General features: G+C 40.0%; 1 long non-coding RNA gene across 1 annotated transcript; it reads right to left on the bottom strand.

The window, feature by feature from the left end:
- Positions 1-76,725: 76,725 nt before the first annotated feature.
- LOC141577656 (uncharacterized) lies at positions 76,726-226,226 on the bottom strand. The gene is made up of 4 exons (XR_012506891.1): positions 225,969-226,226; positions 222,226-222,271; positions 177,426-177,523; positions 76,726-79,532 (listed from the first exon to the last, which is right to left on the bottom strand). It is a non-coding gene; the product is annotated as an uncharacterized LOC141577656 (long non-coding RNA).
- Positions 226,227-288,358: the final 62,132 nt, after the last annotated feature.

Below are 288,358 nucleotides of genomic sequence, written 5' to 3'. Positions count from 1 at the left end.
GTGAGTAGCTGAAATAGATTTTTCTATTCATGAGGTTCCCAAAATCTATATTCTTATGCCACATTGCTCTTTTTTTTTTCACTGAAATTTCTATTACATTTTCTGACTACCTTTCAGGACCAGGGCACCCATTATCCTGGGTTCTCCTTCTCAGTCAGAGAGACTCCTTGGGGGTCTAGGACACATCCTGCTCTTGAGTTCTCTGCTACGTGGACTAAACTTATTGATGGGCAAAATAAACTTCTGTGGATTTAGAAGATTTCCTGCCCTCAAAACCCATCACCAGATGGCAGAGGTTTATAATTAGTCATTTGGATTAAGAAATCATCTTTCAGGGAAAAAAAAAATGCAGAATTAGATCCACACTAAGGTGTCAGGGTTTTGCCCAAGAGCACATCACCAGAAAGGAAGTTAAAAGAAAGCTTAGGAGGCCCGAATGTTAATGCATATAATGATAAACACCTTATGTTTCTACCATGTTTTCTAAATTTCAAAGCATGTTCATGTATTTCCTATTTTATCTCCTTTCCTCAAATCTTTTGTCACTTGGTCATGAGATTTTAATGTTCTTTTTACAAAAATGTCTCCAACCTCATATATAAAACTTAAGAGCAGAAATTTCATAGCTTAGTATTTTTCTTATAATTTAATCTGTGCTCATATATATGAATATTCTGTAACACAAAGATTGTTATGTACTAAACTGTGTCCCCCCAAAATGCATATGCAGAAGTCCTAATCCCTAATCCCCATGTGACTGCATTTGGAGACAGGTCCTTTAAGGAGGTAATTAAGGCTAAGTGAGGTCATAAGAGGGGACACTTAATCCAGTATGACTGGTGTCCTTATAAGAAAAGAGATGCCAGGGATGTGTGTACACTGAGGAAAGGCCATGTGAGGACACGGCAAGAAGTCTGCAAGGCGAGGAAAGAGGCTGTGGGAGAAACCAAACCTGCTGACACCTTGGTCATGGACTTCCAGCCTCCAAAACTGTGAGAAGCAAATTTTTGTTGTCTAAGCCACTCTGTAGTATTTCAGTACAGCAGCCCTAGAAGACTAAGATGAAGATATTAAGGATAACCTAGATTTCCTTGTTCTATGGAGTTCAATCTCTTTGTAGGGTTTGAGTTCGACCCCACGTTGACTGAGCAATCATCATTCAATAGAATTGACTACACAGTGACCCAAAGTAACTATTAGGATGGCCTAAAACACTAGAGCAATTATTTCTCAATTCAGTGATCTATGAATTGTGAGCATCTGAACCTTATCTCCTTATTCTGAAATATGGTCAAATTGTTTTAGACTCCATTAGCAATTAAATCAAACAGATCCTATGCTCACCCAATTAATTGTTAGGAAATCAACTAAATCTATCTCAAAATAATGATTGGGTCTGTGCAGACTAAAATTAATCATATTCTGTGCAACTTGACAATAAATCCTATTATAGCTTCATTAAATTAGAAATTGTAAAATACACTTTATTAAGCTACTTTTCCCTGCAAGTTTTTATCATCATAGTTCTTCTGAGAAAGCACTAAAATCATAATGAGTTCTCCATCTCATCCCTAATGCGCTCATCACAATCGAGTGAACAATTGAGGTCTCAAAAACCTGAATGCACAAGACAAGGTGAGTTCATAGAGACATTCATTGTGTGAGAGTAATTTGTGGAAGATTTACAGAGATATGGAAGATGTGAAATAAGACACAGAACAAAAAATTCACAGATGTCACTTGAAGTCAGCATAATGTTGAAAGACAATCCTGAAGCTATACCAGAGTGAATAATAGGGAAAAGATAAGAAATTTCTCCATTTTGTTTCTCTCAGAAAACAAGCATAGAATTATCTTTCCTAAAAGAAGCATCTATTGGTATATTTCTGATTCTGGCTTTGACAAAAGAGAGAGTATCATATTTGCCATTCCACTATAAATACTTACAAAATCGGGCAAAAATATATGAAGCAGTTGTTTTTATGCACCAAAAAACAGAGGATGCATGAGCTTTCTGCCAGGGATCACAGCCATGTCTTCATACAAGGAAGTGAAGCCAAATAGGGGGCAGTAGTCTCCTCATTCCAAGAAAGCTGAGACTACACTTTCAAGGCTTTCGAGGCAGTTGGAATTTATGCAGCAGAATGTCAGAGAGAAAAAACCTATACAGAGAGGAAGCTCCAAGCATCCAGGTATAGGTTTCCTCTCCTGCCTTTGGCAGAAGGGATATTTTAGAGCCCACATGGTACAGGGAAATATTAAGAGTTCCACCCAGCCACAGCCAAGTAGCCTCAGGAAGACTGTTGGTTGCTCAGTTGAAACAGCAGAAAGAACGTGCCTTAGGAGTAAAGTCCATGCCCTATGGTAAGGATTCCATTAGACTCAAGCTAACAAAGCCTAAAACCAAGCTTTGATAGAATCAAGCTGATTGGACAGTAAATTAACTGACTGACAAAATAAAACTTAACACTCTCTAAAGAAAACAAAGTTCAGAATTTCCCTGAGATATCAACAATATCTAGCATTTAATAAAAAAAAAAATTTACCAAATATGTAAAGAAGCATGAAATTGGAATCCATAACTGGAAAAACATTACCTGGATGGTAATGTTAATGTATGTTCTGTTTATATATGTATATGTGTATATATGTATGTATGTATTATGTGTGTGCACTTTAAAATATAACTTTTATTATTAGTGAATTCTGACAAGGCCAACAGATCAGGAGACAACTGCCATTGTAACATTTACAGATCCTAAGAGAAGGGCACATGCTATGCCATGGGGAGTCACATGGGAAAAGTACCAGGGTTGATCAGTAAGCCAAGGAATCAAGGGGAAAATGTGAGCAAGAAACTCTATTGTGGTTTCCATGGGGAGGAAAAGACAAGGCAAGTTTAGGATTATGTATAAGTATAAATAGGCTGAGAATTTGCTAGTGTGAATAATTTTAACGGGCTCTGGGGCATAGGGGCTTATACCTGGCCCTGAAGTGATGAGGGCTGGTGGAGAGTGGCCCAGACTATTAGAACCCAAAAGAAGAGGTGGCTGGAGGTGTAGGCTCTAGATTGATTGGTTTGTATATGAAAGGCACACTCACAAGCAAGTTGATTACGATGTGTAGGAACTGACTAGCCCCAGGATGGCCATTCCTTTCAGGGTCAGTGAGGCTCCAAAACCAGAAATTAAAAAAATAAACAGTGTGCACATGCATGTGTGTGATCAAAGATTTAAGGAAAATAATAATCGAAATGAACAAACAAATAATCTTAGCCAAGAAATAGCAGCAATTTAAATAGCACATGATTATTCTAGACCTGTAGGTAAATAAATTAAACTCAATAAATGGGCTGAATAGCAGATTAAAAACTAAAAAATTTTCTGTAGACTTGAAAATGGGGCAATAGATAGTATCCACACTTATGCAAGAAAGAAAAACACAGAAAAAAAAATAAGAAATGGGGTGTTAAAGATAGAAAAATATCAACTGATCTAATATTTTTATGATTGGAATACTAGAATTAAATAAAAGAGAAAGAGAGAGAGAAAAGCCCAGAAAAATATTGATAAAATAATACTAGGCCAAATTTTTTTTCAAATTGTAAAAAATGTACTAAATCACAAATTTGAGAAACTTAAAAAAATGTGAGCAAAAGAAACACAAAGAAAATCACAGCTAGTTGTCAAAATAAAATCTCTGAAATCCAAAACTAAGAAAAAATTATTAAAATCAGTAAGAATAAAAATATTATATACACAGGAAATGATGAACAACACTATTCAAGTGCTGAAAAATACCAAAAACTATCAAACTAAAATTCTATGTTCTTCAAACACATCTCTGAAAAATGAAGGCAAACCATAGAATTGTTCAGGTAACCAAATGCTGAGAGAATTCCTCACCAGTTTTTCTATAAGAAAAAAAGTATATGGAGCAATTTCCTTTCAAGATGGAGAACAAGGCAGTGCTCTCACCACTCACACATTATGCTAAAGACAGGAGCAAAATACAACAAAAGCCTTAGAAGAGAAGAAGTAAATTTATCTTTATTCACAGACAAAACATGATTGTTGATGTTGAAAATCCTAAAGAATCTTCAAAAAAAATTACTAAAACAAGAAGTGAATTTAGATAGATAAAATAATATAAGATCAATTAATGGTCAATTGTAGATGGGGGAAGCTGGAGTCTGGCTCATATTGGGTCAAAAGAACTCCCTGTGCAATTTTCAGGAATTTTTCAAAATGACTGGTGACATGTTAGTTTGAAATTTTCTACTTTCAGAGTTGTTTATATCATAGAAACTGACAAATGCAACCAGTCAGAATTTTTGGTTTGGTTTTGTTTTTCGTGGTTTTTTTGAAATTCAGTTTAAACATTTATTGACACGTCACTGAATACAACTCAAAAATACAAAGTAACAAATTGCTAGCACCCTAACAACGTGGTTAAATATCAAAAGCATTATGTTGAACAAATAAAGCTGGACATAGCAGTGTACAACTTTTATTCACATGGTATTCATAAAAGCAGCTCCAGAACAGGAAAAACTAATCCACGGTCGTAAAAAATTAGAACACTGGCTGTCTCCAGTGTTGGTTCAGGAACTTTCTGGGATGGTGAAAATATGCTATTCTTGATGTAGCTGTAAGTTACACAGATACATGCACTTGTCAGAAAGCTTCAATTTCCTTCCTCTCACTCTTGTTGTGAACCTAAAACTGCTCTAAAATAATAAAATCTTAAAAAAAAATGCATTAAACAGTACACTTAATATCTGTGCATTTTGTTGTATGTGAGTTATATCTCAATAAAAATATAATGCAAAAAAAGCATATGTTGGAACTCAATAATTAACAGATCAATATATAGCCAACGTGATAGAGCAAAATATACAGCTGATTTACTCATGAAGTCACTCTTTACTGCTATTCCTACTGCTGTTGTTTCTATTATTACGTCTACTGCTATTACTAAACTATACTGGACATGGCAAATCCCCTCTAAATCACTTTGGCTCAGATTTCTGCAAATAAATTAACAAACTTATGAACCAATAAGCCAGCTGATCTATAAGACTCTTATCGATGTATTAACATATTTGTGGATAGAGGTACTGTTTTCTTCTTTTTCACTGTATCATCTTTTAGCCTAAACTTGACACACTATATACATACTGTAGCTCAACTCCAAAGCTGTGAAATCAGAATGTGAAACAATGGGGAAAATTTAATCTTTTTTTCTTCTTTTTTCCCTTTTGTTTATCTAACTGTTTGGAATACTTCTCACTGAAATTCATATCCAAAAAAGTTTTCCTTTCTCCTGTCTCACAGCACATTATTTATACCTCAATCCAGCATTCCTTTTATTTTGCTGTGTTTTATGGACACTTTATACCTTATTTTATATCTCCATGAAATCAGTTGCACCTTCAGGGCAATATGACCCATTCATATTTGTGTCTCCAAGCACACATAACGTACAGGTTTATAACAGGATTCAGTGGCCACTCAATGTCTGCTAAGTTGACTCGATTTCTTGCCAGAAGCATTTTCTATTACATCAGTAACATTCCTGCATAGCAGAGGCTTTAGCCATCACTTTATATGGTATCAACTCACGCAGGCTTATCAAAAGATCCTGAGCTTGTATTTCTCCCCAAGTGTATCCTGCTAAACCTCCACCACTCTTGGGTGTCAAAGACAAAAGCAACAACAGCAAATGAACAGTCTATATTCTCAAAGGAATCAGAGAAAGGAAAGAAGAAGAGAGAAGAAGCTATTGACTAACCTTAGCTGAGAAATTGCTATGTGCTTCATCGTTATCTTATTTGATTTTCACAGCCAGCCTCCTGTTCGTAGTCTAATTTGGATGTAAAGAAGACCGAGTGTCTGATAGTCCCCTGCTCCAGGTTACAAAGCTGTTAGGTCACAAAAACCTGTTCCAACTTTAAACTCATATCATTTTCATTACAAGAAAGAGCTTCACAGAAAGCTACAGATAAAAGCTAGTTCCACTGATCACATTTACACTACCCACGGTATTGGGTTTAGGAGAGTGACAAAAATTTGTTAAGTTTCTAAACAGAGTTATGCAAAGCCAAATTCGAACTTGAGTGTTAAAGGAGAAAATTTTAAATGAGTTTTTTTTTTTACCATCTAATTAATAATGCAAACCAAAAATATTGTACACATAGAAAAACGTGAATGGAAAGGAGCAAGTGAAGCAGAGAGAAAAAATAATGAACATTTCCTGAATGAGGTAAAATGTCAGAAGCAAACTGAATAAATGTCTAGATAAAATAGTCCTCTATATGATAGCTATGATTTTAGTTACATGCAATTGATAAATTCAAATTTCATGTTTTATCACATTTTTTGCTTCTTTTCCTAGAAAATAATTAACTTTGCATTTATATTATATATGTATATACCACCTTTATTTTTGGAGAGCTATTCGGCCATCTGGAAACTATTAAATGTTGAGTAAAAATTATTATTACATTACACTTGATATTACTGATGACTTCATTTATTTTTACAGTTTATCTAAGAACAGAAGAGTCTGATGTATTTATACATTTCTTGGCTTGACAGTTTGTATTCTGCATATGCTCCAAACCACTAGGAAATAATGCCTGTAGCCTTAACTAAGCACATACACCGTTAAAAACCCCCCTTATACGTATCCAATGTCAGTCACTATGTTTCAGAAAGACTATCTTCCTTATATTTAAGGTTAAAACACTGTATCCTATTTCTTTTAGCAATTTATCATTTACATTGGAAAGAAAAAGAAAAAAAAATATTGTGTTTGTTTTGCCATTTAGCTCTTTTCAATTTCCCTCACCATATGTTACGCTGCGTTTTGAAGCAAACACTGTGTCGGCCTGCTAGAGCTGCACTGCAAATGGAGGAAGGTGGGAGAAATCCTCAGCTCTGTTATCTTCAAAGTCAAGTCCTTGTTCTTGAGCAGTGTACCTGGTTTTACTTGCTGTGTAATGAATTGCCTTCTAATATGACAATTAAAACGATCTTTTCCCTAGTCACTCTCTCTCTCTCTCTCTCTACGTGATGATCTCCTTGAGAGATGGGAATTGTGTAGACAAAAAAAAAAAAAAAAATGGTGTTTGTAAACTACAAATTGTTAACCTATGATTTCATCAGGATGTGGTGCAGCAGATTTCCAGGTGGGCTTCCAACTGGCACGCTTGTGATAGAGCAGGGAAAGGTGCTGTGTGCAGCTCTGATGTGTCCTCTGTATTTCAGCTCTCCCTCCAAGGGAGTTCAGTCCACCCCTCCCTTCAACAAGAAGCAGGGGCTTTGTCTGCCACTGCAGCCCGTGCAGAGAGGGTGCTGCTTGATTACTGTATCAAGACCTCCTTTTCATTGTTGGAAAAGCAGTGCTGTCTTCTTATAGCATCTTCAGATAAAAACAAAAAAGTATAACATTGACTTAGTTATTTACATCTTCAGCTTTATATTTTTTTTCTTAAGGTACAAATAAGGGTATTTAACAGCCACAAATATTCCTTTTGTATCACTTTTTTCAACACTGAAGAGACTGTAGTTTGGAGAGGCCAAGTTTCCAGCAAAAGTTCCTTGACTACTTAAGAGATAAAATTGAGAGAGAAAAAAATAAGCTAAAACTCCACGGTGCAATACTTCAAAACCTTTTTTCCCATTCAGTTCCTTTTATTAATAAGGTGAATATACATACAGAAAATGTAATCATGGGATAAATTTGTATTGATGCTAGTTTCTTCTAGGGAGGGAGGTACATTACTTTGAAAGTTATGTGTAATTAAGGGTTCTCAGACTTGGTAAATAAAAATACAGGATGACCAGTTAACTTTGAATTTCAAATAATTAAGAAATCATTTTTTAGTATATGACTCAAATATTGCGTGGGCATACATATACTCGCCGTCACTGGAATTAAAATAGAGCTCCAATTTTAGGAGCAGAGACTTAAGAAGCAGGATCTTGGAGCAAACATTAGAAGGAATTCCTTGACCAGAAGGAAATTCTTGTAAGTCATTGCTACCTATAAGACTGGCAAGGAAATGGCAGCTAAGTCAACCAATGCAGTTTGGAGAGGGTCACATCCTTGTGTCAAAGTAATCCTTACTCTGTGTCTCCTTCTCTGAGAACACACTGAGTGCCTCCCTGTATTCTGAGGTTGTTTCTGAGCAACTGTTGATTTGAAAAAACTTACGCTGTGATGTAGGAGAAGACAAGTGACATTTCTTTAATTTTCTGACTCCACCCCAGTGTCACAGAGAGGAAATCCATTCAGGCACAAACAATAGTTAGCTACATTATCCAAAATTCCCTAACTGCTGAATGTGTCTTCAGGGCCAGCTGGTTAATAGGGCAATTTAGAAGCGTGAGGAACAAAATGGGTGACATCCAGCACAGATGAGTTGGAAATATGGGGCCATGACAGTAACGTGGACCTTGAGAGACATAAAGGAGCGTGCATGTCATTGCCATACACTCTTTGATCACTAACGCAGTACGTGATGCTTGGTTTCTGCTGATGCTCTCATCTGTTCCCAGATGATAATTGATTAATAAAACCTTCATTTATAAAAGATTGGTTTTTGAGTAAAGTCATCCTTTCCTAAAAGAGGAAGAAATTATCATTGTACCTGCAGTGAGACTTACTCAACCACGTTCATCAAGTTCTCCTTAGATAAAGCTAGAAATAGGACCACAAAAGCCACGTCAAGATGCTCAATGGAAGGGAGCTGGCAATCCTGGAATAAGGATGGTGATGAAAGCAAGGAGTGTGAAAGAAAGTGATATTTCTGTGTCACTGCTCTTCCAGATGCTCTCTTAATACTTGTAACCCTGTTCTGCTTCATTCCAAAGCCCATATCCTTTCTTTGGCACCATGCTATGCATTATTCTTTCATCCATTCATTTTTCTCATTTAACAATAGTGTATAAAATGGTCCAGTTTTCACGTAGCATTAAGCACACACACACAGACACATCCACCTGCACATCTTTTGACTATTATCCTTCTGCTTTGTGATAATAACTATTTGTTGAAATGGCACGCATAAGAGTCACAGTAAGTAACTGCCTTTGGGGTTACTGCAATGATGAATCGCCCTCTGGCATGAGCAGGGACCCTTCCTTGGTGGTAGAGTTTGGACAGAGGCTGGGAAATATTGGCCAAGAGAGGACTTCCACTGCTCCCAGACGCACATTTGCAAAGAACACAATAAGTCTCTGCATAGTAGTAGGGCTCCAGTTTGTTCCATGAGTCGCTAACCTTGCTTAGCCCAAAGGACCTTTGACATAAACGGCACCCAGGGTTTCCGTTGATAATTTATTTCACCACATGGGGTCGTACATTATATTGACGCTCATGAGAAAACTGAGTTTGGATATGGATAATCTAATTTAGCAGCATCCTGGCAGGGGAGAGAGGAGTCAATTTCTTTCTTTCTTTCTTATTTGTGTACCTTCCTGGGACAGCAATGGGAAATAGCTTTTGTCTTACCTGCTGCATTAGTTTGTCCGGGCTGCCATGAAAAAGTATCACAAACTGGGTGTCTTATACAGCAGCAACTGATTGTCTTGGAGATTTGGAGGCTAGAAATTTGCAATCAAGCCGTCAGCAGGCTTGGTTCCTTCTGCGGGCTCTGGGAGAAGATAATGTTCCAGCCTTCTCTCTTAGCTTCCGGTGGTTTGCTGGAACCCTTCTATATTCCTTGACTTGCAGATTTCTGCTTTCATCATCACATGGCATCCTCTCTATAAAAAGGGAAAATCTAAGTGTCTCTAAATTTTTCCCTTTTGATAAGGAAACCAGTCTTATTGGATTAAAGCCCACCGTAATGACCTAATATTACCCGCTTAATTTTATCTCCAAATAAGGTTACATTCTGAGGTCCTGGGCTTAGGACTTCAACATATGCATTGGGGGGGGGAGGGGACACAATTCAACCCGTAACACTTTCCAAGGCTGGCAGATGTGGTAGGCGTGGTCGCCTGGAGCACTGTGTGTAGATGGACTCCCTGACTATGCCTGGAACAAGCCGACTGGAGGGTGGTGCTGGGTTAGTCTGCCATGAGACACATGGAGTTCTTTTGATGGAAGTGGCATCAGTGCCTATCTCAGCCGTAGTCAGAAGGAGGAGTGAAAGTATTAACATGGTCAGTTATCAAACCCAGAAATTTACTCTTGTCTCTATTTGGAGGTGACTGTTATTCTTAATATGCAACAAATGTGAGCCTGTATCCTTGATTCCAGGACTGTATGATGGAGACCTAGAACCAGGCTTATGAAGAAAAATAGAAGACTGTCTCTTGGTGCTGAGATATAAGATGAGCTTTTGGAAACAGACACCCCTGTGAATCATGACTCTACTATTTCATAGTTCTATGACTTCTGGAAAATTATTTTGCCTCTTAGAGCCTCATTTATGAAAGGAAAGTAACATGAGACAGCTGAATCAATGACACACCTCCCTTGAAGCTCATAGCACGCTAGCTGCTTACATGATAACCAGTGCTCAGGGATGGTTAAACTGCTCATCTCACCCCACAAAAATGCCCTTGGTCCTAACACTGCAGGTGTTACAGACTTCCCTGATTCTAGACATCACAACGAATTGAAGCTGTTTGCTTCCTCGTGTGTCTCTCCATCCCCTTCTTTAGAAAACACATACAGGTAACGCTATACATCACCCATCACAGGATCTCAAAAAATTACAGGTACTAAATCAATAAGCTTGGGGAATATTTGCAATAGTGATGTCGATAACCCTTCAAGTAAGCAAACAAATGATAAGGACAACAGAGAACGGAGCTCTTGAAAGAGACACAGCTCACAGAATAAGTTGAAGTATAGCTTTTTTTTTTTAACAGTCTATTGCAATGGCTCTAGAAGTTGTGTAGAAGCCCAAGAGGGCAGCAGGGAGTAAAAGAAAAGTCAGCAGGATAAATGATGCACAAAGGAAGAAACCGGCACTGAATAAATGAGCATTGGCTTGATGGAGAGCAGATCTGACAAAGAACGATGACTCTGTCCGAAGGAATGATCCAAGAGGCTGTTCCAAGTGAGACAAAGGCGACTGCGAGGGAGGAGGGCAGGTCCGGCAAAGGCAAGCACTCTCCACAGCTGAGCACACTGATTAGTATTTTCCCCACACATTTCCTTACAGTTGGGTAGACACAACCCAGGTCCCTTCTTACAAAAAGTACACACACACAAAATTTTTTTTCAGGTATGTTCAGTCTGGGAATATTTCTTTCCTTGTCCAAAATCAGAAGAATAAGTGCTTTGACAGCAAAGGTGAGCGAGCAGGAAAGCTTCAACACAGCCCCATGAACCAAGAGAATTTTGGATTGGCAGAGTTCCTACTCGCCAATCCCTCAAGTCCTTGGCTAATGCCACTGATTTATGATATATCCCCTCTACTGAACATGGAGAAAAATGTGGTGCTTGGACATCCGATGGGGAAGTTCACACCAAAGCCTCTCTTCACCCTTCCCTGATTTCTCTTGCGATTTTCCACAGGTCAGAGTGAGTGACATTCTGTATGTTTAGGGCAGAGGCTTCTGCTGAAGGTCAGGTTTTTAATTTCACACTGTTCAGCCTGACCGCTTCGCGGTGTAAACTTTGACTAACTACAGTGGACATTGTTACTGTTGAAAATATATTGCTCATGGAAATATAACACAGAAAATGCCCGTGTAAATTTCTCTATAGCTTGAAGTGTTGAAACCGTAGCCCAGTTTATCAAAAACACAGCTGCCTTCCTTGGGGTTTCGGGAGACTCATAACAATTTTTTTCCTTATGAACTTGTGAGAACACCCTGAGGAAAACAGCTGCGTTATTGCAGAGATGCAGAAATCTCAGATGAGTGTGAAGTATTGTAATTTAAATAAGAGCGCTATTTTCAGTCCTTTTCATTTTAAGATCATTTCATTATTTTATTTTTCCCTAAATAAGTTATCCAGGAAAATAAGAGAGCAATTACCCCAGGGACCGCCGGCACCAGAGCAGGCAAATTAAGGGTTTTAATTGAGAATATCAAATGTTGTACTACAAGATTAATAGAAATGTGATACCAGTATTTACATATGTGAAATATTTACCATATTCACTTTGTTCTATTTAAATATGAAGCCAAAAGCAAATGGAAAATAACAGATTTTGTTGATTTTCTGTACAGCAGTCCCCCCTTATCTGCAGGGGATACGTTCCAAGAACCTCGGTGGATGCCTGAAACCAAGGACAGTACCAAATCCCATTTATTCTGTGCTTTTTTTTTTCCTGTACTAATGGGAGGGGAGCATGTACAGCTTGGATACAGTGTATAAAGGGATGATGGACAGTCCTGGGACTGGATGGCACATGATTTCATCACACAACCCAGAGCAGCACACAATTGAAAACAGGAATTGCTTATTTCTGGAATTTTCCATTTGATATTTTTGGACCATTGTTGACCACAGGTAACTGACAGCACAGAAAGTGAAATCATGAATGGGGAGAGGAGGCAGTTGCATTTTTTTCAAATATGGTCTCTATTCCAAGCCACTCAATGCATCCCCCAATCGTAAATATTAGTATTTCACTTGTACTACTGCTCATAAACCCTACACATTTCATACACAAATATGAACATACCACTGGGCACCAAACAGACCACACAATAAGAAAGGAGCCTTCTTTTAAGTAAGAAATTTTATCTCCAATTGAGTTGTCTACTAAACATGACTTACTCAGACCAGCCCGAAAAATTTAGTTGCTCTAACTACCCATGTCTAATCAGAGTGCTCTGAAAAAGACATGTATATCTTACGTTGCATGTCTTTTTTTAATTAAAAATTTAAGTGCTAGCACTTATACCTTGAATCTTAATAAGCTGATTCATTCCCTCCAAATTTTTGTTCAATAAATATTGGGGTATAAAGGAGAGAAACTCAACTCAAATACTCAATTTTCAAAAACTTTTTTAAAAATTTTTTCAATGTATTTTTCATGCAATTAAATATTTATGCACTGATATGGCTGGAGACATTTTGAATCCAGTATCAAAAACTGTTATTGAATCACTCCCTAATTCATCTGCCTCAGTCTTTCTCTCTTTCTCTTGCTTTCAGTTTTTTCTATTTTGGTCTTGGACTTCTTTTTCCCTTGCAGACAAATTCTTCCAAATGGCCATGTGGAAAAAAGCCACAAGTAAACTCTATATACTTTTTATTGTAAGTGAAGAACACCTACCTCTTGCATGGCTTCAATATATCAAGTCTCCAGCATCTGACAAGTCCACAAATAGCTTTGCTTGGTGCAGATGCCAGCTCTACACAGATCCCCATGTCCAGGGAACTGGGTTATCTTACTCGGCCAGGTGTCCACGTGAGTCTTGGGCCTGGGGGAGGAGTGGGAAGAAAGGATCATGGCCCCCTGAATTATGTAAAATGGTGGAAATAAGGATCCAGAAATAAAAGAAGGAATACTGGAGAGAAAAAGTGTTTACTATTGTTGATCATTATGATGATAAAGATGCAGAGGTGAAAGAAGAGAATTTAAAAAAGAAGAGGAAGAATAAGAGAAAGAAGGATGAGAGGAAAGAAGAGGGAGAGGAAGAAGGGAAGGAGGGAGGAGGAAGTAGGGAAGGAGGAAAAAGAGGAGGAGGAGGAGGTGAGAGAGGAAGAGGGAGAGGAAGGGGAGGGGACATAATAAGGAGGAAGAGGAAACATTGATATATTACCAATTTGTCTAATTGACATTCAGAAGCACATTTCAAAAACTGGCCCTTATCAATAGGATTAAAAAAAAAGGATATTGTGAAATCTGTTGTGAGTGACGAAGACTCAGTTTACCAGCTGAGGGCATTTTTAGTTCTCCAGGCAGTCGTGGAATAAGTACTTCACTTCAGAGGGACCAAAAGTTTTTACTCTGATTTATTTGCATTCACTTAAATCCAACTCTTTTAAAACAAATTGGACACGCTAGAGTTTTTGCTGGAAAAGATTCCATTGTTTAAAATGTAGACACCTCAATTCACCATCATTTTCCTCCCCTCCTCCTCCTCCTCCATCATCATCAGCATCATCACTGCTTCTAGCGTTTACTGGACACTCAACAGGTGCCAGGCACCATGGTTAGCACCATACCTGCATTATCCCATTTAAAGTCCTGACAATAATCCTATGTGATAAATAGTATTATTCCCCATTTACAGATAAGGAAACTGAGGCTTAGAGAGATTAGGCAAACAATTTCCTAGCTTAATGTGTCCCAGGTACATGCAACAAAGTCACCCCCCCAAAAAAAATAACAAAAATTTAACAAGCAAACCAAAAGACCAAACAAACAAGAAACTTCCCAGGGACATTCTTAAAATCTTTAGCTCCAAAACATGAGAAAGAAATCGCTTCTATCCTTAATCACATCTCTTTCTGATATTGTAGTGACTTCATTCAGCTTTCTGAGCTCCCTTACCCAGATTGCCTTCATTATTCTGCACTTTCCGTGTACAAAAAGCTCTGCCCTGAAAATACAGAGGAAGAAAAACTCTTATACGCCACCACCCTAAATGCTAGTCAAATGTTTGGGGAATCTTATGACTTCTGGGAAAACATGGTCCAAAAACAAATGTATATAAAAATTTAATAAAAACAGGTAGAATCTGAATGCAAAAGAATCTTATTATTGCAGACCAGGAATCTGAGACTCAGAGAGATAGAGCAACTTGGCCAAGAATCATACATGTTCTTAGTTGAACTGCCTGACCTACAGGTTTGGCTTCCTGGCTCCCCATTTTAGGCTCTTTATTTTCATCCGGAAGTACTCACACTTACTGAGCTGTGTATTGAACATCACTATGTATTTAAAAGAATCATAGTAAAATGAGCATCCATGTACTTAGCATCTCACTTAACAAATAGCCCCTCTTAGAGCACCTTGTCCACTCCCCAGGGGTAATCATTACTTTGAATTTTAGGTGATTTGCTTTACCATCTGTATGATTCCCCAAACAATATATTGTTAAGCTCCGACTGCTTTTGGAGAACGTGTTTGTGTATCTACATGTGAGACATAGACTGGACATTTCATTTTCTCCCTAGTCAGTGAGAACTCTTAGGAAGTGGCGTTCCATATATTTGCCCAATTTTAGCAACAGCTGTCTGGGAAGACACATACACACCAATGTCTTTGGTAAGATCTGACCCCAGCTTTCCTTGCTTCCTTTTCAGTTCTTATCTGCCATTTCTCAGTCCCAGCTGCTTATGCCCTAGCAAGGTGAGACCGCCATGCTTTAAGTTGCTCAGCTTAGAACATCGTCTCCCTCACTGCCATCTCTGCGGGCCATTTGAAGCCCAGCAATAATGCCCCTGGGCTTTATGACTGGATAAGGAGTGGCAAATGAGCAAGTCAGGGAAGAGGTGGCATTTGTACGGGAGATATCCCTTCACCTTGGCTATAATCTCTCTTGTGACGTGTATAACTTTTGACTCATCACCAACCCAGCTCTTATCTTCTCTACTAGACTAGATAGCATAAATGGGTCCAAAGTATGGATGCTGTCTGAAAAACCTGTTGCTAAAGCATATATTTCTGGGAACAGATCGGGTAGTGAGCTCTGCGGGGATGGATTGAGGCTTCGAGGGCTGGCTCAGCATGTGAACCTCTCCCAGGTTACCCAGTCAAAGTCTCCAGGCCCTATGAACGTGAGATCTGCCTGAGTTCTCAAGAGATCTTTCCATCACTTCTGTGACCATTAGCGTTCCAGTTGAGAACGTGGCTGCCCAGAACAAGGACTACATAGAGCAGCTTCCCTAGCAGAATGTGTGCCATGCGGCCATGTTTGGACCAATGACATGTGAGCACAAGTGAAGTGTAGGGCTTCTGGGCCACGACCTTAAAATCAAGGCATGTGCCCTCCTTTTGCCCTTCACTCCTGATAATTTCTGGAATCTTGGTGTGTGCCAACCAAGGATGATGAAAATCACAAAGGAAATTGGATTCCGGAGGACTGCATACTATAACAGAATTTTCACATCAGCTCGAAATTTTTTTCTTTCCTTTTCCTTTTTTTTTTTTTTTTTCAGGGTTAGGAGGGAAGTAATTAGGTTTATTTATTTATTTATTTTTTTAAGTGGAGGTCCTGGGGATCGAGCCCCTGACTTCATGCATGCTAAGTTCACACACTCTGTCACTTGAGCTATACCCTCCCTGCCCCCCAGCATCAGCCTGGATTTCAAGAAGAGCAATAAATTAATTTTTATCCTACTTAAGTCACTGTTAATTTGGTCTTTCTTACAGTACCCAGTCTTACATCCTAGCTAATACAGATCCTCAGAGGCTGAGCTACACATTACTTTTCCTGAAACAAAACCCTGTGATTATATGCATGTGGATTCAGGGCTCCTCTTGGGGCCTCCATTCACCACAGTGTCTGTAATGTGACATTGTTACTCTGAAGTTTTGAGGAAAGTGGTCTCTTTATCCCCAACCAGTTCCCGAAAGAGTAAATTTTCTCTTCGTTGATATTTGGTACTACATTACAAAAAGCCATTTAAAAAATAAACAGTGACCTTTGTGCTATAATTCCTTTGGTTGGAAGCTATTAAGAATTCATTTGTGATTAGAACATATCACCACCAGGGCGGGGGGTGGGGGACAGCCGCTAATGAACAGGAAGCTGAATTCACAAACTGTGAAGATTGTATTCGGGTGGATAACCCCAGCTGTGATGTTGAGGGTTTAGTTGGTAATTCCATCTAACTTCTTCAAGATTAAAGTCATTTCAAACTCTCACTCCTTTCCCTCTCTCTCAAATTGTTTTTCTCAACTTGCACACCTAGTTTAGCAGCCAGTACTGCCACGACTTCAATCCATTCAGTCTTCCGGTCACAACTGGGAGGGAGCTTGGGGTGGCCATCCTGAGATACATATAGAGAAAGAGGAAAACCCAGATGTTTCTGTGTTAGGTTTCATGAACTCAAGTTGAAAAGAATATACTTTCTCTCCTCCCCGTGGCAAAGCTAAAGGAGAGGATGTGTCACTGCTTTTCAAGGAAGCCAAGCAGCCTTTGGACATAAGCCAGGAAAGCATCAGATTATGTCCCATGTCCATACCAACAGCTGGCCACACACAATGTGGATGTGATGGGCTACGTCTTCAGCACGTTGGGTGGTATCAAAGAGGAAGGAGGGGTTAACCCAGATCCCTGTAAACCAGCTTTGCCTCTCATGTCTATTAAATATTGAACTTTCAATAAATTAGTCTGGCTGTTACTCTCATCCTTGACCCAAATATTATCCCAAAATTAACAAAGCCTTGAGCAAGTGACCCTATGCTAACAGGGTAGTGATAATAAAAGCTCGTATTTGTTCCAATGTACCAAGTAGCTCACATATATCATCTCCACTAATCCTCAGAATGACCCTCTGAGAAGGATGTTATATTCCCAGTTAACAAGGAGGGGCCTGGATAAGAGAGAAGTTAAGTAACTTTAAATAACTTTCCTAGATGCACGCATTTAAGGGTGGCAGAGCTAGAATTGACCTAGACAATCTGCACTGTCTAGTTCATTCATTTTTACTTAGCCAGTGTTTACAGAGGACTTCTATGCATTGAGCTCTCCACTATGCACTTTTCTATCTTCATTCATTGAGTTATATTAGTAACCCTGACTATGGTTTGCCCCCTTTACTGATGAGAAAACTGAGACAGGGACAAGTTGTATCATTTTCCCTACTCAGGAGGCTGAGTGGGCAAGTTTTGAGCCCCGGGTAAGACCTGGAAGAGAAAGAAGGACATACATGAAGTATGAGGCATCTGTAGGCGTGGCCCCCAGTGCAGCGAGGAGCTGCTATTAGCCACTGTTTGCAAGAAATGGAAATACACATGCACCAGAGTGATGTGAATTCCCCAAAGGAAGAGGACAGGGGGATGATGGATGGATGAGAATACAGTTTCTGGTATTTGGGGACCCAATCACTTTTGATAGGCCATGGTTGCTTTTAGGAGAATGAAATATTACTTGAGCACTTACTGTTTACCAGGCAGTTTGCTTGATGCTTTTCTCACCCGTGAGGTAGAAATTAGGATTATCCTCATTTTATAGAGGCTTAAAGAGGACCAAGAACCTCACCCAAGTTCTTTCAACTCCTCATGGCAATGTTGGAGCTGAGAGCCACACCTGTTGGAGTTGGAAAGCCGGCTGACATCCTTGTGCTGTACTGTCTTATTACAATGAGAGGAGATCTCTTTCCAGGGAATGGCTGGTAACTAGAGCAATGTTACCTCCAGTTATGATGACCGTATTCAAGTTAGCTTTCTGTTGAGTAACTAACATCCCCCCAAGGTACCCAGCCAATTGTCACAGACCCTGAGCATCTCAAACTCTAGATGAGTTCTCCTGCCTAGATCTCAGCTCACCGTCCTGTGTGTGGTGGGGCTGCCATCGTGATTCTGACCCTGCCTAGATGGACAATGCATTTAACCTTCTGATTTTAGCTCACGTATTTCCTGAGACAGACTTTTATCTTTCAGAGACAGCATAAAATGGAGTTTTCAAGTTTATTACTACCAACGTGGGATTCCAGATAGAAACAGTTTAGCAGAATGAAAAAAAGCATAGACTGAAACTTGTCAGGCTGTTCCAAAAACTGGGAAGTTAAAAAAAAAAGGCCAAGTCTAGCCAAGCCAGTTTCAAAGAATAAAGACGGCAAGTAAGCACACTGTAAGAATTTACCAGATTGCAAACAATGGGATAAACAGAGACCAAAGGCAGAGAAGAGACCAGGCTCAGGCTCAGGCTCAGGCCCACACATACATGGGGACTTGATAAATGACAGACCTAGTTCTCTACATAGTCAAGTTGGTTACTTATAACAACAACAACAACAAAAAATCGGATACCTATATTTCATGATACACAAAAATAAAATCCAAATTAATGAAAGTCCTAAATGTAAAAGTAAAGCTTTACAACTTTTTAGAGGAAAACATTAGAGATTATCTTTATGACGTTGAAATATGAAAAAAAGAATCTTAAGACACCAAGAGCATTAAAAGGAAATTAAAAACCTGGCTACATTTAAGTTAAAAACTTCTATTAAGAAAACAAAAAGACAAAGAAAAGACAACCTGGAGAGGTATTTGCAGCCACATAAATAACGATTGGTGAAGAGCCAGAGCATGCGAAGAACTCTCACAAATCAAAATGAAAAATAAATCAATCGCCAAATGGAAATTTGGGCAGTGTTTATGGTTTGGCAAGTCACAGAAGAGGAAGTAAGAATGACCACTAGATATAATAAAATAGGCTTCACTTTACTATGACCAAGGAAATGAAAATTAAAACCACGGTGAAATACCATTGCATACTCATTAGAATGGCAAAATTAAAAAGTCTGAAAATTCTAAGTACCACAGAAATAATGTGAAAATGGGAAATTTCAAGCACCATCAACAAGACTGTAAATTGAAATTGCCATTTGGAGAACAATTTACCTATATCTACTAACATATGGATGCATAGAACCAAGCACCCTGCACGTAAGCGTTCCCTGCTGAGATATATATCCTAGAGAAATGTTTGCAGTGTACTTAAGGACAGCTCTTCCCTACAGCGCTGTGTGTAATAACAGAGAACCGTGAGGAACAACAGAAATGACTATGAATAGGAGAACAGATAAATACATTCTCCTATATTCACACAGTGGCCACGTACAGAACCGTGGAGAGAAGTGGCTCAAAGTCACTGCATCTGCTGGAATTAAGCTTGAAATAAAATATTGAATGAAATGTAAATTGCGGGACACTACACTCCTGTTTTTTAAAATCAAAGATACTCAAAGCAATGTATATACTATTTTTAGGTACGTGTATACATACAAAAATACCAAACCCTGGATGGTAATACACAAGCTAACGTCAGGACAGTAGTTATGGAATGGAATTTGGGAAGAGTTAAATATGGCTTTAAATCTGTACGTCTCTATTTTATAAAAAGTAGCAAATATAGAAAATGGTAACATTTCTTAGATCTAAGTGGCTGATGTTGACAAATTATAAATATATATATATATATATACACACACACACACACACACACACGCCCATATGTATGCACACACACATTTATATACTTCATATATATGTACATATATGGAATGGAATATATGTGAAATATTCTCTGGATAGGCTTTTGTGTCAGCAGGTCCTGGGTAGGTATGTTGGCTCTACCACCTTCTAGCTGTATATCCAAAGCAAGTTATTTCACCAGAATAGCCTCAATTCCTTCTTCTTTAATAATATACATTTCAAAAGGTTGTTCTAAAGAAGATTAAATTAACATGTATATGCATAGCATAAAATATATACAGCATATGAGCATTAACATAATACTTGGCACAGAGTAGATATCAATAAATCACTACTATTTTTATTTCTTCAACAGACATCTACACCTTGTGTATTGCCAAGCTGGTGAAAATAAATTATCTGGAGTCAAATGATAACATTTTTTTCCATAGCTTTATCAAATATGATAACATGCAATAAATAGAATTGAATGGTGCTCTTTTGACAATTTATAAGTATGATTTCAAAGTGGCCTGAAGTGGTTCTCATCTGGAAATCCCTTTTTAAAAAAAAAGTATTCTAGAGAAGGCAGTGATAGCCAATAGAACTTTCTGTAATGACGGAAGTGTTCTCTGTGTTGCCCAGTGTAGTAGTCACTAGCCACACTTGGGATATGAAACACTTGAACTGTGACTGATGAGTTTGAGAAACTGAATTTTTAATCTTATTTTATTTTAATTAATTTAAATTTAACAGCCACTGGTGGCTGATGACTACACAGGTCTGAAGGAATAAAACACATTTTTCAGCCAGGACTTACTAGGCACCTACTATTCGTAGACCACTTTGTTGGACCACGTAGGAGAAACACAGGCTGTCGGTGCCCTCAAACGTATATCTGTGAAAGGGACATAGATGTACATGAGGCATTCAAATGACAAGAGGCAGCTGCGACTGAACTAAAATGAGTGGAAACTAAGGGTATGTGGCAAATACTGTTCGATCACCTTGGACAGCTATAATGAAGGGGGGCTGCCTGGTGATGGCAGGCTGGAATCAGGACTTGAGAGATTAATACACTTTGTATGAGTGGACAGCAGGGGAGGACACTGCTGACATCCAGGATAGCTTAAGTAGAGCCGAAGCTGGAGTCGCTGAACTCCTGGAGACGACCCTGGCACAGAAGATGTGCCTGTGAATGCAGTTGGACCTAATATGAGTTCCCATGATCTGTCTACGTCTCCAGCCCATTTCTTTCTACTGTATGCCCCGCACCTTACTCCCAGCAGCTTTGAGGCAATTTTAGTTCACCTGCATGTACTAACTGATGCTGCCCCTTCTCAGATTGCCCCCCCCCCCCGTGGCATAGCTTCTACGAATCTTTAAGACTCAGCTCAGATCTCTCCTGACCTGCCACTCCCACCTGGAGCATGGTAAGTGCCTCGTCTCTTTCCAAAAGACCCCACGCACTTTCTGGCATTGATCTCACTGCATGCTCTTATAATTAAGTCTATCCTCCCTAATTGATCAAGAGCTTCTGGAAACAGGGACCACATTATATTCATTTTTTATCCCCAGCACTTATGATATTCTGCATGAATAAATGAATGGCTCCGTCATACACATAATGAAGATTCTCCAAAGATTTCTGAACAGGGATGTGGTATCATCTTTGTGATACTTTAAGAAGTATAATTTGTCGATAATATTCAGTCTGGATATTTCTGCCTAAAATGAAGCATTGTTTTTTGGGATTGGTGATGACAAACGTAGCAGGGATATTTTGAAATATATTAACACGCCTTTCTACTTCTAATTTTTATATGACCTTCTCTAGCATGACCTTCTCCCTGTTAATCCATATGGCTTGCTTTCTAGCTTATGTCAGGCCGTGTTCAGATGTCACTTTTAAAGTGAAACCCAGCACTCCACGTCTAGCACTTGCCAGCATCCTCTCTGGCTTTATTTTCTTTCATACCTCATATCATCACCTTATATATTTATTTTACTTATTAATTTGGTTTATTATCTATCACTTCTTCTCCAGAATGACAGCTCCTTGGAAGCAGAAATTCCATCCATTTCCTTTATAACAGCATCTGTGGTACCCAGAAGGGTGTCTGATACACAGCCTGGGAGGGGGGGTATATTTGAATTGTTATAATAGAAAGAAAAAGAAATAGCTAATTTTCTGTTTCTGTCATTTCAAATAAGAGTTTGCCATAAGGTAACAGGCTCTGAAGCCAGGATTTGTTGATGAATATTTCTCTAAAAGTTAAAGCATTTTTGCAAATCAAGAACCAAACCTGAAGAACTCAGACTTTGAACCGTCCTCCACAGTGTATCTAAGAGGCCCCCTTCACCCACGACAACCAGGCAAAGAACTCCAGAAGAGATTCTATTACAGAATATCACTGCACCAAGCTGATGAGAAGTAGGTGAGGAGAGGTGGTGACATCAAAGGTCATTAATAACCCCAACATCAGAGGAATGGCCAGTGTGTAACTTTCTTGAGCCTCCTTTGCTGCTGGTGAGATGTAGGCAAGACCTAGAATCTCCTGCCAGTTCACAAGGGGTGACTGCAAAGAATTTGAGATGAGAAACAACAGTCCTCTCTGATAATGAAGGGAGACGGGGCCCCACGTCAGGACAGGGCCAGGAGTGGAAAAGGAACATAGCTGAGACCAAAGAGGACCACAAAGAACAAAGAGAGGCCAAGTTGCAGAGGAGGGCTGCTGAGCCCAACAGGGCAAGAGCAAACACATCCCAAGTTATGGTGACCAGAAATGCTGGGAGGCACCAGACAGAGCAGGACATCACACTCAGAGAGCAGAGGAGCCACAGGATTCTGCCTGGGCTTAGAACCCCATCATTCTACTATCTCAAGATCACATAAGCCATTTCTGGGGGGTTGTTGGAGAGCAAATTATGGAAATTAGGAGACTTAACCATTTTTACCTATAGGCTGGGAAACCTAAAGGAATGGTTTCAATTATTGTATCAGATTTGATTTGTCCCCACAACTTAGCAGGGGGAGTGATCATAAGGAAAAGCAGATCAGTTGTAAATGTGATAAAAGAAATTGCATCTTCTTTGCACATCTAAGCAGACTGTGAGTACCCATCCAACAAAGTAGTCGGCACACATAGCCAGAGCTCCTTGAAGGGTAAATGGATGCTAGTGGACAAAAGCCAGAGAATTTTCTCAAAGTTGGGTTCTTCCTGGTGCCGGGCATACCCTCTAGGTATACCTCTGACTTGTGTAGCGACTCTACACAAGTTGCTCTGCTGCGTACTAACAATGTGTGAAAAGATCCTGAGACAGTTTCCTTGGAGATTTTAGAATCACACACTAGACCTGGTATGTTCATTCCATTATCTAGTTCACCAGTGGCTTCTCCAACATATGACTTTATTTCATCCTTACAGAACAGCCTGTGGTTGTCAGTAACCCCATTCAGCAGATAAGGAAGCCAGCTGAGCCTCGGGGTCTAAAGTTGCAGGGCTGTGTGTCTGGATTCCAGACCTCATGGAATTCCCAGACTCTCCCGCACAGTGTCAGTTACCAGCTGTTCTCATTTCAGAAAGTGGGGAGTTTCTCCTAATTCCTCACAATGAATTTCTCTCCAATCACTGATCTCGGAATCTCTCAGTCCATCCCACTGAGCCCAGTCGAACAGGCAGGTACCCACGTGTTTCTCCCCCAGCAGGTACACTCAAATGAATGGCAGCGTTCACTGCCGCTTAATGAGTAGCCCCCTGCTGCCACAGTTACACATTCTGGTTTGAATTTTTAATTCCATCTCATAAAATAATGCCATAAATCATCCTGCGCTCCATTTAGAGTTGCATTTTCCAAAACCATCTCTGAAGTAATTAAGGAGAAACTACACAGGCCTCTAAATCAGTTCTCCAAGATGTGTAGGAGCAATGAAATTTCTGCAGCTCACTTTTTCTCCCGTCTATCTCTCACATCAATTCATCCTGGCTATGACAAACTATCATCCCCAAACCTTCATTCACAAAATATTTATGAGCCATTTGTGAAACTTTAGCCACTGAGAAACATAATGTTGCATGACAAAAGTGAGTTATATGAAAGTGTACAAAGTCTTACTTTAATATAATCCATCCGGCCCCAGGTCTACAGATTAATAACCCGAGCCTGACTCCAATACGAGATCCAGACCAAATGAGACGTTCTGAAATCTCGTGGCTGCACCCAGAGACCTTGCAACCTAACCTAATTCGCCTGTTGCCTACATTTTCAAAATCAAATAAATACATAAATAACAAGTAAATCCAAAGGAGAGTTCCTCAGCTCCAGGGAGCACTTTTACAGCATATACAAAGCAAACCAATTTGAATGTTTCCCCAACATGCAGGTGCTAAATACGCGTGCTTGGCAGGAATTATTATTTGCCGTATTCCCTGGATCTTCTCTCTTGCTGAATTGAATTTGTCTTCAATTCTTAGAGGGAGTAAAACATAAAATGTACACCAAAACAGTAGAAAACCTGTGACAGTAAATGAGAGATTTGCCACCGGGGTTGTTATGAATATTGTTCAGGCAGCATCAGATTGAAAAATAGCAAGAGGATGTCTTTCCTGAATCTCCCCTTCCCACTCTGCAGCTGATAGAAAGATGTGAAGTCGAAACAATGGAGTCTGGAATGAGGCTGGGAGCAGAGTGGCTGCCAATTGCTCTTGAGCCAAAGTCAATGACATTCTTGAAAAGAGAAGAGATTTGTAACTTCTTCATAGTCTCTGGTCACCAGTAGAGGCTCTGGAATGATGACAAAGCTGGAAGAAGGCTTCACACAGCCCTGGGGACCCCCAGGGGTCATGGGCATCCCTGGTGGAGATGGAACCGTTTCCTTGAGACAGCAGTTCTCAAACGAGCTGCACATTAGAATCGCCTATGCAATTTTAAGGCCTGCTAACATCAGCCATCGCCCCAGGACTGATTGGATCAGAATCTCTACAGGCGGGAGTGCAGACCCTGCTGGTTGTGAAATGTGTTCCAAATGAGCCTAATGCTTTGGCGGGGCTGGGAACCACTGGACTGTGGTTGACTCTTTCAGTCAATTGCAACTGACGGCTGACTGACTGCTCCTGGACCCCTGGTAGAGATGAGAAGTTGCACACTTGAAGCCTGGGGCTTTATTTAGCACATGGCCATGCTTAGTTTGGCACGTATTGTGTTTAAAATCACGAAAAATATTTTTAAAATAGGATCCTTCATATAAAAAAATATAAATTTCTAATTCCTTCCGAAAAAGCCGTTCCAGACATCCTACATGTCACATTCAGCTTGACCTAAGTCAAGTCCTCTTGCACAAAACAGGTCTCTACACCTCGCCACAGTCCCTGTCACTCCCCGCTGCCTGTGTATCATACCAGACCACGTCCCTCACTGATACCACCTGCGTGGCTTTTTTAGCTCTTTTTCTTTATGACCACCAGCATAGACCTATAGAATTTTTAGGAATCATAATCCTAAGATTCAAATTTTTATAAATAAGTAAACGAAGGTCTAGAAAAATGTCATACTTTCTCAAATTCCCATTTACCTAAGCCAAACTTGCAGTGAAATTTGTTTTTGCAGATTGGCCTATTAATATTTAATGATGTTTCTCTTTGAATTTTAAAGTAGTAATTAAATTGAACTGTTCAGAAAGAGCGTATTAATCCCAATTTTTTTCCAACATGAAAGAGAATAAATCTTGCTCAAAACAAAGGCACAGTAAAAAGGGAACATTAATTCTGTAGGGTGAGCCAAGGTATCTTTTATTAAATATTTATTTCAATAATGAGAAATGCATTGAGACAATCTACCGCAGAAACATAAAATATATACTAATAAGAAATGTTTCCATCTAACTTTCTTAGCACCTTGATCAGCACTTCTCAATTTCTGACTTAATTTATATGTGTCTATACTCGTCTAATATATTATTAATTCATCCAGGACAAAATCCTTATTTTTTTCATCTCCTGAGTCTCCAACAGCAGGTAGCTCAGGATTTTACACATAATTACTATACAATAAACATTGGTAAGTATCCATTAAAACATACAAAGTGGACCCCAGGAGGTAAAAGGAAGCAACATTCAGAGTAAAGAAACTACAGAGAATATGGGCAACCCAGGTGGGACAGATCATGTTCTGTGCATATAGTTCACTGGGAACTTAACAAAAGCAAGCTTAGAAGCCCAAGGACATCAGTACTGCTGGAACACAAGGCTGCAACAGCATTTAAAGAGGCCAACGATCCTCTCTGCCCACTGCCATTCCCCCACGGCTTCCCTGATGAAAGAAAACTTCAGACCTATTGAATCTCTACTCCATTCCAGGCACTGCCACTCATTTGATTGTTAAAACAACCTCATATGTTGCAGTCCCTACTTTACAAATGAGATGTTTTGGTCTAGAAGTGAATTAACGTCTCCCAATCCATGCAACGGCTTAGTTGAATAGCTCAGAGTTTCTCAGGCTTCTCAGGTCCCCAGGGCGATCACAGTAAAATGCAGATTTTGATTCAGTAAGTCTGAGGTGGATCCTGAGAGCCTGTATTGCTAACAGAGCACCTGTGATGTTGAAGCTGCTGGAATGGAAGAGTGAAGCCAGCTTTAAAATATGGGGGCCCTGAAAGCCCCATCAGAAGCTGGGTTCTTAGAAGCTTTCCTAATGCCATGAACTGTGTCATGGCTGCTCACAACTGCCACGTAACTGCAACCCTCCCTCCCATCTTGCCTTAGAGTTTACAGGATCCTCTCACATGAAGCAGCCTCACTACCCCTTTCCTTTTCCTTTACTCAGCATCCCTTGCTCATGTTCTCAGTGGAAAGGATTCCAAGCCGTCAGTGGACAATTGTTCATTGACCCAGTCAGAAAAAAAATATTCTAGAGCCTGTCCTCTGCTCCAGGCATCGTGCCAAGCTCTAGAATGCAGTCATAAACAGAAGAGGCCACTCCCTAAACCAACTGCAAGTGCAGAGGTGCAAAACATTACAGGAAGAAAGACTCCATGAGTACATGGAGTGAGTACACTGGAACAACTGGAATTCATGACCAGAGGTGCTCAGAGCCCGTTTCCCGAAAAGTACATCTCAGCTGAGACGTAAGAGTCAGAGTTAAATAGGTGAAGAAGGAGCTAAAATTGAGTATGATAGTTAATTTTTGTGTGTCAACCTGACTGGGCCACGGGGTGCTCAGAAAGTTGATCAAACATTGTTGTGGGTGTGTCTTCAAGGGTGCCTTCGGATGAGATTGACATCTGAATCAGGGGACTGAGTACAGGAGATCCCCCTCCCTAGTGGATGGCTTCATTCAATCCACTGAAGACCTGAATAGAACAAAAAGGCTGCCCCTACAGAGTGAATTCCCCCTCCCTGACTGTTTGAGCTGGGACAACACTCTTATTATGCTTTTGGACTCTTCCTGGGTCTCAAGACTTTGGCTATCAGACTGAAACACACACTACTGGCCCCCAGGGGTCTCCAGCTTGCTAACTGTCTGTCTTGGGATTTCTCAATGCCCATGATCATAGGGGCCAATTCTTAATAACAGATCTCTTTTTACAAACACATACACACACATTCTGTTTCTCTAGAGAACCCTGAGTAAATAAGCTGAGTAAAGGGCCAGGGCCGGGAGAGCTCAGTGCTCTAGATGGAGGCAATTTAGGTAGAATCCAGTCTGGCTGGGGTCCAGAATGATGACTGGGGGAAAACAAGCTGTGAGGCTGGAGAGGTAAGGAGGACATACAAGGTAGAGTGAGACAGAGTTTGCCTCCAGGCTCTAGGTCTTAACCTCCTCCATGTGCTCCTACTTGCCCTGGAAAGAAAAGAAGAAAAAAAAAACTGATAAAAAAAATGATAGACTAAATGTCAGAAATAGAAGACAATGAGGAAATGTTTAAATTTTCATTAATTATATTTATTATTTATCCTGGGGTAACAGAAGCATAGATTTTTGCCTTCAGTTGTTCATTTCACAAATATTTATCAAGTCCCTGTCATGGGCCAAGCATCATTCCAGGCGGAGAGGAGACACCAGTGAACAAAGCCCCTACCTTCAAGGATGGTGGGGAGAGAAATGAAGGCAATAAGCAAGTAGGCAAGACTATATGTTCTATGTGCTTATTCTTATGAAGAAAAATAGAGCAAGAAATGAGGCCAGGGTGTGCTGGAGCAGAATTAGAGTACTATTTCCTGGAGGGTGTCAGGGAAGCCCTTAGTGACAAGATGAATGGTGAGCAGGGACCTCTAGAGGGGCACATAGTAGGTGTGTTCAAGGAGCAGAAAGGAGTCCAGCATGGCCAGGGCAGATCGAGGAGGGGAGAATGAAAGGAGGTGAGACCTGGAGGTGTCTCGGATCCCACCACGAGAGCCTTGTCGGCTGGTGTGAGGATTCTGACTTTTACACTGAAAGAGATGGGAAGCTCCTGGAAGGTAGGAGAGCAAGCATGCAAGCAGAGGGAGCCGTGAGGAGGTTACTGTAACAATCCCTTTGAGACGCGATGGTAGCTGGGACAGAGATGGTATTAGTAAGGTGATGAGAAGCATTCAAATCCCGGGTATGTGTATTTGTATTTATTTTCATTGTGGTAAAATATACATACCACACTATTTATCACTTTAACCATTCATCAGTATGCAATTGAGTGGCATTGCATACATTCACAATGTTGTGTAACCACCATCGCTATCTCTACCCAAAACATTTTCATTATCCCCAACAATAACTCTGGACCCAGTAAACAATTATCTGTCTCTTTTCCCCCCCGTCTCAGCCCCTGAAAACCTTCTTTCTGCTTTCTGCCTCCATGAATTTTCCTTTCCTAGGAAACTTCATATAAGCCAGATCAGACTTGTCCTCTGTGTCTGGTTTATTTCACCAAGTGTAATATTTTCCATGTTCATTCATGTTTTAGCATGTATCAAAATTGCATTCTTTTTTATGGCTGAATAATATTCCATTGCATGTATATACCACATTTTGTTTATCTGTTTTCTGTTGTTGATGAACACTTGGGTTGTTTCTGCCTTCTGGCTATTGTGACTAATTATGCTATGAACATTGGTGTACAAATATCTGTTCAAGTCCCTGATTTCAATTCTTTTTGATATATACAAGTGAAATTTCTCTAGCATATGGTAGTTCTATGTTTTTCACAGCACCATTTTACATATGCACCAGCACTACACAAGGGTTCCAGTTTTGCCATACTGGATTTTTTTTTAGACTCAAGAGGAGTAGACTCAGGAGGATTTCCTAATCTATTGAATGTGTGATTTTAAAGACATAACGTTGGAGAAAACCTATGTTACTCTAAGGTTTTTGTCCTGAGCCACTAGAATAATGGGGGGTACCATTTACTGAAATGGGAAACATTGTAAGAGGAGCAAGTTTGTGGGACAATATCAATAATTTGATTTTGAATATGTAAGGATTTATGATGCCAATTAAACAACTAAGGAGAAATAACAAGTGGGCAATGAAGAAAAGTCTGGAATTCAATGGAGAGGTCTAGAATAGAGGCAGTATTTGCAGCCCTGTACAGGGAGGAGATGATCAAGGGAGTGAGTATATATGTAGAAAAGAGATCTGTATGAGTCAGTGCCTTAACACCAAAGAGATAACATGCTCAAATTTAGGGTAAGTTGATGGTTTATTTGCAAAGGAATAGATTTCAAAGGTAGGAAGGTGTAGGGTAAGCAAAAGGCACTCAGGGCTAGCAAAAGTATAGTCACTCCATCCTAGAAAAGGCTGGTGTGGGGACCCTATAACACAGTCCTTTGCCTGAAGGCAAGGAGGGAAGAAAGAGATGGCCAGAACGCACAGGAGAGTCATGCAGAGCAGGTCACTGGGAGATGAGCACCAGAATCCACAACTGACCCAAAGCCAACTCACAGAGGAGAGGCCAAGGGACAGCATGGCCTGACCCACCCTCCAGCCTCCCTCTAGTCTCCTGCCAGATGCCCGCTGGCCGAATCCAACCAGACACAAGAGACTCTGCGTTAGTTTGCCGGGATTGTTGTTACAAAGTACCATATCCTGAGTGGCTTAAATAACAGAGATGTATTGTCTCATAGTTCTAGAAGCTAGAAGTCCGAGATCAAGGCAGGACTGGCTCCTTCTAAGAACTGAGAGAGAATCCACTCCATGCCCCTTTCCTAGCTTCTGGGCGCATGATGACAATTTTTTGTGCTTTGGCTTGTAGTTGCATCATCCTGACTTCCGTCTTGATAGCCACATGGCATTGTCCCTGTGTATGGGAGGCATTGTACCTGTGTATGGCTGTGTCTAAATGTCCCCTTTTTATTAGGGCATCAGTCACCCTGGATTAAGAGACCCCTCGAGCCTAGGATGACTTCGTTTTAACTATTTACATCTGCAGGGAATCTTATTTCCAAGTAAGGTCACATTCTGAGATACTGCAGGGTTAGGACTCCGACATGTGAACTTTAAGGGAATACAATTCAACTCATAACAAGCGCTGAAATCCTGACGTAATCCACAAAGGTCAGCCTCCCAGGACGCAGAGCTGGTTGAAGAGGAAACTGGAGCGAGAACCCCAAGGAATGGAAGACCTCCCCCAGCCCAGAGCTGAGGGGCACCCCAGCGTGTGGCAGTCCGGCATATGAGAAGGAACAGAAAAGAAGGAGCCTGTGAGGTTGAAGAAGAAACAAGAAGGGGAAGCCCCAGCCAGTGAAGCAAGTGTCTCAAGAAGGAGGGAGTCATCATTGTATCAAATGCTGCTGATACGAGTGAAGTGAAATTATTTTTACATTGTCACTTTCGTGAGGGATCCTGAGATTGTGGACTGCTCAGAGATACCTGGGAACTGTCAGGTCACCCAGACCACACTGTAACTACCACTGATCTTGTCAGAAAAGCCTTTGCACTGGAATCATTTTCTAGCATTTTAAAGCACGCTGGGTCACATCAGCTAGACGGGAAGCACCTATCGGTGAGGGAGAGCAGCATACTCTGCTCCGGCACAGTGTTAAGCACGGCAAAAATACAGGTAGATTGACCATTCATCTTTTCACTGCAGTTGGCTCACTGCCATAATACCTACCAAACGAAAAATAAATGGTTTGGTATTAAGGATTGTCAATTCATATATAATCCCAACTCTGCACTCAGCCCCACGTGATTTTTTTTTTTTAAGAATATAATCAAACCATAAAGAACAAAGAGGCATGTTCATGGAGAACTCTTGCTGACCCCAAAGGAAAGAATGCCCCAACCGTTCTGCAGTCCCACAAGGATGGGAAAGGGAGAACGGCTCATTTGAGGGGGAACAACCCTCTTCAGTGTCCTTGATGGAATCAGAGTGGCAGATACTGTGGGTGATTAGACTGAATGAATCGTGTGCTTGGGCCCCACCCAAATCAAGGCAGGTGGAGTTTCCACTAGACGTTCTTTTTCTCTTTTCTTCTTTCTTTTTTTTTTTTTTTTTTAATTCAATGTAGTTTAGTGCACCCATTATGGAAAACAGTATGGGGATTCCTTAAAAAACTAACAATAGACTTACCATATGATCCAGCAACCCCACTCCTAGTGAGACCACAGGGAGAGGAGGGATAGGCTGGGCCAGTAAATGGACTCTATTCTGCCAGTGTGTCACGGGACATCGGTGGACAGGCCCCGAGCATCTTAGGGTCACTCTTCTGGGCAAACAGCCAAAACTGGAGAGTGTTCAACTGATGCAAAGGGCTGCAGAGAGTCATCAGGTGGCCCGGGGGCAAATACAGACGTCATGGTGTCGGGTCAGAGAGAGTGTAGAGACGAGAAGGCCACAGGGCACACACGCTACGCGGTCTGGCCCTCGGGAGGTCAACAAGGGGGTGGACGGGCAGACTGGCGGGCGGGCAGCGGCAGCAGCGGGAAGCCAGCGCCACAGACCAGGTGTGGAGGTCAAGCACAAGGCCCTCAGGAAATTTGGGAGCATGGTAAGGGACTGGGATTCTAGAGGAACGCGCCTGTTGTAAATGGAAACACATGCTCTCGTCAAGGAGGGGACCGCTGGAGCATCCTCCGACCTCGCTTTCTGGTCTTCTCCATGCCATGAGTGGTGTCAAATGCCAGTTCCAGATGGTGTCCTCTGAGGCCTGCAGGTGGGAGCCGGCAACTGGCAGCCCACTGAGGTAGGGGTGCAGCCGGGGAGGAGCGGGGATGCTGCGGGGCCCCCAGACCAAGCCCTGTTCCCTGCCTCTCCCTCCGTGTTCATCCCATTATTGTTAACGTCATTATCATCACTGTCAGTCTATCGGAGGCTCACTACACAATACAATTCAGTTTGCTCTTTGCATTCATTGTTTCCTTTAACATTCTAAAACCGAGGGAGATAGTCTTAGGATCATTTTACAGATGAAGAACCTTGAGTCAAAGAGTGTGAAACACTTGCCCAAAGTTATACATTGGGAAAAGGCAGAGTCAGGATTAGAACTCTCTTTGTGTTACTCCAGACCCTTTGGGCATGTGATGGGGACAGTGATAGAAGACATGCCTGGTTTAATATTCTACCGTCACTGTCTCAAAATTTTTAGTAATTTTTCAACAAGAAGCTCGCATTTTCATTTTGCCTAGGGTCTTGCTATTCATGTGGCTGGTGCTGATCAGACCCCGTACCGTTTACTGCACCTCCCTCCCCGCTGCTACCACCTACTCCCATCCATTCTACAAAACGGTGGGGAGCTGATTTTCCAAGACAATTTAACATCATTTAACCCGTCCTTAATTTTTTTTTCTGAAGAAAAATGGGAGAAAATACTGGCTGGAGCCAGAGGGTGACTGCAGTTTGGTGTAAGCAGTTTGGAAAGGTGACAGCACTGCACAGGTGTAAGGAATCAGGAAGGAAATCTTAACCAAAGGTTACTGCACTTCGGGATGTATTTACCTGACATCTACAAACGTTTGAAAATTTAAGACAGTCATCCAGTCTCTTGGATGGTTTCAACAAGGAGGTGACTGCATCCAATAACCCTATCAAAATTGCCATGGTTTCTTCTCTTTTTTCTCCTTGTTGGACCACCTCTGCTGGCCTCCAGTGTAAAGCCATCAAGGTCAGAGCCAGTCCTTCTGGCCAGCTCTGGCCCCAAGGAGGAACATTAATTTGCTGACCTGGGTCACCCTGTCATGCAGACATCCTCTGCCTTTCTCCCACACCACCGTTTATCAAAAGGACTTAGATGACTCTCTCACTGAGCAAGGACAGGACCACGTATCTAAAATTAAGCATGAGTCTAGGAACAGGATCATCTGAGAGCTGCAAGCTGACTTTTTAACTTTTTTATCAAGTTGGTTTAAGAGGGCTAACTCCAGTATTTCCTGCTTGAACCAGAACATTTATCATCCAGGAAATAATTCACTGGCTGTAGGCACAGCGGCAGAGCAAAATAGAGCTTCTTAGATGGGATGCTGTGGTTTCTGAGCACTGGCATCGTATTCATTCTTACTGATGTAAGTCCAGGGAAGCACCTCTACCTGCCCAGACTCACTGAAAGCAGGCCGGCACTCAGACTTCTCGCATCCCCCTTGCTGTTTGCCAAAATGTCAAAGGCCATTGTAATTCTTGCAACACTTCTGACCAAGAGTATTTGTGAAATGCTGAGTCAGTTCTTACGAGAATTGGGAAGTCATCTTCACGACCAGAACACCAGTCTGGACAAAGCAAGGGCTAGAGTCAGTGCGTGCTAAGTCATGAAGCTACTGATTACAAAAAAAAAAAAAAATCTGTCTGGTGTTGAAACCTATTATTATTATTGTTGAAAAGATTCCATGTGAAGTCTCTTCATTCCACTCGTAGTCACATACACGTAATAAAGCAGAAGATAGGGGCAATTATTTAATTAATTTGTGTCATAAATTTATTCACCTGAAGTATCCAGCTACGGCAGGGAAAAGGGCACCTGTGTTAAGAAAGAGGTAATGTCTCTTCTATATTATTCAGATAATCCTGATTTTATTCTTCATTTGCTTTTTAATTTTTTTATTTAGACATTTTTTAACAGACTTTATTTTTATAGCAGTTTTAGATTTGCAGAAAAATTAAGAAGACAGAGAGCTCTGCCCCTATTGTGAACATCTTACATCAGTTGAGTGCACTTGTTACAGTTAATGAACTGGTGATGCTGGATTATTATTAACTAAAGTCCATGCTTTACTCAGATCACCTTAGCTTTTGCTAATGTCCTTTTCCTATTCCAAGATCTCACCCAGGACACCACATGACATTTAATCTTCATGTCTTCTGAGACTCCTCTCGGCTAGGATGGTTTCTCAGACTTGTCCTTGGGTTTGAGCACCTTGACAGCTTGGGGAAGTACCGGTCAGGTACGTTGAAGGATGCCCCTCTGCTGAAATTTGCCTGATGTTTTCCCCGTGATTAGACTGGGGTTATGAGATGGAGAGGAAGATGGCAGAGAAGTGCCATTTTCATCCTGTCATATCAGGGGTGCACACTGTCAACGTGGCTTATCCCTGTTCATGTTGAACTTGATCACCTGGCAGAAGCAGGGCTTGTCAGGTTTCTCCACTCTACGGTTACTCTTCTTTTTCCCTCCCTTTCCATTCTCCACTCTTTGCAAGGAAGTCTCTATACACAGCCTACACTTAACGAATAATGAGTTAATCCACCTTACTCCTTTGGGGTGGAGTACCTGCATAAATTCTTGTGCTCAGGACATTTGTCCCTTTTCCCCTACTTATTAATTTGTTCAATTATTTATCTGTATCAGTATAGACTCATGGATATTTACTTATTCTTTGAGTTACAATATTACCTTAATGAATTCTTCAGTCACATTATCCCATTGTGTGTGTGTGTGTTTGTGTGCGTGTGTATGTGTGTTAGCACTTCCTTATTTTCAGGCTCTGCAAGAAGATTTAAGTTTATCTTACACGTTTCTTACCCCAATCCTAGACTCAGTCGTTTTTCCAAGGACCCGTTTCCTTTCACTAGAGAAAGATATTAGAGACCAATATCTGGTGATAGGTGTGCACGTTGATACCATGCTGTCCTTTTTCTATGCCTCCTTAGTTGACAGAGCAAAGAAATGCATGTGTGTATATTAATCTGTGTATATACACATATCTATAAATATTTCTATATAGAACTACCTGTAACTACATGGGCCACTTGCTTTTTCTATATTCATAAACATGAACAAAGTGATTTTTATAGCTCCTCCCATCCCAACACCAAGCTTAAAATGCCCTGAAAATCATGTTTGGGGTGAGCACCTCCTTGTGTCAGGCACTGGTATGACACTCTCTGCCCTTGGGGAGCTTCTGGTCTAGTGGGGAAGACGCACATAAATTTCAATTAAATGCAGCAATTTGATAATCTCATGGGAACCATGCAGATTGCTGAAAAAGTGTACAGGAAATCAAGTCAAGGATGGGGGTGCCATATATGTGTACATGAGGCTAAGGAGATTGGAATTCATTCTGTAGGTGAATGGGGATGATGGCAACATTTAATGCAAGACTAAGTCTGTATAAACCCAAGCCCAGGAGACCATGTCCAGTTTGCTGGGTACAGAAGCATCAGGAGCCGACAAAAGAGAGACAGCAAAGCTAAAAATTATGTTTCCTTCCTTGTATTGTGTTGATTAATGTTCATGCTGGGGGAATGCAGAGGATGATGCTGATGTGTGAAGCAGTTATTTACTTAGCACTTACTATGTGACAAGTATTATCTCATTTAACTCTAGGAGATGGGCATCACGATGAACGCCCTGTAGCAGATGAAGGACTGAATCTCAGAAGTTAGATAATGTGCATTATTTAAGTATTAACTTTATATGTTAATAGATATTATTATATTGTTTATATATTATGTATTTAGCAATTTTAATAGTTATTAACATTATATAGAAGTTAGTAAAGTCACACACCTGGAAAGTGACTGATTCAACTTCAGAACACACCTGCCTGATTTCTCACCATTACACACTTTAACCATCACCTGAAACCGGCAAAGGCTGAGTTTCTGATATCCAAGGTACTTCTAAGAAAAGGAGGGTTTAGCAAGTTCTATGTTTTACTTTTTATTTCTAGGGGGGAAAAAGTCCATTGATGGAGTTCTGGTGGTGGCCTGTCTAGACTGATGAACAATGGCTTTTGGAGAATAACGAGCAGGATGGAGAAAGGCATCTCTCCCCTTGTCGAAACAGGTTCACCCTGACCAAATATTTCTGTAAAACATTTGAGTTAAACCATTTCCTTCTTTCATAATGAGGAGAAATGGGCAGATAAATCAGCTGGGAGTCTGTAGCCCAGTCCGCAGAGGTGATGTGTCAGCCCGGCCTCCCTTCTCCATCTGGGAGGATTTATGACAGGCAAGCAGGTCTCATCATCCATCATGGGTGTCTTCAGTGGAATTCTGGGTAAAAGCAAGTTAAGCCTCTGGGAGTTCAGAATTACAATCCTATTTGCTTTGTCTACACAGTTTTAAGACAAACCAAGGGAACCCTCCACAGAGGAGTGAAAACTCCAATGGACTTGGTCAATGCTTAGTCGTGTAAGAGGATCAAATCTTCAAAAAATATTTGCTATCTTGTTTTTCGCTTTTACCTGGAAGTGTACTGCATCCTACAGACACATTTAGAGAGATGACTGTCCCTTTTCTCTTCAACTAATTGGGTTAATTTGGTGAATTCACCAGGACTGGGTTGGCACTCGATCACTCTGGACAGCCATAAGTAAAAGGAAGAACATAAAACATGTTTAGAATGTAGACTATAAACTAGGCTTGTGTATATTCACTAATAACGCTGGTTTTGTCAGGCTAAGCATGTGCCTCCTTCATGAAGAGCAAAAGCAGAAAAGCAATCCCTTTGTCTGCATAGCGTAGAGCTCTGCATGTACAAGGGAGGCTTATGGCTTTCAGACATGCCTGAAGTTTATTTGTATATGTTTTAAGCCCTATCACCCACCTCCCTCCCCAGAAAAGAATTTAGGGTGAATATAACTCCTGTAATTTCTATCTGAGGCCACCATGATCAAGCGAGCCTGCTCACTTTGGCAACTAATTCTTGCCACACACAGGGCAGCTGTGAGTAATGCCTGTGTTGGGCTTTGTGCACTAATCACACACAAATGTGAAGGAATTTAAATTACCACTTATTTTAAACTAGTGTGTTCTTAACCTCAGTGTATTATAAGGAGGAAGACGCTAAGGATTGTGGGAAGGGGCTGTTTCTCTTGGTAAGTGAGCAGTGACTGGAGAATGTGGACAAAGTAGATGCTTCACCATTTGGACACAAACCAAACCCGGGAAACCTGGTAAAGCTCCCAAACCCTTTCTGGGGCCAACTGTTTTAAAGGTTTTTGTTTGTTTGTTTCTTTTTTAAAAATTTTATATAGCCATAATTAATGCAACGAACCATAGAGTAAGTTCAGGGACAGGAATCTGGGTAAGCAAGTTCAGGGTCGGATGTACGTTATGCCACATCTTCTAACCTGACTGGTCCTGATTTAATAAGACCTCACAGTCACATCCTCCCATGCACTCACTGGGCAGTTGCCTGCTTTAAGAGACAAGGCAATTAGTGACAGAGAAGGGTGAGAGAATTACTGCCTTCCAAACACATCTGGGGAAGAGGAAGGGTCTTCCACCCCAGGATGTAGCCAGACAGAAGGCTGCCCGCCAGAGGGAAGAATGAAAAATAGTCTTGATTTATAGACTTTCAGGAACCTAATTTGGAGAGTTAAAACGTGTCATCCGAAAAAGCTTTGCATTGCCTCATCTCTCAGGGCAAGATGGGAATTTTAGGACAGAGGTTCCTGGCAGTTTCTACTGAACTAAATCATAGGTGTTTCATAATTTCGTGTCAGCTGATTGTGCAAGAGAGCAGCTTTTACTTTCCTGAAACACACGAGGCACCTAACTCTGCCCTCTGACACTTTTATCTGCCTTTGCAGCCAGCATCAGAAACTAAGTGTCCAGCTGGGCCTGAGAACCCTACCATTACTGGTATTTGGACCATTCAGAGAACTTGGGCCAAACGTCTACTTCAGATTGCATGGTTTCTGTATTCTGCTCTGGGATGCTTTTGTCTGAATTCTCCCTTTCATGTAAACATATTCTGAAATATCGATGCTCTGAAAGAAAGCCAATTGTATCACTCGAATAGCCTAGGACTCTGCTTGGCTCTCTTACAGTTCCACGTGTGCTAACACTGTTCAGGGCCTTTCAGGTGGACTAACAGTGGGTGATGTTGATTCATTTCCCAGGTATGAGAGGAAGAAGGACCGAGTGTTCATGTCTATTATTTCCCAAACCAGAACCTATACTTAGCTGTTCCTCCCCCTTTACATATCGCTGTGAAGATGGCCCTGCACTGGAGTCCGTCCTCAAACGTCAGAACTGGCTCAGGGTCTTCACCCTCCCTTCCCACCCCAGGATGAAGCCAGAGGCATTTGAGAATAGACCCCTCCTTCCTACACAGGGGACTCTTCCCTAGTACCTGCCTTCTAGTTAGCTAAACCTGATGGCCATTCGAGACCCCTCACTTCAGGTCAGGTAACTGGCTTTTGGTCTGCCTCTTTCAAGCTTAAACAGGGCCACCCATTATCATTTATTCCATATCCCAAGGCTCCAAGCCAGTCCTTCCTCACTCTTATGTCTACCTCCAGCTTCCTGACCCCCAGCATGAATCAGAAGTTCGGTTACAAACAATAAGGGTACGCCTCCCTCATGTTCAAGCAGAAAGGGAACTATATTGACTAGTAGAAGCCAAAGTGAGAACCAAACCAGTGGAAAGACAAAGATGTAGGAGGACCCTTGATCAACCATGACCTTGTTTCTGATTGCTCTGGATGTCAAGTTCATTCTGCCTCACAATAATTCTCTGCTATCTAGGGAATGTGGCAGCGCATGGCATTTGAGATTTACATCATATGGCTTCTGCCACTAAATGGGATTTGTTTCAACTCCATGGACCCCCAAGTTTAGAAACCCTTGTGAAATGATTCTTGTATGTAACCAGGTTCCACATTAGCTACAAGGTTGTGTAGAAGAGTACTCAGGATAAAAGGAAGTGGTTGGAAGACAGTCATATTATAAACATTTTTTTGATCCACAGCAAAGAAGAGCTAGTGCTTTATTCTCAAAAAAAGTCGGGGGGAGGGGAGAGCTGATGCAATCCGCCAAGCTTAGATGGACTTAGCCATTTGAGGAATGCTTCTGTTCTCCGAATTCACCTTCTAATGCATGGTTTATAAAAAAATAATTATCAACTTATAGCTAGTATACATAGAGTCTTAGAAGCCTGCTACAAGTTGAAATTATTACTATAAGTAAAATTTTAATTTGGATTTTTAAAATGGCATATAGAAACTTTTTTTTTAATCTCAGGATAAGCATATAGAAGTAAAAAAGCTGTGATGAATTATGTTTGTTTCAACCCTTTAGGTAGAAAAAGACAGCAACACAACTGAAAAAAAGTTTAAACCAAAAAAAGAAGGACTTTATTTTTAAATAATGGAGTGTATCATGAAACTCGAAGCCAAGAATGCATGTGTGTGTGATCCTGAAATGTGGTGGCTCCTGCTGCAGCCACGTGGATGGGTAAGGGGGAGATACTGCATAGGCAATTTCATGGGCAACCACTCTACCAGTTCAATTTAGCCAATATTTATTAAGCAGTTTTTTTTTTTTTATGTGCAGGGCATTTCATCACTCAGCTTTTCATGCTTGTCAATCTACATGTTCTATCATCACACTTGAATTAACTCTTTTAAAATTAAATTTGGTGTACCACTAAAAATATAATACTGACACATATTAAGTTTGATTTGCAGCTCCCTCTGCCATCATGAAACAAAACGGCAGGTAATAAAAATGTTGAATGAGCACATGTCTTCCCACAATTTTTAGAAACTGTCAATTACATTCAGTAAAGGAATAGGTCTAGAGTTCACAAAAATATGTAGTATTCAATAATGGGCTTATCCCCACACAATATCAAGAAAATGATTCTATCGCTTTAAGTCTGCTTAGACTGTGTTGAGAAGACAAACCTTTCCCGGGGGGATATGTTTGTGAATGTCCCCATCATAAGACTTAGACAAGTTTATGGATAACATGTCCAGTGAGACCAGTCTGGACATTGTTTCTGGAACATGGCCCTGCCCTCACCTGCCTCTAGGTCTTGGCTCAGATAATTAGCTCAGTTTGAAGGGTCTCTTTTGGGAGCATCTTATTTTTTTAATTGCATTTCAAGTATAGTTTTGGGTCACAGAGATACATAGCAATTTAAACAACATAATTTAAAAGGCATGAAATAAGACCATGTTTCTGTTTCTTTATTATATAATACTTAAATAATAGTTTTCAACTTTAGATAAGTACAAAGTATCAAGCAGCTTATTTATATATGAAAGTAAAAATGATATAAATGCTTAATCATATCTTTGTGACCCATGACAGAATGGATCTGTACTATTCAAGTAGGTCTTATGCAGAAATAAAATATTAAAGTTAGCATTATTTGGGAAAAACTTTGGATCATATCAATTTTTCTAGGTCAAGATAACAAATTCCTAAGGTTCGTAATTAATTGTCACTACTTTCACAAACTTCAACATAGTCAATTGACTAATACGTGTAGATGCAGGAAGTATAAGTCTTGATTTAAAATGTCAGTGTCCAAGACTCTCAATATTAGAAGGGACTGAGGTGTCTCCTCAATGTTCAGTGGTCTTCTTGGCTATTTGCCTAGAAAAATTCTTCCTTCTAGGGAAAGATGGGCTGATAAAATGTTACTGATGTTCTCTGAGCCAGATACAGCAAATCCTGGCTCATTCCAATCCCAGAAGATGATACTTGCAAGGTGGAAGAGTGAACGAACCCATGCAATGGTCTGCAAACACTTTACATCTCGCCCTACATTATGAGACATAATGCATGCTTGTGATCCTGTACTCTTACCCATTAGAAGATGAGGAAGCCCAACTCTCAGCACCACAATTAAGAATGGAAAAGTTCAGACTTGATTTCATCCTTGTCAATCATTTCCTTGCCTAAGGAGGAAGGCAGGTCGTCTTGACCCTGGAGAAGCTGTAACCAGCTCAGGTCCCCAGTGCTGAAGCATTCATCAACCTCTCTAACTCACCTCTCCTAAGGGAGACAATTCTTCCCAGGGTACAAAGTGTCTGATTCCAAACTCCTTGTGTCTTGTATCTTGCCTTCCAAGTTCAACTAAAATTCTATTTCCTCTGAGAAGGCCCACTGCCTTCAGATTCCCCAGTCAGAATAAAGTATTCCTTTCTTTACACTTGCTTAACAAAACGTTTGTACTTTTTTTGTTTGTTTATTTGTTTGTTTGTTTTTGCTTTTTTGGAGTCAGTTTGCATACTAAGTTGTGTGTGCGTGCATGTGTGTGTGTGTGCTAGATAGACAGACAGATAACCTCCACTGGTTGTCCACTGGTTGTTGAGCCCCTGGAGGGCACATGCCATGACTTTTTCCCATCTATGTCTTCAATCATTAAATAAGTATTTTTGAGTGTTCATGCTCCCCGTGTTAGGCATCATGGAGATTTTACAATAAATCAGACTATATTTTAATCTCTAAGTGTAGGGAATAAAAGACAGGCAGAAAATAAATATGATACAAGATAAACATAGGTGATGTAAGGGAGGTAAAGACGAAATGTTATGAGAGTTCCAAGAAGATGGAGATCGTTTCAATGGCAAGAAAGGGAGTGGGCAGAGAGGTGGAAAGGGAAAAACCAGAGGAGACTTCATGGAACAATACAGGTTTTGAAATTGTCCACTGAGGATGGGAAGGATTTGGATGTGTGGATGTATATATTCCCCCAAGTAAGAGAAACAGCATGAACAGGAAGAACAGAAGGGTAGGTTCCAGGGGACCATGTGATGCATAAAGAGAAAAAGTTAAAAATAAAAAACTGGGAATAGCAGCTTGGAAACCAATGGCATTCTGAGGAATCTGGACAGTATCCTGTCATTAATCTGAACACACAAAAGAGGTGGACAGAAGAGGAAGGGGCTCATGTGCATTGGGGGGTCCATCAAGCTGCATCAAGAGTGTATGCAAAGGATAACGAAGACCAAGCCTGAGAGAGTGGCAGTAGGGGAGGAGCCCTGACACAGAGACCTGACCGGGCTTGGCTGCTGGCCGCTGATGGAGGGCAAGGGAGAGGAAGGGAGAGGCCCTCCAGACCAGGGGAGTGGTGGTGCCATTGACTAAAGCAAGAGCAAATGAGGATTAAACATTGAATGGGAGCAAAACATGATTCCCAGTAGAGATGTCAAATAAATATTTCATCTCTTTATATCTGCCTCCCAATTCAGTGCCCGAGAGTCATACACAAAATAAGCTAATAAATGGTTACTGAATTGATATGGATCTATAACAAACATTAAAGGTATATGGTGGCAGTGGTGGAAAGAGAAAGTTCTGGAGCCAACTCTAAAATTTGAAGTTGTTATCAAGGAAGACAACCGTGCCATTTTATAGACTACCTCCCAGAGCCATGTCCAGCTATCACCATGGAAAATTCACATCAGTTGGAAAACAACTATCATTCATCGGGTGGCTACTCTGTACAAAGCATCGAGGTATTTTATAAACTCTATCTCACTACATCGTTCCCAATTCTGTTTCACTGAAAAGATAATGGGGCTTGGTTATCTAAGAGCTTTCAAATAGCCACAGGCAACGTTTCAAGCCCTTAACAAACATTAAATCTTTTATTTCTCATACCATCAGGGGCAGGTGTGATTATCATCTCCATTTGAGGAATGAGGAGTCCCTAGCATAGGAAGTTCAGTCATTAGAGTAAGGTCACACAGCAAGCAAGAGTCAGGGCTGGGGCTTGAACCCAAGCAGGCTGGTCCATGGGCTTACCCATCACTTTACATGGTCTCTGCAGACTTCAGTGTCTTCATGTGGTGGAAACTCAAGCCCAGCTGCTGCCACAACTTGTGTTTTCCTTCCGTTTTTGCCTAGAAGAAGCTTTGTGGGACCTCTCTGGGAGGTAAAGAAAAATGATTATTGAATGATTGGCCCAAGATGGAGTGGAAATTAACCACGATGTCTGTAACTCATGATTTCTAACACCCAGTTTAGGTTCATCTTGCCCTCCTATCAAAGGGTTAACAGTGAACAGACTAGAATCATTAGGTAGTCTTTATTTTAGAAATGTATTTCAAAAAATGTAAGTGTGTACTTTAGTTACTTATGATAAAGGAAAACATTACACTTAAAAACCTTTGGAGAGGAGGTGAATACTTGATAAATATAATTAGTGATTTTCTATGACTTTTACAAATCAAACTTCCACGATAAATTTCTGGGAAAAAAGGTTAATGTTACTTAGCCACATTCAGATTTCTAGATACAGAATATTATGAATTCCCCAATCATCCTTTAGAAACACTACAATATAGGGTTTTACTGTAGCTGTCGTTTGAGGTTGCAAATTGTTAACATCTGTCTCTTAGTATTTTTTTTTTTACAATACTCTAAATACTCTAATCTCTGGTTATCCTGCTAATAACTGTAATTTTCTAGTCAGCTGCTATCTCTCAAGGTAGTTTAAAGGTCATTTTTTTTGCAATACCTAAAGAAGCTTCTGAAGAAAGTGGACGTGATTTATTTTTTAGCAAGTGGAACTCATGTTTGGATTTGGTTTTGTATCCAAGAAGAAAGAGTCGCTGCCTCGCTGTTTGCTTCAGTCTTTTATTTGGTCCCAGCATGATTAATTTCAGTCTCTTTCAGTATATTTTACTTCTGTTACCTGATGTTATTCTTAATAGATAGGGAATCCAGATATTTTCAGAAGCATAATTAAAGGATACATTTATATTGTACTTTTTATATTCAAAGTACTGGTTAATCCATATGTTATCCCTGCAAGATTAAAGCATGCTCCACTTCCCCCCAAAGAGGCATGTTTCTGAAAACTCTTTTAATCAAGATTTGGAGATTTACAACCACTTTATTTTCTACACCACCACAGTTGCTCCAGAAATTATGAAACTCAGATATATTTGTGTAAATGCACACATTTTCATTTATTAAAAGTGCCAATCAACACATAAGAGATGCAAAAACGTAAGCTATAGCGAGCATATGGTGAGTTATTTGGTTTCTGTTTGTTTGTTTTCTATCATCAGCATCCATTATTTTCTTGTGGGGGAAAAAAAAAAAGCCTGCATTTCCTCTGAGTAAAATTCAGCCTCACTCCACACTGTCTGTAGCTCCAGAGCATAACCAGTCAAATTCCTGGAGTGATCTGTTTAGGGACAAACATATGACCACCCTTGGTCAATGAGATGCAGAATCAGAAGTCCCCAAGAACATTTCCTTTTGGAAAGGAATATGCATCTTATTTCCAGCTGGGTTGCTCAGTGGGTAAGATATCAATATGAAACTGGCCATGTCAAAACGGCTTCCATGGGGAAAAGTTCAGCCTGAAAATACAGTCAAAGCAGGGAGAAATCAGATGTAAGAAACAGAGAGAGAGAATATCCTCACGCTGTCATTTGTGGCCCCGGATCCAGCCCCACCAGTGATTACATGAAAGGGTTCCTTTCACTTGATACGGTTTGGTACCCCATTAAGCACAGTCAGTGCTTAGAGACATTAGTAAGGATATGATTTTACTATAGCAGATGGTAAGCGTAAAGGAAATTTTGATGGAATATTCTCAGTGCAAGTAACTGGAAAGAATTAAGTAAGAAAGGCTTCAGGCAAGACATTATAAATGATGCTTTGACTAGATCAAATATTTATAAAGTAATAGTTCACAATGCTGGCATACAGGAGTTTATATAAGGGTTTGTTATGAACTGGTTTGTGTCTGCCCAGAATTCATATGTTGACGTCCTAACCCCCAGTACCTCAGAATATGACCTTGTGGGGATATAGTGCTGTTACAGATCAAATCACTTAAAATGAGGTTATGCTGGGATATGGTGGGATCCTAATCCAATGTGACTAGTGCCCTTATAAAAATGAGGGGAAATTTGGACACAGGAACACACAGGGAGAACACCATGTGAAAATGAAGACAGAGATGGGGTGATGCTTCTGCGAACCAAGGAATATCAACAGTTGCCTGCAAAGCACCAAAGCTAAGGAGAGGCATGCAAGAGATTCTCCCTCATAGCCTCAGAAGACACCAAACTTGCTGAAACCTTGACCTCAGACTTTTGCCTCCAGAACTGTGAGAGAATAAATTTCTGTATTTTAAGCATCTAGTTTGCAATATTTTGTTACAGCGACTTCAATAACTTAATACAGGATCTAAGGATAACTAACAGATGAAGATAAAAAATACTTCTATGAGATAGAAAAAAGCCATAACGAAATAGGAAAGCATTGATCGAAGTCCAAACAATATAGGATAAGCTGAGTCTTTTTGGATCAGTAGTCAAAATCTTAGTTGGAGGTAGTGGGTGAAACTGATAAATGACATTAAATCTCATAATTAATTTTTTAGTTGTGTTTGAAAAATAATTTTTATGTCAACTAAACTTAAGAGAAAGAAAATGACAGAGCAATGTCTTACAGTGGTATTACTAACACCTCAAATACCATTAGGAAAGGTCAGCTTTGTTATTGAATAGATCCAGAATAGAAATACAAAGATACAAGATAAGAGAGTTGACTGAACATCTGTTCCAAGAGTTCACAGAATGAAATTTTAAGTAATAAACTAGGAATATGGTTGTATTGTGGAGATAAAGGAACATATCTGAGAAACAGCACAAAGGAAGACCCCTGAAGATCAGCAAGAGAATGGATTATCAATATGTAGGATCAGATGAAAAGACTTTTGTTTTTGTTTGTTGATGACTTCAAAACTGTATGGTTGGAGAATTAGAAATTGACTAAGACATCGTCTGTGAGAGTTGGGGAAGAATTGTGGTGTAGAGCAGGATATTCTAAGACAGCTTAAGTCACATCATACTTTTAGGGAGTTGTAATCTGGTAGATCTCAACCAAGTGACAAAATTTATTATCACCAATAGCGGGATGGCAGATATTACATGTCTCCTGATATGACACTTTGAGAAAACAAAATAGCACCTATTTGTAGTTTTCCAAAATTATTTAACCTGCATCCAATGGTGAGGAAACAATCAGAAAAATACAGACTGGTGGACCTTCTATAAAACCAAAGCTTTTGAAAAATATTAATTTTGTGAAAGTCAAAAAATTGGTGGAACTTATCTAGATTAGAGGAGTTTAAACAGATAGTGGCAGTTATGTGAATGTGTGAGCCTTCAGTAGATCCTGACTCAAAAAAAAAAAAAAAAGAACTAAATAACTAACAGGTTTAAAAAACATTATTAGGCTAAATTGCATATGGGCTCTATATTAGATTAACATCAGATTAGCATTAAATTTTTTGAATATGGTAACGATACCATGGTTACATTGGTTATTTAGGAGATAAATGCTGAAGTATTTACAAGTGATGGATCATGTAACTTTCTTTCAAGTGCTTTACCAAAAAACACGTGTATGTGCTGGAGTATGTGTATGTACGCACACACACTGTTTGTGACATTGGCGTTTTGCCCAGATCAGATCCCCTTGGATCTCTTTTACCATTTCTGTGTGTCCATCCACCAAGTTTTCTTTTTCCTTCTAACATCCCACACTTAAGGTTTTGTGGTTTCAAGAAATCCATGTAAGATTAAAGTGGGATTTGAATTTAGCCTGAAATCACACCCTTACTTAGTTTTTTGCTGCTCCCCTTCCCCCCAGTTTTCTTTCCTTTTTCCCAGGTGAGCACGTTTTTAATAAATCACTTTCCCAGAAATCCTCACCTCAGGATCAGTGTTAGGGACGTTCAGTCTAAGACATACAGATGAAAGAGAGAGAGAGGAACAGATGGTATAAAATGTTATCTGTTGTGAATCTAGGTGATTTTATTTTACTATTCTTTCAACTTTTCCGTAGGTTTGGTACTGGGGAGGAAGGACTTAAAGAGGCTGGTCTGCGGTCCATTTCTCTTTATATTACTAAGGGATACAATCCTACGAAAAGGGAGAAAATGGGTGAGCTGGTCTTATCTCCATATATATGGTGATAATAGAAACTCCTTGTAAATATACTACTGATATTTCCTAGGAAAGGCATCCATTGGTCTGGAGTCTTAGCAGGATGTGACTAATTTAGGGTTGTTTAAGGGAAACATACCTAGGATCTATGGATTTATGGGGCATGGATCCCTAAGCAAAATCATACAAGTTAAGTGACCATCTAGGGTACAGATCGAGCAATTTCACAACCAGGATGCCCATCTAATCAGGGTCAGAGTGTGTGGGTGTCAGGAAAGGACCTGGGGGCCTGCACTCAGGGTTCCATACCTCTCCTGTGTTTCACCTGTGCCCTTCGGCTGCTTGTCTCAAACACTATTGTAAAGGTTGACTCTGGAAAAGATCCTTACTTGTGAAAATCTAATTTATAATCTGATCCTTTGTATTAACTTAGCGAGTTTTCAAGCTAAAATGTTCTCAGACAGCACAAGGTGTCAGTTTCTTAATTTTTCATATATAGGATTTGGACTAGATCTGTAAGTTCCTCTTATACAGATGCCAAAGGTTGGTGATTTTTTTTTAAATAGACTTTATTTCTTAGAGTATTTTAGGTTCATAGTAAAGTTAAGCAGAAGATACAGAGATTTTTGTATATCTCCCATGTCCCTGCTCATGCATAGCCTGCTCCGGTATCAGTATCACTCACCAGAGGGGTACGTTTGTTCAACTGATGGCCCTCTGTGGACACTTCATTATCACTCTGAGTCTATAGTTTACAGTAGGGTTCACACTCAAATATTTGATATTCTATGGGTTTGGACAGATGTATAATGACAAGTATCACCAATATAGTGTCATACAGAGTAATTTCACTGCCCTAAAAAAAGCCACTCTTCGATCCTGCTATTCATCTCACCTTTCCCCTCTAACCCTGGAAACTACTAGCCTTTTTCCTGTCTCCATAATTCTCACTTTTCCACAATGTGTTATAGTTGGAATCAGAAAATATGCAGCCTTTGCAGATTGGCTTTTTTCACTTAGTAACGTGCATTTCAGAATCCTCCAGGTCTTTTCATGGCCTGATAGCTCATTTCTTCTTAGCTCTGAAAAATATTCCATTGTCCGTATGGCCACAGTCCATTTAGCCATTACCTACTGAAGGACGTCTTGGTTAGTTTGGGCTTTTAGTGGATGTTTCACGTTGACTCTGTAGCTAAGGCTATACTGTTATTGCTGGTTGTCCTGTCAAGCCGGGTCATGGAGATATGAGTGACAAGGGACACATTCCAGGGTAGTGTCACCAGCTTCTGGGTGTCAGGAATCAGTGTTCCAGCTGCAGAAGCAGTAATGCCACAGTGGCATCTTGGCCACTGAGCTGTAGCCCCAGTGGTGGTCCCAATGTCCACTTCTCTAAGCTTCCCAACAAACTTCTAAGCCCTTAATTTCCTGTATTAAATCCCTTTCTGCTTAAAACGACCTAAAGTTGTTTCTGTTTCATGTACTGAACCCTGAATGGTGTAGATTGTTGCTAACACAATTTATTTTGGTTTGGAGAGATTTTTTTTCCTCAGCTTCTTGATCTGTGTGCACCCATATTTTGTCTACCTTTAAGGTTTTTTAAAGTTTAGAATAAAATAATAGATAGTAATAGACAAATCTCTTGGCCAGGCAAGAAAAAAATACAGGGGGTAGTCTATCATATTTCACAGCCTGTGGGCTTTATGCAATTGTCTTTTTTTAAATTCTGCATGCAAGTTTAAAGAACTGATTTTTTTTTTTTATAATGAAATACAACAAATGCACCAGGTTTTTTTTTCCTGGGAAAAAAAACGGTTTGAAGATTATTTGAATCTTTTTTTTTTTTTTTTTGGATCGGCAAATATCACTGCAAACTAATCCAGAATCTAAAATTGTTAATGCCATATGTGTCATTGATTTCCATCTTGCCAATTAAATAAAGGTTACCGCCTGGGTGCTTCAAAGATTGCCTCGCTCCCTGGGCACCATCACAGTGATTCAGCTCAGCCAGGGCAGCCCTGCTGGCAGTCCTCAGATTCCCTCTGCAGGCGATGAACGGCAGAATGGCTTCTGGGAACGACTTCACTTACGGAGCGGTAAAACTGGAGCAAACCAGAATTCCTGTTTGATGACCTCTCATGGCTTATCAACAAGGCTCATCTCTTCTGTTTTCCCAAAGACCCAAGAATTAATTCAACAGCCATTTACTGAGTACCTATAAGGTGGAGGTGCTGCATCAGGCACAAGAATGGAGTAAGATGGGGAGCTCTGTTCCTGTCCTCCGTAAGGTCTGACTTTGAGTAGATGCTGCCCATCCAGTTGTGATACCACGTGATCTGTTCTGCGACTTGCATGCTATGAGGTGGCCCAGGGGCACAGAGTGTCCAGTCTCACCATGAGAAGGGAAAGGAGTGGCTTGCTAGGTAGAGACGGAGATGATGTCTGAGCATAGTTGTGGAGAATAAATAGGGCTTCTCCAGACCAGACTGGAGGAAGAATGTGGAGAGAGCATACAGGAACACCTAAGAAAAAAAAAAAAAAAAAAAAGGCAGTGCAAGTCAAAGTCGGAAGATGAGGAAGAGTCAGGCTTGTTCGGGAGATCACCGAGCATTTGCTAGTTGGCACAGATGGTGGTCAGGAAGTCAGGATGTTTCATCTGTGTCAACTTGACTGGGCCATGAAGAGCCCAGATATTTGATTAAATATTTTTTTTAACATTTTTTATTGATCTATAATCATTTTACAATGTTGTGTCAAATTCCAGTGTAGAGCACAATTTTTCAGTGATACATGAACATATATATACTCATTGTCACATTTTTTTCTCTGTGAGCTACCATAAGATCTTGTGTATATTTCCCTGTGATTAAATATTATACTGAGAGTTTCTGTGAGAGTGGAGGAGATCAGCATTTAAATTGGTAGGCTGAGTAAAGCAGATTGCCTTCTCTAATGTGAGTGGTCCCCACCTAATGGGTTGAAGACCTGAATAGAACCAAAAGGCTGGCCTGCCCTCATGGGAAATTGACCTCCTCCTGACTGACTGCCTTGGAGCTGGGACTTTGGTGTTTTTTCCTGCCCCTGGCCTCAGATTAAAATATTGGTTCTTCCTGGATCTCAAGCCTGACAGCATTCAGACGACCTATATGTGAGTCCCCAGGGCTTACTAATTGCAGTTCTGGGGACTCGTCAGCTTCCATCATCATGAGCTAATTCCTTATAGTAAATCTTTCTAAAGCTGTATCTGTTTCTTTACATCTATATTTAGCTGTACTAGAGTTATCCTTAACTATTATCTATATCACACACACACGCGCACACACATTCTATTGCTTCTGTTGTCTAGAGAACCCCGACTATTAAAGGGTGGCAGAAGATGACGTTGTAACAGTAAACATGACTAGAATGTAAAAAATCTGTGGGTTGTCCTACACATATTAAAAACAGCTAATATTGCTTTTAAATATTAGAGTTGTCATTGTTGACAAGCCATGACTTCTCTACTTGTTTCCTGGGGGAACAAGGCACTCTTCTGGGTCATTTACAGGTCTCAGCTCATTTATCTCTGACGCCTGCCTTTATGAAGGAGGCTCTATCAAGATCCTCAGTGTCCAGAGGCAGAAACGAGGCCCAGAGAGAAGTAACTGACCTAAAGTCACGTGTCCAGTAAGCGGCAGAGCCCTGAATGGAACCCAGGGGGTCCCGTCTCCAGAGCATGCACTCCGTCACCACTTTAGTGATGTTCGGATAGTGATTTTTGAGCAGAGGGAAAAATACCAAATTTGCCATTTTAGAAAGGTGATTCTGGGTAGAATAGAGAGTAAATCAGAGAAGGGGGAGTACAGAGTATGGCAGAAGTCTAAGCTGAGACATGGTGATTCAGATCTAGCCTGGGCTACTAGGGCGGGGAACAGGGTAGCTGATGATCCAGGAAACCTACTTTCAAGGTGGCATCACCAGGATGTGGTAACTAATCAGACGCTGAGAGAATGAGAGAAAAGAGGTAAAATCCAGGGTGATGAGGAATTGGTGACAGATTACGTGGGCTATGAAGCATGTTGGGGGTGAGGGTGGGGAGGAGATAGCTAGCAGGGGTTTGGAAATTGAAATTAAGTAAATTCAGAAGTTGTATTAGTTTGCTAGGGCTGCCCTAACAAAGTACCATGAACTTAGTGGCTCAAAACAACAGAAATGTACTCTCTCACACATCCGGAGATCAAAATTCCAAAATCAAGGACAGAGCAGTGCTCCCCCTGGAGGGTCTAGGGGAGACGTATTTGTTCAGCGTCATGACTGCCAGCATCCCTTGGCTTGTGGCTGCATCACTGCAGCCTCCATCTTTACGACGACTCCTCGATGTGTGTGTTGACTCTCCCTCTGTCTCTTCTAGTAAGGACACCTGGGATGGCGCTGACAGCCCACCAAAATAATCAGGATTATCTTCTCATCACAATATTTTTAACTTAATCACGTCTGCAAAAAACTTTTCTTTTTTCCAAACAAAGTAGCTTTAGAGTTTCTTGGGACTAGAACCTGATGAATTTGGGTGGCCATTATTCAGCCTATTATAGGAATCATGAGAATAGGAAAGATTAGGAAGGAAGGAGGTGCATTGACAATGGTGAGTGATGGCAGGAAGGCATCCTGGGGTAAGGAAGGAGCCCCGTGAGTTCACATCCCACTTTGCCACCGTTCATATGAACCTAACCAAGCGGGCTCAGCACCTGGGACCTCATTTCGTCCTCTGTCAAATGATGGAGCTCAGCTACGTGATTCTTCTCTTGAGTCGAAAATGTTCAGGCTCAATTTCATCTGACTAAGTGTGCAGGGCCATTTGGAGGCTGTGGGCTGTTTCAAAATAATATTATTTTACTTAGGTAACAATATTAAACTGAAAAGATAAATCTAGGTGAAAACTGTCCACAATCCTTTCATGTAACCAAATCAATGTTTTTGTTTTATGGCATGTTCTAGTCCTTGAGCAAGTGCACCTTCAATTTTTATTTCCTGGCCACAGTTTTGGTGGTTGAACGGCATCATCTGCATTGTCATTTAAAATGTCACTATGATTGTTTTTTCATTCGGCTACAGTCCTAATCTCCTCCAGTCCTCATCCTGCAATGCTGCCACAGTATGCAGCTAAAGGAGATACACTCTGTGCATGGTGCCCCCTGGAGTTGTGCGACGACTCCCATCAGAACGGCAATGGGGAATCTGCCTCCTGGGATGAGGCACAGCTGGACCCACAGGCCCGCTTCCAACAGCCCCAACGGCATCAGCGCAAAACTGCTTCAGCTAAAGTTCCTTTCCCTTCTAACCTTGGATGCTAATTCCTCCGAAGGTGAACATACATTAGTACACAGATACTTAAAGTAGATAAAACTTGAAATAGTACTTCAGAGAGTTAACATGTCCCATAGTTAACTGGTTTAGCTTTTCTTTTTATTTGTACATATATATTTTTAATGAAGTTTACAGTGTTGTGTCAGTTTACAATGTTGTGCCAATTTCTGGTGTACAACATAATGTTTCAGTCATACATGAACATACACTTACTCGTTTTCATATTCTTTTTCACCATAAGTTACTACAAGATATTGAATAGAGTTCCCTGTGCTACACAGTATACAGTATGAACGTGTTGTTTATCTGTTTTATATATATTAGTTAGTACCTGCAAATCTCCAACTCCCAATTTATCCCTTCCCACCTTCTTCCCCTCTGGTAACCATAAGTATGTTTTGTATGTCTGTGAGTCTATTTATGTTTTGTAAGTAAGTTGGTTTGTCTTTTTTTTTTTTTTTTGGATTCCATATATGAGTGATATCATATGGTATTTTTCTTTCTCTTTCTGGCTTACTTCACTTAGAATGACATTCTCCAGATCATCCATGTTGCTGCAAATGGCATTATTTTATCCTTTTTATGGCTGAGTAGTATTCCACTGTAAAAAATACCACAATTTCTTTTTCCAGTCATCTGTCAGTGGGCATTTAGGTTGTTTCCATGTCTTGGCTATTGTAAACAGTGCTGCTATGAACATTGGGGTGCCTGTATTTTTTTGAATTAAGGTTCCCTCTGGATACACGCCCAGGAGTGGGATTGCTGGATCATATGGTAAGTCTATTTTTAGTCTTTTGAGGAATCTCCATACTGTTTTCCATAATGGCTTCACCAAACTACATTCCCACCAACAGTGTAGGAGGGTTCCCTTAAATCCACACCCTCTCCAAAATACTTAGGAATAAATACAGCCAAGAAAGTGAAAGACTTATACATGGAGAACTACAAAACATTGACTAAGGAAGTTAAAGATGACTTAACTAAATGAAAAGATAGCCCATGTTTTTGGATTGGAAGAATTAATATTGTTAAAATGGCCATACTACCCAAAGCAATCTACAGATTTAATAGTTTAACTTTTCACTTAGGTGAGACCCCAACCATTGCTGCACTAAGGATTAAATCCCATTCAAACATACCTCTTACAAGCTACACTGACATCATTTTCCATGACATAAAGTAGCTGTTACGGTTAAGGTTTGATGTCAGTCATCTCTACTCTGCTTAGAAATGCTGAGCATAATATGATACTGTCCCACTTTTCTGCAATAAATAGCAGTCTTAATATAACTGCAAAACTTCTGAGACTTTCTTGGAAATCTATTTATTCTTTCTGGTCTTTGTATTTTTTTTTTTTTTTTTTTGAGGAGACTTTTCCCTCAAATAACCTCAGAATCCATAGGCACATGCTTATACGCACACATGTTTCATCCTCTCTCTCTCTCTCTCTCTCTCACACACACACACACACACACACAAACACTCCTCATAGGGAAAAAAATGGTTGAACTATCAAAGTGTACTATAATCAATTTTTGGTCAGTATGTATTAAATTTTGAAGGGGTACCAAAGGGCATGAAACTAAAAGAATCCATCATCCTGTATCATGTCCCTTCAGGGTGAAATTAACTTGAAATTGTCTTTCTTATTTCTTTCCTGTGGAAAAGGAAAAATAGCTCATGGATGCCTCCTGAAATCTAGGGTGTTGACCGCTTCCTATAGAGGAGGAAGGTGTCCTCTGTGCAGGGATGTTAGGATATTAAAAGTGTTATGACTCACACAGGTGTATAGATAGCGGTGAAAATGCTGCAGGGAGCTCAGCACCTGTGACACTGGGCACAGGTTAAACTTGTGCTTTTGGTTCATGTCTGCAATCACCTGCTGTTCTGCGTCTTCATTCATGCTGGAGGGAGCTGCCTGGATATGCGGGGCTTGGGGCCAGTAATTTAACTTCTCAGTGCCTCAGTTCCTGCATCTGTTGGTGGAATGAGGCTAACCGTGCCTTCCATAGACAGATGTTGAGACGATCAAACCAAATGATGCCTGTGAAACACAGGAGAGTTCCTGATGCATAGTAAGTGCTCAATAAATCTTAGCTACGCTATCCAACTTCTCCTTTTGTAGAATGGCTTATTCATCCACCCTAATCATGCCGTTTTACCAGGGATTTCTAGAGGGCAGTTTACAGGGCGTCCCCATCAGTCTGCATGAGATTTCCTCTCTCCTTGATCTAATGTCCAGCTACTCTGCTTCACCATGAAGCAGCAGTGGGAAAATTCTGTAGTCACCTAGTGGGGCCGTATTGTGACACACAAGCCTTTGGGGCTGGAAGTCCAGTTACAGCCCCGAGTCAGCGGGTGAAGCTGGCTTTGACCACTTCAGTCTTAACCATGAGATCTTGGATGACACAGAGGAACTAGTTTAAGAAACAGTGGTAGGTACCAGCCTCCCACTGAGTTAAATGAAACCAACGCATTTGAACTTCCAGATCGGCCTGTAATTGAAGGCTGACTGGCACCATGCTGTCTGCCAGCTTCCCAAACAACACTCTGACCTTTTTGTTTTCATTTTCTGTTTATCTGTTACTGAGTATCTTTTGACACTGTGATGGCAACACAACAGATCCCAGTGGCAGATTTCTGTTCCACTGCAAAAAGCATCAAATGACAGGAATTAAAACTGTGAAAAACGTCTTACTTTAAAATGACTTAATAACTCTTCAAAAATGGTTTCTATCATCCTAGAATTCAGTGCTGGGAAAGTCCTTCAATCTTCAAATGCAACGATTTCTTTTCTCAAACGAGGAAACAGATCTCAAAAGGTAAAATATATTTTATCCAGGGAGACTCTTAATTACCCACTTCTGGGTAATTCTTTAAGGATTTGATTATTCAACGTGCCATCTACATGGATTCAATTAGCAGCAGAATCGATCAAGTTATCTATGGAATCCACGCAACTGGCCAATCTTTACCAAATTATAATCAGCCCTTACATTACATAATGCTCTATAGTTTCAATATGTTATCTAAATTATTCTTCATAGCAGTCCTCTGATAAAGGTGTATTATAATACACCTCTGTTAAAATGAGAAATCCAGGCAGAAAGTGTGGTTTAATTTCCAGTGGTTCTATAACTGGCAAGTGGCAGGTTTGAACCTTGAACCTAAGCTTTCTGATTCTCTGTTCCAGACTCCCTCTAAAGAAATTTCTCTAGGAGTAGAGTAGCTTGCCACTGGAAATTATTTTAATTTCCTAAGAACTAGACCAGCTGGGAATGGAACACATGTTGGGAACACACGATGGAGGCAGGACACTGGGGATAAAGAAAGGGTTCAGATAGATTTAGTCATAAAATATAAGCTTTAACTAGCTACCAATTTTTTGTGACCCAGGCCTGCATATAAATGCAAAAGTTTGGTAGGAGAAAGGTATTGATTTTGTTTTCTGAGATTCAACCATATTATCCCAAACCAGCTCATGTGTATGAAGAAACATCTGGAGTCTAAATCAATCATAAAAGCCATCCTCTCCCCTAAAAATATATTTTAAGGGGTTTCAAGAATTTTATCTTTACTTATCCTAAAGTACTACTATTTTCTAGAAGCCAAAACTACATGTCATAAAGGAGGAAGACCTTTTTCTATGAGAAGAGCTGATAATCATTTCCTCAAATGATACGAGCGTTTTAATAACAGTGCCATAAAAAGTAGATTCCATGCAGGTGTTTGTTGGCGGTATTAAGTTCCGGTACAGAATTAAATTTACTGTGCCCAGAAAATTGGCAGGACCCCTCCCCTTTAGTATTAACGTATCTTTTTAGACATTGTTATAAAAAGATATAAAATCATGAATAGTTGCAACTCTGCAGTCTACATAATATTCTTGCCTGTAGCGTAGCACTTTTTTTTTTTTAATCTGGAGAGATATTTGCTCTTTTATATTTTAATTAAGTTGGTTAGTTTAACTAGAAGTAAGTTAAAAAGGTGATAGCCAAGGAATTTGCAGCAAAGTCAATTCCATTCTACAGCAGCAGACTATAGACAGCCTGGTCTGACCGGCTGTAATTGGCCACAGGGGAACAGGTGAGAAAGTGAGGATGGATGAGGGCCCTCCTCCTCCCGACCAGTACACCTTTGTTAGAACAACTTCAAGTTCCCATTGACAGGGCCACTCCCGGAGGCCTGTTCTTCTTCCTGGAATATGTTTAGTTCCTGGAAAATATTTTTGGAATAGCAGCCTGATTGTTAGGAGGTAAGAAAACATGACAAAGGATGGAGAGAAGAGAAGATGAGGGCATAACCTCCTTTATCACTCAGCTGTCTGAGTGGTGAGGGTAGAAGATAGAGCATGGCAGATGCTGTTGGGTGTATGCATGTGTGTGTGCATTGCGTACGTGTGTAGGTCTATGTTTGTGTCTGTGCATTTGCTAATTATTGTAGTTTTAAAAGAAGAACCCAACAGACACTACCTCTTAGTTTACGAATCCATTGATCTCTGCTGTATGATATGTGGGTCTGCATGCCTGTGACATGGAGGAGTTATTCCTCTCAGAATAAATACAGTGCAGTCTGCTTGAGCAGATATGTACTAAAACCCAAACCTAGGGATGGAAACTTAAAATCCTAAACCACCTCCTTAACTGTTCCTGGGTTTGGTTCCTTTTCATCACAAAGGGCTCCTTTCTCAAGATGTCATTGTGGGTCTAGCACCCATGACCACACCCAGTGTCCTAATTGACAGGTTTCTAATCGGGGTCCATGAAGATGGATCTTAGAGAGGCCAAAAGTTCTTCTCTGCTTTCCACCTGAAAGGGGATAGTCTTCCAAGAACAGTAACAATGAGTAACATCTGACCGAGGATTCTATCACAGGCTGAGAGCACGAAGACCTTTATGCATATGATCCCTCATTCGCAAACTAGTCCTGCAATTCAGACGTCACCCCAAGGGTAAGCAGTTTAGTTGGGGTCACACAGAGAGGACTGCAGAATCAAAGAGGGGTCCCTTCAGGTCCAAAGCCCATGCCACTTTCCTTAAGCAGGGTTGCCAGCTCTTACAAACACCCCAAGGGGCTACTTTTTATTCTTTTATTATTATTTGGTTTTAATTTCATAAGAAATACATGGGAATTGTAGAAAAGTTAGAAAATGCAGGTTAAAAATGACAAAAAAAAAAAAAGAAAAAATAATTACCCAAATTCCCAATAAATTACTACTGTTAGCATATTAGGATATATTCCTTCAGATTTTTGTTACCTCTGTATCTACATCCAGGTATATAGATACCTCTGTAATATCTACACTGCACCCCACAGATGTTCCAGACTCCATACTCCATGCTATCTGCCTCTAACTCTCACGTACTCCATGTAGGTATGTATTTTTCAAACAAAAAATGGATTATAAGTACTGCTTCGGGGGGGCTTTTTTGTTGTTATTCTTTTCCTGCTCAGTAAGTTCTGAACAGAATGTAGTCTTTTAGTAGCCAGACATCTTTGTTACAGCAATTTGGTGAATAAATATCAGCTTGTATCATCTTTGTGTGTTATCCTAATGCACAAGGTCCCATCTACCAGGTGCCCCAGGGACATTTATCAGGGCTGCACAGGATAGCCCAGTAGGGATGCAAGACAATGTATGTCACCAATTCCCTGTTGTTGAACATTTTAAGCAGCTCCCTATTTTTAATATTATTAACAATGCTGTGATGGATATAAATATATATAATTTTGTGCATTTATAAAGTAATTTGTTTAGAATAAAAAGGTACAGGATTAATTACACAGCTAGACACTCAAACATATTTTAAAGGTTTGTGGAATATATTACCAGATTGCTATTATATTCTATTATTATTATATTATAATATAAATATGTAATAATTATATAATATAATATAATAGCAATCTGGTAATATTTTATCATTTTACCCCATTACAGGTCAACTGGCATGAGACTGTTTTCCAACCTAGAGACAGTGACCTGTAGAATGACTGGGCTCTGGAACTGTGTACACACCATGTTCGTGCCCGTGCAAGAAACACTTACTTGTCTTAGTTTTGGAAGTTCAGAGAAACAACAACAAAATATGTTGACTTTGTATTTCTTTGATTATTAGGCAGACTGACAATTTTTATATACATATAGGTATATTCATATATACATTTTAATACGTGTGTGACCTATTTTAAGTAGGTAAATTCTCAAAAATCAATTCAAAGGTATATTCATTGCTTATGTGGGAACACTACCTCTCATTAAGTCATTCAACCAACATTCACTGAGGGCTTTTCAGGACTGAGAGTCACCCCAGCGCACTGATTATTTAAAGTCTGCTGATTAGTTGCTACCCAGGATGAACCAGTAAATATTCTAAACAGCACCCTGATACCGCATGCTAAATTCTGTTCCAATCCTGAAAGATAGCCCTGAATAAAATCCCCAAACCCTGTATTTATGGTACTTATATTGTGGCCAATAAATGCATGTATAAAATATATAGTATCTATGGTGAGTATAATAAAAGTAAAAGAAGGCTTAATGCCCTTACAGCTCACTTAGAGACACAGCACTCCAACATATTCAATAGTTAGAAGCAAAGATTATACTCAGCTTTGGGATGTAGTAAGCTTATTTTCGAAATATAGATACACTGATTTATCTACACCCTGGCTGAGATCTGCCACACTTTCCATTTGTTCCTCCCGTTCTTTACCTGGGGGCTGAAATGCCACATTTTCCTTCCCTGGAAGCAAGTCCTGCCCAGTGAGTTTTGGGCGGCATATTATGCCTCCCCCAGCCCTGTTGGCGACAGAGGAGGACACGGCACCTCCAATCTGCTCAGTTTCTTTCAGGAGCCTGAATTGGAAGTCCTGCCTGGAACACATGGCCAGAGCCAGGAGCCAAGAGAAGAACAAAGGACAAGCGCTCACACATGTTCCTTCCCAATCTGGTCCAGGCTTTCCGGCTCAGTGGGGAGACTCGGCAGTGCAAGATGCTAAACGATGGAAGGTCGGCCGGCAATGAGTGGTCGCAACCCTGGCGAGCCCGGGGCCTGCAACAAGGAGGGCTGGCTGGGTTAAATTTTAAAAGGAACTAAAATAGAGGTTGAAAAATAAGATCAAATGGAAGAGAGAAAAATACGGGAGAAGAAAATTCACATTTCTGGACCTTCTTTCCTTTTGTCTTTCTAGAATCAAAAATGCCAAGAGAGGGTAAGGCTTTTCTTCCCTTAAAAATTAAAAAATAAATATACTGAGGACACAGTCCACTCTCATTATGAAAAGAACATGGAGGTGACATGGCTAGGCTTGGGTTTTAAGCCACGCTGTAGCACAAGCTCATTGCGCGGTCCTGAGTCATCGCCTTATGCATGTGGTGCAAATCCGACTCAACATCTGAGCTGTGTCACTTCCCAGCTCTTCCCAGACGAGACCGGAGACAAAATGTAAGAGTTGATGTCGGAATATTTTTTCCTAATTGTTTAAGCATAAAAGTGGTCAAACACCTCTCCTACAGGTAATCCAACGCAAAAGACGGATGGGGTAGGAGGAGAAATAGAAACCCACTTGCAAATGGTTTATGAAGAGGCATGCTTCATCCACGGTAATACATCCTCAGACATTTTATTCCATATTGGCTTCTCATTAGGACTCAAAGCCTTCATGTCCTCATGGAAGACCCACACTCATCACCGCTACTTACTTAAAGCACACGTACACAGGCAGTGAACGTCCTAGTCATACATCACATAAAAATGGAGTTTTGTTTTAATAAGAGAATTTTTTGTAGAGAAGCGTTAGCTTGTGGCCTGTCTAGTTTTCATTCTTCCACCACCCCCCCCTTTTTTCTTCACCTGGTTCACCATCCTCCTCCCTATCTTCCTCCTCCACCCCTTCCTCCTCCTCGGTTCCTCAGCTCTGTCTTCATTTTTTTAGGGTAGGCTTCCTGGCCTGTTCTAACTAGGTCAACTTGCCCTATTAAAAGCTCTCCTGGTCTCAAGTTCATCTCCTCCATTGAAAATATACAATTACGTGTGTGGTTTTTAAAAGTTAGTGTCTTACCCCTCACTAGACTGCAAGTTCTCTGAGGCAGAGACCATGTCTGGGTTTTTTCTCCAGTAACCAGCCAAGTATAAGGCATAGAGCAGGTACCCAGTAATACATATTAAATGGATGGACGATGGATGGATGGATGGGTGAGTGATTTAGTGGAGAGGGATCATTGGGGTCAAGTTGAGGTTAAAGTGAAAGTAAGACTTGTCTCCTCTTGTATAAAGTAGAAATGGGACAGTCGACACATTTAGGAGGGGAGAGTGCAACGTATTATTTACAGCAAGTAACTACAGCCAGCACCACAGTTCAGATCTCCAGATATACTCCTGTTAAAAAGAATGATTGGGAAATCTTAATCTCTAGTTTGAAAAAAAAACTAGTTTAGGAACTCTGAAAAAGAGAAGGATCCCCAAAATAGATCAAACCTTAAAATAAAATTAGGATTAGCACAGAAAGACCGTTTTTACTTGTGGGCACGTTTTTAATTTTATGAAAATTGTAGGAAAACCGAGTTTGGGAAGGATATATTTGAAAGTGATGATGGGTGAAGATGTAGCTCAAATGAATTCATTCAACAGCTCTAAAAGACAGCCATTATTTTTTAAGAAAGAAGAAAAATAATCTCTGCAAAAAGATTTAAAAGATTTTCTTTTCATTCTCTCCTGGCCAATATCTCAAAAATAATTAAATGCATGCAAACAAGCAAAGGAAACCAATGAACTTCTAGCTAATAGAAGTCATCCTGAGGGTATGAACAAAAAGAAACAGAGAAGAGGAGGGGATGGAATCCCTTAAACACTCCAAGTATCTAAAACCTGCCAGCAATAGCAAAAATGAAAATGAAAACTTCCCTTTTTGAAGTCCTCCCATTACTAATTGAAAGGTAAGAAGGCTGGTTCTATATGCCTCAGGAAATAAAGACTTAACAGATGTCTTTATTGAAGACTCTGCTGTTCTAAAGGGAAGGAAGATGGATAGCTCTTCCTAAGCCCTTTTGTCATGTCATATCCAAGTTCTGTCACCTCAACCTGATACACAATTAGACAATTGGCTAGGGTGTTGTCTTGACAGATTATTTGCCACGCTGGAAATGAAGAGATATTTGCTGCACTATTCACCTCTCTTGCTGGAAACGCTCCTAATGAGCAACATCACCAGCAGGAATTAGTCTCGTGTTTGGGAACATCTCCCTGAATGGAAGAGGGAAAGTCGAGTTTAAAGCGAAACCGTACAAAGGAAAGGAATTTAAAAAGAGGATAAAATAAAAGAATGGTACTAAAAGGAGATTAAATGGCCTTGCCCTTCATTTGAAAATCATTTCAAATTAATCGGATCAGCACAAAGTCCATGAACGAGTAATACATTTATTAATATTTGCACTTGTTGGTTCATTTAGATATTTAAAGGAATTTTACTTTGTACCCATGTTTAAACCTTTCATTCAAAGCAGCCATCTCTAAAAGATGGTACTTCTTTGATGTGATGAAGGACTTCATCAACACATCTTAATGAGGCTCGGAGCCTGGAACAAATAACACTTGCTGCCCCTATCTCCCTCTTCAGCAGAGGGGATAAGTGGCGTGTGAGCATCTCTGCTTCATTTTATGTTAAAACGTGGGCGTGGTATGGAGGCAGTTATTGTCAAACGATCATTGGGGTTTTCATCACTATAATAAAGAGCTGCCAAGGAAGGCTTTGCACATGTAGCAGTGTGTGGGCACAGACAAGCATACATGTTCACGGGTAGAAGTATGGGCTGTCATGCACATGTATCAATACTCACCCATTTTTGTGCACCTAGATGGATATCATGCAAACATGAGTGTGTAGATATATATCCAAACGCGTTTACATGTGTAGTTTTGTGTAGGCCTCTAGAATCAAGACAATGTCTGCTGTTCAATTTTTCTCTCCCCATAAGCAAAGAGGGGGAATCAGGGAAAAGACTATCTAAATTCTACATACATGGTTTTAAAACTTTATTGTACATATGGTTGATCTCAAATATAATGATTTCTACAGCCCAGGATTCTGCATTGTAACCACGCCCCACCGATTCCAGTGCCTGGGGACCCACCCTAAGCCCTGGCCTAGAGGCCAAGACAGTTTTAGACAAACTTACAGTCGGGGATGTTTGCCTCTAGAAAAGAGATGGGCAAACTCCAGTCCACTGACTGTATCTGTTCAGCCTGAAGGCTAAGAATGGTTTTTATGATTTTTAAAGGTTGAAAAACATCAATAGGAGAATAATGTTTCATGGCACATGAAAATGATATGAAATTCAAGGTTGTGTGTCCATAAATAATGTTCTGTTGGAACACAGCCATACTTGTTCATTTACATATTGTATATGGCTGTTTTCATGCTAAAACACCAGAGATGAGAAGTTGCAACAGAAAGCATATGACCCACAAAACCTAAAATGTTTGTATTCTGACTCCTTGCAGGAAAAGTGTGCTGATGATTGCCCTGGAGCCCCATCCCTGTTCTGTCAGTGGCCTTTGTAACTACCCAAGGCACACTGCTCTGCCTCTTCCAGTTTCTCCTTGTTCTTAAAGAGGAACTGACATACATCTTATCCTTTTCAGAATTCTCATTGTAAGTCTTGGATCTTCTTATGAAGTTCAAATATTATTCCCACTATTAAAAAAATAATATAGCTCAATGAAGAGATGGGAGAAAATAGAGAAACTCCACTAGTGCCATTGAAATAATACAATGAAAGAATGGATGGTTTCATGGTATAGAGACCTCCTCATTCCCATAAGTATTCAAAGAAAGGTGGGGGCTTCCAGACTCAGGAATTTTACAAAGAATACATCAAGATTCTTAGAAATTTTGATTTCAAATTTCATTTAAAACTTGAAATCAGTGATTGATTGCCTCTAACTAATCCTCTACTCTGCTAGGTCTCAGAGTAAATCTAGAGAGGTATCTGCTGCTGTGGTTGCCCATGAGATGTGCCAAAAACACTTCTAGGTCCAATCCAGAAACAACACTCATATAAAGCAGGAAGGGAATCTGTGTCCTGGATCCTTCTTCCACAGTGGTGGCCACCATGGTGCTTCTAGAGATATTTGTGTGATTACCCCCTTTAATGTCTACTTCTTTCCTGGCTTTCTCAGCTCGGGTTCCTCATCTACACCACAGAACCCAGAAAATGCATTACAAATGATTTGCTCAATGATCCCATGGGATGTGAGCTTAGGCGATTGTGGGAACTGCTAATCCAGTCTATGTGAGTGAGTTTGTTATTAGTGTGTCTTAAGTCGGTAGGACAGGCAATCAGCTGGGGAGGATGGATATGAAGTGCGGGAAGAAAGGTTAAGCTAGAACTTACCAGATAGATCTGGAACTCACAATGATATTCTATTATTTCCAGGCCTTGAGGAGGAGGGTGTCCTGTCCTGAAGGCAGAATTTGCTTCATGGGCATGTGACTTGTGCAGTCACCCAGGGTCCCCTGCTTAGGAGCACCTCATGCTTGGTTTAATGCTCTTCTGCTGCCATCTTGAAATTCTTAATAATATTTGACCAAGAGGCCCCTTATCTTCATTTTACACTGGGCTTCAGAAATTATGTATCTAGCGGTGCCTACTAGAGACACTGGTGCCCCTCATCATGAACCTGGTTCAGGAGCTGGAGAAACAGAAACAGAAGATCCAGCAAGGGACACTGGGGGTCTAGCTGTTGCCCTGTGGCAACCAGAGGAGCCAGCAGGTAAATGACAACAGGTGGGAACAGCAGTGTTGCCTCACGATTATCACTGAGCTCGCCAGTGAAAAGGAGTATGATGACTCCACTTCCACCATCCAGATCTCCCCAAAAGTGTCTCCAACAGTCCACACTAACTCAGAATTTTGCAGTGAAAGGAGCTGTTGGAAATGCAGCATGAGTTTAGCTAAGTTGACACACCACAAATCCATCATATGCCACTGTGTGGATATATAAAACTTTTGTGTATATATGAAAATTGATGTGTTACTGAGTAAAACACATTGACAAATAGGCAATTCAAGAGAATGAGCTGTGATACTTAGTTAAAAGGACTGGGGTTCTTTTCTATCCCAGATGGCTAACCAGTAGCAGAACCTTTCCAGAATTCCCCTGGAATACCCCAAGTGGCAGAAGGAAATAAATGTGCTCCTTCAAGGGCTTTCTGCTACAAGTTAAAAAATTCAGTTAAGTCTTATTTTATCTTGAGAAATCCGTGTGTTCTGCTCTGTGATAGGGCTATATTTATTTTAATGTAGAAATGATATTTTAAATTACTTATGAGTAAAATCAGTTAACTCTTCCCCTTAAGTCTTCAAGCACAATTGCTGTTAAAAAAAAAACACACACACACATTCCACCCCTTGGCACCTTGACAATGTGATATGCAGAATAGTCAACTCTGCTGAACACATCCTGTGTATCAGATACTACGCTAAACATTTTAAGTGGATCATTCTGTCTTCATAACATCTTCATTTTGTTAAATGGAAATAAGACAACTAAGGCTTGGAGCTGTTAGGTAGATCCTCTGAAATCAAAAGACTGAGGTCGTGAGTGGCCAAGGTGATCAGAAATCTGGGGTCTCAAGACTCTACCTTTGTAGTCACTACTCAATATTGTCTCTCTCAAAGGATTCAGTGCTAAGTTTAAGAAGCTCAGGAGAGAGATCTAACTAAAATGGAATCTGTAATATTTACATGACAGAAAGCTGATCCACAGATAATTTCTTTTAAAAGAAAAATGCTGCAAACTTGAGACATTTAAACTTAGTGAATGGGTAGTCGCTCTCCAGAGCATCCTGAAAATGGCAGGTGGGCATGTGAGAAATGAATGAAAGAGACAGAGGTGAAGATGAAGGAAAAGAGAGAAAGAGAGACAAGAGGAATCATTATTCATTTAGGGTTTTAGTGGGGGAAGTAATTAGGTTTATTTATTTATTTTTAGAGAAGGTACTGGGGATTGAACCTCGGACCTCGTGCATGCTAAGCATGCGCTCTACCACTTGAACTATACCCTCTCCCAGCCCCCAGTATACCTTTAGAATGAGTGTGTTAAATTTGATATGTCTGAGTGCCTTTCCTCAGTTGCAGAGTATAGGTCTGGCTGACAAGTACTTGCATCAAAATTCAGCAGTTTCGAGTATGTGTTGTTAAAAGAAGAGGCGATCACTCCTGTCTACCCAGGAAATGAGAAATTCTGGAAATTCTGGGGTCAAACTCTGACTCCCCATAAAATCAAAGCCAAGGCTAACGTGAGAATGCAAATGAACCACTTTGAGCACAACTCCCTCAACCAGTAAACGAGCCTCCTCCAAAGAAGCCCGCTCAGACCCTGGGAGCCAGAACCAGTGAGTCCTGACTTCCTACTCTCATGGCACTTGTTACATCAGCTTCCTTTAGCATCGTTTTCAAGCAAACTCATCACCTTCCCAAAGCGCAGAAGATCCAGCAGCCCTGAAAGGCTAGGATAGTTATTGTCAAAGTAAAATAAATTGCTGCAATGCTCATAACATCCAGCATCCTACTTTGCTCATAGAAAGCAATTCAATATATACGTGTTAATCACCAGATAATTGCGCTTCTCACCGTAAACTATTGTGGGAGGCAAAAATTACTCCCAACCAAAATTATGCTTAAAACATTTCAACTTTAATGAGTGAAAGGTGGTTAAAACCCTTGCATGATGAGAAAACATGTTTCTCCTGTGAAAAAATAGCTTTCCATGTTTATTTTAACTCAAAAACAGGATGAGACATTTAAAAACATGATTTTTTTCTTTCTTCCCCATTCTGATCATCCCCAGGGGGTAGAAACTATTCCGGTGTCATCTTCCTGACTCTGTTCGGCATGTTTTATCAGTGTGACTCAGACAGAGAATGTCCTCCTAGAGATAGATTTATTGTGGTCTAAAAAGAGAAAATCTGCAAGACTGTGACGTTTCTGCCTGACTCACAAGGGCTTTTTTTCTTTCTTTCTTTCTTTCTTTCTTTCTTTCTTTCTTTCTTTCTTTCTTTCTTTCTTTCTTTCTTTTTTCTTTCTTTCTTTCTTTAATTAACAATCAGTGGTTCTATGTGTATTGTTTTAGTGTACTTTTCCCTTAATTGAATGTTGATTATGGCTATACTTAACAACTCTTCATGATTTGGTTACTTGCACTGACACCTTCCAGTCCCTAGTATAATTATCAACTATTTTTTTATATATCATGTTCAGTACTGATGCCGCATGCTTAGATTGAGCCCCAGTGGAACCTTATAGGTTCCCTAATGTGCTCCTTTGTACTACTGCTTTTTCCTAAATAAAAGAACATCCTTGCCACGTTGGTCAATTGAAGATGCATAAAGTGAATTAGACGCTGTCTGCAATTTGTAAATAGAATACTACTCAGGAGAATTTCTTCTTTATGAACTGTTCCTTTGCTCTTGAATATCCTTATTCTATATCCCACTTTTCAAAGTTTGCTCTCTCATTTCTCAGCTTACAGGTCACCAGTTCCATGAAGTCTTCCCGGACTTGACCAGAAGCAAGAAATATGTGCTGGCTAGCATTGCTAGGACTGTTATTACTCCTGTGTACCTCTGGCTTGATTGCCATGAAGCAGAACTCTAAAACCAGGCAAGGTCCTTGGGGCCTCCCAGCTTCCTCCCCCTGCATGGCCATCCTCTTGCATCATCTCCTGCCACCCATGTCTGGGGTCCACTCTGATCCCAGCAGTGTCAAGTGGAAAAGCGAAATATGAGATGCCCAGGGGTCACTGCCCAGCCCTAAAACAACAGTGCATTGTCACTTTTAATTGCCACGTAAATTTATTGCCCAGATTAGAAATTTTAGCAATGAGTAACGTTTTGTTAATTACATTTCTCTCTGCCTTCTCAGAGTCACCATTTTCCATCCCAAGACAGGCTAAGAACTGATGTTTGCCAACCGATCAAATGGAGTCCAAGGAGAAAATCTATAACTAACACTTAGATGTCAGGTTAATAAACCTGCAGAGGATTATTTTTAAATTCCATCAAGATGATGCAGGTTTGCTAACTAGAACCCATTTATAATTATAGTATTTATATATTTTTATAATTAAAATTCCATTGTCATTAAACCACTATCTGAAATATTAACCCACGATTGTTTCATATTAAAAATAGCAAATGAAAACACAAGGAGATATTTCAGTTTCCTTCATAAAAATAAGATTCCATTGTGAAGTGTTCTGAATGATGAGGTTAACAATGATAAACTTACATTTTATGATGCTCTTTTTTAAGAAATCATGTTTTCTACAACAAAGTGTATTTGTTTGAATAATATTCTTCTATAGAAATGAAATTTGGAAGAGAAAAAAGGCACAGATGAGTTCCATGATACACCCCAGTTTAGGGGATGGGGCAGAGGAGGGAGGAAAGATGGGAAAAAGGAAAACGAAATAAAACACAAAGGAGCATAAGCTCTAAAATACAAGCACATTTATCTCCAGCTATTTTATCTCGATTTTATTCCCTGCCTTCCAGGTAGCCCTCGACATAATGTAACCACAGGATTCTTTTTTTGCCACAACTCATAACTAGTTTACTTAGAAATATTTCTAATCAATATAATTTTCCAGATAACTTATTTTAAAGCATTTTTTTATTTAAAACCCTTTGAAAATTATATTAGCATCATTTTAAACTGTGTTTATAAATACCATACATGGAAGATGTTTAAGCTTTGATTTCAGTGAGTCTAGTTCTTCTACCTGATTCTAAGCTTCTTGACAATTAAGGACATTTCATGTGTCTTTACACTTAAGAAACTGTATCGCAGGGGGTTTAAAATCATTTATCTGTTCCCTGACTTATTTTGAGAAGACTTAAGTTGTAACCCTAAACTGATTATCAAACAATGCAAACATCTTTAAATATTCAGTAATGGATAAACTAAACAGTTTGCTAACATCACCAACAGAAATGCAACTCTCCAAAATATAATCTGAATATTATTTTCTAAATACCCCTTTAAGACTAGGCTTTTTGTTATTATGACTTGCCCTTTCTGTTAATATTATCAAGAAAAATTGTTTTTCGATTCCAAGGATGAGCCCATCCGCTCTCAGACTGAGCACTATCACGCCTGATATCCCCAATGTTAGCGTCCCTGCGCAGCAGAGAGAAGGTGTCAACAAATGTTCTTAGTTAAAAACAAAGATTTACTGCCTATTGTGTTATGTATACGTTGGCTAAGATAAAAGTAATTATATGGAATGGCAAATGTATATTATTTCCGAAACAACCCAGTGCCTTCATTTTCATCTTCAGCAAGGACCTATGGGCAAGACGGCAAACTGGGGTTTTCACTTGCAGTACAATTCAAAATTGTGATGCTCCCTGGCAGGTGGAAAAAGCATGGGAGGGGCTAGGTACGCTGGAAATCAAGGCCCCTTAAGAAAATAATACAGTGATGTAGAAATTCAGGTATTCTGCCAGCCAACTCAAATCCTCTTAAATCTAACCCTCAAACAGGAAAGGCCTGATTGAACAGTCCAGAAGAGGTTATGAATTCTGTCCCTGGGCGCCAAGTCATAAAGGCATTCCACTTTACATGTCTTCAGATGGTCATCTTCAAAGAGAAAGAGCCAGGGAGAGGATGGGAGGGAGGGATGGAAGGCGAGGGGGAGAATGATAATACAAAGTCTTGCTTTGGCAAGAAGAATTCCTTCCTGCAAACATTGGAGGTAGAACATTCTCCCTGTCTAACAGGCACGGTTACGTAACATTCCTGAAACAGACGAACCGTGAGTTCCAATGAAAGCTTCATTCTTTCTGAATGCCATAAGTACTCGGAGTTAATTTATGGACTCGCCTCAAGTGCAGATGCTCAATCTGAGTCCTCCGACAGCCTCGCAATTGTAAAAGCATGTTGGATCGCAGCGCGCTTGAAGATGGAGAGGCAGCCGAGAACCACCTTCCCTGATTGTCTGATCAAGATTCCACTTGAGTGGCGATACCGGCTTCCCGGTTATTGTGTCTAATGAGTAAATCTGCGCGCCTCCCACTTTAAATGAGCTGTGTGCATTTATTTTCTGCAAATGAAGCGAGGGGGTGAAAGATTTTCGAATTTAGCCTCATCTTTTACACATTTTTAGACAAGGCAATGAAAAACACTTTTAAAAACTGGCTAATGGATTCCTTTTTTTCCCCCTTGTTTTTGGCAGCAAGGTTGGTAGAATAGTGTGGGGGGTTCTTTGTGAGGTTTCTCTGCCCATTAACAGTTACTTAACAAAAATACCCCAATCTGCTCTTGATATCTTTATGATATTGACACCCATACTCCTAGGCACTGTCTAGCTGTTTTGAGACTGGCTTTTATCTTTCCCTGGTATTTAGAGTCTGAAATGGACAATGACAGCAGCCCCAGCCTTACTGAAGCTCATCAAACTGTCTCATTCAAAGTGATGGCTGAGTTGGATTAAACCCAAGGACCCGGCTACCGGTATTAACCCATCAGATGTCGCAGCCCCTCAGCCTCTTTAATCATTAGGGTGGGATTAATAGGCGTGCTCTGCCACAGCCTCTGTGCCTTGGAAATCACGCCAGGAGAATGTGGCCGCTTCGACGGGCCGAGCTTTAATCACACCAGGCAAAACAAGACAGTTTGGAAATTAACTCAAGAGGATAAAGTTGGAAAGGAGATTAAAATAGCCTGGGTGTTTATCAACAGATTCTACAATACTAGCCAAGCAGGTTTCCCAAACTCCTAGGGAGAAGCCCTGGGGTCGGTGCCCTCCACGTTCTTTCTTTGGAAATAAACAATGGAGAGTTTACACAGGCACAGAAAAAGTAAGGCAGGTAAGTAGCTAACAGGGTTATAAGTAACAATCATACACATTGCAGGGAGAACAAACACTCGGATAAAGACAGCATTGGCAGATGCCCCAGCAGAATTTAAAATACTTTCTGCTCCAAGTCTGCACATGTCCAAATAAATCATGATGCACTTTTTTTTTTCCCCTCCTTCCTGGCTGTAATAAGCATGCTTGATTGTCAGGCCCTGCTGTTCTTAGGGCCAAATCAAAAATACAATATTAACTCCTTTCAAAGACGCAGCCACCAAAGCAATAGAAGAATGCAAATAAATCAATTCTGCATGCTTAAGTCCAGCTCCCTTTCATGCAAGCCTGGTGATAGAGAGGGATCCCTTTCCCCCAACTCTGCCTTATCATTTTGAGGTATGAAAAATAGATTATGTCACAGTAATGAAGCACAGGAAAAGGGAGCTTGTTATAAGCTGATTACAGTTTAGATTGAAGGACTGGTTCTCATTAGCTCTTTTACATTGGACAGCATCCTTGAGCTGGAGTAATTACTGAAAGTAATTTTTGAAAGGGAGGGTGGGGCAGCTGGTTTTAGGAGAGACTCAAACAGTTGCGTGGGGATTGGAAAGAGGGGTAGGGGGAGAGACCTGCAGCCTGCCAGGTTGTTACCACCCCCAATATTAGTGTTGCATGAAGCAGCTGTGCCTGGCAACTTTCTCGTTAGGCTCTCCAGCGATGAGGAGAGAGCGCGTTGCATGGAGGCATGAATACAGCATAAGCAGTAAGAGGTCTATTTCAAGTTTAAGTGGGCAGGGTGATTCCCCTGAGCTATGCCATCAACACACAGAAGCTCAGTTTTCACCCCATAATAAATGTGATGAGGGCAGGTCTCATTGCTACTTACAGAAGCAGACTTAAAAAGCAGACGCTAAACGGTGGGCAAGGTAAAATGACCTACTTTCTTGCTTCGTTAAGTGGATTTGGGAGCTTGACCATTTCCATGGTCCAGATAGGGTGAAACATGCGGCCTTCCCAGTCTCGGAGAGATCCTGAGCAAACCTCTATATGTGTTGTTCCAAATGCGGGTTTTTGATCCAGCCTTTTCTTTGGTGTAGAACAGAAATTTCTGGGGAGGAAATGTGCTGTTTGTTTCTTTCTTTGTCTTTTGACTTGGGGAGGCTGGGAATTTGGAGGCTTGGTTTCTCGCTCTAGATCTACCACTAACTAGACTTCTGGTGACCCTAAATAAACCATTTCGGCCTTTCCGTGTGTCTGGGAAATAAAAGAAGCAAGTTCAATGTTTTCTAATGTCCCTTATATCATCGACTTCTCTGAGTCCAATTACTGTCTCTCTGAGCTAATTTATGGAGAATGAGATAAAGAATACAGAAAGAAAAGAATGTCTTTTTTTCTAAATCAAGGAACACATGCTGCATAAGACCAAGATGAAAATTTCTTATCTTAAACATGAGATCAGGGTTGCACTTCGATGGGAAAATAATGACATTTGCTGAGACTTTTATATGTGGATGACTCTATGCCTTGATCTCCCAATATCCCTGCAATGGACAGGAAGAGTCTGAGCCCCAGAAATGCTGTGTCACCTGCCCACGGCCACACAGCTCATTAAGTGAGAGCGAAGTGACACAATAGATGATGCTGCCCGCACGTCTGAGCAAAATAGCCATGAAATAGGGAACCGAGTTAGAGGGAAGTACCGGAGGGACAAACGGCCATTTTTACAGAGTGATTTGAGCATCAGAAATGTTCCTTGCTCTAAACACCTCTTCAAACTCTCAGAATGTTCCTGCACTCCCTCCATTAAAGTCTTTCCTTTGGGTTAACTAATGCACCATCTCTAGAAAGCCCTGATTAAAATACAAATGTGTTACCTGGGAGGAATAAATTCATTAAGCCATTAGTAAAAATTAACAGTCTTTATACGATTAACAGCCTGAACGTATCTGATTAACCAGCTGTCACTGGGCAGAAAGCAGATACTGAGGGTAGAATGTGAAGTGGAAGTTTCTCCATCAGAGAAGAGATCCAGGAAAATCTGGAACTTGGGACGCTGCTGCCAGACGCGAGGTCAAGCACATGCCCCGGTCAGGGTTCCTGGGCAGCTGGACGGCAGCACTGGGGACCTCAGACTGACTTGCAGGGTGATGAGAAGCAGGTGGGGAACAGGAGATGAAAAAGAATAAAGGAAGGGATTTTTGTGATGGGGGATGGGGAGGACACCAGGTCACATTTTATCACTTGATTATCTTGCTAAAGACTGTAAGTAGCTCTCAAGATTCAAGATGTAAATTCTATAACAGAATTTAAAACATAATTCAGTCCAGTGATTTTCAAACTGAAGTAACTGAAAACCACCCCCACATCCAAACCTTTGAAATAGATGAGGCCCATTTTATCTGTCTTGTACGGGGCTTCTGAGTCAGATGCTGTTTGAAGAAAGGATGCCTATGTTAAAGAACAGCGAAAGAAATCAAATGAAGGAAGCAAGGAGGGAGGCAGGGAAGGAAAAAACGAAGGAGGGAGAAGAGAAAAAGAAATTTGGAAACCCATGATCTAATCTAGCGGTTGGCAGGCTTTGTCAGTGAGGGGCCAAATAGTAAATATTTGAGGACTGACAGTCCATTGGTCTCTGTGGCAACTGTTCAGCTCTATATAAACAAATGGACGTGGCTGTGTTCCAATCAGACTTTATCTACAAGCCAGGCAGTGGTTGACCCCCGATTCTAGGACAAGTTCCCTGTGTCCTGACAGCTGAAGAGAACGAGGCCCAGCGCAGCTGAGTCACAGCCCAAAGCTACTCAGGCCTTTTTCTGCAAAGTCAGTGTTTTTCCTACAGTCTTGATATAGACCTACTTGAGTTTGAAGTATGAGTTACATAGGGAAGGAAAGGTGCTCACAGACACTTGAAAACGCAGGTCTGAGTTCACTTTCTCTCCAGAGTCAGGTCTCCTGGGAGTTAAAGTGAGGAGTCACTGCCTGAAGGCGACAAGGGAAGTCTGGGGCCTGGACCGAAGTCACTGAGGGGCGGGGTCTGCACGGAGAGTCATTTGGGGAAATGACTGGTTTGCAATGCCTGGGAGAAAGGGAGGCCAGTTTACAGCCTCTCACACACACACACACACGCACGTGTGCATGCACACGGCACACACAGACACACACACACGTGACACACACATGGATATACACACACAGATACAAACACAGACACACACAGATACACACACAAACACACACAGACACACACAGATACACCCACACAGATATATACACAGACACACACAGACACAGACACAAGGAGACACACATACACAGACACACAGACACAGACACACACGGTGACACACAGACACAGACACACACGTGCCTGTACACACACAGTTAGCACCAGTTAACAGAAATGAAGAAACCAGGGTTGGGAGCTTTAGGAAATTGCTCAAGTAGACACGGTTGGAAAGAGCAGAGCTGGGATCTGAAGGAGCTAAAGTTCATCTTCTGGTTTCGTTGTTCTTGTATGAAAAATGGTAGAAACATCTATGAACAACCTGAGCGGAAGCTTATCATTGCATCCTCTCTGTGGGTTGTTCTAACAACACCCCTGATGTTGAGAAGCGAGGACACAGTTTACTGTCGCCTTACCATTGTCTCCCAATTGTGTCATTGGTCCAGCTTTAGCGCCTAGCCCCTCAAGCTTTCAGCTCAGTTCTCTCTCTCTCTCTCTCTCACACACACAAGTCCTTCACTCTCTGTGTCTCTCTTACTCTCTCTCCTTACACGCATGCGTGTGCAGTGTGTCTAACACAGCAACTCTCACCGGGACAAGTGCAGCCGTCTGGGCGCCTCAGCCTCTCCAGTCATCGACTCTGCGTCCAGGATGACCTTGTACAAATGCTTCCCTGGCCTCCCCTCACCTTCCATGTAAGTTCAGTGCAGCCGCCAGGCCCCACCTCCTTAAGTTCTCGGCCTCCTCTCTCCCCACCTGCCCCTTCTCTCTACCCTCCCTGTGACAGGGGATGGGGGCTTTCGGTACCCCAACCCCCAAGCCCCAAGCCAGCCTTACAGCAAGGCCTTTAAAGGTGGTGTCCCCTTTCAGGTAAAGCGCTTCACACCTCCAGGCTTGCCCACCTCCTCTGGCCCATCCAGGTCCTACTCACATCCCAAGACAAACGAGGTGTCTCCCACCCCTGATTCCCAGGCAAGGTCATTCCTCGCCGTGAGATGTCACGTAGCAGCCCATAGCCTCCCAGGATTGAAATTACATACGCATTAGCACTATTATTTATTTTTGAGCCTCCCATGGAACTGAAAGTTCCAGAATGGCAAGGACCATGTTGGTTTTTCCTAACCCTGCCTTCGACACCGGCCAGGTCTGACATAAAGGAGCCAAACAAAAACCATGTGTTAAGTAAATAAATAAAACCCGCTCTCAACCTTGAAATGATCACCACCACTGTTAAAACGTTCTTCACCAAGTTCTGAGCTCATTATAAAATGCTCTTGAAAATGTGGCCTCCCTTAGTAGCAGGGTGCTTAATATATAAAAGTAAATAGAAATGTGATGATAAGCTCCAGGTAAAATTGCTTTACACGTTTCTCTAATTTCTCACACAATAACAACAAACACAAAACGACGAAATTGAGCTGCTTGACATAGCCCCAAGTTACTAGGAAAAAACCATAATTCTCCATGAGATTAACTCTTTTTCCCTTACATAGTCACTGGATGTTTCCTAGGGGAGTTCAGCCTGCTGTGCACAAAAGCACTTTTTCATGGTGTGTAGTCTGTCAAGGTGCACAAGACGCTGGAAATCCAAGGTCAGAGACAGATAGGGAAAACCCAAAGAACTTTCTCCACCCAAAGCTCCGGAACCATGAGCCCAGTCAGGCCGACTCTCCCCTTTGGCCCCGTGGCAAGGTGGGCCCTGGAGCTATGTCTTCAGTATCGGTCCCACTGGAACCTTCTGCAGAGATAACTGGCTGGGATTACTGGTTTGCACTGTCCAAACATACAGCTTCACTTTTTAAGTTTACATACCCTGTCTCGATACAACTTAATTTTAGCAACTGCCTTTTCGAAGCACCTACACCTGAAATTAAAATACTGAAGACCAGGCACACTCAAGCCATTCTCCGCTGAGCAGATGGGCCCCGCCGTACCCCGCCGTGGACCGCATGAAGCAACAGATTGTGCATCTCTTCACAAATCCTCAAATTAGAAATCTCAGAGCACCATGAATTGCAAGATGAAGTCTGTTTTCCCGAAAAGGAGATTTCTGTGCTGACCTGATGCCAGCCTCTAAGCCTCCATCCCTCCGATGGGGCGCTGTGCAAATAGACAGGGCTTTATACTCTGTTTCATTAGCTATTGCTCACAACCATTCTAGCAATTCCGATGACGGTTATTTGTATTTTATGACCGCATTAACTTGCTCCTAACATGCCCTGAACAACGTCTTGGTGTCTGATTCCACACTAGTCCAACTAGAGACGGTGAGCGAGAACAGGGTCCCACTTCCTCCCTGAACAACCCTGCCCTGCCACAGGATTAGCCGTGGGCCAGACACCAGAACACCCATTGGCATTTGCAAGATCCAGGCGCATAGAATCTCTGTTTTGACGGCCTGTTAATCCCATCAATTAATAAGCAAGAGATGACCGTCTGAGGGCACCCGTCCAGGTGTCTCTGTTCTGGCAAAGGAGGAGACACACCTGGTCCAGCAGACAATGGGGAACTTGCTGAAAGGGCTGGAAAGCTCAGTTTCAGGGAGTAGCCTCTCTTAGTAGGTGACTCAGACGTCCTTCTGTGGGTTTCTTAAGTTGAGAGACATTTGGAAGATCTAGAATCCTTGCCAATACATAAAATGTGGCATTTTTATTCACTGGAATGGTATTCAGAAGTTAAAAGCAATGAATCAACATGGAAAAATCCTCCAAACAAATAGTTGAGTAAAAATACAACTTGCAAAACAATGCATATAGTGCACCATTTGTGTAAAAAAAAGCACATGCACACACACATGAAACCTATTATATTTTCTACGTACACAAATATGCATGTGAAAACGATGAAAAAGTGACTTTTGTGCCTATCAGTCTGAATTCTGTTCAGGACGATTTAGAATGATTTTAGAACGATTCTAAGGATAAAGTGAATAAATATCTCAGGAAGTCCATTTTGGGGGACTAAGTCAACTGGCTAAATTTCAGCTTTAGTTTTAGGTATATACATCCAAAAATATATAAGAACATATATAATATACATTTATGTACAATTCTATATTCTATATTTATTATAGGTAATATATTTTACATGCTCTGTATGTAATTATTCTAAGAGCTAAAAGGATATATACTAAATTCATCATTGTGTTTGTATCTCAGGGAGAGATTTGAGCCAATTGTCAAAGAGACCATCCATGTAATTAGTGATCAATGGAATAATAAATAAAGAGAAAAAAGAATAAAATAGAACAGAATACTAATAGTAGCTAACATGTTCTGAATCCTCATTATCAGCCACTCTACTAAATGTTTTGCATGTTTTAATTCATTTAATCATCGTGTTACTGAACCAAACTTGGGCCCCCTGCCTGTGAGCAGTAAAGCAATCTACTGACACTGAGTTGTGGTGAAGGAAAATAATACAGCGTTTACTGCAGGGCACCAAGCAAGGAGTCCAGACAGCTGATGCTCAAAAGGCCCAAACTCGCCAATGGCTTTCAGGGAAAGGTTTTCAAAGACAGGGTGAGGGAGAGGGTTGCAGGGTGCATGACTGGCTCCTGGACCTTCTTCTGATTGGGTGGTGGTGGAGGAAGTGGGAGTCACCATCGTCAGCCTTCTGGTTCCAACTGGTCTGGGGTCCACCTGCTTGTGGGCTTCATGCAATTAACTTCTTCACCTGGTGGGGGGTCCAGTCTCTGCAAAACAGCTCAAAGGATGTGGCTCAGAATATTATCTATAGCCCTTGGGGAGGAACAAAAGGTCCTTGAACTTGTTTAATAGATAAACTATTATTATTTGGTCTTGCTTAACCGTTTTCCTTTATTTCTGCATTTTCTCACTTCTTTGATTAAATTTATTCTTTAGTACTCAGGGAAGGCCGGAGTATTTCTACAAACAAGGGGCAGGCAGAGGACATGGAGAGGTCTGTCCAAGGAAGGCCCAGTAGGGTCCTGCTAAGTTATAATCACACAACCCAATGAGATAGTGCTACCATTTTATACATTTTGTGGAAGAGGCAATCAATACCAAGGGGTTTTCTGCCCAAGACAGACAGATAACACTTGTAGGAGTCAGGGTGAGACCCAGGTAGACTGCTTCCAACCCTGTGTTTAATCACTATAATCTGAATGGCCGCTAAAACTCTAATCTGTCTCTTCAGAAGCCCTGCCAGTTCTCTTGGGAGATAGACCATTCCATCATCCGAGTGCAAAGTTGTGGGAATGAATGCATCATGGGACTTGACTGTACTTCTGGAAAAAGACTAGGCTGTTTCTAGAAAAATGCTCTCAACCTGCTCCACTGTCATGTAGGAAATCAGAATCAAAGAAAACATTGCTTACAAGGCAGAGAGAGGCTGGCCTCCTAACATTCAGGGAGACTAGCTTCTCCTAAAATAATATATCAGGTCCATGAATTATTGAATGTTTTCAAGACAAAAAAAATTAAACTAGTACTTTCTTTTGCCTTTCAATGCATTTCAAAAATGACTCTGAAGATATTGACCTGACTTGTGTATTTGTTTTGTTTTTTTTTCCCTCAAGGGGAAGGTTAAAACTTATGAAATACAGAGGCATATATTTGATTGGTAACTCAAAATGCAGTTTTTTAAATCTGACTCAAAGATGTAGCCAGAATAGGATTTCTTTTTTTATCCTTTTTGTGGAGAGGTTTTAGATCAAAGGTCAATTAGCTGCCTGGCAAAGATGCATCTATTTCCTGCCCCTCTCCAAACTCCAAAAAACAGACATAAAGAAACTTTTTCTAAAAAGCAATCAAGTCCAAAAGGCCAAGAGAACAAGAAGGATGGCAACAGTGGATGAGAGACTATATTAAAAGTTTGGAAGAACAAAGGCAAATCCAATAGAGGTCATCTTTGCTTGGAAAAGAGAACACAGAAGAAAAGCAGGTCCGTTCAGCCAGGGGCTCCCAGCAGGGAGACGGGCTGAAAGTCTGCATATGAGTTTGGAATCGATAGGAGTCCCCTCCTGGTACCACAAATCCCAGCGGTGTGATTATGGTAGAAATAGAACCTGAAGGTGAGGTGCACCAAGCACATGATGGTGGGGTGGCGAGGAGGGCAGGATTCAGGTCAAAACAGGAGGCAAAAGGAAAATCTACACTGGGTGGTAGGAGCCAGCCCTCAACCTCCAGTCCAGTATCTCTCAGGCAGAATTTTTCTCTGGAAAAATGAAAGTGTCTCTTGACAAAGATCTCCAAGACCTGACAAGTGTGGGATGAAGCGGAACGTCACCACAAAGCCATCCTCCAGTGGTGGACAAGCTCCAAGAGGCACAGACAGCTCACTGTACACTTTTAGCCTCATATTTCAATATGAATAGAAAACCAAGGGTCATCAGATATTTGCAAAAAGTCCTCTGTCTTGATGTAGAGAGACTAAATCAAATCAACAAGTGCACAAGGCACATGGCAGTGCTGAAAGGAGCCAGTGGCTCAGGAACCAGAAGGAACTGCAAAAATAAGCAAACATCTCCAGAGAGGTAAGAGAAAATGCTGCACCAGTGAAACACAAACAAATCGCTGAGAAAAGAGGCCAATCAGAGGAGAAGTAACGGTTCTTGAAAGTTAAAAATAAAATAACCAAAACAAAATATTGGACAGAAGAGTTAGAAGCTAAGAAATTTCTCAGAAATTCGAGCAAAAGATGGAAAACAAAATAAAAATGCTAAAATTGTATCAATACAAGAAACCCAATATTAGTTATTTTAGAAAGGAAGAACGAACGGATTCTGAGGAAGAAATGATCAAAGAACTAACTTAAATTTCCCAGCATGAAAGCTATGTCTCCAAGTTGTAGGGACACAGCACAGTGGCTTAAAACATCTGCACTGAGGCACATCTCATGAAGTTTTAGAAAACTAGGGACAAGAAGTTGTTTTAAAAAAATCAGCAGATCACATACCACATATTAAGGATGAAAATGATTCCGCAACAGCAACAGCGAAGTCTGGGATCTGAAAGACAACGGGAAAAGACTTTCAAAATTCATGAAGGTATGTATCTTTTTTCCAACATAAGTTTCTGTAGTCACTTTTCTTCTCTGTAAAACTGTTATGATGATAAAAAAAAAAAAAGCGTAAATATTTACAACCTACCTAGAACAGTGCCTGACACCTCATGTGTTCACTTCACTGTCTTTTTTTTTGAACACATAAATAAATGGCACACTCTTGGAGGAAAATCTCTAGTGGAAAATGGAAGTGATATGTTTAAGTATTTAAAACCTATTTTGATGGGCAAATGATAGAGATGTTGAGGGATCTGAAGGTCTGTATGCAGCACAGCCTCTCCTCAGATCCTACGCTCTTCTGCCTCCCTGAAATCCCCACCGGGATGTCCAACAGTAAGGTGACCATAATATACCTGCCTAACAGGGATGCTTTGGAGAGTGAAAGGAAGCTGCTGACAACTAGGCAATGACAACAGGATAAACTGAGACTGCCCTAAGCCACTAGCATGTTGTTCCCTCTTAAATTTGCTTTTTCTAAAGGTATACCCAACATTGTTAGTGGAAGCCCCATCCTTCAGTTCCTCAACCCAAACTCTTCCAGTCATCCTTGACTCTCCTCTTCCCAACACCACCCACCCCCCCCACATCCAATCTATCAGCTAATCCAACCAGCTCTGCCTCCAAAAGTTGCCCCAAGCTCTGCCCTCACCCTCTCAGCCATGTTGCTGCAGTAGCATGGTTACTGCTTCCTTTCAGCCCAGCTCCTCTTCCATCACTACTCATTCCAGCAGCCACCAAGCTCTTTCTAAATCTGTATGATCTCAGATTTTGTTACTCCCCTGCCCAGAACCCTCCCAAGGATCCTGTCTCTCAGAGTGAAAGCTGAAGGCCTCGTTGGGCTCCAGACCACACACCATCCGTCCCTGCGCACGGATGTGTTTTGTGTTTTGTGTTTTCTCTACCTGCAGTCTTCACCCTCGAATGTCCTTAGGACACACTCCCTTGCCTAACTCCAGTTTTTTTGTGCGTATTTTTTTTTATTCAAACATCACATTCTTATATTACATGTTTTCACTGTAACACAATCACATCTCACGCAATCTACCTATTTATTTTGCTTATTGTGTTCCTCCCCCGAGGAGATGTCAGCTCTATGCAGACCGTGAATTTGGACTATTTTGTTCACTGCTGGGTACCTGCAACTAGGACTGCACTTCATTAAATATTCATTGAGTGAATAAAGTAAGAATATAAACATATTATTTAAAATATGAAGTTAATAGTAGAGGACACAGCTAGCAGAGGTGAAGGTGGTTGCTGCTGGAAGAGAGGGTGAGGGCAGGGCAAGATAGGATGGCTGTTTTTATCATGAGCATTCTTGTACTAGACTCTTAAAACCCAATTGTTAGTTTGCTTTTTTAAAGTAAATTAACCTTGTAAACGGAGGTGGATTAAGTCTTGGCAGCTTAAACGACCGGACTTGGTGCCGGCAATGCCCGGGTGTCCCACTCTTCAATTCCTCACGTTGCACAAAGCTCCCCACGGGCCCCACGCCCCCTCCCTGACGCCTGTAGAGGCAGCATCGTGTGATGACTCCCCCACTGACCTGCCCACCTTACTGTTTCTATCACCAACAAAGCTCTCGGGACCTAAACCACCAGGGTAGCCGCCCAGAGTGCCTCAGTTTGCTGGGACTGACAGCACAAAGAACCACAGCATGGGTGGCCTACGTTTCCCAAATTTATTTTCTTCACAGTCCTGGAGGCTGGAAGTCTGAGACCAAAGTTTCAGCAGGGCTGGTTTCTCCTGGGGCCTCTCGCCTTGGCTGGTAGAAGGACACCTTCTTCCCGGGTCTTCACATGGCCTTTTCTCTGTGTTTGTGTCCTCGTCTCTTCTCATAAAGACACCAGCCTACTGGATTCCGGCCCAGCCACATGGGCTCTCATTTTGCCTCAGTTTCCTCTTCAAAGTTCCTGTCTCCAAACATAGTCACATTCTGAGGTTCTGGGGGGGTTAGGACTTCAACATACGAATTTCAGCCTCATAACACAGAGCAACCCACTGAAAGTCTGTGAGGGTCATGACACGACGAGGAGAAACAGTGGGGTATCAAGATATTGTAAGGTTTTTCTATTTTTGTTCAAAATGCACTTAACCTATCAGAACCCCTTCAAGAGACAGAGAGGGAATTCATTGTATTATTCAGGAACTCCTTCTCCAGAGACCTGGAATCACTCTTTTGTTAAGAACTTTTGATCTAGAGGAGAGCAAAGGACATGTTATCAGGGCAGGACTTTTGACAATATGATCAACTTAATTTAAATGTTAAAATGATCACCCCTCTTGACCACTGTTGGTGGTCAGGCAAGAACTGGTCTGAAGAGGTAAATCTGCCACCAATTAAAAGAAACCATCTTGGTGCCATCTCACTGTGTGGCTTTTATTTTTACCTTTTTGTTTTTGCAACTAACCACGGACATAACTAACAGCAGGCCTTCAAAATAAGATTTCACAGGAGCCCAGGCATTTCATTTTCTCCCCATCCTTTCGTTAACTCTGAATCTTCCCCTCAGGCCATTTGGTTAGGTGTAGAATTAGGGAAAAACCAGTGAGGAGGTATCCCCTCGAAGAACACTGACAGACCTAGGGTTGGGGAATAATGAAAATCAAACTTGGCCAAAAATGGCTTTTCAGTATATTGAAAAGAGGATTGAATCCACCGTGGACCAAGAAATCCCCTCATCAAATCCAATCTTGATTTTTACCTGCGAGCTGATTAGTCCCACCTGTCACTCAGCCGTTTTATCTCCCCGGTTCAGCGTATGAGCAATTTTACTGCAGTTTGTCAATTTGGTGTCGGTCCCCCAAGCCCAGAATATTGTTCAAGGTGGCAAGAGTCAAAAGGAGAGCCACATAAATGCATTTTATTATTGCTATTAGCAGATATTGAAACCACGTTTTAAAAGCCTCGATTTCTTGAAGAGATTATAACTTTAACAGGAACAATGCAAAGATAACTAGGAAGAACTGACACTTCATAAAATCATTTTATTTTTATAGACCTCAAACAAGATAAAACTCAATTTGAAAATATAAGTAATTTTAAGGGTCTGGAGCCAAAATATTAACACATCTTTGTAGTCCTTGAATATCCTGAGAGTGAAACAAATTTGCAAAGATTCTTCAGAAGCAGATAAGTCACTCTGGAAAAAAATAAAATAATGGTTTTACGGTTTTCATTAGTATTGTGCCTTTGAAAATATTCCTTCACGTCTCCCTTGTGTTTTATCATAATATTTTTCTCTTGTTTGTTCTGGTCATACTGATTATTTTGATTTACGAACACAGCTAGAGAAGCTGGACGAGCCGAATGCCTTTCCATAGTAAAGACACTAAGTCTGTAAAACCACTGGGTGAGGAAAATAGATTTTTCAGACCAAGGTGCTGATTATAGTCTTGGTTTCGTAGAACAGTAAGGAATATAATGACCTCCCAGTTATCCTCTGTTGACAGGATATAATCAACATTTTCTCTCTCTCTTTTTTTTTTTTTGGTCTCCAGCGGAGCATTTATAAATGGTCACCCTATTTTAAATAAGTTATTATAAAATGAGAAATATTTATAGAACATTCCATTAGGAGAGAAAGTCATACCCATAGCACTAAAGTTTGTTTTTCTGTACATCGCATAGGGCTATCCCCAGCCTAATCTATCCCTTATGTTTTGAGATATGCTGTGCACTTCATACACGAATCTCTGTGAAATGCGCCTTCTAATACGGTTTGTCAATGCTAATAAAAAGTAGCCATCCAAAAGTATTATCATTTGGCATTCACTAACTGCACTGAGTAGCCAGGCTCAAGTTTAGAAAAGTATATCCTATTTACATGAATTCTCCTCCTTAAAAATCCCATTCAAAGGAAGATCTGTATCTTGTTTTTGACTTGAGGACTGGTAAAATGATTCAACATTAATCGTCAACATTTCAAGTGATTATGAGCTGCTAAGCATCCTATATTGTTGGTGCATACTGAACTTCACTGTGGCTGAATTTTACAGATGAGAAACTGAGGAAGGAGAAACATTGCGAGTGCTTTGGTTAAAAATATGAGAACACATGACCAATATGGCTGACAAACAGGTCTATTTTTCTTCACATACAAAGCAGTGAAAATGTAATGCAGTCTACAGCTTGTGCATTGGTTCAGTCATATCCTCAAGAATCTGTCTTTCTATCTCAGCATCTCAGCATGTTGGAATATTCTGCAGTGTTGTCTACGGGATGGCAGCTGTAGGGCTATGCATCAGATTTTCTGTGTGTATCAGTCAAGGCTGTTTGGGAAAACAGAAAACTCTGTAGGTATTTGAAATGGAAAAAGAATTTCAGTACTGGGAATTTAGTGCTTATGGAATTGTTAGGAGGGTGGTCTGGAAGAATGGAGGTCTGCATAGGTCATTGCTCACTCTGAGTCTGCAGCTAGCTTTCGGGATTAGGAAGCTGCAGGAACCACAGAAAATAACTGATCATGATTTGCACTGCTTATCATCAAAGCAGGTGATTCTAAAGAAAATGACCAGAAACCACAGCAAAAATTGTCTCCTCTGCTGAAGTCCATGTGTCCGCTCACTGCTGTCCAAGGACCAATAAAATGGCTTTAGCTTCTCTTCTGCTTTCCAGATCTCACATAAGTACTGGCTCTAAAGTGAATCTCTGATGGCAAGAAATCTGAGAAAAGTCATTCCCAGGCTTCCAGCCTCTTGCAGGACAGGGCATAGAATGGAGAAAATGGCACTGAGTCACCAATAGACAGTCATGCACAAGGCTACAAGGAGCAAGACCTACCAATGACCCCTATCCCTTTACCAGGAAAGTGAAAGCTCTGGTTTATAGTTCATTGTCCAAAACTGGATCACCCTGTGCCCTTCGGCTGCCAGGGAATCAAGAGCAAGCTGTCAGGGGTCCCTCAGCTTGTGTATTAGGACTATACAAATTATGTCCTGCTGAATGAGGAGGCACAAGCCACCCCCGCAGGTTGGCAGGTAGCTCCCTCAGTGTCTGAGCTCCCACTCTGGGGAGGTGAAAACCCCAGGGCTGCTTTGATTGAAGGTACAGTTTCAATACACTCACACAAAGGAAGTGAAATCACAGAATGTAATCCTTACAGATCCCAAAAATGGGGGCAGGGAGACAGGGACACAAGGCGCTGGGGAAAGGGCAGTCCTCCATCCCAGGTCGGGAGTGAGCAAGCAGGAGACACAAAGCGGGGCAGCAAGCACGGATCACCTACAAGGTGGGTGGGGCTTCACTCACTAACATTTCCTGGGCTTAACTTTCAATGGTTATTTTAAAAGGTTCCCCAGGGAAAGGAAAGCAGAAACGTGTGGTGAGAATCCTAAACTCAGGTTCTTAATCTGCATGTCCAGATTCCGGGTGTGAGCAGGGCTGACCTACTCTAAAAAACCTAGGCGTCCACTCAGAATGGCTATTTTCTCATCCCACATGCACTCGGCTTTCCTTGCTCTATAGTGAAGGCAAGAAAGAACCACACAGACAACCTTAAAAGAGAGATGGCAGCTTGAGACAATATATGTACGATTTTTTTAATTTACGAAGAACTTTTGCAAATGTAGACAACCAGAAAGCAAAAATCAGGAGTCACAATAGAAAAAATGAGCAAATATATAAACATCAAATTATAGGAGGGGAGGTGCATAAAGAGCACCATAAAGTATTAGAAAATTGTGAATTTAAACTAAGATATATCATATTGTAGTAGGGGTGTAGACTTGTGTGGTGATTCTAGGTGGCAAGCTCATGGTACTTGATTAGATCAAGTGTAGATTTACTTGTGAGCCAGCAGTTCTGCTCCCGAGTATATATTCCAAGGAAATTATCAAGCAGAGACACAGTGAGCACGTAGGAATATGGTTATTACAGCTCTGTTAATGCTGGTGGAAACTGGAGGCAGTGGATGAGTACAGTGTGCTGGTGTAAGACTATGGTGGACTAGGAAGCAGTTCGAAGAAACATGCATGAATCCAATAAATTCAGGAAAAGGTGAAAAATAAGTGAGAAACAGAATGAGATCTAGAATCAATGGCATTTGTAAAAACTAAAACGTGTGTAAGTAAGACATCATATACATTTGATGATAACACATTAGGATGGTTATGATGAGGTAAATAGGAAAGGAAATGGAGGGGAAAATAAATATATAAAAAGGGAGGAGTCTTGCTTGGACCAAAGATGGTAATAAACCATGAACTGAGGGTGATATGGCTGATTTAATGCTGGGCAAGTGAGAGCAACAAAAAGGATCAAAAAGTCAACTGATTTAGAAAACGTGTGTGTGTGTGTTACAAACACAAACACCCATCCATGCCCTCATAGCAGTGTGTCCCCTAAGATGTTCTAATGCTGGCGTATAGGTTCTGAGAGTTATCTACACGCACATCTATCTTGGTGAACAGGGCTCCTTCCAAAGACGCCAGGAAACATGGGATGCCACACTGCAATCAACCAGGCAATCCTCGCAGGGTCTATGGAAGACAGATCAGCATGACACAAGACACATGGACACTTCATGGGCAATAACTGTTGCCCTTTTTGTTGAAGATAATTAAGTGGCTCCTCTTACCAGGTCATGAGTGAAGCATCCCAAACTCCAGTGGGCAGCCATCAGTCACCAGGATTTTTCTACAAGGCCCTTTCAATTTTCTAAGAGGGTGTTGAGAAATAATGAGATCATATCTACATAGGTTTCTCAGCCCTCTGCTTGCAAGGTTTCTTTTTTGCTTCAAAAGTGATCACGAAGCTCTCCCTTGCCTTCAATTAGGAGAAAGAGAAACCTGTCAGGTTCTGTGGACCAGCCTGCTCACCACTTCCCTGGGGGGTCAGTAGACACAGACTCCCTCTTTTATTTCAAGGGTGATTGGCAGTGATGACATCTAAGAACAATGATTCTTTTCTCACTTTAGATGCTGAGAGGTGGGTGTCTTCTCTTCTCAAACAGAAATATTCACTGCAGCCAGTATGCATAATTTATCACGACACAGGACAAGAGAGGAACATTTTGCTGAAGATGCCCTGCCTTTATCCACCCCTTCCTGATACATACAAGGTCTCCCTGGGGAATCAGAGGCCAATCCTAGTGGCACACGTTCTCCTGGTAGCAGTGGCTCAAGCTCATCTTTAGGTTGCCACTTGACCAAAGGACAGCCAGGAGTGGGATGTTCCAAGGATTTCCTAGCAAATCCTCAAAATTTAGTGCCTGTGTGACTTTAGGTGAGCTACTTAGTATCCTTAAATGTCCGTTTACTTAAAAAAAAAATTGAAACATTTATAAGCACAGAGTTGCTGTGAGGGTAGCGTATTGGTATCTCATGAAGCCCTTGCTTGAGAGTCACAGCCAACTTCCACTTCCCCACATTAGGCCGGTCACTGGATTGGTGTGGAAAGTGCATTTCCTTGGGAAAAGAGGGCACACATCCACTCAAATACAGTGATTATAACCTATGTATTCTGTAGCCTCCTTTAGAATAGAGAAACCCACATCTAGTATCATCATCTTCATGTTATGTGGAAGTCATGTTAGACATCAATAATATTTAGGCAAATGCAGCTCTCTATGTACACTCTGGTTTTTGCACCTTAAAGTTAATCTAAAATTACATCTTGCTATTGTGTTCTTCTATTTATTAAATATTCCTGTAAGCATTACTGGGAAGTTGCGCATATCCACACCCAGTAATTAAAAGGTAGGCTGTATTTTATGATCAATTTAACAGCACTTGAGAGTAATTTTGACTATTACCATGTTCGCCCCATGCACTGAATTCAGAACCTAAATCCTATTTAAGTCTCCACTTAACTGTTAGCATTCACAAGCCGGGGCTCTGCAGCCAATGGCTGGGATTAGAACCCTAACTCCACGCCGTACTATGTAACACTGGGCGAGTTCTTTAAACTCTCCGAGGTCCACCATGTATAACGGTGATTTACATGGGTGCCTGACAACTTGCAAACAATAAATATTAGCTGCTCCTGTTGTCACTCCAGCTACTGCCCTATTATTATCGTTACTGTTCCTTTCTTTGTTTTATTAAAGTAAGAGTTGATTTACAGTGTGTTAGTCTCTGGTGTACAGCATAGTGATTCAGTTATACATATATATACATATTTTTTCATATTCTTTTTCATTATAGGCTATTACAAGATATTGAATACAGTTCCCTGTGCCACAAAGTAGAACCTTGTTGTTTATCTATTTTACATACAGTAATTCGTATCTGCCAATCCTAGACTGCTAATTTATTCCTCCCCTCCCTTCTCCTTTGGTAACCATAAGTTTATTTTCTTTTTTTTAAATTGAAATATAGTCAGTTTACAATGTTGTGTTAATCTCTGGTGTACAGCATAGTGATTCATTTATTTATACATGTATATATATTCCTTTTCATATTCTTTTTCATTATGGGCCATTACAAGGTACTGAATATAGCTCCCTGTGCTGTACAGTAGGACCTTGCTGTTTATCTATTTTATACACAGCACTGCATTTCTACAAATCCCAAACTCCCAATTTATCCCTCCTCAGCCCCCTCCCTGCCCTGGTGTCACTAATACCTAGCAATACTTAAATCACTCCAGACATCCTCTTGGAATCTCTAATCATGTTTCCTGACAAGCATGTGGCTTTTCTGTCCCCATTTATCATCAATAGCTATTTTTGCCCAAGTTCTGCTAAGTAGGAGGCATATTAAAATCTGAAGAATTGTTCTTTAAGTACTCTGGGCTGGGCACTGAATTGGAAGACATTGCCGTCACTGAACAAGAGACTAACAAAGAGTTAAGCCCTCCTTGTGTCCTCATTTTCACTTGGATGTGCCACAAATAAAAAATGAGCTGACACTCGGAAAAGACGAAGACACCATATTGTTGTCACTCCGCATCCCAGCACATCTGATGGCCCTCATGCTGTTCGGGCTGCTGAAGCCTTTGAAGTTCGAGAAGACCAGTTCCTGATCCCCCAGCTCTGGTAATTAAGACGTAGTGCAGCAAATCAAAAGAGACATGCCACCGAGTACCGAGTACCCACATTCCCTTCCTAGGGGTGGGGGTGAGGGGGAGAGGGAGGGAGGAAGAAGAAGGAGAAAAAGGAAAGCAAGCTTAAGTTGTGAGTCATAAATCAATTGGTTCTGCCCTTCGGTAGGAAAAGACCAGCTACTTCTCTATTACGACTTAATTCCACCTTGCATCCCCAAATCCATTTTTCTTCCGTTTTTCTGCTTTATGATCTTTGAGTTTCTTTTTCTTAAGACTAATTTTTCTTCTAAGAGGGGAGAGGAATGCCACCTCTTAAGAAGAAAACAAGATCTTATCATTTGTCTTCCTGCGGGGAAAATGGATGCGCTTTTCCGTCGTTCTTCTTTGTCATAAGCAATCGCTGTTGTGTCGTAAATTTAAAACAGGCTGTGCTTCTGAGGCCCCCGTTCAAATCTGAGCAGGGGACATGTGGGATATAAAGGTTTATTAGTATAAATGGATAAATAATGAATGTTGAGTCCCGGGAACCTTGTGTTCCAGCTAGTTGGCTCCAATAACATGTCATAATATATTAAAAAAAATTCAACTAGGCAATATCTTCACAAAGATAAATTGATCTAAACTCTAATTGGAAAGGCATAGAAAACATATTGCCATCTTCATTTCTTTACAATAAATAATTTGGGTCTACAAATTCAACTGTGATTTATTTGTAAGTATATCATAATCATCAAAATGGGTGACAGACTTTTTTTTGGAAAACTCACTGTTGAATATATTCAGAATTAAAACTGGTTGACTCCATCAAAGATCTGCCTGAATATTATCTTAAGTGATACTTCCTTGTTGTTCTCCTTCTGGTCCCTGACCTTTCTCTTTTTACTGCAATATCATTTAAATGGAAAGTGTCACCACAAGTTGCACAGGGCTGCAAAATCCTCAGAGTGATCTTTAAAGTCAAAGGAAAATCTAACTTGACAAATAAAATTAAACCCCACCTCCTATTTTCCATAGAAGTTTTTCAAGAATGCCAAAATAACAGTTTTCAAATTTCAGATTTTTTAAATTATGGGACTGTCAACCAATTGTCAAAATAATAAGAAGGAGTAAATTTTTAAAGTAAGTATTCAGCATTCATTGGGTAAGATTTAAAATGACCCAATTGGTTTTCTTAATTTCTTTGTGCAAGATCCAAGATGAGCAAAAGGAAAAGGAGAACTCCAAGGAGATAAAATGCGAAATCATTTATAGTCCTGAGATGCTATTTTGACCAAGGAGAAGGAGGAATGGACTGGTGTGAGCGGGGTGCGAGGGAGAAGCGAGAAGCCACGTGGGAATCAGTGAGCTCCCAGGAGTCAACAGGGACAGAAGTCGTGACTGAACGTGTGGTCTTGCTAGTGTGTGTGTCATGTAATACTTGAATGTGTTTAATCATGAAAAGGAGATTATTGAAGGATTCCAGACCTTAAATGAATTCCAGAGTTTCATTGTCTGTATTTCTCTGTATTTGGTAAAGGAGGAAAAGTGAGAGATGGCTATAGGGACACCTTGACCCAGAGGAGTCAGACAGTGGTGCTGGGAATACGCCTCCTACAAAATGGAGGTTATCTGAGGGACTTGAAGGCGGGGCCAGGTGTGGAAGCTACGTTTATAATTATTGGTTTCACTACTCTTCACTTACCATTGCTATAGCCTCTTACAGCTTATAATTTTTATAGAGATGTATTCTCATTAGACCATCCCAGTGTCTTCAAAGATAGTAGTACTATTATCAACCCTGTTATGAATGATCTGAGGACCCAAGCGGTTAATGATGTGCTAAAGATGACCCAGACACCAGTAGCAGGCTCCGAAATAGATCTGAGTCCTTCCAGTATCCAATCCCATATTTTCAGACAAACCACACAACCCTTGAAAAAAACATCACTCATGAAAGAAGCTGTGAGACGAAACACTTGGTTTGGTTGGGAGGAAGATGGGCAAATTAAGAAGAAAATGGTACAATTTCTTTAACAATCACTTACATAGCACCTGGTATGTTCCAGGCAGTCTCAGGTATGTTACAGTATTGACTCACTCATGCTCATAACAATTATATAAAGTAGGTGCTATTAATAGTCCCATTTTAGAGATGCAAAAACTGAAGCCCAAAGAGGTTCAATAACCTTCCCTGGGACCTGGTAACCTGAATAGAATGTATGGTTTTAACCAGAAAGGTTGGCTGCCTCTATGGATAGTGGCTTGGTTATTGGAAAGATCGAATGAGGTGATATAAACCAACTGTTTAGAACAACCCTTGGGAAATGGTGTTTAAAAGAACATAAGTACATTGTCAACTGCATGGAGAAGATAGTTGGCAGACATTCTGGGTTCAAGTAAAGAACTCCTACTAAATGCTACACAATACAGTGGAAGTTGAATGAAGTATGATGAGAGGTCAAAGAGCGTCCCTCACACAGAAACCCGTGCAGGTGAGCTGGGCACACTTCATACCAACATCAGATTGTCTGATCCATCTTTATCCTTAGTTCCCAGTTCATCCTTACTTTAAATCTAGCTAGTTTTCCCAGTGTTCTGAAATAATTCCACAGCTCAAATTTTACCAAGTTGCCAGGCTCTGATGATATAAAGACAAAGAGATGACAGCTTCACTTCTCCAGCAACAGACTTCATGGAATTACAGATATATAAACTCATAATAATAACCATGTCATATACTAAGGAGAAAAATAAAAACTTGCCCGGGGTACAGAAGAAGCACACAAGAGGAATTTTGCTTTTGTCTTGGGGCAGATTTCCCCAAGGAGGTGAACTTCACAGAGATTGGAAGAGAAAGAAGATGGATGTAGCCATGAGTGGAGAAGGTAGACAGTCCAAGGAAATCACACAGGCTTGCAGACATGTGGTGTGCTCAGGGATGATTTGCACATGATTTGTTCCTGCTTGAAAATAAGTTTGAGGAGGAGGCATAAAGAAACACAGGAAAGGCGAGAAGGTGTGAGGAGGCTAGACAGGTGTCCTGTCGTGAAGGCTGCTTGTACCAGGTGAAACCTCAGAGGAGAGGGATGGAAAGGGGGAAGGAGGTCAGACCTCTATTTTAGAACCTAACTCCTCTGAAAACCTGGTTGAGAAATTCCAGGAGGAAAAATTAGATGCAAGAGTCTGTCTCCAGGTGGGAAATGTTGAGAGCCTCACAGTGTTCGTAAGAGGGGAGGAAAACACAAGATGGGTTCGCAAGTTATACAGGAAGACAAATTGAAAGGAATACTGGATCTGGGGACCACTGTTAGATTCCTGGTATAGTGACTTTGTTAGTGGGGTCACTGATGCAGGTAGCAAGTTCAGGAAGGAGAAGAGATTTGAGGATGAAGGGGAGGTGATAATAAGCCTTCAGGACAGATTGAGTTTTGAGTACCTATGAGGCATCCTAGCAGAGCTGTCTGGTAGACAGTGGATGACATGAGCACATAATAGGTGTTCCATTAGTTTGCCTTGATGCATTTATCTCCCTTGAGATGCCAGTTGTTTGGGATGTATTCATCCCATGGAAATCCGTAGGACCCTGGTGATTTTTTTTCTGTCTGTATTACTGCTCATCCCACATTTCTGAGCCAGTCACTAGGCTGCCTCTGAATGTCATAGCATTTATCACCAGTCAAAGCACCACCCTCCCATCTCCTTCTTAAAGCATCTAGTGATTCATCCTATATTTACTCTCCCCACTCCCCATCCCCTGTCAGGGTCTACTGCTATTTCCTGTCTTTAAGTATCAGTGGTTCTCCCCAGGCCAGTGGCGGCAGCAGCTTCACCTGGGAACTTGTTACAAATGGAAATTCTTGGTCCCCACCCCAGATCTCCTGAATCAGAAACTCTGGGAATGGGACCAAGTAATCTGTGTTTTAATAAGCCCCTAGGTGACTCTGATGCCTGCTCAAGTTTGAGAAACTGCTATAGATCATCTTCTCTGTAACCTAATAAATTTAAATTCTTCCAATTATACTTGCTGGAATCAGTCATCCACTCATCTACGAAGGAGCAATTATGGTTTTAAAATGCAAATACGTTAGATCTACTCTTGATCCAGATAGAATTTTTGGACACTGATGCTTTTTCTCTGTATGATAATTTGAGCGACATTTAAACATTATTTTGTTTTTAAGCTGTTCTCTGAAGCTTCCATGCATCAACTTAAGTAAATAAACAAGGGGTAAAGATTAGAGCGTGTAGGATTGAATAAGAAGAGAGAAAAAGGTGGGGGGCTGTTAGGGGGGCGATGAAAGAAGAAAAGGGAGAAGAAAGAAAGAGGAAAGTGAGGAAAAGAAAAACGAAAAGCTAAGTGGAATATGTGACGGAAGAAGGAGGCGGAAAAGACAGCTGGGAGAAACAAGGCACACATGGACGATGATTCGGCATCTCCAGATTCGACAGTCTGTTGTCTCTTGTTAAGCATGTCTTTCAATAAGGATATAAGTAAAAAACAACCCTTACCTAACCACCTAATGATCTCCGCTCAGGTTTCATGCTCCTATGTCTCCCCTAATGAAGCCAGAATGGGTCTCCTTAAGCACAAACCAGAGCACGTCACTCACCCATTCACGTACTTTCAAAGACATCCCATCACAAGCCAAATGAAATCCAGATATTTCCACCAAGACTCCTAAGCTCTCTGTCTTCGGGCCTTTGTCTAACTCTCCAATTCCTTTGTTCTCTTCCAGCCTCTCTGACCTTTTACTGTGCAACAGAGTAGCCACCAGACATACGGTCCTACTGAGCACTTGAAATGTGGCTAGGGAGACTGAGGAACTGAATTTCTTACTTTATTTCACTTTAATTAAATTTAAGTTTAAAAGTAGGCACTAATTTAATTATCAGAAAATCTTGAAGTATGTCTGGACAAGATGGATATATCAATCTACTTCATCAAGTATAAATTTTATGAAATCAAAATGCAGATCCATTACTTCCAATAAAAATTTAGCTTCTGAGTTGAGACATACTTTATATATAAATATCCATCAGGTTATGGAAAAAACATATAAAAAGAAAAATGTAAAATAATGCATTCATAATGTTTGCATTGATTGCATGGTTAAATGATAAAATATATAATTAAAATCAGTTTCATTTGTGTGTTTTTACTTTTCAAGAGTACTTTTACTTTTTTGTTTTTCCTAAAAAATGTTAAACTACGTATGTGGCTCTCATTATATTTCTATTGGACAGCACTGCTCTAAGATCTCAAACTCAGTCCTGCCTCCAGAGTCTTTATACTTGTTATTGCCTCCATCTAGAATGTTCTTCCAGACCCACATCTTTACATGGTTCATCTTCCCTCAGTTGTAATTTTTGTTCAGATCTTTGCTCAAATATCAACGCCTCAAGTAGCCTTTCTTTCACCACACTATCTAAAATAGCTTCCATCCTCTCTCTGTCACCTTGCTTTAATTTTCCTACATAGCACGCATCACAACATCTGTTTGCTTATTCTCTGACTCCCGTATGAGAAAATAAGCCTCCTAAGGGCAGGGACTATTTTTCTTGTTCAGTGCTCTATTCTCAAGACTTAGAAAAAGGAATATATATGGCTATGTGGACACTCATTATTTGTTGAAGAATGAATGAATGAATGAATGAATGAATGAATGAATGAATGAAATAAGCCACTGGTACTCAACTGTGGCATAGCATAAACAATTTGTGCATGTACACTCTATGAGTCTTCCCTGAACTCAGCATTTAAACATCTCTGCCATGTTGGAACTTAACTGAGCATGAAATATATCTCTCCCCAGAACCCAGGAGCCTGGAGATGCTGGTATTACCATGGCACATGCTCGGGACCAGCATTAGAAGAACTCAAGTAATGACAGAGCAGGTGGGAGGGACACAGGTCACTCTGCAAATATCCCTTTTACAGATACACCCAAGAGCGACAATCCTATGCTTTACATTAATGAATCATTCGTATTTAAGAATGTTATTTTTCATCAATTTTCTTTCAAGGAAGAGATTTCAAAGGTATATGAAAGTCTTCAAAAAGGAAAATAATATATGCAAGATACAAACTTGAAGCCTTCTAAAATGCCTTTTGCTTGAAATGCCTTAAACGTACACTGAACTGTTTTGCAATGCAGCCATGATTCTAAGCCCATGTTGTTTCCTCAATTTTCAAGAGTTTGTAGCTGGTAATTCTAAGAAGGAAGGAAATTAAAGTGGCATAAACATATTCCAGGCTCTCTCCAATGTAAAATATATAGAAAACTTATCATCTGTATACTGCTGGGAATCACTGTGAATTTTTGACTTAGATTTTCAACAGAAATCTCATTTCAGGTACTAAGACAATCCTCTTTCTTCAAATGTGAAGTTGTAATATATATTTAGCATAGAAGCCAGGGAATTTTAAATTTTTCTCTCAGATAGCATCAATTTGCACATCCTGAACAATAAAAGCTGAGCTAACAGCAGCATCCCCACAAATGCCAGAGAATGGGCGTTCTCTCACAGCTCAGGAATGTCGAAATTGAAGGGAAGGTAAACGCATCAGTGTGGCAAAGTGGAACTAGGGAGCATTCCAATCTTGCCTTCCAGAAGTTGTAGAACTTTCTGTGATTGTAAGGTTATCATCATGGACAACTGCTAAAGAATTTCAGCAGACTCGGGCCATAAATCTTCAGCGGTAGGAGGAAAAGGTGAGGGGGAGTAGAAGGTCTCCCTCCAGAAGGTCACAGAAGTGAGAATGTGTGTGCGGACAGCTGTCAGCCGAGCTGATGGCCAGAGTCTAAGGCCACTTCTGAATGATTATTACCTTCCCCATTGTGGGCACATGAGTAACGAGTCCATGAGGGGGTGGGGGTGAGGACCACATCAACCATCATCTCTTTTGTTTTAATTTTTCAGTTTTATTAGGTAGAATTGTTACAATTTGACTGCACATATACGATATATTGCATGCAAGTATGTATACATAATATACAGCACATTTTTTTTTAAATTTACATATATGTACTGTTCATTGTTTCTAAGAATGTGTAGAGCTTTTGCTTTTTAAACTTACATAGTTATCAAAGGAATAAAGCTAACCACAAGATAAAAATTAATTAAAAAAATACATACACCCCACTATTAACAGCAACATTATTTATAATTGCCAAGATACAGAAGCATCCTAAGTGCACATCAATAGGTGAATGGATAAAGAAGATGCAGCATATATATGTAAGGGAGTACAGCTCACCCATAAGAAAGAAAGATATTTTGCCGTTTGTGGCCCCTTATTCACTTTTTTTTTTCACTTCAAAAACCAGAATTTTATAACTGGCATAAACATTTCCATTGCATCAAAAACAACAAAATACCCAGAAATAAACTTAACTAAGGAGGTTACCTATACTCTGAAACTGTAAAACATTAATGAAGGAAATTGAAGATGACGCAAAGAAGTGTGCTCTTGCACTGGAAGCGTCAACATTATCAAAATGGCCACACTACCCAAAGCAACCTGCAGATCCAATGCAACCCCTGTCAAAATGCTCATGACATTCTTCACAGAACTAGAACAAACAAGTCCAAAGTTTGTATGGAGCCATAAAAGACCCCAAACTGCCAATGCAATCTTTTGTAGGTCTTTTTTTTTTCCCTCTTTCTTCTTTTTGTTCTCTTTTCTTATGTCACCATCACCTCCTGTCCCCATTGTCCCAGCCGTGATGTTGCCGAGTTGTCTATTTTCCTCATCTACTTCCTAACCCGTTGAGTTAGTGAAGTCGCTTAAACTTATGTGTGCCTAAGGAGGATGATTTTGTCAAGCTTGGGGGGATGTCTTTTCTGCATTTTTCTGAACATTCAAACCTCATATTTGTGACCTTTGTCTGAAGGCCTGGGTCACATTCAGGCTCCATTGTATCAGAGAAAGAAGTGGTGGGTTTGCTGAATTTTAGGTGGGAGGGGTTATAATTTTACTACTTACCCTAATTTTTCGGCACACAGAGTTAGAAGAATCACAAAAGATGAGTTTGTGGAATTCGCCTTGCTGAGTGAGCAACAGCACTGATTCCAGGTTCCAAGCTCGTCGGGCAGAGGCTACCAGTCTGTCTCAAATCCTCTTAAAAAATATATATTCTGGGGGTCTGCACTCAATTGGCAGAAACATTCAAGAACATGAAATAAAGTCAGTCTCAAATCATTAACATATACATGAATTGTCAGGATTCTGGCTTGCCTCAAATTACAATCCCTTCTAGAGAGCCTTTCAAAGGGAAAGGCAGCTTATTTGGAAATGAAAAATGGGGGGAAAAAAAGACAAAAAATACTCAAAGGTGTTTTTGCTTCCCTCAAGGTTCATTTTCATTTCCTTTATTCTTTTCTACCTGGAAATTGCTTTAACACCCATTTTTCACCATTACTCTGCTCTTGTCCGGCAGAATCCGAAACTGGAATGTGTCCCTTATACATGAGCTGATATGATAGCTGTTAAATCTGACAACACTTTCTCGCCACAAGAAAATATTCATGACTGTTTCCCATGCCAGTGATTCATTTCAATTCTGATATCAAATAGATTTTGCTTTACACCTCCGCTTGTCAAATGCACGCGCTGGTCTTGCTCTAAATTTAAAATCCAGTCAGGGGAATGAAGGAGATAACACCTCTTTTATTGCAGTTTGGGAAAACAATAAAAATCGTTTTGGATATTGAAATAACCCACGAAGCACTTGTGTGTATTTCACTCTGTGCTTGGAAAATTGCAAACGATATATTCCAAGAAACAGATGTCAGCTAAAGACAGTTCAAGCTAGGATGCCTCGGTAGTCACCGGCAGGTTTGCAGACGCTAAACTCAACCGGTGAACCACAAGTAGATGAAAACAAAGAAAACTAATTGCCTAGAGAGGAGTTTCCACTTGCTGTGTCATTAGCTACTTGAAACTCTCTGCAAATGCAACTTGTCTGAAACCCAAATTCCAGAATCGAGATCGGACAGATACTGAAGCCAAGGCCAAGGCTGTGTCTGTCTTCTTCTCATGACTGTCAATCAGGGCAGCCAGGGCTTGGGAGAAACCTCACAAATGCACAGCAAACGTGTCGGGGCTAGGAGGTCTGTTTCAGAGAGCTGTCCCTCAATGCGGGCGGGGAAGTTCAGAGCTGCTCAGACTTTAATGTGCACGTGAGTCACCTGGGATCCTGACAAAATGCAGATGCCGAGTCAGTAGATCTGGGGCCGAGCCTGAGAATCTGTATTTTAACCAGTTTCCAGATGATGCCTGTTCAGCAGGTCCAGGGGCCACACATTTCAGAGTGGGCTTTCACTTGGCTAATCACTTGTCTTGGAAGTCAGAAAAACTGAGTTTCCAGGAATCCACTGTCTGAGCTCAGGGAACCATTCAGGGCCTCAGTTTTTCATCTGTGAAGAAGCTGTACTAAGGTTAAAGAGATAATGTTGATATAAAATCTTGAAGAGAGTTCTGATATGATTGTTGATATGAAAATTGTTCTGTGACCAGGTTTGGCTGAACATATTTCAGAGCATGAAAGACGTCAGATGAGTGAAGGAATGAGTCTTAAAGGCTGAAAATCAAAAGTTAACAAATAAACCAATCCTATTGGAAGGCAGAACCACAAACGAAAGAACGAGAAGTGTAAGTAAAATGGAAAAAGAACAAAAAAATAGCCAAGTGTCCCACAAAGAGCCAGTCAAAGGCAAGTCAGACTTCAGGACAGAGGAACAGAGGCTACCTTGAAAGGACCGTATTCTTTACTATCTGAAGACTGACGACAATTTACAAGGGCAGTTTACAAGGGCAGATCCTCGGAGAGAGGTGGAGAAAGAGATGATGTAGCACAATGAGGGAAACAAAGGATAAGATAACCTTTGGATGAAACACAACAAATTATTTAAAGTAGATAATAAAAGAAATTGAATCACTTCTTTCTCCAAAATGCTGGGTGAATATTTCATGCAGTTCTTTTCTTTGGCCTTTCGGCATTGTTTTAAGTACCTGGGACACACAGACAGCACACCTTCTGGTCACTGCCCCATCACATGTCACATATTGCCACCAAACACGAGATGAAACAAGACACTGAGAATTTCTAACTGCACTAAAGGTTAACACGGAGGCTGTCTGTATTGGATCCTTCTAAGAAAGACAGTTTGTCTTCAAATCCCCAAACCCTCCTTTGTGACAGGGGACCCCTAGAAGAGATCTGGAGGCAAAAAGGATGGGGGGAAAATAACCTTTTTTTTTTTTTTATTTTTAAGTCACTAACTAATTGAATTATATCAGCAAAACTGGAAAGTCCTGCCTATCAGGATTAACAGTCCCTTACACTGCTAGTGTTCTTGAACTTTTCCAAGGTTGAAGCTACTGATGATTCACTTCTGGGAAGACCCATGGTAACTATTTCAGACTTGTGAACTATCACACCTTCTCAATGTCAGCAGACGCCGGCATCAAGCGAATACCTTTCCCAAAGGCTGTAAGATTGCACTTTATTTTTGGAGGTGACCATTCTAGCCCCCAAATAGTGACACTTTTGCTGAGGCTGCCAAGAGCCCTGGCTGAATTTCTTCTAGATAAAGGTACTATCTGCTTAAGACAAACATTACCTGTGAATCAGCTGTTCTTGCACCAGAGGTAGCATCTGAAATCCAACTGGTTCCTTTGACACGTCTACAGATGCAAACAGAGGGTCACATGGAAAAGGTTTCCAACCCAGGGAGAGCCAGTCAGAGCACGTGCAACACCATCAGTGGTACAGCCAGGAAGGAGAGATGTACTGTTACTCACAGAGAGAGACAGCAGTCCACGAAGGGTAACTTGACCCTCTAAATTTACCAAGATTCACTCAAGATTCTCCTGCAGTACCCACAGGCTTTTATCTCTCTGACAATCAAACCCAAGAGGTTTGCCAAAATAGAATTCCAGTGTAGGGAGAAAGAAGCTAAAGAATTACGCATTAATAACACCCTTACCCACAGGCAGAACGTATTTTCACCTGCACACATCGCAAGCTGGAGATCTTAGGTTATTAAAGGTGAAAGAGGCTAATAGTCTTTGGGATGGCTCTCTGGGGATGCCGATTTGCATAATGAACCTAATACATGGCGACCCCACTCAGCAGTTCTTTGGGATCAGTTACTTGTGGTCTCACATGATATTTTTAATTCACTAACTAAATTACTTTGTGGAAGAGTTGTTCATAGCTAATCTCAAAAACTGTATCTACAAATAATTCATGACTATATTTACCAATGAAGGAGCAGCCTAATTGTGAAAGATGGATGGTTTAATTAATCTGTCTTTTGGAAAATCCTAAATTAATGCAAAGCTAAAGATCACCATTGATAAAGATTTAAACACTGCTGAGGTCATCCGAATAATCTAAACTCGGAGTCCAGGCCTCTGCCTTGCCCAGGATGGCCAAAGCCAGGACACCTAGAGCAGGGAGCTCTCCTCTGTCAAGGGAAGGAAAGCCAAAACTTTTAGCTACAATCTGATTTTCACATTGAGTGGTTGCAGTGCCATTTTATTTAAAATATTTTTAATTATGGAACTCAAAGTGCAGGAATAAGTTTAGCATAAAAAAAAGGTAGGAGTAAATTGATAACTTTGGTTTACACATTAAGTTCTTTTTTTTTTTTTTTTTTCCCTTTTGGTGAGGGGAGGTAATTAGGTTTATTTATTCTTAGAGGAGGTACTGAGGATTGAACCCAGGACCTCACGCTTGCTGAGCGTGCACTGCACCACTTGAGCTACACCCTCCCCCCAGATAATTTTGTTTTAAAAGAGAGAAATGGGGTTATTTGCTACATAGGAACAAGTTAATATTTTGCAGTTAATTCATTGGGCAATTTTTCTGGTTTTTTTATTGTGAAATGATTTTACTTTAAAAAACAACTTGTGTTGGGGGGTGGGGATGAATAGGCAGAGCACAGAGGATTTTCAGGGCAGTGTAAATACTTTGTATGATATTATAATGATGGATATATGTCATTATACATTGTCCAAACCCAGAGAACGTACAGGACTGAACCCTAAGGTAAACGAGAACTCTGGGTGATCATGATGTGTCAGTGTTGGTCCATCAGTGGTAACAAATGTACCACTCTGGTGAGGGATGTTGCTAGTGAGGAAGGCTGTGGGTGGGGGGGGGGGGAGGGAGTACAACGGAGGTCTCTGCTCTTCCCTCTCAATTGACCAATGAACCAAAACCTACTTTAAAAGTCTACACATAAGTAAACTCTTGGTGTGATCTAAACCTAAAACTTCATAAATAAGAACAGTAATAATAATTCATATTGACTGAATGTTTGTTATGTGCCAGGCACTCTGCTAAGTGCTTTACGTGGATTAATTCACTTATTTCCCACAATCTCTCTGTCTCCTAAGTACTGATACTATATCCACTCTGTAGATCTGCGCAGAGAAGGTAAATCATTTGTCCCTGATCACAAAGCTAGTAAGTGGCAGATCTGGGATTTAAATCCAGACATTGAATCACTGGGTCTGCTGGGAGCTCTTGCTACAAAAGCAGTGCTTTGGTTTCTCTAGGGCTTTGTTTTTTTCTGCCTGTGTTTGTTGTATAGAAATCGGCGTGTGTTTATATCAACCTACACCTACATATCTCTATAAAAAAAACAAAAATGTACTGGGCGCATTCTTGGTGCCTTTTAATGTGTTAGGAGACAAACATAAGAAGCTCAGTCAAGAGTGCCTCCTTCCCCAAGGATCTCGGCAGCCCCCTGGACACGCCTCGAAATTGTTACATCAGGACATTCACTGAGTAGCTGTCTCATCGGTGGTTAACTTGTGAAGAGAGTTATTTTAACCCTGTGTGTATTGTCTAAATTTAGCTTCTTTGTTTTCTTCATGAATAACTTACCCAACACACCTCATCTTTCAACTCAAAACTTGGGGAACCAGGAAAGGCAAAGTATCCGTGGTATACACAATGCTAACTTTTAGATGAATACAATTAAAAAATCAGATCACTGCTGCAGAGAAGAGAGAAGGAGTATACAAAAATGGAGTTTTAGGGAGCTGGTCACATGGCGGGAAAAAAAAAAAAAGGAGAAAAATGTTTACGAAAGGAGTGGAAAACTGTTAGAATAAATGTGGTCCTCCTAGTGGTGGACCAACTTAGAATCCAAAATGCGGCAACTTAACTGGTGTAGAAGAAATAAGGTAAAAAATTGGAGGTTATAGCTTAATCCTCCCTCGCCTTGAATGTGGGCTGGACTTGGTGACTCACTTCCAATGAATAGAGCATGGAAAGGGAAAAAGTAAATTTACAGTGGTGAAACCTGGTAAAAACAACCTTAAAGTGTCGAGATCACCAGTGATAAAACATGTGGTGAGCACGCAGCCCTGATATAATGGGATGCGAAGGGCTCTTCACCCCTGTGATATTTTCCCCTAAACCCACCAGCCAGGCTGATCACAAGAAAATGACAGGTAAACTCACACTGAGGGACACTCTACAGAATACTTGACCGGTACTCTTCAAAACTGTCAAGATCATGAGAAACAAGAGAAGCCTTCAGAATTGTCACAGATCAAAGGAGACCAAGAAGATACTGAGGGTGTATGCAATGTGGAACCACAGACTGGGTCCTGGAGAGAAAAAAGGACAATGGACATCGGTGGAAAAAAATGGTGAAACCCCAATGAAGTCTGCAGTTTAGTCAGCAATAACGTACTGATATTCATTCCTTAGTTTTGACAAATGCACTGTGGTTATATAAGACGTTCACATTAGAGGAAAATGGGATAAAGAATATTGGGAACTCACTGTGCTCTCTTTGCCACTTTTTTTGGTAATTTATAATTATTTCAGCATAAAAAGTTAATTTAAAAATGTGGGTTACAATTGCATCTTATTAAAATGATTTTAGAGCATAAGTTTTTTTTCAATAAACTTTTTAAGAAGATATGTAATTTTCTATGGTATAAGGAAAATGGTTGGGGGTGGGGGGAATGCACACCCAGCAGAGCTGAGCTTCAAAAGCATACTGTGTTCAACAAGACTAGTCATTATTAGTTACACAGAGGCTTTATGATAAACAGCGACAATACAGTACCTGATCAGCAAGGATAAAAGCTGTGGATAAAGGGAAAGCACTTCAGGATGACGCCTCCCACGTCGGCTGTGTTCTGCTTTTCATTTGTCAGTTGGGTAAATGCTCTAGGCAGCCATTAAGCCCAAGTGAGAGTTCCATAAATTAAAAATGTATGCTCAGGGGAATGAGGATGGGAGGAGTAAGGCACAGATTAGGGGACAACTCTGGGCGATGATGAGCCAGAATAAACATATGGAAACCAGTGACCCCAACGCTGGTCACTAGTAAGCTCCTCGGGCTTTGAAATAGCCAAAGAGGAAGAAGGTGGAAGGCACTTTACAAAGCCGGTTCAAGCCTGTTTCCTCCAGAAATGGCTGTAGGGAGACTGGATCATGAACAGCTCTTGCCTTTATTAGCTTGTCTCCTCACCTCCCCCCTTTGACAGTTTAGAGTCAGGAATGAGGCTGCGGGCCCTGCGTGATGGAGATCCCAACTCTGCCACGCACTGGAGTTCTGATATCAGGACATTTTCTTCATCTCTCCAGATCTCAGTTTCTCCAAGTGAGGAGATGAGGAAGTTACACCTAATCACTTCAAAGGTCTTCCAGGCTGGAAACATTAACCAATGTGATGATCACGGACTACTTTTTGCATACAAGCCCCCAGTTTGCAACCCTTGATTATTACATTCAATGTCACGTAAGTAAGAATGGAGGGAGTCAACACATGTAACTGGGCTGCGTGTGAACCTTGGCTGCATCGACCCCATAAAGGGCCCACCATTTTGTTAGCACCTGGGGACATAAGCATCAAGGCCATGCCGTTACTTCCGAGATGCTCTGGTGTGCTGGTTACTTCAGGTGTTTAGTAGTATTTCATAAAACTTATGTTCCTCTTTTTTGCTTCAATTTGGCATCCAAACCACAAAAATATGAGCCATCCATAAAGAGATAACATAAATTTCCCAATGAAAATAGAGGTGCAAATTTTCTGAGGGATTAATGATCATTTCATGGCCACGAAACACTGAAGTGGGAATATTAAAGGTGAACTCTACCCTAACTGCCCTCTCATGGGGGAAGAAAGCAAGGAGGAGGGGTGAGGGAGAGAGAAAAGGGAGGGTAGTTTTAAGAAAGAAAGAGTCATCTACAGACTAGCCAGCAACAGTATCTGAAATCAGTAAAAAATCAAATTGGCCAAAAAAAGAAAGAAAAAGAAAGAAAAAAACCTGGTCATATTGGAAATAGAACGCAGTTAACCATTTTAGGTTTAAAAAAAAGTAGGGAGGGCCATCTGAGGAGAACTAAGAGACAGATTAGATGACCAAATCACCCCAGTTTGTCCAGGGCTTTCCCAGTTTGGGCACTGGAAGTTCTGTATCTTGGGAAACCACCCAGTCGCAGGCAAACGGGGGTGATGGATAACCCTAGAACAAGATTATCATCAAATATTACTGTTTTATTTTAAGATGACTCTCACATTGGAATGGTGACTTTCCCTTCCTAAATTTAGTTAAAAGCCAATTAGTTTTGTTCTATATTTATTTTAAGCTGTGTAGAAACTATGGAAACTTCTAAATAAGGAGTATGGGGAATGGATATATATGAGTATAAATGGAGATACACGCACATACACACATATATATATTTCTCGTTCTTAAGAAAATGCAATTATCTCCACCTTATTCATCACCACCTCATATTGCCTAGGCCAGCAAGTAACTCAGACTTACAATCCATCTAATTTTATGGCTGGACCTAGTTTTTAATACAAAAAAGTACAAAATGTTTTGAAACTGTTTAAAAGCAGCACACATGTAGGAAAGCATGCCTGTGTTAACTGCTAATCTGTTCACATACAAATACCACCAGAGCTAAACTATTTTTGCAGCAATCTGAATTGTTTGACATATACAGAACTATGATAAAGGCAAGTCATTTCATATCTGAAGATAAAATCTATGTTAAAACACAGATGTGACAAAAGTATTAAGAACAATGAATTGAATGAATTAAATCATTAAAATTATGCCCATAATATGAGAATGAGGAAGATTTAAGTCTGTAAATTGAAATAAATATTATTAACAAATAAGACAAAAGCACAGGTCCTCAACTCCTGTTTAAGATCATCTTCTACACCAACTTTCAAATGTCGGTAACAAGCACAATCATCAGGAAACTGGAGTTAGAGATGCTAAAAGGTCTAGAAGATATTAAAAAAAAAAGATTTCTTTGCTTGAAATAAATATAAGTTCTCAGATCCAAATAAGTTAAATATCAGACTAGCTGAAAAATAAAACAGCAACACTTAATACTTAATTTCCTACAAAAAGAAGACAGTCCAGGGGATGAGATGATGGGCAAATGCTCCAATGTTTCAAAATAGAGAAATGAAGTGATAAACTTTCATCAAGCTGAACTTAATGTTGACCAAGCCATTCTGGAACAAAGCTGAAACCCAACATGGACAGTTGACTAGTTATGCCAAACTGATTTCCATTAAAAAAAAAAAAAAAGGAATCATAGGCAGGAGGGTCAAGGAAATACCATACTAAGAACGTATTTTGAATTCAGCAAGTTTGAAATGTTTTGTTTGTGGTTTGCTTTACAAAGTTTCCCTCTGTATCTTTAGCAACAGGAACACACACACACTCTGGATGAGCTGTAAGCGGCATGACTTAATGTTGTTCCTAGAGTCTGTTGATTAATGGATCAATAGCAGACTAACAGGGTGTGGCAGAACTCTGCAATAGACATGGGCTTGTATTTTTCTTAATTACAAGTCAAGAGACATCCTTATCGAGTTTGAGTAAGATACACATCTGGTGATGAAATCAGTTTTCCAAAGAACTTGACAAGCTAGAATTAATGGTTCTGCTGGTTTCTATGAAAGTCCTTCACTTGGGTTCCAGAAAACGACTGCATCAGTGAAGTGCAGCAGATGCCTGATATGACCACGAGATTGTTTATAAAGATGCTTGGGAATTCTGGTTGATATCAATCTCTATGAACCAACGGTGTGGCGTGGTTGCCAAGAAAAGCTAATGCCTGCTTAGCCTGCATCAGTTAGAAGAATCCTGTTGAAAACAAAGAAGTCACTGTTCTTGAGGTGACAGTCTTCAGTTTAATCCTTGTCACCACATTTGAAGAGAAAGACTTTGATTAACTAAGGCTTATCTAGAACAGTGAGACTAGAAGCATGGAGAGTCTAGAAAGTGAGTTAAAGGAGTAATTATTTGGAGGAAAAAAGATAACTGGAGACAGGGTATAGTAGAGGCATGATCATTATTTTCAAATATTTGAAATTCCATTTCAAAGAAGGGGGGTTGAACTTACTCCACAAACCTCCAGAAGACAAAAGTCAGATCAGTAAGTTGAAGATCTGAATAGGCAAAAATGAGCTCAGTGGGAAAAAGAACTTTCTAGTAATTATAGCTTTTTAATAAAAAGAATGAAATAGAAGTATTGCCAAGGGTATGAAAACATGAGTATTTTTATATAATTGAAATGGGGGTGGAAATTGGATCATTCTTTCTAAAAAGGCAATTTGGCAATTTATTCAAAAGACTTAAAAGCCTGTATCCTTTAATTCAGAAATTCCACTTATAGACATTTACCTGCATAATTAGAAATGCTGGAAAAAGCTTAAAGGAAAATTTATTGCAGGTTTTTTTGTAGTAGAGTACATTTTGAGATATCCTAAATAGCCACTATATATATTCTATATGCATATGGAATATATATTCTACACATGTAAAATGGAATAGTAAGCTGTTATTTTTAAAGCACATAGCAAAAAAATTTTGTAGAAACAGAAATATTTATAATACAGTATTAGTTGAAAAAGAGATATAAAACTTTTAAACATAGAAAGATAGAGAAAAAATTTAATGAAATATGTCAAAATATTAACATTGCTACTTGTAAGATGAGTAATTTTTTTCTTCTGCGTATTACTGCTTTTTCCCCAATCTGTCTAAAATAAAAATACCATATACATTTTGTAATTAAAAACAAACAAGCAAAAAATCAATGAAGGCACAGAACACATGTTCTCACATCCCCGGTACCTGTCTCACAGTAGGAAGACTACATATTTTTGTTGAATAAATGAATAAATTAATTAAATGTTATAAATATTTTATGGAGTGAATTCTCTGAGAGAGTTAATAGCGTCCCATTACTGGAAATGTTTCAGCAGAAGCTGAATGACTCTCAGATATTTGAAGGGCACTCTTATTTTGATTTAGATCAGTGGTTTCCAAAAAGAAACATCTGGGAAAAAAAAAAAGAAAATGCTCCCCCATTTCACAGAATGCAAATTTCCAATCCCCATCCCAGATTTACTGGATCAAAATCTGCAGGAGTTGTTAAAAGTTGCCTGGGTCTAGGGAGGCAGAGATTGGAGATTATTTTCACACATCTGGAAAGCCAACCTGCGGTCCTGATCTGATGGCTATAAGGCAGGATCCTGGAGCAATTACTCGGAGCCTTGCACTGGCTGTTCACTGGCCTGAAACACTCTTCCACCAGATCTGCAGAGCCCCAGTTCCTCCACATCTTCATTCATATGTCGTTCCTCAAGTAGATTCCCATAGATTGCAGCCCTTTCCAAGGGCTCCCACCCATGCGCACCTGCTCTCTTTTTTTTGCCTCAGCATTTAGCACTTTCTACAGTATCATTCACTTATTTATTATGTTTATTATTTATGATCTGTCTCTCCCCACCAAAAAGTAAGCTTCACAAAGACAGAAAAAGTGTCTTTTTCATTCAATTAAGCACCCCAGAATAGCGCCAGGCACATAGTAGGTGCCCAATGAACGGCTGTAAATAAAAAGAAATGAATGGATGAATGTCTGTGGTTCTAGTCACAGATGTTTGGCTGTTGCTTTGTGGTAAGCGATGTTTCGTGTGAGTCTATACCAAGGGTTTGCAAACTTTCTGTAGGAAGGGCCAGGTAGAAATACCTTCAGCTTTGTGGGTTGAATGCTCTCTGACGCACCTACTCAACTCGGCCATCATAGCACAAAGACAGCCGTAGACAGTACATAAGTAAATGAGAACAGACGTGTTCGAATGAAACTTTGTTTAAGACAGACTTGGCCCATGGGTCACAGTTCGCTGACCCTTGTTCTACCCACCCTTCCAGAAACCGCATTAGGTCCAATTTCCCCAAGGGAACTGTTTGTCAGGCTTCATCAACTCTAGGCACAAAGCTCTTGGCTCTAAAGGACAGGGGTCCCAGTGGAAGTGTTCCTTTTGACTACTGAAAGGGGTTCTTTAACTTGGTCTTGATGAAGCCATCCAAAGTTTGTGTTAATAATGACTAAATCCACACCCAATGGGAGACAGATCAAGCTTTGCATAATTAGAGTATGCGGTGGATTTTGATACCAGTCTCTGGTTCTCCGTCACTAGTTTCAGTGGTGAGTCTCCATAGCTGAACTTTTCTGGTCCTGCCTGCTCTCCCGAGCCCATTCTTGCCCCATGACCTGGGCCACTTCTTCCTTTGGAAAGTCTATTACTTTGAGGTCACAGTGTCTCCAGCCAGTCTGTGAAAAATCATTTTGCCTCAGTGGGTTTCTGCAGAGACTCAGTTCCTTTCAATACACCCTGCTCGTGACCGGTGTGTGAGGCTGCAGCCCTGTGTCAAATCATCTCAGGGATTTTATCCTTCATCACAGAGGTCTGGGGGAGCTGCAGCACCCCCTACACAGAGTAGAAAGCTGAGGGGAGAGGGCGCATGGCAGGGACAGCCTTTAAAATCCAATAGTATGAAGAGCCTCTGTCTGATTCATCGGGTCGTAAAACACTCCCCATCTGGCAGAAACAGCGTGCTGTCTGGCGCTTCCTGAGATTCCAGGCAACAGACTCCTTGTAGAAAGCAGCACAGAGCACTGCCACTTCATTACACCGCACCCAGTATCAGCGTGACCACTGGCTACTGGGTGAAAACGGAAGGATTCAGAAAGTCTGGTGGATGTTTTCCTTCCAGAACCACAGGCATCACTTGTTTTAAGAGATGACGGCATCGTATGTCGGGCTGTCTAAGTTTGGGTGTCATTTAAAGACCTCAGTTAAAGATAGCTGTTCCATTTCTAAGCAACAGGGCAACAATCCTCTGCATTCACCTGTTAGACCAAATAATTGGAGGTAACAGCTGGGCAGGGACAGGGTCTGGCTCAGCTGCTGCAGGGCATGCTGATGGCCTGTGGGAAAGGGAGGCCAACCAAACCGGGATTTTTCGGTCAGTCCTCATTTCAAATATTATATCCCATTATCAGAATGAATCTACTGATTTCATCACAGAAAATATTGTCCTTGTTACCTGGGAGCCAACAGGAAGCTGAGCAGACCACAGGAACTCATATGTGTATTCTCCCTACCATGCCAACCTGTTCGCTCAGAATTTCCTCCAATCCCTCTTAAAGACTTTGATCCAAAGCATGTAAATGCCACAGACATTTTTCTTGGGTGCTGTTTTTTAGAACCTGTAGGAATTTTTTTTTTGTCTTCATTCTGTGCAAAAAATTTAACATCGGTGTTTGCTTTCACGGGTTGGTTAGCTCCTTTAAGGCAGGAACCATTTCTTGAGGATTTCTGTCTCTTGCCGGTGTTGACCTGAGCCACCCTCACTGGGGTTCACTGCTCTACAACAGTCCCTTTCCTCTGCTTTCTGGCCACCTATGACAAGCCCAAGGGCACAGGGCCAGGGTGGCACTGCGAAATATATGTCTGATCATTGTCCCATCCCATCCTGTCCCCGCCCCTCTCCTGGCCAGAACGGTAATCAAGGTGTCTTTTGTTATGTTAATGAGGTGGCTTTTGGACCCCACTTAAGGATGCACCTGGGTCACCAGAGGAAACAACTATGTGGTTAGAGGGTTGGAACCTTCATTCCCACCACCTGAGGTCTGGGGAAAGGAGAAGGGCTGGAAACTGAGTTATCACCAATGGCCAATGATTTCATCAGTCAGGCCTATGTAAGGAAGACTTGATTAAATCCCCCACACCAAAAAAATAACAAAATAACAGGGTTCTGAGAGCTTCTGGGCTGGGGAAACAGAAGGCTTCCACAAGCTCCTTAGTCCAGGACCTCGCCTTACGTATTCCTTTATCTGGGGGTTGGTTCATACCCGTCAGAGTCCTTTGTAATAAATCAGTGATCTAGTGAGTGAACTGGTTTCCTGAGTCTGGAAGCCACTCTGCAAATTAATCGAACCCAAGGAGGGGGTTGTGGGAATCTCAGATTTATAGCCACCCAGTGGGTCAGAAGCGCAGATGACAACCCGGATTTGTAATTGGCATCTGAGGTGGAGGGCAGTCTCGTGAGACTGAGCCCTTAGCCTGTGGAATCTATGGTGTCTGGGCAGAGAGGGTCAGAACTGAGCTGAATTGTAGGACCCCCGGCTAGTGTCCAAGAACTGACGGTGCAAGAAAAAAACCCACAAGTCGAAACTGGGTTACAGAACCCTTGGCACACCTCACAACTTCTCTGCTATTCCAGCTGGTGACTAAGAGGGTGAGCGAGGAGAAGCCATCGGGGTGGGACCAGTTCCCAAAGTACGGGGTGGAAAGCGAATGGGTTCTCTTGTCTCTCATTCTTTGTGTGAAGCTCCCTCTGTTCAGAACCCTATATAAGAAGCGGGCTCCCTAACCTCCAACACCTGAACAATTTTACCAAGTGAATGAAAGTCTTACTTGCCGGAATCCCCACCTCATCTTGTTTCCTGACAGTTATTCATAATGAAATACAGCAGATTTGAAGCAGGGAGGGTACCATTGCTGGCTATCAAGTAGACACAATGAAACTGTGCTCTGTCTTATGTGTGTTCCTTTACTTGCTCTTAGAAAGAATCATTCATTAATTAATGTCAGAATACACATTATTCTATTAACATCCTGAGGGCTATATCCACACACTTGTTTGTCCCCTAAGGTTGTTGCATCGAAAGCATGTATTAGTTTTGACAGATACAATATCTATTTCTGTGGTGATAAATTAGAATATATTCATCCAATCCATTTCTCACCCTGTTTTCTTCAGGTAAGATTGATATATGAAAACAAACAGCCTCTATCCCTATTAGATAACAACATTTTATATCCATTTATAGATGAATTAAAAATACCCCCCAAATAATACTTGTAATTGCAGGCAAAAAGAACTCTCTTGGTTCACATTTCCAACACACACACTCTCCCCAAAACAGCAGGTACTCTTGATGGAGTAGATGTGAGTGCTACTGCTGACCTCAGAAACTCCAATTACCCCAGGATTTGAGTGCTGACTGGTTCCTGATTTATTTTAGGCAAATTAGGTAGCATAATGAGTAAAACAAATACTTTGCGGATCAGATTTAAATGAACAATCTAAAGGAATTCAGGTGTAAGTCTGATTTCCACAGTTATTTCTTCAGTTGTGGTAAAATCTTGGCAGCTGCAAGCATCAATTAATGATCTGGCATTCCAACAATAACAAAGGGTCCTGCTCAAAATGGATTTACAGAAAATTTGGTCAATCTGATCCAAAGCTACCAAATTGGCAAATTTACTAAAAGTAGACGGAGTAGATCATGCTTCGCAAGACAATGATGAGAAAAAAATCTGGTGTATAGAGAATTATTGACTTTGGGGGCTTAGGAAAGAAAAATAAATTTCTTGGCCATTACTTGTCCAACTGGATATAATAACCCACCTGTCCACTGTGTTTAAATATGTTTTCACAAACATCGTCTCATAAAATTCTCACAACAACCCGGTGAAGTTAATGTCCTTACTTTAACCAATGAAGGAACAAAGTTCTAAACAATTGAATAACTTCCCTAAAGTCATGCATAAATAGTCTAGACAAACAACAGTACAAACGGCTGAAACTATAGAATAAACAAATATAAACAATCATTCATTAGAAATAGGCAGATTGTGGCGTAGCCTCTTTGTAACCCAAATAGACAACCTCACTAGCAGCATTTTTCTGATCTAAGATGACCAGTTGGTGGCCTGTGGAATAGGGCAAAGCACGAGGTGACAGAGGGCACCCTAAGGACTAGATGCTCCTGGATAACAATGCTGACACATACTTCCTCGTAGCCAGCTGCTCATGAATTCATCTGGAGCCACTTCTGAAACACATGCGGTGTTTTCTTCCCCAGCTTTCCAGGTATTCAGGGACGTGCTTTCAACCGAACAAAACCACCTTACGTACAAATTACCCATATTGCTAAACTCTGTGTCTTGACCCCTTTCTCACCATTCTCCCTTTCTAGACACATATATCTTGGCATGGGAACAAAACTCATTTCAGACATTATCTGAACAGCATTTTACAGCTAAAGAAATGAATTTTGAATTTGAATAGAAGACTCCAACGTATCAGTCACCCTCAGGACACCACATCATTTGAAGTCCTAAAAAGAGTCAGTTTCCTACTATCCCAGCTCTTCAAAGGTGGACTTTTGGAGCCACAGATGTTCAGGCTGGAAGAGGTTACAGACCCTCTAATCCAAACCTCTCACTTTCCCAAGGAGGAAGACCCAGTGACAAGAAGTGACTTTTCAAAGATTACCCAGTGGATTAAAGTCTGAGCAAAACTTAAAAACAACAGCCTCCTGTCCAGGGCTTCTCTGCTATAATTTGGTAGTAAGAAAGTGCCTGGTCACCTAAGCAAGAACTCCTAGGATCAGCCAGCTGCAAGCTTCCTGGGTCTTTTCTCCTTCCTATGAGCAGGGGCCAGGAAACGTCTTCTTACTTCTTACTTCTGAACTTTCTCAGAGGAAAGTAAATTGGTCAGATAAAGGAGAGGAGGTAGTTACGTACATATTTTGCCAGTTCTGCCTCCGGCATTCAAATCACATTCTCTTGAGACCAAGACACTTTAAATCTGACCCTAGCACTAGAATCTTCAAGAATTTTAGACATAAGGTCATGAACTTCCCAATTAGCCTCTACAAGATACTGAAGGTCAAATAAAAAGGGTGAATGCTAAGGGACTGATCTGAGCAGGAAGTGGACCAGGGCGAGGGGAGTCTCATTTTAAAGGTTTGCAGGAAGGCACACAACTTCAACAGACATCATTTATTCCTGGGCATCAGTCACCTCTCCCAATAGTTTGGAAGATTTTGGGGAGCGTGGAATTTATTCATGTCTTTTGTAACACATCTAGTGAGACCTAAAGTAAGTGTTCAATGAATTCTTCTTGCATGAAGGTGAAGAAAATAATACATTCTTTAGTCTTTAGGAAGTAGCCCTCTTTAGATTGGCAAAATAATTCAAAAAATATGAACTGCCTAAAACTCACTGGAAAGATAAACAGAACTTTTCATAGAATAACAGCTGGATCCAAGCTCCAAGATTATTGAATTTAATCTTGTATTTTACACAAGGGGGTAAAAGTCCAGAGAGGTGCACCGATGTGCTGCATTTGTACACACCAGATTAAGTCCTAGTCTGCATGAACCATCAACCTCCCAGAAGTCTGAGAGAGCCCCAGTTCTCTGAGCCATCATATCTCGGAGGGACGCTTTTGAGACCATAGTCATTGGTCCTGCTGACTCAGCACAAAGCAGAGACCATCAAGACCATCATACTATGCCTCACGCCACCATCCTCTTGGTTGCCACTTAAAAGCCAACCTCCTGACCCAGGCTCCATCTGCATCCTGTTCTGTGCACTTAGTCTGCCCCCCTCCCTGTCCTTTCCCCTCCCTCTCAAACCCTTCCACTGTCCCTTGGTCAGTTGAATGTGCCTCTCTAACCTCCATCCTTTCTCAGAACATGCTCCTCACTTCTTATCTTAAATAAAACCCAGTTGTCCTCTAAGTACAGCTTTGAAGACTGCTCACATGGAGGTTTTCACTCTCCTCAATCACGTGTCAGAGCACCCCTCCTAATTCTCATCTCCACTTCTAGTCCAGCTCTCCCACACACTTCCTGCCAAAACCACTGCTCTCCTGAAACTCACATCACGCAAATATATCACCCTTGCACTCTGTTATGGTCATCGACCAACCTCCTGCTCACTCTCCCCGTGCATGGAAAACTTTAGCTCTCAGCTCTGTCTTCCTCTGCACCTCTCTACTACCATTATTTTCATGACTCATCATAGACATGAAGGAACCCTCAGACATCCTGAGCTCGCAGATCCTGGATCTCCTCCTACCCAGGGAAACGTTATCAGACCTCAGAGAATACAAGCTTTAGCACAGAAACACTAAGTTCTCCTATCTCACTGGTTATAATATGATAAGTACTTCCATAGAAGAAGTGCAATGTACTAAAGAAATATGCTAGGGGTTTCATTAATTTTGTCTCAGGGAGTTGAGAAAGTGTGTATGGGAGTAGCTAACATTTGTGATAGACCTTGGAAGATAAATATCAGGGGCGAGATGGTCAGTGGCAGAGGGAACAGCACAAGCAAAGGCATCAAATGCTGTCAAGCCTGCAAACAGCAAATAACCCAACGTGGCTAAGAAATCAAGTTGTGCTGGGAAAAGTGAAAAGAGATGGTCACGGTGCAGGACTAGGCCAGGTCAAGCAGTGTGTAAAATACCAAGCCAAGAAATATTGAAGGTTTGAAGAAGAATTATATGGGCAGATCTGTGTTTCCAAGCTAATGAAGGCAGAGTGTCATGAGTGGTTCACAAGTTGGAGGAACGAAGTGCACTTGGATTATGGACAAGGGAGAGGTTAATTCCAATTCAGCATCTAATTCTTGGCAGAAGCTGGAGTCCAAGATGCAGTTTTTAAAAAGCTTCTCTTATTACTAGTAATGACGTTCTAATTCGGTCAGCTTGCAATGCTAAAAGTAGAGGCAGGTCACTGAGGTCCAGATTAATGAAAACCAAACACTGGCCGTTTCTAGGGTACTTCCCAGTAGCATCTGGCTGCAGGTTCCCATGGGTTCCATGGCTCCCACCCAGTCACCAGAAGTCCCTTGGACATTTGGATGGCTCAAATCTGGGCTAGACTGGGAATTCCCTGAGCATCACAGAAGACCTTTGAAACTGTTAAGACTTGGATCTGAACCAACTGACTTGGTTTATTTTTCACCATAGGGGGAGGCCGGCCTCTTCTCTCAAGACCCAAGTAAACTCTCAGAGGCAGTGTCAAGACTCCACATAGTCTGAGAACTGAGTGGTTTAGGCAGAATGAGTATTTGCTCCTCTGAAATTATTGATCTGTGATGAACCTACTTACGATTTTCCGTTTTATGACAAAGGTGGATTTGCATGACTCACTGAAATCAAAGACTTGATGTAATTTTGCCCTTACCATTTGTACCCAGACTTGTGTATACAAAAGACCATTCGATATTTTTAAGGTTCATGAAAATATAAGCCTAAGAGATTGATAATTCTGACTGAATTGGAATTCAGTTCAAACATTTACACTATTTTTATTTCACTGAAGTGTTCGGTTTGAGTTAAAAACAAAGTAAACATTTTGATTGAACAGGATCCAACCTTGTCTTTAACGTTTTGAGTGGTTAATTCAGTTATTTCACATAGAAACCCTTCAGTGACTCTGGAAAGGAATGGAGTGTAATTTTGCTGCAACTCATTTTTATGATACGATTGAAATTTCTGGTGTCAGTTTTTCCTTGAAATATAGATGTCCCCGCTCTCACGGCTTCAGATGTTAATACTTATTTCCCTGTTAGGAAGTCTACTATGATGCCTCAAAGGGATCGCTCACATTTTCCTGCGATGACCTCATGAATCATTGGGAACTAATTTGTAACTAGACAATACAAATACATCTCGCTCACGTTTTGCCTTAGTAAGTCCAAACAGGAACCGGAATTGTATACAGAAATTACAAAAAGGCTACTGAAATGGTATTTCTCCTTTTAGTTAATGACATCCCTAATGAGATTAATATTAATCTGAGAAATATATTAGTATGTGTATTTCTACAGATGTCATTAGTACATTTTGTTTGGGATAAATCAATCCCTAAGGTATATATGCCTGTGGATGTATTTAAATCAACTTTGTTTCCATGAAACCTATAATGGAATATGCACATTTTCTCATTTTGAAGCTCTCAAAAAATAATCTCTTCTGGATGAGTTGCAATTATGTATATCTTGAATTACAGTTAATTGCAACTTGGCATTCGATTATAGGGAAAGACACACAGCACATGTTGAATTGAAGTTTCCATAGGGACTTCCCTGTTTGCTTACAGACTTCAAGTCTGTCGGTTTGAACATTCAGACAATTCAGCTCTGAAGGCCTTTTGGACCCTTACGGTATTTGTCTTTGGACAAAATCTAGCACACTGCCGTGCATACTGATGGGTGGGAAATACGGAAGTGCATTCTCCCGTCGGGCCATGAGGCTTCTCTCCAGCTGTCACCGTGTGGCATGTCTGACAATCACTGTCTGCCTGAAGTGACAACTCATGTCTGCTTTATCTCCAATCCATCTCAGTATAAATGGATGTTTGCAAGGCCTTGAGACCATCCGAGCCACCTCAGGCGGAATAATAATTGTTCTTGTAGCAGTGGCTAGCCTATTTCATGGACATATTGGGTTGGCAGAAAAGTGAATCAATTTTAAAAGGAGTGTAGCATTAGATAAAGCTCAAGTCCCCACGGTCTTATCTGATGGATTAGTTTGTTTTTTAAAAAGTGAGGTGCCCAGAGGTATTGGTGCCCTATTTTAAGCAGACGGAGAGTTTAACAGGAAGGTGCTGACAAGCAGTGAAAGGTCATCAGTAGACACTACTGTGCATCTAACTAAATCGAAAGTTTGCACCGTACAACTGTGTCTGCTATAAATAGGTTTTTGTTGTTGTTATTGTTTCAGAGGATTTCAGAACAGAACGCCAGCCTTGTCTCCCAGAGGTTAAGCATTTATTATAATCAAGGAGTTGACAGTTATCTAAATCTTTCTTATTTTGCGTTTTCTCTTTTGAGTATGAATATAGCTCTTGGAATTGAGCTTTAAGTCAAGAACACACAGCACAAACCAGAAGAAAGGAGAGACGGTGATGCTCTGGAGCAGTATTATGGCAGTGGTGAGCAGCGGGGGGAGCTGAGGATTACAAATCAAACAGAAAACGTACGATGGATTTTGTTTCCGGATACCTTCCTGGGGGTCAGGTGAACCAAATAAGCCTAGTCAGAGAAAGATGTTCAAAAGCCCAAGGAGAGTCCTGTCAAGGATTATCAATGGAAGTTGCAGGAGAAACTTTTTCCAGTTCTGTAAAAAGAAACTGAACCAGGGGAAATAGAAACAGGAAAAAAAAACTTTTAAGAAGAATGGTGGAACTTGATCTCTTAATTGGTCTCTCTGCTCCAGTTCCTCCTCCTTAATATTCCCAAAGTTGGCTTCCTGAAACACAGAGCTGAACATATTAACTATTTTGTTTAAAAATGTTTAGTGACTCCCCCTTGTCTATAAAATTTCATATTTTGGAATTCAGAGGCCTCCATTATCTGTCTCCAATCTATTATGCCAACCTCATCTCTCACTCTGCCCCCAGTAGAACCAGTCTTTCCAGCTCTCCCTTATACATCTGCAATCCCTGCTCAAATCCTTCCTCCCTCAAAAGCCCCCTCTGCCTCTGCTCGGGATGGTGAGATTCAAGATGGCAGAGCATGTTTCCAATCTGGACTATGACTGTGAGCCTTCCTGGGTCCAAATGCTGTGCTAAGAGATATAATTTCATTGTCTTGTTTCATATTGACAGCAACCCTATGAGGTAGCCCATTTTTCACATGGGAAGACTGCAGTAAAGAGAGTTTAATTAACCTGCCCAAGGTCACACAGCTAATGAATGATGGAGCTAAAGCCAGATTATCTTAGTTCAAGAGCCTGTGTTCTGAATCCCTTCAAGTGAACTGCATTCCATCTATTCTTGTAACCAGCTCCCCTCCCACAGGCACAATTTTAGGCACAGTGGGTCAAGTAATGGTCTATAAGATGTGGTTAAACCAAAGTCTCACTAGGTAATATAAAGAGAGGAATACAGTGAGTTAAAGAGAAAGAAAATATTTATTATCAAGAAACTGAATGAAATACTGACTTTGGAGAAAAGAAATGTAACAAAAAGGGAAATCTGGTCTCCTCACCCAATCCTGGTTGTTGTACAACAGATCCTGTCCTGAGGGTCAGGAAAGATACCAGAAGGAGAGAAAACTTACCACTGCTGCACTGAAGACTGAAAACACTGGCTCTGGAAGAATCTGGGAAGGCTGGAGTGAGGCTTCAGACTCACCAGCAGAGGAAATCAACTTCCAATGCCAGGCTTCAACTGTTTATTCAACCTGCCCTCAGCTGGGTCTCGAGGGAGTGCAGTAGATCTAAGACTCGTCAGGGAAGGGTGGCTAAGCTGAAGACTTACTGTGTAAAGTAAAATCAAAGATGAGTATGACAAGAAATCAAAACAGTGGCGATACCAAGACAAAGTCCAAGTGACAATACAAGGCAATTGACATGGGCCAACAGAATTGAGAGAAAAGCGTGGAGCTCTGGCCAGGGAGGTGAGGGCGGGCTGCTGGAGATAGGACCAGATTTGAGCTGAACAGAATGCAGAGAATTTGAGTAGGTAGAGAGAAGTGAAAGGAATTTCTCCATCAAATGTTAAAGAGTATGAGTCAGATCTCATGGGGATATGTCTGTCACAATATTTCCTAAACGGTATGCCAGAAAGCATGAATCCAGCCAGATGTTCTATGGAAAAAGGGTTAGTGACTTACGTCTCGGACGGGGTGAACTCTACAGAATTCTTCTACAAACTCACGGCACTCACTAGCACGTCGGGGGCTCTGAGAAGCCCCACAGTAGCAGCAGGACTAGTACTAGTAGCAGCAGCAACTTACATTGATCGTGTTCTTACTCAGTGCCAGCCACTGTGCTAAGACTTTACGTGGACTCCCTACATGTATCAGTCCTGATGTGGTATGTGTGTCACTACCCCCATTTGATGACTAAGGACACTAAGGCTTAGGTAACAGACTGACCACCCAGTGTCATGCAGCTAGAAAAGTGGTCGGACTTAGACTCTAAATCAAGCCCTCCAGCCACAGAATATATGCCTTTAGATGCCAAATTATGATTGCATCTCATTGAACATTCCTATTTAACATTTTTTAATGCAAACCTGTTGAACTATAATATATCCACCTTGTTTCTCAGTTCCTGTGACTTCTCTTTGATCCAATAAACCTCCCATTCAAGTTGGCTTTTTACACGAAAACTTTGCAGGGTGAGGTGTCCTGGCCAGGTGCCGTGTTTGGCTGTGACTTTGGTCTTGTTCTCTTCTTAGACTAAAAACAAAAAACAAAAAACTACCACCCTGATTTACTCACTAAGCAACAATTTGAGACATATGGTTGAGAAGGACCTGATTTTCACACACACAGCAGATCAGCAGAGTCAAAATTATATCTACCGCTGGACACTTTTCACCAAATTCAACCTCCACTGACCGCCCTTGGTTGGTACATCTATGACGATTCTATTTCATCTTCCTGGCAGAGAGTTTCCTGAATTAAAACTTATCTGGGAGGAGAGAACCCAGGTTTCTCAGCCCTTCTTATTTTATTTATCATTTATTTTTATTTTTAACACCTTTATTGTGGTATGGTTCCTGTACAGATGTACACTTTGATGAATTTTAAGAGATGTATATACACCAATGAAACCACTACCACAATCAAGGTATCTAACATTTCCATCACTCCCCAAGAGGTGTAATTTTCGAACTCCCAATTTATCCTTTCCCATCCCATTTAGCCCCTGGTAACCATAAGTTTGTTCTTTATGTCTGTGAGTATCGTTTATATGTGGAATCTACAAAGAAAAGTACGCAAACGAACTTATCTACAAAACAGAAACAGACTCCCAGCCCTTCTCGTCTGCTCGCAGTCCCTCTTCCCTTTATCCTTATACCCTGTGCTCTTTTAGCTAAAACCCAAGGCATCTGCCACTCCCCCAACTCTATCTACTTGGGTGATTTAAAAAACAAACAGCTCAATCAGCCTCATAATTGATTCCAATTGATGGAAGGCTCTGCCTTTCTGCACTTGCCCATCCTGTCACTGACAAATCAGGCGGTGAATTTCCCCAGGCCTGCCAAAAGCACGATGAATTTGGTAAACCCTCTGAGTTTCTCTTTCCTGTTGACAGCTGGTTTTCTTAAACAAGTTAGTACCTGCTGAGATGGGTTGGATATTATCGGATCCACCGGGGCGGCTGTCTTTAAAAGCGCACCTAACAGCCTCACACTCTGATTATTTGTAAGCCACCACCATGTAGTTAAATACGCGCTGGATGAGTAAATACAGGAAGGCATTGCCGCTCTGTGCAGGAAGCATGAGATACAACTTGCTAAGTTGCAGTCTGTTTTTCCCCAGCAAGACACACAGTGTAATCTTTTTTTTCCTTTTGATTACATGATGTCAGCGCATACTCCATTGCCCCCTGTATAAACTGACACTTGACAGGCCCATTTCAGTGGATTCCAAGCCTGCACCAGCACAGTTATTGTTTGCAAGCTTCTAAAGAGCAGTGGCAAGAATGGGAGTGAGTCTGGTTTGATTACCAGCTGGGAAAGCTTTGAGGGAGCCCAGAACTGCTCCTTTTACAAAAGCCTTCAAATCAAAAGCCTCCACTTAATTGTCTTTAGAAATGCCCCACCTTTGGGGGAAGTAACCACAAGGTTCTTAATGATTTCACAAAAGATCCCGAGCATAGCAGATACATGCTGGTCTCAACAGATCACATTTCTAAATACAAAATTGGTGGAGATTCATCTGCGAGAAAGAGAACTCCCTTCCTGCCCAAGGGTTTGAGGAGGCTTTTGAGAAACTTAAGCATCAGAATGCTAATATAGTCTAGTTAACTTCTTATTACTACTGTGAGGCATGTGTGTGTGTGTGTGTGTGTGTGTGTGTGTGTGTGTCCCCGGGTGTGTGTGACAGTAGGAGGAGGTGGGGAATAGCACAGGAGAAAAAGGCACAGAGATGATAGAGGAGAATTTCTCTATGAAAGAGCCAAGTCCTGAGTTAGAATCTTTTGTCTCTCAGCAATCCTTCTCTCCAGGCAGTCCCCACATCTGATAAGGCCCAAGACTAATCATTATTACTCAGAGAATCTAAACTTGTTTGAAAACTCTACAAAATGGACTCTATATATAAACAGCATCCGAATGAGGGTATACGCTCAAATACATCCCTGCAAGAAAGTGACAGCGACCCCTTCACAGTTATTTACTCTTTGCGGGAGAATAGGTTCTTGTCTCGCACAGGAAAGAATTCAAGAGCAAACCATAGTTAAGTGAAAGTAGATTCATTCAGGGAGATTCACACTCCACAGACAGGGCGCGGTCTGTCTCACTCAGAAGGGAGAGACACACACTCCATAAGCAGAACGCAGGCCGTCATAAAGGCAAGGAGAGAGGCCGCGAGAAGTGGGGTTGTTAGTTTTTATGGCCAGATAATTTCATATGCTAACAAGTGGGATAATTATTCCAACTATGTTGGGGAAGGGGCAGGGAGTTCCAGGAATTGGGCCCCGCCAACTTTTTGGCCTTTTTAGGTCAGCCTGGGGACTGTCATGGTGTCTGTGGAGGTATAATGAGGCTCAAGATCCACTGGAAGTTGAATCTTCCGCCATCTTGGTTCTAACCAGTTTGTCCTCCATTCCTTCAATGGCTGTGCCCTGCCGCTTTCCTTCCTATCTCGTTACTATCCCCAGGAATGCAACATTTTTTCTTGTTAAGTTGACATCTTTCCAGGTCAAGACTTGGGTAAGCCCAAAGCAGAGGAAGTATTTTTTATTTCAGTGACCAGCTGTCACACAAGAAAGGAGGGCTCAACCTTCCATGGTGGATGTGAGTCTGGGTCATCTTCCCAAAGGGGGGTGTCACTTTGGCTGGCTGAACAGCTTGCCAGTGAGATCACACAGAGAGCTCAAACCACCGACAGAAACTCCCACAGGCTACGGCCCCTCAGCACTAAGGGGCGGGGGTGAGCACAGCGTGGACTTCAGGGTTGGGCATATCCAAGCTTAACTCCACATTCCCTCACTGACTCTGTGATGTTGATTAGGTCAACAGCTACAAAATGAGATTGAAAATACTCCTTGGGCAGCTGTGAGAATTGCACGATCTAACCTATGACAGTCTGAAACATCGGAGCTCCAATGCATAATCATCCCCAGCTAGGAAACTTGCACCTAGGAACAATCATGTTTACAAAACAGAGTTTGCATTATCAGTGGGAGTTCTTGATGGGACAAGACCTTAAAATTACTGGTAACAACTCGAGTTGTCAGCAGACAGTAATCTTCTGCTCTACTGTCTCCAGTTCTAGAGAAGACCTTATTACCTCCCTCTGAAAGGCAGCCCCACCAGCACAAATGGCAGCTTTTTTATGGACTATTGGGGCTACCCATGAGAGTCATCATTTCTTCCCTTCCCATTATATCAGCACAACCAGAGGTGGATTTACCATGAAGTTAATAGAGCTTACCCTTCAGGGCCCTTTAATTGTAATGGCCCGCTCCAATGCCTTATACCCAACTTAGAACGTATAACATTTATATTCCTTTTCTTAAAGGGGCCTCTCAAATTGTTTCATTTCTGAACTCTCAAAAATATAGACCTGTTCATGGGCTCACTATAAGGATAGAGTCTTCATTATTTTACAGCTAAAGAAATGAGATGATCGAGAGTGAGGCCTGAGCTTCTTTGTCTCAGCCTCCAGCTTAAGCTTCTACTGAAGTTCCCTGCCTTCCACAAACACCATCTACACCCGGAGTCACATCTCCCTCCCTGCCCACTCCCCAGACCTCGCAAGCTAATTAGGAAAGAGCAAAGTGGGGATTCTGTCACCCAACGTCTGACCAATATCTACAAATAAGAAGCTCATATGTTGTCAGTATAAGTAACAACAAGGAGATAATTTTCATTTAATATAAATATAAGATTTTGTCCCAGACTAAAGCAAACCCTGATAATGATACAGTTGTAAATTATTGTGTTAACCAAAAAGAAAAAAAAAAGGTCTAAATTATCTCGTTCCAACATTTAATGAATTCAGCTGCTTAATGAATTCCCCAAATGCACTGCCTTCCCCCGTCCCACGTTCCCACTGCAATAGTGGAATCGTGTGGCTGTTAGAAAGAAGAGGGATTCTCATGCCATCCTTCCAGAATACTATTTATTTGCCAAAAAGAAAGACTGAAAAAAAAAAGAGGCTAAATGGTCTTTGATCAGTGGGAATTAGTTGCAAATGCTCAATAAAAATAAAAGCTGGGTTTGACTCAGTATGTTTAGGACCTTAATGATGCAATCACCCAAATGTAGAATTTATAAGGTTGCTTTATTCAGTTCCTCTAGCTCCGTTCCCGTGTAAATGTTTGCTCTCAGGGCAAAAGCATGCGGCATCTGGATGGAATCTATTCTGGCTTCAGGAAGACAAAATGCCAGCCCTGCCGAAAAACTGTCCATCTTCAAATTAAATTCAAATCTACGCAGCTTGCACCCAAACCAAAATCTGTTTCTCTACATCTTTATAAAGGACATGATTTAAATCATCTGCATGGGGATTCTTTTCTCCCTGATTCCTCACAGTCTTTTGGAGTGAATGTGGTGCTCGTTCACATAAGGAATTGATAGTTTATTGTCATTTTCCATGGTCTTGACATTTGGGAACATTTTTAATCAATAAAAGCAGACACAAGGAAACAAATTTGATAACTGCTTTTATGGAATAAAGATAGAATATTAAAAGAGGATGCAAAAGAAGTGGCCTTACCCCAAATCTAATAAATCTGGAGCTTGAAATTTTTCATTAACTGTTAAGTCATCCAACCTCCTTCTGCGTTTTGAGGGGCTTCTCAGCCATGTTTGCCCTCATTCCACACACAATACCATCCTGTTACCGAACAAAAGTTTGTGTGCCCAATGCACAGTGAGGCCAAGCAAACCAAAACATCAGAGTTTGGAGCAGAGAAAGGTTTATTGCTGGGTCGAGCAAAGAGAAAGGACATCTTGTGCTCAAAAAACCCAAACTCCTTCATAGTTTCCAGGAAAAGGTTTTATAGACAGAATTTGGAGTAGGGGCTGCAACCATCCTCCACCTGGGTGGGGGCCTTAGTTTCTGCAGAAGAACTCAAAGATATTGTTATGGATATTCCTTGAAGAGGAACCAGGACCCTGCCCCAAGGCTGTGCTATTGTTTCTTGACTGTTCCTCCCTTGCTTTGCAGTTCCTCCCTTCCCTGATTAGCAACTGTTTCAATCTGCCCTTTGGAACTCAGGGAAGGTCAAGGAGGCTGAATGAAGCCTATGACCTACAAAAGAGAAATGGGGGACACAGAAAGGATTTGTACAGGGATGTTGACTGAAATAAATGTGCAGCCTGAAAGTTGAGAGTTATGCTTTATTTGGCAGGAGGACTTGAGCCAGGATGACAGCCTCTCGGATCGCTCTGAGGTACTGCTCCGAAGAAGTAGGGGAGGAGCTAGGACATAGAGGAGCTTTACAACAAAGACCAGGAGTTGGAACAATAAAAGATTACTTGTTCTCTAAAGAAAAGTAGGCATCTCAAGTTAAAGAATTTAGCGCTTTTCTTTGTATGGGAGGAAGCAGACATTTGTGCTCATTGAATTAATTCCTTTGACAAGCACCTAGCTATCTAGGGCCAGTATCCTGTCCTTTCTTATTCCGAGTCCCCTCAGGGTGCACCATTGTGAGTGGCTGCAGAGGCCAGGCTGCAGGCTTGTCTTCACGGGGGGGGGGGGGGGGGGGGGGGTGCAGCAGCTGTTGACTTGATGGCTTCAGCATTCTTTGTTTACTGATACGGTTTGCAGTATTTTTTGTTCACAGGGAGGACCCCACAGGGTCCTGCTCTGTTTCACTACTATTCAGGGATCAGTAACAAATGAGTTTACGAATGTCCATTAATTTCACTTGGTATTTGGAAATCCCAGCCAGCCAGTCCTGGGCAAAATCATAACACAGAGCCTGGACTACGTGACTCCATCTTCCTTTTCCTTATGGCATTCGTCTTTCACTTCTTTACTGGTAAAAATGCCCAGCTCTTCCTTTGCCATATGGTTACACAAGATGGCCCATCAGAGCTGCAGAATCTGCCGCACTGTCTGAGCTGTTTCCTCCTGCCTCTCTCCACATCAGCATCTCTGCATCCACAGGCTGACTGTGCAAGGTCATAACCTAAAAGGGCTTCTCACTTATACTCCGCTTTGCTGGTAGGATTGGTTTTCCCAGTTCTGTATCGTCATGGAAAAAAAAATCCCCATTCCGTATTTAATGATGGATTCCAGTGAAATATGGTGGTTCTTTTAAACAAAATTTTGTGGGTTTTGTTTTGTTTTGTTTTCTAACTGGGACCCATCATAGTAATAGTGCCTTAAGCCGAAGAAGTGACTCCAATATGGGAGTGCCAAATAGAGATGGGAAGAAGGATGCCTAGCAGGGTCCCAAAAGGCAGAAAATCACTGGCATTTCTCAAATCACACCTTCCAGGAGGCTCCTGCTCTCTAAACTTTTCACATAATGAAGCTATTAGGACTACAAACGTATGATACTATTACTTACTAGGGCAGCATTTTCCAAACCGTTTTCCAGGGTATCAGTGGTTCCACAGTGCTCAAGAATCTTGAGTCACAGCATCAGAAACCACCTGGGAAGAGGAAGAAGATGGGGAGTTGCGAAGTCGGGCTCTGAGCACCCCACTCTAGCATCCCTCTAGAAGGTCCACGTCTACTTTATTTATAAGTTGAGACTTAGTCATATTTCATCTATAAATAAATATCCTGATAAACCACCTGGATTACATTACTAGCGAAATTCATGAAGAGTAAGGGGAAAATCTAACCCGCCTCTCTCTCTCTCTTTGGTCAGCACAGTTCCTCTGTCTAGTTTGCACTGGTTCTGATAGTGATCTTAGCCTACAGAGCAGCCTTCTTTCTCAAAGGAAAGAAGACGGGGTTTTAGAAGTCCTTTGTATGTAAGGCATTTCTGTTCCCCTCTGGAAAGCTACACGGACTGTGGCTCCAGATATAGGTGTGTATAACCATCCTTTTTGGCTAGGGATAGAAAAATCAGACACACAGACAAATTAGAGCATCTAATGCCAAAATTTAATCATGAGAGACATAGAATCACCCTGCTTATCACAGGATATAAGCAAATCTCAAGAAGGCAGAAGTATCATTTTAAAGTCAGTTTTTAAAAATAGTCTTGGCAGAGTTCCTGTGAGATCTCTGTTTCCCGCCATGAAATCCAGAAAGGTGAAGCAGCTTCCGCACCGCATCCGCGGAGTCCATGTGGAATTACCTAGATGGTCATTTACTATATTTATCCCCGGCTTACTTATGATGGGTGCTAAATATAAAGACCAAAGAAGGAGGGGAGTCATTCAACCATATTGCTATCTGAGGTCTCTGGGCCAGATGTCATCATTGAATTTAAAAATAACCTGGCTCTCCATGAACCGTGTGATAAAGACTACAAATCCAATTTTCTCAGTCTTGGAACTTTGAAGCATGGAGGTGGAGCACATCAAGATAAAACCACGCGAGCTGCTTCTGTGGTAGAGCTGCGTTTATGCCCCTCCCATTTGTGTGGGTGAAACATACTCTGGAACGTGTTTTTTAGCACATTCCGCCTACTCCCCATCCTTGCCTCCTTCTTTAGGAAACAGACTCTTCTAGTGGTCCCTCATGTGATAAAAATGCAGGCGCGGGGATGTGCATTATTTCCTAGGATTAGACAACAAATGAAGAAAAATGTAGAAAATGCTTTAAAGAAGCTGTAGCATCTCCAAACAGAAAATAAGATGCAGTAAATTACCATTTAGCTGGCTTGGAAACAATTATAAAAACAGAAACCAAAGGCATTTTGCATGTTTTACATTCTTTTTTTGAGAAAGAGACAAATGACAAGCAAGCAAGCTGTCATCAGGGATGTATTCAAAGTCCAGAGATGGCAACTGGGCCCCGTCTTCCAAGTCTTCTGGGTTCTTTATTATTCTGGGATGAGTCTGTGTTCAGAGTCCTGGACCTCAGGTTCAGGTAGACCTCAGATTCAATATATGCAGAACAATTTTAGGGTTTATATTTCTGTCTTTGGAATCTGAAAGTCCACATTGATAAGCACAGGTAAGTATAACCTTCTGATATGTGTATGCTGCACTCTCTCATGGATGACATTGTCCACCAAATATCTAAGGGCTGCTTTCTCCTCTCCTGCAGAAGGAGCTGATGCTGGGAGTATTGGGAGGTAGATGCTGGGAACCTCTCTCCTTCCTGGAACAAACACGCAGTGGCAGAGGAGTAATTACCCATAAAGAAACTTAGGAGCTAGGGGGAGGGGACAGGTGCTGACCCAGCTCTGGGCACCTTGGGACCACAATGTACCATCCAAGCCCAGGGTCTCTCCTGCTCCAGAGTTTACTCCTGGAGAGTAAGGTACTTGAATAGTTATTCAACTTTTATTTTTGATGAGGAGAGCTGGTTTTCCATTCTTCAAAATTATATCCTTTCTTCGTGATCAAATGAAAGTATTTTCCTGAAAGTAGCATATCATTTTAAACTTATTTAAAATTACATTTCATGTCACAGTTTTTCCTTCACTTCACCAGTTTTTCCTTTATCTGGGTGGGATTCGTCACTCACACTCACTTAGGATAGAGGTAACTAACACGGGATACTTCCAAAGGCTTCTTCCAAACACATTTAAGAGTTCCTTTTACTAGCCATCATAGGCTGGGTTCCCTGGGAAACAGACTCTGAGGTTTGCATGCAGAAGGTTTATTGCGGACCAGGCTGATGAAAATAGCACTGGTGAGGGGTGTGGGAAGCAGAGGGAAGAGTTGAAATGTGATCTGGCTGCAGGGGCCACTTCCACCAAGCTTATGAGGAGGTGGACTGGCCCATCAGACTTGGTCCACCTGCGGCCAAGGTCCTGGGTTTTGTAGACCCCACATCAACCAGTCTATGGGTGTGAGCTGCCTCCATTAGAGGGGGTGTACTCTTAGACACCATAACTTCAAACTACCTACTGTATCCATGCCAAGTATCCATCCATCCATCCAAAGGTAAATAGCTCCCTGGTTTTGGACTCAGAAGACCTGCGAGCCAAAAGACCTGAGCCAAAATGCCCCTTATTACTTGGTCCCCATATGTCCCCACCCTATCCTGTCAACCCAGATCCTATGTCCAAAAGTCTTTCAAATGTCTTGATATTCTTCTATTCTCATTAAGTGAGGATTTGAGGAAGTGATCATAGTTGCCTTGCAGGAAGCATAGACGTAATCACCACTGAACATAACTGCTATTGTTTCACGGGGTCTTTTCTTGCAAGGACTCAACATCTCCCTCTTTTCAATGGGTCCTGGCTCTGAGAACTGCTCAGTTTTGGAAACTGGTCGAGAGAGAATTATTTTGATTGAAGCAATTGGCTGCTGTCTGCTGAGCATCCATCCTTGTTTTCTTTTGTTGTACAGACTGAGCAATACCCTGGTTGATCGACAGTTTATTCTGTTCCAGGGGATACCAAGCTTTCTTCACCATCATTTTAGGCCGGGCCCTCTGGTTCCACTTGGACCTTGCCCCTCATTGTAATATATGTACACATTTCGCTTCTGCCAGTTCAGCACCATCTGCTGGCATCTATTTTTACAGAATCATATCATCTACGTTGCTGTCAGGGAGCCCAGTTGCACCATAGCATTTCTGTAAATCAGTGCCAACCTACAAAGGGCAGCCCCCTTTGTTCTTCTTAAGAATGTTGGTGCCCTTCTTCTTAGTACATTGCTTATTGTTTTGATAAGTGAAGTATCCTCAGGCCCTCCCATTCAACATGGGTGAGTTTTCTGGCCATATGCAGTAAATCCATTATAGCAGGCCCAATTCCCTGAGGCTTTTGATCTCTTCCTCTACACAAAAGTTCTGGCATTTCTATTTCATTTAATGTGGTCCAACACTTTTGGACCTTAACCTGTGGAGTCTACACCAACTCCAGATAGGTAATGTCAGAATTGAGTTAAATTTGTAAGACAGTCAGTGTCCATTGAGAAGTGGAGAATTGCTTGGCATGGGGAAAAAACCCATACATCTGGCATCAGAAGTGTTGAGAGTAGAGGAGAAACATTTCCCTTACACCTGCCTTCTCCTCCAATCCAGTGCTCTGCATTCTCTCCTGATCCTGCCAGTGTATGTTGACTGTCTCTTACAGCTTTTTCAGGTCTAGACCCTTTCCTCCTTTGGCAGTTTCAGCACATTCCCAGCTGGCTTATGTAGTTATTGAACAAATAGCCAGAAGAGTTGGTGACCGTAGAATGAGGAGTTCCTTGCTGTCTTGCATGCAAAATCCTCTGTAACACATTCAAGCAAGAGGGAAGAACCAGCCTTTACCAAGGTGGAGTGGTCCACACCTACGGGCCCACAGTGTCCTAGGAATCCAAGGATTTTTGAGTACATTTCAACTTAGATGTATTCACTTCAAGTCACAGGTTCCCCACTCTTTCAAAGCAGAGCCCTGATGCTGACACAAGGTATCAGCCATGGCTGAGAACCCAACATTCTTTGGAGTTTTGCTACTCTTATAATGAAGTTCTAGACTGATCTTCAGTTTTTTATTCCCTTGGCTACAGATAAGATGAGAATGTCTTTACGTGCTGCCAAAGAGATGACTGTGGGCTGAACTGTGTCCTCTCAAAATTCATGTGATGACGTCCTAACCCCTACTACCTCAGAATGTGGTTGTATTCAGAGATAGAATCTTTAGAGTGATAACTAAGTTTAAATGGCCATAATTAGAGTGGGCTAATTCAATATGATTGATACTCTTGTAAGAAGAGGAAATGTGGACACAGACACATACAGAGGGAGAGTGCCATGTGAGCATGAAGATGACCACCTACACGTCAAGGAGAGAGACCTGGAACAGATACTTCCCTTGCAGAAGGAACCAACCTAGCTGAAACCTGGATCATGGACCTCTAGAACTATGAGAAAATAAACTTCTGTTGTTTAAACCACCCAGTCTGTGCTTTGTTATAGTAGACCCAGTAAACTGATAGAGGCCCCCTGGTTTTCACACTTCACCATCTCTTTGCAATTAATCATTTCTGGTGTTTTAGCATCCTTTTCCAGTGCATCAGTGCCCACCCCCCGAAAAATAGTCACCCAATACCGTACTCCCTATAATTATTATTTCCCCTAAACCTCACAAATGCAATTGTTCCTGCTGGTAAGTGACCAAGCTCCAAAATCCCATTTTACAGTCTTCCTAGACTCACTTCTGTTGTTTGTCAACTGCTGTAAGTCAAGTTCAACAGGAAAAAGATTATGAAACCCTAAGATCTGCATGTAGGCAGTTTACTGAGAAGTGAACTTGGGAACCACACCTGTGAGGGATGCGGAAAGAAACAGGGCAGAGGAGGAAGCTGAACTGTGACGCAGTCACAGCACGAGGTTCTAGAACTGAAGAGTTGCTCTAACTGTGACAAAGGAGCCGGTCATACGCCCATGTTGATAAGTTATCAGATGCAGGCTGCCCCCAAAGAGAAGTGTAACCTTGAGAGAAGCAGCTTTGCTTAGTCAGGGTGATTCCTGGAGGGTGAATCAACTGTGACCAGTCAGCAAACTGGGTCCTGGTGTGGGGGTGAGGACTCTGGGTGGTGCCTTCGTGGGGCTTCATTGTATCTGTCTGTCTACCTTATGGGCCAATCCACTTTTCTTATCCTGCTTCCAAACAAAGATATCCATTCCACTGTTCTTCCCCATTACAGAACCTTATGCCTCCCAGGAAATGTTTGTTCCTAGGCATTAGCATCCCCAAAGCCTATGTGTTCTTCTAGGAAAAGGAAGGCTAATAACTTCTACTCTTCCCTAAGGAGTCACACTGCCAACTCTAGACCCCAAAGACGGTCATGGGAATCTTGCTACAGAAGAAAGAAGGAGAGAGAGGTAATTTAAGCTTCTTGTTGGTCACACCACTATCTCTGTATAGATTATCATGAAGAAATATGGTACCATATTTCTGATCTCCTTACAATAATACTGTAGTGTGACTAGGAGATTGGTGCCTTCGGCAGCTGCCTTGGTGACCCACCCCTAAACTGGATCTGAAACCTCCCCACACCATGGGTGGTTGTTCTGCTGAGTTTGGCTTCTGATGTCTCACATTACCTAGTGTGGCTTATTTATCCTTTTCCACAGGCCTCAAGGAAGCAACCAATAGAAGTGAGCAAAATCAAAGCTTGTTTCCACGTTCAGGAAGTAAGAGGTATCAGAGTTTCTTTGAACCACTCAACATTTTCCCATCATTTCCAAGACAAGACACAGCTCCCTTAACGCTTCCTAGAATTAGCAGACCGCCCACCCGCCCCCTCAAAAGACCATTCTTTAAGGTTGTTTCAGGGTAAAGGCTTGGCAATATCTTAAATTGTTCATATTCCACACCTTCATTGGACATACAGGAATATGTGAAAAATTGAAATCCAGTAATGGTCTTGGAATCCCAAGTTCTTCAACCATTTGGCCCAGTTCCATTAATTTTGACTCATTCAGTTTCACTGTAGGAGGCAGAATGTTAAGTCTGTCTCAATATCTCAGTTCTTCTGAAGAATTATAATTTATTTTATTGTAGATATTTCATCAGGAAAAAAATATGCTACAAACACTTGCAGTAAATTATTAGACCCTCAAAGCAGGGTGAGTTTTTGTAATTTAGGTAGGAACAATAAGAAGTACATGATTTTGTTTTAATATGCTTAAAAGATAATCAATTCTAACATCTAATATAATGAAATCATGTCACTATCTTTTTGTGCTCCTAATAGCATACACTTAATAGAAAAATGCTTCGTTCCAGCCCTTTCAGAGTCTGTGGCAAGGTACAAAATGTTTCTTACAAGTATTTGTGAAACGATTTGCTCTACAAATTGTCAAGCAGAATATCTTATCATGTCTATTGGTGTTGGAAGCAGAGATTTTTTTTAAGTTATTGAAAATGTGATTCTTCTTGACAAACAGTACAAATATAAATATGATATAAAACTGCATTGAGTGCACAGAATACATCAAGCTACTTGTTTCTTCATCAAACACTTCATAACCAACAACACTGTGCTGGGCGCTGAGTGGACCTAAGACATAAAAAGATGCCAGTGACTCATTTGCTGACTTCCAGAAGCTCACCATCTGGTGCAGAGAAAAGGTGCATTTGATTATAAAGGGGGGTAATGTTTTAGTTATGAACCTCTTGATAAGGACTGGAACAGGTATCTCTGAAATTCTCTCATTTAAGTTTCCATCCGATCCTCACTATAACCCCATGAAATAGACTTTATTATTTTTATTTTTATCTGACACCATATAGCCAGGAAGTGGCTTAAACCTAACTCTATCTCCAAAGTCTCTGCTCTTGTGCAATGCCAGGAGTTGGCAAACTGTCACCCATAGGCCAAATATGGTCCACTGGTTTTATAAATAAAGTTTTATTGGCACACAGCCACACCCATTCATTTACATATCCTCTGTTGCTGTTTTCACTCTATAACAGCAGAGTCAAACAGCCATGACAGAAACAGTATCACCCACCAAGCTGAAAATATTTACTGTCTTGTCCTTGACAGAAAACATTTGCCTGCTTCTGAACTGTATTTTACCATAATAGTTCTCAATCAGGAACAATTTTGCCCCACAGGAAACATTTGGCAAAGTTTGGAGACATTGTAGCTGTTTCAACTTGGGGGTGCTCCTGGCATCTTAGTAGGTGGAGGCCACAGATGCTGCTAAACATCCTATAATGCACGGAACAATCCTCCACAACAAAGAATTAATTATTCAGCTCAAAATGTCAGTACTGCTGAGACTGAGAAACATTACCACTGCAAATCCTCTATCTACTGAAATTTGCATGGTCCCATTACCTACCCTCATGAAATGTACAATTTTAATGGCATTTTTAATATATGTTATCATATCAATGAGCTGAGAATTGACTAGAATTTTCAAAATATTTGTTTCTTCCAAAAAAGTAAATTTGTGGGCACTATGTTTAATATTATTGCATTATGCCAAAAAAATTCATAAAATAGACCGTTTAAAGACTTCTGTGTAAAGATGGCTGATTGAACACAATCATCTATTTTAACAGACTCTCAAAAGCTAACTAAAATGACAGTAAAAAGATCTTTTTGTAATCATAACCCTACAAGAATAAGAACGATGTCAGAGGAGAGCATGGCAAAGCTTTTGGAAGCTGGTGAGCAAAAGGAACAGTGGTAAATGGTAACAGACTGAAGAAACCAAAACCTAAAATGGCAGTGAGAAAACAGAACTAACCAGATTTCCACCAAAGAATTCTGCAAAGTTTGGGAAATTGGCAACACAAGCTCCTCTGGAAGGAGAGCTGAAGTTAATGCTGAAATACAGAGGATTGGTTGAACTCTGTTAAAGGGACAATCAGAGGCTCAGATCCCCTCCCTCACTTGGTGCAAATGGTCACTGTTTCATTCCCACCTTGCAAAGAGGTAAAAGCAAAGGGTTTCTGGAGGGGGACACATCACACCATTATCAGGTGGGAAATTCTGAACTGAGAACAGAGGCATTAAGGGAACAGATGCAGATAAGATGCAGAGGTCTTACCAGAATTCTATACCACAATCCTACTCAACTCCCAGAATGCTAGCAAAGGTAGGAAGAAATATTGCAGACATTAACAAGAACCGAGACTTTTTTTTTTTAATTCAAGGGGAAAAAATGTTCTGAGAAATTTCAAATTTGAGAGCAGAAATGAAAAACTCAACAGAAGATTTAAAAGGTAAAGTTGAAGAATTCTCCCAACATACAGAACAAAGGAAAAAGACAGATAAGTCATAAGCAAATTCCAAGACAAGTTTAGAATATTCAGTATCTGAATAGTAAGATTTCCAGAGAAAGAACACAAAGAAAACAGAATTGGAAAATATCAGCAATAAAATGATCTAAGAGTACTGAATTCCCAGCACAATGAAAGCAGGCCCACCAAAGCACAGAGACATGCATTTCAGATTGAGATAAAGAGATAATCCACAAAGCCTCCAGAAAATGTCAATATAAAAATCAAGTTATACAGGAGGTTCCAAAATGGATTTTAGATTTCTCAATAGCTGGAAGCCAGAAGGTAGAACCATGTCTTCAGGATTCCAAAGCAAAACTGTTTCCAACCTTGAGTCCCATACAAAGGCAAATTCTCATCAATTGCTGTCAAAATATTTTCAGACATCAAGGTCACAAAATTCACTCCCCATGGACCCTTTCTTAGGAAGTACCTTTCCTCCAACAACAACAACAAAAAAATAGAAAGCCAAGAAAATAGAAGACATGGTACCTTGTCAAGTTTGGCCAGAAAACCAAACCTGGGGCAAACAGTGTTTCATTAGGAAGTATGATCCTAGGAGCAGGAGTGAGGGGTGTGGGGAATAAATTAGGGAAAGAGGTAAAGATATTTTTCTGAAGATCCATCCTAGGAAGAAGTGGTGAAGCGCTGGTCATTTAGTTCCTGTCCAGTGTTGGTCAGAGTTTCTCCTGAGGGTGCCAACCCCTTAGCCCTTTCAGGGGCACACACACGAGCACCAAGTAGCCCCAGGTGTAAAAGATGCTCAGAGCCAGAAACAAGAAGCACCAGTGCGGGTCCAAGCTGAGTTACTCTGTGTTGCTTCATCCTGAAGCTGCTCGTAGTACTCACAGAAGACTGTCCCACTGTGGCTGGATTAAGAAAGATGATTATCAGATAGTCAGAATCCAAAGCGGTACCAAAGAGAGGTGGGAACATTAAGCTACATTTGTACTTCAGATTATCTTCTTCTTCCACATCCTTGCGAGTAGCATGACCAGGTGACTTGATGTGGTCAGTGAAATATGAGCATGAGATACGAGCACACTTCTAGACAGGAGCATGTGAGAGTTGGAGCACGTGAGAGTTGGCACACAAAACTCCATGCTCTCATCCCACCCCCTGCCTCTGCCATCATGGGAACACATGGCAACGTGGTGGCCCCACAACAGCAAAGTCTAACAAAGAAGACAGGTGTCCTGGAAAGTCCTCCAGACTCACAGAGAACTTTGTATAAGAGATAAATAACTTTTGTCATGTGAAACTACTCCTATTTTGGTTCTAGATTAAAATGATACAGAGGGGGAAAAATCCACCATAGGAGAGATGATTTCAATTCCCAGGATAAGAGTCAAGGATATCTTGGGATGATAGTTTGGTGACATGATCTTGTTCCCACAGGAGCAAGTCAGAAGGCTCCAGGAAAGACATTTTCAGAAAGAGGAAACTGAGTGTGTTTCTAATGAGTCTGAATTCTTGAGAAGCGAGTTAGACAATCGGCAAAGATTTTGAAGTTAAATTCCTGATCAATACAGAGAAAACTAGCATATATTAAAGCAAGATAATTCTTAACTACCAGAAAGGAGTTTTACAGTGAAGAAGAGTTATAACCATCCATTGTGAGGCTCTGTCACGAACAACATTTACTTAGTTATATATATGTAATCCTGCATAGTGATCTAAGGAAGTACACTATTTTAGGGAAATGGTAGAATGAGAAGTGTGTGCACGGGAGAAAGGGACAGTGAAAGAATATTTTTTTTAATTAATGAACTTGCAGAGTAGGAAGTAAATAAAATGACTAAAATTGAAAAGAAGTTTAAAAACATCAATTCAGTAATGCTATTTGGAAACATGAAGGTAAATACCAAAATAATCAACCAAAAGTGTTTGAAAGTGGTTACCTCCGAAGTAGGGAAATTGTGAAGAAATAAGTAAGATTGTGCTGTTTTCCATAACACATTTTATACTATTTGTCTGTAAACTATTTGCGCATTTAACTTAAAATAATACAGTGAATAACAACAATCACCACACTTTCTTTTAGCTATAATTCTGCTAGTTCAGCATTCACCTCCCTATGCACTGTTGGGTTTAGGGAATGACTCTTATGTTTAGTGTAATTACATCTATGTTTGTATTACGTAGTTTCAAATGAGTCTCATAACAGTAAATGACAGGGTATTATTATTATTCCAAGGTCTCAGGGTTACCAATTGTCTGGCCAAATTGTAAGCCCCACTCTCTTCCGTCACAACACATTGCCTTCAACATGTTGTGGATTTATGGAAAGTTGAAGTGGTCAAGGAGTGAAAAATGAAGATTTGAGTTAAAGTCCTGATATCAGGCAAACTGAAATGGCTTTGACTAGATTTGAACATTATGGCCTCATAATTAATTAAAGGCTCTTAAAAGAAAAATCAGGGCTATATTAATTTACAATCAGGATAGTGAACAGTCATTGAAAGAACATGGATAGGAAGGTCTAGGCAAAGTAAATGGAATTTTCTGTCACTACCTCAAAAGTGTGTTCATTCCCAAAGCCTTTTAAGTACCTACTAAGCCCCAGGCAACATGCAAGACACTGGGGTCAATGTCAACACGCTGGAGTCTTCGGCCTTAATGCTACCTCTCCCTCTGCAGCTCTTATCATAATTATAATTTTGCATTTATTGATATGGTACTTTGTTTGTTGCCAAGAATTGCATCTGTTTTTACTCAGTGTTCTATCTTCTGCATCTAGCAAGACACTTGAAATATAGAAGTGTTCAATTCGTATTTGTTTAATGAATGAACAGATGAATGGATAAATAAACAAGAGGACACGTGGTCAGCAATGAACTTGGGTCAGATGGACAATGTGTAGGATTGGGACAGTGCCAATCAAACTACTTTCCGTACTTCCCACATCCAGCTCTTTCCTGCAGTGGTTTTCTACTTGTTCTGAAAAGTCACTGTATGTCCTCTGTGGCTAAATGATGAACTCTGGAGAGTAGTGACCATGTGTCAACCTTCTGGATCCCTCAGAGTACACATCATAAGACTGGACATAGACCACATACAGAACTGAACACATACTACAGGATGAGTACAGCCAGTCCAGCAGCCCTTGTAGTCACACCCTCACCACTGTGCACGAAAGTTAATCCACAGCACAAGGCTGAATATGCAAGACAGGAAAGGCTGTTCACGATTCTCTTCTTATCTAAACCCTCTGACCACACATGAAAACCCTGAACAGAGGGAGGTTCCAAAAATAATTCTGCCACACTTATTTAGAAAGGATATAGGATGTGAAAAACTCTTTTAAATGTATTAATTTATTCATTTGTCTTCGCTGACTCATTAAATATCTATTGAGTATCTACAGCTGTCTCTAACCCAGGACTGGAGTCGTATATTCTCACAATATTATAATAAAGCATACAGTCAACATTGTACTTAAAAGGACAGCTATTAAAATGAGAGAATTTATCAAGAATGAATCTTCTCGCCTACTTACTTTTCCCCAAAAAAATGTTATCTATCTGTCTGTCTGTCTGTCTATCTATATAATCATATAGTATCATGTTACCAATATAAAGATCTATAGAGAAAGGTCATCATTTGCAGCTTCTTCTTTTGCCTTTTAAGATTATCTAACAATAAACAACTGGTATATCTTGCATGTGACTTTGAATTCATGTGCAACCCGAGCAAATTTGTTGAAAAAGGAAAAACCATCCATCTTCTTTTCTTCAGTTACACAAAAGCAGTAAATAATCACTGGAAAGAATTTTGTTTCTGCTGTGATCGGCCCTCATGAAGTCTTCATGACCCAACAGAGAACCAGATGTTTCCCTAGCAATAGATATGGACTGCAAGAAATAGTTCTGCCATTTGTAATATTCTATCTGTAATATTCCAACAAGCATTTGTTGAGCAACTACCATGAATCAAACATTACACTAGATATTGGAGAGGCAGAAAATGAAAAAATAAAATACCCCACTCCTTTTAGGAGCTGACTTTCTAGGAGTCAGGACTGACAGGTAAGCAATTATCATGAAAGGTTATCAGACATAATAAATGTGGGGTTAAGTTCTACGTGGAAGTGTCTACTCTGGCCAGAAGTGGTCTTTAAAATGGGCCTGGAAGGATAAGTAGGACTTAACAGGGGAAGAAAAAATTGAGATGGAAAGGGCATTTCAGGCAGCAAAAACAGCACATGCAAAGTCCAAAGTTCAACTGAGAACCTTGAATATTACCAAATATGTTTAAGGAGAGTAAAAATGGAGTGAATAATGCTGGGAAAGGAAGTTAGAGCCAAATAGGAAAAAACCTTCTTTTCCCATAAAAAGAATCTGGGACTTATGTAAATGGGCTGCACAGTGAAACTTACAGTAAATTTCTTTGGTTAAAAACAAAAAGCAAAATGTGAATTCCACATCTCAAGCAATTACTATGTCCTGATGCTACTGTATTTCTTAATATTGTCCTAAAAGAACAATTCTAGAGCAAATTACTTGCTTTGTCTCTCATAACTGCCTCAAAAGCCAAAATGACTTAAATCCTGAGACACAAGTAAAACTATCTGTGGTTTTACTTCAGATGATTATATTGGAGTTGAATTATTAGGAAAAAAAAAAATCCCATGAGAGGGCATAAAATTAACTGCCACTTATATATTTTCCATTTGGGAAATTATATATTTGTCATGTTGAGCTTCAAATGTAAGTTTTTAACAAAACCTTCTGTTCTTCCATGTATTTAAAAATACAAGTAGGTTTCTGAAGCAGACCAACAGGAACAAGTATGGATAGCAAATGGATAGCCACTTTTTCTCAGAGCCCTCAAAACCAGGAGATTCCTTTAAGGAAGTGTTATTATAATCCAATAATGACACTGGAAATCATATCACATCTAATGAAAATTTTTATAATTCTGGTCTTCAAAAGACAAAATCAAAATACAAGCCACAAACTGTGAGAGTATGGCTGCAAAAGACACATCTGATAAAGGACTATTATCCAAAATACACACACACACACAAAAAACTGTTAAAATTCAACAGTAAGAAAACAAACAACCTAATTTAAAAATGGGGCAAAAATCTGAACAGACATCTCATCTGCAGATGACAAATAAGCAAGTGAAAAGGTGCACAACATTATATACCATTAAGGAACTGCAAATTAAAACAATAAGATGCCACTACACACCTATGAGAATGGCCCAAATTGAAAAACTGTGACAATATCAAATGCTGACAAGGATGTGGAGAAACCGGAACTCTTTTATTGCCAGTGGGAATGCAAAATGGTACAGTCACTTTGGAAGAAAGTTGGCAGGTTCTCACAAAGTTAAAATAGTCTTCTATGATCCAGCTATCAAATTCCTAGATATCTGCCCATCTGAATTGAAGATCTATGTCCACAGAGAAACTTCCATGCAAATGATTATAGCAGCTTTGTTCATAATTACCTAAAACTCGAGACAACCAAGATGTCCTTCAGTAGACAAATGGATAAACAAACCATAGTACATCCTTACAGTGGAATATTATTCAGTAATAAAAAGAAAGAGCTATTAAGCCATAAAGAACCATGGAAGAATCTTAAATGCTCATTGTTAAGTGAATGAAGCCAGTCTGACAGGCTATACATTATGTGATTCTAACCATGTGATGTTGTGGGAAAAGGTAAAACTATAGAGACAGTAAAAATATCAGTGGTTGTCATGGATTTTGTTGGGGGTCGTGGGGAGGAGGAGGGATGAACAGGTGGAGCAAAGGATGTTTATGGTGGTGAACCTACTCTCTATGGTACTGTAAAGGTGGATATGTCATGCTTTAGTTACTAAATACTTAATAATAATACGTCAGTGTTGACTCATTGATGGTAACATATGTACCACTTTAATACAAGATGTTAACACTAGAGGAAACCAGGCGGAGGAGTGGTTATGGGATTATTCCATACTACCTTCTCAATTCTTCTATAGATCTGAAACTATTCCCAAAAAATTTTTATTAAGTTTTTTTTTAAAAGGTAATAGGAACTGAAAGAATAATCTTATTAAGGAACAATTATTTTTTAATCTCTAACACAACTCCAAGCTGACTGCTTACTGAAAAGTGGAATTTGGCCCCCAAATAGTTTGAACCAGTTCATGCAAGCCCACTTGAAAGGCCCCCAAAATAACTAATAGGACAAGGCAAAGAAGGTCTTAGACTGCTGGACCCATTGCCAAATGGGAGCCCCATATATATGTATGTGCTGGTAATGGTACTACATTAATTTTCTATGATTGTGTAATGAATTACCACTACCTTAGTGACTGAAAACTGCTCACTTTTATTGGGTTACAGTTTTTTGTGAGCCAGGAATCCAGACACGGCTTGGGGGTAGTCCTCTGCTCAGGGTCTCTCAGCTGTTGAATGGGCTGCTTTTCATCTGGAGGCTCAACAGGGCAAGAATCTGCTTCCAAACTTGTTCAGATTGTTGGCAGAGGTTACTGTGGTGTGTGACTGAGGGCCCTGGCTTCCTGCTGGCTGTTTGCTGGAGGCTGCCTTCAGGTCCTAGAGGGAGGCCCACCCACCCCTCCTTGCTGCGGGGCCTCCTCAACACGTCTGCTTCCTCCATCAGGCCAGCCAAGGAACTCTGCAGTCTGCTCAGGAGTCATACAGCACAACGGAATCACAGAAGTGACAGTCCATCACCTCTGCCATGTTCTGTTGGTTAGAAACAAGACACACATCCCACACATGCTCACGAAGGGGGAACTGCAAAAAAGCGTGGACTGTAGGAGGTGGCAGCCCACCGGAAATCCCTTAGGGTCTGTCCTCCACATATGCCAACTGGAGGACTGCAAAAACAGGAGGTAAAAACCAGAGACACTGGAGCTTGCAGCCTTGTGGAGAAGCTTCAGATCTGTGTTCAGCCCACTGGATAAAGTTTTGACTGAATGGATGGGATTATCTGTCAGTGTGTACCCTCAGGCTTTACTGAAACAATGAATATGCAAAATACGCAGGTGTTTGCACTTCTAAGCTGAACCGCAGGCTCGTTTTGTTTATTCTTTTCATTGAAGGATAATAGTAACATCAAACACGTTCTGTATCACCTATTCTGTGTGAGATACTGTACTATGTCTCAATGAATCACTGTTTTCAAAAAAAGTTACAAAAATGAACGGAAACAGAGAACTGCTTCAGGGCTAGTAAGCAACAGAGCCAAGATTCAAACCAGGGAGGCTGCCCTGTCTCTTGATTATTTCTAGCTGATGTGAAATGGTGACATGAAGGATGGGCGAAACGCTCTGCAAGGTCATGAAATTTGAAAAGAAAGAAAAAAAACAAAACAAAGTTATCAGGAAAATTATTGTCCTATCACGTCTAAAGCCCACTTTCCCCAGCACAACTCTTTACCATCTGGTTCATTCACAGATTTTAATGAATGCTACTAGATCAAATTTTAGAGTGCGATAGTCCATCTGCTATAACTGGGGCTGTGGAAGTAATAATTTTTACATGCTGCTAGTCAATAACCAAGACTTATTGCTCAATTCCTATCTCTAATCTACGAGCCATAATCATTGAGGTCCCCATGACAACAAACCTAATTTTTAAAAGTGCGGTATTGGTAATACATATACAGGTATGTAGGTAGTAAATTTCTGACATGTGAATTTGCTAAGTATGTGGCGCTGCAAGGTTTTGGTTTTTTTTTTTCTAGATATAGATGTGATGGAGGGAATAAAAATGAATATGGATTCTTTCTGCCCCCAAGGAGTTTATAATCCAGTTGGAGAGGCAGGCTTATAATGACTATCATAAAAGACAGAAGGAAATAAGCACTACTAATAGAGGAATAAGCAAGATGGTTTGGGAGCACAGAGGAAGTAGGGATGGGTGTTTCAGAACGAGTCAGATGTCAAACTTGCTCCCAGTCCTTACCTTACTGCCACCTTCTCTGTGATCTGAAAACATCAACTTTTAAAAGTTCTACTGTCAATTCAGAGAACAAAGGAGGAAGTACTAAAGAGGCCACGAAAACCATTAGCAATTGCTGGAGCCACAGGGAGGAGGATCAGACACTGTACCTCCTTCCACTGCATTTGCTTGTTACTTATCAGTAAGGAAGGTTCTTTGAAAGACTGACACCAAGAGACCGCCTTCTTCGTGTTGAAAACTGGAGGAAAAAAGAGACTAGAATTTCAAGGGGAGAGAATGAGCCAGAGTTCACAAAGTTCTCAATTTAATATAATAACTGTAACAGGTTTGGACCTCTGGGATAAGTTTTATGCTGTGCTCCAACAGTAAGATCACTGTATTTATCTAAATTCAAAGAATCAATTTCCAAATACTCTCGGTCGCTCAAAACTGCGGCAGGCATTTAGAGCATGCTTAACGTGTATAAGAAACACATGGAAATCTTGTTGTAATGCCGATTGTGATTCAATAGATCTGGGGTTAGGAGATTATGAATTTCAAACAAGTTCCCAGGAGGCGCTGATACTGCTGATTCATGGACCATACTTTGAGCAGCAAAGACAAAGAAAAACCTTCAGTATCTTCTAAGTGCACAGCCTGTTCCCTCTAGATGTGCAGTTGTAGCTCAGTTGGTTTACAGACTGAATGACTTCAGAATGGATTAGGAAGAAGAGAAGAATTTTGAAAGTAGGTCTTTTAACTGGTGTCTTACCATGAAGAAGACTATATTCTGTTTCACTGCATGACACAAAATAGTCTTATAAGATATGATTCTTCAAGAAATATGTACACATCTGTGCTGTTTTTCAGCATATTTCAGAGAATTATTTAGTTTTAATTCTATCTTTGCTCATATGAAACTTTACCATCCTCTAATATATATTAAAAAATAAATTCTACTTCTTGATTTTAATTAGAGCATATCCAGATTTTAAGGAATGTGAATCTTATAAAAAACTTGGAAAACTCTAAGAAAAATACTATTAAATTATAAATAGAAAATTAGGTATGAAAGTGAATATATATTTAGTTTTTTTTGGGGGGGGTGGTAATTAGGTTTATTTATTTAATTTTTTTTCTTTTAAGTGGAGGTACTAAGGATTGAACCCAGGACCTCATGCATGCTAAGCATGTGCTCTACCACCTGATCTATACCCTCCCCCAATATATATTTAGAAAAAAGGCTCAGGGCCACCCCAGACTCACAGGCCATGAGAAGGCATGTCATGGAGTAGGTGCTGGAGTGGACAGACAGTGGCCTTAACCAGCTGTGGTTAAATATCCTTCTTGTAATTTACTCTCCCAGGGCCTTGGATGAGGCTTCAAAGCTTAAGTTTTCATTGCTTCACAGTAAATGTGTCTCTGGTTCATTCAACTTTTGATTAGTTGAGCTGGAGTATGTCTAGTAATGTTCTTTCAAAATAGGCAAATTGGTAGTATAACCATAAATATTTAAGTACTTTCATAAATATTTTAGTAAAACTATTTCAGTCATTAAAAAATGAAAATGATATTTTTCCAAAAATATACACAGAAATATAAAGAAAATATATCAAAATAATAATTTGCATTATCTTTTTTAAAGGTATTACTTTGCCAGTCACAGGCAGTCTCTGATTTAGAAATGTTCTCTGGAAAGGCAACTCTTCAGAACTCAGAGCAGCACAAAGGTTTCATATTTACTTAGGGCAGCTCTCAAGAAGTCTGTTTATTCCACAATATGTATTCTATAATCATGTAGGATGCAAAATCTACATTAACAACTTTCTAATATCATATTCCTCTGCCCTGGGATGTCTAGAACGTTTCTAACAGGATCTGGGGCTTCTAGAGACCTCCAGCCCTTCCTGTTCATTGCAAAGGGGGGACTGCAACTTCTCCAGCCCCGGGTCAATGGCAGCAGCAACTGTACGCTACAGCAGGGAAGAAAACAGGAGAGAGGGTAAGGGGGTGAGTGAGGACTTCTCACACCTCCCTCAGAATAGCCTCAGTCCAAGCCCAACTCTCCACGCATCCTTCTTTTCCTGAAGAAAGTCCCAGAAGGCAGTCTCCTCCTCCCTTTGTCACGTACTACTTCCAGCAAGGCTTCTCCTCCTTCTTTGACCAGTGGGAGACATGATATTTTATCCCAGCCTCTTCCTTTTCCTCCCATTCCCAGCATGATAGCAGTCTTTGGACTTTTTAAACATGGCTGTGACAGCACTTGCAGAAGAAAAGGATCAGAACGGGAAGGTTCTTTTATATGCACAGAGGTCCACGGTAGGGTATGAAAGAAAAGAGTGAAGTCTTTCTCATTGTATGAAGGAAAAAATGCAATCTCAGACTTAGCTATTCCAGGTATATCATCATAGAAGTCAAAGCCAGACGCTAGGAGGGGCGTGGAATGGGGCCTAGAATATTAGGAATGCACTGATGAGTTGGGTCCAGGAAAGCTGCTGAGGGTACTAAGCTTGGGGGCAGGGTAGTGACATGGGGGGCCCCCTTCCCCTCACTCTTCACCTCCAACCACGTCTACCACCCAGACACTTCCGTAGATCCTTGTGGACCAGCATAGGGAGAAGCACGGGGGAGTGGAGGACAAGAGCACGGTGCCAACAGTAGAGACTAGAAAATGAGAACAGCCAAAGCAGGAGCAGTGGAGAACAGGTCTTTGCAACCACCTGCTTAAGGAGGCAGGCTCTCACCAGCGGCAAGTCCAACGTCAGGGATGAAGATGGCAATTGTGTAGAAAGTCACATTAGACAGGGCTGGAGCAAGAAAGTTGGGGGGGACTGACTCCTGCTCCTTGAGATTCAGAATGCCTCCATAAAGATTTCTTTTTTCCCAGTGAAGTATGCTACCTTTGAAATCTTCATCTTCTTTCCTGACACTATCCCTTTGTGCTTGGAACCAAAACATTACCGACTTCCACAAACACAGTTACCCAGCTAAATAAAGTCCTGGACTCTGGATCAGCCTCGAATCTAAAGAAAAGTTTTGCCCAGAGTGGGGAGTGTCCGGACAACCTTTGCCTATCAAGCAAGGCTTGTTTGTTCTCTCAAGAGCCCCTAGGTGGAAGCCCCGGGGACAGGCAGTGCTGACGGGCCCTAGAATTCACACCCCACCCCCAGGATCCAACACTTCCGTTTAATTTCCTATGCACTCTCTCCCCACTCACTTTAATTAAGGGAAAGCAATTTCTCAACTCTTATTTAGAGAGAAATTTGATGGATTCCCCAGAACTATGGTTAAATTCTCATTCATTGCAGGCCACTTGTTTGTGTGGCCCATAAGTCACATAATTGAGGACCCATGATAGAGACTCCCTGGGGCCTCAAGGGACCAGAATCAACCAACATTCACAAATCAGCCACAGTCTCTTTATGAAGAGCAGCAGTGATTTACAGCCTTGCCCTTGGACACTGTCATCATCTTTGGCTGCCACCATGTTTCCAACACACCACACATAGGCTCGTAACACAGGCACAAGTTTCCAAGGCCCAAGACCCTTTGGGCTCCGTGGGGGGGGGACCATTATTTCTTATTGTGTGGCCTTTCCACCTCCACACACAGAACCTACACAACCAGGTAAATTGATGGTCTGGCTTGTTATCCCCAGGACATCTGTCTCTGAACATAATCAAGTACAATCTTTATATTCTCAGGCCACACCAGCCTGGGTGTAAAAATGAGGTCAGTATTTATCTATCTCTGCTTTGACCTGTTCAAAAAGGCCCTCCAGTCTCTTCATCCCACCAAACTTTTCTGAGAGTCCTTGGAAGATCTATAATGTGTGACATCAAACACAGCCCACTCTGCTGGAACACGGAATCTACCCTTTTCCTCCTCCAGAGGAAATATCTGCCAACAGAGTCTCCGGACCCATCGTGCACAAGGAAATTGCTCTTCGCTCCAGGAGTCCTGGGAAGGACCACAGTGCCCATGTCATGCCTTAGCATCACATGACCTGTGCCAGTGCTGTCTTGACATGGTTTTGCAGCAACAATGGGATTTAATCTGACAGGCTAGGGCTTTCCTAAGAGGCTGACATCGCTGCCCTTGCTGCTGGTACCAGCACGGTGGTCCTGGGTTCCTTCAGTGCCAAAGTCAGCAGTACCCCAGGTGCCACAGAAACCATGGCATTCAAGAGGCTAGCTGTGTCCTCTAACCTCTTCCTCTATCTTGGCATCAGTCACGGGTACATCAGAGGACTCCAAGCAGCACTTCCCTAGGCTCCCCAGGTCTCAAGTCCCTTCTGCTTTTATCGCATTTATCTCTCTTTGCAGGCCTTGAGCACAGAAACATGGCAAGAAGCAGCCTGCAGACAGTGTGAACTAGAGACACAATGATAAATTAGGACTGTGGGATTAACAGATACAAACTATTGTACATAAAATAGATAAGCATAACACAGGGAACAGTATTCAATATCTTGTAATAACCTATAATGGAAAATAACCTGAAAAAATATATATTTATATATTAACAGAATCACTTTGCTGTACACCTGAAACTAACAATGTTGTAAGTCAACTATACTTCAATAAAAAAAATTTTTTTAAGTCACAATGCTTTAAGCATTCATCCATTTGTTCATCTGACACTTGTTAAGAGCCTGTTGTCTGCCTGGCCCAGTCCCAGGGCTGGATTCACAGCAGTGCCTAGTATAAACCTTTGCATCCAGAGTTTGTAATCTAGGGGGAACTCGGGTAAACAGTGAAGGCACTGTGAAGAAGGTTAGGATCAGGGGGTACCAGATTCATGGGAGAGCCCAGCACAGTGGCTAAGGGCAGGGTTCTGCAGGCAGACTAGGAGTTAACTCTGGCCCCAGCACTCACTAGCAATATGACCCAAGTAACTTATTTAATCTTGCAATACTCTGTTGTCCTCGTCTAAAAAATTCTATCAACATTTGGGGGCTATTGGAAGTACTGAATACAGTAAACATGCATAGGAAGTAATCCTGAGTTTTTAACTTTGTTAAGTGACTTCAGCTAATCTGGGTTACTTAGAAATGTGTACAGTTTTAATTGCCACTTTCAACATATTGACAAGTTATTAGCATTAGGGTATAATTTGCAACATTTGTCTGATTATCTTTAGTTTCTGGAAATTAGGAAAACAAAGTATTATAAAATAAGAATTAAAAACCATGATCTGATTTGAGAAGTGAACATAAATTCAGAAAAGTTATTATTTAAAAAAAAAAAAGATAATGCCTTTCAGGAAAGTTTAATGCAAAGAGAATCCAACCTCAGCCTGCTGTAATTTCTAGGACAAAAAGGGACCTGATAGGTTTGAGATGGTGGGTGGAGAATAATTCAACCATATCTTTGGGTTGTTTTGTGTATATTAACACAATTGTTTGATTGTCTGCTTTTCTGACCGTTCAGACGGCTGTGGTGGTATTGAGTCAGCCTAAGTGTTCTATGATGACCAAGTAGTTACAACTCCTACGACTGTAGAAATCTATGTTTTTTACAGCAACTCGTTTACTCTGCACTGATGATTTATTGCATTTGTGCACACAGAAGTTTGCCCTGACAAGATGATGCTTACTAATTAACTTGCCAACATAGTTTTACGTAATGTAATCCAGCCATACTAAACACCCCACATTTAATGAAAAGAAAGTGCTTAAACAGAGCTCCGTTCTGCAAAGCCATTTGGTGTGATGGTGAAACATCAGGAAACTGAAGCAGAAATGTGAAGCAGGAAGCCGAAATCTAAAACAGTGCTCCAGATCCCAGAGAGGCAGCCCGTTTGAGCTGTGAAGATGTCCCACCCCAAACTGTAGTGTCCATGCATTACATAAAACTCAGCGGTCTCCTGGGAACCCGGAGGGAAAGAAATGAACAAAATTTCGTATTCTTTCAGATGGCCTGCAAATTCATACATGAAATGTTAGAGGAGATCGCTGGGGTGGGAGACATTTGACGTTCTGGGAGTGTTTCTATTTTGAGCCTCAGTTCTCAGAAGTGACATCACTGCTGGTATAACCTACCTGTACACGGGGAGCCGGGAGTTAGTGTCTCAGCTCATGAGTGAAATTGTTTCTGTTTTGTTTGTTTTGTTTGGAAAGAAAAATTGATTCACTTCTTGTCTTTCAAAATAATATTAGTGATATGCTCTCTTGAGGGGAACATTGCAGAACAGATCGTTTTTCTCCCTTTAATTAATTGCTGCTGAATTTTTTATTACTTAGTTAAGTTCCTTTATTTTTTCTAATGACATTTGAGATTGAAGATAATCAAAGCACTGTCAGTACAAGGAACAAACAGTTGCGGTTCTGGCAGTCTAAAATAGTTCTGCCTGAAAATCTTCTTGTGGCTAAAAGACCTCCAGATAAAGACAAATTCTCCCCTTTTTTCCCCATGCCTGCACGCCCCATTCCCCGCGAACATCATCCCACCCTCCATGTACCTGTCCACCTTCCACAAGAAACAGCAGCATGGGTGGAAGATGATCTGCTGTCCCTTCCATTATTTAACTCCTGTTTCACAAGGATTGGCCAGAGGTTAATGGCTTATGCAAATTAGTTTGAGAAAAGGCAACAGATTCCATCTTCCTGTTAATGTCACTGCATGTCTCCTTGAGAAGTTTTTCATGACTTGTGTCTCTCCCCTGACTTCTCTTGTCTTCTGCTGATTTCCATTCCTTCACATGTTGATCTGAAAATATGTTTTCTCTATTCATTGCCTCCAAAGCACTCTGCACACTCTTCAGAAGACCCTGTGTCCAGTAGCCTTTCTATAATGCCAACCAAGACACATCGACTCTTCTATTATATCATAACCACTGTTGAAGAAATTTAAAATCTGGAAAGTGTGTGGTTAATTACATTCAATTCCTTCAAAAATGCTTTGATAATCAGAAAACAGCAAACAGGCAAACGGGTTTACTTCAGGAAATTTGAGACTTAACAAATATTAAGAGAATATCATTTTAAAGATGATGTATTTCCTTCCAGCCCTTATTTCTAAAAGAGGTGAACAGACAAATCACTTTGTCAAGTTCCAACACCAGTCAAATATAGCCCCATGCAATGAGCAAGAATTGCAACAATTCTACACTTACATCTGGAAGAATTTTATATATTTAATATATTCAGTCTTTCCACTTAGAAATATGTGTCTAGGTTTAAAAGGTTTTTCTAGGCATTAAAAAATTTTTTTTTCTTGTGATTGGAATCTGATCTTTCCATTTTCTAAACTAATTATGCCTGGTGCATTGGAAAGCTTTTATGTTTTATATGCTATTAATTTCTTACTAAACTCTATAGTCCTAATAGCTTCCCATCAAGCACATATTTTTGTAAGATGAGAACAAGAATCTCTCATGGAAACCTCCCCTTCCCCCCAAAAAAAGTAAGAGAAGACAGAGACAAAGCAAATATAATGCCAGAGATGACTGGAGAGCCTCCTGGTCTGTGTGTGTATAGGTGGAGAGAAAGAACAGTTAAGTAATGTTTTTGACTCCCTGTTTCTGCATGTCTTCTGATGCCCATTTATATTGTAAGTGTGGGTCATATATTATGTTCTCAATGAACGTTTGTTAAAGGAATAAATACAGACTACAAACTAGAATTTGAATAAATGAGAAAAATTATATTGTATGCATGAAAGTACTAGTTTTACATTTCTACAAAAGAGTGATGAAAAGGAAGACTTCCCCATAAAAGGCAAAGGCACGCTTAATTGATCAAACTAGGGCACTGATCTGTGACTTCTGTCTGGTGTAGTTGACACAATTAGGATTTTAGAAGGTGATATGCATCAATCCAGGACTCAAAAGCAAGACAAATTCATATTTTTGAATCAAGAAGTTCAACTCAAACAAATCTGCTAAAAATGTGTGTTCTGGGAGTAGGGGTTGCTAGGAAACATGGTAAAGCTCTGCCACAGCCACAGCCGCAACGGGGCATTGGGGAGTGTCACTTAGATCACAGCGCAGCCCCTTCTCGCCGGCATAAGGCTAATCAAACCGGCCTTTCTTAGATAGTTAAAACTGGTCATTCATTAACATAAAATAATATTCCTCTGTGTGAGGATTACTACTTAAATGGTGATAGGATCATTTTCAGGTGCTTTAAAATAATAGATAAAGGTAGGTTGAAAAGATGTCATTATTATCATCAATCAGGAATTCATGAAGCCACTCTGTTCTGATTCTTCTGCAGAAGTTGCAGCTCAGTGCAGTGAAGAGCCCTCCTAAAGGACCCTCAGGCCAGGAATCCTTCTAAATATTTAGGACAGTAAAGAGCCATGAGAAAGTGAACACGTCTCAAAATTCAACCACAGCGTTTTGTTTCTTGGGAAAAGTTCTTAATTCTTAGGTTCATTAAGACTGCTCAATTGCGGGCAGTGTGTATGTGTGTGTACAAGCCTAAAGAAAAGTCCCCATGAACTTGTCTCAGATTCATTTGTGCATTAGTCTGTGTGGGAAGCTTTCTTTACTTGGTAACAGAAGGAAGGAAAAAAAAGACATCATACTGACTTAAAAGTTTGGACTAATTTCTCACTGTGCCTGAGGAGTTTCCATGAGGTCTTCCAATCCGCAAAGGATTTGTGACTGTTTTCAGTGTGCCTGAGATTACACAGACAAATTACTTAAGAGCCCAAGGAGATTATCTCTAATTGGCATAAAAAGGATATGGCATTAAAAACAAAACTCTCTGAAACTTTGACAGTGTTTGGTGCCCGAAGGATGAGGCAGTTCCCGATGCAGAAACACCAGGGAAATAAACACATCAACGATGATGGAAGGTGGCCTTTTGAGGTCTTATTTAGATTTGAGGAGGTTTATTTCTCTTGCATTGTTTCCCAGCGCCATGTCATACTTTCTGAATGAGGACAAATGATAGACTCACTTTGGCAGCCCCTCGTCTTGCTGCTTGCCTTGGTTATAGCTAATTAATTCTCATTGTTTTTGAAATACAAATACCTTCACTCATTAAAAGTCAGTATGGAATACTTGCTGTTCGGATAACGCTGAGGCTAGAGACTGAGGACATCTTGGGGAGCGGTGGACGGAGCACAGAGATGAGGTTCACACTTAGCAGATAGGTAGGAATACGTAGCAATACATTTCACCAGCTGTTTAGTTAATCATTATAATCACGAGACACTGGATTTGGTGATGGACAGATAGCAGATTCCCTGCTCTTGATGGGTTTTAAAGCCCATGGCCAAAATAAGATAGATTTATCATAAAACTGAATAAAAAATGACATGGAAAAGGCAATAGAAAAATCCTGGGACCAAAATCAACTTTGTGTAAGAGATTGAAGATCATGCAAATGGAACTTTTTATTTTGTAGTTGAGGAAACTAAGGCCAAGAGGGATTAAGCATCTTGCCTGTGGCAAGTCTTGTCTGGCCCAGAACTCCGATCTTATGTTCTTACCAGGGTATCACATTGGCTTACAGGTCGTATTGTCAAATGATGAAGAAAAAGATTAGTTTGTGAGTTTAGGAGAGAAATGTCTATGTAACCCAGTAGGGTGAAAAAGTTTTACTGAATAAATAAGTTAAAAAAAAAAAAAGCAAGCAAGTAAACAACAACACAAACCAGGCCTTGAGGGAGAGGCACAATTTCAAAGGGCAAAAAGGAAGGGAAGAGCATGAGCACAGGCTAGATGGGGAGACAGAAGCATGATCAGGACACAGTGGGGTCTGAGCTGAAGGAACCTCTTCTCAGGGCAGAAAGATACAGCATTTTCCCTTTAGAATCACCCCAAACAAACTTGGGTTTTGGAATTCTTTCTAGGGCTTAAGACCAAGAATGGCCAATCAATCCAGTCCCCTTGTCAGCCTCTAAACACTCAGGTTCTTCCCTAAGTCCTTGCCTTTACTCATGCTGGTCTTTCCAGGACTCATCCTACCTGACTTTCAAGGTCAGATGGCAAGTCCGCTTCCTTTAGAATGTCCTTGATCCTTGGGATCATGTAAAGCTCCGGATTCTGAATTCTGTTGAGTACTGGCTGAAATACTCATAGAATTAATGTAGATTGTAAACTTTGAACAGAGAGGTATCACGCCTGTGTGCTCACAAAAACAGTAAGAATCTAATGGGCCCTTGATAACTGAGAGCCCAAATAACGAATGGGTGTCATTCTTCCCATGGACTGTGCACCTATCCTCAAGTCCTTGCCACTTAGGCACAGGTCTTCAGCTGAGCCACAAAAATGATGATGGTGATGATGATAATGATGATGAGGAGGATCATGGTGGTGATGTTGATGCTGATGGTGATGGTGGTGATTGATGGTAGTGATGATGGTGGTGGTGGTGATGGTGGTGGTGGTGATGGTGATGATGGTGGTCGTGGTGATGATGATGATAACATTAATGACAATAGCAGCTAACATTTCTTGAGTACTTTCAATATGCCATACACTCTTCAAAGCACCAACATGTGTTACTTATTTAACACCTGACACAATCTTAAGAGTTACATACTGTTAATTATCACCGTTTTACAGGAAAAGAAAATTTGGCACCAAAAGCTGATCATAAAAAGAAAAAAAAAAGCTATCAGAAAGTTTCCTTTCACAACTGTAGCATATAGACTGATCTGTGTTTTAAACAGATTCAGACTTCCATAAGATAACTGTGGTTAAATGTTCCTTTCCTTATTTAAACTGCTATTCCATACTTACATTGTTTCTTCCACATGAAAGTAGGCAGGATACTTAAAAATTTTAACAATCTGTAAGGTCAGGATATCAGCCTTCTGTCAGCCCACAGATGTTTGACTATCATCTCTGTGAGGAAGCTGTTCTATCAGACTATCACTGTCTCATCCCTGACCATCCGCCCCCTGCTCCCAAGTAAGAAGAATGATGTATCTAATTGGATCTGAGCACATGTGGCTTGGTGCCTTCCTCTTCCTTTTCATAACCTCTCGCCTGTAAGTTGCACACGTTTTGCTCAGCTCTCAGCACCTAAGTTTAACATAGTGGTCCCAGCTGATGAGCTGGGGGAAAGCCTGCAGTTGGAGCCCTGCTTATGACTGGGCGGGGAAACCTGTCTAAAATTGAAATTCATTATTAAGTAAGACAATGTTGCCGCATACCCCCAGCAAGATTTCAACAGCTCTATTGACATTTTGGTCCCTACGTGCCTGCCTCCTTGTCTAGCTCTCAATGGTTCTGAAATCACAGCAGACTGGTGCTACTTACTGGGCTTCTCAAAGACTGCAGCATCAACCAAAAGATGTCTCTACGTAGAAGAGAATTTGCGATAAGAATGCAAATCCATAGTTAAGTCCAAAGCTTGAATTCTTTGTTTAACATATATTTTTGCTAAGCCATTTTGTATTTAATCTTTGCATCTCAGGAATGAGACTATCATTGAATCTGTTACATCAAATGCTTTCATAAAAATTATGTCATTGAGGAAATATTTGGGACTCTCAGGCAGCACACGCACACCTGTTTGTAACACTTCTTTCTTTTCCAGAAAGATGCATATACTGCTAAGAAGATTAAACAAAGCAAACACTTTGCAGCAATGTGAAAAGACAAACCTGGCATCAAAAAAAGAAAAACTCTTTCTTCCTTAAGGAATAAATAATACCATTCTTAAGTGTTTCTGTATTACGAAACTTTCAGATTCTTGGTTTCTTTACTAGAATCTATTACAGTATTACATGGCGTAATATTATATTATGTCAACCATACCTAGATAGCCACATTTGGGGGAAGGACTTATTTTATTTTATTTTTTAAAAGAATGCTAATCCCTATTTCTTTCATTTAAGAGAGACATTAGCAAAATGCAATAATGTTATGTTTGGGGATTCTTTTAACATTTTAAGCCCCAGACTGGCAAGAACAAAGAATCACTTTGCTAACTAATGTATTAAATATGTTGTCTATTTGTATAGTAATTGTTTGATGGAAAATTCATCTCTTTTGTTCCTTCTTATCTTTTTTTTCCTCTTGTCCATGCAGTGTATTTATGAATTATGCATGTGAACATAATTAAAAGTAACAATTGGTGAATTGTACTCCATGGACATTGTTCCACATTTCAAATCTTATTTAGACTGAACCAAATTTATGCAAAGAGAAGAGCTCATAATTAAATTCATAGCCATCCTTCCTGGGAAGGTTTCCTTTATGTAAAATGTGTTGTTTGCTAGAGGCTGTTTTTTGGACCAAAAGCTTTGCATAACACCTTTTTAAAAAAATCAGTAGACAATTTAGCAGCAGCCCCCACCCCTCCCTACAAATGAAGATTTCCTATAACTGCTTATCCATCTTCCTTTATCCTCGACAGCTTGGTAAGTCTGCAGATCATGTAGAACTGTTAAGAATCAGCATCTACAGTGGTTCTGTTATTTGCAAACTAGGAACAGATACAATATGGCAAATGATGGAATGAGATCAATTCCTAAAAAGTTCTCTTTGATTATTCTCAGGGGTTCTCCTAGTAATTTTTCATCTTTTGTTTGCTTGTTTTTATGTTTTAAGCACAAGAATCCTGGAAAAAGAAAAAGACAGCTGAAACACTTAGAAAGATATTGCTCTATCCACAGGGATATTCATCCTTGAAGGGGGGGGGGGAAGGATTACTGTAAACACCAGCCCAGCTCCAAACTTCTTTCTTCCCCGTTCACACTTCCCAGAGTATTCTTTCTTTAGGAAAATACTTTTTATTAAATGATTCTATTTTTTAAGCTGTGATCCCGACGCCCCATCTCAGTGTCACGTGCACCCTTACAGAGCACCGTCTGCACTCCATCATCAAGCACTGCTTGGGATATTCTGTCCAGGACCTGTCCCCGTATTTTACTGAATAGTCTTTCTCTTTCCCGACCTGGGTCATTCCTAGCAATCTCTTTCTCTGCACTTATTTTCCTGAAACGAAAAGCCCTTCTGTAAAGATACCTCGTGATGAATTTGTGGTAAAGAATTGACCATTTCCCTCCACTGTCAACAATCATCGCTGATTCTAAGCCAATTTCTCTGCAATGTGACGATACCATGGGACGGAGAGACCCAAAGAAACCTCGGATTTGCTCTCAGACTCGAGACAGAACGTGACGCACAATCACTGCAGCCAGGCCCGCTGTTTAAAATTGCAGTTGGATGGTCCCTCCTCCTCTTCCCTCGACTCTCCTCCCATGATTTGAAAAATGTCATGTTTAAAAGCTTTGGCTGGCCCACCGTGTCACTCACTTGATCCATCATCATCTTCTCAGCTCATCTTTCTCTCTATTAAAAATAAGATATTTATATTTCTAGATGAAACAGGAGAAACCTGGGCCTGATAAATGACTTCCTGTCGTCATCATTGCCGGGCAGTCTATTATCAGATGGAGCTCAGCCACAATCTAGTGTTCTTGCCTTCTGTGATGCTGACTGGAAACAATCACTCATAACCACATCCTGGAAAGTTTATTTTTAAGAATTAAGCTGTTAATTAAAGAGAAGAATAATGAAGACAGGAAGCATACATAGAAAGGTGGTGACAGACGTCACCAGCTGCAGGTGCTAAAGTCTGTGCAGAAGATACATGGATTCCCTTAAATTATCCCACATCTCTGAAGAGTTGAGTGAAGTCAATTATGATAAATCTCAGGGGGAAGACTCAGTTGTTTGAAATAAGCACTGCCCCCCTACTGACTACAGAACATCCTTGGCATGGGGAAGGCGAAACTTGCCGAAGAATTTCTCACCAGAAGGTGGGATGTAGCCACATGGTGACCCTTTGAAATGCACCAACTTTTCAGGAGATGACCTTTGGAGATACCTAGATGTGGTATTAAACACCCTGGCTCTCGTAGTGAGGAAAGTATTATTTTTATTTTTAGTCTTTCTTCCTGTATCCAAGGGTAAGTCTCAGCTGGTTTGAATATTTCTTTAACATCACCCATCGTGCACTCATCTTCCTTTTTTAACAAAGGAAGAGAACACTCTGAACCTTTTAATAGTACCTGGATAGAATTTAGGAATATTGGTTTACACTGTATTTGTTTTTGCAATTACCTTCTATTTGTGGTAAGCAAAGCTGGTATTTCATTTACGATGGTCTTATGAAGTTTCTTTTTAAAAATAAACTAGCTTAAGTTAAAAAAATAAAAGTCAAGACAAGACACAATAAACCTCCTAGAAGAAAACATTGGCAAAACATTATTTCACATACATCTCAGCAATGTTCTCCTAGGGCAGTCTACCCAAGCAATAGAAATAAAAGCAAAAATAAACAAATAGGAGTTATTTAAACTTGCAAGCTTTTGCACAGCAAAGGAAACCATGAGCAAAACAAAACAACAACCTACGGAATGGGAGAAAATATTTGCAAAAGATGAAACTGACAAGGACTTGATTTCCAGAATATATAAACAGTTCATATGACTTAATAAGAAAAAAACAAACAACCCAATCCAAAAATGGGCAGAAGACCTAAATAAGCAATTCTCCAAGGAAGTCATATGAATGACCAATAGGCACATGAAAAAATGCTCAATATCACTAATGATCAGAGAAATGCAAATCAAAACTACAATGACGTATCACCTCACACCAGTCAGAATGACCATCATTCAAAAATCCATAAATGACAAATGCTGCAGAGGCTGTGGAGAAAAGGGAACCCTCCTACACTACTGGTGGGAATGCAGTTTGGTGATGCCATTGTGTAAAACAGTATGGAGAGTCCTCAAAAGACTAAAAATAGACTTACCATATGACCCAACAATCCCACTCCTGGGCATATATCCAGAAAGAACCCTAATTCAAAAAGACACCTGCACCCCAATGCTCATAGCAGCACTATTTACAATAGCTAAGGCATGGCTAAATATCCATCAACAGATGACTGGATAAAGAAGATGTGTATTTATACAATGGAATACTACTCAGCCATAAAAATGACAACATAATGCCATTTATAGCAACATGGATGTCCCTGGAGAATGTCATTCTAAGAGAAGTAAGCCAGAAAGAGAAAGAAAAATATTGCATGATATCACTCATATGTGGAATCTAAAAAAAAAGACAAGTGAACTTATATATAAAACAGAAACAGACTCACAGACATAGAATAAAGACTTGTGGGTGCCATGGGGGAGCAGGGTGGGAGGGGATAAACTGAGAATTCAAGATTTGCAGATACTGACTGGTATATATAAAATAGATACACAAGTTTATATTGTATAGCACAGGGAAATATATTCAATATCTTGTAGTAGCTCACAGTGAAAAAGAATATAAAAATCAATATATGCATATTCATGTATGACTGAAGAATTGTGCTGTACACCAGAAATTGACACAACATTGTAAACTGACTATAACTCAATAAAAAATAAAAATGTGGGAAAAAAAGAAAGTCAATTTAAGTAAAATGTTTTGTAGGTAGTAGCAGACATGATATCCAGATATAACAAAGTAACTGAATAGGAAAAATCGTAGTACAAATATGTGGGGAAAGAATGTTACAATTTTGCACAAATAACTGAAGTTTAGGAAATGCCAGTTTAGCAAGGATTTGTGTCAAAAACCACACAAAGTACCTTAGTGTGTGGTGATAAAGAAATAAGAAAAAAGAGATACATAAATAAAATCAGTATTAAGCCCAAAAGAAAAAATTGCCTGATGTTTCAAAGGCTATTTTTACAGTGTCTTTTAACATTTGTTATTAACTAAACACATTAGTTTCCTTTATCCTAAACAAAAAAAGTGTTCAGCAAAATTAAGTGAAAAAGGAGTTATTTGACTCTTGCCCCGCATACATTCCATTCAAAGTGACTCAGACTGAAACTTACAAAAATAAGTGTATTTTGGCTGGAAATGGAAGGTCAAAAGTCAGAGACTGATTTTAAGCTCTCTGGACACTTGGTGGAGGGCTGTATAAAACTGTCTGATAGAGAAGACTATATCCTCATAGACGTGTGTTCTTTTGCTTTGGATGACTCTGATTTGATAATAGGATTTCCTCTTTCCTTTCGGAGCCGCCTCCAGCACGAGGCTCTCCAGCCTCTGCGACCTCACAGGTCATGTTCGTTGCCATATCTCCAGGGACTAATCCCATGTGTTGCCCATAGCCGGCACTCAGCACTGACTGAGCCAATGAATGAATGAATGAATGAACAAATGAACTTAAGGTCTTCACATAGGAACCAAGCCAGTGAGATCCAGTAAGAGGAAGGAAAAGAGTGCCTCCTCTCCCAGAAAACGGTAACCAAAACACTGAAGTCGACAGTTTGCTTTTCCCCCCCACTGTTAACCTTAAAAGTGAAGGTCACAATCAGTGCAGATCAGCCGTCTGTTTTATACTCCTTGCACGAGTTTTGTTCATCTCTCTGTGAAGCTGAAAAGATTATAATGAAAATGCCTAAAGAAAGAAAGGGAGGGACAATTGTAAATAGTTTTCTCTGACAACTGGTATCAGCATTTTCTCATAGCCTTGCATTTATTCAGACTGAAATGACAAATGTATCACAATGAACAGATGAGCTCTTTCTGTCTGGATATGGCATAAAAATAAAACAATACTGTAGTGATTTTTCTGTCTGAGTATTGTCCTCCTCACACAATTGCTGAACATCGGCTGAGCTGTTAACACCATTGATGGGAAACAAAAGCAAAACTTGGGAGAGATTCTGCAGACCGGGGCTCGTGAATATCTGGGATTTACAGTTTAGCTCGATGCCACTGTCAGAATCTTCTCGCTTCAATATCCTGCCAGCTACTGTGGGGGTTTTTTTTGCTTTATGAAAGTGCACCTTTTCCTCCAGGTCACACATTTACAGTTTCTTAAAGAGATTCCTACAGGTCATGGGACTCTTTTCAGTTGGAGGAGCCTCCAGGGTACTTTGAAGCATGGCTTCTTGAAAGTCTACCCCTAGCCCCCCTGGAATGGCGCTAGAACAGAGAGACCTGGACTGCATCCCACCATGGGGTCCCTTCCACCCGCCTTACACCTTACAGAGCCAAGCAGTCTGCTGCTGAAAAGTTGTCACCAGCTTTCGGGGAAAACACCGACCCTCATCAGAGTTTGATGCATGTTTAAATACATCCTAAGCAGGCAAGAGGCCGGTGAAGTCAAAGCTGTATCATACAGAACTCTGGATAGATAGTAAGCTTGAAATACTCCCTGGCCTGTGTGAGTTTTTAATATAAGCCCAATAACTTCTCCCATTCTGGAAGTGATCGGCAAGGTTTCAATCATCTCCCGCTGCTCCCCAAACCACTGGCAGGAGGGAGCTTCATTTCCTGATGAATCATTCAAACTGACCCTGGAGTGCCTTCCAGGCTGAAGGAGCCAAGGCCAAGTTCTCTCAGCACTCTGCGCCTGTAATCAGCCACATCGCAGAAGAGGAAGTGATGCCCTTGCTCTGTAGATGATTTGAGAACATGCTCAGTCATCTTTCTCTTACGTTTCCTTACTCTCCTGTTTTATACCCTCTGGCCCAGAATGCAAGGAGATTGCAACTTAAGAGCTATGATGCCTTCTCAATAGAACCTGAGCAAGAAAGAGGACTCTCACAGATGCAGTGAATTGAACTGGGGTGAACTGGCTGAAATGCCCACGGAAAACGACCCAGGAAGGCGAGGATCTCAATTTGAGAAGCAGCAAGGTGTCCTGGGAAGAACACAGACGTCGGTGTCAAAGAGATTTGGATTTGAGCCCAAGGTTTCCCACCTTTGCTAAATAACATAATTTGACTGACCCTCTATTTTCTTATTTGCAAGTGGGACGGAGAGGTATGTTCCAGGAGGAAGAGGTATGATGTGCTCAAGTATCTCGTTTCTAAACGCCAGCTATGTTCAAGGTGCTGTATCAGTCTTATCCATGAGAAAAAGTATTTTCTTGAAGAGGTATATTTTCTCCTACTCTGTTTTCAAAATTTATTTTCAATTCTGCCTTTAGAATTTAAGGTGGGGTATAGCTCAGAGTAGAGCACATGCGTAGCATGCACGAGGTCCTGGGTTCAATTCTGAATACCTCTATTAAAAAAAAAAGAATTAAAGGTTCTAGTTGTTTCATTAATCCCACTAGAATTAAATTGCATTTTAATTGTGGTGTTACCACCACTAACACATTACTTAGCATGTGGTGGTAGCTCAATAAATAGTTGTTGGTGGATCCAGTTAATCCTCAACATTTTGAGCAACAGTGAAGACACAAACACTACTTTTTCTTCTAGAATTAGCTCCGTAGTTATACTCTCTTGGAATGTCTCAGGCTCACATTTAAGACTGACTGACCTTTTTAAGGCTCTGTCCGCTATCCCCAATTAGATCACAGTCCCTTGACAGCAAGAATGTCCCATATTTCCTTAGACATCCTGTAGCTCAGCACATCACACAAAGCCAGTGTACGTTAATATTGACCCTGACAATGCTTCTTATGAGAAACTACTGTGGCTTTGGTAGATACCTCCTCCAGGTCTTATTTCTGCCAAAGCACCTGGTTGTTCTTATCTGCCATTCATCAGTCCATACGCTTTCATTCTAATCTCTCCACTTGTTGGTTACGATCATTTATGACATTCCCAAGTCAGTCAATAAGCACACTCCCCCATAAAACAAAAATAGACTTTTCAACTAGGATTCTTTTACAAAAGCATGTAATAAGCCACTCTCTACTCTCTCTTTCATTTTTTAGAGAAACTAGCAGTATTTATATTTTTTTGTGAGGTGTATCAATCACCCTTAACACCCCAGAAGAAACAACGGTGCTTCTGAAAACTTCACTTTGATCCTTCTGACTTCGTTGGGAGGCCAACAAAATGGCTGTTCAAAGTGTCCATTGTCCCATAATTTATCTCTCTCCTAATGTTGCGGAGGAAAGCTGTGATCAATCACTTAGAGATGAATCCACCTTTTTCCCTCCGAGTGAGTATGAGGAATAGCAATGAGCTGGCCTCAAATATTGACTATGGAGATAAGAACTGTGTTCTGTGGAAAAATACTTTTTCAATATTAAGATCATGACATATTTAGGACAGCTATTTTATCATTATTTGGCTGTACAAATCCCTTTCTAAAACATGCTCAGAATATCAAGAAACCATTTTGTGTATTTATCACGTAAGTCTATCTGGATAACCTATTCATGCCCATTTTCCCCATGGCTTTTGAGACAGTCTCTCACGTGGAGAAGCCAGCATTTCGAATATCTTTCTTCCCACAGAGATGAATATAAAGCCAGATGAATCTTGTCAGACTTTCTTCAGCTTTCTTCCCCGCATTTTCCTTCCTACCCTGGCCCCTCTCAACTCTAATTCAGGGGAAAACACAGGCATTCCTCAAGGACACGTGGAGGACACACAGTAAGAACATCACCTTGGATGGAAAATGCTGTTGGATGGAGCAAAGGGGTAATCATTCTTATCTTCCTTAAGAAGTCTTATGTTTCCTCTCCTGTGTCTGAAATAGAAAAACTTCTGCTATATTTCACCTCAGTATAGGGTATGTTCAACTCACAAAAGCCAAGAGGGACAAGAACAGGATAAGAAGTGAGAAGGACCCACTAACATAGGTCTTTGAAGTCAATATCAGGCAACTGGCAAAACTTTCCCAAGAGTCAAAAACTCAGAGTTAATAGTGGTTACATTCAAACAAAATTCTATAGAGAACTTCTGCTTCTAGAAAAAATGAAGTAACAGGGACTAAATGTCTTCCCACCCAAACCAACCAAGAAAACTGGACAAAATATATGAAACAATGTTTTTCAAGACACTGAGTATTAGTCAACAAAGATTGATAATCCCCTAAAAACAGGATACAAACAAGATGGGCCATCTGGTTGCCTCTGATTACTGTCTTAGAGAGTTTCCAGACTGTAGGAGAGAGAAGAATGTAGGTGGAGCCCAGCAGACTCTCTGCATTGAGGACACAGAGCTGAGGGTTTGGGGAGACCAAGGCAGCCAGAATTTACATGTGGAATACTGGGGAGGAGAGAGTTGCAGAGAGAAAACTCTGGAGATCTGCAGAGGATTCCCCTTAAGTATTCAGAAAAGTAATGATCAGTGCATGCATGTGAAAAGCTACCCAAGGCCCCTAGCCTTCCCTAGGGGAAGAACCACTTGAAATAATTAGAAGTAACAGTACCTTGTGTGCTCATTAAGAGCAGGAACAGAATCTGGTCCTGCCAGCTAGACTGTAAACCTCATAATTCACAGACCATTAGGTAGAGAACGCAGAATTTTTTTGCCTCAGTAGTGGGGAATAATTAGCCCTAGACTAAATAATATACTGATAACACCTACCAAGTCTAAAAAGCAAGATTTGAAAGAATCAAACTGCTACCAACTAACTTAACTGTGCCTCATAACAAAGTTCAAAAATAATTATAGGTACACAAAAATATTCAGCACCCAATAGAGTAAAATTCACAATATCATCATCCAATAAAAAAAGACCATACATGCAAAGAAGCAGAAAAATAAGGACCACGATGGGAAAAAAAAAAAAAAAAATCAACCATTAACGTAGATGTTAGAATGACCAGACAAGGGCATTAAAACAGCTGTTATGATAATATGTCTCATGTTCCAAAGAGTAAGTAGAAAAATAAAGATAATTTTTAAAGACTCAAATTCAACTTCTAGAGGTAAAAATTACAATACCTGAGATGAAAAACATACTGGAGGACATTAATTGCTGATTAGACATTGCAGAAGAAGAGATTAGTGAATTTGAAGACTTAACAACAGAAAATGTTTGAATAAAACAAAAAGAAAAACAATTTTAAAAATAAACAGAGATTCAGAGAACTTGGGACAATTTCAAGCCATCTAATATATATAAAACTGGATTTACTGATGGAGAAAACAGAAACATGGGAACAGAAAAAATATTTGAGTGAGTGATGGGCCAAAATTTCCCCAAATATGAAAATAGATAAATTATGCTTACATGAATCAAAGGAAAGGTGGAGTTTCTATGTTAATATCAAAAAAGGAGATCTCAGAATAAAGTATATGACCATGGGTAAAGATGGTCATTTGATAATGATAAAGATCAATTCATTAAGAGGACATACCAACCTCAAAAGTTTATGTAGCTAATAATGAAGCTTTAAAGTACATGAAGCAAAAACTGAGAAAACTGAAATAGATAAATGCATGGGTATAATGGAAAATTTTGATACAATTCTTTCAATAACAAGTACACAGAAATCAGAAAAGATACAGAAGGCTTCAACAAAACTATCGGCCAATTTGACCTCACTGACATTTATAGAATACTTCACCCAACAACAGAATGCATTCTTTTCAAGTACCCATAGGACATTTATCAAGATAGACCATATTCTGGGCCATAAAGCAAAGCTCAATAAGTTTCAAAGGATTTAAGTCATACAAAATATGTTTTATGACCATGATTATATTAAACTTAGGAATTAATAACAGAAAGATATCTGGAAAATCCCTCAAATATTTAGAAACAGAATAACACACTTCTAATAACCTATGGGTCAAAGGAGAAATCAAAAGGGGAGTTAGAAAGTATTCTGAAGTGAATAAAATGGAAACATGATGTATCCAAAATCGTGGGGCTATGCTAAAGTAGTACATGGAGGACATTTTATAGCACAAAACACATATATTAGCAAAAATGAAAGGTCTCAGGTAAACCAAAACTTCAGCCTACCATAAGACACTAGGAAAAAGCCAAAATAAGCAGAAGAGAAAAAATAATAAAGATCAGAAAGGTAATCAATGAAATAGAAAATAAACAAACACAAAACACAAGGGAGAAAAATCAATAAAGCCTAAAGCTGGTGCTTTGAGAAGATGATAAAGTCAAAGAACTTACAGATAAATTAACCACAAAAAAAAATCAGGAATAAGAGAAATGATTATTATGACAGGTTCTATTGACACTGAGGGGATAATAAGGGAATATCATGAACAACGCTATGACAATAAACTTGATACTTAGATAAAATGGACATATTCTTTAAAAGATGCAAATTACCAAAGCTCAAATAAGGAGAAATAGCATGAGCAGCCCTATATATCTTTTTCAAATGAAACACGAAGTTAAAAACCTTTCCAAATACAAAACCTCAGGTTTAAATGGCTTCACTGGTGAGCTCCGTTAAAACTTTAATGAAGAAATAACACCAATTTTACGCATTCTGCCATACAACTACAGCAAAAGCAATTTTTCCCAACTCATTCTGTGAACAACATCACCCTGAAATTAAAACTAGACAAAAGCATTAGCGAGAAGATAACTACAGACCGATATCACTAATAAACATGGACATAAAAATTCTAAGCAAGAGTGTAGCAAATACAGAAATCATATATTAAAAGGATAATACATCATGACCAAGTGAAACTCCCGGGAAAGAAAGGTTGCTTTAGCTCTTAAAATTAAGGTAATGTAATCCACCAGCTTAGTAAGCCAAAACCAACCAAACAGAAGTATGTTATCTACACAGATGCAGAAAGAGCTTTTAAAAATTCAATATTCATACTTAATGGTGAAATATTGACTGTTTTCTCCTTAAGAACAGGAACAAGGCAAGAATGTCTGCTTTCATCGCTTCTTTTCAAAATGCGCTTCACCAGCGTTAGCCAGTCCAATCTGGCAAGAAAAAGAACAGTATCCAGATTGGAAAGGCATAAGTAAAATGATCTTTATTCACAGGTAACACAATAATCTATATAGAAAATCTGATGTAATCCCCCAAAAGAAGCTAGTAGGACTAATAATTGAGTTTTAAAAGGTTACAAGTTATTTGATAAATATAGAAAATCAGTAGTATGCCTTTATGCTAGCAGTGAAAAATCAAAAATTGAAATGAACAAAAAAACCTCATTTACAATACCTTGAAAAATATTAAATATTTAGGAAGAAATCTCACAAAGTTGTGCAAGATCTGTATACTGAAAACTACAAGACATTGTTAAGTAAAAGTAAAGAAAATCTAAATAAATTGAAAAATATCCTATTTCCTTGAGTGGAAAGAGTTAATATAAGATATTGAGTCCCCTCAATTTGATTTATAGATTCAATGCAGTCTCAACATTTCAACAGGCTTTCTGCAGTCTCAACATTTTGATTCTAAAATCCAAATGGAAATGCTAAGGACCTATGATAACAAGAACAAATCTGAAATAGACAAGAAAAGTTAAAAAATTGACACTTTCTAATTTCAAGACTTATTTTAAATCTACAGTAATCAAGATAACATGGCACTGGCATGAAGATAGAGAAATAGCAGAATATAGAAAAACAATAGACGTTTCAAAAATAGACTCACCTGAATATACAGAATTAACTTTCAACAAAGGTACAAAGACAATTCAGTGGAAAAAGAATAGTCTTTTCCACAAATAGGGCTGGAACAGATAAACATGTGCAAAAAAAAATATGTACTTTAATCAGTACCTCATACTATATACAAAAATTAAGTCAAAATGGATTCTGGACTGAATGTGAAGTCTAAAACTGTAAAACTTCTAGAAAAAAAACACAGTAGAAAATCTTTATAATCTTGGCAAAGATGTCTTAGATTCAACATCAAAAGCATGATCCATAAAGAAAAAAATTGATAAATTAAGCTTCATCAACATTAAAAATGTATGCACCTCAAAAAACACTACTAGAAAATAAATATATAAGCCACAAAATTAGAAAAACATTTGAAAATCATATACCTGATAAAGGACTTGTATCCATTAAAAAAAAAAAAACACTTAAAACTAAATAATAGGAAGACAAGCAACCCCCTCCCACTGGAAAAAAAAAAAAAAGAAAGAAAGAAAAGCAGCCAAAAATCTGGATAGTCCCTTTACCAAAGAAAATATACAGATGGCAGATAAACATATGAAAATATGTTCTATATCATATGATATCAAGGAAATGCAAATTAAAATAACAATGAGATACCACTACACACTATTAGAATGGCCTAGATCCAGAACACTGACAACACCAAATGCTGGTGAGGATGCAGAGCAACAGTAACTCTCATCCCTTGCTGATGGGAAAGCAAAATGGTACAGCTACTTTGGAAGACAGTTTGGCAGCTTCTTACAAAACTAAACATACTCTTACCATATGATCCAGCAATCACACTGCTTGGTATTTACCCAAAAGAGTTGAAAACCTATGTCTGCACCAAAACCCACACATGAATATATTAGCAGCTTTATTCATAATTGCCAAAATTTGGAAGCCACCAAGATGTCCTCCAGTAAGTGAACAGATTAATAAACTATGGTACAGCCAGACAATGGGATGCTATTCAGAACTAAAAAGAAATGAGCTCTCAAGCCATGAAAAGACATAGAGGAAACAAATACATGTTTCTAAAGAAGTCAACCTGAAAGGGAATCATACTGTGGGAGTCCAACTATATGACATTTTGGAAGAGACACAACTGTGGAGACAATAAAAGATCAGTATTTGCCAAGGGGTGGGGGTGGGGGGATGAAAACCTGGAGCACAGAGGATTTTTAAGGCAGTGAAACTATTCTGTATGAGACTAGAATGGTGGATATATTTCATAATACATTGTCAAAACCCATGGAATGTATAATACCAAGAGTGAGCCCTAATGTAAATTATGGAATTTTCTAATTGTGACATGTCCATGTAGAGCCCTTGAGTAGAGCCCAATCTGGTGTACGAGATCAATAGTAGGGGAAGCTGTGTATGTGTGGGACTAGGGCTACATGGGAACTCTCTGTATTTCCACCCAAATTTGCTATAAATCTAAAACTGCTCGTATATATGTGTATGTGTGTGTGTGTGTGTGTGTGTGTGTGTGTGTATGGAATTGGTTTACCAATTATAGAGCCTGAAAACTTCCAATATCTGCAGTCAGCAAGCTGGAGACCAAGGAGAGCTAATATTTGGTTTCAGACCAAGTTTAAAGACCTGAGAACCAGAAGAGCCAATGGTATAAATTCAAGTCCAGAAGCTCACAGTTTGACACCAAAAAAGAGCCAGTGTTTCAGTCCAAATCTGAACACTGGAAAAGACCACAGACTCAGGCTGGAGGAGCTCCCTTTTACTCAGCCTTTTTATTCCATTCGGGTCTTCAACTGATTGGCTGAGGCCCACACTCATTAGGGAGGGCAATCTGCTTTACTCAGTCTACTGATTCAAACATTAATCTCATCCAGAAACATTCTCACAGACACACCTAGGATAACGTTTGGCCAAACTTGTGGGCACCACATGGCCCAGTCAAATTGACCCATAAAATTAGCCATCACATTGTCCTTCAGTAATCTCCCTTTCCCGTGGGAAGGCCCTACAAGATCCCTATACATAGAAAATAAGCCTAGGGAAGCGTACACTCTTTATGCCTTTGGGGTCTCAGTTGAGCTCTAAACCCAGTGTTGAGAATCCAGGCAGGAGAATCCTTCTGCCTGGGATTGGAGGCAGGCCTAGGACCAAGGAATAAACAGAATCACTGCTTCTGCCTCTTCCTCAGTAATACCACCTTTCAAAACTTAGTTTTTCATCTCATTACTCCAACCCCCCAGCAGCACTTCTCTCTTTCAATTTGTCCTATTTTTATAGGTTTTATAAATACACAGCAATTGTCAACTGTAGTATTTGTCACTGATCAGTGGGAACTCATTGATACTACTGGATTTACTACAAGGTCAAAACAAAACAAGTTCATTACAAACACATAATAATGTACTCCAGGTGTTATAAATTTGAATAGAGTATGGTCAGGAAAGAGACCACTAAATGTTTATTTTAGATCCCACTCTTCTCTTTGCCTAATTCCTGCTATTTGCTAATGTTTTCTCTCTGAAAGTTGTCCCTTTCTCACCTTCAAAATCCTAGATCTGCAGGGTTAACAGAAGGTACACTACGACTCTGTGACCAAGTCTCCCTGGTGATTGTCTTGACTTTGTCTACAAATTATTCACTCTGCAATCTATACTGCAGAAACCACACAAAAAGCTACTCATGTGTTTAAAGACATTAAGTAAGGGCAATTACGGGAAGAATAAAGTATAAGGAACATTCTCAAACAATTACAATCATGGTGGTTTTACCTACTTGTTACAAATTGTTTATTAACCACATCTCTGATTCTCAGACGAAGTGGATTACAGCCAACTCAAGAATCTTAATGCGCAATCCTTGGCCTAAACCACCTGCATCCCTCTGCCTGGGCTTGCTTTTGTCGTGCTCACTTGCCAGTTCTGGCCGATTCTCCTTCCCAAAGGAAGGCAAGGCACCTAGTCGGGTATGCAGCGCTAACACAGAGATCCAGATTCCTGGTACCCATGCAAACCAATAATGGTCTCTCGCATGTATAACTTCACTCTTGTTTACTTATGGGACACTGCCCATCTCTCCTGTCCTTAGCCAGGCAGACTGCCAACCACCCTGTCACCCCACAGAAACTAATTCTTTCACCAGTAGGCATAATTTTCTCATTTCTATGCCTGGCACTCACCTCTAGCTTAATAGGTCCTAATCACCCCTGGTTCACACCCACCAGCTTACCAATCAAGTTCTGATGTGCCCAGGGACATTCTGTTCCTTCTTTTATGTGTTAAAGTGCATTATTTATGTACAATCACTTTGGAAAACTATTTTGCAGTATATACAAAGCTAAATATTTGCATGCATTAGGACCTAGCCTTTCAACTCCCAGGCATATACCTATCAGAAATACTCACACATGTTCAGCAAAAGAAATAGAAAGACTGTTCATAGTTATGCTCTTAGTAATATTAAAAAAAAAGGGAAACAAACCAAATGTTCCCCTGCAATGGAATGGATTAAACTGAAGTATGTTCATACAATGGAATTATTATATAGCCAAGAGAGTGAACAAACTAAAATTACACACAACGTGGACAAATCTCACAAATAATATTAAGCGAAAGAAGCTGGACATGAAAGAGTACATACAGTTTGATTCCACTTTATTATACGTAAAAGCAGACAGTCCTAATCTACGTTGTTACTCTTGAGGAGAGGGATTTGGTAATTACTAGAAAGGGTGTGGGAGCACTTCTGGGATGCCAGTAAGCTCTATTTCTTAGACTTGGTGCTTGTTACATAAGTATGTTTATTTTGTGAATATTCACTGACCTGTGTTCTTACGATTTGTGCACTTTTCACTATTATTTTTATACATTAATGAACTACTTGAATGAATTTATACAAATTAGTGATATGTTTACATAAATATTTATTGATGGCACTACATCAGGCATATGGATGTCAAAACATATGTAAGTCTCATCAAGGGAAGAAGGTTAAGGGTCAAAGGGGATGAGGCACCTTTTCTTAATGTCACCTATTAATTTGGTTTTACAGAAGGAAGCCCTGGAATCCAGATCCTGGAGAGAATAAAAACTGGCTTTCTCAAGGTTAACAATCTATTTGGCAGCAGAATAGACTAGAAACTAGATACTATGACTCAGGCTGGCATTCTTTGACTACACAACATTCCTTTGCATAAGAAAACATCTTGATGTTCTATATAAGAGTTTAAGCTTTTTAACTTAATTTATCATTCTTCCATATGTATCCAAAAATTCAAAATTTTTTGCATAATGAAAAGTCTCCTGATCATGACACTTCCAGACTGTGAGTGTGCCATGCCCCCAGGCAGGCATCTGGGCCACCTACAGAGACAGGCGATCAATCCTGGTTGAAAATCCAAGGTTTCTACCTGGACACTGCTCCTAACACATACAGCATCCTTCTCTTTCTCTAATTACCGTACACATTACCTGTATCAATCACCTGAATATAATGACACTTTCAATATGGTCATTCAATACAATTAACATCGGTCTACTAGGTACCATGCAACATTTCCATTGTTTTGTTCTAACAATAGTATTGGACTTGCCCCCAAACCATCCAGACTCTCTTATTAAGCTTCCTAATAGCCACAAGATGATTAATTTGCAAGACTGCTGACTGGAACCACTGAAATGATCAGCCTTGTCTCCTATCCCAAGAGTTCATCTATCTATTCAACAGATAAATCTACACTGTTCCAAATATTGGCTCAGAGGCAGACATATCCTGAATGGGGTGGGGGTTGAGGGGTAGAGCAGACAAAGATGAGTAGTCCTAAAATTTAACATTCAACACTCGACATGCCATGATGGTCCTACTGACCTCTCTCTGAAACCTTCTTTCCTGTTTTTTAGCCAAAACATCTTGAACAAATTGCTTAATATCCCTACACCTCAATTTTTTCAGCTGTAGAATGGGAATAATAACTCTACCCCACTTGATTCTTTAAAAAATCTAATGAAAAAACTGTATACAAAACAATTAGACCCATGTTTGGAAAAAAGAATCAGTCAAGATTAGTTATTATTATCAGGATCATTATTATCCTTGTCTTTAGAGCCTTGCTGTCTTGGTTATTGGTTTGTTGGCTGTCTTAGGGTAGGTTCTCCCAGAAGCAGAGTCTGAGCTAAGGTTTTGAGTGCAAGTGCCTTATTAAGGGACTGTTCCCAGAAGAAACCAACACAGGAGTTAGGGGAGCAGGATAAGACAGGGAAAGAAGCCAAGGAATGGTGCAGTCTCAGGTGAAGTCGAGCCTTTGTCTGACCACAGAACGAGTTGTGGGGTGCCAAGTGTACCTCAGAGTCTGTCCCATCTCAGGGCAAAGTCGCTGGGCTTTTTGTACTCTTAAACCTGTTGTCATTGGTTAAGGTATAGGAAGGAATTTGTAACTGCCCCTAGGAGGTGTAACTTCTGAGAAATTTCGGCTCTCCCTTGGGACAAAGCAACTTGAGGAGCCTAGCAGCAATCCTCTGAAGGTTTTAGCAAAAATATATGAGTCTACACAACTGGTAAAGGAGATCTGAGGGACTGTGGCAGGCTGACGACAGTGCCTGCTACAACTTCCTGTGACTGAATCTTTGCAATCTGTTTACTGACTTTCCCTGCTCAGTATCTGCCTATTTGAACCTACAAGATGACCATGTTTTGCTTTATGCCTAGCCCCATTTGTCCTGAAAGCCTGATGTGTCTTGCAGACCCAGACCTCTCCATGCCAGTCCCCATGAGAATGACCCCTTGACTGCTTTCCATTTTGCAAACCCCTGGGTCTACCTAACTTTGACCTTGTACGTGGCTTACCCCAGACAGGTTCCAGCCCTACTGCTCTCCCCACTGATGGGAGGGAAATTGGTCTCACATCTCTCTTAATTTTGAAGTGCAGAATTCTAAGAATTATTCAGAACTTTTCTTAGAGTCAATTTACTTACTTTTATTAGTTACATATTTTATCTCTGTATTTGTATAGATAGCCATTTTTTATTTATTAACTCTACATGTGGTTTAGTTTGAGAACATAAGCAGTCACAAAACTAATAAAAGAATTGAGAACTAAATACCAGTATTTGTAGAACCAGGGGAAAAACCTTGTAAACTAAATAAATGCACTAGGCGAAAATGTGCAATATCAAACTTGGCACAGACAAACAATGAAAAATGAATCAAACCTATATAAAAAATCAATTCTCCTCCCCATAATTTATGTCAGTATTTTACATATAATAAAATCCTGCCTAAGCAAATAACTGATAAAGCAATAAAGCTGTCAGATACAATAAACGGACCGTTTGCCTGGACTGTCTGGAAACACTCCCATTCAGAGGCAGACACCCTGTTATATTAAAGCAACATGAAGAAAACATTCATCTATTGTGTGATAAACCTGACAAGTGCCTAAATCAGCTGCCTGAGAAGACTCTCTGGAAATGCACCTCTACAAAGGCTGATATTTAATTATATCACCCTGAGTGTGAGATATAATTGCTCCTATTATGTGATAGGAGCAGAAGAGGGGGAGTAGAAATTAACTTCCATTGAACAACAAAGTAATTATCCATTATTGAAGATAAGGCAGGGCATCTCCATTGTATTTGAAGACTGGATTCATTCGTCAGTGTTTCTGTTGCTCCCTCTGCATCTACATGACCTAAAAAGAAGGTCAACCCAGCGGGGAGAATATTATCCACAGGAGAAACTTTTTGAGACCTGGAAACATACACTAGCCTGAGCTCCAAATATATTAACCCCAAGTTGTTATCTCTGTCCTCATCCTGGCTGTTCCTCCTGTGTCCACCACCTTCACCTAAACAGTTGCCCAACTAGAATGCTTGGAATTATTCTCAGCTACTGATTCATCCCTTACACCTACAGGCATACCTCGGAGACACTGTGGGTGCAGTTCCAGACCACCACAATAAAGCAAATGTTGTAATAAAATGAGTCACACAATTTTTTTGGCTTCCCAGCACATATAAATTATGTTTATACTATACTGTAGTCTATTAAGTGCAATAGCGATGTCTACAAAAACAATGCCCATACCTTAGTTAAAAACTACTTTATTGCTGAAAAATGCTAACCATCATCTGAGCCTTCAGGGAGTCAGAATCTTTTTACAGTAGTCACATCAAAGATCACTGATCGCGAATCGCTGTAACAAATATAGTAACAATAATGAAGTTTGAAATATTGTGAGAATGACCAAAATGTGGCACAGAGACACAAAGTGAGCAAATGCTGTTGGAAAAATGGCGCCCATAGACTTGCTCGATGCAGGGTTGCCACAAACCTTTAATTTGTAAAAAGTGTAGTATCTGAGAAGCACAATAAAAGGAGGTATGCCTGTATTTGGACATGAATTCTTAACAGATCTGTGTCACAAACTCGTATCAGTTCCGAGCTCTCGTTCCCATTCTGTGTTTCAAATTCTGTCTTATTTTAGGTTCTGGTCATTTCTTGCCAAGCCTGTTGTGTTTACCTCCTGCTGGGTCTTGTGACCCACCCCCCGGGCTTCTCAAGGTACTGACAGAACACTGAAGTCAAGGTAAACTTCTAAAATGTAGACACAGTCATGGCCCTTTCCTGCCTTAGAAATGGCCTAACTTCAATAAGAGTTCAGAAGAGTAAGCCAGACAAGAAAGCCATTCTCAAGGATTCCACTTCCAGAAAGTTAAAAAATAGGTAGAGTCTAGGGAAGCACACCTGGATGGTATTAGCATCCTACTGCTGCTGAAACAAATGGCCAGAAACTCAGTGGCTTAAGACAACACAAGTTTATTATCTTATAGTTCTGGAAGTCAGAAGTCTGAAATTGATCTTCAGGGGTTCAAATTAAGGTGTCAGCAGCGCTGTGTTTCTTCTGGAGACTCAAGGAGAGAAGCTATTTTTTTCCAGCTTTTAGAGACCCCCGATACTCCTTTGACTGTGGCCCCCTTCCGGCCATCAGATAACTCCAACCTCTGCTTCTGTCATCACATCTCAATCTCTGACTCTCCTGCCTCCCTCTTCCACTTATGAGACACCTCTATTTGTGAGTGTGTGGAACACACCTGGATAGTCCAGGATAATCTCTCCATCTCAAGATCCTCACCTTAATCACATATAAAGTCTGTTTTGCCTTGTAATCTCTGCACAGGTTCTGGAGATTAGAACGTGGACATCCAAACTGCAGTGGGACAGTGAGGAGGGCAGCATTCTGCCCACTGCAGGTGGTAGGATCATAAAGAAGCCTAAGGAAGTGATGAGCATGAAAATCAAAACAGAGTCTACCTCTGCCTGGGAGAAAGGGATTGTGGTTGGAAAGAAGTATGCAGAAACAGGCTTCTAGGGGGCCGGAAATTGTCTTTCTCCTGAACTAGTTGGTAGTTATGCGAGTATTCACTTTAAAAGAATATTTTAAGCCTATACATTTACATTTTATGTATTTTAATATATGTGTTTATTTCACATTTTAAAAAAGATTTTAAAAATCTGCTAGAAGTCTCTAATATATTATTCTAGATGTTTTGTCCTCATAATAGGGCCCCAGCTTCTCTTTCCAGCCTCACCTCTAGGCACTCCCTGCCCTTCCCCCAGTCCTCCTCCCCTCCCCCTACTTCACATTCTACCTTCCATCCTCACTGACCATAGGATGTTCTTTTACACCTTTGTGTCTTTGCATATGAAATCCTCTCTGCTTGACCTTTTTTTTTTCAAACCTTTTTTTTTTTTTTTGCTTGGTAACTATTATCAAATTCATTAAAGCTTGAGCCAAATGCCACATCCCATGTTAAGCCCTCTGTGACTCCTCTGATCTGTTCCCTTCCAGAGGTTCAGCTGGTTCATCCTCTGCGCTGCTCCTGCATTTGGTCCATGATCCATCACAGCACTGGCCATGTGTTATTGTGAATTGATATTTATGTCTCCATCTTCTCAGCAAATCTCCAAGCAACTTTAGGGCATCTATTTCTTAGCAAAGTGCTTGGCATACATTCTGTAGTTAATAATGTGCTTTAAAAAATATATATATGATACATTCTACTCTGTGAAAAAGGCTAAAAGATGGGGTGGGGCAGATGAAGGCTGAGAAAATGGAGGGAAGCCAGGTTCACACAATCATACTCTAGGTCTACAAGGTTAGATGTAAGGAATTGTAGTTTTGAAAATAAGCTTAAATCCGAAGTGTACACACTCTTCATACACAGTTGATCACTTGCAGTAGTTATGCTTTCTAAAGTCACCAGGAAGACTGAACCATTGTTCCTAGCAAGAGAGGTCAAGGCCATATTGTGAGGACCAGGTATCCAGAGCAATGTAATAGAGAGCTTCAGGCAGATTTTTAATTTTTTTATGCAAAATAAACACCTATATTAAAAATGCATAAAATAGTACCAAACCATTGCTTCTAGGGGAAATACAGGATTAGGTGCCTGTGAACCTCTAGTAACAATATTTTCATCAAGCAGTCAATATATAGCATTGTTTTAGTTGTGTTTCTGCTTAAAGATACTTTATTTAATACATACTGTTGATTCATTAACCTTAAACTCATGGCCAACAGCTCTATAACTCATGCCTGAACAAAGCTTACCTAACACACATATTTTCTTCATTAGATACATCACAGCTTTTTTGTGCTTAGTTTGAAAATTAATAAACAGAAACCTCATTTGAAATGGAGTCTGGAGGCCAGAAGGGGGAGCTCTCAAGCTCTACCACAGGATGCCAATTTCAGACTCAACAGGAAGAGATGTACCTCTGTATCTCCAACAGGAAGAAAGTTACTATCTGGCAAGAGGAATGAAGAATTTCTCCTTGCCCGACAACAGCCCAGCCAATGAGAGACTGTCATAACTCAGCCAATGAGAAGCCACTACACTTCAAACTCCCAGTTTCCTTCGTTGGACTCTTTGTTTATAACATCCCCTCCCAACTCCCCCTTCTCTATAAAAGAACATTCCTCTTCTCTGTTCTCCAGACTTGCCTGTGGTTTTCCATAGACTGCATGTCCCACATTGCAATTCATTGTTGTTCCCAAATACATCCATTTTGGTGGTAAAATAACTGGCTGCCTTATTTTTTAGGTCAGATTTAAGAACGCTGAGATAGTTCTTCAGCACTATGCTTGGGGCTATTTTAAAAAGCAAAATCATCAACAAAAAGCACAAAAATGAGGAAAATACGGCACTAAATGTGCCCCCAAAGGGTTCTTGTTTGCAGTATGAGAACTGAAACAAGAAGGGAGATTGTCTTCTCATCTCCCTCATCATCAGCTGGGAATACACAGGTCTGGAGACTGAAACTTTGTGCCATGCAGTGAGTGACCGCATCCACAAATGACCACTAACATGCTGCTGAGTATTGGTTTGGGAATTACAAATAAATTTTACCAACTAGGCGAATTTGCTAATACAGAGTCCACAAATAATGTGTCAACTGTACCTTATTTTAATTTCATTATCATCTTCACTTTCCAAGAATGGAAACTAAGACTTTAGAGTATTGACTAGCCTAAGGTCACAAGGCTGATACACTTGAGAGGTAAGATTTAAATTTCTGCAGCTCTGCCTGGGGCCATGGCTTGTGCTCTGCCTCCTACAGGCCAGCTGTTGTCCTGCAAAATTGTTTTTGGAGAGTCTTTCTGGACTACAGGTTTGGGGGCAGTGTTTTTTAAGGGTTCTCTTGTTCAGTCATTGTCTGATCTCAGAGATATTTAGCTTGTCTTGTCTCTTAATGGAATTCTACTGGCATGTTGTCATTGTGGTTACCTTCCTTTGCTCTTGTGTCATTAATAGATTATTTAAAGGAAACATTCTTTCTTACTTACCATAAGATGTTCCAAAAAAATAAATTTAATCTTAAAATATTCACAATCCAGACACATGAGAGTTTATTAATCATTCTTCATTATTAATTAATATAAACTCAGTTAAGATTTACTGTTCTCCTTCAGTATTGTCTGTTGACTTTACTGACCTCGGATCTTTAAAAATTATAATGATATATGCTTTCTTCAAGCTCATCTCCTACTTCCAGGAGTATAAGAACTCCTGAAAAGGGGGAGAGAGCTTGTGCATAGAAACCACTCTGTGTGATCATTAGCCATGGAGTATGAAAAGCTTCCAGGTCCTTCTACATGCATATCTCCAGCTCTGGCCCACTTTCTATTTAGCCACAGATCAATGGGAATTAGGCAATTTCATTATTGATTTATGATGCAAAAAATATTTTCCATAATATATATCCCCATGTAAGTGTCCATCATAAGCAAAATATTCTTAGCTACTCACTTTATGAAATGTAACAGTCTTAAGCCAAGATGACCACAGATCATAACTCCTGCCTAAATAATCATCTGACCAGAAGATCCCGGTTTGGACTCAATTTCCAATAAAAATTAGGCTGTCAGCCTCTCTTTATTAATGTTCTCTTTAATGTGATCATGATTATCATATTCATACAGTCCAATTCTAGAATTACACATAATGGCAACCAAATAATTTTGTAATGACTACTAAGAACAAGGTTGTTCCAAGCTGTTGAAATAAAGCTGAATGTTGATCAAGTCAATCCATCCTCAAACCCCTCCCAGGTTAAATTTTAGTCCCTACTTTCACTTCTCAAGGAATAGAATTGAAAAGGGGAAAAAAATATTTAGCAGCTAGTTAGAGAGGTGTTGTGCTTAAATCCTTTACATTTTTTAAAGTAAATGTTTCCTTATGTTACTATTAAATTATATTGATCATTAGCTATTCCCTACCTGAGGTCCCCCTCAAAAGTCACCCAATGAGACAACAGATCAACATTTTATTTCATTCTTATTATAAAAACCAAATGGCTGAATTTTCAATGCTTGACACTTACCAGTTGAAATTCTCCCCGCCCTCTTTGATTGATTTAAGAATTCCAAAACAACCCTAAATTGTTCCTGTGAGTTAGTACCTGAATTTCCACAATTTGATTATAATTCTAAAAATGACAAACATGCTTTTACGCTGGATGCTATCATAGGTTAAGAAAATATTTATGTAATCAGCAATGAGTACAGAGGATACAAGAAGTCACTAATGACAAGTTATTTTATGTGACGGATTGCCGGAGGGTCAGAAGCAGAGCTTAAGCAAAAGTATTTTCCTGTAACTTTTCTCTAAATGAGCACATTAAAGTCAGAGAAAGAACAATGCTTTCGCCATAATTCATAGTTTTCTGAAAGCTAAATGACCTTTTTAAAAAATTCTTGGCCTCAAGATGTGATAAAAATGAAAGGGATATGAATACCTACAATGCGGTCATGAATTGTAAATGGTTCAGTAATTCACCTCCAGCGCTCACAGATCTTGCCCGAAAAAGCATCTGTTCATACATTCGAACCATCCAACAATAGCTCCTTCTACTGGTATCTGAGTTCCATATCGAATTGAAAAATCATTCCAGTTATTTTTCTTAAAAAGCCTTTCCTAGAATGATCTTCATATGTTTCTTTGTTGTTTACTGTAGCTAATTTAAAATTCATTCTAACATATCAAACTGTATGTTATGGATCAAAATAAATACATTATATTAGTCAGGCTGCTCCATTAACTTTACATTTTGCTGAGAAAAATATCGAACGCTGCCATCTTTTCCCTCTTTCCCAGCAGGAGTGTCTGAGGCTCTCAGATTGTGCTCTGAATGGAGAATCCAGACCCTTCCAGCTCATATGCATATTGTCCGTCACTCATACCTGGGAGCCCGACTCCACAACAGACACATTCAGGTGGTCACATCCATGCTGGAGAGGTGGAACTCGGCGGCAATTCTAGTGCTTGAACTTCAAGCCTCCTGCAAAAAAAAAAAAAAAAAAAGAGAGAGAGTGAGTAGTGTGATAGCAAGAAGCCTTTATAGGCAGCGGTAGTCAGGGGCGCTGATCTTTCATTCTGGGGCCTGTAAGGCTTCAGTTCTTCATCCTTGCCCCTCTCCAGTTATTGCAATAATTAAATGGAATCACCTTAAGATGTTTGCCCAATTAGCTCTGGATTCCCGGAAGCAGGACCTGGGTAGCAGCATTATACAAAGCTCCCAGGTGATCCAGGGTGGAGGACCAGTGTGTTGAAATATCTATCTTGTGGTTTTGCTCTCTTACAGAATTTGACCTACAAAAACACAGCCACAGCAGACCATGCAGGTAGGCAGGAAGCTCTTCCTAAAGTCAGTCACTCAGACACAGTAAATGTGCTTCAGGAACAGTGGGTAAGTCTGTGAAGGAAAGCCTGCGGAACCCACGTGTGAGTGGGTAACACGGGGAGGGGTCGTGTGCCCTGCAGATACCCTTGCGGTCCAGACAAGATGCGGGCTTTGGAGAGGCAGCCTTGCAATTATGAACAAGGCGGGTTAGTCTGCACCCGCATCAGCACTGTCTCCACCGAGCAGCGGCTGAAGCAAGGGTGGGAGAAAACATGGTTCCACCAGCGGGCTGACCACACACTCTTGTTCTTCCTCAGCTTGTCATTTGGGAGTAGATCTGACTCCTTCTGAACTAAGCAAACCCCCTGACGGGCTGAGGCTGGGACATGGAGAGGAAGTGAGAGACCCAAGAGAGAGTCTGGATTTCCTGCTAATTTAGCATTTTTTAATTCACCACTTAATAGATCATCATGTGTTATGTAATCTGAAAGTTATTATGTATAGTTGTACAATATGCAATTTGAAAAAAATATTCTTGGAACACTTGACTCTAGATGCTTCTATCCCTGAAAGATATAAATAACATTGCTGTAGATCTTCATCCATTAGCAAAACATATTTTGGGGCCTTTTGGTTATGAGAAGGAAAGTCCCAGAGCATCAGCTGGATGATAAATGAGTTAGAGTCAGGAAAAAGTCGCTCCATACTGTGTTTCACCTTAGGATTGCATTATGATTTATTTGTTTCCAAATAATGGACATTTTGGCTGTTTCTAACTTTTATTATTATACATAAATACATAACATGTATATTTAAATATAAAATATTTATATATTTGTTACAAGTATACATATATCTTATGCATATGTGCTAGTATTTCAATAGAATAGATTTCGGCAAGTGAAATCTCAGTGTTGTAGGGCAGTGCTTCTAATTCTGTTCGATTTTATTTTTTAATTTTTTTTCCTCTGTAGCACATAAGGGAGCTTTTTTTTTTTTTTTTTCTTAGTGCTTCTAATTTTAATGCATGGGCATACAAACCACTACGGATCTTGTTAAAATGGAGATCCTGATTCAATAGGTCCAAAATGTGACCAAAATTCTACATTGCTACCAAGGTCGCAGGATGCCACTGCTGCCATTTCGTGGACAATGCTTTGAGTAGCAAGTTTATAGGACATATACTTTCTTTGATTTTGATAGTTATCAAAATGAGGGAGAGAGGTAAAGATTACAGGTGAAAACTAGAAGGCAGAAGAACCATGCTGTTTAACCCCAAACACTTATATGTAGTTGGAATGTTTTTTTAATTCACATATTCCTTTAACAATTGAAAAATAAACATTTAACACATGAAGCAATAAGACAATTTTAATAATCAGCTGGTGGATGAAAACATTTTTTCCTCTTCCCAGTAATAACCAGATAGGTTTCTCACATTCTCTCCAATATGAATGAGTTTTCCAATATTACTGTAAAATTTCTAGAGATCCTCATTTTTATGTTTTCCTGACCCTTCTTTAAATTGACCTCATTCATTGTTTTTTCCAGCCATCTGCCTAGTGGCCCCACCCTACCTTCAGCCAGGGCCTTATAAAGCCCCCCACCCCAGCTTCCAACTCTTTGTAAAATGTAAGAATCCCAGAAGACTGCGGGCTCCTCCTTTTTGGGGGTGAATAATGGAATTTCCTGCCTGAGACAATGCAACTACTTTCAGGACATCTGAGTGTCCGGTATGCCATGAAATAACCTCAGGATGGTCAATTCCATTTCTCTCTGGAGAGAGATGGTGGAGAGAAATGAAGTAAAATCCTTCAGTGACCTCGCCTGCAGAACGGGGGTCCAAGCAAATTCCAGATGTTAAATTCATCTTCAGAGATGGAATAAACTTTATTTCATGTTTCCATGTTATCTTTTTTTGTTGTTGTTGAAATCTGTTTTTATGAGTTTTCCAGTGTAGGTTTTGGAAACCAGAGAAGTTTCAGATCGTTGGGGAAAGTCTTACTTGGTGGGTAGGTGAAAAGTAATACCTGATTTTTAGAAAGAAAAGTCCACAAGAAATAAAAGCATCTAAGATGGGATTTAAAATCATTTTGATATTATAGGAAATTCAGGCTTACCTTAATGATCATACCAACAGAAAGAAATATTAGAGTTGTCAACTAATTTGAAAATCTAGTTAAGGCACTGACTGGTGTTAGATGACCAGAGAGTATAATTCCAATTAGGCTTTTTTTTTTTTTTATTGTTGTTTAGGTTCATCATATTGTTCCTGCAAACTTGGAAACCTGCCCCTCAAAATAGTCTTTGGCAACTTACTCATAAGTCATCCAAGTGGCGGATACAGTTGCCACGCGCTCCCGAGGCTCAAGCAAGCAAAGATGGAGATGAAGTTGTCAGCCCACAGCGATGTGAAGCTCTGAGGTTAGCTGTTTCATTTCAAAATTGGTTGGCATATTTTTTTCAGTTGAAACTTGGAAGACTCCAAGGAGAGTTAACATTTTATGGTTTATAAACTATAAACTAGAACATAGGGATTTATTGGAACCATAGATCTCACTTTTGATCTTTTGCAAAGACAGCATCCCAGCATTTCTTTAGGCTGAGAATCAGGATGGGTTCCCTGCTTACAAAGACTGAAGCACTTACTGAAGCAAAAAGCAGGGCAGGTTTGCCATTATAAACAGAGAAGATGGCAAATGCTGAGGGATGTGTGTATGTGTGTGTGCTTTAAGCACTTGAAATAAAACTTGCGGGCGTTTTAAACCTAAAATAATCAGGGAGGAGTTTGCCTATTTTTTCTCTTCAGGCTTTCTAAATAGTGCTGTGCAACACAAGAACCCAGAAGGAGGTGTCCCAGCACTGGTCAGGAAGGGGCCAGTATGATGCACATCACAGATGCACTGAGGGTCACTTCTGATCCAGCGGCCTTGGTTAGACAGTCTTAGGTACTCGTATACCATTGCTACCCTATTTTACTCTTATTACTCTCTCATCACAGACTGCACTCACTCTGGCAGTGTGATCACAGTTGAACAATTATTCCATAAAAGAATTATACACAGCAACCTTTCCAGATTCCCCGGAAGACTTTGAAATTGGGAATTGGGTTTCAACCAAAGATGTTGTATGCTGCAATAAACTGAAACCATTAGGGCTATTTGCAAACAAAGTGGATGCGTCTTTGTTAAAATTTGATGTTTATTTTTAATATGGTTGCCTGCCCTTCTCTATTTGAACAGCTCATTACACCTTAAATATAAACCACATGCGCACTAGAGCATTTATGTAATTTTCTGGGGCAAAGAATTTGGGCTGCGATCCAACACTAAAATATATTACTTTAATATTTATTTGCATCTGTTTGGTATTGTCATGACCTATACAAGACTGAATCATTTTGCTTCAAAAAATATAAAAAGGGAAGAAAACTCTGCTCACAGACTACTTCTCGTCAAGTGGATTTGAAATGCTTCATTTAAGATTCAGTTCCTTTTTTTGCTGATATTAGTATCATAAGCATTGATGAAGAATAATGTAAGGAATGATGGGTTTTGAACAATACGATGGCTGATTTGGTAAGGCTATGTTTTTGGCTTAAACAATAGGATGTTTGATCAAATCAGCCACAGAGAAGGAAATGGTATTGCAAAAGATGAGTTTCTAATTGAGACAGACAATGAACTATGCATTAGAAACAGCTGCAGGGAAACAGATCTCATTGCATTTTTACATGTTAATATGCTGAATTTCCACATTAGACGGTCACAATTTTGAGTCCAAGCACATCCAGGTGTCTTTACATCTGTGTAGTATATTTAGAAAGGAAGAAAAATCAGATGGGAAATATGTTATATTCCTAGTATTCCTTATTTTAGGTTTTTTTTCTTATTAATTTCATTATTGTTAGAAGCTATGCAGATGAGGGCAGCTTTTTTTTTTGGCAATGACATTATTTGTAAGTTTATATGTCATGGCTGACTCTCTTTTCCACGCAAAAGGACATTCACCCTGGTTCCACATTTAACTTTAGGTAGTATATTAAAAGAAGCATTATTTGTCTGTAGAAGGTACTTGCATCAGACAAGGTAATGCTGAGTAACAAATTGACTCCAAATCTCAGTGACTCCACACTGTAAAGGTTTATATGTTGCTGCTATGAATGTTTGTGTTTCCCCCAAATCCAGATGTTGAAGCCCTGATCCCCAATGTGGTGTGAGGTCTTTGGGAGGAAATCAGGTCATGAAGGTGGAGCTCTCATGAACAGGGTTCCTGCCCTTACAGTAAGAGACACAGGAGAGGTGATGTCTCTCTCAACCAGGTGAGGATTCAACAAGAAGATGGTCATCTGCCAACCAAGAATCGGTTCTTCACCAGATACTGAACCTGCTGGAAACCTTGACCTTGAACTTGCCGTCCTCTAGAACTGTGGGAAATAAAGTCTGCGGTGTAAGCCACCAGACTGTGGTGTTTTTTATAGCAGCCCAAGCTAAGATAGTTGCTCGCACTCTGATCCAACTTCAGTCTCCAGGAGACATTGTTCCCAATTGTGGAATTATCGAGGACACTGATTAGATGATACGCCACCATCCTATAACATCACCATGTCAATACATGACATTTGGGACTGGCACAGCAGGGGAAGAGAGCACAGAGAACCCATGGCCACCCTCCATGCCCTAAATCTGAGAGGATCACTTCTACTCACAGGACATTGGCCAGAACTGATCATACGGTGCCACACCAACTAAAAGAAGCAATCACATAATTGGTGAATATTGTTGTCACTACCATAGAGCTTTTCCCCTCTGTGATCAGAGGGCTAAAATGCCCAAATCCATTATCTCCTTTGACAGGATATATTGTGTTGGGAATCAATGTCATCTCTTTACACATTCCCAAATATTGTGTATCTGTTAAACCCAGTTTTTAACTTGCTATGAAACTATTACTATTTATGAGAAACCCTGATGTGAATTTATATATAATTCATAAAAATCAATTATTTTCCTAATAGATACTTCTCTTGGATTTTGTGGGTTTTTTTTCCAAATTCTTTTAAAACATACATCCAGTGAGCTTTTTGGTGCAAAGAGAGACAAATATTAAAATTAGTGAAAGCACTGATAATTCCTATGAATGGCCTCCAACGATTAGCACTTACTATGAACCATCTTCATAATGTGAAATTATACATGCATTGATATCAACTCTCACTTTGGAAATAATTAATTGAACTCATTCTCTTTACAGAGAGCTGAAAGCAAGTTTTAAAGCAGCATTTATCAGTGCACTTGGTGGGAAGGGATTGACAAATCCCAAAGGCAAGTTTACTACACATTGATCTCAGGAAAGACCTGAGCTCCAGGAGAGATTTGAGGAGTTCTAGGCTGAAATGGAGTGAAGTGGGGGAGCATATGGCTGTCTGAAATGTGCCTATGGAAAAGACATGAGAAATAGACCAGTATAACTGGAGGTATTAGCTTGGGCTTAAAGTGTTCCTTAAACAGAAAACATGAAACATGGGATTAATGGGAGAACTGATATTGAAATAGAAAGAACAAAGGGAAGGAAGTAGATGTCGACCTGTCGGACAGAGATACACATGTCACAGCCCAGATAGGAATGGCCACACTCATATCGACACAGGGAAGATGAATTTAGAATCAGGAGTTTGTTTCCATGTCACTTCTTAAGGCAAATGACTAGCTGTTTTAAAGGAAAGGGTTTCCCTGCCTCAGAAATGTTTTAGTGCCATTGAAAAAATGTAAACTGTGTTTGAATCTCCATAACCTCTATATTTTATGGCAAGAACCCAGATCCTATTAACAGTTTTCTGTTTCTACACCTGTTATCAAATGACAACATTTTAGTTAAATTGGCAAATGACTCTGTTTCAGAATGCAAGTGTAAATGAACTCTGATTTAGAATCATTTTGCTAATTATCCTTCCATACTGTGGACATGAATAGCTGCTTAGTGTTCTGATACACCCTAAACACACGGATCCCATCTTTGTGCAGTACATTAGAGTAAGTTGTGTACACTTCTACCTCCGCCACAGGAACGTAAGTTTTTCAAGGACAAGATCAACTGTATTCTTCTCTGAATTAGATCAGCATGTATCTGTGCACCTTGAATAAAGACTGTCCTCAATGAATGCTTATCAAATACATTCTACACACAGTCCAAAGGTGAATAAGGATTTGTGTGGTTGATGTACCATGCTGAGTTCTGGTTCAGAATCTCTTGGTGACGGAGAACATTCAACCATCCATATTTGGAAGGGAAAAGAATGCCTCAAGCCAGAGATCATTAAGCAAATTTCTGAGTTTTGTTGGGACCCATTCCTTAGAGATTTCTCACTAAAATGAATATAAAGCACCTACTTGCCCAGATTAACATGATCATTAAATGTTATTTTAAACATTCATAGCTCAGCGCTTGATTCTCTAATGGCTTTTTCATGATGGAAAAGAATGTATACTAAAGGTGAATATTTTCCTTATCAAAAAGTATAAAAGTCACAAATTAGGAAAATCAGCCACAAAAAGGGTACCTATATGATCACCAAAAGAAAAATATTGTTCAAGTTCTGGAATCTAATTTTCAATAATTCCAAACCATCTAAACAAAAATAAGGAAAGACAAGAGACAGCCATGCCTTGTGCTAACAGATTTAGATGGAAACAGGGACACCAGTTAGGAAACTTTCCAATGATCCACTTGCTTGGACCTCAGTGACCACAGCGCACGATCAGAGGTGGGCGGACATGAGATATACTTGAAGGTAAACCCAAGAATATTTTCTCGTGGCTGGAATGTGGGATGTAAGAGAAGGTAGGGAGATGAGACTTTTGACTGAACGAAGCCACCGTTTACTCAGATGGGAAGACTGTAAGCAGATTGGGAGAGTCGATCAGGAATTCAGTTGGAGTAAGTTCAACGTAAGATTTGAGATGGTCCTTTAAGTAGATATGCACACTAGGTAAGTGGATACACTTTACAAAACTATCACTTTAATCATAGTAACCCTAAAAGAGAATCTAATTTTTCAGGTGAATGAAAGCTCAGAGGAATAACATAACCTGTCCAAAGACAACGCAGCCAGGAAGTGTCAAATATTATACATACATAATGTGCAAATATACTTTATATGTGTGAGTTATACACTTCATTTGAGATTCATTTATCATCCAGTGATATCATGCATGCATGTCTTACACACCCAGATAGATGGCAAGGGTCTCAAGAGCAGGAACAAGTCCTTACTCTAGTCCACATCCCAAAGATGGCTAATACACTGCCTTCTCAACTGTACATGCCCACTAACAACCGATTTAGCTCTGAGCAGCTACGCATTGTAGAAAGACAAATTTGAAGGCTGGAGGAAAATATAAACCCACCCCTCTACCCTTGACCCAGGTAGAATTTTCTTGTCACCAACAAAACGCACATGTATCTTAGAAGCAGAGACAGGGAAAATGAGACACTATCTCTATTGCAAAACCTCTCCCTGACCTCTCCCTTCTGGGACCAAAGGTGCTAGCAGCTTCCTGCTGTTACTTGTAAATAGGTCCTTATGAAATTGTCCTCAAATCACTTGGTTTGAGAGTGCTTAGCATTTCCTGCGGGGCCCTGTCTGATTCAGGGAGGATCACGTGGAGAGGTCGGGCCTACAGGAGTTGGGTCTGCAGAGGCACTCTGGGAGGGGATTGGGAAAATATATGCCCTACTCTCATGCTCCTCCCTTCAATCCAAATTCTGTCAGTGCTCCCCATAAACACAACAAGAAGCCAAGGGCAAGGGAGTCTCTTGATGGAGAAAGGCAAGCAAAGTACCTGAAGGGCAAAAGGGAGATATCTCTTCCACCTAGAACCTCATGCAGAAACAGAAAAGCATCCATTTCTACCCCCCACCATTCACCTTCCTTCTCACTCCTCAGCTGAGGTGGGTGCTAGAGGCTAACACATTAACAGAGAATCAGAAAACTAGGCCCTGATCTCCTCATTAACTGAACTTAATCATAGAACTCCCTCATCTGTATAAACTCAAACTTGGGCCTCAGTGTTCCCATCTGTGGTTCTGCAAAATCTGCCCTTTGAGGCTCCATTGCAGAGCTATGTGGCCCAAAACAGTTCTCGAGCACTTGAAGTGTGGCTGGTGCAACTGTAGAACTATAATTTTACTCTTTTAAATTTTTAATTAATTTAAATTAGGTGGCAAAATGTTAATCTTTAAAAATCTTAATTTAAATCATATGGTTGTCTGAAACTTGTGGCTACCGTATCAGACAGCACAGATACAGACTATTCCCATCACTGCAGAAATTTCCATTGGAAGTGTGGCCCCAGAGACTAGGGGGCCAGAATGTGGGGAACAGCTATTACATCCTGGCCCGCTGACTATGCTGTTTAAGGGAATGGCATTCTCCATTCTCCTTCATTCTGCGCCCCATCGTCCTTCACTTGAAAATACTTGGAGGAAATTTCTTTAAAGAAAAAACACACACACATCCGTCCTGTCAGCCAGCTTAAATGAAATGTACACGTATAACTGAATCTCTATGAACTTTTCTCCAGTCACATTTTTTCTCCCTCCTTTCCAAGAAGTAACCACCATCTTGACTTGGCGTTTATCATTTCCAGTCATGCTTTTAACTTTTACTATATGTGTACTCATGAACAAAGACAGAATTCTTCAAGTGGGCCAAAGCCTATAACGTGCCCTTCAGATGACTGGATTCCTAACTGGGAGAGAGTTTACATCCTTATAAAACATGGATGTTTCTCTAAACCAGATGACTTTGGAGACATGTTTCCAAGTAGCCTATCATGCCAGAGATTGTAAAGTCTGTCTCTGGAGGAAACAGCAAACTTGTACTTATTTAAACTCACATATGAAGATCATTTTGAGGTAGGGCAGAGGAGTGGCAGGGCGTATCTTTAAGCAAGGAACACGACTGTCTTCACAAGCAAAATAAATGCAAAGAACTGAGGAAATCAATAGGCACACGATCAAATGCTCAGTATCACTAATTATCAGAGAAATGCAAATCAAAACTACAATTAGGTATCACCTCACACCAGTCAAAATGGCCATCAGTAAAAAGTCCACAAACGATAAATGCTGGAGAGGCTGTGGAGAAAAGGGGATCCTCCTACACTGCTGGTAATAATGAAGTTTCGTGAAGCCACTGTGGAAAATAGTATGGAGATTCCTCGAAAAACTAAAAATAGGCTTACCACATGATCCAGCAATCCCACTCCTGGGCATATATCCAGAGGGAACTCTCATTTGAAAAGATACATGCACCCCAATATTCGTAGCAGCACTATTTACAATAGCCAAAACATGGAAGCAACATAAATGGCCATCAACAGATGACTGGATAAAGAAATTGTGGTATATTTATACAATGGAATACTACTCGGCCATAAAAAAGAATAAAATAATGCCATTTGCGGCAACATGGATGGACCTGCAGATTGTCATTCTAAGTGAACTAAGCCAGAAAAAGAAAGAAAAATACTATATGATATCATTTATATGTGGAATCTAAAAAAAAAAAAAAAGCAAAAATGAACTTATTTACAAAACAGAAATAGACTCAGAGACATAGAAAACAAACTCACAATTACCAGAGGGGGGAGTGGGTGGGAAGGGGTAAACTGGGAGCTTGATATTTGCAGATACTAACTACTATATATAAAACAGATAAACAACAAGTTTTTACTGTATAGCACAGGGAATTCTATTCAATATCTTATAATAACGTATAATAAAAAAGAATATGAAAAGGAATATATGTATGTATATGTATGACTGAAACATTACAGTGTACACCAGAAATTGACACCATATTGTAAACTGACTACACTTCAATAAATAAAAATAAAATAAAAATAAAAAGAACTGAGGAAGTCATCCAGTAACTTAGATAAAAGTTGTCCAAAGGCAAACCAATGAAGCTGCCCTGTGTTTTCTGTGGCCATCTGGACTCTTAAAAGGGACTTTCCTCACTCTCCCATCCTACTCCCTCCTCCCCCATGGATTCATTCTCAGCCACCTCAAGTCCTGTCCTTGGGACTCCTCAGATTTCTTCCCCATCTCTGAAAAGCCCCAATAAACCATCTACATGTTTCACTGGGTTCCCCAGAAGCTGATGCTGAGATAAGGATGTCAGTGCATCTGTCCTATTAAGGAAGTACTCCCAGAAGAAGCCACTGAAAGCATGAGGAATGCAGGCTGTGGATCAGGAAGAAGTCTGATCCCACGGAGGAATTCTGGAGAGTAAGTGACCCCTCAGAATCATCCCGATCCTATATGAAGCTGGGAGTTGGCCTTCCTAAGTCACAAGCCCAGCCATCATTGGCTAAGTGCCACCTGGGAGTGGGGCGGGAGGTTTGGGCCACTGCAATAAAGACCCATCAAAGCCAGGGGGACAGAAGCACACAGAGGGTCACAGTGACCCCAGGCAGTCAAGGCAGAGCTCGAACCAGACAGACGTGGCAGAACTGACGGACACATCATTGCGTTTCAGTAGCCGTCAAATCCTTGAGCTAATGGGATGACTTTAGAATTTCAGAAATGAGCATTTGGAGTTGAGAGATCTTTTCAAATCTGTATAGCTCCCCAAAGCTCCCCAATTCAGACTACAAAATTGACTTTAAACAGGCACTGAATACATCCAGGCTTAACAGGAAACCACCCTGGGCTAGATAGATAAGAATTGCTTTGTTGGCTCATGTTTTTACTTATAACTGCGTGTGATTTCATTTAATTTATCCAGCCAGTATTTGTCCAATTATATCTTGGCCTAACCTTAGTGTTACACTTGATTTTGTACTTTGAGGCCCTTTCCCAGGGACAAAGCAGTAAACTAACAGCCCCATCTCCATGACTCTGTGGATACACTCGAAAGAGGGCAGCTCCGGTCAGACTGGCTTCAGTATTCTTCAAGTGTTACCATAAACTCAGCTTTACTCATGACATCCAGACCCCAGGAACCTAGTAAAATGCCAACTCAATCTGTGTAGAGGATAAACCCTCCCTATGAAATCCAGCGTGCTAAGGAAGGGACCTCAGAGAATAAAAACGAATCGGCAGAATGAGGTCCTCCCCATGTACCATCCCTACCGAAGTGGGGATGTGTGGGCTGGCAGCCTTGGGCAACTGCAAACAAGGGTGAGGCCAGGTGGGAGGATCACAGCAAGTAAGTTGTAACCAAACCCTCCTGGGAATTGTCTGCATCAATTCCCAAGCTGGTTATGATGGAACGGACATTTTCAACATTCATCAAAAATTGGCCTGTAGTGACGATGCCATCTTATGGAAGTGGGTATACATCTGCCCCCTAAGAAATACTTTGTCAGAGACCCAATAAACATTTCTTGCTATGTCAGAGAAAACAATGCCTCCAGGGACTTGCCACAGAACCTGTTAGTCATAATTCTGTCTACAGTCAGCCCCAGATACTCTCAGCATCATTGGAGCATTGTGTCCTGAGTTGAACTGGGAAGAGACCAGAGGCAAGTGCTTATAAAGCAGCATAAATAACACTGCAGTGGGACGGAGAGGGGAGAAGAGACGGACTAGAAGGTTGAAAAACAAGCTTATCCTCTCCAGGTCCGCTGCCCTATGCTTTATTCTACATTCTTGGAAATATTTTTTGTCTTCATTGTTTTTCATTTTTAACTATGAGTCTTTTCAAACACTGAAAGTGTGCACCCACCATCACTACTAAACCAGTGTCTCTGCTCCTTGTTTCTGGCGTCATTTATTAGAAATACTGGTTAGAATATAATCTTTTTCTCTATGGCCTGTATTTTTTGAATCTTAAGAAATCCTTCCCTATCATAATATTATAAAAATACTTTCCTGTATTTCCTTCTAAATGCTTAACAGTTTTTCTTCTCACATTTTGGTGCTGAATCCATCTGGAATTTATTTCTGTACGTTAGAAAGGGATCTAACTTTATTTTTTCTATATGGGCGGTATCTTTTTTTTTTTTGGAATAGTCTATCCTTCCTCCACTGATTTGTAATGCCACTCGTGTTGTACACCCTGTCTGTTACTGGGGCTTCTTTTTCTGTTCCTGATCTATTTCTGTGTCATTACCACATTTCTCACATTTCTAGACTTTTTTGTGTCAAGTAAGTCAAATTTTCCCCTACTTTTCTTCTTATGATCCTGATGGCTACTGTGGCTCTTTGCTTTTCCAAAGAAACATTTTGTGATGAGTTTGTGAAATCCTATTGTCAATTTGGTTGGCGTTTCATTGTAATTGTGGATCAATGTGACCAAGAATTGCTGTCCTTACAGTATTGACTCTATCTCTAAAGAAACAAGGTATACTTTTTTCTATTTACTCAGTTTTTCTTTCATTTTTTTTCAACTATTAGACTTTAGAATAATAATTTTCTCCATCTTTTGTTAGATTTATTCATAGGCAAATTTTTTTGGATGTTGTTGCTGTTGTTAATGGTACTTTCTTTTCAATTTATGTTTCCTATTTATTCGGTGTTCATACATAGAGCACCATTGTTTTTGTATGTATTGATCATGTAACTGGTATCCTCACTGAGATCTTTTATCAGCTCAAATAGTCTGTAGAAACATTTTGTCTCCTAGACAATAATATAAGAAATTATTCCTTTCCAATATTTATTTTTGACTTTTCATATCTTACCACAGTACCTAGGACCCATTGGTCAATGCAGAATAAAGATAATGATAATAAGCATACTTTTCTTCTCTTGCCTGTAATAGGATATGGCCCAAAATTCTCCATTAACAAGGATATTTGCTAAAGATTAAGATAGGCGCCCTTTATCAAGTTGAGGAATGTCATGTCTACTCATAGTATACAAAGAGGATTTCCTAATAAACACAGGTTGAATTTTATCAAATGCTTTTTTTATTAATTCATTGGGAAAATCATAAAGTTTTTCTCCTTTAGAGTGTTATTGTGTTGTATTATAATGACAGATTTGTTGAGGTTAAAATCTTCTTGTATTCATTGGATAAAACCTTCTTTGTTGTGATGACTAATTTTTGACATACACTGTTGGATTTAATTCATCAGATTTTATTTGTTATTTTTGTGTTTACATTCTTAAGTAAGATTTGGTCTCTATTTTTTCTTGTATTGTTCTTTACTATTTTTGTAATAAAGTAATATTAGCCTCTTGGACGAGTCATGGAGTTTTTCCTCTTTTTCTGTTTTCTGCAAGAGTTTATGTAATTATTAATTTTCTTGATATTTTGGTAAAAATCACCTGAAAACCAGCTGGGCCTAATAGTTTTGGGTCTAGAAACTTTAGTACAAATTTGGTGTCTTTCATATTTACAGATTTATTTAAGCTCCCCATTTTTTCTTTAGTTAATTATGGAAAATTGTATTCTCCATTTGGTTTACATTTTCTAATTTATTATCATAAAGTCATTCTATTTTATTATCTTATGATTTCTTTAATCTCTAATTATATCTTTATTTTTCCTATTAATATCATTTATTAATGTAATATAATGTAGTCTTTGTTCTGTCTCTCATATTGGTTTTGTTTATTGTTATTTTCATCTATCATTAGTCCTTCAAAGAACCAAGTTTTGGTTTTATTGACATTCCTTTACATGCCTTTGCTCTAATGTATTATTTCCTATTCTTAGGTTAAAGTCCCTTCATTCTACTTTCTTTATGTTTATTCTGTTTTTGTTTTTCCCCTAACTCTTTATTTGGGATTGGATCACTAATTTTTTGTCTTTCTTCTTCTCTCATATGGGCACTTAATGCTGCACATTTACCTCTGAGTGTTGCTTTAGCTGCATCCCACTAGCTTTTATGTGCAGGGTTTTCACTGCCATTTAGTTCTCAATATTTCCACATTTTCTGATTTCTAATTTTATCTTTTGCTCACAAATTACTTAGAACTGTGTTGTTTTTCTTTTGTTTCCAAACATAGAGGAAAGAGGATTGATTTTCTTTAGTTCTATTTTTATTTCATGTGAATAGAGTAAATAGGCTATGAAATGACTTTTTGACATTTGTGACCTGGTATGTGATCAATTTTCATAAAAGTTCCATACATACTTCTGAAGAATGTGGATTCTTAAATATAGAATGGCAGTTCCATACATATTGCCCATTACATCAAGCTTGTTAACTGCATTGTCTGAAATTCTCTATCTTGCCTAAAAGGTACTTGCTAAACTTATTAGTCCTAACTCTTTTTTTTTTTAATCTATTGAAATCATATGTGTTATGGTGTATGCCAAATTATACTTGTAATTCTGCTGACTTCCAGTTTATATACCAACCTCAAGCACCGAAATTGGTTCATATACTTAACAATTTATTACTGCTGGCAAGTACATGAAAATTGCCCTTTCTTTCTTGTAAACTCAACTACATATTTTGTAATATTTTAAAATATTTTATCTAACTTTTCTAAGTGTTTCTACCAAAAGGTTTTTCAAGGTTTATTTGCTTAATTGTTGAATTTGCCACACTTCCAGAAGCAGAATATAATTGGAGGGAAAGAAAGAAGGAAGGAAGGGAGGGAGGGATGGGGAGAAAGGAAGGAAAAAAGACAAAGATAAAGATATTCTGAAAGACGGGTAGGTTTCTGCATATTCCTCTGGGTTATCCTTTGTCTAGGTATTTTAAAAATCCCAGTGTCAGCCTACAGGGAGGAGGATGTATCTGTGAGTAAGGTGGCTCCCTGTTCACTTTATGTCACCTTCCCTCTCTGTGCTGGAACAGAGAGCCATCCCCACATAGGAGTGGTGGGGGAACAATTTCTATCACACAATAAGAGCACATCTTGGAGACCATCTCCTGTGACTTCTAACCTAATTAGCTCATGTTTGAGGCTTTCAAGGAAAAAACACTCCTAGGAGGCTTCTGCTGAGTTTTTCTTTCCAGGTGTACTAATTATAATACCAACAATCACATAATCAACCTCTTGGGTTGTGAGGAAAAACAGGGGTGTGAGTGGCTAATTGCAAATGCAAGTGGTCCATCGCTTGTGCAATCAGCAGACCTCCAGCATATTAAACTTGGTGCCCATAGGATAAATATTACAAGTGACAGAGGCTGTCCTTTTAAAATTGACTTCACAAATTCGCTTGCAATTTTCTCAAACTCTTCAACCCTTTGCAACTCTCTTTTATAAAGCACAAACAATAAAAAAAAAAATCACTGTTGTTGGCATACTTAATGATTTCATTCTTTCTACTTTCCAAGCTGTGCCCATTGGGTCCTCCAAACCAGAAGCTTTAAAATGAAAATGAACTGGTAACCAATAAAGTTTGTATCTAGTTGTAATATTTTAATGCTATAATGCAATTCAATTATATCTTTCAAGCAAGTAAGAGCTGTTTTCGGTGTCGTTTGCTAAATTTATTGCACTCAATCTAAAATGGAAAACAGTAGTTAGCTGTAAACACTGAGCTAATGGTGTTCTTTCTATTCTAGATCTAATGAGGCTCAAACTTTCACAATGGGAAATAATTTAACAACAATATTTATATAGATGATGAGTCTGGTTCTCTGACCCATATGGTGATGTATAGCAATGCTGCAAAGTAGATATCATCCAGATGGACACTGAAGCTCCAGCCCCATTCATTCCATTTCTCCATTTGAAACTGACAAACGGAGAAAGCAAGGCTGGTTTATTTTTTAAACTGACCCCAACAGTCCTTAGATTAGTTCATCAGTTTTGACCTCCTCTAAAAGAACCTTCGGAAGATACCTCCAGGATATCATTTTCCAAAAGTCAACTAACATGCCAATGTTTAATTGGGTTCTAAAAATTAGTGAGGTGAGCTAGGATTTGTGATCAGAACATTTGCATATAAGTCTGGGCTCTCCCGTGTGACTTTGACAAAGGACTAAGCTTCATAAAGCCTTCGTTTCTACATCTGTAAAATGAGGAGAGTAATTCAGAGCCTTATTCTCCTGAAAGGATGAGTGCTTTGTAAATTCTAAAGTACCAGAAAGAATAAGTTGCTATTTTTGTTATTTATGGGGATTATTTAGCACTGAAACAAATCACAGATTGCTAGGAGACCATGCTTCAGTTCTGCGATCATGTGTTTACGATGAACTTTTGGCCTATGACTTACTTTGAATCTCTGGCTAATGATTCCAACAGCCACATGTGAAGGGTCCTCTTTGGCGTGGTCTGTGGGTATGTTTTCCTCATATTTTCCGCAGATGTTTCAGCTGAGTGTCAGAGTCAGGCCTCTTAGAGCCAGCCACGTGGGAATAGCTGTCATTTTACATGAGCTCCCAACAACCTGCTTTCTTTTCCTACCCAACTGCAATTTCCAGATAAAATTCAGAGCTTCAGCTAGAGAGAGGTGTCTTGACCAAAGGCAAAAATGCATTAAATAGTCCACTAAGGACCCCGCTCATCTGTCCTGTCTTATCATGGGGCCCAACTTTTATTTTGAACTGAAGGCATCTTTGACTTATACTGTCCCTAGCAGTTTCATGAGATCAAATTTATCAAACATATCCCAGATGATTGGGGCTGACGGTTCAAATGTTAGTTTTAGGAATCAGTGTCTAAAATAACTTCCTTTAACTTCATAAAATTACAATTTATTTATTCAATTTCTGACCTTTTCATCTTTACTACCACACCCGTAAAACCTTTAAGCTCTACTATGAGAAATAAACATCCCTTAATAAACTAAGTCAGGGACTAAGGACTTAACGCCTTTCAGGGGTGGTCACATAAGAGATCAATGCTTAACACCAAAGGGATGAACTGTGAGTGCTTCAGGCTCGGGTAACACAAGAAGCATCTTCCCCCTTACTGCCCCTGGAATCCCACCAGGTAGGATCGGAAGCCTGTTTTTACCGTGCCACCAGGACCTGGGCCCAAGACAAGTCCACCAGCACATCAAATTCTTCCTCTAGTGAAAACGCATGTCATGTGTCAAGATAGCCTTTGGGAAATCACATGATAGAATACAAAAACAATATGATGAATTCATTTTCATATATTCATCCCTATATCCTACTTTTTGTCCAAATATTAGCTTGTAAACATCTCAGAATGATGCTAGTCTGGTTTTATAATTTTTATAAAATAATCTACTAAATCAGTGATCCTGTCCTAGCTCCCAACACAAACCCATGCTCTGATAAACTCAAAAGAGTTTATGGCTGTTAATCCCGTGTCTCCAATTGCCCTTTGATATTTCTGTAGTGATTCTCCATCTACGTCTGGAAAAATCACCCATTTTATTGTGCTCACCGACACCTGATCAATTTACAGAATCACTTACTAACCAAGTACATCCCATTTTAGTTATTTCCTTCAAAGCTCACTTACTTTCAGCATAATAGGATGGTGCATAAGGAGAAAATAGCTTTCTTCTTTTTTCTTTCTTACTTCTTCTGTTGTGAAGCAATAGGCTAGAAATAAAGAGAGATTTACCTTATTGCCCTGTGTGAGAGGCTGGCTGATGTTAATACTTTGAAATGTTTCAAAGAAGGCAGTGACCAAATGTCCAAGTTGTCAATTGCCCAGCACACTCAGTGAGCACTGATCTGGGATTAGAGATGGATCACATACAGTCTACAAAACACAGGGCACAGGAGACGCTTCCTCTTCTCAGGCAGGGACCGGTTCTGAGGGCATGTGGCCAAGCTGAAGTTCAGCACAGACCAGCATCAGTGAGCGAGTGCTCTCGGAAGGTACTTGGGAAGGATACGTTCTCAGAAGCCATGGGCAGAGGCATCTAGCCTGCTAGCATCATCAGATGAAAACCTAGTTGTCAGCAGAGGGCTGAAAGGAACTTCCAGAGTCCAAATTCAGGGAAGATAGGAAACAAATAAGAGAAGACTGGGCTCCTGAGTTTATGAGCTGCGGTTCTAAAGAAAATGACAGAAAAATATCCAGTCACCAGCAGCAGTGTCCATCTCGTCCAGAGGGCATGGGAGAGCTTGCTAATCTCAGGAACAGGTAAAACTGGGGTTTGGTTCAACTATGGCTCCTTTGGAGAGACAGGAAAGAGATCTGCCTTTAAGTTTCCAAAAATTCTTTGAATTCTATGAATTCTCTCTTACTTCCTCCCAAGTGAGAGCTGCCCCAGTGATCTCTCTCCCCAGACTCCCCCGGCTCTCCCTTGATTGTCTCCTTTGCTCTATTTACTTTCACTACGCTTCTTTTCCCCACTGTCAAAGGTGCTCAGATTCCCCAAGCACATCTTCTCCATTGCTTGTCTAGAAAAGTGAGCTTAACTCGGTTAACTCTCTTAACTCACTTCATTACATTCTCATAAAAACAAAGGCTTGTGTGACCTTGACAAAATGAAATACCAACTAGTTGGCCAAAACCTACTGTCTCTCAATTACCCCTTTAGGAACAATTTATTCTGCCATGGTGTACATCTTTTTAAGAAACTTTCTTTCATTTATTCATTCACTCACTGACTCACTCATGGTCTCAAAAATTCATCTGACAAATATTAAGTTTTTATTTGCAGAGGAACTGGGTTAGATGTTGAAAAAAATAAAATGATCAAGACACTGTGCCCATCTTTAGAAGGTCACAGTCCTTTGGGGAAGACAGACATTTAAATAAATTCCAGCTGAGTGCTATGTAAATACATACAGAATTATATGGAAGCATTAAAAAAAAAAAGAGCAATGATTTGCCTGAACAGACAGGGGAGGTTTCAAAACAAAAAGTATATTTGACATGGTTCTTCAGGAGGATAAGTAGAAATTCATTAATCAGACAAAGGAAGAAACAAGCAAAAAATCCCAAGTAACAACTATTGAGCTTGTACGTGCCAGAAATTATGCTGAGCCCTCTCCATGGATCCAGTGCATCATCTTATTTCATCCACATGATAGCCCCAATGAGGTAGATCTTTTTTTCTTTATCTAACAGATGATGAAATGGGCTCAGAAAAGTAAGTTGCCCAAAGGGCACATCAGACGCAGGGAAACACAGGCAAGGCACTGTGTGTGAAAAAGCAGGAAGAATTGGGGAAATGATCAGTAGTTTATAATGTGCTTACAATGCAATAAGGGAGAAATCCTATGGGGGAAAGTAAAACAAATGAGACAAGGACCATATCTGGAAAAGTTTCATCCAGAATTTGAAATAAATCCATTAGACAGCCTGGAATACTTGAAGAATTTCCCCTTTCTTTCCCCGTTACGTGCATGGCACAGAGAAGAGATGGATGCCTCTGCCCAGGTCCTCTCCTGCTTTCTCCTTGCGCAGCTGATTAATTGCCATTGTAGGCCACGAGGGCCAAAGCACAGACGCCCTGCCTCTCCGGGGTAGATGTGCTTGACTTAAGCTATAATAGCTATTCCTTGGGTAACTCAAGGTTTCCCATGGTTGAAATAGCAGGAAATTCTGACAATGAGGAAGAATTATAGTCCCAGGTATGCCTTCAGCCATGGGAAAAGTTCCCCACTCCTTATGTCCTGTTCAGAAAGGACTTCTGTTGAATGGGGATCATGGTATGGTTCTGGTTCTAAGGAATCCTCTCACCTGAAGTCACTTGGGACACTTCCAAGAGAGGAGAAGCCACCCGATATCCAGAAGCTTAGCTCAGCCCTTTCCCCCATACACGGTGGACTCGCAGTCACTCAAGTGCTGAGCAGAAGGGGTGATCCATCTTCCTGGTGTGCCTCGGCTTTGACTTACAAAAGGCTCTCAGTTGGCTCTTGCCCCAAGTCACATATTTAGACGCTCAGATCCTCCAGCAGAAGGAGAAATTTAGGTCTGCCAAGCAAATACCATGGATTATTCATTGTCTATAAAAATATATTTAAAATCTGCAAATAGAAACAACTTTTAGTTAAATTGAGCCTTTTGAAGGCTCTCCTCCAAATCAGTGATGGAACTGAAGTGAATGCCTACTATGATCTGGGTCGTCAGAGGGCAAGAAGGCTGAGATTAAAACAAGAATAAAACGCAAGCAAACAACTGCACCCCCAGGTAGAAGGTGCAGTGTGACAAGGGAGGTGCAATGCAGTCTGAGAATTCAGACAGAGGGGAGAGCCCCTCTCTTTGCTAAATGTCTTTCTCCCAGAACTCTGTAATAATTAGAAAGCTGAGCTCTGTTTGGATACTGCTTCTGCTTCATCTCCACAAATGGAAGGTATAGAGGTGAAGCAAGTAAATGAATCATCCACAACCTGAAAAGCGTGGGACTGACTATATTCCCAGTGAATGTGGACAAATAAATCTGTTGCCACATTCCCATCACAATAGCTCTGTGCTGATGAACAGGTTGCATTTTACTGGTTCATCAGGTAAAACAGTGCTCAGCCCAGAGGGAAGACTTTGGACTGTTAAGCATTTCTGGGAATCCCCATGTGCTGGCAAGTATATGTGTTTTGTTTTGTTTTGTTTTGTTTTTTGCTTTTATTGAAGTACAGTCAATGACAATGTGTCTATCTCTGGTGTACAGCACAATTTTTTAAAAATCCCTGTCAATCATCTTATGCCAGCTATTTTTTCCCTCTTCTGCTCTGCTTCCTCCCCTGAGTGTTCACTCAGAATCATACAGCTAAGAAGTGGTAGAGTCGAGCCTAGCCATGACTCAAATTCAATTCTGTCTGTCTCTACACCTAATACTCCTATCCAGACTGGATTCTCATTTTCTACCTCCAAGAAAGCATGGATGTTGGTCAAATTAGTGTATTTCTAACAGAAATGACCCAGAAGACATTGACTTATCCCTATGAGTTTCAGGCCCTAACTTGAATATTCTACTCTTCAACTAAAAAAAAGAATATGAAAAGCCAACTTGTAACCAAAACACTATTTCATTCACTCATGCATGTATTACATTCATCTATTTATTCATTTAATTTCTTTCATTAATTCCTTCCAATTTTTTATTCATTCAGCATATATTTATTTTACATCTATGAACCAGACATTGCTTCAAGCTGATCATATACTGGGAAACGGGACAGCCTCACCCCCAATATTCTTGGAGCTACAATAGAACAGAAATTAATGTCCTCCAGAAAGCTTCCTTTCCTTAACCCATCCTGCAGATCACTAGACTCACGTTTCCCCACAGCTCCAAAATCATCAGTGATTTTTCAAAGGCAGCACAGTTCTTTTCCTTATCTTTCAAGGGCCCTGGTGTGATCCTAATCTAACTAGCTATCTCTAAGGCTATTACTGAAATAATCATGCCACTTTCAACATGATGCAGTAGAAAGCCCACTAGACAAGGAGAAAAGAAAAAAGGAGATTTGAATCTCATCTCTGCCACTATTAACTCTGGAAACTTAAACAAATAAGTTAATTTCTTTGAGCCCCAGGTACCTCATGTACTAAATTAGAAGAGGGAATAGATTTCAATTCAACATATTCATTGAACACCTAATATGTATCTGAATTTCACTAGGTACCTCCCAATTTACAAAATTTACTTTATTTAAGCCTCACTTTAATAATGAGCAAATTGTAGGCAAATGATGTTGACTTGAATTAAGTTATATACCGACTAATTCCATAGATTTGGTCTGAACAAAGGTGTCCTGATTCTATTTTAAGATCTGACTTGATGACCACAAAGGACCTTTCCAGCTCAAAAGTCTACTCCTGCCACCATTGCAGTTTTATTTCTATTTCTCATCTACTCAGAACCGACTCTAATTTAGCCAAAGTTGATTTCTCACTGATTCCCAACCATTCTCTCCTTTGCTTATGGACGGAGTCTCCTTTTCCTCCTAACACCCTTTGAATTTCCATGTAATTGAGCAAGAGGACCTTCTTTTTTATCCCTTACTATTGGTAGGTATCTACCTTTATTCATGGGATCTAAGATATCTCATATCAACTCAGGTAGCATGTGTGTAAATTAATCATAAATTAATCATTACATATCAAAATAACCTAGGTGTTTTATATCAAGCAATATGCTCAAAGTCCCACTGTATGCAAACATAACAAAGGTCCAAGGGTCTAGAGTAGGGGTAAATTGTAACAGGGAGAGTGCTCAGGTAAATCTGACAAGAACAAGAACACTCCAGAGATTGAAACATTGTAGGATTTACACCTGTCTCCACCTCTGGCATCAGAAATCAGAACATCGAGAATATAAACATTTTGTGCCATCCCAGATGGCTGGACCATCGAAAGGGGATTTCTCTATTGATCCTAGACACATAGTCTGAGACCTAACCATTCTTTTGACAAATAATGACAGGAAGTAAGCCAAGAATCTCAAATTAGCCAGGAAGAGCTCAGTTTCATTGCATCTTATCTCTGATTTTAGTGAAACTTAACACTTGAAAACTTGCAAATTCCTAAGGGTACAGCGGGAAGATAAAGAACAGATAGAAGGGAAGAGTTCTATTATGTTTCCTTGAATGGCTGCTACTTACCCTTAGTGGAACTGGTTTGAAAGCCCACTTGTCACAAATGCATCACTTAAGTGAATCCACATAGGTTGAGAAGGAAACTGGGAACCAAAGATGGTGCTAAGAGTTCCAAGTTTCCTCCTCTTGCACTAGACTTAGCCGAGACCCTTCTGGAACCAGAAGCCTAAAAATCTCTGCTATTTTGTCAAGATCCATCTTAAACACCAGCTGCTCCATGCAGTGTGTCTTGACTACTGAACCTTAAATGGCTCTGATCATTCTTGTCATTCCTTTCCTTCACCACCACCTCTTCCCCTGACATATTATGTCTATCTTTGTCTTTAGTCCTACAGCTCTATTGCTACTTTTATGCCTGAGTATTCAGGGACATAGTGAAGTCCAGATCCTTTGTCCCAAGTGCTCTGCAAGACACTGGCTTCCTCTGACTTGAATTCCATACATGCTCTGCCATGATCTTTTAAGATGCACGACCACCCGTAAAATCGAAATCACCTTGAGACTCGCCCAGGAGCTCTTTGGATATTTTCCACTCTTGAACCTGTGGGCTACTCATATGAATTCAGAGTTAGTCTCTCCACAGTTTCCTCCTTACTCTTGAATGCAGAATGGGATTTGAAATTGCCAACTCAACCCTGTTTCTCTGGGGTGACATTAACTATTTGAAGCTAGAACCACACCAGGGCTTCAAGGCATGCGTGGAACTCAGTTGCCTTGTCCTTTAAATGCAGCTAGTACTGTTCTGCCCATCAATGCCTAGGAGGCTGGTAGAGAGTCTCTTTTCTCTGCAGTTGCACATCTGGCTGAGCTCTGTCCCTAACAGCCAGACTATGCAGGGGCCCAAGGTGTGAACTTTCTGGCACCCACATAGACCAGTTAAAGTGACTCATATATGTAACTCTCCCTATAAAAACAGACTCTTGCCTTGTGGAAAAACCTCCAAAAACTTCAGTCACTTACCAAGGTCAAAATACTATGTGCCTGTCTTAAAGACTCTCATCTGGGTTATAGCACTGAAATGCCAACTATAGAACTATAAAAACTCACCTGGGCTGATATAAACCTCAAATCACCAACGTCAAAACACTGCCTGCACACTAAGTCTATGGCCAAAGCCATACATTGTGCCCCCTCAAAGCCTTGCCACAAGTATAGTTCGCTTCCCCTCGATTTCACTCTTCGACTTTAATTTCTTAGTGCCACTTACCACTGAAAAAATATTGGACGATTTTTAAATTATTACCTGAAAACTTCAGCCTCACTTCTGTCTGCCACTTAGTAGCAGAATACCCTTGTAGGACAATGCAATCCAAAGCAAATGTTCTAGGAAGGGAGGCAGGCTTCTGGGAAGAAGGGCGGAAGCAAGCCAATTATTCTTCCCAAATTTACTAATCAGTAAGCTCCCCACATTCACTGATGGGGAGTGAGTTACAGGGTAGAGAGAAGCCAAGAGATGTACTTGGTCATGGAAAAACCCATCAGGAGTGGGGCAAACCATTCCTCCCTTCCCAGTGTCCTACACGGCACCAGTGGCACCTGGCAAAAATTTTCTCATTTAATGGATGCTCTATAGACATGCAGTTATTGGCATGAAACTGAATTAGAAAGAAACCTAGATGTTTTTTCCTTTTCTGTTTTCCTGTCACCCTAACAGAAAACCTTTACAAATGTCAAAGAAGCAAACCCTCCTGAAATGTACATTAATCCCTAAATCCCCCCAGCACACCATCAAGGCATGAGGTATTTTATTGACTGTAAGAGGTTTAATTAGAGAGTTCTTTAAAATTAAGTTCACAGTCATTTCTCGCTCTGGCTCCAGACATGTGTCTGACCAGCTGTTTTAACTGGTTTTCCCCATGTGGACTAGTAGGAAATACCAAAAGAGGCTTTCGCCCTGGAAACATCACTGTACTTATTTTCCAGGTGGCTGTCCCAAGGCTTAGCCAAGGCCAGGCTTCCCTTATATCTGCTTAACTGCAAAATGTTAAACTGAAAAGGATAACACAAACCATCTAGGATAATGCTCTCATTTTTGCTCAGTTTAAAAAACGGAAGCCTAAAGAAAACCGGTGATATTTTCAGGCCCCTCAACATTAGCAATGGCAAAACCCAGGCTAGAATGCAGGTCATGTGACCCTTTGAAGAAGAATCTCTGCTCTGATGTTTTCTTCATGGCCCTCGGACCAACGGCCACCATTTTGATTGCTCTGCTCTCATGGCTGCAATGTCATACACTAAGAAAAATGGGAACATGAGCTAAAACAACTATGATTCCACCAAAATTGCTTTGCATATTTCTGTTAGGGCCAGGGATGGGGAGGTGCAGACATCCTTCATCTAAAGCTGTTTGACCTCTATGTGATTGAAAGCAACATCTGGTCTCCAGGCTTCCAGCGGTGTTTCTCCTATCGAGAGGTAGCCAATTGCAGACAGATGTGACATTTCCTCAACATGTTGTGCTGACATCACTGACATACACCTTATTTGAACAATGGGCAGCCAAGCTTCTCAACACCTTTAAATCCAAAGCAATTCCAGCCCAAGATGGCGGAAGAGGTATTTTCTGCCTAGAATTTTCCACAGAGCGATGCAGAATGAGTCCAGATCCCAAGAGGACCACCTCCTCTCATATTTTTTTCTGCTCCATATCCTGTCATTTAAGCCCCAGATCATTCCCTTTCAAACAATAAATGTGAATCACAGAACACAGAGCTACAGTCATGAACAGGTATATGGTCTACAAAAAAGAATGGATACATCTTAAATTTCAGCCACCCAAAAAGCCCCCAGATGAAACACTCTCTTTTACAGCTGTCATGTTGTGATGTAATTCTTACTCTAAGCCCCCAGGTTCTCCCCAGTTCTTTCTCTCCTACCTACCTTTCTCCACCCTTGCTACTCTATACTTGATAAGGTTGGCAGGCAAATACTATTACCTCCAATTGCTCAAAGAGAAACCTTTGAGGAATAGGCATCTCTCAAAGTCTTAGAGGCATCATGCAAGGAAGACTCTAGAGAGAAAGGGAATGTGGCTGGCCAGAAGTCACTTAAGTAGTTTGTGGCAAAACTAAGATTACAGCTGGGGACCTGATTCTGATTTCTGCGGTTATTCCAAGAGACCAAAGAGAAAAGTCACACAAACACTCAAGAGTTACTAAGGTACCATGACAATACTGTTATTATTATTATTATCTATATTGTCAGTGTTATTAATAACAGCAGCTAGAATTATCTTCTCGATGGTCTTTTCTCAGAAAAGTTACTTTGTGACTTACATGACATCAAAGGCATTGCTTCAGTTTTCTTCTAGATTGTTTCTCCATCTTAACTTCCCTCATTTCCCACTTTACCTATAAATGGTATCTATTGAAAGATTGCTATATGCCAGGCACTATTTAAAGGGAATTAACTCATTTGATCCTCATAGTAGGTGGAAATTGGTAACATCCTTATTTATAGATGAGGAAAGTCAAGTACAGCTAGTTAGAAATAGAGACAGAATTTAAACCTGGACGAGTACCGGAGCCCATGCTAGGAATCCCCGTGCTGTACTCCCTCAAGACACACACTGAAAACTCTCAAACCTACATGGTCAGGCTCAGCAGCTGTTTAATTGAAAATTTTCACTAAATAAGGAAGTCGTTAAAAAGAGAAATACATACCTACATTTATTCCATGAATTTATTTTAACTTAAAACAGCATTTTTCTAGCAACTCCCTTTTTTTCAATCTTTCAGAACCATTCAACTTTGTTTTCCAAAAACCAAGTCATTTTTTTTTCGTTGGGGGCTCATGATTCACTGGTCCACATACTTACAATAATAAGTATTTTTAACATGCATAAACAGGTTTGGTTTTTTTTTTAAGGAACACAGCTGGCACTTGGAAAACATAGAAATAAACATTGAGCCTTCAGCAGACCACAGGTATCACTGAAAATGTTTGCAAGAAGGAATGGAAAACATTAGTTAGCCCAGTAAGTTGAGTAAATGGGGCTTAGTTAACGCACTTTCTGCCACATCTAATGCCAATATGCTGTTATGCTATTAGATACGCTCTCATGTGGCAGAGCTAAGTGGCACACGATATCGAAATTCTGCTATTTTTAAATGGAAATTAATAAAACAAGGGCTCACATAAGTACCCTATTGGTTTAGATAGAAAGTGTTACAGTAATTCAGCAAAGAGGTAGCTCAAACGAAGAACCTAAGAGGCTAAGGAAATGTCTAATTATAGGAAAAAGAGGAGAGAGGAGACAAAAGCTATTCTGAGTTTTTGTGTTGGGAGAATGAAACACAGAATGAGGTTGAGAACATCTGAAGGTGGGATGGGACTGTCAGACTATGTAATGTTATTAATTTGAAGTTAGCAGAACATCTACAAGTAAATATCAGGGCATTGGCATTGAGTGTTGAATCGTGGGACCAAAGTCAAGGTTGGGGAACCTAGTGAGGCTATGAATCTGGGTAAGCTCTCCAAGGAAAAGAGAGGGGGAAAGTGAGGACAGATTTTTGAAACAACAGCAGAATCATTACCAAACGACAGCAAGTATGAACTAGGGGTCCTGGAGGACAGCAGTAGAGGGGTGGTCCACCACGTCCCCACCTTGGCAGCTGGCACCCCTTCAAGAACCTAAAGTACTAAATGAAGCCACTTTCTTTTAACAGTTCTAATGCCAAGTGAGTCTAGTAATGTCCTTGTTTCTTCTTCTCTAGAGTCTTCCTTGCATGATGTCTCCAAGACTTTGAGGAAAGTCTATTCAATCGAAGGGATCAGTTGTAGGTATTAGGGTTTTGGGAAGAGAATGTAAAACAAAACAAAACAAAACACAACCCAACAACAACAACAACAACAACTGCTTAGTCATTCAAGAAGCCCAATTACCTTTGAACTTCAGAGGGACAGAATTATTAAAAGGTTCATGGTGAGGATTAATCCAGTTTGCCTGACAGTGAAGAAAAGGAGGCAAGACAAATTGATATAGATGGGATTAAAAAGAGACTCGTTGTGGAAGGGTATAGCTCAGTGGTAGAGTAGGCGCTTAGCATGTTCAAGGTCCTGGGTTCAATTCCCAGAACTGCCATTGAAATAAATAAATCTAATTAGAAAGGAAGGAAGGAAGGAAGGAAGGAAGGAAGGAAGGAAGGAAGGAAGGAAGGAAGGAAGAGATAAAGACTGACTCATGCCTGACAAGGAAGATCGGTGCCCTACAGTGCTGCAATTGAACACAGCAGACTGGCCTCCACATGCTGATGAATGATGGGTGTGTTGAAGCATTGTCAGTGAAACCTTCTAGCTAACCCAGCAAGCTGGTCCATCCCTCTCTAAGAAAGGGATGTGTTGATAGTTTGAGGACCACCGCCACTGTCCTGCAGCAGTGTTCTCCTTACCTGTCGGAGAAGAAAGCAATCTCACTTCCCTGCAGTTACACTCCACTGTCAAAGGTCCAATCTTCCCCAGTGCCCAGTATTCCTGGTGTTACTGTGTTTCACTCACATGCTCACACATACATACCCATACTCCTAGCTGGGTCTTTCAGGTACACTGTGTGCCTAAAACACCTCTCCCAACCTCCCCATCCCAGCTCTAGAGCAGATCTAGTTCCCTGCACCTTAGTCTCCAGGGTGAATTCCATTCCTATCTGGGAATGAGAGATTTTTCTTTCAGGCAAAAGACCCCTTCTCAGTTTTGCTATTTCCAGCTGTCTGTGTTTCTGGCTAGAGAAAAACAGATCTAATTCCTTACTGTTTATGTTGAACCTTTCCCACTAAAACATCATTGTGGATTAGCTGCACGCATCAGAACTTTGGATAGATTTTTAAAAAAAGCAACAAAACAAATTAATATTTAACGGTAGACTCATACACTCTATTTTTTTTAACAGATATTTTCCCAGCAAGCTGGTCCACTCCTATTTACTACAGCCCTTTTCAGTCTTACTTTGCACTTTTCAATTTTTGCACTTCTACTAAGTGAGAAGCCTAACAGAGAATTTCAGCACTGGAGGAAAGAAATGACCCATGTTCCCCAGAGGGTGGAGTTTGGGCAGGACTCATTGACCAGCCATAAATTCACTGACAGTCAGTGTCCCTAAGATACCTGCTCAGGGTCACACATATTGGTACCACCATTAAATCAGACATCATACTTGCAGATTTTAAATCTTACTGCCATTTGTCCTCATATGTTCTGCTTTTCTTGCTAGATAGTAACTTAAAGAAAAATGTCAACCCTTATTTCAAAGGAACGTGATTCACTCTACTCATTTAGAAAAATCAGAAAGTGATATTAAAAAATTAAAACCATCCATAGTCTGACGCCTCCTGACGTAATTGTCATCAACATCTGATTATATTTACTTGTCTTTTTTTTCCTGTTTTATATATTTGGCCATTTTTGCACAAACTTGTGACATTGCTATGTTTCAATTATATATCTGAATTATTTGTTGTATATTTTATTGGAAACATTTCCTATCCTAATAAAAATTATTCTGGTGGCTGCATGGTATTCCAGTATGATGAATTGTCATCATTTGTTTAACTCTTCCCTATTGAAAGACACTCAAGTTATTTCTATTCCTTATGTCATATAGATGACTGTAATCACCAGCTTGAGGAACAATGTTCACTCACCTCACCGGCTCCTTGATCTCAGACAAGTTACTTGAACTATCTGTTTCTTCATCTATAAAATGGGAATAATACTAACCCTTCACTCCTAGGGTGGCTTAGAGGATTAAGTTCATACTTGCAAAGTTCTTAGACTAGGGTTTGGAACCTAGTAAGTAAAATAAAAGTTTTGATGAAGAAATAAGTAAATTTTCAGCTCTTATTATTAGCACAGGCCAATCAAACACGAACTCAGCGAGCTCCCCTGTGCTGGGGTTTATGAAGAAGAAAAGAGGAATTTCTACAAGACACTATAAGAAGCTCTTGTCATCCTTCTTGCTTTTTGTGAAGCATTTGGTGACCCTACACAGAGCACACAGCAGGTGATATTTCTGCAACAAACACATGATCATGACTTGATCTCTTTAGAATGAAATGTTCTTTCTACAAATCAATTGCTAAATAAGTGGATGATCAGTGTCTATAATGAGATGATGAAATTGTACCCATTAGATCATCGTAGAAAAATTCTTGTCTGTTCTCAAAACATACCTTTTTTCACTGAAGATTTTATAAACTTTTACTATTTTATTGCATATAAGTTTAAAATTTATGTTACCTATCTTTGTTGACAGAACATGCAGTTTAAACGTGGGTAAGAAAAACCATCTAGAATCTAATTAGGTGTTAACACAAATATCATTTTTGTGACTATCTTTTCAGTGCGTATTCAGACAGATTTTCCATTTGTGCCTAACCAATATAGCTTCTGTTCAATACTACACATATTATTTTGTAACCAGCATTTTTACTTAACACGATACAAGTATCATGCCATATTGCTAAATTCACAGCTATGTTATTTTGTGGAAATCCATTTAGAGTATACCATAACTGGCTTAAATAAACCCCTGTTACTGCACAGTTAAAACATCTCACGGCTGTAAACAAGACTATAATAAACACCTTGAGATAAGTATCTTTATATACTTGTCCAATTCTCTCCCTTAGGATAAATTCCTTAAAACACAATGGCTCATCCAATCATCTGTATATTCCAAGATTTTTGCCAAATTGCCACCCAGAGTATCGACTCCCATCGGCAGAGTATGAGAGTATCTGTTTTCCTACATCTTTGTCAACGCTGTTTTATTCTTGTTATTTTCACAACATGATAACTAAAATGTAGTATTTCATCAAATATATTCACATTTTTTGATTACTAATAAAGTTTAAGCTTTTAAAAGATATTTTTAAAAAGGTACATATATTGTAGACAGCATTGGAGTAAGGGGCTGAAAACTAAATATACTTACAATGTGGTCCTTAAAGTTATTTGGGTTGTCAACCACTCTGGATTTGATGAAAACCACTGGCTGGGGCACAGACACTAACAAGTTGCGTATAATTCCTAAGTCTCCAACAGTTTATCTATGGGCTTAATGATGTCCACAGAGGTGGCTGCCTTAAATTAATGTTAAGTGAGAAATCACAAATGTATCATGCTTCACTGGAACGTATCCAGTCCGTTTTCTGTTTTCCAGTAGCAGCGCACAGAATTAGAACTAATTCTACCAGCAACTCTTCTGGCCATGCTATATTTAAACAAAGTCTCAACATGAGAAAGATAAGCAAACTGGAAAGCTCCGGCTTCGGTAATGGATGATTTGGGTAGATGAGCCATTTTTCTTCAAGGCATTTGAGGCTGTGAGGTACAAGAGGGGAGCCCAGGACAGCCGCAAAGGAGCGCTGAGGTTACGTCATTAATCCTCAGATAAGTCACATACAGCTCCAAGAGCTATTTGGCCTTATGGATTGTATAAAGCTTATGGGGGCGAAATGAGTACCGGTGATCTCCTCTGAGAAAATCTGCTGTAAAATAGCCAATCTCTCTACGAAATACATTAGGGGATAATTATTAACTTTTCTTTCAGATTTTTCATTTGACAATGAGTTTTATTATAGTCTCTTCTAAACAGTACCTAAGAGCATTCAAAAATAATTCCATTTTCAAAAATGTGATTTACCACCCACTTATTGTGTAAAATGTCTTGTTCTCCTGAGACTAAAGATGTTCTATGCCAATAAACTATTTTAATACATCATCTGTGGCTCCTTGGGAGACCACAATGCTTGATAGATAGCAGGAGTAATCCACTGTGTTATTACAGAGGCTGCACTCAGAAAGATAATCAATAGATCGGTGCCAGCCTGAGGAGGAGAAGGGGACCGCCCCTAGTGGATTTCATCTCGACTTTGACTTGATGGTATTGGTATTCCATGCTTCTGCCAGTGATCTGCATGATGGAATAGTTAGTACAACATTAAGCTTTTCAAGTGACACAAATCTAGAGGGGCTGGCATTTTGCATTGGAAGATTAAATGCCCCTGTGGATTTGAAGAGTGTTCGGAAATAAAGAGAACTGAATGTGAAAAGGATGAATGAAGGAGAGCGTCGCTGGAGAGAAACAACGTGGGCAGCCGCCTGAACAAACACAAAGGAGAGAGTACCTACCTGTCTTTAAAAACCACAGCCACCAAAAGGTGACGTAAGAATCAGATTTGAAGATATGATGACCTTGGCCCAACAGCGGTGCTTCAATTTTAAAAAGAAACCATTCATTTATTAATTCAATAATATTTATCAGGCACTCACTCTGAGCCAGCCCCTGTGATGCTGAGATACGTGAATATAAGCACCATTATGCTGTCTTTCCAACAGATCGTTTTTGATAATGGGATATATTTTACTAGGGGCTAAAACCCAGTAAGTTTTTTTCTCAGTTTTGGAGGAAGCATGGAGATTTTGAAAGACTACAGAGGGAGAGGCACCAAACAAACAGGGTTAAGAGGTAAGGCTTCAACTGAAAAGATAAAGTAAGTGGAGGGTTTCAGCCTTAAGAGTGACCTAATGGAGGTAACCAGCTGTTTTCCATTTATTTAGAGTGGAAATTATTTTAAATGGGTCTAAACACTGCACAACAGTGTAAGTAAAGACAATGCTTGGGAGCGTCAACGTTAAGACAGGATTTAAATGGGAATCTCCATTGTAAAACTCTGAAAATTCAATAAGCCCTTTTGGCTAGGGCCCCTGTTACATGAAGGAGATGGTTCCTGGCCTCCCATATCCCTTCTGAGTCTGTCTATAAGGATTCTACTTCCTGAATGTTTTTCAGATGGGAAATTAGCCCATCATGTGGACAAGAGTAAACATTTTTTTGGACTTGCTCAATTCTTGGGCATTTGTCTCCTTATTGAATTATGGTTTATCTCAGCCACAGTCTACATGGCCCTAAAAATTCTGATTGCTATGTGGGAAGGGAGACCCTAAATTGGAGTAGTACAACCATTACATTTTAGAGTTTGTGGCTATTTCTCATTGTACAGACACAGCTCCATTCTGTGGAGATGCTCTTCTTACCCTGTTTTAGCGTTTATTTCCAGTAAGTGTTTTCTAATTGAAAAGGTAATCTGTATTTACTAAGGGTTCGGAAAATTTATTTAGAGAATTTAGAAAACTCAGGTAAGTAAAAATAATAAAAATGTGAACAGTGGGTATCTTTGAGCAATAGGGTTTGGGGCAAGTTTTATTTCATCTGGCTGTGATTTCAGCATTTGTGCTTTCCCTCGGTGACACTTTTACATGAAGGACATTCCCATGGGCTTACTCAGATTTGGACAATCAAACTGTACCATGCAAGAAATAGCTTTTGGTTTATTCACAATTCCCATAATAACTGCATCCATTTCTCAAATTTGAGGCAGGGAAACAATGTGAAATAGTGGGTGGAAACATGGCATAATGGTTATGAGTCCAGGTTAGACTTCCTGTGTTCAAATCTACCCTGTCCCACTGGTGCGACCTTGACCCAGGTAGTCAAACTCTAAGTATGTTTCTTCATCATCAGAGTAACTAATAAGATTGCCTGTCTCATGAACTTATTGTGAAAATTAAATGAATATTTATAAAACACGCCCAATACAATGTCTACCACACAGAAGGGGCTAAGTAGTTTTTTTTTCTATTATTATTATACTCCAAGTGAGAGCCATTGCTCTGTGTGTAGCCTCCTTTTTTGGATGCTAAATATAGTGATCATCTGTATATATTAATAAATATTATTCTAAAATATAACTTTTAAATGTCTGCATAATATTCCATTATTTGCACTTACTACAAGTTCTTTAACAATTCCCTTTATAGGATATTTCAGTTGTTTATAACTTTCCAGTTGTAATAAGTAGTGATAAAGAATTAGAGGATCATGGAGCTGGCAAAAGTTCAAAGCTCTTAAGCCGTGTTGCTGAACTGCTCCAGAAAGTCTGGATCATCTTACAGCCCCACCAGCAGGGTCTAGAAGTCATGCGTTGGTTTTGGGGTCACGCTTTTCACTCCCCAAAGCCCTATTTCCCTTCACTTAAACCTCAGGATGATAATGAAAAATTCAGTTACTCCTCTGCTTATTAGCATCCACCTGGCTGGAATTTCAAACTCAAGCTTCACAAAACTGAGATTAAACTCCTTCTGACTTGCCGTCTCTCAGTGCCAACAACCCCTTTGGCAGTACATGCTTACAATTCACCCGGTCATTTACTCTTGTCATTCTCCTACCTTTTGTATCAAACAAAATGCAAAATCCTGTGACTTCTCCTCCAGAATATCTTTTGGTCCTGCTTTTCCTTCCATACCCTCTGCCATCAACCTAAGGGATGGTGTCTCTTGTCTCTGGCCAGTACCATTTCAATAAGGACCCAGCAAATCTCTTTATATCCCATCTCCCCCTTTGGCAGCTTCTTCCACCTTGCAGCAATACTGATATCTGATCGTGCCGGTCTGTGCTAAAAATCCTCCAGAGGGTCCACACTTACCGTGGAATAAAACCCAGACCTCTCAGTTTGGCACTCAGCATCAATTAGAGTCTGGCCATATTCTGCCTTCCTAGGGCTCTGCTCCTTCTGCTCCTTTAGGAAAAACTTGCCCCCACCACGCTCAAATATATCCAGTATCCACCTCCATATATTTGTCTATATGGCTTCCTTTACCTGTATGATCTCTTGAATTTCCTCTTTCTTCTGTTTTTCAGGATTCAGCTCAACATCATTTTCTCCATGAGCCCCTCCCTAGCTCCTAGCCCAAAATATCTCTCTTTCTTCTAAATTCTCATATTCCCTCATTTGTTTGGGGAGTTGTGTTAGGCAGAATAATACTCCCCGCACAAAGACATCCACTTTCTAATCCCCAGAACCTGGGAATATGTTATGTTATATGGCAAGGAGGAATTAAGGTTGCAGATGAAATTTTGGGTTGCTAATCAGCTGCCCTTAAAATAAGATTATCCTGGATTGCCTGGTGGACCCAGTGTAATCAGAAGAGTCCTTAAATGTAGAAGAAGGAAGAAAAGTCAGTGTCAGAGAAACGTATTATGAGAAAAACCTGATCAGTCATTGCTGGCTTTGAAGCCAGGACGGGACCACTAGCTAAGGACTGCAAGCAGCCTCTGGAAACTGGAAAAGACAAGAAAACAGATTCTGCCCTTGAGCCTCCAAAAAGGAACACACCTTTGTGGACACCTTGATTTTAGCCCAATGAGACCCATTTTGGACTTCTGACCTTCAGAAATATAAAACAATAAATTTGTAGGGGATTAAGAGGTACAAACTACTATGTGTAAAATAAATAAGATACAAGGATATACTATTCACCATGGGGAATATAGCCAATATTTAATAATAGCTATAAATGCAGTGTAACTTTTAAAAATTGTGAATTACTATATTGTACACATACAACTTATTTATTATTATAAACTATACCTCAATTAAAAAAAGGTAAATTTGTGTTTTCTAACACATTGTGTAGTAACTTGTTAAAGCATCAATAAGAAATTAATACAGGGGGAATCATGTGTGGTAGAAAGAGTATATTTGAGGTAAATATATCTGGATTTATATCCCAGATCTGCCACTAACTCACCATGTGATGCTGGACATGTTTTTGGTTCAAGTTTTGATTTTAATATCTTTGTACCTCAGTTTTCTTATCTATAAAATATCAGGAAAGATATTGACATTATAGGGTTGTTGTAAAGATTAAATTATCAGTTTTATGTGTTTAATGACCAAGATAATGTGACTGGCACATAGTAGCACTCACTCAATCTTTACCAACTGGTCCCTCAATTCCTTCATTGCGGCCTTTAACACATTCATTCTTTAGTCATTGCTTTTTAGGAACTTGCTTTATCTTTGCTAATATATTGAGAGTAGTTAATATGGATTTTTTTTATACCAGGTTCTAAACACACAGCCAGCTGGAGGGAAGGAAAGAAGGGAGGGAGGGAGGGAAGGAAGAAAAGAAATTTGAATAAATGTATCAATTTCCAGGTAATATTTTCTATTATATCATCCTAAAATATTCTGCCAATCTGAGTATAAAAGAAAAATGTTTTATTAAATTCTTCCCAAGAGAAGAGAAATAAAAGTAAATATGTTTTGTTGTACTATGTAATTAAATTTCAGCTTTTCATGAATGTTCTCCATCAATCAATGATATTTTAAAATTGTAAATAGCTTATGATAATCAAAACAAACAGCAAAAATAAGCCACAAATTGATACAAATAATTTTCTCTCTAAGGTGTTGATTGAACAAAATGGAACCTCATTGAGATCCAATTAAGAAGAACTCACCAGAAAGCCATAATGACCCAAGACATCTTGTGGGTTTACAAAAATAGCTCACAGAGTGAAAGAGATGTTGTTGTTTTTGCTTCCATGTTTGTTCAAAGTATTGTTTTAGAACATTGTCTTAGAAACCAGTGCATATTAATATGAAAGTTTTACATCATGGTTAAAGGCCAAGAAGAAAGAAGGGGAAAATGAAAATAAAGAAGACTAACATTTGCTCTGCTCTGTCCCAAGCCATGCTGAGTGCTTTCACATGCATCTCATATAATTAAGGAAATTTGAAGTTTTAATTTGTGGGATCCAAGGTAATCCACTGGGTTGTGAGTGAAGGATGTAAGAGAGTGCTGACAACAAACTGGTCTCTCAATGCTGGAATACAGACCTAAGCCCTGAGTTAAGGGAATTCAGCTCTTGTTGAATAAATGCAGTACTTTTAGCCCAGCAGGATCTGTTTTTTTAATTTTGTTATTCTGGAATGAATCAAACTCAATTTCCTAAAGTGTAAACTCCCAGTTTAATTTTCAAGGGAAAAAAAGCTTAACAATACAGTAGCTCCCCCCTTTTGAAAAGGGAACAGACCAACCCTGATCAACCATAACACGTGGTGCACTTTTGAAAGCGGCAGGTGGGACTCCTTTCTCACCACTGATGGCTCACATGCAAAGGGACAACTTGTCTACCACCGTCACCAAGCATCCATTAGGCAGCTAATAGAATGAAGAATTATGCAAAAAGAATTCCACAGACACAGTTCCCTGTCCTCCTCACCTTCTTAACTCATGAAAAATTGGCTCCCTCTGACTACAGATTTTCAGAGGATTCTGCTGGTGCCTGGTACAAGCAGTTTGTTATTCTAAGAAAACAGTGTTCAATCACAAATCGTAAGAATGGGCTTCCAAAACTTTATTTGGGTGGCTCTGGGCTTTATTATTGTTGTTGTTGCTGTTGTTGTTAAGCATTCTGCCTGACCAAGAACTATTTTCTGAAGTGTGAATTTAATATAACTAACTACCAAGATCACCTTTTATCTCTCATTTCATGTTTCATCTATATCTCAGTACAAAAATAAAGAAATTTAATGCAATTACTAGAAATGGGCTTTCAAGAAGAAGAGTTATCAAGTATGTCCCCACAACTTTATAAAAGTGCCCAAATCCTTTTGGGCTAAAAGTGCCAAGATCCCAATATTATTCATTCAGCCCCAGTTGTTCAGTCCTAGCCACTGTGCCATATGGCATCTCATTAAGCACTCACAACACTCCTATCAAGTGATTACTATTATTACTTTTATGGATAAAGGCATTCAGACGGGGAGGCTAAGAAACATGCCCAGATACACGGGAATTAATAGCGGTCATGATTGGAACCCAGTTCTGATTTAAGTTTTTTCCTCTTTCACCATTAACGCTTCCTTACACCTCCACACACTCCTGTAACAAATTCAAAGCTACAACAAATTTTCTCACCTCCATTTCAACTTTTCTCTGCTATTCTTAAACATCTGTTTTATCTGCAAATAAAATGTGCTGATTGTGTGACTGAAACCCTACCTAACTCACTTAGAGCTACTTTGAACAGGATGAGACCAAGCTTATCTCCAAAACATTCATTGGGCAGATTGAAAACTTCAAAGCAGATAGACCCAGTAGTGTGAAAGTTATTAATCTGTCACATCCCCATATGGAGACATGTGCTAATGACTCCCTTTTCTTGCTCAAGTCACTCCAAAAAAGAACAAACCTCAAGTAGAAGAATGCAAAAACCAACCAACTAATGGAAAAGTGATACATGTATACAATTCCTTAGTGAGTTTACATTGGGTAGAGAAATTGCCAATTGTATCTGCACTGGGGAACAGCATGTCACACTGGTTAAGAATATTGTAGGTGTTGGAAATTCTGGCTCCTGCATTTATTAGCTGTGAGAGTTGGGTGAGTCATGTAGTCTCACAAGATCTCAGTTCCCTCCTCTCTAAAATGTTAATAATAATGGTAGTAATAAGAGTTGATAATAGTAAAACTCATATAGTCATTTGAGACATGAATGAAATATCATATATTATAAGGTTAGCACAATGAAGGAGAAATGGGAAGCAGTAAATAAAGTCACATAAAATATTATTTTAGAGTTTTATGTCTCCAGAATGTGACTGAAAGATACTAAACTTGGTCTCCTATCAACTGAATTATTTAATCAGTTGCACCATTTGTTCCCTGATTCTTCTAAGCCATTTTTAAAGCCTTCAAGTTATTCACAAAGAAACACCACCAACTAAAAAATTATGATTAATACTAACCAGTCCCTGTGCTTCCAAGGAATATCAGGGGATAAAGGACCACAATAGTTACATAGTTTCCTAGTGGTCAACTTCAACCATTTTTATGGAAGGTGGGAAATGGAAAATTTGTATGAGTCTGTTTTTCCCCCTAAGGACAAAAAGAAAAAGGAATTTCCATAGAAATGATTTTTCTGGCATCTCCAGAATAATATGAGAAAATTACACCTGAGATGTTTATATTGCAAGATAGGAAATGCTATGATAAATGGAAATTAAAAAGTGAGGATTTATTGGTTCTTACTGTGGAGTCCCCATTGCACAGTACTAGCCACTGTGACATATGGTGTTCCCGTTAGTCTCTCAGTAGTGTTCTCATTGCTTCAGGGCCACAAGAAATAAAGGAGAAATTCAAACACCGCAGGGCCCACCTTTGCCACATCTACTTTAGTACCTGTGAGCAGGCATCGAGGAATAATGAAAAATGCTGAATTCAGGGCTTAGGGGATCATGATTTCCAGGCTCCTACTCAGTAATCTCCCACCCTCAAAATAACACTCTCTTACCACTCCAGCATTAGAAAAGCTAGTTCAAGCAGCTTATTCACAGAGGCAGAGGGTGTGTAAGCCATGTATGCTGGACTCACATGGCTTCACCACAGCCCCAAAAAAGAAACACACCTACAGTCAAAGGAACTAAGTCCAAGAATGGTTTTCCATATTTCCTAAGGGAATCCAGAGGAAGTTTCTTCACAAAACTTATATTATTTTCTCTAAATCCAGGGAAATTTGGCATGTCATCTGATAGGGATTGAAGGTAAGCTACCTAACACCGTGTAAGTTAAAATGCTTTAATTTCCTGGAGGAATGAGTTTCATGTTAATGATTCTAGGAACCCCACTTTGCGGAGTTTCTCTGCTTCTTCTGAGAGAGTCACTCACCAGACCACCAACGAGCAAATACTTCGATGATGCCACAGATCAACAGAACCACCATGCTCTGTAGGACTCCTACTGGGAAGTACATTTTGGAGTAAAAACACCTATCAACAGACCAGGAAGAAAAGACTGAACTTATCTTCATTTAGAACACATCACATCGGCACAGAAGTTATTTCATTAACCAAAATTCCCTGTGCTGTTCTTTTTAAGGTTCTCTAGACCCAGAGGGTCTGCTTTTTCATTCTTGAAGCTTTGCCTAATAATTTCGTATCCAAAGTGCTCTAGATGGTAAAGAATGCATTTTCATATGATCAATTTGGGAATGAATCACATTAGCAAAGTCTTTATTAAACCAGACTATTAAAAAAATCTATTTGGCCCAGAAAAACCATGCTTCCGGAAAGTAAACAATAGCTAAATTCAGTCATAAAGTTCCTACAACGTTGTCATATCTTGGTTGCCAAAAAAATTACTATTTCCACATCATAATCCCAAAGTAAAGAGAGAAAGAATGAGAGACAGGAGAGAGAAAGAGAAAAAAGGAAAAAGAAGGAGGAAGAGAAGGAAGAAAAGGAAGGAAGGATGGAAAGAAGGGAGAGAAGGGGGTTTAAATGCTTAAATGGTGAGCATGAGCGTGTGTTCAAATCTCAGCTCAATCCAACAACTGTGTATACTGTGGTCACGCAATACGTATTTAACTAATGAATGAGTAAATGGATGAAAACCTTTAGATTGTTAACAGGATTATTATTAGTAGTAGTAGTAATAATATTAATAATGAACACTTTTTTAGTGCATGCATTAGCCAGGCACTATTCCAAGCACTTCACATGTGCGTTAACTCATTTAATCTCACAGTAACTCTAGGATGTTGGGTACTATTTTCATCACCATTTTACAAATAAGAAAACTGAGACACAAAGGTTTTAAGTAACTTGCCCAAGACTATATGACCAGTAAGTTGCAGAGACAGGATTTGGACCCAGGCAGCCTGGTACTAGGATCCACACTATAACCACTGTATTTTGTGAAAACTTAACTCCAATTGGCTTAAACGATAAAGAAAAGCATTGGAAGTGCAAAGGTAGAATAAGTTCCAAGGTGGTATAATCAGTGACCAATATTTTTACTTCAAAAAGACCTAAATCGTTTTGATTTACCTGTTCTGCCATATGCATTGTTGATTTTGCCCTAAGACAGATTCCTTTGTGGACACAGGTTGTCCTTGTTTGCATTTGGAAAAGATATGAGAAAGAAAACTTGGCTCTCACCACTCATCACAATATAAATCCCCATTCCAGGCTAATTGGGGCAACTTAGGACACATACCCAACTCTAGACCAAAAACAGCCATGGAATAGTGACATAAACTGAGAGTCATCCGGGATGCAATGATATTTCAAGAGTTAATCAGAGTCCACAATAGTATTTTGGCTTAGAAATGGCTATAGGTGAAGCCTATAGAGAGACCAATTTTTATATTCTGCCTTTGGAATAATCATAAGCTGTAATGATTTCACCATAAACTTTATGAATTAGAACATCTCTAAGTTAACCTCCATTTCTGGTATTCTATGATCTTATATATTCATTCAATTTTTATTAACATTTCTCAGAGGGAAAATGTTCCCAGGGAAATATTTTCATATACCAGAATTTTTCTAATAAAGCACTATTAAGTCTGCATCAGTGGCCATCTTGGTGACTTAGGAGGGAAAATGTGATAGAATAAAGGGGAACCACAAGGTCCTGACTACGCTGCCTTTCACTGTCTTAGGAGGAGACACTTTGCATCATACCCTGGAATCTATCAATTTTTGTCCACATGATAAGTGCAAGAATGAACCTTAGGTAGACCTAATGTGTGGACCTGCTAAGAGACACTATACCTGAGACACTGATCTTTGATTCAATCAGTTTTAGGACACTAAGAAAGGTTCCCAGGTTGTCTTTGTACCATGAGCTAGCACACAGGCAGGCGTAGTCTCCACACCATCAGCAAAGCACACGAGAATACAACTGCAGCTCAGTAATGGGACAGGGGCAGTTCTCATCAACATGAGAACTCCAGCTCCCTGCAGATGGGGTCATCAGCAGCTGTATGTTCCTAGGGACACAGGGAGACCCAGGAAGCCTGCACCTGGGATCACACCTTATTGTCTCCTGGTATTGTAACAATCTTCAATTTCCATACCCTTTGCCATTATAGAAACATTATATGCTATCACTGTGTCCACTGGTCTCTCACCATCAATCACATCACTGTCCCATGGAGACACTCAAGCAGTTACACAGGAAATTGAACAAGAGCAGTTTGAGAGTCAGTCACTTTCTTCAAAGTCTCTATGTATTGAACCTAGAAATGGCTGAAAGACCACTTTTCTGAGGTGTCCTATACGGTTCCGCTGGCATCTGCAAGCACCCTGAAATGATTGAAGAGATCCACTTGTATTAAGCACCCAGTGGGTTGATGAGACTCCATCTTCTTTGGCAGTCAGAGTGACTGTCTGCTGAGTTGAGTTCTTTAGAATCTTGCTGTTCAAAAGAATGGTACACAGACTAGCAGCATCCACTGAAATCTAGTATCTGGTGTCCTGCCCCAGACCCACTGATTAAGAATCTGAATTTTAACAAGATCCTCAAGTGTTCCCTATACACATTAAGTTTGGGTAGCTATTGCTGCTTTAAAGGATGGCCTTCTTTGGCTTACAGAATTGTACTCCCTTCCATTTCTTCATTAAATAGGAAATGCATTTTTAGTCAGTCAAATACCACTTGCAAATACCCACCCTTGGAGCCATATCTTCAGAATCATGTAGTGGATAAGACAGACATACACAAATGATACACTCCTGTAAGTACATATGGTACACCTCTAAGATTCTAGATAGTCTCACCTTATGAACCACTTATAATTATTATGTGAATAACCAATTACCAGAGTTAAGTCTAAAATGTTCTCTTAAAAGACTATGTGAAACACAAAGCAACCCAAATAATTTAACAAAACAGAACTGTTCAGCCCAAAGTAAAGAGACCTGAGAAGGCATCATTGCCAACCCCCAACATGTCAGACTGGTCACAGGACAAGGGACTAACTCTGCAAGGAAAACAAAAGACAAAGATAGTGTAAAAAGGAAGATATGGCCAAGAGGCAGAGTTCAACTTCATTTAAGGAAGAAGTCCCTGATAATTAGAACCAACCATGGTATTAAATATGTGGCTCTGAAAATTATTATCAGAATTGCATTGAGAACAAAATCCATTCTTTGCCTCTGGCCTGGATAATACCAGGCCTCTGCACCTCCACCCAGCCTCCTCTTTGTTCACTGCATCCTCCTGACAGGCTAGCTCTGCTCTCTCTCTGACACATATACCAAGCTCGTTCTGCCGAGGGTTTTCACACCTGCTGCCACCTCAGTGTGAAGGGTCATCTCCAGCCATTTCCCTGAGTGGCCTCCTCACTCCAGGCAGGTTCCTGCTCAAGTGTCCCTTCTTCCCAGAGGACCCTTCAATATAGAATAATCCCCCTCCTTCACTTATTAATGAGTTGTGCTGAGGTAACTCACAACCTCAAATTCTCAGTTCTTACAACAATTAAGGATTTTTCTTGCTCACGTGGTACATACGCTTCTGGTGGGCTGTGGCCCTGGTCCACAGGCTTGTCCATGTGACTGAGGAGAAGAACGAGAGTCTCCACTAAACCATGTGATCTTTCTAAACAGGTCTGCCCTGGACTAGGGAAATCTGAGTAAGAATGCTGGATTTTACCAATGTCAATGTCCTGGTTGTGTAAGATGTTACCACTGGTGGAAACTGGGTATAAGGGCCATGGGATCACTCTGTATTATTTCTTGTAATTGCATGTGAACCTATACCCACCTCAAAATTAAAAGTGTAATTTAAAAAAAAAAAGTATCTGCCTCATCAGATGTGGCATGTATCACATCTCATCACATTCCATTGGCCAACACAAATCACATGGACAGGCAGTGAAACCTATCTGCCCCCAAGGAGGCCCAGCAAACCACATGGCTGTGGATAAGGATGCATATTTTATGTAACAATCAGGATCCCACGTGGAAAATAGAAACCACATTAGGTTTTTTCAGAAAAGACAATTTAATATAGTGAATTGCAGTGTTAAAAGAATTCTTGAAAACTAAAAAGACAGAATGAGAACACGGAGGTAACAAAAGTACTTGCTGCAGCAGCAGCACCACCCTTGGGTTGGGGAACAAAGCAAAGAAGTTGATTAGAATAAATTAGAGACTTGGGAGAGGAGAGACTCAGAAAAGACAGGGCACTACCCCATGCATTTGGAAAATGAGCTACAATCCTCATTTCTGTAATTGATCACAAGGTTATAGCTGGTATTTATTACTTCCTTCTTTGATTAGCCCTTCCCTGTTTGCCCTCAGCCAGCACCTCAGGTGGTTGGGGTTCTTGACTTAGTAGGGTGACCCAAACCCTCATTCCTGAAGGGCCTGAGTCTCAGTGGTCCCACCTTTTTACTGACTGCTGTGATTTCCCTTGGACTTTTATTAGAAGGCATGAGAAGACTAAGAGGTACCCCCCAAAATCCTTTGGATTCCAGTCTGTTGCTCACTGCCTCCATCACATAGCAGCAACCCAACGGGATCAAGTACCCCAGCCAACAGGATAGCCCATCCTTTGCCAAAATGGCCAGTCTCAACTTTCCATTCAGTGAAACCAATGCTATATTCCCTGTGGAAGCATATGTCCCTTGAGAACAAAAGCCATCAAAACTGCAGACCTCAGCACTCTGGGGATAGGAAGTAAAAATTCTGCAAGAAGTTTACCAAAAATAATGGAAGAACCATTCCAGTTTCTATCCTTGATTCTGGGACCCATATATTTTGGCTTTGGGAGAAACAGCACCATAGACCCATCACTGATTTTGCCCTCTGAGATTGAAGCCCAGTGTGTTGTCTCCTACTTTTTACGGAAAAGTAAACTGAATCTTCAGTTGGTCATTATACTATTCTAGCAGGCCAGTTGTTTCTGAGTGGTAGAGTGTGTGATAAGGCTTTGATGGTAGAGCTAATATCCTCAATCTGCCTTCCTACCATAACGGACCTTACTTCACAGGTGACTGGGCTCATGTGACTGAGTACCTCTATTCTAATTATACCTCAGGCATCTGGAGAAATAACCACAAGAGGTTTCATTGACCCACTTGGCCCAATTGTGAGAAAAACATGAGCCAAAATTTCATTTTTCGCTTGAGAACACAAGCCCTCAGTTGACTGACCTACCACGGAATTGTTTTGGGTTCCCCCAGGAGTTAGCATCAATTTAGAGACAGTATTGATTAATCCCCTATTTTATGAATATTTCCCTTTCTCCAGTGTTTCCCTCCTCCCATCTCCTTTCCCAGAGTCACTCTGGTAAGTGGAAGAGTTAAATGAGTGTTTAAAAAGAATAATACAAACTTACCACTTTTCTAGTCTTCTTTATTTTTCTTCATAACACTCATCGCTCCCTGAAATTACATCAAATATTTATTTGTTTATTTAGTTACCTTTTATCTTCTATCTTCCTGATTAACATATAAGCTCCAATGAGGACTGGATGTCTTATTTATTACTGTATCCCTGATACTTAGAAGTTTTTGATCCTTAATCAGCACTTAATAAATGCATGTTGAATGAACGAACATTTCTGGAAGACAGTTTGGCAACGTGTAACAAAAGCTTTAAAAAGTGTGTAAAGCCTACAGCCTAGAAATTTAACTTCTGGAAATTTATCCTTAAAAATACTTTGTTTTGGGTAAAATTTAGTTTTTAAAGAACTGCTTATTTATAGCATAAAATTTGAAAAAAGAAAATAACCTAAACATATCATTGGAAATTATTCATTCATTCAACACACACTTACGAGTGCCCACGAAGCAGCAGAACAGGGCTAGGTGCAAGAAGAGACCATAGTTAACAAGGCCAGTGTGATCTCTCAGGGAGCCCAGATGTCAAGAGACTATTCCACTTTTTAATTTTGTAATGCAGCAAATAACTGAATGTTAGCTTATAGATGCTTCACTAATAATAGCAATAATAACGAGGATACTTTACACTTGCATAGCACTTCTCACTTTCCAAAGTAATTCTCCAGCTATTATATTTCTTAAAATTAGGTCATATTAAACTGCACTTGAACTTCATTATTAGATACTTTCTGAGAAGAGAGTTGAGAGACTGTTGGCCTTTTTACATTAATTATGGATGTGTAAGATGAATTAATCAAATTCTGCTGTATTTGCTATGAGGGTCAACTGTATGGGAAAAAAAAAAAAGCTACTCTCTGCAGGATCTGGAGTAGGATGCAGCAGACAGGATTATGCAAAAACAAAAGTTCTTTAAATGATTTCATTTTTAAATAAACCTAAACCCATTATCTTTATGGGGCATCATTTAGTAGTCTTCAAGAATACCACTATTTTGCAAAAATGAAGTCCATTAGCAGATTTAAAATCAAGTCCATTAGTAGATTTACAGCGAAGCTGCAGGGCCCCTCACTTGCCTGGGCCCCACCCAAGGCACTGGAAGGGGACTCAGTATGGTATTCCGTGGCCACATGGTTCTGTAAAATGACCAAAAAAAATTTTTTGTTTACCTCCATCAGTTTAGACTGGCATTTCACTCCAACAAATTTCCCCTCTTTTACATTCTTCTTTTGTTAGATTGTGTGTGAATGGCCATAGGCAGGGCTACCTATAGGATACACAGGGCCCCAGGAAAATATTTTTGTGGGGCCTCTGTCTATATAAACTATTTTATTAAAAATATGTTATAAAGTCCAAGGGCCTATGTGATATAGAGTCAGAACTGTTAGAACAAGGTCTGGTGAGAGCCAATACATAGATCTCCCTCCACAGCTCAAGCGTAAAGGTTAACAGTGGGCCATCGGTCTCTCAGAGCTCCAAACTCGTCCTGTGCCAGGGGGGAGTGAGGGTCACCCCAAATCAGTCTGTCAGTCCTATGCTGCTGACCCAATATCACAAGATGCCATGAAAGAAATGCCACACTGGCCAATGAATGTAAGCCACTCAACAACACCCTAAACTGGAGTCCCACAGATCTTTGGGACATCTGGTCAACCCCGTACATAAGCTGGACAGTCAGAGAGCATCCCAATGGTTGAAAGGAGGCCCAGGGTCCATACAGGCCCAGGGTCAGTGTTAAGGTGCCCCATCCAGAAGGTGCTGCCAGTCCCAGCCAATCCCAGAGAAACTGGACAATTTTGAGGAAGGCACTCCAAGGGCATGGCCCCCTGAGGTACAGCCACCAGTGTGGCAGCCTGGCTCACTGGGGTCTGAGGGTAATACCAGCCACAGCATTTTTAATATGTAATCAAAGAAATGTTGGGGGAGGGTATAGCTCCAGTGGTGAACACATGCTTAGCATACAGAAGGTCCTGGGTTCAATCCCCAGTACCTCCTCTAAAAATAAATAAACCTAATTACCTCCCCCTGACAAAATAAAATAATTTAATAATATATATATATAAAAAGAAATGTTGATTTACAGGATACATTTAGTTAGGGGTTGCTGAAATATATTTATTTGGTTTGCCATTATTTCCATGTATAATAAAATTATGGCTAAACATCCCAATGCAGAAATGGCTTCCAGGAACACTCCTATTCAAAGGTGGAGGGCCAGAGGTTGTGTAATGATATGACACTTGAGCCAAAAGAATGTAGGTAGTGGCAAGAAGTAGGTTTGAAAGTAGGCAACCAAAAGTTAATCTATAGAAAAATTTTTTCAATCTTAACAGCTTATGTATTAATATAAATATATTAATATGAGACATATGAATATTGATAGAGAAATTTTCCCAAATTTAATCATCTTAATAATTCATGTAAAATTACCAATAAAAAGTACCAAAGAAGCTTCTTAACTATTAATATTAAATTTCTTAAAGAAGAGACTGAGTTACCTTTTTATCTTCTATACAGAAAATGTTACAAACTCATTATCACATAACAAGATGATCAAAGACTACGCAGTCAAAAATGTAAGAAAAAGTATTAGAGAGTTACGTTAGCAAGTCTATTAATACACCTATAATGATTCTGGATTTTGTGATTTTTATGGCAGTCAACTTAAGAAGTTTGTAATACTGTGATTTCATTTCTCAATCTAAATAAACGTTTATTTTCATTTCTAATTTGTATTCTTCTTTTAAAGAAAGTCTTAAAAATTGTATAACCTTCCAGGCTCACAAAACCGAGTTCTATCCCTGTTTATGGGGCTACGTCTTACACACTTCAATATAACTGACTTGTCAATTGAAATTCGTCATTGGCTATGAAAACAGACATGGATTTATGAGTTCCTTTGGGTAGGAACTACAGTATTTTCTCCCCAAAAGGAGTCATTCACACTTAGACTCAAATAAATACATATATTCTTATCAAATGAGACTTTCATCGGATGTAAACCTGCATGCAAATATTCCCTAATCTCTTCATCCTGACTGTTACGAGACTGAATCCTATTGTGCCTTTTGAAGTTCCTGTTCCTGAAAATTCATTTAATTCCTAAGCAAGGTTTACATTAATTTCATCTTTGTTTTCCAACCAGCTCCTACTTTCATGAAATCCTCTTGGGAGGAGTTCCTCAAGTATTGAGGACTGTTTCGGCCAGCTGTACAGGGCTGGGCTAAGGGCCAATGTGTGTAAATATGAGTGGGGTCACCAGGTCAGCAGATACTGGCTGGGTTGGGCTCAGGCTGCATCCTCAGAGGGGCGGTTCTCCACCTCATAGCTGGGGAGACTGACTCCCACAGCCACATATGCTGTATATGACCCAACACACAGCACAGTGGAATTGGAGCACTTGAGTTTAGGGTGGTCACTTCCAATGCGGCAGATGGGAGAAAAGAGCAGGATACCAGTGGGAGATATTAGAAAGCTGGAACACTTTAGAGCTAAATTACCTAATCTGATTTTAAAGCAGTTTCCATGGGCTAAGGCAGGAGTAAGCCAAGGGGCATCCTGTTACAGTCAATATGAAAACAATGAGTTATGACCAGTCACTTACCCTAGATTCAGCTTCCATAATTAAACATGCTCTTATTCCCTGAATTTGTGTTGGCCAGGGCAATTAACATGAAATGTGCTAACAAAACAAAATCAAAGTCTCAGCAATTTAATAGAACATAAATTTATTTCTAACCTGTACGAAGTCCAGTATGGATGCTTGTGGGTCTGTCCTCCAAATGATGACTCAGGAACCCGGGTTGCTTCCATCTGTGGTTCTGCCTTCCTGAAGCCCTGGTGGCATATACCTGGCAGATGGGAGGGTTGAGAAGATGGAAGATCATGTAGGACTTTCTGTAGGCCCCAGGAGTGGAGGTGGAGTGTATCACTTCTGACCACATTGCACAGACCAGCACTCAGTCAGGTGGATTCATTCAGCTGGAGGAGAGGCAGGGAAATACCACTCCACTGGGTGCAAAGAAATGAAAGGAAATGGGTTTGGTGCCACTGTCAACACAAACCAGCTAAATCTTGACTTTCTATGTCAGTTCTCCATATGCCAGAAGACACATTTGCATGCTGATAAAACGTTAAACATCTCCACTTTTTGCCATTGCAAAAACAACTTGTTTGCTTGTTGCAAAATTCATTTATTTGAATTTATGCTTTAAATTAATATAGAAATTTTAGAATCCGATTTGTATGATTCTTCTTGTGTTTAAATAAATTGATCGAATAATCCTGTTCTCTTACTTGGTTCGACGCTGATAAGTGCTACATGGATTAAAGCTGATAGAGTAAATATTTAAAATTCAGAGATGTTGTCTCTTTCATCAATCCACCATCTCTTCCTGGCCTTCCGGTTAGATTGGTGATGCCCTCTGGCCCTTGTCATGTTTTATTTCAGTCCAGTCTCCTTCTAACAGGAGTTTTACAAGGCACCTGCAGTTAATTTGATAAACTAATTTGAACTGAGGAGTTAGGCTGGTTAATTATGACGGCAAATAGTCTCACATCCCTGTTCTGATTTGCACTTTAACCAGCATTTTTCAGTGCTTTCCTCAAAGCTTTTTAATTTTGAGAGAAGCTAAAGGTGTTGGTTGAGGAGTGAGTGGGAAATCCCCCTCTCTTATATGGTTAGGTCTCTTCACGTGGCTAATTCTACAGCTTTTCTTGGAGATTCATAATGTACATAAGACCATCATAGGTCCAGGGAAACCTTCAATAAAGACATCAGTTTCCTTTGTTTATTCCAGTTTTCCCAAACTTTTCCCATCATGGGGGTTTTTCTTAATTGTTTTTTTTTTGGTTTGTAGTTTTATAATTTCTTTTTCTTTCTGTGTAACTCATACACAAATCATGAAATATGTCTAATCCAGGAAATATAAAGTGCAACAGAGGCCCAGTAAGGGCAATCATTGAGGCAGGGGATTCGTACGTGGCCTCATGAACCATCCTCACTCTGCTGGTGGGGACATCACTGGCTTTAGTTTCTCAACCTCTCGTGTCCCAATCCCACGTGTGTTTGCCAAGCTCCTAATTCTGTGTTTTATCCATCGAAATCAGCATATCCCCAGTGACAGATTAAAAAAAATATATGAATCTCAACAATCAGTCACCTCGTGGGAATTCCAACCTCTCTTCCATTTAAATTAAAGAAAATTCACAGTCAGCATTACTGTTTTCTTTAGTCTGCTCCACATAAAAAACATTTAAATCAAATTTCAAATTTTCCCACTTTGGGCTTTACACTTCAAGAGAAAAGAACTCTGTCCTCTCCAAGGGAAGGACTTTTGGAAAAAAATAAACCAAATAAATCCAATGAGCCCCCTGCCAGCAGTCCCCCTTCTTGTCCAGCTTTTACCCGCTGGGGGGAAAAAATAAACTTCCCATTTGACTCTCCCTTGCTGACAGTCTCTTCTAACTGTATCACAAATTAAACTGTAAAATAAATAAATGAATCAAAGCAGCTGCTATAGGATGGGAAATGCAAAGATGTGTGAGAGGGACGTTTATGAGGAAGGAAATCTCGGCATCAAATGATCTGAAAGCATCCAAGTCAGTGTTTTTGATGTGGCCCTACTGTAAATGGGGCAGCCAGGGGGTTTTCAGCAACAGTGAGTGATGTCCACACCAAAATGAAAACTTAAAACTTTGTGTAGATGAGCCACCAAAACTAGACAGTGAAAAGAAGGGCAGGATAACTCTGACCAACTCTCTTCTACTTCCATCTCCTACTAAGAATCCACAAAAATCAATCATTAGGAGAGCAAAAGACAGCACCAACCTGGTTGGTGGAGTTACTGAGATGACCAGAAAGGTCACTTGTGCGCTGAGTGGTGGTTTCTCGCCTACAGGTATTCCCTATTGATCAGAATGACGCCTCCAGCCAGATGAAGCTTGAGCAGGATTCTGAGTGCCGGTCCCCCACGCCTCTCTGTTCACTCAAGGTGTGCATCTACATCTCACCTCTCCAAATGGACTGCAAACTCATTGGCAGCTGGGCACATTTTTCAGATTACTTTATACCCTTCACAATGTTTGGAACACTGCTTTAAGCTTCATGGACATCCAGTGGCAGCAGGGTCATGGATCAGAAGTTATGACTTTCAGGTCCTTGTTTCACTACTTATTAACCATGTAACCTTAAGCAAGCCACAATTTCTCTAAACCCCAGTCTCTTCATCTGTATAGTTGATATAATAAAAAAAATTAGTGCCTCCATCATGGAGTTGTTTAAAGAGTGAGGTGCAGAGCCAGAGCAAAAAGATGGGTGGTATACCACTCAGATAAAAAGAATAAACATTTCCTTCACCCAGAAAGTTTCTTCAATCCACTATTCACTCAACAGCGCCCCTTTCATACACAAAGACTGACCCCAGATAACTGCTGATCTGATTTCTATCATCACTGACCCCTTTCCCTATTCCAGAGGGTCATATAAATGGAATCACATAGTATGTATACTCTTTTTTATCTAGCTTCTTCCTCTCAACATAGTATCTGTGAGACTCAATCATGCTGTTACATACAATTGAAGTTATTCTTTTTCATGGCTGCATAAGTTTCTATCACGAATATGTCACAATCTGCTTGTCCATTCACATGTTGCCAATCTATGGAGCTGTTTCCAGTTTGGATCTACCATGAATAAAGCTGCTATCAATATTTGTATTCACGCCCCTTTGCAGGCATCTGTTTTCTTTTCTATTGGATAAATACTTATGAGAGGAATTGCTAGGTAATCGTGTAAGTGCATGTCTAACTTCACAATACATGTGTCAATCAATTTCCCTAGTGGTTCTACCCTTTTACATTCCAACCAGCTAAGTATGAGAGTTTCAACAGTTCACTAGCACTTGATGGTGTCAGTATTTTAAACTGTAACAATTTTAATGGGTGGGTTCAAAATATCTTGTGGTTTTAATTTGCACTTCCTTGATGTTAAACAACTTATCATATAAGCATTTGTCATTCTAATATCTCTTTTTTGGAGTGTTTATTCAAATTTTTGCCCATTTTTCAATTGGGTGATTTGTCTTTTTATCATTGGTTTGTAAGGATTCTTTATATATTCTGAATAAGAGTCCTTTATTAGCTAGATGTATTGTGAATATCTTCTCCCTGTCTGTGTCTTTTCACTTTTCAATAGTGTCTTTGAAGAGCAGAAAGTTTTAATTTTTGTGAAGTCTCGTTTAAAAAATCTTTGCCTATACAGTATTAAAAGTATTCTCTTCCTTCTTTCAGAAGCTTTACAAATTTAGCTTGCATGTAGGGCTGTCCTGAAAAGTGTGTATTTTCATTTGTTAGTTTATTTGATCTGAAATAAAATGTTTGAGGTTGAGAAATACCACTTGGACAGCTTGATTTAGGACTTAGAATCTTGCAATTAGAGATCAATAAAGAATGTCTAAGTCAAGTCTCATTTTGTTTGTCCATTTAGCAAGTTGTAAAATAATTTGAAGTGGGACACTTCTGACAGTGAAAAGGGGTACCAGTCATAATCATGCCAAGATAAGAGGCAGACACCAGGACTGTTTGTGGCAAACTCTGACATATGGTCACTCTAGATTCAGGTGTCCTGACTCCAGGTTAAGAATCATCCTTGGACATTTTCCATTAATAGTGATGTAATTAATAAATTCTCCTGTAGCATGCCTTTGTTTATTGCAACTACTAAAACACTAATTGAAATGTCAAAAACAGTTGAAGATTGGCATGCATGTACCTTTTCAAATTAGCGTTCCCTCTGGATACACATCCAAGAGTGGGACTGCTGGATCACAGTAAGGAATCTCCATACTGTTTTCCATAATGGCTACCCCAAACTATATTCCCACCAACAGTGTAGGAGGGTTCCATTTTCTATACCTTCTCCAGCATTCATCATTTGTGGACTTTTTACTTATGGCCATTCTGACTGGTATGAGGTGATACCTCATTGCAGTTTTGATTTGCATTTCTCTGATAATTAATGATATTGGGCATTTTTCATGTGCCTATTGGCCATCTGTATGTCTTCACTGAAGAAATGTCTGTTTAGGTCTTCTGCCCATTTTTTGATTGGGCTATTTGTTTTTTGTGGGTTTTTTTGTTGTTATTGAGTTGTATAAGCTGTTTGTATATTCTTGAAATTACTCCATTGTCAATTGCATAGTTTGCAAATATGTTCTCCCAGTCCATAGGTTGTCTTTTCATTTTGTTTATTGTTTCCTTTGCTGTGCAAAAGCTTTTAAGTTTAATGAGGTCCCATTTGTTTATTTTTGCATTTATTTCTATTGCCTTGGTAGAATGACCTAGGAGAATATTGCTACAATTCACATCAGAGAATATTTTGCCTATGTTCTCTTCTAGGAGGTTTATGGCATCTTGGCACCCCAATGTTCACAGCAGCACTATTTACAATAGCCATGGCATGGAAGCAACTCAAATGTCCATCAACAGATGATTGTATAACAAAAGATGTATATGTATACTCAGTAAAACACTCTCAACCTTAAAAAAGAATGAAATAATGCCATGTGCAGCAGTATGGACAGACTTAGTGATTAAGATTAAATGAAATAAGCCAGAAAGAGAAAGAAAAATACCATATGATACCACTTGTGTGAAATCTACAAAAAATGAAAATGACATAAATGAACTTATTTACAGAACAGAAACAGACTCACAGACATAGAAAACAAACTGATGGTTACCAGGCGGGAAAGGGGATGGGGAGGAATAAATTGGGAGTTCAGGATTTACAGTTGTGGTATATACAATGGTGTATTACTCAGTCATAAAAAAGAATAAAATTATCAGATTTGCAGCAACATGGATGGACCTGGAGATTGTCATACTAGGTGAAGTAAGTCAAAGAAAGAAAAAATACCATATACTATCACTTATATGTGGAGTTGATTTTTTTAAAAAAGGCACAAATGAACTTATTTACAAAACAGAAACAGACTCACAAACATAGAAAACAAACTTATGGTTACCAGGGGGTAGGTGGGAGATGGAGGGATAAATTGGGAGTTCAGGATTTGCAGATACTAACTACCACATATAAAATAGATAAACAACAAGGTCCTACTATATAGCACAGGGACCTATAGTCAATATATTGTAATAACCTATATTGAAAAAGAATATAAAAAGGAATATATATATATATAACTGAGTCACCGTGCTGTACACCAGAAACTAACATAACATTGTAAATCAACTATACATCAGTTAAAAAAAACAACAACAGTTGAAGACTGAAATTGTCAGTCTTCTCTCCCAGGTCAGGGACAAGGGGCATCACACATGGTTTAAAAACCAAGACTCGTAACTTTCGCATTCTTCAAGACTGACATTTGAGACTGAACAAAGAATTTTCAACTCCGGTGTTCTGTAACTCCTTCAGGGAGCTCTTCTAAAAAGATATACTGTTACTGCGCCAGTTTGCATCACCATTTGGTTTAATTATTATTCGTAATTGGGAAATAATTAGATAAAATGATGATGTAAACCCCAGTGGAAAATAGACATCTCTTAAGAACTCTAATGTTTTCCGTCACTTAAAAGGAATGGGATATGACTTAGTGGAGGAAAAAAACTAATTAGAAAAGCAGACACATCTTCTCCCTCTCCTCATATTTCAGGCATGCTGGCAAGTACTCAAAATGATCAGAGAGTGGCCTATTTCTCAAGGACCCCAGGAGAGCATGATCATTTAAATCATCATCTCTGGAAAGTGCCTTGAGCACTTGTCTTTGCCTTCTTGTGATCTTTGGTCAGGAGAGAGAACTTGGCTCTCCAGACTGGCATGGCCACGCAAAATACTGGCTGAAGGAAAACCGAGGTCACATACACACCAAAGTGAATCCAGCCAAGTTAGGATTCCTGCCCAGAGAAACACATTCGAGCAGAATGAGGAGCCAGAAATGTTTTATGCTGCCACCACCCCCACCCCCCAGCAAAAGGAAAACAAGACTCCATCCAGGACACAAATCGGCTTTCGGAAAAGTTTGACAACACGAGATGAGAAAGAAGAATTCAGATGTTCAGACGTGGGCTTAGCAACCATGGCTGATCTCAAGCTTCTGAAACGAAGGTTCTAGAGTTGAAAAGAGATGCATAAAATCTACTTTGAGAGTCAGTTCTAGCACACACCACTGCACAATCTGCTAATTTTTCCATCTTTGAAATGGATCTATGTTAGGTCCTATCTTCTTAGGTTCGTACTCTTTGAGCATCGCAATCAACTTGCCTGTGTTCCTATGTGATTTCCTGAGTTTCTCCTGCTCCTCCCAGGAAACATCTGGAAACAAGAAGGGCACATTGACCCCTTCACTCTCTTATTTCACATCTTTACTAGTCACAAGATGAATGGGAAATGGAAGAATAAATCAACTTAAATCTATCTCCTCCTTCTAAAGTAACAAGTAAAAACTTTTGCTTAGCTAAGGGTGGGTTAACATTATTAGGTTCAAAACAGAAAACAGTGTGTTGCCTTTTCTATAATACACTAGATGTGAAAAAAAATGTACTCAAGAAGTCTTTTGGGACATTGTGGAAATCCTTTTATTCGTAAAAATTCTGTTTATAGTTTTTAGTTTATGCTATTCAGTATAGAATATTTGGAAACAAACAGTACAATATTTGGGTTTTCTTTTTCCTCTTCAGTAATTCTTTTGTAATTAGTGTCATGGATTCTTTCAAAATCAAGAGAAAAATATGTTAAGAGTGTTTTTGTTCCTTCTTTGTTGAAACATGGTTGAATGTTTATTATCATAATTTTGATTGCTATTGAACCACCTCATGTGATGTACTTCGAACTTTGTGAGCAATTATTTGGCTTACGCTCATGATTTGTGCATTAATACCATTCAAGGTTATGCAGTAACAATCTGAAATTATGATAATAAACACTGAACCACATTTCAACAAAATATGATAAACTCTTGTGAGGTTTTTTAATCTTTTCATTAACAAAGCATCTCATGCTTCAGTGACACTTTAATTACCAAGAAATTATTCAAGAAAATATGTAGTTATTTCTAGTAATTGACAGTGACTCTATATGTAACACTTCTTTATGTTAAAATAATTGCTAAAATGTGACCTTTTTTCCCCCAGACATGTGGTTTAATTGATTGTATTCTGTTTTTCAAATAAAAAGGTAATAAAAATACCATCACTGAAGTACATAAGTGATTCCAATTCAACTGAAGACTGTTTTAGTGATCTCAAAAACAACTTTTGATAATGACCAGTGTTGATTAAATTATCTTGATAAATTTAGGGTAATTATTTCAATTTATCCATTTATCCAATGTACTATAACATTTTCTTTCCCATAAAGGCTTTGCCAGTCATTCCAAAACCTCATGTATATTGCGAAGAACATTCCCTAAGTGGCTATTCAAAAAATCAGAACCCTTTGCTTATATATGAACATTCATTAAAGAAAAGGGAAAAGCTCTTCTCTCAAAAACTAAAGCTACTCTTGGGATAAAATTATTTTGATCCCTTCTAGTTTTAAAATTTCAATACTATATGATTCTATAAAATCTCTTCCTAACTTAGACACATTATTTAAACAAACAAACAAAAACCAAAAGTCCAAATGTGTCCATCTCCCTGCTTCCTATTTTTTCACCTGACAGTTTGGTCTAGGGAGAGCCTTAACTCAAGGACCAGATATTACACAACTCCTTCCATAAACCTCTGCTTTTTTTTTTTTTTTTCCCCCACTGCTCCTTTCCTTCTCTTAGTCAGGACAAAATAACTACCGGATAAGTCTTTGTCAAAACACACTGTCCCTTTTGAAACTGACCGGCATGGGGGATTTTATTTTAACCAACGGTATACAACCAGGACCCACACAATGGCACAATATCAATGTAGTTTAATTTGAACAAACATCAATACAGATTCCACATAGCAGAGAGGGACTGAACATTTTTTAAAACCATGGACACTGCAGGACACAGACATTCTCTTGTATGTTTCCATCTTCTTTGCAAAATCACTCTCAGGGTCATTCTCCTATGAAAATTTTAGAACGCACACAGGTCTAAAACCAGAGTAATAAAAGCCTGACATGTACGCTCTGTGATCTCTGGGAGGCTATTTGGGGAACTACAGATGCCTAAAGATTTGGTGAAACCACTTGGAGGTGTGGTCGGGAGGAACTGAGGATAAGGTGAGCAGTGGGTCCTTGGCACCTTGGCTGTTATTCAACCAGAGATGCTCTGAATTTATCTATTACACATGTTGGGGTTTTCTGGTTGACTGTAATTTGAAGAAAGCCTTCATTCTCTCTTAGTCTATAGACTAGGAAGCGGCGTTGCTGTGGGTACAACTGATTTGCCCTGAGTCAAACACCAGCCCAATGGCAGTGCCAGGTCCCAAGTACAACACAACTGACTCTCGGTCTAGTGCTCCTTTTCGTAGAAGACGTCTCTATCTTGAGACAGAAAAGTCTTCCAGTGTTTTGATTAATAGTCTATGGACTTTAGAGCTATCCCCATGTTTCCTCAGAGGGATAAACTCCGCCAGGCAGAGATCTAAGGCCACAAGCATTACTCAACAAAAACACTGGCCCTGAATCAGGACTCAGCTTATTGTAATGTGCCGGGGCATGTAATAGAATCCTCTCTCTCTTCATCCAGCATCCAGACAATTAGCCAGCTATGCCCTTGGGAGACTATTACTCCGCATATGTGATGTCTAGATACAGAGCAGGGGTGACTGCTCCTTAGGGAGACGCCGCTATTCACTGGCTGAACGTTTCAGCGCCACCTCTCACAGCTCCAGTGGGTTTAACAAGGACGACAGCCACGTCTCGTGCGTTCTCGTTCAGTTCTCTCTTGTATATACTGGGTGGCTCCTTCCTTCCCATCCCATTCACTGCAGAAATCATCTTCTCCTTCCCCTTTGCTGACGGAGAACGTTTTTTCAGTGGAATGGGAAGCCTGAACGCATAATGCTTTTGGAATAATTTTTTCCAGTGTTTGTTTTTCACTCATCTCAACACGTTTTAAGTTTGACGGCGAGAGAGGGCTTTCTATTTTACTATGCGTTAGCGAGGGTGTCGTCACTCAACGCATCCCGCGAGCTTTTTACATTCTCAGTGCTCTGTCCTTCTTCTGACCTTAAACTTTCTCCCTGCCCGGAAAGAAAGCTTTTCATGAGAACTGACAAACCCCTACAAGCTGAGTTGGACAATGAGACAAGCAGTGAATAGGGCAGATTATTGTCGGAGGAAATGGCAACTTCCTCATCAAAAATCATTTGTTCAACATAAAACCCAGGAGCCTACTGCAAGCTAACAGACTTGCTCCCCGACCGCCAGCAGATCCATAAATTCTTAGGAATATATAATTTCTCAGGAGCACAGAACAAGAGTGGCACTTGCAGGTCTCAAGGACTTTACTTCTCTTTGCATTAGACATATCCTCCCCCTGTGTCCAGCCTGGACACGTCCTCAACTGCTTTCAGACCAAGCTCAGAGAGAGCCCATCAGCTGGAGCAAAACCACTGACCCCTTCTGCTACTTCTGGTTGGAATTCTACTTAAGAGACCCTAAAAGCAGCACACACACAAAGAAAGGAAAACCAGCCCATCCTGAGCACCAGCGGCTGGCAAGCTCCTCCTGAGCCATTGATTGGCTGTAGGGTGCCGTCTGCTGACAATTCACCAAGGGACCCAAGAATGGTGCTTAACTTGCTGAGCAGAGCGCCACACCCTCATCTTTAAAACAGGACCCAAAACTGCACCTCCCTGCATGGAACTGTTGTGACATTTAAGCAAGATAAGGAATATCAAGTGATTGATCCAGCACTGAGCCAAATCTGACATTCAGTAAATGTCACCGATTAATATTATGTGTCCTTTAATCCTCTGAACAACCTTGTGAAGAGAGCATTATTCCCATTTCACAGATGAGCACAATGAGGTACAGACCATAAAGGAGCTTGTACACATAAGCTTTGCTGCTCGTGGCACCCTGTTCTTCTTGTTGGTGGCAGCCTCTCTACAGACATTCAGACTCCTGTGATTTTTTTGATAAATGAGCAGAAGAGTGATGCAGTTACACCTAGGTCTACCCTTGTGCTGTGGGGTCTCACTCCACCCTCGGCATGAGGGGACTGCTCAGCCCTGGCATCAAAGGGAAACTTAAGAGAAGACGAAGTCTTCCCAGGCCACCTACAGCGGGATTTCCCAGCCAAGGGCTTGTGGAGCAAAACCCCTCCAGTGCCCATAAGACTCCAAAACCCCCACCAAGGGGGTCACCAGGCTGTAATTGTTTCTCCTTTAATTGTCCATCTCGTGTGAACAGAGTCCAGGTTTGGGCCGGCGTACTTCAAATAACACCCAAGTTACTGTTCCAGGTATCGTGGTTCAGTTATTTCCAGTGAGCAAGGACAGACTGCAATATTTAAGTCCCAGGTTCACTGTAAACAAAGAAAATCCATCAGAAGCAGGATATCTTAAGAGAAATCCTTTCCAGGTTTTTACTACTGGCTGCAAGGGATAAAAACCTTTCAGTTGCTGATGGCTTGGTGTCCCGGTCGGTACACATTTACAGTGAGGAGACTGATTTGTTCCGGTGAAGGCTTATACAGCCTCTGAAGCAGTCCATTGAAACAGTGGGTGTTAAATGTGTGTGTGGATGTCTGAAGCCCTTCAGTGTCACCCGGCTTAGCCTCTAGATCCAACACAGCGCCAGAGAGACGAGATGTTCTTAGAAGGTCACCCCCAGACGTCTGAGCTCTTGACTACTCAATGGATGTTTATCGAGCAACTGCTTCCATATTAAAAGCCCTGAGTTAGAAGACCAGGGAATTGACTTCCTTCTAATCTTACATATGCAGTATGGGCTCTTGGTTAATGGCCTAACCTCTTTGTGCCTCTCTTTAGCCATCTGTAAAATGGGAACAATGACTGTCCTTATCTTTCAGGACTTATATTTTTCAGGTTTCTTCACAAAAAAATAGAACTAGTAGGATAAGGATTTAGACAGATAGATAGATACACAGACAGACAGATACACACACATATACACACACAAAGAGATTAAGAAATTGGTTCACACAATTGTGGGAACTGGCAAGTTCAAAATCTGTAGGGCAAATCAGTAGTCTAGAAATTCAGGTAAGAGTTGATGTTTCAGTTTTGAGTCCAAATTCCATAGCGCAATGGGCTGGATGTCTATATTGCAGTCTTAAGGCAGAATTACTTCTTTGGGAAGCCTTAATCCAATATACTTGTAAGGCCTTCAACTGATTGGATGAGACCCACCCAGATTTTGGAGAGTAATCTGCTCTACTTAAAAGTCAACTGATTGTAAATTAATCATATCCACAAATATTTTCACAGCAAAATCTAGGTTAGTGTTTGGCCAAACAATTGGGCACCATAATCTGGCCAAGTTACACAGAATTAACCATCACAAGGCCATTTTAAAGTTCGCACCAAGTGAGATCATATACAGGATAGGAATTTCAAATATATAAAGAGCTGAACAAATATTAGTTTTTTTTTTAAATAAACATTGAACCGCTGTGTCGCATGAAGAATGTGAAGATGAATAAATCAAAGGTCTGCCCTCAAATCGCTTACCATCTAATTGAGATGCCAAGATTCACAGGGAGTGAAGTGCTACCAGGCTGCCTGAGGAAACGCTGAAGGAACAGTGTGAAAATAGAGCCATCCATGGGTCAGAGAGGTTGCTAATGGCCACAGGGTCCCAGGGAGCCCCTTTGAAAGAGCCCCTTCCCCAGAAAGGCCCTTCCAGCTGCTCACTTCATCCTCATGCAAATTATCACTCTCTCCCATGACACGTCACTCTTTTTCTCCTTTGTAATATATTGTAACACATGATTATTCATTTGCTTGCACGTCTCACTGTCTAACATTGTTCTCACCCATATTAAAATTCTATGAGAGCAAGGAGGTCCTATTTCTTGTTGTCACCATTATCCCCTCAGCATTTAACACAGTGCTTAACACGTGATGGGTTTACAAATTATAGTCTGTGAATGTTTGAGTAAACATTATACATATCACCAAGTTTTCTCTACAGCAAAATTTTACCAACTTTTAATTATGAAAAAGCCCACACACACAGAAACATTGAAAACTGTACCATACACAGCCATATATGAACTACCTAAATTCAATTGTTAATATTTTTCCAAAACTATGTTGAATTAAAGTGGCATGAGTAAGCATCCTTGTCTTGTTCCTGATCTTAGAGGAAATGCCTCAGCTTTTTACCACTGACTGATGCTAGCTGTGGGTTTGTCATGTGGCCTTTATTATGTTGAGGTACAGTCCCTATGTGCCTGCTTTCTGGAGAGTTTTTATCATAAGTGGATGTTGGATTTTATCAAGAGCTTTTTCTGCATCTATTGAGATGATCATAAGGTTTTTATTTTTCAGTGTGTTAATACGGTGTATCACATTGATTGATTTGCAGATACTAAAATATCCTGATATTTAAAGCTGTTTTATTTTATTAACCAGTATCTAGTCGAGATTCTGGAAACACTTCTAAACACACACACACACACACACAGAGAGACATAAACACACACACACACACACACACACACACATATTACAATTTGTGTTTTTAATATCTGAGGTCTTAAAGAACTAATCCAATTGTTTTGTAGAATGTTCTATATTCTGGACTTGTCTGCTTGTTTCCTTTTGGTTCATTTAACTTGTTCCTCCAGGTCCCTTATAGCCTGAAAACTAGAAGTCAGGCTTTAAAGTTTGATTAGATTAGGTTAAACTTATTTTCTGAGAATAACTGATAGGCGATGCTTCTTAGGTCATATTGCATCTTATCGGGGACACACACATTTTAGCATGTTCACCATTTGGAGTGCCAGGATTAAGCATGTGATCAAGATTATGACTGTCTGATCAGTCTATTATATATTGGTGTGTATTTTCCCCCTTGTATGAGCAGGAACTCATCCAAGCAAATTTTTAAAAATGTATTTATAATTGAAATCCGAGTTAAATTCCTTTCTATGGGATTTACTATTCAAAAAGCTAGTTTATTTGTAGAACTTCTTTATTCCTTTCCTTTTAGAGGGAGGATGACTGCATGGGGTCGGGTGGGAGGGAGTCTTCAATTACCTTTGCAGAAAATGTTGCTTAGCTTAAAATCAAGTCTCCATGAATTTTGAAATAAAAGCATCCCCTCCATATATTTTAAGAGACAGCATTTTGTACAAATCTTTACAGCATTTTTCACTCAGCATTAATTACATATATCAACTTTTCATCCTTCCTGAAAACTGGTATTATTTATGAAACTCACAAGAAAAGACACAATTAATCTTTATGATTCATTGTTTTGCCTGCAAAGAACTAAGGCATATACAGAGTTGAATTTTTTTTTTCCCCTACTGGGGTTGTATAATTGGGTTAAATCAGTGCTACTCAATTCAGTGTAGCGCTGCTGGTAGAGGCAGTGTGCTGGGGGTACTCCATAAACGTGGAGCCTCCTTCTGAAGCATCATTTTTTCTTAATTGTAAGTAATTTAAAACATCTCTATATACCAAAATAAATGCATATATATTACAGAATGAAATGCAGAATTCACATGAATTTAAAGATAGAACATAAAGCCACCTCAAGTAAGCTACCATTACTCCCTGTATTTCCTGTGACTCCCCACGCCCTCCCCACACACCCCCAGCCCACTGATGGACACTCTTCTCTGCTCTTTGAAACCCTAGGTTAATTAAAGCACCTAGCTAACCTGCCAGCAAAAACTTAAAACAACAAAAACAAACTTCTTCTGAAAGATTCACCTAAGATTTCCAACAGCCGCTCTCTCCAACCTCACCCTCTGTCAAATAAACATTCATTATGGGAACTGGAGATTGGGCTTTAGGGGACCCTACCCCTGTTCAATGATACAACGCAGTAGTCACTTACCTTCCTGGGCTCCCACGCCCAGGCAGGACGCCTCTCATGCCTCGTGTCTGCACCTTCCTTTCTCCTACACTCCATCTTTTCCTTAACAAACATTTATAAAGGACTTACTGTGAGCCAGCCACCTTTCCAAGCACTGGATTAGTAATGATCCTCTTCACATCAACCCTGTATAGTAGGTTCTAATGTCATCACCATGTTACCGATGAGGAGGGTAAAGCACAAAAGAGGTGACTTGCCCATCACAGCTAGGGGCCACAGGAGCCGTGGTTTTAAACCAGGCAGCCTGGCATTTTAACTACAGCACCTCGCCCAGGGCTTTGTCCATAGGACCCCAAATAATGTGTCTGATAATTTTGTTAATATAGCAAGAAAATCTGGAGTTATCTTTGATCCCTCCTCCCACCTTATATTCAGGTAATCACCAAGTTCATAAATGCCTTGAATAGTTCTCTTACTTCCTTACCCTCTCACTGCTCCTGCTCCAGGACACGGCCAGGGCTTCTTACTGGGTGTTTTTGGTCTTTACTTCCTCCCTTCCTCCAATCCAGCCTTTGTACCCTTGCTAGAATTGTCCTCCAAAGCACAACTCTGATCACGCCAATCTCTTCCACACAAACCTTTTAGAACTCCTCTTTGCTTACAAAATAAAATCCACACTTTGCTAACGGCATTCAAGACCCTAACCTACCTTTCCAGGTTTATCTTCCTCTACACTACACACCTTACCCTGCACTCAGAATAGATCAGTAATTCTCAGATGTTTCGGTCTCAGGACCCCTTTTAACATGTGAAAACTATCAAAGACCCTCAAGTTTTTGCTTTCCTTTTCAAATCACACTGTTCTCAATATTGTTGACAGTGCTATTTTGAGAAACAGCCGAGCACACCCTCCCCAGAGTTAGTGGTTCAGTGGATTGTGTACTTACCATGTTAAAAATCAAACAGAAAATTTTAAAACACTGTAGCATTAGTGTTTAAATAAAAATGAATTTGCTATATGCTAATATAAATAACACATTACTAAAAAACCTATATTTTCTGAAATAAAAATATATTGAGTGAAAAGAGTGTTTTTGTTTTACACTTTGACAAATCTCTCTAACAGCTAGTTTCATGGAGGACAGGTAGATTCTCATATCTGCTTTTGCACCTAAGCTCTTGAAATACCATACATCATATGGGCTTCCAGAAAACTCCACTGTATCTTCATGAGAGAATGAAAGCAAAAACGGTAAATAACATTTTAGCATTATCATGAGAAGATTGTGGGAACACCCAGGGGTCCCTGGACCACACTATGAGAACCACTGCTTGACGTAAATTACATCTTGCTTTTACACAAGTTCATCCTACCCTTGTGACATTTCTTCTCTTTAGAGTGCTCTTCCCCCTCAATTTCTTCTTATTAAAACTCAACAATGTTCAAAGTGTCACTTTTTAGAGACTCTCCTCCATCTCTAATAAGAATTCCTTCTTTTTCTGTGCTTCTGTAGTACTTTGACTGTACCTTGACTTACACTTAAGATACTCAATCACCTGGGCAACAGTTATTGAGTGTCTGCTATGTTCTAAATGTGGGCAGTGTCCAGCCTTCCTCCACTATCTTTTCCCGATCTATTTCCCCTACATTAACACTTACCTTCAGCCCTGTCCTCCTCATGCCGACAACCAAAGCAATACATCCATAGTAGAATTTTAGGCACGGTATAGCAGTAAGGAGATTTTTTTTTTCAGACTCAGGGACCTTTCCATAGCTCTCAAATTACATCACATAAACTATCCAATTCTGCTATTACTTAAGATCTCTACTATACTTAAACCACACTAAAATAGGTCCAATTCTCTTTAATAAGCAGAAAATTAAGACCAACTTATCTGATAAATATTTATAAGGGTAAATGGAACCAATCTAGCCCTTGTCCAATACACCATGAATGTTCAATTTGACAAATAAGTTATCACATCAATTGTTGAAAAGTTTGAATCCCAGATGAGCGGGATGACCTTTGAGTCCCATGTTTCTATAATGCTAAGTTTCAGATAAGCATTAAGTATCTGAGCAAGGATCCCAAGTCTAGTAGCTATCTGTGTAGTAAGGATGCAACTTTAGACGTGACACTGGACATTTCATGCAGCTTCTTCCTCTAGACTAGAAGCCCCCTGAAACCAGAAACTAGGTCTTTTTGATCTCTGCACACCATGTGGCACATACTAAGCACTCCATCATTTTTCTGTTGAATAAATGGCTCCGTGGCAAAGACTTATGTTAGGTCAACCCCAAAGTCCTTCTCTTAGGAGAGCACCTTGCCCACGGCCTGTGTGTGACTACCATTCACTGCATATTTTCTGTACACATGAATAAATAACTAAACAGTATACATATAATATTATTATTTATTATATGTAACATTATATAAAATATACATAATATAATATTATATATCTATATATTTGATTCTACTATGACTAAGACTTACCCTAGGCACCATGGTGTTGCAGTAATGACTAAGGTATGGTGCTGGCCCTCACAGAACTCAACATTTAACCCAATGTTAGCTGTTAGGACAAACAGCCATGGAGAACACAGCACCTAAATTCATAATTCTTTATCTGACTTGGAACGCCAGGATATTTGAAATTCTACCTCTGGCTAGCAAAATCCCTTTTATTTCTGCTTTTAATAGACACATAACTAAAGGCAAGGGCTAATGGGATGTCAAAGCAGTGTCATCACAGCCCCTTAATTGATTTGAAGGTACTTTGTAACTATTCAAGGCAAAATGATGTTCTTCCTGATGGGAGATATAGAATGTACAATTTGCATCTCATCAGAAAATGAAAAAATTCCTTGGTTTCCTCTGCAAAGCACTAATGTCCTCAGTACTGCTGACTGTGCTGTTTTGAGAACTAGCTAGCGTGCCCTCCACACAGCTAGAGAGTAAGAGGAAATATTGCCTCCCCAGGTGTCAAATTTCCTTTCTGTAATGGAAGGATGTGTGGGACAGCATTTCAAACATAGTCACAGAGGAAAAACGAGGCTGACAAGTAAGATGGATGAATGAGAGGGAAAACATGTGTTGAGAAGGAAGCTGTCAGGAGTACATCCCGTTTGTGCATCAGAAGTGTCCTAATTAAAAATGCCCATCATAAGAGCCTTTTGGGAGGAAAGTAAAAAGGAAAGCCCACTTCTCTGCAGTACAAGAGATCTCAGAGAAAAGGCTGGGCTTGGGGCTCAACTGAACTGCCGTATTCACATCGGTGGCTGTATTCTGGCACCCAGACTATTAACTGCTTTTATAACTCAACCCAGGAAATCTGCATCTTCATCCAGGGTGCCTTTTGCTTATAAAGAGTATCACAAATTCAGCTGAAATACAGAAGTTGGAGACACTGGGGTTTACTATGCAATTCAGGGCTCAGTTTTTCCAACTTCTCATCAATAATGATTTCCTTCTTTCCCATAATTGGTATCTTAAGCTTTCTAATGTTTACAGTGACATTAGTCAATTCCCTAGATGCACTTGGCCAAATTAAATAAACGACTGCAGGGAAATTTATCTGTAGAACATGAATCTTAATGAGACTTCATTCCTATAACTCTTACAGCAGATAAAGACTTGCAGAAACAGAGCCTAATCACCCATGAAGGCTGGGTAGACTTGAGCAGATAAGTGAGCATTCCTCATTCTCTTTTGCTTCTGGTATAACATGAAGGGACTGCGTTAGATAATCACTGAGGTCTCTTCCACTCTGACCTTCAGACTCTTCATTCTTCTCAAATGTGTATCCCCTTTCCTAGGAAGTGGTTTGGGGCCATTGTTAATGTGTGGTGGGTTTGTTATGCGAGAGAAATGGTGGTAGCTAAGAGTATGACTCTCCTATTAATAGTAAGAGCAGTAAGAGTCTCCTATCGCACTGCCCATGTTCAGGCTCACCTCTGCTACTCACTAGCCGTGCGCCTTCGGTCAAGCTACCTAAGCCATCTCTGTCTCAGTTTCTTCGTTTATTACATAGAGATAACAATTGTTCCGATTTCTCATACAGGTACTAAGATTAAATGAAATAACCAACATGAAACACTTGTTATAGTGCCTATGACAGAGTGAACATGCAACCAAGATTTGCTGATATGATGTGAGTTATGCACCTGGTGGTGGGAGAGGCTATTTCCTCTGCAGAATCTACCACACACCCATATGGCCAGAAGCAGACTGGACAAGGTGGAGTGATTTCTGGAGATACAGAGGAGAAGAGAAACTTTGCCTATAAAACAAGTAAATATTACTTCCTAATGTCAAAACTGCTTTTATAGTGTAAAAGGAGGATGATAATACACCAGTTTGCATTCATAGCCCCATAAATAACTTCTACCTACTCATCAATTTATTCAAGATAGACAATTTACAAAGAGTACTTGATGGAAGGAAGGAGAACAAAGGGATAAATAAAGGATAGAGCAAGGGAAAGACAAATGAATAAAAGACCAGCTTCTACTATCTTATACTATTGCTTGGTTTCACTCTCACTTCTATGTTTATTTATGGTTCATATTTAATTTGTACCTATATAAGTACCTTCTTTAATATGGTCCAGAAGGAATGCAACTGGAGACTCAATTTGGGGAGGCTAAATGTAGCTTGTATACATAATTTTGTCATGTCCAAAAATTAGGTCTTATTAAGAGAGGTACCATCCTGAATCCCAGGAAGAGTGTTTCCATCAGTCATAGCCACTCTTGGAGTTTTCCACATAATCCAAGACATTCCAGGTGCTAAATGCAACTGAGTCATTCACAGAGTTTCCCTGAGGGTTTGGCTCCACCAGTGGCCTTGCTATAACCCTGGGAATGCTGGGCCAAAGCCTAAGTCTCAACCCTGACCAGAGTGCTATATCCCACACAGATGTCTTCACAATTTGGCAGCATCAACCCACAGCCACAGATTTCAACCAAACTCAAGCCAGAATATATTCAACAGTTTAGTGAGTTATATGACCACCTGACTTCTGGCTCCTCATTGAAAATAACTTGATAAAATATACCTGACAGGCATGAAGTTCAGCAGAGAAAGGCCAGATAAAGATCATAATTTCATTAAATAAAAAGCACATTGACATTAGTATTTTTCAGTTAGCAAAATTAACTCATCAGTCCCATTGAACTAGAGTATTTATTTATGTATTTTACCAATGTGAAAACATTGTAATACACAACCTAGATTTACATAGCAAATCAAATAAAAGCAAAGGATGAAAGAAAGTAAGAAAGAAAGAAAGAGAGAAAGATGGAAGAAGTAAAGACAGAAGTCTAGTTCTAAAATTAATCCAAACAAAAAGAAAACAATACAAGAAATAGCAAAACCTAACTATAATCTGGGGAGATTGTGTGAGCCTTTGTATGTCAGATTCATTCATATGTCATTGCTTGACTTTTCTGTTGTCTTATTGACTAAATCAGGTCAAGCACACAACCAATCAATTGTTTAAAAATGAGCTGATGACCCCTTTCAGGGATACAGACGACATATTCTGGAAAACAAGTTTTAGTTATGCTGCATGGTACAATATATTTTACAAATATTACAAATATTTTACAAATATTTGTATATATACAAATATACAATATATATTACAAACCATTCAGTAATGATTTGTTGATTGGCTTAGCTACTCTAATAGTGAAAAAAATTATGCTGATAAATAGTCCAATTACCACTTCTTAAATCAAAAGCTGCATGTGAAATCTGCCACCTAAATGAACTTAAGCATCCTTGAGAATGTTTGTTTTAAATAATTAAAAAAAAACCCCATTATTTCAAAGAAAAATTTGCAGCTTTTCTTTTAGTTGATAGTATACACAAGGACAAGAAATGCTAACATAACTAAATAGAATGGCTTTCAAAGGGACTGAGGCTTTGTAAGTTCTATTAAATGACATCCAGGGGCAATGACAAGAGGCGACCTAGCTGCCCTGATGTTAAGTAAATGAGAACCTGCACTGTTTAATTGGTCATTTTTAATTAGTGTTTAATCATTTAGGATAGAGAGAATGTACATCTCCTTTCATTAATATTAAGTGAACAGAAATTTTCTACATCCTGGGAAAGGAGGAGAAAGATATCACTGACATCACTTGATCATTTTCATGATATATATATTTAAGACTTTTGCTGAAATTTAATAGGTGCTACGTGGAAAGCAGAGGTGTTTGTAAAAGAATAAACTCTAAATGGAGGAAAGAGCAGAGCCAAGCATTTCAGGTGTTCCCCTCCCCCTACTTCACAGATTCAAATGGTACTCAGTAGACACCAAAATGCAGTGACTACTAAAAACAAAACAGAGATCAAGAAGTCTCTCAAGCAAATTCCTTCAAACTTTTAAGGAATCCTGCTAGAAAGAGTAAGGACATGGAGGACAATCAATGAGAAAATAAGAAAAATGAAGCAAAGTGAAATGGAAAAGAAAATGAGGATTATTAAAATGGAATTAGATAGAAAATGACAAATTTGGAAGACACGCAAAGATCCAACGTATATATAATTGGTGTTTGAACTGATTAGAAAATCTGAAACTGAAATAATTTTTCCAATGGCTTAGGAGAAGAAAATACTCCTGAAATAAAATAGGACCAAAATCTATAGATGAAAAGGCCACATGATGTTCAGGGAGGGATAATACTAAATGAACAACTCAGACTTGCCCTGATTAAGTTACCAGACTCTTGTGGGCATTGTGTCAAGAACATCAAACCAACTATGAGCACAGAAAATTATCCGGTCGACCTCAGGTTTTCCTAGAGCCACACTCAATGCTAGAAGACAGTGGTAAGCTGTCTACAAAGTTCTGAGAGAAAGGAAGTATGATCCAATAACTTTATACTTGGCCAAGGTATTGTGAAACTAGAAAGGTCAAAGATATACATTCTCATATATTCCAAAATTCAGGTAACACAGGACCCACAGACACTGCTTGGGGGAAATAATGACTTGAAGGTGAGTCCCAGCCAATTAAGACGTAAATGAAGAAACCACAGTGAAAAGACTGAGTCTGAGCATGTAGTAAGTTTAAATATAGAATCAAGGCTAAATAACTTGGAGCAGAGAGTATAAATGTTATAAACTATGGCAATATAGAAATATTATGCCTAAAAAAGTGAGAGGTAAGGAAAGGAGGAGACAGGAAAGAGAGTGTAAACTTGCTGATCTCCTCTTCTTTCAGAGTTGGGGGTCTGAAGACGCAGTTTAAAGCAGATAATACAGGCTTACATATAATATGTTAAAATACAAAATAACCTCTAGGAAAACTAAGAACAATTATATAAACAACAGGAATTGGGTGGTGGAAGGGAAGGAAGAAAGATAGGAAGGATTATCAATATTAATTTTCTCATCTATTATAGATAATAAAAATACTAAAAGATAATAAATGCAAGTTATAAAATATTTTAAATCATAGAAGAAAATCAATATTAAAAATAAAATAAACCAGTACAGACCAAATAATAAGAGATGTAAAAGAAATGAACAAATGAGCATTAAAAATAAAAATACCAGAAGTATAGTTTATAATAGCAGGAGACAAAAGAAATTGGCTGTCAAAAGGGAGCTGCTTAAATTAACTTTTGAAATATCCACATAAAGGAATAGTATACAATTATTTAAACAATGAGATAGAGCTTTTGTTGAAACAAACTCTCAGGTATGTAGTAAAGGAAAAAAATAAGCTGTCAAATAGAGTGCACAGGATTTTTCCACTTACATACATAAAGATGTTCATTGTAAACACACACACTCTCAACGCACACACAAATACTCATTTAGGTAGGGAGAGTTTTGCAGCAGAAAGTGTTAATAGTGACATTTCTTTCTTGGGTGGAAGACTGGTGGTGTAGAGTTGAAGAACACTACCTTTTCTTTTTATTTCCTTTTGTACAATCATTAGCACTTTGACAAAAATAAAATAAAACTAGTTCAAGAAAATGTATATGTATATTCATATATATGTATAATATATACATATAATTACATACATATGCATATATACATATTTCTTAACAGACCCTAACAGACACCTGTGTATAGTTAAGGAAGCAACATGAACCAAAGGAATAATATACTTAGCCAATAAGGTTTGCCAGGAAAAAAGGGGAAAAAGTAAAGTTACATATTACATCTAATATAAAAATAAATTCCAGACAGATGAAAGATAAACATAAAAATTAAAACAAAACTGGAAAAAAACTGTAAAGAATTATTTAATTGATAGTTGGGGAAGGATTTTCTAAATATTATAAAAGCCAAGAAAAATATGAAGAAGCATCTGCAACAATATGATAGTCAAAGGGGTTAATATGCTTAATACTTTAAAAGTCCTTATAAATCTGTCGGGAAAACATATATAATCAAAGAAAAATGGTTAATAGAATAAAAAATAAATAAATATATATATTTTCACTGAGTTCCAACTTAGGGAATTTAAAGGTGAGCTAAGAGCTCTCATGGAGTTTACAGTCTAGTATTGGAAGAACATTCTAGAAATAGGTGGATTCTCATCACATAATTAGTTGGTTAAAATTGACTGACCTCACAATTATAAAAGGATCATGACTGGTTACTTTTTTTAAAAATAAGCATTTAAGGCATGTTCAAGCCAGCTGCTACTCATTACCAATTGGGATATATTTTGTAGTATCAATGGATATACAGTATCAGAGCATCAGTCGGTCTACGCTACATGTTAGCCCATAGAAGTGCCCTGTCTCATTTAGTCCTCCCAACTCCAGGACACTGCAATTATTATTTCTCCCATTTTGCAAACAGGAAAATTGAGGGGCTTCAAGAGATAATGCAATTTACCCAAGCTCACACATTTGGTAAAAAGGCTGAGGCATGATTTAAGTCCTCTCTATCCCCAAAATTCATGCCGGTAAATTCAGGTGACAACACTTGTAAAGAGCAAAACTGCTCAGAAACATACATATGCCCCAAAGACACAGACTAGCTCTCTATGGAACACAAATGGCGGCTTCTGTAGCATAGATAAAATTAATTTACATTTTTTTAACTTTCTATGATATATTTCCACTTTAACAAAAAATGTGTGTGTGTGTGTGTGTGTGTTCATCTTTCTGGGTTTCATTTTGCCTCTGTTAAGTCATTACTGCTGCAGTTTGATTAAATGAAATGATTGCCCTTGAACTCTCTCTCTGTTTCAAGGCAGCAGAGCAGGGAAAAACATATGGCGCCGGTGCCGTAGCAGCACAATTTTAGGCCTCCTCAAGAATTACGTGGCTGTGGTGGTGATTGCTATCAACAATTTTGTGACTCCTAATTTAGTCCAGTGGATTCATGGCCTTAAAATGCAAAACTGTGGGTCTGCCAGGCAGTCTCTCCTGTATTCAGAGTCCAGCTTTTCAGCACACAGCACCTGCGTTCCCCTTCACATGACCACTGCACTCAGGAGAATTTGGACCAACTCAGCATGCAAGGACAACAGGACAGGTGTTTGCTCTGTGAATAGCATGCAGCATGATTACCAGAACAACTGACTTTGTATGAAAAGAAAAGAAGAAGGGGTGTGCGGGTGTGGGGGTGTGTGTGTATGCCTTCTATTCACAAAACAGGAAACTGTTTTATGATCATTTACAAGACCTTGTATCCAATGCTTGACTAAATGATGACTTTTTGCAGTTGCAAATGTGTGAGCTTGAAATATAAAATCTCACTTCAACATCACAGTATTTACACTGGGATTTTGTCTCAGCTAAAATCTGAAGTGCCCACAACTCTTTGTGACTGTGTGTCTGATGTCTCTTTCCAGTTTGCTGAATTTATTTCTTCTGGACAGCTTTGCTGTACATTTTTTATTGTGTGAGGCTAGTCTACATTTTAGCAAATTTGCAGCTGATTATCCTAAGCTCATTCAGGACCAGTTCCCAGAGACACTTTGTGTGACCTTGTGGAAGCAAATATAGGACAATGACTTTTCTTTGCAAACTCACTAAACCTTTTATTATACTTGTATGAGGGTGTGGGGGAATGCTCATTTAGGGATTAAAAACTATGTCCTCTCCGGGAAAAGATACGAGGTTCCTACTTTAGATAATGCTATTAAACACATCAATGGTTCCCTCTTTCTTGGACATACTGCATAGCCCTTGAATCCTGACAGAAAGTGTTACTACACTTATTTTTCATGGTAACATACATGTGTGACTTTGTAGAATGTATTTTGGCTTGAGAAATGGTCCCTTCTCATCAATCCTGCTGTCAATCCTTGGCTGAATTTCATTGCCATAGACAATGGGCACCTTGCTCTCAGGACAAGGTAGGGATTGCCAGGTCGGATGGCATCAACACGACCGAGCTTCCTCCTTCCTCACCCTGCCCCTTAACTGCTCAACTCCCACTCTCACCCGGCGTTATAAGCAAATGCGGTGTGTTCCCACAGTCATGTTCCCATGGGCTAGGGCAAGAAAGCACAAAAGGAAGATGACACACACCCTGTTTTTGAGTAAGGAAAGGAGGGAGTGTCAATACTGAAATTGTTCAAACATCATCGAATGTGACAAAGGGCAGATTGTTGAAGACAGCAATCAGGAAATTCCAAATATTGTCCCTCTTCAACTTAAACTCAGTAGCCCCTGAACGCTGAGGTCATTCTCACAAAACCCCTGTTGAAAGTGCCTTAAAGGCTGTAATAGGGAAGAACAAATCTGACTCCATATTAGATCTGTTCCTCTAGCTCTAACCCTGTGCTCTGTTTCCTGGGCTCAGTCATGCTGGTTCCGCACCTTTTGTAAAAGAACGTTGCCTAATAGCCTCAAATATACAGGACAGCCCATTCTCAAGGCTCTGACCTTTAAGGCTATCACACTTTTCCACTTATATAGAGATGAAAAGTTGCAGAACAGAGAGTAACATTTGTCTTGTTAGAGGTTTACAGGAATATTATGACCTGACCTATCTGGACAGCTGCAAGAACAAAGGATTCTCCAACACCAAGAAGTTGGCAGCAACCAACCACACTCCCTCCCCTTTTAGGATAAAGGAGCCTGAATTCTGACTTGGGGAAGATGATTCTCTAGGACGTCAGTCCCCCATCTTCTTGGTCAGCTGGCTTTCTGAATAAAGTCATTATTTCTTGTCCCCAAATCTCATCTCCCGATTTATTGGCCTGTTGTGCAGTGAGTAGAGTAAGTTTGGCCCCGGTAACAAGGTTCTCTCACCCCAGGATTAAGTGCCAAGGGCTTCATATGGCACATGAGGGCATCTGTGCCCCGGGCTCAGCCCAGTGCTTCTTGTCACTCCTTGACCCTTTGTGCATCAAAGCAAAAGTAAGCTCTTCGGGGACCCCACATACCCCCAAGTTGTTTTCACTCCTGGACCTTGGCTTGGGGACACCCATCTGCCTGGGGCCCCCTTCCCCGCCCTCCCCAGGCTAACATCTAATTCTGAACTACCTGTCCTCCAGAAGACTTCCTCTCCTTCTCTTCGCTCCCGTAATTTCTTGCCTATAGGTCTCTCATTCTAGTTAGGTTGTTACTATCTTCTCCTGTTTATTTATGCCTTTCCCTGAAGCACGGTGAGGTCTTCAAAGTATGAGACTGTGCCTTATTTCTCTATCCACCCTGAAGCCCTGCATAGCCTTCGGCACATACTAGGAGCTTAATAAATATAGGCTGACTAAATGAAGTACCTTGAAAGGCTTATCTTGGAAGAGAGAAACTGAAACATAAAATCAACCTAACTCTCTTTGCTCTGTTACCTTGAGCCAAGTTACTTTTCCATCAACGTCCTAATTTCATCACCTTCACAATGGGAGTAATGTGTGACAATTACATAAGGAAATGCCTAGAAAGTGGCTTAGCCAAGTTCCTGACATATAATCAGAATTAAATGAATGTTAGGTGTTACGATTAACTAAACAATTAAAGTGAAGTCAATTCTTCGACTTCTAATATTTATATTTTTCAAGAGTTGCATTTTCAGAATTACTTGGTGTTTGCTCTTAGCGGGGAGCTTTTTGGCCTCCTTTGGAGGCCTCTGTATGGTGTTGTGTTACTCTTTTCTCTGAATTATGCTGATCTTTTCCTCAATTTTTCTTCTCTCTGTGTGAAAAGAAATGGCCAGTAGTTCAGGTGCCCAGTAATTCAGGGCTGGGTGACTCACACACATGTCGAGTCAGCAGGGACTCCAATTTAAAACCACATCAGCAGACTTCATCCTCTGTAAATATTTCAAAAATTGATGGACATGGCTGTTTTCACTCTTCCAGATTCCTCCATGTGTCCATCACTCAACGCTGTCTCCATTCACAAACAAGCTTCATGATGTTCTTCTTGAAAAAAAGGAACCGTGATTCTCAATTTCTACATCCATCAGTTTCAGTCATTCTCAACTCCCAACAAGCTTCAGCAAGAGAAGGGGAGGTTTACAATTTGGTGACAGGAGTAAATTCTGCATCATCCCATAGGTCAGCAATGCCTTAAAGCACGTTAAAAACTAAAGGTCAAGTCTCCAAAAGTCAAAAGTTCTCTTCCAAGGGCAGAAATCTTATTTGATTTCTGTTAAGCCCACAAACATGCTTACTTCCCTAAAGGTCTTGGAGATTTGCTTGTAGGTAAGTAAACTTGGAAATAATGTTCACTTTAGCACTCTCCTAATTGCAGAGCACCCTGGCGCTCGAGGCAGGGCGGTCTCCTCCTTGCACCACAAATATGCCATGCTCATTTCCATCTTCCTGCTTTGACTCACACTTTCTCCTTCCTCTGTAACAACCCACTGCTCTCTTGCTTCAGACCCTGGCTCTGCTGTTCATTAGCTCAGAAACTTTGAAAAATTTACTTAACTTTCCCTCATCTATAAAATGGGGACATAAATAGTATGCACCTCCAAGAGTTGTTATAATAATTCAATGAGACGATGACTTAATTCTTTGGCCCGATTTCCGGCATTAACATGGCATATACTTCATGACAACTAGACGCTGTTGCTGCTGTTACGCTGTCTGTCCCACCCACCCATCATTAAAGGACCAGTTCACCCTCTGTCTTTCCCGGAGAGTTTCTCCAGTCACTGTTCCATCTTTTGTATGGGGTTCACTCTTCACATGATTGTACTCTGGTCAGCACTCTTCATACCATGATACATGATTGCATATGATCTATATAGCACATTATTAATTATATAACATATACTATCTATAATATACATATATACAAACACCACAGTGTGTTTGTATATAGAGATTATCACATAATATTTAAAATTATAAAATAAATAATAAAACAATAAATTAAATATATACTATATAACAAATATAAAATACATAAATAATATAACAAATATAAAATGAACATCAGTTAGGACTTGGTATAAATATACAGATACACACGCACATTTAGTACTCTTCATACTGAGGTGTATGCCAATACTCAGTTCTCCTTTTAGGCACAGAGGATTACACACACCCCCTCCCTTGCTGTTCCGTACGGGGGGGCCCGCATGAGAAGCTCCGACCAATGAGTCGTGAATGTAAGTGACATACCACTTTCAGGTCATGGCATTTAATCGCTGGTGACAGACCATCTACAGCTCTTCTCCTCAACCCTCGTTGTAGGTCCTGGAAGCATTTGTTGAGATAAGGTCCGATCAACCTAGATCTGAGTGATGTTAACTACAATAAGCAGAATCTGCTGACATCCATACTGTGTCTGTAGTTTCATGAGACATCTTTGCATTTTAAGTTTCTGAGGCTGGGAAGGAAGGCTGTTTGTTACTGCAGATACCCTGACATGTACACATATATATGAACACCCTAGATTTTAGCCCAGAAGTGTAAGTAAACAAGTAAACTGCTCAACAAGAAAACAATTCATTAGCTAAGACTACATGGACCAAATTGACAGAGTTGTATTTATTCTATTTTATTGACTTGTGACTAGCATTTTTGTTCATCTCTAAATATTAGTTTACCAGGTCATACTTGTAAAAACTGAAAGGAAACATCAAAAATGGCTTCGTGATAAATACATATATATAGGTTTTACCTTCTTGTCTAGAATGTAAACTCTATAAGGAGAAGAAGCTAAAGTCTTACCCTTCTCTGTACCCTACAGCACCAGTCACAAAAGACCTGGACCCAGTAAATATCTTCTACTTGACTTGGGGCCAGCCTAGTAGTTTCACTATTACAGCTGAGATAAAAAGAAGAATGCTCCCTAACACTGATTCCTAGTTATTAAAGTGAAAGTGTGTTAAACTAAACAGTCATCCAAAAAACACATACTAGAGTGGGACCCTAAAGCCATTTATCAGTTTCTTTCAAAGTAGACCCTAAGAGTATCTGATGAAAAATCCCAGAAACCAGGGTCAGCAGCTATAAATAAGGCTGCTGTAGATCATGTGACTCAGGGAAGCATAGACTTAAGACCTTGTTGTCAGGAAAGAAGATTCAGGAGTAGTTTTGAGGATAAGACTAGTAAGAATCATAATGTGAAATCAGTTAGTCATCAGGCCATCTGCCCAAGAAGGTGACTATTTGCTTGTTCTTCCAATGACATTTCTGATGCCATTCAGATTCCTACAAGATAAATTTGTGTGGCCCAAAGAGATCATAGCTCTCCTGGAAAAAATCATGTGACAACTTGTAGGAAAATTAGAGTATTTCATATAACCCAGAGAACAAATCCACTTTGTTCTGCTGAATTATGTGCCAATGGTAAGCCTGGAAATGTCCAAATTTATCAAGAACCAATCTTGAATGGGGACAAGAAGTCATGCCAAGACTTAGTGGATGGATATCAGACATTGGCAAACAAGGTAAAAGAGGGTGGACAGACACGTGATTGAGGAGCATCCAAGTATATTTCAAATGAAAAAAACACATAAATCAGGTTCTCATCTAAAGGTCCCCACACTTTGCCAATAATCAGAATCAATAAGCACCTTTGGAAGAATACAGATTACCAGGCAGAATCTCACAGGATAAGGAGGAGGCTGAGAACACATATTATTAACAATATCACCGAGTCGACTTTGATGATTCGTTGGATCTAGGGACCTCAACTCTATTCTGTTTTCCTAGAAAAGAACCATCCCTTCTGTAGCTTGAAATGGTCTGGATCCCAGAGAGAAAATTAAGGTGCTGCCCATCCTACAGAGAAAGGCACCTGGAAACCTGGGACAATGAGGGGAGACTTTGCTTGGAACTCTTCCAACTTTCCCTCCTGCCAATTGAGACTCAAGAGCTAAGAGGAAGTTGGGGCTCCAAGGAAATCCGGGTAGTCCCTCACATAGGTTTTAATTACATAATTCTATTTCCAGGTGTTTCCCTGAGAGACAGAGCCTCCGTGTGGTTACTCACAAACTTCAGAGTCTTTCAGCCTTCTGTGTTGTCATTTTACCTGCATCAAGGGAAACTTCAAGGAAATGTAAATAATGTATATCTTTTCTTAAAAATCGGTGTAAATATTTCATAGCCTGTACAGTAAATAATAAATACATTTGGAAAAAAACAATATAAATATTTTATTATTTATAGAGCAACTGTTAAGCCTGGAATTACATATGAATGTTCAAAAAAAATCTAATAAATCCTACATTACACACAAATGGTTTAAAAGTGACCCCGGTATAGTCATGGGCACAGTTTCTTTTCAATTCTTGGGTTTGTTTCTTAGCCAGGGGAGTGTTAAATCAAGATGTCACAGTCTGTAACAGTCTGCTTGTGAATCATTAGAAATTTTGGTAACTGCCCAGTTCCTGTGCCTTCTGATCCTACTTGGTGTGCATCTGCTGCTGCCTACGAGAGAAATGCAGGAATACCACACCATGCAGCTGCTGCTTTTAATGCAAAGTGTTTCCAATCCTGCAATGGTTGCTCACACAGAAACACTGGATAATAAATATCCAATGCCTCTTGCAAACCGAGCAGGGGAAATTTTCTTCCACCCAACAGTGGGTCAAATCTCTAAGGAGAAAGCTTCAACCAGATAAATGTTTTTTTCAGATTATCAGGGATGCGTTTTCTGTTCATAAAATAATCAATCCATCCTGCCTGCGGACTCCTGGTCTTTAGTCTGTTCCTTTTTGAATCCCTCTGCTCCCTTGGAATGACATGGAACTCGAGTCCCTGTGACCCACACAAGTTTGTCTGCGTTTTCCTCCACTTCTATTATTTGCTGTCATGCATGTCCTTTGAGACTCAGCCCTAGCACTGCTCCCCTGGGAGATCATTCTCACTGAACCCTGCACATGCCTGCATCACAGCATCTGTCCCAGGGAATGAAAAGACTTGTTTGTATTATTTATTCAAGACTGCGTCCCAGAATCTAGAAGAGTGCCTGGCTCATCGTCAACTCTAAAAATACTTGCTGAATTAACAAATGAATACCTGTCTGTCTGTCTCCCCTAGTGACCATGGACACTATTTTTATTCACTGTGTCCTCAGAGCCGGTACAGTCCCTCACAGAGTGTAGGCACTCAGTAAAGAGATGTTGGGCAGATAAATCGACTTTACTAGGCAATGTGTCTGTATGCAGTAAAGAGAAACGTTGTATGTGAGAGAGAGAGAGAGAAGAGAGAAGAAATAGCGGGTGTGACAAACTACAGCTTCATTCTTCGCATTGAAACATGTCCTTGGGGAAGATTAATAAGTACATGCTTTAACAAAGGTTTATGACGGGGATAAAGAGTATATTTTTTCACAAATAAACCCCCATAATATTAAAAAGAAATGTTCCTGGTTACACTCATATGGTATTATAGGGCACATACCTATAAGAAGCTCAAAGCATAACCAAAGTTAGCACATTAAATTTTACCTCAGACTACCCCTACGTGGTTGATGGAGGCCACTTATTCATCTCATTTTCCCCTTGGAGGAAGCAAAGGCAAATTAAAGGAAAGCATCTAATGATTTGCCCAGAGGCACACAAAGATGTAGCTGTGGATCCAGTGTCCTCTCCCCAGCTCTAAGAGCACATGGCTCAGAAGGTTTAGATGGGCAAGTCTGGCATTAAGAGTCACCAGCTCTTGGGAATGCAATTTGGTGCAGCCTTTATGGAAAACAGTATGGAGATTCCTTAAAAAACTGAAAAGAGACTTACCCTATGATCCAGAAATCCCACTCCTGGGCATATATCCAGAGGGAACTCTAATTCAAAAAGATACATGCAACCCAATGTTCATAGCAGCACTATTTACAATAGCCAAGACATGGAGCAACCTAAATACCCATCAATAGACGAATGGATAAAGAAGTTGTGGTATATACAATGGAGTATTACTCAGCCATAAAAAAGAATAAAATTATCAGATTTGCAGCAACATGGATGGAACTGGAGATTGTCATACTAAGTGAAGTAAGTCAGACAAAGAAAGAAAAATACCATATAGTTTCACTTATATGTGGAAAATTAATTTTTTTTTAAAAAAGGCACAAATGAACTTATTTACAAAACAGAAACAGATTCACAGACATAGAAAACAAACTTATGGTTACCAGGGGGTAGGTGGGAGATGGAGGGATAAATTGGGAGTTCAGGATTTGCAGATACTAACTACTATATATAAAATAGGTAAACAACAAGGTCCTACTGTATAGCACAGGGAACTATATTCAATACCCTGTAATAGCTTATAATGAAAAAGAATATGAAAAGGAATATATATATATATATATATATTTGTATAACTGAATCACTATGTTATACACCAGGAATTAATACAATGTTGTAAAGTGACTATACTTCAATTAAAAAAAAAAACTTAAAAAAAATCACCAGCTGTCTATAATCCACCAAGCAACACATGCTCATGGAGTTTGAGCACCATCTAGGACTTGACAGGGAGAGGTATGCAAAGGAAAATAAGGTATGGTCCCTATTTCATGGAAGAATCTACTTGAGGGCATAAGACAAACAATGAGGAAACACTGAAGTCCCAACACAGCATTAAATTGCAGGTGTCACCGAGTGGAAGAAATAATGCAGCATTTAGGAATTTTTTGCTGCACGCAACAGGGACAGAGCAGAAAAGACATACAATGCGAGCACAGGGAGAGTCAGAGGTTGGGAAAGAAAGCTGCACAAGCAGGAAGCCCAAAGCACCTTAGTGAAAGGAGCTTCTTGAAAGCTTAGCCCAACCACCACGGCTGGAATGAATGAACAATTGCCAGCCATTTCTATCTTTCCCTGACTCTGTTTGAAATTCAAAGTCCCAGATGAGGGAGCCCCATTGGCTGAGCTTAGACTAATCCTGTCCCCTTTGCCATACTGAACTAATAATCAGAAGAGTGTGGTAGAAAAAGCCCCTCAGGGTCTCTCAGCCTCTCTTGTAGGAGGGCAGAGTCCTTTGATCATTCTTCTGTGACTCCACCCAGTGAGTCACCCAATGAGTCACCCAATGAGCCTGTCCCAAAAACAGGCACTGAGGTGCTATCAGGAGGGAGGAAGGGCCACCACAGGATGGCAAATGAGCTTTGCCAACAATTCCTATGAAAGGAATTCAGCATAGGGGGAAATCCCTGGACATGAATCCATGAAGAATCATGGAAAAGGTGGGACTTGAGATTGGTCCAGTAGGATTTACAGCACTGAATTAGATGGTGAGTGTGTAAAAGCAAGATGAAACCCAAGACTAAAGCACGAAGAGGTGAGGACAGGAGGGGTGAATATTACTATCCAAAAATTAAACACTGAATTTTTGGAAAAAGTCCATTGAAATTAAATAATTATATATAGATATGTATATACCACAAGTCTATTTAGCTGCAGGCAAGAGAACACCCACCAGTGAAGAAATGCACCAAATTAGCAGAGAGGTTCAAAGTCGGGCAGTTTTAAGCTCTAAAAAAGATGTTAATAGTGGTTATGTTAAACTAGCTCTCTGGGCAGGGCTGCAGGAGTCGGTAGATTGGTGCAGTGTACACAGTTGTTCAAACATGACCTGCTATTTGTGAGTTAAAAAAAAGAGTTTTCAGATAGGTTCAAGAAGGACTGGTATAAGGGAGTCACTCGGGTTCATAGTTCTTCAATGGTTTTAGGTAGCTGTAAAAAAGCACTGTTTTCAATTTTGATATCTCAAGCAAGTAGTAAATCTTCCCCTTAGAGCACCTGGCTACAGGTTAAGTCACATGTTATAGTAATAATGCTGTAATTTACATGTGCATGATACTCTGCTTCTCTATTTTTTTTCACAAATGTTAAATCGAAACTTCTATGCTTAAAGAAAACAAACAAACCTCTATACCAAATCAACAACCTCTGTTTCTATTCTCATTTTACAGAAAAGGACCAAGCTCAGAGAGGGAAATGACTTGTCCAAGATAACAGTCACGGTCATCCTGCTGACTCTATACATTTATTTTTCCAAGTCATGTTTGATAAAAAGGCAGCAAAATATTTGCACCCACGTATAAATGTTAGTAACCCACGTCCTCCTAACATATGGACTGAATCAAATAATAAACATAAGTCATTTTAAGGATAATGATGACAGTCCTCTGATTAAAATAATAATTAATAATAATAATAATAATAATAATAATAACAGCTTTTTTAATAAGATAGAGTCATGAAGAGAATCTTTCCTTAGTTAACAAATATTTACTCAGTACTTTGCTTTGTGTAAACTCTCTCCAACACAAGCCAGGGCCCATGAAGCTGGAAAAAGTCACTGGAATTGCACCAGATGGAGTACAGCAAAGAAGCAGGACTGGCCTGTGACAAAAGTTTTAGGAGCAAAGAATGCAAAGGAATCCAGAGCAAGGCTAAGGCTGGAGACTAGAGGAGAACAGGGTATGGAACCAAAGTTTCAGCCTGAAGAAGGAGAAAGGGCAGGAAGAAACCAGAGAGTAACAAGACAGAAGCCAGAGGCCCCAAGAAGAATGTCAGGGAAGAGGGAGCTGGAGGATGAGGGCTTTCCCTGCAGCTCATGGTAAAGCACCCACAGCCTCCCCTAAGGGTGAGAGAGGGATGTTAAGTAAAGGGGCTCAGCCGGCTCCTAGCTCTGCAGGAAAGGAAGACAAAGGAAGCCCAAGAAATAAGCTCCCTCAAAGAGCTCCTGATTAAGCTGGAAGGATAAACTAGGAACACTTGAAGACACAGTAAATAGCATAGGACAGGAAACCGATACCAAACAAAATAAGTTAATACACGAACAGGAGTTCAGGGAAGGAAGGGACCACTGTAGGCTCGGGCAGCCTCTGAAAATTTCACCAAGGAATGACACAGACCTTGAGATGTGTGCTTGTGGCCCACGGGTCTTACCAATTTGCTTTGAAATGTAATGCAGGCATGTTTTACTTCTCAGTTTATCACTCTCGGGGAGTGTAAACCTCGATCCCTTTATTTATTTTTTCTCTCCCTACACTGGAGGATTTCTCTGAAAGCCAGCCAAAGCATCAGATCAGGATGCCTTCGTTTCATCTAATTTCAACAGACTTACATTGGGTGGCTCACTCTATCCTGGGCACTGGACAAAGTACTGGACTTAAGCGAATAAGGACAGAAATTGATAAGAGACAGGTCTCTGTCCTCAAGAAACTCCATTATTTAGGAAATTCAGACACATGGTGGAAACACTGACAAAAAGAATCAATATAAAAGCTAAGAACACTGAATTCTAGCATTAGGAGGAAAGATCTTTTTTAAATTCATCTATTCAACAAATATTTTGAGTGCTTCCCAAGTGCTAAGTACTGTAAATGAACATTGGGAATCACTGCTTAATGCGCTCAATGTGTCCATTCTTTGGAACAGTTTATATTTTAAGTTGGGAAAGAAGTCCATCTAAGGTGAGAACCAAGAGGAGACATTTTGGTCATCCTGAGACTCTAGCCTCAAAAGAATAACAAGTTGTTGCAGCATGAATCTAATTTGGTATCGTGGTGATGGAAGACTAAGGGTTAGTCTACATCTTTATACATGAGCTGTTCCCACCATCCCTCCCAAACCACATCCAATTGTTTTTCAAACTCAAGGATTTGCCATAAGCAAAAGCAGCAATCCTAAATCAAGAATTCCTGTATTTAAAATTACTCATCAAAAGGAACACTCATTATGGCAAGAAGAGTCTCTGCATGGGCAGAGATGAGACCCAGCCTGAAGGGGTGTCAGCCCCGCCGTACACCACCTGAATGTGTTCTGGGCAGGCAAAGGAGAGCTCAGAGCCGATGCCCCGATGAGAGCCGACGCCCCGATGAGAGCCGACAGAAGGGTCTCCAGCTCCCCTTCCTATAGACTGCTCCAGCTTCTTAGCCTGTGCTAGGCTCACAGAGTTTCTGAAGAACCAAAAACCTGCCACTCAAATCATCTCTGGCCACTGACTATTATGTACCTGTCTTAGTTCATTCTGCTATAAGAAAATGCCACAGGCTGGGTAGCTAATAAACAGTAGACATTTCTCTCTCATAGTCTGGAGGTTGGAAAGTCCAGGATCAAGGTGCAAACATGACTTTGCTCTGGTGAAGTTCCTCTTCTTGGTTCATAGCCAGGGCCTTCTCCCTGTGTCCTTCCAAGGTAGAAGGGGTGAGGGAGCTCTGTGTGTCCCTTTCATAAGGGCACCGATCCCATTCACGTGGGCCCTGCCCTCATGCCCTAATCACCTCCAAGGCCACACCCACTAGTACCTGCACCTCCCCAGATCAGGATTTCAGTATATGAATTTGGGAGAGAACACAGATATTCAGACCACAGCACTATCCCATGAGGTTATTGGGAAGATTCGTGAGTTAATAAATGACAGGGATTGGAACTGCCTGCTACACAGAAAGCATCATGTAAGTACTAGTGGTAGTTGGAGTACCAGTAGTCTCTCCAAAGATATCATGCAATTGCCTTTCAAATTCCTAGAAACAAGGAGAGAATGAGAAAATCAGTTCACTGACTGACCTGAAACACGGAGGAAGTGTGCAATTGACTGTAAAATACCAATATTTAAAAACTCAGTTATAAAAACAATGTGGCCATTTGCAGCAACATGGATGTTCCTGGAGAATGTCATTCTAAGTGAAGTAAGCCAGAAAGAGAAAGAAAAATACCATATAAGATTTTTTAGATTTGTGGAATCTAAAAAACAAAAACAAAAACAAAAACAAAAAACAAAAAAAAGCATAAATACAAAACAGAAATAGACTCATAGACATAGAATACAAACTTGTGGTTGCCAAGGGGGCGGAGGGTGGGAAGGGGTAGACGGGATTTCAAAATTGTAGAATAGATAAACAAGATTATACTGTATAGCACAGGGAAATATACACAAGATCTTATGGTAGCTCACAGAGAAAAAAATGTGACAATGAATATATATATGTTCATGTATAACTAAAAAATTGTGCCCTACACTGGAATTTGACACAACATTGTAAAATGAATATAAATCAATAAAAAATGTTAAAAAAAAATGTGGCCATGCCCTCCTAGTTTTATAGACTGGCATATACCATGTGTGTATGTATTTGAGCATGTGCTTATATGTGTGTGAATGCCAACTTCTTAAAACAGGCCTGTACCAATATCTCTGATGAACACAGATGCAAAAAACTTCTCAGAATATTAGCAATCCAAGTTCAACAAGACATTAAAAGGATGATACACCATGATCAAGTGGGATTAATTCCAGGGATCCAAGGATGGTTTAACATCCACAAATCAATAAATGTGATATGCCACATTAAGAAGATGAAGGATAAAAATCATATGATTATCTCAATAGATGCAGGAAAAGTATCTGACAAAGTTCAGCATCCCTTTAGGATAAAAGCTTTCAACAAAATGGGTATAGAGAGGAAATATCTCAAAATAATAAAGGCTGCATATGACAAGCCCAGACCTAACATCACACTCAGTGGTGAAAAGTTAAAGCTTTTCCTTTAAGATCAAGAAAATGAGAAGGGTGTCCATTCTCACTACTTTCATTCAAGACAGTATTGGAAGTCCTGGCCAGAGCAATTAGGCAAGACAAAGAAATAAAAGGCATACAAATTGAAAAGGAAAAAGTGAAACTGTCACTACTTGTAGATAGTATGATATTATATAGAGAAAACCCTAAAGACCACACACACATACATACACACTCAAAACTGCTACAGCTAATAAAGAAATTCAGTAAAGTTGCAGGATACAAAATCAATATTCTAAAGTCTGTTGTGTTTTTATACACTAATAATGAACTATCAGAAATTGAAATCAAGAAAACAATCCCACCTACAGTTGAATCAAAAAGAATTAAAAAACTAGATAAAAATTAAACCAAGGAGGTCAAAAAACTATACACTGAAAACTATAAGACACTGATGAAAGAAATTGAAGAAGACACAAATAAATGGACAAATATTTCCTGCTCATGGATTGGAAGAATTAATATAGTTAAAATGTCCATACTACCCAAAACAATCTACAGATTCAGTGCAATTCCTATCAAAGCTCCAATTGCATTTTTAACAGAAATAGAACAAACAATGCTAAAATTTGTATGAAATGACAAAAGATCCAAAATAGCCAAAGCAATCCTAAGAAAGAAGAACAAAGCCGGAGTCATCTTGCTCCCTAATTTCAAACTACATTACAAAGCTACAGTAATCAAATGGGCATGGTACTTGTTAAACACAGGCATATAGATCAATGGAACAGAATAGAGAGCCCAGAAATAAACCCACATGGTCAACGAATATAAGACAAAAGAGGCAAGAGTATCCAATGAGGAAAGGACAGCCATATGTAAAAGAATGAAACTACATCAGTATCTTATACCATACACAAAAAAATAACTCAAGACAGATTAAAGACTTGAAGCCATAAAACTCCTAGAAGAAAACATAGGGGGTAAGATCCTTGACATCAGTCTTGGAGATTATTTTTTGGATTTGACACCAAAAGCAAAGGCAAGAAAAGCAAAATAAATAAATAAATAAATAAAGTGAAACTATATCAAACTGAAAAAAAAGAACCAAGCTCATAGATACAGAGAACAGATTGGTGGTTGCCAGAGGCAAAGGGATAAGGAATGGGTGAAAATGGGTAAGAGGGTCAAAAGGTACAAACTTCTAGTTATAAAATAAATAAGTCCTGGGGATGTAATGTAGAGTATGGTGACTATAGCTAATACGACTGTATTGCATACTTGAAAGTTGCTAAGGGAATAAATCTTAAAAGTTCTCATCACAAGAAAAAAATTTAACTATGTATAGTGATGGGTGTTAACTAGATTTATTGTGGTGATCATTTTACAATGTATACAAATAGTGAATCTTTATGTTGTACACTTGAAACAAACACAGTGTTATATGTCAATTATACCTCAGTTTAATAAGATAGATAGATAGATAGATAGACAGACAGATAGATAAACTGGTCCTATAGACAACTATAAAAACAGCCTTTTTAAATATTATAGGCAGTTTTCTGTTTTCTCCAAAATGTATATCATACAATTCATCTGTTCATTTCTTCCATTCATTCTAATCTTTACCTAACTCTTCTATGTTCTCCTCTTATTCTAAAACTCTAAAGCAGGAGTGATATTTTGGACATGTCTTCTGATATATTTGCCTTTTCAATAATCTGACTCCCCTCTCCTTACTCCTAATTGTTCTTGCCTAAAGAAAGAGGAGGGCACAAACCTCCCAGAAAAAGTGAAGGCTACAATGTGGGGACAGCTCTTATCAGAAGAGACGGGAAAATATAGAGCTCTTTCAGTGCTGGTAGAAGATCATGAGAGGAGAGAGAGGAAGGAAGCAAGCAGTCAGACCCAGGTAAGGGGCATTGCTCTTCCCCACACCATGGCGTGGAGAGAAGTGGTGGAAATTCACAGACTGGATCAAGTGATCCCAGGAAGAGGTCTGCTCCTTGTTTTTCACACACTCCAGAAAGACTAGCTTCTCGGAGAAGAAAAGATATGGGCATAAAGCCAAACAGATGAGGTGGGCATCCACGCAGTTGTCAGCGGCTAAGTGGGCATCTGGGAGTGCAGAGATCTCAGCAAGCCCTGGTGGGGACGGTTGCTATGGGGACAGTGGACCAGCATGGGATTACTAAGAGCATCTGTAAACCATGGCATGGACTGGTCTTCAGCAACAAGAGCCAACGTGACACCCCAAAACCAGGTGAGTCCAGTCACACCCAGGAGGCACTAGAGGTGGATACCAACTATCAGAGGGAATGAAGGACCTCTCAGAGGAATGCAGCAAGGACCCAGCAGCACTAAGCACTACTGGGAAGAAGGAGAGGAAGAGGAGATCGCTTACAAGAAAGACAAATACCTCTGATTGGGAGTTTGAATAACTATTTGAAAGAACGATTAGAAATGCCATAGGTTGAGTCATCTTCAAATGATGAGATTAAGTTCCCCATTCCGCCATCAATGAAGCTGAGGATGAAGTTAACTATGAAAAATAAAATCACATTTTGGAACCTCTCTAGCTGAAACACTGCATGTAGATAGCCCAGAGTTATAATGGCAGCGTATCTAGATTTTCAGAGGCAGCCAGTGTTACTTACAAATAGTCTATTCCATTGTCCTCATAATCTTGATTTTCATTTAGAAAATGATGACTATTATCCAGAGAACATGACCATTTCAGAAATGATTAATTTTTTAAAGAAAATAATCATCACATTCCTCGCAACTAAAAGGAAACATTGATAAATATGTAGAAAATATAATGCAGGCTTCCCACAGTAACTGAAATCTCTCTTCCAACAAAAGGTGACTCCCACTTGCTTTGGAGGAAGGCAGGTTTCCTTTTGGCCTCCTTTCAAATAAAAAGAAAATCCGCTTTACTGCATATACACTAGTCCCAGCTTATAAAGGGAAGGCAAAGGCCCAATATAAATATTACAGCCAAAGAAAACCAGAAAGAGAGAAAATTATTCTAGGATCAAAAATTAAAATGCCCTTAAAAGCAAGGAGAAGAGAATAGGTCTTCATATGATAATTCAGGGCACAAAGAAATATATTTGAGGGCCCCATTCCTTTTCAGACAAATATTATACCATCTCTACTTCACACACCTCAAATTTTCCCCCACTTCCAGAGAAGTCTGGCTTTTTTCCAACCTGGGAAGAAGTCTACTAAGTTACTGCCATGCACAAATCTAGAGATAGAGTAATAATAATAATAATAATAATAATAATAATAATAATAATAATAATAATAATAATATAATAATAAAAAAATCTCCTATTTGCCTTAGGTCAGAAAACCGAAAATTAACATTGTAAAAAAAAAATAACAAACACATGAAAAAAGATATTTTCCCTTGTAATGGAAAAAAATACCAAAAAAAGTAAAATGGAGGTGTTACTTTATAGTTTCAAAATTGAGGGGCAAATATTTTTGATGATAATATGCAATTCTGATGAGGTTCCAGGGATGCTAATACACTCTCTGCTGGCAGCCTACAAGGCTTTGGTAAACAACAAGGTGCTACAGAACCAGAGCCACAGAGGTGTCCCCAGTCTCTGAGCAGCAACACTACCATCCAAGTTCTGAGAATTAACCTTAAAAAAAGAATTCAGGAAAAGCAAATAGTTATGTGCACAAACATATTTACATATTGTCTATACCACCAAACCAAACACAAAAAACTCAAAAATTAGAAACAACTACATGTCCAAAATAGGTTTATGATTCATTAACATAATGGAATATTCTGCTTCTTTGAAATTACACATAACACAAACCATCTGAAAATATGGGGTTATGCTAAATGGAAAAATAGGATATCCATTTTTAGTACCTACCCGGTGTGGTAAGTGTTGAAAATGTTTGCTTGCAACATGAAAATAATAAAAATAGCTTCATTCTGATAGTGGGGTTCAGATTTTTCCTTGCTTAAAAATGCCTTGATTTAATTTTTGTGATCCTAATAAGCAAATAAGCTATTGTGTCTCCTCAAATGTGTACTTTTTTAAGAAAATCCTTTCAAGAGTCAAAGTGGCTCTGACGTAAACCCAGATGGTAAAATGACCATGTATTTAAAGAGTTTTCTTTTTGTGTGGACAATTTAGAGATTAAGAAATAAAAGGGAATGACTAGGCTACAGGGAGGAACAGCACCTGGGAGAAGTCTGGCTTACTGATAACCATTTCCACAACAAAGAGAAGGCCACAGGGAATCCAGGGGAGAGAATTTTAAAATTTCATTTCAATTTTCCCTTTATGAAGGTTTCTCTCTGTTAACTATGGAAGGTGAGAGACAGAACAAAACAAAACAATAAAAAGCAAAAAAACCTCTCTTTGGCTAGCTTTTCTAAGGAGCTAACTGCCAAATATTAGCAGAAAAGAAAACAGCAGCTTTGACAAGACTTTGCAACTAAATAAGCTTCTCGCACCTAAGAAACTAATGCCCTCACCAGAAGTACCCTAAGGAGCTTTCAAAATTAAAGCTAAAAGTGACTTGCGGGTAGCCATGCACTGGACAGTGCCCAGCATTTGAAGGTTAAAGTGTTTTCTAAGGAGAGAATGGAAACCAAACTCAATTAAGTAGAGATGGATAGCAAATTGAATTTAGTGCTCAAAGGTGCATTATACTTGGGAGCTGTATTTCTTTAAATGGTCAGCCTGGTAGAGCAGGAAGAGCACTAAACAGGCATGAGAAAACTGGGTGCTAATCGTGGCTCTGCCGTTAACTACCTGATGCCCTTAGAGAGGGAAAATCACAACTTTGCTTGTTCCTGTTTTTTTAAATATGAACATTGAAGGAATTAGGTTAGATTTCCCAGGTCTGCTTATAGGACAGAACCCTCCTGGGGTTGCAGATCATGTCAAGAAGGGCTGCTGTCATTGAATGAATATTTCACAGAGATGGAGTGTCCATTGCCAATGTCCTCCAGCCTGAAACTACCAGAAATACACCTATATCCATCGGGGTGAGGTTTACTGGCTCATGGCAAGGAAGGAGACACCACTGTAAGGAGAAGCATAAGACGGGCATCTCAATGAAGAGGTTTTAGGATGAGCTTGTGTTAGGATTTGAACTTCCAGGTAATGTTAAAGAAGGCTCGAGGATGCATCATTTTGTTTTAAATTGGATGCTGTCAGAAAGTAGAAGCAATTCTATCATTGGGTAGTATCTTAATTTTTTTCTGGTAGACAAGAGGAACAGAGTGAGTCTAAAGCAGCAGCATGTCACTCGTCTCAGCCCAGAATGGGGAATGTTGGCCACGTTGGTTGGGACAGACGTCTCGTTTTTGACTGTGTGCAGACAACTTTACGTGGCGGTTTTGTTTTTGTCTTGCTCCATCCATGATCAGAGAGTGGTATTGTCTGATGCTGATATTCTGTGAAATTGTTTATGTCCAACAGAACTCCACAGTCTAGCTGTTAGAGCCAGACAGCTTCAAGCTGACAGCAGTCAGGGGCGACACTTTTCTTTCTCACCATGAAGAAAATAATTAACTCCAGGGATAAGCAATTAGCTCAGAAGCCAGGAAAGGAGGCCCCCAGGCTGGAAGCTATTGAAAGGCAGAGAGTCAATCCATAAAGTGAAAGCTCTAGGAAAATGAGCCAGAAAACAAGTAAGAGGTATTGACTTGGGGGGGGGGGGGAGACAGACTTACGAGCAGGTGACACAGGATAGCTGTGGAACTAACCCTGGAATGCAGAGCATCCACAAGGCTGCTCCCTTCATGCACAGGCCTTTACAGTTCATTGCTAAGGCAGGTTTTTGAAGAGACTAAGCTGGGCCAGACATAGATCTCAAGTATTTCCCAGCTCTATAATTTTATGAAACCTTCCTCCAAATGGAATTTTTTTTTTCTTAAGCACAAAACTGATTTGTGTTTAAAATAACAAGTTTGGTTTATTTTGTAGTTCACTGTATTAAAAATGGGATTAAGCCATTAGATGATGTATTCTATTCAATTTCTCGATAACCTATGTATGGATCAGGGGAACTACCATTGACGTTTGGAATGCCATCAAAAATATAAAAATAACCTCTAGGAGAAAATAGGTTTATAGAGGGGGGAAGAATATGCATTTCAGATGATATGAAATCTTTCTGGTTTCACAGAGTAAGTCCCATTTCTCAAATAGTGTATCTGCTCATACACAGCATGTACTCTGTTTTGTTTTGTTTTGTTTTAATGTCCCTATATTGAAAAAACTTACCTTTCCCATGCAGGTCTATTTGGTGATGCTAAAATCCACGGTCCATAATGGTTAATTGGTTACACATTCTGGTAAGCATCTGTAAAACAGAAGTTTGGATAATACTAAAGTGTTTAAACAGCACATGTGAAGCATACAGCCTCTTCATCTTACATCTCTGTATTTCTTGGGGTGTATGCTCGGAACTGGATGGGTATTAGATATCACACAGGGCTACCAGTATCCGAGGAGGCCCTCAAACGACTTTTGGAAGTTGCAGCAGTATTCATGGGCTGCAGAATGATAAAATAGTGATTCTGGTGTTAGTTCCAGTAATTGACTTGGCAGCATCAGAGGCAGGGCACCCCCTGCAGAGCACATCAATAACTTGGTTCCTCTAGGGGATGTCTTGCCGGCGCCTGGGTGGATCCATGACCTTTGGCAGATGGAGTAGTATTTGAATATACCCAATCAGGAAAATAAAAACAATAAAAGAAAGGCAATTTACTAAATGAAATCTACATGAGCTGAACTTCCTGCAACAGTTCATCAGAACCCATGAGGATCACACAGGATCCTCATGTGTTCAACCACCTCCACAACTCCAACAGATCCTGAAAAACCCTCTTTTCTTTTAAACTTGCTTCTTAAAATATGCACTATAAGGAGTAAATAGAAATGTACTTGGCCCCCACCCATTTCAGCATTTCAGGTCTTTGTTCCTGGTCTCCACTTTAGGATATGTGTGTGTGAATGTGTGTGTGTGTGTGTGTGTGAGTGTGTGTTTACACATATGTGTTTATAATCTTACACCCATTGTAATATTTGTTAACAAAAAGCAAAAGAATATTTCCCCCTCTCAGGAAAAACCCCCATAAGACCTTCTCTGAACAGAGTTTTAGTGGAAAGAACAAATCATGCAATTATGGACCAGCTAGAATTTCTTAAGATTCAGGTTCCATTACTATTATTTGTACCTCAAAAGGAACCCCAAGATTCATCCTGTCTTCCCAGTTCCCCAGTGATGGGGCTGAACTTTGTGAAAATTGCCAAAGCTCATACAGAGGGTTAACTTGGGGCTCTTGGATGATGGCTGCCTTTACTGCACGATGTGTATCCAAGCGCATATTTCCTTTTAAATTAGGATGTGAGGCCACAGTCACCTGCACTGAGAAGCTCACGTGGGTCACTGTTTCAAGTAGTGGTTCCCACAATTCGCTGCATATCAGAACCACCAGAAGGCTGTTAAAAAATCCTGATGCCAGGCCCCATCCCAGACCATTTAAATCAAAATCTCTGCAGGTGGACCCAGCATCAGTACTTTTTAAAGCTCCACAGTTAACTACAATGTGCCAACAAACTTCAGAACCACTGGTTTTGGGTAAAGGAAGGAACAAACAAACAAACGAAAACTAAAGTCAGTAAACATTTCATTCCTCTACTTGGTCGGAATGGATCCAGACGGATCTCCAGTGGCTTTTTAGAGGTAGCCACTCCCAAGAACTAGGGAGAAGATAAAAGAACCCTCTGCAATCTGAGTAGAGGCCCATTTACTGCTGTAATTTGCTTGTGCACAATGCCATAGTCAGTCTTGTGGGTGGAGTAGGGTTGGGTGAATCCTTCTCACAAAGCCTACAAAAAAGAACATGCTGAGATGCCTCTGGGTCTCTCAGCACCCTAGTAGAAATGATTTCAATCCACTTAGATAGCAACTGATCAAGTCACAAAACCCTCTTTGGGGTCTGAGACAGCGTCTGAGATTAGGACATTCCTCTCCACTTTTTCTGGGTCCTCCCGAGCATCTACCCGCCTTTGCTGACACTGCTGGATGCCTCCCTTGGGTACCAGACACCTGGGAGCAAAGTCCTGGTGGCACACAAGCCTTGACTTCAGAGAAGCAGGTGTGTGGAGGCAGCCAGGAGGCAGACGCGGGCGGCTGCTATTTTCTCTGAAACCCAGAGAAACGTTTTACCACGCACTCTAGCCAGCTGGTAAAATCCAGCTCGGAGCTGTGTATTCTGCTCAATGTTAAACTTATCCATGCCATCAAAGGAAAGTTGCTAACACCTTTGCTTTAATATCTTGCTCTTCAGTGACAATCCCAAAGTTGGTAGAATCTTCTACCACATGACCCTAGTTAACTGCTCCAGACACACTTCTCAGTTTTTGTGGCTCCTCCTTCCTGTTTGGATGACATAAGCAGAGAATGGGTTTTTACAAAGCCATGCCTCCCGTGATGGAGACGCAGATCACCCCCATCACTTGCTACCACAGATAGCAAACAGGAAGTGCCCTTGCATTTATCTCTTGCGATTTTTTGCAAGAGTTTCTAGGGTGTCAAATCAGGAGTGAAACTTCTGAGATGTAAGGCAATCACACGGTTAAGTTTATTAACCACTGACAGTTTACTTTGCAGGAACAGTAGACCAGTTTACACTCTTACCAGTGGTGCCTGAGTAAGAACAGTGCTGTACAGGGTTTGTGACCAAGCAAAAATGAATAACTAAACAGAATTTAGAGTCTCTTATTCTTTAAGTGCCACAGTTCTACCTAACCCCCTATTAGCTCAAGCCAACTTTCTTAAGAATTGTTGTAATTATTTTTATTTTTACTAAAAATAGATTGATTGTGTATTACATTGGCTAGTTAAGACCACATTCCAAATTCCAGTTATGATTTGAAATATGACTCCATTCTGTGTATATCTCATAATATATAAAAGCTACCATGTGTATTTTTGTTTTCTATAGAACAAGAACTCAAAATTAATATGAAAGCTAAAATATACCTATCCCTATGAAGTATGAACAAATCCACCACTTGGCAATAGTGCTTTGCTCGAGGAACTACTTTAAGAAATGTCGCTTCCACTAAAAAGCACCTTGGAGTTTAAGGGCTTCTGGAGACTGGGGTGAAGAAAGCATAGAGAGAAACTATATCCAGCATTCAAACCAGCAAGAATGTGCTGGCCAGATTCAGACTGTTGGCAGGAAAAGATCTTTATAATTTCTTTTCCATAATTTAGCCTAGCTGGATAATTACATTTAAAAAATAAGAAAGTAACCACAGATGTATATGTAATGGACTAAAAAAAAATGTAGATATATCTCTCGTGAAAATAAAACGAGCAATAATGAAAGAAAGCTCTCATTATCAGCTTAAGAACGAAAGTTGTATTCACTCCAACCAAAAGAACAATTAAATTCAGCCAGAAAGGCATAGAATGCCAATCTTATCCACGTGTCACTTCAGCAAGCTAGCTTGACAGTTGTGCACCCACTCTCGTTGACAATTAAAACACATCTCGAAGGAACAGATCAAACTCGACAGGTGTGGGTAGCAAAGCTTTTCTATCCAAACCAGTTTCACGCAACCCGGAGTTCAAAGCTTTGTCTGAAGCAGGAGCTTTGGCTCAAAAACCATTCTTGGTTCTCCATAAGTAGTTGAAACGGTCTGGGAAGGCAGTATGCTGAAAATAAAAAGAACACAGGCGTTGGGGCCATCTGGGTGACAGTTGCATGAAGTTACAAGATCCTGGGACAGAGTTACTTAACTTCCTGGAGGTTCCAAAGGAGCATCTGTTTCCTTGGCTTTTCTGGCTACTTGAGGCCGCTGTATTCCCTGGCTTATGGAATCACATCACTCTGACCTCTGCTACTGTAACTTCTTCTCTTACCCTGCCGCTCCTGCCTCCTTTTACTTATGAGGACTTCTGTGATTACATTAAGCCCACCCAGGTATCCAGGACAGTCTCCTCATCTCGAGTCTTAATCTAATCATATCTGCCATATCCTCTTTGCCATATATTCACAGGTCCGAGGGATTAGGACCTGGGCATCTTTGGAGGCCACTATTCTGTCAGCTGCATTACTTATATGACATTTGGCAAGGTGCAATCTTGATAGACCTCAGTTTCCTTATCTGTCAAGTGGGAATCTTTAGTTATCTTGAGGATTAAATCAAATAATGACTACGGAGTACTCAGCCAAGGGCCCGCACACAGAGCAAGTGTTCCACAATTGCCACTCACAATAGTATTAAGAACAGACACAAAACACCAATAGCAGAGAACGATGCGAGGGGCCTAAGGGTTTTATCATTGAAATTGTTTTAATTTGTCCATTGCCTATGCATGAAAGACATCTTTATGATCATATTGAAACAATATGCCAGTTGATTTTTTTAAAGCTATGATCAGAACAGAAGTTTATGTCATAAGACAGAAGGATTACTTACAGCATTAGTAATAGGTTAAAAGAGTGCCTAATAAAAGAGATTGAGTGAATCATACCTTTCAGAAGAAAGATCAAAATTATGTAATAGGCAGTAGATATAAAAAGCCTTAAAACTGCATTGATCACATGACCCAGATAGCAAACACCCAGGAGTACACCTGAAGGATACGCGCCAAGACTCAGCTATGTGGGTGCTTATAATGGCATTGTTGATAAAAGGAAAAAAAATGTGAAAATCAAATTGTTTTACTGTAGGAAACTCTTCAAATAAACCAAACCTATATTTGTTGGTAAAAAAAATAAAAAAAGGAAGACAACGAAAAGAGAGAAGAAACATAACAAAATGTTAACAGTGTTGAATTATGGTAAATTATGGGTAATTGTTTTTTCCATTTGCTTAGCCTTATATTCTAAATGTTCTGCAGTTTTCTACTTTGTAATAAGCCAAATCCAGTCTTGTTTGTTTACCTATAGCGATTGTGGGTTTGACATTGCAACACGGAATGAGCAAGTTCATTCAGGACACTGCCTGGCCAGGCCTGCCCTCAGGTGAGCCAGCTGGTTCTTGAACCTGAAGGGTCAGGAAGGAGGCAAAGCTTTCCTGTTCTCAGGCGTCCAAGAACTACTTTTAAGCCAGACATACAAGCAAGCAGGAGCCAGAGAAAAGCTTGGAGAGGTTCTGGATAATCAAAAAGGCTAAAAAATATTTTTTAAATACTGAGTTGGGTGCAGATAGAACTTGAGTGTTGGACAGAGGTGTCTAAAATAAAGGGGTCTCTGAATAAAAGCCTTGATACTTACTCTGTGTCATGCCATTGTTGATATTAGCATTCATTCTCCCCATCTGCACTTACATGTAGAAACCGTACCTTCAGTTGCATCAAAAGCATTGACCTAAGATTATATCAGGGACATGATAAGCAGGGGCCCAGGGGATAAAGGGGAAAGATTTTCCTGATGCTGTAGTCCAACAAAAGTCCTGCAAATAACATGATCCTCAAGTAAGGACACCTGTGCCCTAGACCTGCTATTCCATTAATTAACTATGTGACCTTGAGCAGATCAGTTATCCTCTCAGAATTTATTTTCAGAGAAGATCAGACTAGAATTAATGGTTCTTTAACTATTATTCTTGGAAACAGCAGGGGTTTGAAGCAAGGGATAAATGGAAAAAATCCTCATTCTTCCACTCTTGCTCAAAACCAGGGCAATTATAATTTTTATCTCTTTTATTCATTTACATTTCCTCATAAGATTTCATTTAAAGAAAGGTTTCCACTGTCTTTAAAAAGTCATTTGAAAGTTCCTTGACTAGATGACTTCTCACTCATGTCCACATTATAACCATCCACCTAGAAGGACTTCAGGTGGTAGCCAAAAAGTCAGGAAACCCAGCATTCAAGGACCAGATGCCTGCAGCTTGAGGACAAAGGCACTGGCCATGAAACACAGGACAAATGCAACTGAGCACACATTAGGAAGCTGGAAGCCAGGGAATCTGGTTCTGCATCCTGTCTTTCCACTTCTCCAGGTAAACTCCTACTGCCCATGATTCTCAAGCACTGGGTTTGCTTTACTGTGGTTTTATAGGCCAGGTCAAATGGGGCAAATACTGGAGTGTAGTTTTACTCTACTCTCTAAGCTTGACATGGACAGAAAAAGACTAGAGCACATACATATTTCCATCTCACTGTCACTTCTCACTTAGGTAATAACCAAGAGTGAGGGGAAGAAAGTGCCAAAGAAGGGCAGGAAAGAGTCTTTATTTACTTAGATATACTGATGAGAATAAAAGCCAGCACTGGTCCTTATTGCCCTTCTTCCCCACCCTCTGAAAACCTGTGCAGGTGGCCCCACCTTACCCCTCACCATGTTAACAATAATGGCTTCCACTTCTTTAGCGCCACCTATGGGCCAAGTGTAGTACTAGATGCTCTCCATACATAAATTCATTTGATTCTCACCATAGGCCTACGAGGAATTATTAACCCATCTCAAAGATGATGAAAACAAGACTCAAGAAATGTAACTAACTTGCTCAGGGTCTCAGAACTAGCCATGGAACACAGAACTCAAACCTTGACATAATGTGGATAGACCTTAGAGTTTATTGCAAGAGCCACGAAGTGTGTAAAACCAGGGAATCCACACAGTAGTAAAATAACTACTAATCTGCTCCCTCTTGCTAATTATTCTCTGCAACAAACACATTTTGAGTAATAACAGAACACATAATTTCATTCTTCAAAATGTCCTCTGAAGGTCACAACTTTTAGCAGAAGTAACTATTTTCTATTTTGGTCTGGCTTTAATTTGGGTAATGGTCTGATTGAACATAGATATTCATGACATTTATTAAAAGCTTTTATTACTAATTTTGCCCAGAAAAAAATTCTAATGGAGATGTATTGGAGAATTTCCATAAAATTAATGTCCAGACTTAATGGATGTCTAAGGTATCATTATTAACGAGAATGTTCCATATACTAGGATCTTTGATTAGGGATTACATACAGTTAGATCAGAACTTATTTAAAACTGGACACATGCCAAAGTATCCAGAAATTCAATTTAAACACATTCTAGAGGCTAATGCTTTATTTAGGTTGTGTCTTTATGATGTCAAATGAAAAGCTGCAGTTACAGAAAAATCAATTGATTTGGTCAGTTGCTGGATAATCAAAAGACCGCATCGTGCTCAGTTAGACTCCTGCTGATGCCTCCATGAAACCAATCAGTTCAATCAACACGGACTTTCCATCTGTAGAAATTGATCACCAACCATCCAGAGGGACATTCTTACTGGACCAGTGGCCCAGGTCTCACTCAACCCCTGACTGGCCCAGGCTGGACTGATGGACTGAGTGAGATTGTCTTTCCGAAGACCTCAAACTCACAACTGTGATTCTCGGCAATGTAAGGAAATCCCACGGCTCCTGCTTCCAGTCTGCAAAGGACATATCAAAACCCCCTAGACACATCTTCATGCTATGCCTTCTACTGAGACTGAAATTCTGAGAACTCATCCCCCTTCCCAGATTCAGAATCCCCCATTTAGAGTTAGCTTTAATGGCCATGAAAAGTGTCACGTTGGGTACATTTTAGCTTCCTGTCCTTCTAAGGAGTCCCAAGCCATACTCAACACTCTTAAGCAACTAAAAAAAGCAAAATAAAATAAAACCGAGAAGGGACACAAAGAAAAAGAAAAACGAAAACAGCTTGGATGTAGCTGCAGTTATCAAAGGGAGGACCGTGGTATTTCTGACCCAATTCAGAACAGGATTCAATTTGAGTCCTCTGACAACCTGCAGGCAATGTTCTGGGTTGGTGGTCATCCTAGAATCCTTTATAAGCAACACAGAGGACAAGCCACAACATCCCGGGGTCAGTAAGTGATTCTGGTTTTGTGAAAACTTGTCCTGAAGACTCTTGTTTTTCAGATCCTGGTTTCTTCTCATCTTCCTAGACCCAAACCAGAAGCAGCAAACCAGTGGCCCACAGATGTACTTTGTTTGCTTCACAAAACAGTGGCCCAAACAATATTTAAAACTAATTAACAACAAATAAAATTGAATTAATTGCTAATTTTCAAAAATGATGAGGATTCATAGAAAGTGTGGATTCCCAGCTTTTCTGGAAAATTCAGAATAGACAATATCGCGGAGGCATATTCCCCAAGGCTGCATTCAGCAGAAGTGCTCCGTTTACTGCCTCTAGTCATCTCCATTGCTTCCAGATGCTATGAGGTTGGATCAGATACATTTACTTAGCTTGTTCTATTACCTGCTGTCCCCTGTAAGCATTTGACTTTGCAACTCCACCTCAAACTGAAGAAGCTAGATGCAATCTCAGAGACCATCTTTTTCAACAACATCCTTCTATAAATAAGAATTGAAGATCCAGAGTAGGGAAGTGACTTGCCCCAAACTACACATCTTGCTAGTGGCAGAGCTGGGAATAGACTCCAGATCTTCCCTTAATCCATCGATTTCATCTCCAAGTAAAATCAACCCCAACTGACACTCGGGCCATTAACATGAAAAACCGCTCAGATGTACTGAGCCCTTACTATAAACCTGGCTGGCACTATGCTAATCTCCTTTTATATGTGATCTCAGTTCATTCTCATAACCATGCTATGCATTAGGTGTTCACGTTAACCCTGTTTTATACATAAGGACACCGAGGCTTGGAGAGATTAAGACACCAGCCCAGTGTCACCCAGTGAGGAGCAGACCCATGATGGAATATCCTAAGCCCAGCATATACTGCTTCTCCTTCCTCCACGCTCTGATTCACTCATTCATTCAACAAATGGGCAACCCCGTATTATAAGCCCTGCACTGTTCTGGGAGCTGGGGATACAGCAGTGAAGATCCAAAGTGGCTGCCCTCAGAGAGCTTGCAGGCTATGACAGTTGTCACTGACTGCACGTTATCAAGATCAATCATTTCCAAGACACATGCACCCCAATGTTCACAGCAGTACTGTTGACAATAGCTAAGACATGGAAGCAACCTAAATGTCCATCAACAGATGAATGGCTAAAAAAGTTTTATGGTATATATATACACAATGGAACACTATTTGGCCATAAAAAAGAATGAAATAATGCCATTTGCAGTAACATGGGTGGACCTAGAGATTATTGTATTAAACTGAGGTAAGTCAAATAGAGAAAGACAAACATCACATGATATCACTTATGTGTGGAATCTAGAAAAAAATAATCCAAATGAACCTATTTACAAACTAGAAATAGACTCACAGGCCCAGAAAACAAACTATGGTTACCAAAGGGGAAAGAGGTGGGGAGAAGGTGAGAGGGATAAATTAGGAGTTTGGGATTAACATATACACACTACTGTATAGAAAATAGATAAGCAATAAGGACCTACTGTGAAGCACATGGAACTATATTCATTATCTCGTAATAACCTATAATGGAAAAAAATATGAAAAAATATATGTATAACTGAATGACTTTGCTGTGCACCTGAAACTAACACAACATTGTAAATCAACCATACATCAGTTTAAAAAATATCAATCATTTCCACTTTTGCCAGCTTATATTACCATGAGTTTTGTTGGTGTCTCTTCTTTCTGACCAAGGCAGTTCTGCAATTTGCAGCAAGGTGCTCACTGAAGTTAGGTTTCCACCCTCCCACGGAAATTGGGAGACTGGAGTGTCATCAACTTTGTAGATTACATTTCAAAGTGATGGCAGTGATTTCCCAGGTCCTTGAGAAAGACATGCCAAAGCTATAAAACTGGCAAGAGGTTTTTTAAAATATTTACATGTCAAGGGGCAGAGAAAGGATTTATAATTGCAAGTTTTCTAGCAAATCCTGTAAGAAAAGGTTGATTAGGGCCCTAGAGTCAAGAAGAACCCTGACCAAAATTTAGTCACGCTGAGGGAAAAATTAAGGCCATCTTGGTCAAACGCAGTGGGGATGTTAGAACTGGAGGCTGCAGGGGGTAAGTGTTTTCCCTTCTTCTTGGCTAGGTTATTTGGCTGGTCTAATAGTTCAATTGACATAATTCAGATGCCATACATGTCTAAAATTTTATGCATGTAAGATTTTTCTGCCTATACATTCCACTAAGTTCATGAATTTTTCTTCTCTTGTATTGCCCACAACATTATCCAGCTCAGGGACTGGCCACTTGTAGGTGTCGTGTACACATCACTGATCTGAACACAAATGGGCACAGAGCAGAAAGGACAGCACAGGAAGCCGGCGGAGCTTCCGTCCCTCCAGGGATTTGGCTGGAAGGCCAGGACGCACACCTGTGGTTCCTGCCTGTGCCTCCGCAAACAAGAACTTGCCCATCTGACCTACAATACTTGCTCAGATACCTACGATGTTCACCGGCCTCCCTCCCGACCTCTCTAGCCAACCCTCCCCATTGCTGCAGAATCCAATCATTTGGTCTGTGAAGTAAAAATGAAAACTGTCTCTTTGCTGCAGAGAAGCCAAGTCTGCTCTCTTCAGTGGGAAATGCAGGCCCCTTGCCTTGGGCCTGCATCCAGTCACTATGCTGACGGGTGCAGAGACACCAGCTCAGTAACTGGAAGCAGCCATGCACGGTCTGATTAGAAGAGGGTGCCTGATTACATCCTAGCCAGGAGAGAGCTCTTCTGTGCCCAGGAAGTAGACAAAGTTCCGATGCCCTCCTTATGATGAGACCATCTGATCACTGGTAGAGAGGAGCCCCCTGGGCCCTCAGCTGACAGCTGCTGTCAGCCCCCAAGGCAATTTCTGAGCCTGCAGACTGCAGGTGCCCTGACCATTAGCATGCTTGGTTGGAGTGGGAGCCAAAACAAGACACACAGAAAAGAAAGAGCAAAATGTTTCCTCAGTCAATCACAGTCACTGACACTAAACCACAAATTTCCTTACCCAACTGAAATATCTCTGCAGTACCGGTTGCACAAACATGCAAAGTGTGTCACAAAAAGAAGCCACCTGACTAGTTGTCTGGCTCCAAAAACTCCAAGATACAGTGTATCTTCTAAATCACTGATTTATTAATTAATTCATCAATCATCTATTCAAAAGCAAACAAGGAGTGAGTACCCAGTGTGCTCCAGGCACATGTAAATCCCCTAAACACCTCAGGTTCTTTAATAAATCTGCATGGATCTGTTATCCTTTAAGTTAATATTTTTTAACTTTTGAAAAATGTTTCCCTGGGTGGAAAGAGCTTAGGCCTTGGGATTACATAGACTTAGAATTTTATTTCAATTTTTTTTTTCATTTTAAGCACTGTTTTGTTTTCAGCCATTCTCCAACCCTATGACATTTATTCACTGCCAGCCTCTATAAGGTTCAGTTTCCTTAAGCAACCCTGTGAGCTGGCAGAATTATCACTTTACATCTTAGCATTGAGATTAAGTTAGATCGTATGTGAAAAGCCTACATAATACTTTATACCCAGGAAAGTACTCAATTAATGGAGGCTTTTATTTTATTTTATTTTTTAAAGTTTTTAAATTGAAGTACAGTCAGTTACAATGTATCAATTTCTGCTGTGCAGCACAATGTCCCAGGCATGTATGTGTATGTGTACACATTCATTTTCATATTCAAAGGTTATTACAAGATATTGAATATAGTTCCCTGTGCTATACAGAAGAAATTTGGTTTTTTTAAATCTATTTTTATACATAGTGGCTAACATTTGAAAATCTCAAAAATCCCAAATTTATCCCTTCCTAGCCCCTTTTCCCGGTAACCATGATTGTTGACCATGTCTGCGAGTCTGTTGAGACTTTGATTTTAATCCATTACATTACTAAATATTATTTTTAAAATTGGCTCCCCTCATCACAAAGGAAGAATCAGTCAGATTTTCTTTAAATGTGTATGTTAATAAAGTATTGGAATCCATCTGTTTCACTGAAAGCAGAGTATTTGTGAAGTTTCAACAGAAGCTGTGTAAAACGGGCATGTAGAGCAGAGATGTTTGATTCTACTTTCTATTTTATGATTGTTAGCATTTACATATTAGAGAAAATAATACAATGTAACATAAAGAAGCACTTGACACTGAGAAAAAATACTTAAAAGCAAGAGTAATGGGTAAATAACTTAAAGATTTCAAGAGAATATCACTGAAAATGTGGAAGCAATAAAGACTATATACATACACACATTTTTAAGGTACAGGAATTAAAAGTTGCAATAAAGATTCATGAAATCTAGCAGAATTACAACCTAAAGAGAACACGATATAGACAATCAAGAACCATATTAGTGAAGTATAAAGATTGTTTTTTAAAAAAAAAAAAGTGTCTTTCATTTTCACTATTAGAAAAAGCCCAAAACAAAAAAACACCAAGGGTCAGAAATAAAAATCTAATCCAAAAATCACCACTTGAGTCCTCTCAAGGAGAACTTAAAATAAATTTTCAAGGAAAAACATATACTTTTTAAAAACGTTTCTTGAACAACAAATCACACACTGATTTCAGATTTGATGTGATGGTATAACAGTGCATGAGATGAGACGAGATCCTTCTTCTAATCCTCTATTTCTCCAGCTTTCAAATTCCTGTGCAAAATTAAATTCAGCTATCGATTTCTCCCACTTGTTCAGCTCTCCGTGGGATGGCTGGCATACATGTGTAAAATGCAAATGAAAGCAGCTTCAGTGTCTTTAAATTTTTCAGACACAGATGTATTTTCTGTTATTCAAAGCAATTTCCTGTTGCCTTTTCTATCACATGTAGATTTCAATGTGGTATTCAGAGTGTCTTCACTATGAATTAAAAACCCGTATCTGCCTTTTTCCATACAAAAAGCAGGTGCTGATATGAAAACATATCTGATAAGGAGTGTCCTGGGATAAAGTCCCTGAAATGGCCCTCTGTGAGGTATAAACATGATAGATGGTCTTTAAAGCATGTATTAGTTGATATTTTTGCTTTCCTTTTTAGGTTATTTTGGTTGCAACTAACAGAAAGTGAATGTTTTTAAAAGATTAAGTAATGATCTTAAAAATTTCAAGGAAGAGGTGAACAAACAAGACTAAGAAAAGCTGGGAAATAGTGCTATTGTAGGGACCATCTAGAAGAGTTAAGGAGTTTCCTCTCTGAAAAATATATTCCAATATGGATGAAGGTTGATTCCTGGAGTGGGTCGAAACCAAAAAATCTTATTCTTTTATATATAAAGTACAGTTATACATAAAATATTTGCACAGATATACAGTTTACTTGTGGTATTAAAATTTCACAGGGGTGGGAGTCATTGGGGGAAATGTCTAAAAAAGCCCCTTAAAAGGTGGAGAAACATTCATCGCTCTAGTACATCTATCAGTATGGAGGGTCAACTCAAGCATTTCCACTTCCTGTGATTCTCAGTTTTCCATTCTGAGTCTAATCGACCCTAGACAGAGGGTCAGGGTCATGTATTAGACCTCATTGTTGGGGACCCATTCCTCTGTTCCAAAGGCAATTTGAGAAGAAAACAGAATTGGGGGAGCTGAGCAGGCACTCCAAGAGGTGTCTAATGGCAAATTTGGGTCCTCCATACTCTTCCCTGCATCCTTCTCCAGGATGCTACCTCTAATGATCATGTCTTCCCCTCCTTCCTTTTAACTAAGGTTTACCTCCCATTAGAGTTTGAAATGTTTGTGTCCCTCCAAAGTCTTTATGTTGAAATCTAACCCCCAATGTGATAGTGTTTGGAGGTGGACCCTTTCGATGGCAATTAGGAAACTGAAGGTGGAGCCCTCATGAATGGCATGAGTGCCCTTATAAGGGACTGGAGAGACCTGAATTTTCCCCTTTCATCATGTGAGGACACAGACAGAAGCTGGCCATGTATGAACCAAGAAGCAAGATCTCCCAGACACTAAATCTGCAGGCACCTTGATCTTGGACGTCCCAGTCTCCAGAGCCGTGAGTCATACATTTGTGTTGTTTATAAGCCACCCAGTCTGTGGTGTTTTTGTTACAGCAGTCCAAACTGACTGTGACAGAAATTGGTACTGAGAAGTAGGGGTGCTGCTGCAACAAGCACCTAGAAATGCGGTAGTGGTTTTGGAATTGGGTAGTGGGTAGGGGCTGCAAGAGTTTTGAGATGCAGGCTAGAAAGTGTCTACGTGAATGGACTAAGACACCTGCCCTTCAGGTCCCTGGCCAAGGTCCCTCTCCTTTACAAAGTCTTCTCTAGCCCACAGTGAGCTTTTCTCAGATTCCCTGAGACTCACCATTGGGGTCACACACTTGTCCATTGGAATACACAAGCCTTCATTGTCATTTACTTTTGCAAAGGATATGACCCCAGTGAACTAACAGTGGTGAACGTGTATTGTAAACCTCATCCAAGAAGATTCACTCCAAGTTAAGATCCCTTGGTCTACAGTTTAGGTTTCCATAGGAGACTGTAGCAGTCACTGTAAACTTTGTCTTTACACCTGAAGAATTAAATTTTTTTTCTAGCTAACTCAGATATTGACACGCAGCATATCCAGAGAACACTTTAACTCAGGACTTCGAAAGGGAAAAACAAAACAAACTTTCAGGAGTTTTTCAATTTCACTAGTATAGTCAAAGAACCCATTTTTGGTTTGTTGATTCTATTGTGGGTTTTTTTTTTTTTTTGTATTTCATTAATTTCTGATCTTATCTGTATTATTTCCTTCCTTCTACTGTCTTTCCTTTTAATTTGCTTGTCTTTTTTTTCTTTAGTTTCCTGAGATGTAAGATAAGATCTTTGATTATCAGCCTTTCCTCTTTTCAGACATTTTCAATTAAGGCCATATATTTTCCTCAAAGCACTTCTTTAGTTTTATTTTACAAATTTTATTATGTTGTATTTTCATTAGCATTCAGTGAAAAAATGTTTTTAATTTTTATTGTGATTTCTTCTTTGACCCATGGGTTATTTTAAAAAATGTATTGCTTAATTTATAAACATTTGAGGAGTTCCTAGTTATGTTTTTGCATTTATTTCTAGCTCAATTCCACTATGGTAGGAGAATATACTACACATAGTTTCAATCTTTTGAAATTTTTGAGACTTGTTTTATGACCTGGCATATGGGTCTACATTGATAAACAAATGTTGTGGGTATACTTGAAAGGAATTTATTTATACAGTTGTTGAGTGTAGAGTTTTATACATTTTAATTAGGTCAAGTTGGTAGATAAAATTACTCTTCTATATTCTCAAATTTTTAAAATTAAAGTGTAGTCAGTTTACAATGTTAAGTCAATTTCTGGTGTACAGCATAATGTTTCAGTCATATGTATATATTCCTTTTCATATTTTTTTTCATTATAGCTTACTACAAGATATTTAATATAGTTCTCTGTGCTGTACAGAAGAAACTTGTTGTTTATCTGTTTTACACATACTATTTGCAAATCTCAAACTCCCAATTTATCCCTTTCCACACCCTTTCCCCTCATAACCATAAAATTGTTTACTATGCCTATGAGTCTGTTTCTGTTCTGTAGATAAATTCATTAGTGTCTTCTTTTTCCTTTTTTTAGATTCCACATATTCTCGCATATTTTTTGTCCGCAGATTCTAACAGTTTTGTTAGAGTAAGTTGTATTAGAATAACTGCTTCTTCTAACAGTTTTGGCTGCTTATTATAACAAACACAATTAATTGTAGCTCTGGCAATATCTCCTTCTCCTTCAGCTATATTTTGCTTTATATTTTGCAAGTTTAAGTTACTTGGTTATTATTATGCATCTATTGAATTACCCCCTTAAACATTACTGAATGTTCCCATTTGTCTCTTGTAATACTTCTTCCCTTAACATCTATTTTGTCTGAGTCCATATAGATATACCAGCTTACTTTTGGTTAGTGTTAGTGTGGTATATCTTCTTCCAATATTTTACCTTCAACCTTTCAATGTCCTTATACTAGTTTAAGTATGACCCTTGTGAACAGCATATAATGCAGCCTGGTAGGATGGATGCCAGGAGTTAAAACTAAGTCAATTTAAAGAAAGATTTTAAAGAGGTAGATTTCCTGCACACCTGAACTTATGAGAAAAGATCCATATTCACTGCACCTACACATAGGTGTTGTGGGGTGGGGGGAGGTCTGTGTGTGTGTGGTGAGTACCTGGCCCCAAAACAAGGAACTTGGGACTAATTATAACAGCAAAGTGGTTAAGAACACAGACTACCTCCTGGCCCTTCTAGCTTCTTGCCTGCCATGGTCAGGACAGCTGCTTCACAACCTACTTGTTAAGACCAGAGAAAGCTGTAGCCCTGAGTACAGGGATGGGGGAAAAAGGAAGATAGATGTCTCCAAAACTAGAGAAACCCATTTGCCTAAAACAATGTGCACACAGGAGTAAAGAAATATAGAGAGAAGGAACAAGAGGCCCTGATGCCAGTTTCTTAATAAGAAAAAATTGCTTATACTCCCAGAGCGCAGAATCTTTCCTTTATAAATCTCCCATTGGACTCTCACGTTAGATTTTAAACTCAAGGGGATTCCATTCACAGTTATTACAATGTGCATAGTGCAACCTGGAATCAAACTCTGCACTTCTCTTTCATTTTCCATGCCATCTCTAGGGTGACCAAACCTCTTGAAATAAATGTTACAACAATGTTCAGAAAAATCCTTCTTCCTCAAGATGTGACTTGATGTAGAAACCACTAGAAAGTGAAAATGGTTTAGTTACATCCCACTTAGTTCAAATAACCTAGAGAGGCCATGAAGCTAAACAGTGGCAGGCCACAGGCCACAGTCTTTTTTTTTTTTTTTTTTTGTATGATAACAAAAAAGACCAGACCTATCCATATAGAGAGTTGATTTGTCAAAACATTACACCAAAAAATACTTGAAGGCAATAAGTATGTCAATGCAGCTGTATGGTTAAATGTTATAACCTCTGAAGTCAAGAAATTCAAATTTATAGTTGCCACATTAAGAATAGATGTTAAAGCATTAAAGTTAACACCATATACAGTAATATAAAATATTGCATGTGCAAAGGGTCTGAGTTACGTTCATACTGGGAACCATAATTTAGAATTTCCTGACTTCTGAACATGTAACACATCATAGTAATTGGTCTAGCTCCTTGGAGCTAATATAAAATATCTTGTTAACATGTTTTCTATCCAATTCTTTCATCATTTAGCTTTTGGCTCTTGGAGAAACAATTCATCATGCTCAAATCTTTTCCCACACCTGCACCAAGCTAATATAGCAATGGAAAAGCCAACGTACCCAGGATTGAGTGAAAAGATTTGTAAATCTTGTAGGAAGATTGTTAGTGTGGACATTTAGTCTGGATCATGCAAGATGACACTCTGACTTGGCATTCAGAGTTTTGTTTGCTTTGTCTTGTCACAGTGACAACCTCACATTCTGATGGATACTGTGGGGTACAGGATATCAAGGTAGCTTATGCATGCAGAATAGCTATAGACTGTTAGTTCATGAAGCTGATGTAGAAGAGAAAGGTAGGAGGGCCTGCTCTGTGATGGAACACGACATGTTAGTTTCCTGGCATGGCAAGAGAATCACACAAAAATGGACTGAATGTTTGTGTCCCCCTGAAATCCAAATGTTGAAATCCTAACCCCTGATGTCATGGTATTAAGAAGTGAAGCCTTTGGGAGGTACTTAGGTCATGAGGGTGGAGCTCTCCTAAATGGGATTAGTGCCCTTATAAAAGGGACCCCAGACAGCCCTCTGGCCCTCCTTCTGCATGTGAGGATACAGAGAGAGGGCAGCAGTCTGCCACCTGGAAGAGGCTCCCTCATCAGAACCTGACAATGCTGGCACCCTGATCTCAGACTTCCAGACTCCAGAACTGTGAGAAAAAAAATTCTGTTGTTCATAAATCAGCCAATCTATGATACTTTGTTATAGCAGCCTGAACGTACTAAGACACACAATCTCTAAGGCAATTCTCTGCCAAGGGCTGGGGCTCTGTGTACTTCCCCTTCAACCAAGCCCCTAACTTTATTTTCATTTGACTGAGTCTCAGACTCACTATATTCTAACCCTCTTCTCAGTACTTTGCTCCTGCAGCCTTGCTCCAGACCAAGTGAAGAAAACCAGTAGCCAACAATTCCAAACATATTACCATATTCCAGGTGCTGCTTAAAGCACCTTAGAAACATTGACTCATTGAACCTGGTAGAGAAGACACTGGTAAACCCTGGCCCGTGGGCCAAATCCAGACTGCCACCTCTTTTGATAAACACATCCGTTTAAATGTTATCTCTGGCTGCTTTCACACAATAATAGTAAAGTTGGATAGTTGCAGCATTGATGGCTAGCAAAGTCGGAAATACGTACTACCTGGTGTTTATAGAAAGTTTGCCCACCTTGCAGTGGAGAATTTCCCTCTATGTGATCAGCAAACCTCATTCTCCGAGTCACACATGAGAAAGTTAGAATCATTATTAATGGAATTCTTGGTTTGGGGAAGTGGGGTGGGGGGAGTTTAAATAAGAGCTCAGTTATCCACACCTCATATTTATGCACTAAGACATGCTATTCATCATTGTATAGTCAGGACTGGGAATCCTTTCCAGGACAAGTCCTAGTCACCTACTTTCATCTTTTGACATGTTTTTGTCACTCATTTGACCTTGCCATGAATTTACTCCTTGCCATTTTCAACCACAAATTCAGTAGTGGCTGCTAGCAGACCGAACAGAGGAGGAGGACAAAGACATACTAGCAGGCAGGCTTGTTTAACGTAGTCTGTTTGCAACTAAAGGGAAGGGTTTGTATGTATCTCATAAATCTCCATGGACGAAAGGCTCACGTACCCTCCTTCCAAAAAGGAACATGTGCTTTCCTGGAACGAAGAGAAGGGAGCTTCCCTTGGCCCCTCCCAGCATCTCCCCCTTTGTCCAGAAGCTACTCCCTGGGACAGCCACAGGGCCATCCCACAAGCACTGATGGGCCAGGTCGTCACATTGCCAAAACATCTGGAATGAAAAATGCATTTAATCATTCCGATTATTTTCCCCTGAAGCCATGCCAAACATCTGTCTAACTAGAAACAGCTGTGTATCACTTTGGGGCTGCCATGCAAACACCCTAGACTGGGGGTCTTAAACAACAGAAACGTGTTATCTCAGAGCTCTGAAGGCTGGAGTCCTAGATCAGGGTGCCAGCATGGTCGGGTCCAGGTGAGAACTACCTTCCTGGCTTGCAGATAGCAGCTTTCTTGCTGTATCTTCATGTGGCAGGGAAGGAGAGAGAGAGAGAAAGAAAGAAAGAGAGAAAGCATGCCGTGCTGTCTCTACTTATACGAGCACTCATCCTATTATGAGGATCCTACCTTCATGAGCTCACCT

Source organism: Camelus bactrianus, chromosome 5 (genome assembly GCF_048773025.1).
Source record: "Camelus bactrianus isolate YW-2024 breed Bactrian camel chromosome 5, ASM4877302v1, whole genome shotgun sequence".
In the NCBI taxonomy this organism is placed as follows: domain Eukaryota; kingdom Metazoa; phylum Chordata; class Mammalia; order Artiodactyla; family Camelidae; genus Camelus; species Camelus bactrianus.
This window is presented reverse-complemented; position numbering and strand designations above follow the sequence as displayed.